The following is a 287778-nucleotide window of genomic DNA, read 5'->3' as shown; positions in this document are numbered from 1 at the left end:
AAACTGGATAAAATTTGGATGTCGGCGTTGCAACGCAAGCGTGACGATCGATTACTTTCAATCGAGAGTGTTGGCATTACCAGAGACAATCTCATAGCCGACGCCATGTGATTGACAGTGGCACCCTCTGTACTGGCTATATAATGAGCACTACCTCGAGTTCTCTTCACAGTTTGCCGCTGGATGTCTCCGAGGATGTCTCCTGCAGTTGGAGACGAAATGTCAGGGGAGAGTTTTATACTTCGACCACGGCCTGTCAGCCCGGAAGTTTTAAGTGAAGATTCTCTGCCAGGGTTTCGACTACCTCTCGTCATGCCCTGAAATGAGAAATCTCCTGTCCACTATCCTCCCCACCCCTTCCACAGTGGTATTCCACCCTCCACTGAACCACAAAATATACTCGTCCTCCTTACACACAACCCCTGCTCCCAATCCTTTAATTCTTGGCTCATACCCCTGTAATAGACGTAGATGCAAGACATGTCTCATACATCCTCACACCACCACCTACCCCAGTCCGGTCACTAACATCACCTATCCCATGAAAGACAGGGATACCTGTGAAACCAGTCATGTGGTCTACAAACTAGGCTGTAACCACTGCGCTGTATTCTATGTAGGCATGACAACCAACAAGCTATCTGTTCACATGAATGGCCACCGACAAACTGTGGCCAAGAAACAAGTCGATCACACTGTTGCTGACCACACTGTCAAACATAATATCCATCATTTCAATGACTGCTTCACAGCCTGTGCCATATGGATTCTTCCCGCCAACACCAGCTTTTCTGAATTGTGTAGGTGGGAACTTTTCCTACAGTACATCCTACGTCCTGTAACCTTGCTGGTCTCAACTTTCGTTAGTCGCTGTCCTCAGCCATCCAGCCCCTTCCCAGTTTCCATTCCAGCACTACACAGCCGTCATTCCAACACCACACCCAGTCTTTTTATTTTTCTCCTTTTTCACTATCTCCCTCCCCTCTCCCCTCCCCACTTCTCCCCTGCCCTCCATCTAACCTGCAGCACTTGCTGTCCACCACTCCCACCATACTATCCCTCCTGCTCCCCACCCAGTTGCCACACCCATCATGCACTGGTGCTGCCGCTAGCAGTGTGATTTCAGTTGCCTGAGACTGCAGTCGTGTGTGTGTGTGTGTGTGTGTGTGTGTGTGTGTGTGTGTGTGTGTGTGTTTTGACAAAGGCCAATGGCCGAAAGCTTTAATTGTGAGAGGCTTTTTGTTGTGTGTATCGTGACTCAGCATCTCCGCTATATGTAAATTAGCCATCAGTATTAAATGGTCCAGTCACATTAACATGATGACTGCCTATGTTCAGTGTCAACATGCAATAAGCACTCACAGATGGCAGGTGGCAGCAGTAGCAGTGGAAGGTATAAAAAGCATGTCGGGGGAGGGGGAATAGCACAGTTGTTGTCATGATGCAGAAATGGAGCAATTCATCTGATGTCCAAAAGGACATGGTCATTGGCTTTCAGGCCAGGGTGGAAGCATTTCCGAAATGTTTGTAATCAGTTCATGTTCCACCATGCTTAAAGTATACTGTGTATAGCAGAGGTTGAAAATACTGCTTCAGTTGTAAGGTTCTTTTCAACCTCTGCTATAATGCTCAGTTGTTGATGTTCCTCTGACAGGATTGTTTGTGTACTGTGCATGGTGGAATGGTGCTATCCAGAATGAGCTTCCAAGGCAACTGCAGTGCACCATGGGCCATAGGTGACAGGGATGAATGATAGCTGTGGAGATTGGGATTGGGGCTTGCAATTGTTCCCCATGAACGAGGATTTCCCAGTAAGCGCGAGTCATAAGCTCGCGTTGATTTTGTCCCTGCCCTTTGTACACACCGCCCGTCACTACTACCGATTGAATGATTTAGTGAGGTGTTCGGACTGGTATGCGGCATCGACTCTGTCATTGCCGATGCTACCGGAAAGGTGACCAAACTTGATCATTTAGAGAAAGTAAAAGTCGTAACAAGGTTTCCATAGGTGAACCTGCGGAAGGATCATTCAAGGCATATAGGCAGTTATTTTTCCCTCGTTCTGTTTGGGAGTGGAACAGGGAGAGAAGATGCTAGTTGTGGTACAAAGTACCCTCCGCCACGCACCATATGGTGGGTTGTGGAGTATGTATGTAGATGTAGATGTAGATCTGTATGGTCAAATAGATATGCAGCTTTTGAGCAGCCAAATTCATAGTTGAACCGAGAGGCTACCAACAGTGTTTCCTCAATGGCCATTCAGCCAGTGCCTGGTTCATGCACTTGTGCTGACTGCTGTTCATTGGCAATGAAGGCTGCAATTTTCACGTCAGTATACAACTGGATGTCCACCGAGTGGTGACAGATGGCCTTTTCTGATGAATCAGGTTTTATGCTCCATTAGGCAGATGGCTGTTGGCGTGTACACCTACATCAATGTCTACGTCCTGTCTGGCGTCGGCAGCCAGAGACAGTGGTCATGTGTGTGTGTGAGTTGCATTTGTGTGTGAGTTGCATTTGTGTGTGAGTTGCATTTGTGTATGTGTGTGTGTGTGTGTGTGTGTGTGTGTGTGTGTGTGTGTGTGTGTGTCTGTGTACACGTTATCTAATTTGGAAGAAGGCCATTTTGGCCAAAAGCTAACTTGTTTGACAGTCTTTTCATTGTGTGCCTATCTTTGTCTCAGTATCTCTGATATATGGTGAGTAGCTATGTATCCTTTTCATAGTACTACCTACATGCAGTTTGTTTTTCTTCCCCACAATGACCTCTACCAGCAGGAAAGTGCAATGCATCACACAGTTCACATTGTTTACGTGGTTCGAAGAGCACCAGGATGAGTTTACTGTGCTCCCTTGACCACCAAACCCCCTGGATCTAAACACAATTGAGAATCTGTGGGATCCCCAACAATAAATGTAGTGCAGCTGCCCATGGCACTGGAGTCGGTATGGCTCCACATCAATGTTGGTACCTTTCAGAACCTCACTGACGCTCTTACTGCATGTCTCACAGTGGTTCATACTGCAGAAGATGGTTATTTGGGCTTTTGACAGATGGTCACATTAATGTAACTGGACAGTATGTAAGTATAGAACACAAACCTGAAGATTTTGCTTGAACATAATTTGTGCTTGTAGCACAAGCATTAAAAGTTTCCACCGGTTGGTTATTGGCTCATACGAACACATGCAGCCAACATGTTAATCTCTCTTTTTGTTTATGACTTTACGGTCACTGGCATTTGTTTGTATGATAGGTGCCTTCAAAAAATTGAAATTAAACAATGGAAAAGTCTAGGATGGAATGTAACAATATTTTGAAAAGTATAGTTGCTACTCACCATACAATGGAAATGCTGAGTCACAGATAGGTACAACAAAAGGACTGTTGGAAAGCAAGTCTTCTGCTTTTTCCACTTTTTGATGTCACCCATTGAATATTTGCATTTTATTACCATTGGATGGGTTCTTTCTATGTGAAGCCTCTTAATTTGCAACTATTGTATTTGCTCTCTGTCAGTAGCTTTTTTTTCTGTGAACAACACGCTCTTTAATCCACTCAGCAATTGACACAAGTGTTTTATTTGCATTCTGAACACCTGAAATTTTTACTCTTTCTTCAATTTTGATGCACGTTCCAGTGTTCAGGTGAATAAACGTCATGTTCATAGAGTGATTTTACAATGTCAGTAAAATTTACATTATTAGGTAGAAATCTACAACCAGTGGTTACAAATTGTTATTCAAAACTCTTTGCTTTTTTGCAAACATAACATCCTACCATAGCAATTATGAAATTCCAATATATTTGCCCCAAAGCTGTAGGAGTATCCACCACACTGTTATTCAGTTTTTCACTACAGTGCTCAGTTACTCAGGAGCCAGTTGGCCTGGTCTCCTTCATGCATTATAAACATTGTAGCCACATGACTCCCTGAGTCATGAATTCAACATTATACTCATGCAATTGCCTGCAGTAATAGGCCAAGTTATTAAAATACCAGGGCAATTTAATGTCTTTTTCCAATCTGAAACTGAAAGGAAGTTTTTACGGAGAAGTTTCATTATTTCTTATTTTTAGGCTTACACAGTTCATTAACTTTTTTCAGTGCTTCCCATTGCTCATTACTTGCAATCTGGCTATCAATTTTATATTTATCATACATTTTGGAGGCGCCTTTTTTGTATATGAAAAGACAGATTAAAATTCCAATAAAACACTGTCTGTAGGCCCATTTCTTAATGGGCTGCAGTTCCCATTCATAGCAAAAACCCTAATTGCAAATTATCTCAATTCCTGTGCTGAAAATACTCTCATATTTCACTACAAATTAATGCTTGAAATATACAAATATCTAATGCACTATTGTGTTTTTGCGTAGTTTTGTCATCTCCAGAAATACCATAAATGTGAAACTCTGAATTTGAGTCTGTCACCCTAAACCACTGATGGACATGTCCCAATATATGGATATACACTGGTGGGGAAAAAAAAATTGCAACACCAAAAAATGATTAATGTAGAATAATGAAATTTCGTGAATATGTTTGTCTAGGTAAAATATTTAAGCGATGAACATTGCAAGAGCACAGGTTAATGTACGTGCAAGATAAGCTGTCACAAATGTGAAGTGCTGGTACATTGATAACTGGTATAACTGCCAGAATGTTGAATGCAAGCATGCAATATGCATGCATGTGTGGTACAGGTACCAGATGTCAGTTTATGGGATGGAGTTCCATGGCTGTTGCACTTAGTTGGTCAATAAAGGGACAGTTAATGCTGATTTTGGGTGACACTGGAGTTGCCATCTGATGATGTCCCATATGTGCTCAATTGATGACAGATCTGGTGATCTAGCAGGCCAAGGCAACATGTCAACACACTGTCCACTATGTTGGGTTATGACAATGGCATGTGGGTGAGCATTATCCAACTGAAAAACAGCCTTTGGAATGCTGTTCATGAATGGCAGCACAACATGTCAAATCACCAGATTGGCATACAAATTTGCAGTCAGGCTGCATGAGATGACCATGACAGTGCTCCTGCTGTCATATGAAATTGCACCCAAGACCATAACTGCAGGTGTATAGTCAGTGTGTCTAGCACACAGACAGATTGGTTGCAGGCTCTCGATTGGCCTGGCACCAAGGCAGAACCAGCTTTCATCAGAAAACACAACAGACTTCCAGCTTGCCCTCTGATGAGGTCTCACTTGACACCACTTGAAGTAGCAAATAGCGGTGGTTTGTCCTTAGTGAGATGCATGCTACAGGGCATCTGGCTCGGAGCTGCCCTTGAAGTAACCAATTTGTTACAGTTTGTTGTGTCATGGTGGAGCCAACTGCTTCTCAGATTGCTGCTACAGGTGCTGCACAATGTGTCAGAGCCATACACCAAAGACAATGATCTTACCTCTTGCTAGCGCCATGTTGCCGTCCAGAACCTAGTCTTCTTGTGACTGTACATTCCCCTAACCACCACTGCCAACAATCATGTACATGGCTGCATTGCTGCCAAGTCTTTCTGCAGTATCACAGAAGGAACATCCAGCTTCTTGCAGCCCTAATACGTGACCTCATTCAAACTCCGTGTTGATGTTGATAATGGCATCTTTGTCACCTTAAAGGCATACTTGACTAACATTAACTCGCCATATCCATTCTCAAAGGTAAGTAATGCTCATGACTTAAAGTTTGTATTTAAAGCAAACCTGATTTGCATCATCTTGGTGGCACTGCTAGTGCCACTCTTATGCCGCTGGTGTGAAATTTGAATAGACATCGCCTCTCAGGTGTATCAACGTGCCTACCAAATTTCGTTTATGTCTCTAGAAGTCTTCATGTTGTTATGGCTTTTTTCCATAAGTGTATTGCTGAACAGAGAGACATCAGTTGTGCAAAGTATACAGATATGTTAACAGATGACAGGGAAATACAGACTCGAGGACCTGGTCTATTTATTCTGACATATTTGTCTCAACTACACTTTCCTGCCTGATGTGTTGGAGCAATTGGTTATAGACTTTTGTGCCAAAATATAAAATTCAATTTGGAACTCTAGATAAGGATATGTAGTCCCAGAGTGTATGCGTATTCCCCCCCCCCCCCCCCCCCCTTGTATTGTAACTGTGAATTGCACTGTTCATCATCAGCTCACTGTTCTTATAAACCACAAATACAATTGAGCTGCTCGGGGGAACAAAATGGTAAGCGCCAAAATCACAGTTTTGAGATACAGCATATCTAAAGTTTCAATTGATCTGCAAATCTGAATAATTTTTTTTGAAGAGTCCTTTTATTCTGTAGTGATTCTAACATCTATCTTCTACTATACAGACATAAATGAAACTCAGAACTGACTAAAACAAATGAAATATACAAAAATTATTACATTACCATACACCATTAACAACACATAGTGATAGAACATTACATATTAAATTTTACAGTAATTCTTCAACACTTTACTGAAACTGCAAAAATCATTCATCCGTCTCATTACTAATGTCTTTTTCATCCAAAACTGTTGGCTTTAGCGAAAGGATAAATCCATGGTTGACAGGAGGTATGTAATTTAGCAGCAACAGGACGTCAGCAACTTTCTTCTTTTCAATAAGCCTTGGCCCATTGTATTTAAGTCGAAGCATAGGAACTGGTCCTTGCCTTCCATGTTTCTTGAAGCTTATTTCATGCCAAATGTCATGACAAAATGTCTCGCTGATGAATAAAGATGATGGATATTCGGAGGTCACCTTCCACCTACACACTTTCCTTAGGTTGACATCTCGACCATCAACTGTCTTCTTGCTGAAGACAAACGCTTCTTTAGAGTATTGTATTTGATAGAAATCCTCTCTCTTCATAACATATACAAGCAATGGGTTCTTCTTAGCCGACTTCTTGATGATCTCGCACCACTGATCTGGACTGTACACACCTTGTACTTGTCGGCGAACGTAATTTTCAATTGTCGCGAAATCTCTATCGGACGGCAACATTGTGTGCCCGCTCACGGGGAAGTGGTGTTCAATCACACGAAATCTACCAGTTGAAATTAGATATTTCCAAAACAGTACCATGTTCCACTTCTTATTTTGGCCACAGCAGCACCTTTTCCGAGACAACCTCTTTGTCTGTTCCTGAATGTTTTCTGCAGGAGCGATACACTGTTCGTTGTTTTGGGAAATATGATCTGATTCGCTATTAACCTGTATAACAACGACACTACTATTACCGTTATCATTACTATTATTACATGTAACAATATAAATGAGAAATGTGCATTCACACACCTCTTAGCCAAAAAAATGTAGTCATTCTAAAATAACCTCAAAATTAACGTACTTCAGGAACATAATGGTATGTACATGCACTTACCATTATGTTCGTGAAACGTACTAAAGACAGTATATTTACAAAATAACATACCTTTGAGTCATCTGAATGTATTCTGGATCCCTCTCGAAGATATTAGTATCATTGGAAGTATATTTCTCGTCTTCTGCAATGTTCACTGTTGCCATAATCTCGGAGATGTTTTTATTTGCCGCCATTCTCTCTGTCACTTACCATTATGTTTCTGCAACAGACGGACAGTGGCGTTTACCATTAAGCTCGGCCCTGACATCTGTTGAGTGAATTTGGAACTACTAGTAAGTTTACTGCATTGTGCATCCCACAGGTGATGTCATTAGCCATCTACCGCAAAATACACGGCGATGGCGCTTATCATTGTGTTCCCCCGAGCAGCTCAATTATTAGACACGAAGTGTCTTGAGAGTGTAAAAATTTCTAGCTCCCTACATAATGTTGTTAGTGCATGCTTCTGTAGAATAAATACCTTTAATAAATAATTTTAAAATACCTTTTTGTCTCTAACCATATTGTCCCAGAAGATTATGCCATTGGACGGTACTGAATGAATGTAAGCAAAGTATAAATATGGTAGAATGTTAATACAGAAGGAGTAAAGGTCACAATTCACTGTAGAGTTCAGGCATTGAGTCATTAATAGGCACAGAAACTATATATATATATATATATATATATATATATATATATATATATATATATATATATATGGATGGATATGTGCGAGTGTATACCTGTCCTTTTTTCCCCCTAAGGTAAGTCTTTCCGCTCCCGGGATTGGAATGACTCCTTACCCTCTCCTTTAAAACCCACTTCCTTTCGTCTTCCCCTCTCCTTCCCTCTTTCCTGATGAGGCAACAATTTGTTGCGAAAGCTTGAATTTTGTGTGTATGTTTGTGTTTGTTTGTGTGTCTATCGACCTGCCAGCGTTTTTGTTCGGTAAGTCACCTCATCTTTGTTTTTATATATATATATATATATATATATATATATATATATATATATATATGTGTGTGTGGATGGATATGTGTGTGTGTACGAGCATATAACCGTCCTTTTTCCCCCTAAGGTAAGTCTTTCCGCTCCCGGGATTGGAATGACTCCTTACCCTCTCCCTTAAAACCCACATTCTTTCGTCTTTCCCTCTCCTTCCCTCTTTCCTGATGAGGCAACAGTTTGTTGCGAAAGCTTGAATTTTGTGTGTATGTTTGTGTGTCTTTCGACCTGCCAGCGCTTTCGTTTGGTAAGTCACATCATCTTTGTTTTTTGATAAATTTTTCCCACGTGGAATGTTTCCCATAGAGGGAAACATTCCACATGGCAAAAATATATCTAAAAACAAAGATGATGTGACTTACCAAACGAAAGCGCTGGCACGTCGATAGACACACAAACAAACACAAACATACACACAAAATTCAAGCTTTCGCAACCAACAGTTGCTTCGTCAGGAAAGAGGGAAGGATAGGGAAAGACGAAAGGATGTGGGTTTTAAAGGAGAGGGTAAGGAGTCGTTCCAATCCCGGGAGCGGAAAGACTTACCTTAGGGGGAAAAAAGGATGGGTATACACTCGCGCGCACACACACACATATCCATCCACACATATACAGACACAAGCAGACATATTAAAAGGCAAAGAGTTAGTGGGCTTGATATGGACAGTAATCAGCTATAATAAGGCACCCAGGATGTTTAGGTTTATGTACTTTGGGGAGCATGTAGAACAGACTGTTTCATCTGTGCCCTGTGATGCGCAGACACCAACAAGTGCGAACAATTTGTCCCTTCTGCAGGTGCAAGCTACCTGCCAAATGGCTCTATTGAACTGTGTTCACACCCAGTTCTGTGACTTGCATGAGCCATTTGCTCGGCCCTGTCTGCACCCACTCAGCTGAGGTATAGGCATAGGCTCCAGTACTGTTTGGACCTCTCAGTCGTTTGCTATGCCTTACTCCCTGCCCAGCTGTGTGTGTGTGTGTGTGTGTGTGAGAGAGAGAGAGAGAGAGAGGCATAGTTGGGGTGAACAATAGATGGATTTGGATTGTGGGGTAGGCTTAAGGATTTGTGTAGGGACTGAAGATTATGCTGGACTGAGGGAAGGGATCATTGTGGCAGAGTTTTTTTTAAGGTGGAAGGCAGTTGGCATAGCTTTCTGTTAGGTAATCACTCCAGTTTGTCGTGACAGTGAAGGTGCCTTTGTCACAAGGAGGTTGCTCTACTCGGGGTCTGCCATGAGGGTGTGAGCGGATGTTCTTTCCTCTGTTGAGAAGTTTGTGCTGCTTGGAAGGACAAGATGGACAAGATCAGGTTGGAAGTGAAGAATAACTGGAAGGTTACTCGGAATTGTGAAATATGCTAGCAATTCTGTATACATGTCAACATCCTCACAAACATTTATGATTTTTGATGCACAACCATACGGCATTTGCTTCGAAGTGCTTTCATATCACAATTATTGTCATGTAGAATTTGGAATTGACATAACACTTTCAAGAATTGGGTTGACAATGAGAAGTAATACCTCACAATGAAAGTACATTTCTTAAACATACAGGAAAGCACAGAAGGAGCTGAACTGTCTGCCTTGGCAGAGATGGCTCCTACTTCAATTTCAGTTTAATTTTTCAGTTTAAATTTATTGCTTGTAACATGTAATTTTACATGCATGTGCATTTTCAACTAAGTATAAAGTTTTCACAATTGCAATTTTTTAAATTTACATTATTTCTTATTACATCATAATTCATGATAAATTCAAGTAATAAGCCACTGCTTGACTCAGTTTTTTTAAAAAAGTATTCCCTGTCAATATCTTAACTTCACTTGGTAACAAATTATTAAAAACAACTCCTTTGACTTGTGGGCTTTTTGCTGTTAAAGTTAATCTTCTGTTAAACATATGAAATTTTTTTCTATGCCTTGTTTCATAGTTGTGAATATCCATATTTATTTTTGTGATCTTAGCATCTTCTTTCACTAGCATTATAGTTTCTAGTATATACATGGCATAAACTGTGAGAATATTGTACCTAATGAATAGGGGTTTGCAAGAAGTTCCTTATTTTACTTTTGCTATGATCCTCAAGTCTCACTTCTGCCATATGAAAACCCTTTTCATAGTAATTTGGCATGTCCCATCCCACAGTACTATTCCATAAGACAAGAAAGGATACACTAATTCATAATATACAGTACTTTGGGTTTCAGAATTGAGATAGGGTGATAATCCTCTTACATATAGACAGGGTGTTACTTTTTTACAGACATAATTAGCTTGCTGCTTCCATAAAAGTCTATCATCTATGCATAAACCGAAGAATTTACAATCTGTACAGGTTTTTGGTAGAATTTCATCAATCACAGTATTTTGTCTGTCTGGACCATTTGATTCAAAATGAATAATATTGGTTTTTCCTATATTTACTTTTAGGTTGTCTCTTTCAAAATGAGCTCTTGCCTTTTCTTATCAACTAGGCTGTATACATCATGATCAATTGCTTATTGTCAAGAGAACTCGAGACATCATTTACAAAGAATATGAATAGGACTGGACCTGAAATGGAGCCCTGAGGAACACCAAAATGTATAATTCTTATACTTTACTTTCTCCTCTCCAGTATTTCTCCATCGGAGTACATAATCTCCATGCACTGTTGTCTAACCCTTCAAATATGTTTCTACAAATTGCATGAGTTTTCCATTGACACCACTCTTTGCCATTTTTGATAAGAGCATGTCATGTACTCTATCAAAAGCCCTTGAGAGGTCCAGGAATATTCCTGCTTCTTGGGATTTTTCATTTATTTTTTCAAGTACTTGGTGGACAAATTGTACTGCTGCTGACATGGTACTTTGACCTCTTCTGGAACCATGCTGGAAATCACTTACTATGTCAGCATTCTGGTAATGTTCCAGGCTTTCTTAAAATATTATTTTCTCTATCAGTTTGCTGAAAGTTGAGATTAGGGCAATGGGTTTGTAGTTTTGTACATGCTTTATTCCCCCATTTTTGTGTGTTGGTTTCACTACGGACAGTTTCAACATGTCAGGGAACACACCGTCTTTGAGACCACAGTTTATTAGATGAAGTAGTGCTTTCATTAGTTCATGTTTGCATTTCTTCAATAGCTATGGAGAAATTTCATCTAATCCTGCTCATTTTTTGTTTCTGAGGTTATCAGTAAGCTGCAGAATGTTATATGTGCTTACTGTGGCTAGTGTACTGCAGTTCTGTTTGTTACTGGACTCAAATGAGTGGTGTATATCCTGTTTCATAGACACATTGTTTCCAACTGTATCTATGAAGTAATTATTAAAAATATTGCTGACTAGAAGAGGATCAGAGATATCTTCATTATTCACAGTTAATTGTACATTATTAATGGTTTGGTTGGCAGGAGAGCCAACACCGTGTTACTAGAGGAAGCCGAAAGGCACGCGTTTTAGCTCACGCAGGCTGGCGTGAGGTCTGGAACAGGACAAGGAAATTAGAATTTAGAAAAAACGGACGTAGCTGGTGGAATACTTAACTTTAATCCATTAACGGTGAACGTCGGCCGGCTGCGGTGGTCTCGCGGTTAAGGCGCTCAGTCTGGAACCGCGCGACTGCTACGGTCGCAGGTTCGAATCCTGCCTCGGGCATGGATGTGTGTGATGTCCTTGGGTTAGTTAGGTTTAAGTAGTTCTAAGTTCTAGGGGACTCATGACCATAGATGTTAAGTCCCATAGTGCTCAGAGCCATTTGAACCAGCCAGCCATTTGGTGAACCTCACTTTTGACTGTACATGATTCACAGTATCAATAGTAACTGGTAATGGCGCCTTGCTAGGTCGCAGCAAATGACGTAGCTGAAGGCTATGCTAACTATCGTCTCGGCAAATGAGAGCGTATTTTGCCAGTGAACCATTGCTAGCAAAGTCGGTTGTACAACTGGGGCGAGTGCTAGGAAGTCTCTCTAGACCTGCCGTGTGGCGGTGCTCGGTCTGCAATCACTGATAGTGGCAACACGCGGGTCCGATGTATACTAACGGACCGCGGCCGATTTAAAGGCTACCACCTAGCAAGTGTGGTGTCTGGCGGTCACACCACATTCCTCCCCCGCAAATCGGCATACGGTTGTGGCATAAGGCTTCCGCCCGCCGTGGGGAGGACCCCATGTTGACGTATGCGACGAGGTGGGGAGCCTAACAACAGGCGAGGCTGTGCCACCCACACCCTGCCATTCGGACCGCGGGGAGCTAGGAAACGCCTGAAAACCTGCTCCAGGGTGCATGCCAACATGCGGTGTATGCACCCGCAGAGAGACAGGAGGGGCCAAAAGTTTGTCCTCCATCGGGTCGGGGCACCCGACGGGCGAAGACGGCATATGGTCCGGAGCGGGCAAGAGTTCCATGTCGGAGGACATCTGGTCACGGGAAGTGATTAGCAGCGGGTGACCCAGGGAGGTGCCCAGCGGTTGCAGCGACGCATCCACTGTGGGCGTCGCCGGCGGGAGAACAGGCGGCGGCAGCGGTGGCGGCGGCACGTCGCCATGGGGCAAAATGGAAGGCAGTGTCGGTAACACCTGGGGCTGAGGCGAGCCAGTAGATGGGTCCCCAGGGTGCTGACCGGACGGCACCGACGCTGAAAGCAGACGGCGAGCGGCAGATCCCGTGTGACAACAGAGGTGCAGCTGGTTGAGATGCCGGCCCTCAAAACCAGATACATAGTGCGGCCGAGGCAGCGAAGAATGCGCCCTTCAAACCAACACCGTGAACCTAGGTAGGGGCGGTAGTAGACAATGTCGCCTGGAACAAAAGCAGGTGTCTGCCGCTGCACAGGAACCTGATGCGGCGGATGTAGCAGGGACATCAAGGTTCGATGAGGGCGACCGTGGAGCAACTCAGCCGGCGAGCGACCATCTTGGGGCTGAGAGCGATACGAGGACAAAAAAAGCAATAACGCATCCTCCCGAGAATGCGACTCTTTTAACTTCAACATCTGTGACTTGAAAGTCCTGACCAATCGTTCAGCAGCACCGTTAGACTGTGGCGAAAATGGTGCGGACGTCAGATGTTGAATACCATTGGCCTTGCAGAATGACTGAAATTCTGCGGACATGAATTGTGGGCCATTGTCGGAAACAATAGTCTGTGGAAGACCTTCAATGCAAAAGATAGCAGATAACGCGTGGATGGTGGCAGATGACGTCGTGGAAGACATCCGGACAACAAAAGGAAAATTACTGAATGAATCTACCACAACCAACCGTCGAGCATTCCAGAATGGACCATCAAAATCGATGTGTAAGCGTTGCCATGGGAAAGTGGCTTTTGGCCACGCAAAGAATTTCTGCGGTGGGGCTGATTGTTGTTCGGCACACACCATGCAAGAAGAGCACATATTCGTAATCGCGGCATCGATTCCGAACCAAGTACAGTGCTGACGAGCAAGTTGTTTCCTTCTCACTATACCCCAATGTCCTTGGTGGAGAAGCTGTAAGACAGAGGACTGTAATGAAAGTGGTACCACGACCCTGGACTGATCATTATCAGAACGCAACAGCAAAACACCACATCGAACAAAAAGTCTCTCCTTGTGAGCAAAAAATCGGCGAACCAACGGATCCCCGATCCGTGACTTTGACAAGGGCCATTGCGTAGCAACAAAACGCAGAATGGTAGCAAGGGCAGGGTCAGCAGCTGTGGCTGTAGCTACACGATGAAAATCAATTGGAAACGATTTGACCACGGCATCGGTTTCCGCATCAATGAACATGCAAGCAGGTTCGGAGGAATCAAATGCCTATCCTCAGCAACAGGCAAACAGGACAACGCATCGGCGTTTCCATGCTTAGCAGTGGACTGATACAAGATATTGTAGTGGCACTGCGAGAGGAAAATAGACCAGCGAATGAATTTCTGCACTGTACATGGAGGTACAGGCTTGTTCGGATGAAAAAGCGATGTCAAAGGTTTGTGGTCTGTGATTATGGTAAAGTGACGACCATACAAGAAATCATGAAACTTTGTAACACCAAATACGAGAGCCAATGCTTCTTTCTCGATCTGTGAATAATTTTTTCACGCAGATGAGAGCAATTTGGATGCAAAGGCAATAAGGCAATCGTGCGATCCATCTTTAAATGCGCGCAAGCATAGCACCGATCCCAAAATCCGATGCATCCACCATCAACAAAAGGGGCTTCTGGGGATCGAATGGTGTAAGGTAGGTATTGTAAAGCAACGCCGATTTCAACTGGCGAAAGGCGCGTTCGCATTCCATTGTCCAGACGAACGGAACACCTTTACGGCGTAAGCGATGAAGCGGAGCTGAAATGGAAGAGGCATGCGGCACATATTTATGATAATACTTGATTATTCCCAGCACACTCTGTAGCTGCTTCAAATTCTGCAGCGAAGGCAAGTCTTGTATGGCACGGAGGTGCTCGGGACTGGGATGGATGCTTTGGGCATTGAGTACATGTCCCAGGTAGGGCAAGTCACGAGCAAAAAACACACATTTGTCCTTCCGCAAGCGAAAACCATTTTGTCGCAAGACCTGAAATAATGTTCTGAGATTGGCTAAATGTTCTTCTTCCGTCTTTCCGGAGATCACAATATCGTCCAGATAGTTTGCTGCAGTAGGGACCGACGCACAAACAGTTTGTAGATATTGCTGAAACAATGCAGGGGCGGATGCACACCCGAATGGCAGTCGTTTGAATCGATACAACCCAAGATGCGTGTTAACCACCAAAACGCACTGGGATTCTTCGTCCACCGGTATTTGCAAGTACGCATCTGCGAGGTCCAACTTCGAAAAATATTCACCCGGGCACAGTTTGTCAAAAAGATCTTCCGGGCGGGGTAAAGGAAAAGTTGCAATCACTAGTTGCGGATTCACTGTTCCCTTGAAGTCCACACAGTCTCAATTTTCCGGAAGGTTTTGGCAAAATTACTAAGGGTGATGCCCAGAGAGAAGCCTCCACACGTTCAATTACACCTTGTGATTCCAAATCGTGTAATGTTTTTGCGACCTCATCACGCAATGCGTGGGGAACATTGCACGCTCTGAAAAATTTCGGTTGCGCATTTACTTTCAGTTCCAAATGTGCTTTACAGTTCGTGGCGCAACCAAGGCCTGGTGCAAAAATATCTGCAAATTCTTCAAATAGACGAGAAACACTGTCTGAAGGCACAGTCTGGTTCACTGATTTACTATAGACAAGTTAAACAACTGAAATAAATCGAAACCTAACAAGTTCACTGCAGAAGAAGAATGAAGGATGTAAAATGACACAAGTTTTGTTTGTCATTTGTATGTTGCACGAAGGCTGCACTGTCCTAACACAGGGATATCTTGACCTGAATAACTAGTTAACTTAACATTTGTGGCACGCAACGGAGGTGTGCCCAGCTGTTTGTACGTGTCTTGATTGATCAGTGAAACTGCAGCTCCAGTATCGAGCTGGAATTGTATCACTTTGCCATTAATGTCCAAGTCTACAAAAAGTTTATTGTTCTGCTGACGACAAGAGCGACTGTCTTGTGCAACGTGAACTGACACTGGCACATAATCACTTGCGACTTGACGGGATTTCTGGCGATGTTGACGCACACTATTTGTGGGACGAACACAGTCACTGTTAGAGAGAGTGGCACTGAGCGGAGTGGAATGAACTACATGAATTTCCATGGGCGAAGTTTCACGAGCCTGAGTATCCTTGGTTCGAATTCGGCGTGAAGCAAAGGTCCTGGAATGGTTGTGAGTGTCCGATCTGAGCTTTTTTGCCAAACACTCTGAACATGTCCTTTTTTATTACAGAAAAAGCAAATAGCCTGGCGTGACGGGCAATTCTCACGCAAATGTCTAGCAGCACACCGCGGGCATGATTTTAGCACTGCATTTGCTTGCCTGCGCGGCACACGTGGCTGAGAGCCTGGCGGCAGTGGCATGGCTAGGCGCGAGGGCTGTTTACTGCTCCGTGCAGCTCGCCTGGCAGGCCGGTTAACCTGACACACGGCTGGTGAAGTTTCAAATGATTCCTGAGCAAAGTCAAGTGTGTCCTGCCAATCCAATATGTCCATCACTTGTTGAAGGGAGGGATTGACTAGTTTCAAAATCTGTTCCCTTATATGAACATCAGAAATGTTCTGTGCAATTGCATCACGTACCATAGTATCTAAATAAGGGAGTCCACATTGACACTCAAAAGCACAATCCCTAGTAAGGCCTTGCAAGGTTGCAACCCACTCCCGATTAGTTTGACCTGCCGTATGTTTTGTACGAAAGAAGGTATACCTTTTCGCAACTACATTGACTGATTCTTTGAAATACGCATCTAATGCAGACAAAATTTCATCATAGGACAGAGTTGCTACGTCGCGTCGGGGAAATAATTTGACTATCACATGGTACGTTTGGACGCCGACCGATGCTAACAAAAAAGGCTGCTGCTCGTTGCCTTGAATTCTGTAGGTGGCGAGATGGAATCCAAATTGGTGTGACCACTCCGTCCAGCTTTCCAGTGCAGCATAAAAAGGTCGAAAAGTTGGTGCCACAGCGTGTTGTGGCTGCGTTAGTGGTGGAGCGGCGGCTGCCGCATCGTTTTGCATTGCACGTTGACCCTGGACGAGCTGTCCAAGGGCATCCAGTAATGCCTGCGTCTGCTGATTCTGTAAGCGATAAAATTTGGACAGTACATCTGGAGATGGTGAAGCCATTACACAAGTAAATCAGGGCAGTATCGATAAGAACACGGATTGGCCTCGTCGCCAATGTTTTGGTTGGCAGGAGAGCCAACACCGTGTTACTAGAGGAAGCCGAAAGGCACGCATTTTAGCTCACGCAGGCTGGTGTGATGTCTGGAACAGGACAAGGAAATTAGAATTTAGAAAAAACGGATGTAGCTGGTGGAATACTTAACTTTAATCCATTCATGGTGAACGTCGCTTTTGACTGTACATGATTCACAGTATCAATAGTAATTGGTAATGGCGCCTTGCTAGGTCGCAGCAAATGACGTAGCTGAAGGCTATGCTAACTATCATCTTGGCAAATGAGAGCGTATTTTGTCAGTGAACCATCGCTAGCAAAGTCGGTTGTACAACTGGGGCGAGTGCTAGGAAGTCTCTCTAGACCTGCCGTGTTGCGGCGCTCGGTCTGCAATCACTGATAGTGGCGACATGCGGGTCCGACGTATACTAATGGACCGCGGCCGATTTAAAGGCTACCACCTAGTAAGTGTGGTGTCTGGCAGTGACACCACAATTAATTTTAGTTTCTGTTGATTTTATTTACAACTGACCAGCATGTCCTTGAAACATTATCTGAACCTTGTATCTTTTGGCTGATTCTTTCTGATTTTCAGAGCATCATTTCTGCGAACATGTTCCAGTTATTGTTCACCCTAATGGTAGTCATAACTGAATCCCATGATTCCTGGCTTAAATTATGTCTTAGTGTGGCAGTGTTGTTTGCAGATAATGTTCACCTATGCTCGTACATTTTTCTTGGTTCGAATTTGGTATTATATTTTAGCACTAGTATTTGGCCTAAATGATCTGAGAGGTGATCATTTATGACATCTGTTGAGATAATGTGGTCATAATTTGTGATAATGTGATCAATTGAACTACTACGTGTGTTAGCTGTTCTGGTGGGTACTAGTCCAAGAAGATCTTTAGCCCCATAAGACAGGATACAATCTGTAAAACGTTTGCTTTCCTGACCATCATGTAAAGTGTTGATGTTCAGATCTTCTAGTATGACAAGATTTACACTTCTACAACCTGGCATTAATGTACTTAAAACTCCATAAAGTGATTTCAGAAAAACATCAATATTTCCACAGGGGGATCTATATACACCTATGCCATAGAAAGGAACAGTGCAAAATGTGATTTTTAAGAATTGAAATTTCGAGATATTTTTTGTCAACACAGAATTTTTGGTTATGAACTTAAATTTTCTTGAGTATATGGCAACTCCACTACCTTTATTGTGTATTCTGCAGTAGAATGTAGCTAGGTTGTAGCCTTCTAATTTACAATATTGAATGTTATCCGCTGTTTTCTGGTGTTCTGTAACTATTACTACATGTGGAGATAGTCCTGTGATAAACAATTCAAAAGCATCTATTTTGTTTCCTAAACCCTCTATATTATAAAGCAATAGTGATAAATTATTCTTGTGTGGACTGACGTGTGGTTGAGACACATATGGAATGCATAGCCTTGCATCTGGTGTTGCACTGGTGGAAGGTTTTACTGTCTTAAAAAACATCACTCTCATCCATCCAATGTATTGTTTTACTGACATGACGTTTTGTGGCTGATTCTCCCAAATATTCGTTATTTTTGTCCTTGAGAGAGATGGCTTCTGTAGCACAACATTGAACATTCAATTTTCTGTTCACTCAACATCTTGGATTGGTTTTATAACAAAGTGCTTCCCTAGTCTGTTGAAATGTAAGCTATGGGATGTGTGGAATCTTCTTCATATGCAGCTTATGTCCACAAATGTAACATTTTTGAATTTTGTGCGTATATGTAGCATCTGTTAATTTGCGCTTTGCACTTCTTTATTTATACACGATGAGAATGGCAAGTCATGTCGATGTGAAACAGAGAAGGCGATCATGTTTGAGCTTCTCAGCTGATGTAGCCTTCTTTTAAGTGTGATCACAAGTTCTTTCATTATAGTTTTTGATACATCATTTGTTCCTGCCAAGAACACAAAAAAGTCATTATTTGTTGTTGCTGTTTTCATGTCATTGTTCGTGGAAGTCTCTGCCTGAAATATTGCGCCTGGTTTCACTATGCTAGTTATTTTGTGACTGCTTCTAGACTGAAATTTGGCTGCTATGTTCCACCCGTGGCTATCTGCAAATAGGTTTATTTTACACGTTCTTGCTGGTTGATGATTACTGTTTTTAGGCCTGCATATACTTGGATGTTGCTTATTGGCACTGTTCGTCTTGTCTTTTTTTGTCCATATTAGTCGATAATCCATCTTGAGGAGCACTTGATTTTGATTCACTGCCACCGACTACACTCGTGGTTGATTTTTTTTTCCTGTGATTGAAAGTGACTCAGTCGTTCTTTGTTTCTGATGTCCTTTTTCTTTCCATGTTGTTCGACACAGCTCATTGAGATATCACAGTCTAAAGTTGAAAACACTTCAAAAGGGTTTTTGTATACAAAGATCATGTCACCGGTACTTTCACCATTTACATGGTTTTTCAGTTCTTGCGTGCTATTTTCGTAAGTGACTTTAGTCCACTTTTTGCTAGCAGGCACGATGCTTTGTGGAACTTGTCTAGTATCCGGCTTACTTTTTCCAAGCTGAAAATTCGAGATATCCACTTTCAGAGCACTGATTATAAATTGTAAGCTGGACGGTTGTTCAACTTCGTGATTTTGTCTTTACTTTGCACATGCCGTCTTTTTAACGGCAAAATTAACCCTTTTACATCGAGAAACATGTTGAACTTTCATGTTGGGCACTGTGTTACCATGTTTAAAAATATATAGAATGTTCTGGCAAGTTACAACAATCTTTTAATACGTAAGTACCAGAAATTTCTAAAAAACACAAAATTTAAGTTCAAAAATGTGTAGGAGGCAGGAATCAAATCAGTGAATTGCAGATCACCAATCGTGACTGTAACTGCTACATCACAGTGAATGATACAAGCAAGCATCATTGCTCCATCTACTTGCAAAACTACTACTACTACTACTACTACTACTACTATCTTGAAGTGGACTTTAGCGTCCTGAATATTTTGTATAGTGGCACTGGTGGAGTCTTGCATTGTAGTTATGTTGTCACATTGTTATGATCCCTGTGACATTCAGATGGAGTTACTTCCATCAAGGAATCACAGTTGTTGGACTGGTCTTCATGTTCCTTGTATTGGAAGCCCTGTCATCAATCTGCTTCTGAAGAGTATGAAAGAGCTTCATTAGGACATGGACAACATATTTACACTTTCATCTCCTTGATGCAGAATCAAGATCCTCAACTTCTTAGGTGATCTCTGAAGAGCGACATAGGAGTTGGTACGATGAAAAGTTGCACCTTAATAATTTTTATAACAACCCCACCTTCTGCGCAGGTGTCAAAATCCATACTGAGCCACATGGGTTGTATCTTGCAAGACATTGACTGATGGTATATCATTTACAATCCTTGTCATGAGTGTCCAAGGTCTGTATGTGTGCCATCCTGGAAATTTCCTAAGCTTCAGCAGTTCGTAAAAAAAGTTAGTGACAGTAGAATGGGTTAGATAGCCAGTGCACTCTGTCCATTTATTTCCATTTTTAAATTTGGGAAACCTCCCCAAGAGGTTAGTTACAATCTGACGAAATGGAACTGCAGAAGGAATGGGTCCAGATGTCTGGAGAATAACTGAGGCACATGATTCTGTCATTAGCATTTGTCATAGTTGCTTACAAAATGTGTGCCACATCAGTAGAGATGTGGATCTGCTTCTGATTCTATCAGGGGTCTTCCCAAATCACAGATGACCTGATGCTTTAGCATCATGAAAACATTTCAATGTGGCTTGCTGTAAGTGAGTTGCAATGACAACCAACCATTACTGTTTGACTGGGTTGTAATTCCAGTTTACAATTTTCCATTTATTAATGTGAATAATTCTTTCACAGCTTCATCCATCTCTAAGGTCCCTCTGGCCTTTAGTAATGCTGGATCTCCCTTTGTGTAGCTGCAATATCTGTTATGACAGTGATAAGTGGGAGAGCGCCAGTGCTGTAATGTTCCTTCTTTGGTTTCTGGGAAAGTGTGTTGGCGTCCTTGTTTATGCATTCATTGTTGTATACAACTGTGACTCATGTTCCTGAAGATCCAATAACTATCTCACCATTTGTCATGATGGATGCTTCAGGCTTAGCAGCATGAAGAGTGAATGGTGATCAGTCACACAAAGTATTGTGTGCCATATAGCCTAAAAGATGGGAGAACTTACTAATTGCAAAACAACTGCGTGCATGCTTTCTCAGATGTAGACTAATTCTTATAAGACTTGGAAAGTACTCTGGAGGTGTAAGCTATCAATATTTCAGGATCTTCCTTGATTTGGGCAGAATAGCACCTGTCCCATAACCACTATCACCTAGTTTAATTAATTCATTCACATGTTGTCTTATTAATCTTTTTTTGTCCTATGGTCCCCTTCATGAAGGAGAACTTTGAGGACTGCAGAATGTGTAATTAACAGGCAGAAGTGACTACCACTGGCCACTCCTCAAAGTGTCTAACAAAGAATTATGGCTACTACTAAATTATTCCCACTGATAATTATGGGAATCATAAATGGGGCTCTGAATCAATGTGAACTCCACTTCTGGTAACTGGGTGCCATAATATTTTTGTTTCTTGAGTGATCTTTCACGAACCTGCAGCAAGACGACTTCAGCAATGTTGTCAAGTGGCTTAGATGCACTTCAAATTATCTTTAAGAAAACAACAGCTAACTGGTAGCTAAGAAACATTGTCCATTTAAGATTTCAAAGTGGCTGGTCCATCATGTGTTTATAGATGGCTGGAGCTTTGCATAGATCACACAGCACAACACTGAACTCATATAGACCATTAGGTGCTAAGAAACCAGCATTTTCCAGTCGGTCTCATCACCCTGTATATGCCAGTAGCCAGTCTGCATATTCATAGTCGAAGGCTTTGCTGCATTCAGAAAGTCTAAAAGTGTAATCAGTTCATGACAGTGAGTATAAATCTATTGTGGTGATTTTGTTCAGCCACCAGTAATCAATGTAAATATTCCATGTGGCATCTTTCTTCTCCATGAGGACCCAGTACGCTCTGATGACTGAATAATGTCATTTCACAGCATCTTCTCTGCTTTCCTCTGAATTATCTGCTATCCAGCTGGAGACAGATCCTACATTTACATCTGTACTCTGCAAACAGCCATGAGATGTATGGCAGAGGGTACGTCCCATTATACCAGTTATTAGGGTTTTCTCCTGTTCCATTCGCACACGGAGCGTGGGAAGGATGATTGTTTAAATGCCCTTGTGCATGCAGTAATGATTCTAATCATTTCCTCTTGATTCCTATGTGAATTAATTTTGGGGGGTTGTAATATATCCGTAGAGTAATCATTTAAAGCCAGTTTTTGAAACTTTGTAAATAGACTTTCTGGGGGTAGTTTACATCTCACTTCAAGAGTCGGCCAGTTCAGTTCCTTCAGTGTCTCTGTGACACTCTCCCACAGATTAAACAAACCTATGACCATTTGTGCTGCCGTTCTCTGTAGAAGATCAATATCCCCTGTTAGTTCTATCTGGTTTGGGCCCACACACCTGAGCAATATTCAAGAACTACCAGCTCAAGTGATTTGCAAGCAATCTCTTTTGCAGACTGATTGCACTTCTCCAGTATTCCACCAATAAACTGAAGTCTACCACCAGCTTTACCCATGACTGAACCTATGTGATCATTCTATTTAATATCCCTACAAATTGATACACCCAGGTATTTGTATGAGTCGGCCGATTCCAACAGTGACTCATTCATATAGTCAAAGGATACTACATTTTTTCGTTTTGTGAAGTGCAAAATTTTACATTTCTGAACATTTAGAGCAAGTTGCCAATCAGTGCACCATAGTGAAATCTTATCAAGGTCTGACTGAATATTTATGCAGGTTCTGTCAGATAGTACTTCATTATAGATAACTGCATCATCTGAAAAAAACTGATTTTACCATTAAAATTGTCTGCAAGGTCATTAATATACAGCATGAACACGGAGGTCCCAACACACTTCCCTTGGGCACACCTGAATTTACTTCTACATCTTACGATGACTCTCCATCCAAGTATGACATTATGGCTGCATTCTGATAAAATGTCAACTTAATAAAAGGGCTTTGTCCTGTCATCAATGTTTGTTCACACCAACCCATTGGATGGACATATTTCCCATTTGCAGATTTCAACACAATGGCATTTGAATCTTGGAACAATTTTTGTAGCTGGAGACAATAAGTATCCGATACCATCGACCTCGGAATCGACTATAGCTTGGAAAGATTGGATATCCATGACAACTTCAATGTGATTTTCCAAAACATTGTTGTGGTGAAGGGAAATGACTGCATTGCACCTGATGGTGACCACATGCAGGGTATGGCTATGCTCTTCAGCGTGGAGATTGGTTGGTGTGCATAGAACTATTCTCTCTCTCTCTCTCTCTCTCTCTCTCTCTCTCTCTCTCTCTCTATATATATATATATATATATATATATATATATATACAAAGATGAGGTGACTTACCGAACAAAAGCGCTGGCAGGTCGATAGACACACAAACATACACACAAAATTCAAGCTTTCGCAACAAACTGTTGCCTCATCAGGAAAGAGGAAAGGAGAGGGGAAGACGAAAGGAAGTGGGTTTTAAGGGAGAGGGTAAGGAGTCATTCCAATCCCGGGAGCGGAAAGACTTACCTTAGGGGGAAAAAAAGGACAGGTATACACTCGCACACACGCACATATCCATCCACACATACTGTATGTCTATCTTAAAACCTACTTCCTTTCGTCTTCCCCTCTCCTTTCCTCTTTCCTGATGAGGCAACAGTTTGTTGCGAAAGCTTGAATTTTGTGTGTATGTTTGTGTTTGTTTGTGTGTCTATCGACCTGCCAGCGCTTTTGTTCGGTAAGTCACCTCATCTTTGTTTTTGTATATAATTTTTCCCACGTGGAATGTTTCCTTCCATTATATATATATATATATATATATATATATATATATATATATATATATATATATATATATAAAAAAAACAAAGATGATGTGACTTACCATACGAAAGCGCTGGCACATCGATAGACACACAAACATACACACAAAATTCAAGCTTTCGCAACGAACTGTTGCCTCATCAGGAAAGAGGGAAGGAGAGGGAAGGACGAAAGGATGTGGGTTTTAAGGGAGAGGGTAAGGAGTCATTCCAGTCCCGGGAGCGGAAAGACTTACCTTAGGGGGAAAAAAGGACGGGTATACACTCGCACACACACACATATCCATCCACACATATACCAGGCCCCCCCAACCGCACGAGTGGTCGACTGTGAAGAGCAGACAAATTGAATATCTGGGCGGAGGCCATTAGAGTGGTAAACTGACGCACGGATTTCGAATGTTTATACGTTGCTTTTGGTTATAAAATGCCTTCCCTTGAGTTAGGTCGCAAACACAATGCCTCATTTAAATACGTTACTACAATATACTTTTTAATTTATGAACAAACAGCAACTAGTCACTGTTTATGAATTTATCTTACGTACTACATGGAATCTGCCGTAGCTAAAAGTTATGTACTGGACCCCTAGCATTTTTCGTAGTTCATTTGCGATAGATGTACGCAAAATGCATCAAAATACTCGAAGATTTGCCCACTATATTAATAGATATTTTCTGACTCTACCTTGCTTTAGATTTTACGACGAGAAGTGCGTTACATATGGCATAGTGCTTTGGCAACTCACGACCAAATTATCAAGTTTCAACCTAACCTAGACCATGAAAACACTACGGATCAGCCAACTTTCTTCAAAATGATCAGAACATATAAAATGGTATTCTGTCGGACAGAAATCTTGCTTCCTGACAGCGTGTAACCATTTTTGTAACAGCTGTGATTTTCAGAAAGGAAACCTGCAAATAGATGCACAGACATTATGCTAATGCAGTGTTACAAAAACATTTATTAAGCAAGTGCGCTGACATACAAAACAATCTAAAATATTCACATACCTGTGAAATGTAATATTCGTTCCTTTCTCGAATTTACAATTTATCGCTGCACAACTCTTCACCATTGTACTTCTTTTGATTGGAATGTACAGACAGTAGAATTACGAGTAACAAATACTGTATGTATGCCCCAACAAATATACAACGTTGAATCAGGGCCTTCATAAACAATAATACTACACAACACATCAGACTACAACCACTATAATGGCGTCCAGCCGAAGGTTCAAATTATCCCGCGACTGCAGCGCCATCAGCGAGTCTAGTTATTTTTTACAAGGTCTTTGACATATACAGACACAAGCAGACATATTTAAAGACAAAGAGTTTGGGCAGAGATGTCAGTCGAGGCGGAAGTGCAGAGGCAAAGATGTTGTTGAATGACAGGTGAGGTATGAGAGGCGGCAACTTGAAATTAGCGGAGATTGAGGCCTGGTGGATAACGAGAAGAGAGGATATATTGAAGAGCAAGTTCCCATCTCCGGAGTTCGGATAGGTTGGTGTTAGCGCGAAGTATCCAGATAACCCGGATGGTGTAACACTGTGCCAGGATGTGCTGGCTGTGCACCAAGGCATATTTACCCACAGGGTGATCCTCATTACCAACAAACACTGTCTGCCTGTGTCCATTCATGTGAATGGACAGTTTGTTGCTGGTCATTCCCACATAGAATGCGTCACAGTGTAGGCTGGTCAGTTGATAAATCACTTGGCGAGGTGGCGTAGTGGTTAGCACACTGGACTCGCCTTCATGAGAATGACGGGTCAATCCCGTCTCCGGCCATCCTGATTTAGGTTTTCCGTGATTTCCCTAAATCGCTTCAGGCAAATGCCGGGATGGTTCCTTTGAAAGGGCACGGCCGATTTCCTTCCCCATCCTTCCCTCACTCGAGCTTGCGCTCCGTCTCTAATGACCTCGTTGTCGACGGGACGTTAAACACTAATATCCTCCTCCTCCTCAGTTGGTAAATCACGTGGGTGCTTTCACACATGGCTCTGCCTTTGATCGTGTACACCTTCCGGGTTACAGGACTGGAGTAGGTGGTGGTGGGAGGGTGCTTCCCACAGGTTTTAACGTCATTATTTCTTCGCCAGACAATTGTTAGCCTCATTTTCATAATCTGCCACCAGAAAACCACTCTTTTTAATACATTTACACGCCGTTTTTTCGAAATGTTCCCGAATCTCTCCATCTTTTAACGTGTTTTGGCGGCAACACAACCACGTAACCTTTGTGCACATCGTTGTCTACCAACCCAAGTTCACCACAGGATCAACATAGCCCAGCTTTATCCAACACTTTTTCGCCTTTTTTCACAACAGATCTCCAGTTACTTTCTCCAGTTATTTTCATTTCAACCTCATGTTACACTTTCCACCTTCTAATACCATGTCACCCTCACAACACCCCCACAACGACCCCATTGAGTTTTATTTACATTTCCTCCGCAAACATGCCTTCACCCTAGCCAGATTACGCTCGCATATTTTATTTTCTCAGGCTTGTCTGACATTTGGCATCACCCCCAAAGGCCTCACACTTAAAGTTCCCATCTCTGGCTGCAACCCTTCTTTCCATCAGTCCCTATACCAGTTCCAAACTGAACAATCCATTGCCCTCACCCACCTAATCCTTCACCTACACATCAACTCAGCCAATGAACACACCCGTCAACTCCTATCCTTAATCAAAGTCCTCAATCTTTCCTCTCCCACATCCACACTGGCTGTTCAGAGCATCCTCCTACAGGCCAACCGCAAATTAGAACAGCATGCCACCCTTCACCTCAAAAAACTATCCAATCTCCTGGTTTCCCACCTCCGGAAAGGCAACTCACTCACCCTTCACAGCGTTTCCAGCAAACCTCAACCTCCTCTCATTGCACACAAACCCAGTCTCTCCCATCTACTCAACCTCCCACTTCCAGCTCCACTCCCTCCAAAACCTCAAAATTCCAATCAACGCAATCCGGAACCACAACACCCTAATTCAGTAGTTAACCTTTCCTCCAAACCTCTCTCACTGTCCTACACTTGTACTCTCTGCTGGAAGTATCACTTTGCCACGAAGAAAAATGATCCTAATCCTACTCCTAATGATCCAACTCCCCAAGACACTATCCAAATTGAACCCTGCCTGGAACAGTTCCGTTCTCCGTCACAACGGGACCCACCTCCTCTTCCTCAAAATCACACTCTCCAAACCTTCCAGGAATTTCTCACTTCCAGCCTTGCCTCTCAATCCTTCTTAAAAAACCTTAATCCTACTCCCAACATCACCACTGCTGAAGCCCAAGCTATCCGTGATCTGAAGGCTGACCGGTCCATCGTCATCCTTCCGGCAGACAAGGGTTCCACGACCGTGGTACTTGATCGTCGGGAGTATGTGGCTGAGGGACTGTGTCAGCTTTCAGACAACACCACATACAAAGTTTGCCAAGGTAATCCCATTCCTGATGTCCAGGCGGAGCCTCAAGGAATGCTCAGAACCTTAGGCCCCCTACAAAACCTTTCACCTGACTCCATCAACCTCCTGACCCCACCGACACCCCGCACCCCTACCTTCTACCTTCTTCCTAAAATTCACAAACCCAATCATCCCGGCCGCCCCATTGTGGCTGGTTACCAAGCCCCCACAGAACGTATCTCTGCCTACATAGATCAACACCTTCAACCCATTACATGCAGTCTCCCGTCCTTCATCAAAGACACCAACCACTTTCTTGAACGTCTGGAATCCTTACCCAATCCGTTACCCCCGGAAACCATCCTTGTAACCATTGATGCCACTTCCTTATACACAAATATCCCGCACATCCAGGGCCTCGCTGCGATGGAGCACTTCCTTTCACGCCGATCACCTGCCACTCTACCTAAAACCTCTTTCCTCATTACCTTAGCCAGCTTCATCCTGACCCACAACTTCTTCACTTTTGAAGGCCAGACATACCAACAATTAAAGGGAACAGCCATGGGTACCAGGATGGCCCCCTCGTATGCTAACCTATTCATGGGTTGCTTAGAGGAAGCCTTCTTGGTTACCCAAGCCTGCCAAAGTTTGGTACAGATTTATTGATGACATCTTCATGATCTGGACTCACAGTGAAGAAGAACTCCAGAATTTCCTCTCCAACCTCAACTCCTTTGGTTCCATCAGATTCACCTGGCCTTACTCCCAATCCCATGCCACTTTCCTTGACGTTGACCTCCATCTGTCCAAAGGCCAGCTTCACACATCTGTCCACATCACACCCACCAACAAGCAACAGTACCTCCATTATGACAGCTGCCACCCATTCCACATGAAACGGTCCCTTCCCTACAGCCTAGGTCTTCGTGGCAAACGAATCTGCTCCAGTCCGGAATCCCTGAACCATTACACCAACAACCTGACAACAGCTTTCGCATCCCGCAACTACCCTCCCGGCCTGGTACAGAAGCAAATAACCAGAGCCACTTCCTCATCCTCTCAAACCCAGAACCTCCCACAGAAGAAACACAAAAGTGCCCCACTTGTGACAGAATACTTTCCGGGACTGGATCAGACTCTGAATGTGGCTCTCCAGCAGGGATATGACTTCCTCAAATCCTGCCCTGAAATGAGATCCATCCTTCATGAAATCCTCCCCACTCCACCAAGAGTGTCTTTCCGGCGCCCACCTAACCTTCGTAACCTCTTAGTTCATCCCTATGAAATCCCCAAACCACCTTCCCTACCCTCTGGCTCCTACCCTTGTAACCGGCCCCGGTGTAAAACCTGTCCCATGCACCCTCCCACCACCACCTACTCCAGTCCTGTAACCCGGGAGGTGTACACGATCAAAGGCAGAGCCACGTGTGAAAGCACCCACGTGATTTACCAACTGACCTGCCTACCCTGTGACGCATTCTATGTGGGAATGACCAGCAACAAACTGTCCATTCGCATGAATGGACACAGGCAAACAGTGTTTGTTGGTAATGAGGATCACCCTGTGGCTAAACATGCCTTGGTGCACAGCCAGCACATCTTGGCACAGTGTTACACCATCCGGGTTATCTGGATACTTCCCACTAACACCAACCTATCTGAACTCCGGAGATGGGAACTTGCTCTTCAATATATCCTCTCTTCCCATTATCCACCAGGCCTCAATCTCCGCTAATTTCAAGTTGCCACCACTCATACATCACCTGTCATTCAACAACATCTTTGCCTCTACACTTCCGCCTCGACTGACATCTCTGCCCAAACTCTTTGTCTTTAAATATGTCTGCTTGTGTCTGTATATGTGTGGATGGATATGTGCGGATGGATGTGTGCGAGTGTATACCCGTTCTTTTTTCCCCCTAAGGTAAGTCTTTCCGCTCCCGGGATTGGAATGACTCCTTACCCTCTCCCTTAAAACCCACATCCTTTTGTCCTTCCCTCTCCTTTCCTCTTTCCTGATGAGGCAACAGTTTGTTGCGAAAGCTTGAATTTTGTGTGTATGTTTGTGTGTTTATCGACGTGCCAGCGCTTTCGTTTGGTAAGTCACATCATCTTTGTTTTTAGATATATTTTTCCCATGTGGAATGTTTCCCTCTATTAATTTATATGTATATATATTGTTGTCCGCTGTTTTCTAATTATCCTTTTTTTCTGTGCAGTGATTGATTTTGTGTGAACATTGAACATTGGTCGTATCCTTGCCATTGAGAACCTTGGAAGCTATATAATGATTTTTGTTCAAGTTTGGGATTTACGACTCCATTCCTCAATGTTTATCTGCCTTGTAGAGGTCAGTGCCAATGTTCAACTAACCTCTTTCAGAATTTGCAAAACTGCCATCTCCTGGCTGCGTTCAATTTTCAGTGCTACTACTTCCAGCTATCTGGATTTGGCATTAGCAGATGTCATACATGATCTTATCCCTTTTCTTATTATTTGTTCTGACAGTGTCACGAGGTCTTGATGATCTTCCATGACTTCCATTGGTATAACATTTGGAAGTCTCTAAGTTGTCTGTTATGGTAACATCTTTTAGCTTACATCTTGTTCTGTGTATGATAGCACCAAAACATTGTGTATAACTGTTCTCTTCCCCTGATGCTGGGCGCTCTTCTGCAGTTGTTCTTTGGCTATGTGAGCTTGCTGCTTATTGTTGCTAAATGTTTTTGTAATATCCATCTGAAGTCTATCTCAGTTTTTCCCATTGTTCTCAAATCATTGCTGGGCTGTACCATCCAAATAAAAGTAGATATTGGCAAGATGCATTATGCCATCCCACCTGTTGTATTTAGTGACTCAGTCAAATCCATTTAACCATTTTAGTGGATCCTGGCCACAGCCTCAGAAAACATTGCTGGGTATCTTATGTGCATCTGACTGATGCTTTTGTATCCACTGGTACTTTGACAATATGGACTATAGGAATAAAGTATTGTTTGTGATCAGGTTTCCACTTATGAAAGCTGTAGGCTTTAGTGTAGCATTATTGATGGCTGCATTCTGAAAAAAATGTCAAACTCAAAGGCCTGTGTCCTGCCATCAATAGTTATTCACACCACAGGTTCCCACTGGATGGACATGTTTCCCAATTTGCAACTTTCATCACAATGGTGTTTGAATCTTGAAATTGTTTTAGCTAGAGACAATATCATGAAACTCAGAATCAACTAGCACTTGGAAATACTGGTTATCCGTTATGACTTCAATGCGATTTACCAAAATGTTGGAAAGTGTTATCCACTGAATATGTTTTCAGCAATGACGTAATCTCAATAGATGGTTGAGTGGCTGGAATGCTTTTGTGGTGAAGGGAAATGTCTGCTTTTCGCAATAGCGACCTGTCCCAGGGTATGGCTGTGTTCTTCAACTTGGAGGTTGGCGGCTGGCGTGCTTAGAACTGTCCTTTTTTTTGAAGTCTTGTATTGAAACAACTTTGATGTTGATACCTGAGATGGTGTCTGCACCAGACCATGTTACATTGAACCTGGTATCAAGTGCCAGTTATGAGAGCAAGGTTGTCAAGAAGTACCAATGCGTCACACTGAAAGCACTTGTATCAAAAACACACAAAAGTAAAGATGGAGCTGAATGACTGGAGTCTGCATCTGTTTACTCATGCATAAAATGTTATAGCAAATAACAATAATCTATAAATAAGTAAGTAACAGAACATTCCATAAAACAAAAATGTTAAGTGATAAATAAATAATACCAGAAGAGGGGAATTTAACCACTGATCTGCACATTGCCAGCTGGTGACTATAGGTACTACACCACAGTGGATGACTTGCAACATACAGCAATATTCACCAGTTTGTGCTTCAAGTGGTTAATTTTTATCTCAAACTAGAGGAAGTGGCTAGGTGGGTGAAAAATCTCTATCAAATGATATATTTTTCAATATGCTTGTTTGTACACATCAATAAATCTTTATTTTGCTGGTAGTATTAAAAAGTTATAGGCTTATTGAACTAAATATCTTTGTTTTCAAGCTGTTTATGTTGAAAAATAAAAATATTATCTGTAAAATCTTGTGTTTTCTTTGTTAGATTCAGCTAGAACTTCTTGAATGTTAGAGATATGGGTTTGCATCATCTGGTCAGTCACTTACCATCTCAGTTTTGGGAACGAGAAAGTTTGTATGCTCAGGATGCAGCATGGCAATTCATCCACCTTTGACTCCTAAGTGCAGAGCAACAACCATTTTCCTGTTATCCCTGGAAGCACAGTGTTATTGTCATGATTTTAGAAGCATTTCTTATGTGAAAACTGCTTAAAAAGTTCATTGCCTATGCCAGTTGCTATACAGGCTGTTCAGAAATTCCTGTTACAAACTTCTAGAACTTGTAAGGTGAGTTAGTACATAATATTTGGAATAGGAACCCATGTCGGGCAATGTACCATTTCTGTTCTCTGATAGTTTCAACTCAGATGTTTAATTCGTCCACTTCCGCTTAAGGAATTGAATTAGACATGACAAATTACGATTATTAGGTAACAATTCAAAAGGAAGCACAAAGAAACAACCCTTTATCACTTAAGCGCATTTGTCTGTATTAACACTTAAACATTATGTGTTTATATTATTCCAAAACAAAAAAGAACCCAGCACACCACGTACAAAAAAGTAACAATGCATTACACCAGTGACTTGATGTGGCAACCACCAACATTGTTACAGACATTGTACCTATGAGGCAAGTTCTGGTACATACTCTCCGTCATTGTGTTTCTTTCATTTCTAGTGCAACAGCCAGAACTTTTGGCAGCAGATCTTCCTCTGCCTGTACAGGAGTCTCATCAATTAGACTTTGTGAGGCATATGTTAACAGGTGACCATCTTACATAGTATATGACACTATGTCTACCATATTGCATGCAAGGAAAAGTAACTCTGAGACTTTTGTCTTTTCCTCAGCAGGCTTGGACATGTTACACACCTGAACTGAAACCATCGTAGAATGGAAAAGGTACGTTTCTGGAAATGGGTTCCTATTCAACATATTATGTCCACTCTATAAGTTCAAGAAGTTTGTAACAGGAATTTCTGAACACCCTGTATAATTAGGATGATGGACACCTTCATTCATTTTACTCTCAAACAATTTTATGATAATTCTGTTGCTAGCAGTGGATGAATGACTGCAAATTTTGAAAACTTAGCTGAGAATGTTGCGATAATGGTTTTGACATAACAGTGGAGTACTGATCTAAGTTTTAAATATTTGAAGCTTGAAAATGGAATGAGATGTTTGCACCATTATGTTAATGATTCATCTTGATGTCACTGGAAGACAGTGTTGGACAACAAACTAAAGTGACTGGCAAGGGGAGTACTGAGAGATCTTGGACTATTGAGAGAGGGAGGCAGAAACAGGTGTATGAGAGTGATTGGAACTGGAACGAAAGGTTTATGGAAAATCAGAATGGAATTTGATGCATCTTTCACAACTTGGTTTGAAGCATAGCTATTTGATTGTTTTTTTTTTTTTTTTTTTGTGAAGGAAATAAATTGGAACTGTAATTAACTTTTGAACCTTAGAGGATGTTAGTATATTTATTGATATAAAATAATGACACCATTATCAAAATAGAATTTTATTGTTGATGACCATCAGGCAGCCTTCACCTATTTTGGAGCTATAACAAAACAAAAAATGCAATTTGCTTTACTTAACAGTAGAAGTGTCTTCTATCAGATTAATTTTTCAAACACTTTTCTTTAAATCATCCTGGAAACTCCTAAATACAGGGTTATTCTAAATGATGGACCCATTTTCAAAAATTTGTATGTATTCAAGTACAAATCCAAAATGAAAAAAGCTTTAGACCTATGAAAAGAGGAAGTTTCAAAGTTTTTGGTGGGCATCAGCAGGCGGGCGGTGATGATTGCTGGTTGAGTTCACACGGCAATAGAGCCGTCATTTCGTTTCATTGTCAGTTATGAGTGAGATGGTGACTTTGGAGAAACAGACTGGGAGTGTGTGCAAAGGAAAATGCACAGGCCGATCACATGTGTCAGAGGATGATGTCCAACAGATTCAAGAAAGTTTTGTGCGCAGTCCAAGTCTGTCTACCAATAGAGCCAGTCGAGATCTTGGAATACCCCAACCAACTGCGTGAAAAGTTCTGAGACGGCGTTTGCAGTAGAAGCCCTACCGATTGCAACTTGTGCAGGCTCTCAACCCCAATGACAAGGAGAAGTGTCTCGCATTTTGTTGTTATGTGCTAGCAAAGATGGAGATTGACAGATTTCTACAACATGTAATTTTTAGCGATGAAGCGACGTTCCACCTTAGTGGAAAAGTAAATGGACACAGTGTTCACATATGGGGTTTGAAAATCCACATTAACCATTGCAGCATGAAAGAGACTCACCGAAGATCAACGTGTTCTGTGTAATAACCCATATAAAGGTTTAGGGACCATTTTTCTTTGCAGAAAGAACTGTAACGGGAATCACGTACCTCTACACGTTACAACAATGGCTGTTCACTGAAGTTATGGAAGATTCCCAAGACTCCATTTTCCAACAGGATGGAACGCCACCCCATTGACACTGTGATGTACGAGGCTTTTTGAATGACTCCCTTCTGCAGCATGGATTGGTTGCGGGGGACTTGAGGTCCTGGCTCTGCACTTCTGGCCACTGACATCTCCTGCAACTATTTCTTATGGGGTTATGTGAAGCAAGCTATTTATATCCTGCCTCTACCAACCACTCTGAATGATCTGTGGAACCAGATCACTGCTGCCGTGCACACCGGAACAGCAGATACGCTTTTGCATGTGTGGGACGAGTTAGGCTACCACGTTGATGTTTGCCATGTAGTCAACAGAAGCCACATTGAACATTTATCATATTTATAGTTGTTAAATAATTAATTACAAATTATTAAATTTATTAAATTGATTTCAAACGTAATTAAAAAGCTTTGAAACTTCCTCTTTTCATTGGTATAATGATTGTTCATTTTGGATCTGTACTTGAATAAATAATCATTTAGAATAACCCTGTATATTGATGAGAAGGAGTCAATGATGATCTGTTTTGAGATGACGTTTGACAGATTATTGTAAATAGTAAATCTAATCAAGAGAAATCTTAATATAAATAAAAACATGTAGGAACTTTGTGGCTTGTGTGCAGTCGGTGATGTACTGTATAACTCTTAATCCAAGATGACAACCCCCATTGTTCAACAAGAGATTACAGAAAAACATGTATGTGCAAACTAGGGTTATTCTGAGAACTTACAAATGGTTATCTTACTACAGACAACTGAAGGAGACAGTGAAAGTACTGGTACACGGAAAATAAAAATCAGATAAAGATCTCCCTTAGTTGCATACAGGTGCCACTTAGCCCTCCTCATTGGAATGGTTCACAGAATCTGCAGTGTTGCTGCCATTGTCACCGTTATCTTACACCTCTTCCAATAGTAGGCCAACTTTATTTCCGTCAAATACATTTGTTACACAGCTCTCCTTAAAGCCATTCACAACTGATATACTGGATATGCATGTCTAAGCAGTCTGGACCAATTCTGCAGTTAGAGATACACAATTAATTCAATCAACTTATCTGTAAGGAGTCAGGGCTTGACCACCTTGAAGTAACCAGTTGCTGCACAGCTGCTTCAGATGGTCTTGTGTGTAACCACAACAAATACTTGTAGTTGGAAAGTCATGTCTCCTGGAATGACCACAAGACCTGTGTTTAATATCAAGATTTCTGCTTCACTGTTGATGTCAGATGCCTCTTGAAAGCGTCAAGGATCAACATCCCTCAGTTTTTCTGAAGAGCAGCTGGCCTCCTGCTCCAGACTCTGCAGAGCCAATTTATAACCAGCTCATTGGTAATCAATCTGTCTCTGTTGCAATGAAATAAGACACTAAGTGGAAGCTTTTCCTTTGGTGCAGTTGTACAATTGAGGGTTGCAGCTTTGTTCGACTGGCAAGCGCACACTTTATCACAGTGATTCACGACTTCTTACTGGCCATAGTGTGAACCAGTACACTTTTGGAACTTTTCTCTTGAACTGCTGTATTGGATGGTATGTTGAAGTACTCGTAAATAGGAGTCTTGTCAGAATTTCCAGTTTTCCCTACAAGGTAAGGTTGGTCCTTTCTCAGTCTTACAAATGTCACTGATACTTGACTACCTACTCCACGTATGACACTGGAAGATGCTGAGCAAGTGATGTTCGACATTGGAGCACAAGTTCATTACGTCACATCATTCTTGTACATCACCCATAGCTCACTTTAAATTGGACACTGTGTTCCCAAGCCAATTCACATGCTTTATTTTGTATGACATCATGGGAATCTTCTATTCCTTCTTTACCTTTCTTGAACAAAAATGCCTCAACTTCCATTTTAATATTTTCAAAATGTCCACTCTGCGGGCCATTAAAAACTTTCCTAGTCGACTTCACATTCTTCAGACGTCCTTTGACCTTTAGCAAATCCTAAATTTTGCTTCTGTGACTCTATACTTCTTTGAAGACATACAATTGTTTGTTTATTCTACACATTGAACAACCATGATTTTTATATTTGCGTCAGAGTATCACCTGCATCCTGTTGAAAAATTTGATGTTCAATCATGTTGTACCACACAACAACCTATTACACACTTTACTGTGTAGTTTTGAAGTGGGATATCCAAAGTCAGAAAATGCCTGATAAAAAAAAAAAGAAATTGCTGACATAAACACTTCCTGCCATTGTACAACAGTGATCAAAGCACATGCATACATTCAATGTTAAAGCAGTAGGTGTTAGAGAGAAGAGCTACAGCTTGATGGAAACTTGAAGTTCTGTTCAGTAAAGAAAAGAAAAACTCCACATCATATGCCATGAATGTAAGATGACTTCCTATTTCTGAGCATGAAAATTTGGGGAAAAAACCTTGTCTTGGATTCAGAGAGATATACGGTATATTGTGTACTGGACATACTCCTTTGTAGTTTAGTGATGAAGCTGAATATTTTTCATTCATTTAGTATAAAGTTTTGGTTACATGAAACATGTTTTTTGCTACACTTGACTATATTTCGTTGTCTGTTTACTTGTTAAATGTATCAATTTTGTTTTTTATATTACTTGCTTATTCACATTGATGGCACCAGTTGTACTGGGTTCCATATTGAGATTTGAAAGGAATATTTTGCCAAAGTGAATTTTCATATGAGAGTGCTTTATTGTATGTTGGATGCAGGGATATTTTCTAAATTTGGAGTGGCAGATGATTTTTGGGATGATGTATCATGTAAGTATATTGAAGCCTGCTGTGGGAACCAACAGATGCAAAGTATTCCATTATAAAATATCAGGGTAGTTAATAGCTTGGATTGCCTTGCCAGTGATATAGAATATGTATGCTATACATTTAAAAAAAAGTAAGTTGTACAATCCCTTATTTTTTATGAACACAAAGTTTGTGATTTAGTAAGACCTCCATTCTGTAGTCTGGCACAAGGAAGCCTGGCAAATGGTTAATGTTTCCAGAAACAATGTCCTGAACATTGTATGGTTATCATTTAGATTGCAAAAATTATAAACTGCTATGATTAATTATCTTGATATGTTTGAGTAGATTCATTGCACTGAATAACAAGTGGGAAAACTGTGCGTATTCCAGTAGTATACCCCATGAACCATGGACCTTGCCGTTGGTGGGGAGGCTTGCGTGCCTCAGCGATACAGATAGCCGTACCGTAGGTGCAACCACAATGGAGGGGTATCTGTTGAGAGGCCAGACAAATGTGTGGTTCCTGAAGAGGGGCAGCAGCCTTTTCAGTAGTTGCAGGGGCAACAGTCTGGATGATTGACTGATCTGGCCTTGTAATGCTAACCAAAACGGCCTTGCTGTGCTGGTACTGCAAACGGTTGAAAGCAAGGGGAAACTACAGCCATAATTTTTCCCGAGGTCATGCAGCTTTACTGTATGGTTAATGATGATGGCGTCCTCTTGGGTAAAATATTCCGGAGGTAAAATACTCCCCCATTCGGATCTCCGGGCGGGGACTACTCAAGAGGACGTCGTTATCAGGAGAAAGAAAACTGCCGTTCTACGGATCGGAGCTTGGAATGTCAGATCCCTTAATCGGGCAGGTAGGTTAGAAAATTTAAAAAGGGAAATGGATAGCTTAAAGTTAGATATAGTGGGAATTAGTGAAGTTCGGTGGCAGGAGGAACAAGACTTCTGGTCAGGCGAATACAGGGTTATAAATACAAAATCAAATAGGGGTAATGCAGGAGTAGGTTTAATAATGAATAAAAAAATAGGAATGCGGGTAAGCTACTACAAACAGCATAGTGAACGCATTATTGTGGCCAAGATAGACACGAAGCCCACGCCTACTACAGTAGTATAAGTTTATATGCTAACTAGCTCTGCAGATGACGAAGAAATTGAAGAAATGTATGATGAAATAAAAGAAATTATTCAGATAGTGAAGGGAGACGAAAATTTAATAGTCATGGGTGACTGGAATTCGGTAGTAGGAAAAGGGAGAGAAGGAAATGTAGTAGGTGAATATGGATTGGGGGTAAGAAATGAAAGAGGAAGCCACCTGGTAGAATTTTGCACAGAGCAGAACTTAATCATAGCTAACACTTGGTTCAAGAATCATAAAAGAAGCTTGTATGCATGGAAGAAGCCTGGAGATACCGACAGGTTTCAGGTAGATTATATAATGGTAAGACAAAGATTTAGGAACCAGGTTTTAAACTGTAAGACATTTCCAGGGGCAGATGTGGACTCTGACCACAATCTCTTGGTTATGAACTGTAGAGTAAAACCGAAGAAACTGCAAAAAGGTGGGAATTTAAGGAGATGGGACCTTGATAAACTGAAAGAACCAGAGGCTGTACAGAGTTTCAGGGAGAGCATAAGGGAACAATTGACAGGAATGGGGGAAAGAAATACAGTAGAAGAACAATGGGTAGCTCTGAGGGATGAAGTAGTGAAGGCAGCAGAGAATCAAGTAGGTAAAAAGACGAGGGCTAGTAGAAATCTTTGGGCAATAGAAGAAATACTGAATTTAATTGATGAAAGGAGAAAATATAAAAATGCAGTAAATGAAGCAGGCAAAAAGGAATACAAACATCTCAAAAAAGAGATTGACAGGAAGTGTAAAATGGCTAAGCAGGCATGGCTAGAGGACAAATGAAAGGATGCAGAGGCTTATCTCACTAGGGGTAAGAAAGATATTGCCTACAGGAAAATTAAAGAGACCTTTGGAGAAAAGAGAAACACTTGCATGAATATCAAGAGCTCAGATTGAAACCCAGTTCTAAGCAAAGAAGGGAAAGCAGAAAGGTGGAAGGAGTATATAGAGGGTATATACAAGGATGATGTACTTGAGGACAATATTATGGAAATGGAAGGGAATGTAGATGAAGATGAAATGGGAGATATGATACTGCATGAAGAGCTTGACAGAGGACTTAAAGACCTGAGTCGAAAAAAGGCCCCGGGAGTAGACAACATTCCATTAGAACTACTGATGGCCTTGGGAGAGCCAGTCCTGGCAAAACTGTACCATCTGGTGAGCAAGATGTATGAGACAGGCGAAATACCCTCAGACTTCAAGAAGAATATAATAATTCCAATCCCAAAGAAAGCAGGTGTTGACAGATGTGAAAATTACCGAACTATCAGTTTAATAAGTTACAGCTACCAAATAGTAACACAAATTCTTTACAGCTGAATGGAAAAACTAGTAGAAGCCGACCTCGGGGAAGATCAATTTGGATTTCGTAGAAATATTGGAACACGTGAGGCAATACCGACCTTACAACTTATCTTAGAAGAAAGATTAAGGAAAGGCAAACCTACATTTCTAGCATTTGTAGACTTAGAGAAAGCTTTTGACATTGTTTACTGGAATACTCTCTTTCAGATTTTGAAGGTGGCAGGGGTAAAATACAGGGAGCGAAAGGCTATTTACAATTTGTACAGAAACCAAATGGCAGTTATAAGAGTTGAGGGGCATGAAAGGGAAGCAGTGGTTGGGAAGGGAGTGAGACAGGGTTGTAGCCTCTCCCCGATGTCATTCAATCTGTATATTGAGCAAGCAGTGAAGGAAACAAGAGAAAAATTCGGAGTAGGTATTAAAATCCATGGAGAAGAAATAAAAACCTTGAGGTTTGCCGATGACATTGTAATTCTGTCAGAGACAGCAAAGGACTTGGAAGAGCAGTTGAACGGAATGGACAGTGTCTTGAAAGGAGGATATAAGATGAACATCAACAAAAGCAAAACGAGGGTAATGGAATGTAGTCGAATTAAGTCGGGTGATGCTGAGGGAATTAGATTAGGAAATGAGACACTTAAAGTAGTAAAGGAGTTTTGCTATTTGGGGAGCAAAATAACTGATGTTGGTCGAAGTGGAGAGGATATAAAGTGTAGACTGGCAATGGCAAGGAAAGCGTTTCTGAAGAGGAGAAATTTGTTAACATTGAGTATAGATTTAAGTGTGAGGAAGTCGTTTCTGAAAGTATTTGTATGGAGTGTATCCATGTATGGAAGTGAAACATGGACAATAAATAGTTTGGACAAGAAGAGAATAGAAGCTTACGAAATGCGGTGGCTACAGAAGAATGCTGAAGATTAGATGGGTAGATCACCTAACTAATGAGGAGGTATTGAATAGAATTGGGGAGAAGAGGAGTTTGTGGCACAGCTTCATTAGAAGAAGGGATCAGTTGGTTGGACATGTTCTGAGGCGTCAAGGGGTCACCAATTTAGCACTGGAGGGCAGCGTGGAGGGTAAAAATCGTAGAGGGAGACCAAGAGATGAATGCACCAAGCAGATTCAGAAGGATGTAGGTTGCAGTAGGTACTGGGAGATGAAGAAGCTTGCACAGGATAGAGTATGATGGAGAGCTGCATCAAAGCAGTCTCAGGACTGAAGACCACAACAACAACAACAACAACAAAGTTCACAAGACAAGTAGGCACAAAGGTATTGCAGACCCTGGCTGTGAGTAGGCATTGATTTAAATCAATGGGGAAGATTGAAAATTCGTGCCAAACTGGGATTTGAAACTGGACCTGCTGCTTACTAGGCAAATGCACTGATCACGGTACCATCCACATACAGTGTTTATTGGAACTGCATGGACTATCTTACCAAGTCTCCTGTCAGACCCAAATTCTCAACCTATCCCCACACTATGACTGTTGTGCCCCTTGCCCATTATCCTCATTACTAATTACATTTCATCAGTTCCTTTAAGAGTTCGAGCCCGGCGGTTCGAGCCAGTGTCTATAATTCCTGTCTTAATTCGTAGTGGCTGCAGGATCAAAATGTTGTCTGTTCTTTCTGACATGTCAGAAAAAACACACACACACACACACACACACACACACACACGCACAAGCACACGCACACATTTTATATATATACAGGGTGTCCCAGCTATCTTGTCCACCCAAAATATCTCTGGAACACTAACAGCTATTGGAAAACGACTTTCACTGGCATCGATGTAGGGCTGGGGCCCATGAATGTACGTATTTGGAAACATTCTAAAACGAAAGCATATGTGTTTTTTAACACAAACTTATGTTTTTTTAAATGGACCTCCTATATTTTTTCTTCAGCAATCCATAGCATGACAAAGCACATACACAATGGCGTTGATTGCATCGCAATATTCCCATTACCTCCCGAGATATTGAGACGTGAAGTTGACACATGAAACACCCGACATGTGCTGCTAGTGCACGTCCTGAGGTTCAGGCGTGAACCCCATGCTGCCCGTAATCACGATGTGATTGACATGTGTAATCACACCTCCATACTTATCAAGAGGTCTGAAACGAATAATACGGTGTGCTGCCATCAACTCTCATAAGCACATAATGGTTTCCCTCTTGCACGTTTTACGTATCTACGTACACAATATGAACCAGTACCGATTGGTGTACACCCATCAGGTTGTCTTATTTATCCTGCACACCCAAAATAAGGTTTATCTAATGCGTTATATGACCCATTGTGCCTGTCGCACAGGGCCTGGCTCTACCTAGCCAAGTGTCCAACGTAGTTCCCACTACTGCCACAGTTACCACTTCGCCTTGTTTATGATTTGCGACCCATGCAAACTCCTGTACTCCACCACCCTCTGAGCATCCCATTTGTTGTTGCTTTGGCGTGCAGTACACCGCTTGCCAGTGTAGTCGTGCATCAGAGTAATCTAGTGATGGCACGGAGGTAGTACACATTGTGAATAAATGTTGTGTTGTGGAACTTATACTGTACAGTATAATGTACACACATGAAGATATGATAGAAATGCTGCTGATCTATGGAGAATGTACGTTGACGTGAAATACGTTATGAGATTGCTTGTTTGTTGATAGTACTGTTAGCGAACATTATGATTATTAAGTTAATATATCTGTTTTCTACCCTACTCTACATACCTGTACTGTACCCTGTTGTAGGTGGACGAAATGCTGTTCAGGCAGAACGACTGTACAGAAGACGATTCCCTGAGAAGCCATCGCCTTTGCGCCGGATGTTTGGTCATCTCACATCTCGTCTACGTGAATCGGGAAGCTTAAATCCAAGACCTCGACATCGTCCTAGAACACGCACAGATGAATGTGCTGAAGTTGCTGTGCTCGCTACCATAGCTGTGAATCCTCAAATCAGCACACGTCAAATTGAACGTGAATTGGTGTGTCGAAATCAAGTGCACAGCGTATTCTTAAACATCATAAATTTCATCCTTACCATGTTCATTTACACCAGAATCTTCATGGAAATGACTTCCGCAATAGGGTAACATTTTGTCGGTAGGCTCAGCAAAAACTTCTGACTAATCCAAACTTTTTTGCAGATGTTCTCTTTACCAACGAGGCATCATTCTCCAACAAAGGAGTTGTCAATATGAGGAATATGCATTATTGGTCTGCCGACAATCCAAAATGGCTCTGTCAGGTAGAGCATCAATGTCCGTGGAAAGTTAATGTTTGGTGTGGGATTATTGGAGATACCATTATCGGACCTTTCTTTATAAATGGCTTCCAAAATGGCAGACAGTACTCCAGATTTATATGACACAATCTTCCTGTTCTCTTGGACACCGTACCTCTGAACTGGAGAATGGTCATGTGGTATCAGCATGATAGATGCCCTCCACATAACGCCTTACGAGCACGACGACTTCTGAACTGTAAGTTCCCTGGTAGGTAGATTGGACGAGGTGGCCCAGTTAGGTGGCCTGCCCGATCTCTGGACCTTACACCGCTGGATTATTTTCTTTGGGGAGCAGTGAAGGATGCTGTTTACCAACATGAACCAACAACACCAGAGGACGTGAAGCAACGCATTATTGATGCTTGTACAGCCATCAAAGAGGAAACAGTAGCACGAAGTAGGGCATCCTTCATCCGCAGAGTGACCCTATGTATGCAAGCCAATGGGCATCACTTTGAGCATGAGATGTGAACGCTATGTTTAGTATGTAGTGCTGGTATCACAGTGGAAGTTTCTACAAAGGGCTATTTTACCCAGTGATGTTAAGAAACATTTGTTTGCAACAATTTGACATTTAATGCATTAGATAAACATAAAATTGATAATTATATGATAATAAAACTAATTGGTTAAACATGTTTACATTCATCTTCTATGTCCTACCTGAACTTCCCAAATCAAAACATTTTTACCTAAACAATGGTAAAACAGAAATGTCTGCTTGTGTGTGTGTGTGTGTGTGTGTGTGTGTGTGTGTGTGTGTGTGTGTGTGCGCGCGCGCGCGAGCGAGCGAGTGTATACCTATCCTTTTTGCCCCCTAAGGTAAGTCTTTCTGCTCCCGGGATTGGAATGACTCTTTACCCTCTCCCTTAAAACCCACATCCTTTCGTCTTTCTCTCTCCTTCCCTCTTTCCTGATGAAGTAACCGTTGGTTGCGAAAGCTTGAATTTTGTGTGTTTGTTTGTGTGTCTATCAACCTGCCAGCACTTTCGTTTGGTAAGTCACATCATCTTTGTTTTTAGATGTATTTTTCCCACGTGGAATATCTCTCTCTCTCTCTCTCTCTCTTTAGTCCAGAGAATGGTTTGATGCAGCTCTGCATACTATGCTTTCGTTTTAGAATGTTTCCAAATATGTACATTCATGGGCCCCAGCCCTACATTGATACCGGTGAAAGTTGTTTTCCAATAGCTGTTATTGTTCCAGAGATATTTTGGGTGGACAAGATAGCTGGGACACACACACACACACACACACACACACATATATATATATATATATATATATATATATATGGGGACTGCCAATGATCTCTTCAGTGCAGATGCCCACCAGGCTCCAACTCTTATAAGAATTGTGAAAATGCCGTCCGATGGGGGATATGCAGTTGTGATGACCATGGTGTCCAGATGGCACAGTGGTCAGCACATCTGCCTAGTAAGCAGAAGACCCTTGCACAAATTTTCAAATGTCCCCATTGATTTAAATCAGTTCCCACTTGCAGCCAGTGTCTGTAATTCTTTTGCGTCTTAATTCACAGTGGCTGCTGGATCAAATGGTGTCTGTTATTTTGGACATGTCTGAAAGAACCGACACCACATATATATATGTATAAGACAAGCAAAGTCTGAGGTTTCATGCCTTCTTTTAAAGCTAAAATAGCAAGAAAATGCAACAAGAATTGTAGAGAATTTCAGAGAGAGAATTGAGTATGCTTACATCACTGGATCAGTCCCTTATACCTCACTAATAAAATATACAATATGTTGGGAAACTATCTCAATTCAATGAAGTACTTCCACACAGATAATGTTAATTGTGTTTCCTGAGCAAATAAAACATAATTTAAAAAATCACATTCTGAAAGTTGCCTTAAATGGCTAACATATTCCATGCAGAACATTGAGTTAGCATACTATAATATCCTGTAAAGAGTAATATCTTCATCATTTCAGAATATCTAAGTACTTTTCTTACTCGGTGCCATAAATGGTGTGTAGGTGGCAGCATGAAGTGTCTTTTGCAGATCAGTCTCGAGTGTATGTTGAATTGTTTCAAAATTACTTTTTGTTGTGGTCTTTAGTCCAGAGAATGGTTTGATGCAGCTCTGCATACTATTCTATCCTGTGCAAGCTTCTTCATATTTGAGTAACTACTGCAACCTACATCCTTCTGAATCTGTTTAGTGTATTCGTCTCTTGGTCTCCCTCTATGCTTTTTACACTCACCGCTGCCCTCTAGTACTAAATTAGTGATCCCTTGATGCCTCAGAATATGTCCTACCAAGCTATCCCTTCTTCTAGTCAAGGTGTGCCTCAAATTTCTCTTCTCCCCAATTCTATTCAGTACCCTTTCATTAGTTACATGATCTACCTGTCTAATCTTCAGCATTCGTCTGTAGCACCACATTTTGAAAGTTTCTATGCTCTTCTTATCTGAACTAGTTATTGCCGATGTTTCACTTTTGTACATGGCTACACTCCATACAAATACTTTCAGAAAAGACTTCCTGACACTAAAATCTATACTCGATGTTAAAAAATTTCTCTCCTTCAGAAATGCTTACTTGCCATAGCCAGTCTACTTTTTATATCATCCCTACTTTGACCATCATCAGTTATTTTGTTTCCCAAATAGCAAAACTCATTTACTACTTTAAGTGTCTCATTTCCTAATCTAATTCCCTCAGCATCACCTGATTTAATGTGACTGCATTCCATTATCCTTGTTTTGCATTTGTTGATGTTCATCTTATATCCTCCTTCCAGACATTGTCCATTCCATTCAGCTGCTCTTCCAGGTCCTTTGCTGTCTCCAACAGAATCACAATGTCTTCGGCAAACGTCAAAGTTTTTATTTCTTCTCCATGGGTTTTAATTCCTACTCCAAATCATTCTTTTGTTTCTTTTACTGCTTGCTCAATATGCAGAATATACAGATTGAATAACATTGGGTATAGGCTACAACCCAGTCTCACTCTTTTCTCAACCACTGCTTCCCTTTCATGCCCCTCCACAGTTATAACTGCAAATCTTGTTTCTCTACAAATTGTAAACAGCCTTTCAGTCCCTGTATTTTATCCCTGCTACCTTCAAAATTTGAAAGAGAGTATTCCAGTCAACATTGTCAATAGCTTTCTCTAAGTCTACAAATGCCAGAAATGTGGGTTTGCCTTTCCTTGACTACCTTATAAGGTTACTTAGATGAACCTAAATTATTTAGGGATAAAGGTAGCAGCTCACTAATAATAAAGGAATTGAGTTGTTTAAAGACACATACATACACAAGACCCAGAGCTTTGCTAGCTTTTGAATGACTCCTTTTTTGAGCTAGAGAGTACCTACAGAAATCCACATGCATCCCCCACCCCCCACTCGCACACACGCACGCACGCACGCGCGCACCCACCCACACACACACGCACACACACATACACACACACACTCGTACACCTGTACGGCTACATTGTGCTAGCTGAATAAAGTGTGTTGGAGCTGCAGTTCTGCAACTGCAGATATGGTGATTATTTGTGTCGGATGGAATGTGCATGGTGAGAAATGAGGCAGGGACGGTTGGGGAAGAGTGTTGATAGCTGGTAGGGAAAGACAACAAGTGCAAGGGATAGGAATGTGACTAGCGCACTGATGCTAGCAAGCCCATGCAGTGCATGATGATGATGATGATGATGATGATGGCAATGATGATGCCGATGACGAAGACATGGAGAAGTAGACTGGGAGTGGGAGACAAAACAGCAGAAGAAGAGACTGTGGGAAACAGTGTTTGGTTGCAGGATGGGTGAAGTTAGGATTCTGGGGCAAGGAGGAGATGGGTGTGAAGCAGGGGACTAGCAGAGACTGATACCAGGAAGATTATGGGAAAGAAGGATGTGCTGCAAGGACAACTCCCATTTGCATAGATCAGAGAAATTGGATTGTTCCCCCAACACAAGCATCTTAGAAATATGTAAATGATAACTGTACCTGCCACACACCCTTCATTCTTGTAATCCTCTGCTATAGTGAAGATGGGATTAGAAGATCCTCGACAGTTCTCAGTGCTGTTGCCAGCTTTCAACTGTGAAGCACAAATGGCTGCAGGAAAAAGCAATAGTCATCTATAGAACTGTGACAACACTGTGATATTGCCATAAAAACATTTACAAAATTGCTTTACGCTATTGGTTGAGGTAGGAGTGTGAAGTTGTTGCACCCAGTTCATTGCCACTGTTAGGTAGCAACTTGTTATGCTGACTTCACTATAGCTTCCTTCCTCACATCCATCTCCACCGTGCCCCAGGACTCTGACTTCACTCTCCCTGCACTCATGCCTACTTTCCTGCAGTCTCCCTTTCCTTTGTTCCAGCACCTGCTACACAATGTAGGATATGCTGAAAATACAGGGATGGAATGAGAAACAAGTATTTTTTTACTGTAACTTGATGAAATCCTGAAAGAAGGACAATTGGGGGGTTAACATTTTGTCCACAGTGAAAAAACAAAGATTAAGAGTCTTTTAACAGTTGAGGAAAACAGTTAACTACAACAGAATTAATTTCTGTATGGAATGGAGTAACAAGCACTAAAAATTCTTTAGTTGAAGCTAAAAAACAAAGGAGGAGGAAAATACTTTTCAACTAATCCTGCAAGATAACAAGATTTTCATATATTTACACAGAATAAAAATAAATTTGTAACAGTTGAGAGATTTTTACCTTAACACTGAATTTGATGAGGGATACTTCATGGAATAAGGTGAGGTGGAAGGAAAGTTAGACTTTAACACTCCATTTATATTGAAGTAATTAGACAGGGAGGAATTATGCTACAAAAGACATCTCTGGAAGGAGAAAATGTTTCTAAATTATTTAGATTGACCAAGGAAGAGGGGAAAAAAAGTCGCAGATACTCACAAAAAGGGGAGGAATCTGAGTTGTCTGAGGTTTGTTATCTATTTATTTGTTATTTCACAGTTGATGGATAATGTTCTGCCTTGTTTGTATTTACAAGCTTTTTTGACAAAATTGTTGAGCATAGTGCATAATTAATACTTCATTGTTTCATTTAGTGTAGTGATATTGGAGGCACAAAAATATGAAAAAACAAATAATTATTTTCTTATGGTTCTGAATTTATTAAAGAAAACATTTAACATGTGAGTTCAGTATTCCATTCACATATTTCAAATAAATTTAAACCATTCAAATCTGTGCATTATCTGATCACAGTGATTGTCAAAATGAAGTTCACATTTTAAAAATGGTTTCACAGAAGTTCATACACAGGCCAAATTGAAAGTTATTAATTTATGCTGTGTTAATAAAGAAATATAATGTTCAATTTCTTGAAAATTTGTAACAAAAAGCAAGAAAATAAAAGATATCTTTCCTGTGTTATAAGCTACTTAACAGAGGTTTGAATGCGGTACCCATAAAAGTATATAAAAAAGCCCATGTAACATGAATTGTTTTCAAATTCACTTTAACATAAACTACTGGAAATTATAATCATAAAATGAATGTACAACTATTCAAGCAAAGCAGTTTTTCCAGCAACCCCTTTTTTAATTTGGCTATCTTTAAATACTGAAAGTACAACACCAACAAGAGTTTTCTGATCGTGCAAAAAGTATACCATTTTAAATATAATGCATCACATTGAAAATATCATTTTTGAAACAAGATAGGAGCACCGACTAAAATGTGGCAAGAACAGAAATGAATGTAAAACATCTTACTAAGAAAATGCGATATTATCAACAAGAAATGTATTCATACACTTTATTTTCTTTTTAGGAATAAATCAGATGAAATTTGGAGCTTTCCAAATGTGTGATAAACACACAATTGTATTGTACTACTTCTTATCAAGTTTTGAGACCTCTTAATCTTACCATCAGACGTGACAGTACTGTATGGGAATTCATTGAGAACTATTTACCTCACCACTAGAAATAGTGTAGTGAATGCAACAGAGTTATGTGAGGAACTTCTAAAGAAGATTCAAATGAAAATAAAAAAAATCTATTTCTGGAAAAATTAAGTTGAATTTGTGAACCAGCCAAAAGGAAGCACTTACCACATTGTCGGATATTGCTCCAGGAAAAGTCTACTATAGTGATATGTCCAATGTATGAAATATACAGTTTATGAAATGCAAAAATTTTAATAGGACAAAAATACAACATCTAAAAAGCTTTCAGTAGAAAAACATCCAAGTCTGACAAACAGTGTAGACCTTCATTTTTTATGAAAGTGTAAACATTCAAAAGAACAAGAGAAAAAGTAACAACATCAAGAAGTAACATAAGATATCAAAATACTTCAGTATTATTGTGCAAAAATAAAAAATAAATTACACATAACAATACAGTATGTAGAGTCTTTGTTTTTCACACATAACATACCCAAACCACACAGCTGCTACTTGTAGCTATTTTGTCTTTTCATTTTGTATTTGCTTCTTATATTGGTAGAGGCAGTGAAAGGTTGATTGCAGGCAAAAAAAGTATTTAATGAGTCACAGTTATTTACAGTGTAAATATAGATGTTGATTTTGCCTGTTTGTGAAATGTTCTACTACTACTACAATAGTTATACTTGTATTATTGATTGAACTTATACCTTGTTCTCACACACAGTTTGATTTGTTGATCTTTGTATATTAAATTTAACCATACATTTTTATATAAATATCCATTCCTTGGAAATAAAATTATAAATATATAAAAATTGTAATTCTAACATTTACAAGATTTTTCTGTAAACAGCACACTCATAGAAGTCTTAGTAATAAAAACATTTTATAATTTGTATTTAATAAACAACCATAGTGAACCTGACAATTAATTTTTAAAAGAAGCTCTGTCTTTGTAACACAGATGCTCTGATGTTTTAAATATATTTTAACAGACAATAGGGACAGTTAAGTACCACATTTATAGTTCTGAATAAATTTCCACATGAAACAGCCATACATTACAAAGACAAATATAATGTATATTGTTTATCAAATATGAACTGAGCCATTTATTAAAGCAACCACATATATTTTAATGAAATAAACATTTATTCATTTAGGTGCTGTTCTGTTCAGGTAATTTGATAAGCGCTCCTCACAGAAACAGCATGTAAGAGTGAAAGTGGTACAGTAGAAATTCAATAACATTTTTGACAGTTACATTCTTTGGCCACATTTATAGATTTATTCAGTGTAAGTGAATAATAACAAACAAATAAATATTTTAATAATATATTGATTATAATCCCTGGTTTAATCCATAGAGTCTCTTTCACAAATGCACAGTAAGAAATTACATAACCCAGCCTCTCAATGATTTTTGTACTTAGAGGATAACAAGAACAATAAGATAGGAGCAGCTACATTCACTTCCCAACCATGTTTAAAATTACTTGTACAGCAAGTCTCCACACCAGTACATCTATTCCAACAGCTTAGAGTAATACTCAGTATTAAACAACTACAGTTTTCTTGTTTGAACACATTATGTGATTGAATCTCTTTGTAGGACAAGCAAGCAAAGTCTAACATTTTCGACACTTCGTGATATGATCGGTTGGTTTACAGTAACTTACCCCAAGAAAGAGCTAGAGCCCACCCTTCCCACCCTATTCCTCAGATTTTATATTTATAAATATTTTATTTTTCAGTAATCATAATTATTATTTTAACATTTCTATTAATAAATATTTACAACTACACAACATCAAATATACAGTATATATATACTTTTCTTTAGAGAGGAATTGATATCTAGCAGATATTAAAATGCACAAAATGCATAGCCCTGCTAATCTTATACAATTATGATATGTTTCCATGCACAACAAACGTGAGCATTGTGTTCTTTATAAACACCTTGAAATAATAAATTAATTTTCAAAGAAAAAATCCAGGTCTGAGGTGTATAGGTATAGGAAATATAGGCCTATAGCTGCACCTAACAATAAAAATAGACTGTGTTGGGAGCATAGCTCTATTGCACCAGCACTAACCATTGAGCAAGAAGAGGAGAGAGAGCACAGTCGTGATAGTCAGCATTCCGTACCAGCAAGTTCATTTCTGGCACACTCACTGTGATCACTTCTAACTTGCTTCCACTTCTCGAAAAAGTTGAAGATAGAGTACAGTAGATGAGTGATAAAAAGATTTCCAAATATTATTAAGAAATTATTTAACAATCTCACTTGTATGAACATGAAAAATGAATTAAAATAAACACACACAATGTGCATGACTTCCAACTGCCCAATCACAGTGAGTATCTATCACAAAAGTGCCTCGAATGGAGGAAGAGGCCAGAAAACCTGGAAAAAAAGGAATAAATTATGAGATAGCGTTTGAAAAAGTAAATGCTTTTGTTATAATTTTAATTCATTACAATATAATATAAAATATGTCTACGATAAGGTAGCACCACATCAATAATAAGCACTTTCATTCATAGGAAAACAATTTTATTTAAATAATTTTGAAAACAACAACAATTAAAACCAAAGCTGCAACAATTAACCATACCACCATATGGATGGAAGATAGGCAGGCAAGAAACAATAAAATCAAAATGTGTCGTTTATGGAGGAGGGTAGATTTTACCTTTGGATGTACTGTACAACATTCTGACATAAACAACCGAGATGAAGTAGTGGTTTTCCACATTTATTACTGTGGATATATAAACCATCTAGTCCACTCTTACATGTAATGAAATGAGGAGATTTTGCCTGATGCTTCTGAAAATATTGGATTAATGCTCACACTTCTTGTCACCAACAAGAATGTCAGTGACTGATATATTGGACAGATCGATTCATTTAAATGCTGAGACAAGACTAATTCTTACAAGGTAACAATTAAAATAGATTATTAAAACAGGAAGGATACAAATCAAAGACCTTGATTATGACAGGAATGAGAAAAAAAAATCATGGTTATAGTGAAAAAAAATTGAAGCAAAATGTTTAACCAATTGTCGTGAAGGGTATGTACTGTTATGGATGACTGTTTCTGTAAAGTTTCTAACCTACATAGAAACCAGTTGCTGTACGTAAAAAACTGAGCAGGACTGAATACCACATCCTGTTGTGTAGTGTTGGTAAATACTAGTGTCCAAATCTTGGATTAAATATTTACTGTCTGCTTTGAAAGTTTCTAAAAGTTTTGGGTCTGCAACTGATTTGACATAACCTCAACAGGTCGTCTGAAGAGCTCTTTAAAAACAAAAAAAAAAAAACAAACCACTGAATATTCGTGTGGTGTCAAACTGAAGCACTTTCACTTGATTGTAAGTTGTACAAGATTGTTTGTGAGATGATGAAGACTTCGTATCATCAATTTTCCTGATAATTATTTATATGTTGAACACTTCAGAATGTGCTTAATATAAAAAAGTAATGTCTATAGTGAAAGAAAGTAAACATTGACACCTCAGATGGAGCAGCAAAGGCCATACTATTCACAGATGACACTAGTGTGATAATGGGTGTACCAAAGCAAATGCTCCAAACTACTGATTAAGTAATAAAGAATATCCATACTTGGCTCATTGCAAACCGGTTGACACTAAATGTAAATGAAACAAATTATATGCACTTTGGGAAAATATGTCAAGATGTAATTCTTGATTTGTTGTTGGGTGACAAGGCCATAGACAGAATGGCATTAACAAAATTGCTGGGGATTCATGTGGATAAAATTTTAATTTTAAGCTGGCTGAAGTGGCCGTGCGGTTCTAGGCGCTGCAGTCTGGAACCGCGAGACCGCTATGGTCACAGGTTCGAATCCTGCCTCGGGCATTGATGTGTGTGATGTCCTTAGGTCAGTTAGGTTTAACTAGTTCTAAGTTCTAGGGGACTAATGACCCCAGAAGTTGAGTCCCATAATGCTCAGAGCCATTTGAACCATTTTTTAATTTTCATGACCATGTAATGTAACTTGTGCAGAAACTTAACTCAGCCTGTTTTACTCTTAGAATTATTGCAAATGTTTGTACTGCAGAGGGTGCCAGGGTGGCATATTTTGATTACTTTCAGTCTCTTGCATCATACAGAATAATATTTTGGGGTTCCACCACTTGCTGTCTAAAACAAATCTTTCTGTTACAGAAGAGAGCTATCCGAATAATAACACACAGTCATCCGCAGACACAATGCAAACTCTTATTCAACAAGCTTAAAGTCCCAAGAATACCTTCCTTATATATCTATACAAATGTGTTTTTTATGTTAGGGCCACCTCGCAGATTTTCAGACAAATGCCGACTTGCATAACTACAATACCCAAAATAGCACAGCACTCCATATTCAGCGAACAAAAAGAACAGACACACAAACGCATGTGAGCCATGTTGGTATAAAACTCTACAACAGACTGCCAGCCAACATCAGAAAGTTAGTAGATGAAAACAAATTTAAAGTAGAATTTAAAGAATTTTTACTTGAACAGTGTTTTTACTCGGTAAATGACTATTTAGGAAAATAAATAATTCTTATAATGTTTATATCAAGGTAAAACTGAAAACACTGTCTTTCATCCCCTAAGGTTTCTGTTAATTTTGTATATCTGATGGATAGCTGTTGAGTGTGGTAAAATCTTTACTGAATTATTGTAGTGAATATAAGGGCTTCCTGTTTAGGAAAGACAGAAGCAAAGCTTTAGAGCAAACAAACTATGCAGTTACAACTCTGTTAGTATACATGTGTAAAAAGTTGTATTACTGTGTCTTGTATGACCAAGTATTATTCATTGTACAGTTTTTTGTACAATTTTGTATGTTTTATTCTTTGTACTACTTAATATAAAATGTTGTATGATCCTTTTCCATAAATTGTTTACCATAAATTGATGTACTTTTGGACAACATCCATACAATATTTATTGTCTATGGATGGATAAATGAATAAATATAAATAAATACTATCTGAGGTCTCGGCCAATATCCGGTCAGCCACACTTTCAAATATGTGCATCGCCAGTTACACCGTTGCATTTCCTAGAGCTGCCAACATGGCACTGCCACAAATGATTACACAGCTGCCAATGACATGCAAGCATCCTTTCTCCAGAACTCCAGTGGCAGGTGTTCTTAAGTTTGAATATTCATGGACTGAGCCCATTTTGTGTGTTTGCCAGTTGAATAACATGTACAGACTTTCATCGTGGCCAGGGCTCAACCTCTTCAGAATAGATACTCTATTGAAGAGTGACAGATTTATAAATCTTTTGTATCTGTGTATATTTATAAATTCAAATCTACTGTTAGCAATTGACACTGCAAATACAGCAACAAAGTTATGTATTATTTGTACTATTTGATATCAGATGTAGAATAAATTAATATCTAAATTCTCTGTTCATGAACATCGCTCCTGTATCCCCTAAAGAACCACGCAGCATGCAAAGGATGTCATAACACTATACTGTTGAAGTGCCAAAGGATCAGGCCTGACTGAGGAACAACATCGGTAAATGTGATCTGCCCTGTGCCATTTTTTGGATGCTTTCAAATCCAGAGAGGAGGGACCAAGTGGTCCCTGATAAAACACCCTGGGGATCATCTATCAATTAACAGTTTCTGTATATGGAATTAGGGAGGAAGTGGAGAGGAAGCTGCAAAATGACATCATTGAACCTTTAGAGAATCCTTGGTTCTCTCATTTTGTCATTGTGAAGAAGGACAGCACACACTGTTTCTGTGTGACTACTGATGACTGGACAGAACCACGAAAAAAGATCTTGACCCATTGTCATGCACTGATCACACCCTAGATTCTTTGGAAGAGGCAAAGTATTTCTCAGTCACTGATATGGAGATGGGCTACACTTATACACCAACACATATACTCCATTATGGTATTTGTGTTTAATAACGAGAGTGAATTTAGGATGAACTCAGCAATTCATGATCACAACACTAGAAGTAGAAATAATTTATGTATAAACCATGCATCCCTCTCCAGGGTTCAGAATGGAGTTTCATTTTATGGTGCAAAAATCTGTAATGGATTACTGCTGGACACCAAATAGGAAACAAAGTCCTCCAAATATTTTTAAATATTTGGGGACTTTCAATTTTCTGTCTGATATCCAGCAGCATCCCAATACAAATAAAGTGAAAGAATATCTCATTATCCATTCCTTCTATAATTTATCAAAATATTTGGAGTCAGGAATGTAAATATCATGCAAGCATAATATCTGTATTACATAGATCCTGATTTGTAACTATATAGACAGCTGATGACAGGTTTGTCTAAAGTTACATAAATGCAGTGTTTAAAGTATCAGTTGAAAACAGCAGCTGGGTAGAGTTGGAGGAGAAGCAGAGACTTTTTTAAAAGTGGCTTTTTCTCTTGTAACATGCATATATAAAGTAGTTTAGAAGTAACTGTCAGTTTGATGAGTAGATCAGTGCTAGTAGTAATTTATTGTTAGTATACTTCACAGAGGTAGCGAGTTATGGTAACTTTTGCCTGTTGATGTAGAATTCAACTTTTTCTACTCCCCTGAAGCCTTTCCATGACTGGATTTATGGCACACAATTTATGAATGAATGAATGGATACATACAGTGTCTCCCTTGTTTCAAGTACCTTGTGTTGTCTTGTTTCATTTATTGCACAATGCTTTTATGACATTAACTGAATTTTCTTTTGGTACTTGACAAAACATGACAACAATATTAAATAGGAAACTCATATTTCAGAACCACAGCAAAGTGTTTCCTAATATTAGAATACTTTTACTTATGTCATATCTTTCTCAGATTTCCATTTCTCCTCATTACCCTGAATGACAGTAGCAATAAAGTGCAAGATGACCTAACATACTTCTTAATATGAGATTGTGTTTCCTGATTTTTCCCTTTATTATTTCTACTTGGGTTTTGTAGATAGTGTTAGGTATTTTCTTATCTCTGTACTTTATCTGCGCTCTTACCAGGTTTTCAAAATACATTTACCACTTTACACTGTTATAAGACCAAAATTGATATGCTGATCTTTGCCCACAAATTCCATGTAGGTACCCTATTTTATTTTCAATTTTTTAAAAATCTATTTCATATGTTCCGAGCACCAAGCCACAATTACCACCTTGGTTCATTTACTTTTTATAAAGCAAGTTTAGAAGTATGAATTGCTAGACTGTTGTCTCTTGTATGTGAACAAATGAATAATACCATCAGTTGTGTATCTGTACTTATCATTCATTTAATTGTGGCCAGTTTTGGTGGTCCATTCCACCATTGTCAGGACCATAGATACAGTAAAAAATGCAGCATCTTAATATCGATATTAATTATTATGGAATGATTTATGTTAATTATGCTGCACCAAATGATATTACCTCTGTTTGTGTTACCAGCAAAACCCTAGATGCGTAATGAAACATGTGTAGTTCACTTAGACTAATTGAATCATATAGCAGAAACATCCAAATAGGACAGAAAAAATATATTAATGCAATGTTGCATCTAACTGTTTATGACATTCTGCACACTTCATCCAGTACTATGTTTTCACTAAGAGCCACCGGCATTGAATTAACATATTTTGCGGTAACCTGTTACTTCTGGAGTCACAGTTTTACATTTCATTGTACAGATAGGACTCCTTACCCAATTCATTTTTTGCCTATTCTGTTCAAAGTGGGAGTAATGTCTCAGTTAGTCACGTGTAACACTGCATTAACATATTGTATCTATCCTATTTGGATGTTTCTACTATATAACTCAAACAATGGAAACTCCAGGTAGGAGCATCAACAATGTAGAAAAGACAGATTGCTACTTACATTAAAGATAACACACTAAGCATCGGACAGGCTCAGTTAAAACCCAGTTACACATAAGCCTTTGGCCTCAGCCTTCATTGGAAAAAGAGAAACATGCACCATTCATTCACACAAGCAAGCACACCTCACACACACATGACTGCCAACTCCAGCAGCTCAGGCCAGAATGTCCAAGCTGCTGGAGTTTGCAGTCATGTGTGCGTGAGGCTTGCCTGCTTGTTTGAATGAATGATGTCTGTTTTTCTTTTTCCAATGAAGGTTTAGGCTGAAAGCTTTATGGTAAATAACAATCTGTAATTTGTCTTGTCATACACTACTATTTAATTCAATTTGTCTAACTGAATTATACATGTTTCATTACGTATATGTACCTTACTCAATATATGAGACAGGCAGCTCCTACCGAGCAGTTCATCTATTGTTTTACCCATTTGGATTTCAACAATAAATATGAATGTTACAGTGGAACAGGATTTGTAATTATGCTCCTTTTAAGGTTTTAGGACTTTGCTGGTAACACTAAAATATGTAATTTTATTTGGATCAGTATAGTATTAGCTAACACAAGTCTGTCCCATAATACACTGTACAAAATAATTAAAGGATCACTTATTCAGAACCCCATAATTGGCCTCCATTGTGGCACAGAAGTTTTAAATTTGTCTCAGAGGTGCCTACAAACTTCCTCTATAATGCTGAAAAATTATGGAGCCCTATGACATTATCCTTGGGTTCAGTGATACTTCAAACAGTAATGTACCAGCACATGTGAAAAAGAGGCCAGAGCTCAGAAGTTCATATGAGGTGTAAGGTGGGTTCATGATGTCATACTGGTACCAAAATTCACCACAATTCTGCCCAGTGTCACTGTGGATGTGTCACAGAATGCGAAGGTCATCACAAATTTCGCCCTGCCTTTTGATGCCTCTGCAATGGAGGTCACCCAGCATTGATATTATGCAGTTGTCTTGAAAGTGGCCAAGGAAAATATTTCAAACACACCACTGCTCAGAATCAACATGAGACCACTTCAGTGTAGCATCTATCATAGTCAGAAAAGGTGTAAATACAACAAAAAAATAAACTCAGCCACAAGGATGCTTAGTTCTGAGGAGCATTCTTGAACAACAACTTAAAGCAACATGTAATACACAGTAATGAAATGACCTTACTATTAACAATGTCTTCAAAATATAATGAAATGTGACTGAGAACAAGTTTGTTTTGGAAGAAGTAGAGAGTAAAATTAAGGAGAAAAGGACAACAACTAAAAATGAAATGTATAAAAAATGTAAATTCAATACAAACCATAAAGTTAGAAAATATATCTGGTGTCAGAAATGTACTGAAAGTAGAAGCAATGAAATCATACCTTCTACTGTAGATCCTCCTCACATTTTGGAATGTCAAATATCTCTGCAAAGAGGGGAGGCAGCCTCAGTTTTGTCCAGTTGAGGCGAAACCATTCGAGGTGTGTTGAATGTTTAACACCAAGATTTCTTAGTTCTGGCAGCTTCACAAGCAGACTTGCAAACAACTGTGGATCACTTGCATGATTTCGCCCAATCTGGAAAAACATAAAAATAATAATCAATAAAAATAGAAATAACCTCATTTTATATGATGTTATTAAAAATATTTTCTCAATCAGTATATCAAATGTTTAAAAGATTTACAGTACTACTTTTCCAAGCCTTTTCCTTCTGCTGCCTTTCTCTGAATATTTAATTTGTCTGCTCCACAAAATTGAGGTTCATAAAAATCACATGTTTAGCAGATGGAGAAAATTGAGCACTGGAGTTGTGTCAATCACAACATAAAACAATTTAAAGGCTACCTGACATTGTCAGCAGGGGAATGATTTCTTACTACGAAAAATATAATCTACTTTTTAGAGAAGTTTTATTTGCCCAGACTGCAGTATTTACATGTATAGACTACTAGTTTTGGCAAACTTTAATTGCCATAGAAGTGTTGCATGGCTGCTTTCACAACTTAGGAGTGCAGAAAAACATTGAAATAAAGTGTGGCCAACATTGGGAACAGCCTTGAGAGTGAAATTGTGAGAAGGATGCCAGTTCCCGAGTCACACACCAGCTCACGCAAGACAGAGAATTTCCACACTGTACTGGAAGGCTCGGTCAGCAATGTCAAGAGGAGAAACATGTTTGAGGAGTCTTTGAGCTGGGATATGGATGAGGAATGAAGGATAAGTTGGTGTGACAGTACAGAAGCAAGAGAACACAGGGCTCTTCCATCCATTACCAACATCTGCCTTCTGACACCGTGAGAATATTGATTTGGCTATGGCAACACACAGTTATCTGTCAATGCAGACATTGCTCTGGACCCTTAATAGCTGCGGATCACCAAGCAGAGTGGCCGACTCACATTGCACAGCTCTGAGGCGACGCATCATCTCCACCCAATGCCTGCCAGTATCACTACCACATAACAAATGTATTTGAAGAATGGTGAGATCATTCATTCCCCTTCCTTCCCCTTACTAACGGATTTGTGTACATGCCATGTCAAACTGGCCCTGAGATTTGCTTTTTTACCTTGTGTGTGTGTAAAAGTTATTGAAATAAATGCAGTCATTTCATGTTTTATTCCTCTAAACAATCTGTTCCATTGCTTATCAATCCCCTAATTTCATAACCTTTTGCATTTGATTTCATTTAGTTATTGATATCACTTAATTATTGGCTCTCAACATGGCACAATCTCTTTAGTCATCTGCATGTCATTTCATGTCAGAGAAAGAGAATAATTCTCAGTTCACTATACTATGTACTGCAGTGTTACCTAATCATTTTGTTGTTTTGTTTTGTTGTAGGGTGCAAAAAGTTACCTAATCATGAATGTATAGGACTCAACTCACTGGAACCAATGCACCAGTTAGCGTGAGTATAGCTGCCATCAGATGTCAATACGCTCAGTATTAGTAACACCTTATGTACCAAGTGTATTTTATCAGTAACTGTTGTGAATGTTTACCACAGTTATGTTTTTATTACTTGATGGGTAATACTACACTGGTGTTGGTTCCAGTGAATTGAGCTCATATGTTCATGACTAGATGACAGTGTTCTATATAGAGCGGCACAATGTTTGATTTATGCAGATGATCTGAAGATATCAATTAAAATTTTCTGAAACTAGTAGTCCACATATGTAAGGAGTGCAGTCTGGGCAAATAAAACTTCTCTAACAAGAAGATTACATTTTTTTAAAACAGGGTAAAACAGCAAATTTTAAACATATAGGTTGCTAATAACCATATAGTGGAAGCGTTGAATTGCACATAGGCACTTTAATCAGGCCACAGTGACCAGAGGTAGTGGCCATGTATGTGTGAATTGTGCTTTAGCGAATGTGAGTGTGCTTTCTATCTCTGAAGTAGGACATTTTTGTCCAAAAGATTAAATGTTCAGCAGTCTTTTCATTGTGCCTGTCTCCTTTATGTGGTGAACAACAATGTATCCTTTTCATAATATGTTGTTATTTCATCATGGACTTATGTATAAAACATTTTTCAAAATTAAAGCTTTCTGTAGAATTACACTACATTAGCAAAAAGAAGAGCAGTGAGAAAAGAATGCTGTGAATCAAAGTGTCATAGTCTTCTCTTATAATTGTTATAAGCAAAATGCAGAAGCTGCTGATCTATTTCTAAGCTTATTTTCTTTGTGAGGTCGGTCTCTCTCTCTCTCTCTGTCTCTCTCTCTCTCTCTCTCTCTCTCTCTCTCTCTCTCTCTTTCTCTCTCTTGGAAAGATTAAAATTTACTCATACCTGGACTTTGAGGGCATCAATAAGCCGGTCTTGGTGGTGCTCAACTGCTTTGATATCAGTTATACCAGTGCGATCAGCAGTTAGGAGCACTACGGCTGAAAACAGCCCAAGCTCTGTATCATTTAGAGCAAGCGCATTGAATGTCGATGCAAAATGAAATACTGAGGTAACGAAGTCAACCTGTAGAAGGGGCACAGTCACATGAGATACATTTACTATGATAAACATTCACTATATTGTAGACAGGGTACAGGACAAAATTGTTCTTTACAGTAAAATCTATATAAACTGAGGATGACATGAAAATTGAAGTGTTCAAATGAATGTGGTACAATATCTTTTTTAAAGAAACAGTAGCAGAAGGCAAAATGAAGAAGGTGGTTAAAAAACAGAGGAGGGGGCCAAAAGAGAAAGATATAGGTTTATGACTCACTCACTATGCATTCTATTGAGCAAAAAATGTGATTTTGAGACTTATGAAATTTTCTGCCCATACATCTGTAATTGGATACAGTGAACATGTATGTATTACTGTCTACATTTGTTAGTACAGTGTTGTGGAATGAACAAGTTAGATGTTGAGAACCTGAATAAGTTCTTCTAACTCAGGATTTTTCCAGCAGTAATCATGTTATATCAGTGTGGAGGTTTCTGAACTAAATACTTGGCTACAAAACTGGAAGTTTTGTTCTCAGTTGTAAATAAATAGTTGCAGAAAATGCTGTACAATATGGCATGTACAACTAGATTTAACAAAAGTGATAAAAATTTCTAGCAAATTATGTAAAACAGAATTTTTCACATTTGTTTGCTTTGGTAACATAATTTACCATAGGAAGAACAAAGAGTTATTATTGATCAAGTAACATACTGAATACAATTTACACATCTTGCAGCTATAATATTATAACACTAATTGGCATAGGTTTCCTTGTGTACAAACATATCACTATTGTCACTTTTTTGAGAAAATACTGAATTAGTAATGCACTTGGTTGATAGTATGTTTTCATGTTTGTGACTGAAATGATAATTGCATTTTCTGCTCAATATTTTGGCAACTAGCCTAATTATTGTAATTATTTGTACTCAGAGAAACTGAAGAAGATGACTAGTTTGTTTATCAAAATACTATAGCCAAAATACAGTCATCAATTCAGAATCCTGAAAGTATACCTCAGGTCAATCATATAAAGAAAACCCCTAAAAATTCATAATGTATTTTATGTTAATTAAGTGAATTTATAGTAGCATTTTAACATTTTATGGTCATTAATATTTCAAATGTCTGCTGCACACAGCTTTAGTAAGTAAACAAAAATTGTAGATAAGACAATATACAATATTGCAAGCTTTGGTGTATCTATAACATATTTTTTGTGCCACTGATGAACATTTATGGATTTAGGCGTACACTGAGTGAGTATTTTATCATGTTTCATAAGTAGGATGAGAGAAAATAGTACGGTTTCACAGAAGTCATATATTTTTGTTGTCTGTATAATAGGATCTTCATTATGCAATCTGTCATGCTGAGTAACTTATGCTATAACACAAAATAAAATATGTAAACTAAAAAAGCTTATTATAAACATTAAATATTGAAAAAATTTAACTTATTTAAACATATGACCCGAACAGGCCATATTTAAAAAAATATTATGTTTGATGATGATGATGATGATCTCGTCAACATCATCAAACATAATATTTTTTTAAATATAGCCTGTTTGGGTCATATGTATATTCTACCCACATTTTCATGGTTCCTTTAATCACAGTTAACAGAACTGTATTCTGCCTGTATTGAATCCCACTAAACAGCTCTGTGGACATTAAGTTAAAATGTAGAAACTGATACTGAGATGTGATTTATTTCATTAAATTTAAATAACGAAATCTGACATTTGTGAACTGAAGGAAAGTGAGGTGTTTTAGCATTGAGTCAAGAAATCAGTATTAGCTCTTTGTGTTATCAGCTATCTCTACAATCATACAGACCTTAATAGTGATTTACTTCTCAACATGATTGCTCAACGTAAATATGTCACCATGATATATACTATAATGGTTTAAAACTATGACGGAAAGGAATGAATGAATGTACAGGTAACTGCAGAGGAAGAGTTGAAAGCCCAGAGGAACATCAAGAGGGAAAAATGAAAAAGAAATGAGAACAGTGAGCTGAATTTTAGTAGCAGATAACAAAGTCAACTGTATTCTTCTTTGTGTCTTGTTACTGACAGATGCATGTAAAAGTTTCCATAACATGGAGATCATTTTACTTACATCATACATCACTTCCATCTGCTGCTTAGTAATGTATGTTCCATCTGAGAAGGTGAGTGAAGAGTCAGATGTTAGCCGAGAAACGTGAGTTAACCATATTTCAAAGAAACCAACTTTGATAAGTATTAGCTGATCATCTTGACTCAGATCACAGAAACCTGCACACACAACAGTATTTTAATTAGTATCAAATATTACATATTTCATTCATAATCCAGTAACCTGTTTTAAATAATAAATAATCATATTTTATCAGAGATTACTGTGAGACAGTAAATTAGCTCAAAATGGGACTAGTGAAGAAAAAAGTGGTGGGAATTAAGTCTGTAAATATCATTTAGTGGTACTGATCAATGTTCATTCCTTACCAACAATATGTATCAACAACAGGCATTGTTATATCAGTTTGTTACTGTCATACATCACAAACACATTCAGCCCCTCTGGTGCATGGCATTCTTCAATGGTCAGAAATTAAGGAAAGTCATGCTGCACTCTTGGTTGCCAACAGTTTGCAAAAAGTCTGAGAGCTGATCAATTCATTGTCATCTATTCCAAGGAGTTCAAGGGTACCTCTCCAATTACTCATTTATAGTTATTGTTGAATCTTGTGAATAAATATACACTTATTGTTATAGATTGTTTCAGCTAATATGGCACAGGATCATAGCAATAATGAAATTGTATGCTATCAAGTGGTAAAAAACTGAGACTGTCAGTGTGAAAAATGCTAACATGCTTATTGAAAAATGTGGGAAAATGGTCACGTTGGAAATATTCCTGCTCCTTGGTACTGCACCATTTCATGACAGTTCAGTGAAATGACTAACAATCCCTGTCTCCTTATTTTAATCATAAGGGTAACTATAATCATAATGGAAGTTTTGACTGTGTCAAGAAGAATACCATTTTGCTTTGTACAAGTGTTATTGTGATGAAGATGCAGGTGTAATGCATGCTGCCAAATAAAGTTATATGCAGTATGAAAATAATACAAACATGAAAATGTGAACACAGTATTCCTCAGAAATTATCTTCAGCAGTAAATGTTATGTTACTGGATGGTCGGTCAGTTACATACACTCAATAGCCTAGTACTATAAACTAGATTTTATCATGCTGTGAACTGCTAGAATAAACATTAGTAGAATTTAACAAGTTGGTTTTGTATATGGGCAAATATATCTAATACTGAATGTGATTACAGCCTCTCATACCAGTGAACAAAAACATAAAATTCAGAGATCAGAAACACTTCAAGAACAAATGAGATACTGGAAATATCTTGCATAATCTCTTTTACTGATACTTCTTTATTCACTGACTATGCCATTTTGTCCTCACCTAAGCTTCAATTAGCTCCTGGTTTTAGTTTTCTTCATTGTAGTAGCTTGCCCCCAATGCCACTCCACATTTCTTCAATGACACTATTTCTTCTTCCTTAAATAATTTTCTTCAGCTTCCTTCCCATATATTTCTTATGTCTGTGCCCCATGCATTAATCTCTTAATATTTACATGTACTTCTGATCTCTGATATGGCAGACAACTTTTCTGCATTTGTATCCGGTTCATTCAGTATATTCTGTATGTTTTTCACCTCAGGATTCTAAATAGGCTTAACAATTTGACATGATTTTTAACTTATGTTGATTTTCTCAGTTCTACAACAGCCTTAAGAAGTCTCAGGAATTTTCAAGCATTTAACAGAGACCTCATGATTAATTTAGTGTATTGCGTTTTCATGAGGGACCTTATCTTACTTGCCTTGAAGTTTCTGGGAAAGAGGCACTATACTTGGTGGGTATAATAACATGCAACCACTTTATGCAATGAAATGTATTTATTATGATATATTGATGCAAGTTTGTAATTTACTAATGATCACAATGGCGAGAGAAAACAGACTGAGTCAAAGATGATATCACTCTGAGCTCTGCGGCAGTTTAGTTCGACTATCAATGTCTCAAGGCCGGAGGCAGTGCGATGTTGCAGATCCTAGAGACCACATAGTGCCACAGGCAGTGAGGACAAAGCAGAGGTTGGCCTGGTTGAGAGAGAGGGATTGTTGGGTCCCACACTGTAGAGGAAGGTTGTGCGATAAGTGGGATGTGATAGAGAGGTGACTGTTGTTGTTGACAGAAACCATTATGTTGTCTTTATCAGCATTGTGTGAAAGGAGGAAAGAAGAGTGATGTGGACAGTTGCTGAATCATTGAGTGTATGTGGAGCAGCAAGGAGAATGAACATGGTGCTGTCTCAGAGTTGAAGAGAGAGACCCTCAAAGCAAAATGCAGATATGTCAGCTGTGAAGATGGAAACACTGGGAGAAGAGTGAGGTGACAACAGTATACAGATTACACAGGAAGAGGGCACATTGTTCAGCAGGGAGTAATCAAATGGAGTACTGGCACCAGTGAATAAACAGGAAAAGGTGAACTTGGAAGACAACTGGTCATAGGCGAAGGCATGTCCATGGATGCCATCTCGGAACCGGATATTGACAGAGGGTCCTTATGAAGGGGTCCAAGCAGAATTTAACTCAGTTAAGTGACATGGTCTGATGTTTCCCATTGAGGCAAATATGTAAAATGTTATTCATGCACTGAAGCAAACTGTGGGGCCAAAGTAAGGAAATTGTAATCCTGCCTGGACCATGTCATCTCAGAATATAATGAACTATCATTGTTCTAGGTCTTGTGCATATGAACACTCACAGTATGGTTTGAGCATACAGAAGTGAAGTGCAGATGTTGGCAGTGTGTGAATGGACAAGCTTGACTAAGGCAGGGAGCTTGGCAAGGAAAAGGAGGTCAGAGTCTTTGACAAACTCGGTAAGGAGTAGCAAAGGCTTAGGTCTCTGGTAACGGCTGCTCATTGGTAAATGCAACATGGTATGATGTCAGATGGATTCCCTTGGTAACACTAGCACAGCACAGTTGTGATTTCTCATGGTTAACCTCCCCATCATGGTCAGCAAGTACTATAAGGACCTGTGTTAAGTGATGAGAATATTGTCAAGATAGATATAGCGAAAAGATAGGGGAAAAAGTATGGAGTCAATAAACTGTTGCCACATATGAGTGGTGTTCTTGAGGGTGTATGGTGTAAAGCAGTATTAAAACAAGCCAAATGGCATAATGATAGCTTTTTTTGGTATGTTGTCTTTGTACATGGGGATTTGAATGCGCTTTGTGACAGTCAGTCACATTAAAAATCTAAGTGCTGTTGAGTTGTTGAGTAAAGAATTGTACGTTGGGAGTAGGTTAGTTGACCACAATGATACAAGTATTGAGCTTGCAATATTCCTTGAACAACTGGCATTTAAGAGTCCATGAATGGCTGCTTTCATATGACGCAGTTTTTTAGCGGTTAGGCATCAAGCCTTGTAACGATCTGGGGGACACTCTGTAGTGGATAACCTATGGCAGGTACCATTTGCGATCACACCAATGAGAGAAGTTTGAGTACATGGGGGGAACACATACATATCAAGATGAGATAGAAGTACCTGAACGATAGTCTGAATGTCCTGAATTAAATTAAGAATGGTTGGAATTGAGGGAGTGAGAGATGCGGATGCAGAACCGGTGGCCATAAAGTGGAGAGGCTGTTGACCATGTGAAGAGCACATGCGAGGTTGGCTGATGCATTGGCGATCAGCTAATGAAGAATATTGTTGTGTCAATCTTGTAGTGCTGAGTCCGATGCTCAGCTAATGAACTGATGAGCTTAGCTGTCAAATGGGAGCACTCAGGGGTAGTGTGAAATAGGGGGTCATACTGAACCATAGGTGGGGGATGGGGAGGGGGGAGGAGGGGCCAAGGAGCCAGGAAGGCATGTGTCAATTGCATGATAGAGTAAGGCATCCAAAAGCAGGTCGGGAGAGAGACCAAAATGCTTAAGGAAATCGATCCTGAGAATCGGGCCATCTAAATCAGCAACATGCAGGCTTCAAGGGAACCGTAACTCTGGCACAAGGAAGAAGGCTTGAAGGAACACAAGGGTGAGGAATTACAATGGCATCCACCTGATGTTGGCTAAAAATGTGAGGTTTCTGGTGTAGTCCAAGACATAGAGTCTGTTGCTGGGAGGAGTGATGTGAGTAACAGTGCCCTGTAGCATCACCATGAGCCATGGCATCTAGATTGGCCCTTATGTTGAGTTTGGGAAGCTGCTGGGGAGTGATGGGTCCTTCCTGCATTGCCAAAGCTCATGTGTTACAATCACAGTGGATATGCAGGATATGGAGTGGGCTGTGATGTAATTGAGCAGTCCCATGAGCTGTGTTGTCCACCAAGGCAAACCATGTTTTTAGGTCTCTCTGTGCAGCCAGGGAAGTTTGGGAAATATGTCTGCAGGAATATACTGCAGAAAAACAGGGTAGGGCATGGGCTGATGAGCTGATGGCAAAGGGGTAGATAGTTGAGGAGGGACACTGTCAGTGGCAGAATTGTGATGCAGAGCAGCAGACAAGGTATGCAGAGGATGCGGTGCGCCACTGAAGGCCTGTGAGGTTGGTGGGCGGGCCCTGTCCACACATCACACATGGCATGGTTGGTGTGGAAGGTAACCCAACCAGTGCAGATGGGTCAACTGTGGTCACCAGAGAGTGGTTCGGGAACTTTGTAGGAAACAGTTTGGATGGGCCAGTAGAACATTGCACCATGTGCAGATAAACAGAATTCACAGGCTGCTGAACCAGTGGAGATGGAGGCAGGTGAGGCAAGCTGATGAGGTGATGTGACTACACGCTTTAAATTATGTGGCACACAGTCTAGATAGGCTAAATGAAGCTGAAAACACATGTGTGGTTTAGAACATACTGGCATGAGTATCTGTGTTTTCACCATGGTGCTGTCCGACAGGTGAGGTTAGGCACTGGAACACCACTATGAAGTGAATGTAATTGGTACATGAATCTGGGAAATGTGATGAAGGCAGAGTTTTGTGCTTTGCAGTCAAAGTGCTGGGAATGTAGAGTTCAAGTCACAATGCGGCAAGTGATCCATTGCTTACAGATCTTAGCATGAAACTGATAATGCATAACATGTCTTTTGTGAACAAAAGAAATATTTTGGGATCAGCAAAGAGTGAACATGGTGAATATAATGACACATGACCACTTTAGGTAATGAAACATATTTATCACAATGCACTAATATAAAGCTGTAACTCACTAACAGTCAGAATGATGAGAGGAAACAGACTGAGTCAAAGATTATGTCACTGACCATTGCAGCAGTTTAGTCAGACTTTCAGTAGTTGATCCACAAATGATAGTCACCACAAACTAATAACAGGTAGAAATATAAATTTCATTTCTTTTTCATGATCAGTGCCATTCTTGTCTATAGTTATTGCATGAATAATCTTGTTATTTGTGAGTTTTCTCCAGCAACTTGTGTCTGTATTGATTGGACTTTATGTATGCCTTTCCCTTTGAACACCTATACATCTCATTCATATTTTCCTATTTCTTGCTTCTCAACTTTTCCTACTGAAGTTATCAATCACTCCTTTATTTTCTATCCATTAACATCCATCATTATCTTTAGGCTTTAAAAATATATAAACTCATAGTTGTGAATCAGTTCTACAATTGATTCATGATTTTTTAAAATTATATCTCATATTGTGAAATTAGACCATCACATCAGGATATTTCAAACAGGCACATTTAAAATATACTCACATGAAGCTTTTGGCCACAGCCTTCAACAGTAAAGAGAGAGACACACAAAATTCACACATCCACAAGCAAGCACACCTCATGCACACATGACTGCCAACTCCAGAATCTCAGGCTGGATGTAACATCACATGGGATGCAAGCAGCAATCTGAAGGGGAAGGGAAGGGAAAAGGGAAGGGACAGTACTGTACAGGTGGAGAGAGAGACAAACACCGTCTAGTGGAGTGTGCAGGACCTAGACCCCGAGAGGTGCAGTGTCAGGAGGTTGTGGGGCAGGCTGGTGGGAAAAAAAAAGGAACACAAAATGAGAGGAGCAGGGAAAGACGGATGGATGCGTTGGCAGAGGGCTGCAGATAAGCAGGATGGGAGGCAAGAATGGGGAGGAGATGATAGGACACAGGGGGTGGAAACTGTTGGATGGAGGGTGTGGGGACAGTATCTTACCCCTTACCCTGAGGTTGGGGTCAGGATAATTATGGGAGTGCAGAATGTGCTGTAAGGATATCTCCCATCTCTGCAGTTCAGAAAAGCTGGTGGTGGAGGGAAGGATCCAGATGGCTCGAGTAGTGAAGCAGCCATTGAAATGAAGTGTGTTTTGTTCAGTTGCATGTTGTGCCACAGGTTGGTGTACTTTGCTCTTGGTCACAGTTTGGCAGTGGCCATTCCTGCTTGTGGACAGCTAGTTGGTTGTCATACCAATACAAAAAACTCTACAATGATTGCAGCAGAGCTGATAAATGCCATGGCTGCTTTAACAGGTGGCCCAGCCCTTGATGGGGTAGGATAACCTGTGACAGGACTGGAATAGGGAGTGCTGGATGGGTGAATTGGTCAGGTTTTGCACCTGGGTCTTCCAGAGAGATATGATCCTTGTGACAAGGAGTTGGGTTGAGAGTGGCATAGGGATGGACTAGGATGTTGTGGAGGTTGGGTGGGTGATGGAACACCACTTTAGGAGGGGTGGGAAGTATTTCAGGTAAGATGTCTCTCATTTCTGGGCACGATGATAGGTAACCAAAGCCATGGTGAAGGATGTGGTTCAGTTTTTCCAGTCCGGGGTGGTACTGGGTAATGAAGGGGGCACCCTATGTAGCTGGTTTTTGGGGTTGGTGGGAGGATTGGGATTGTATGGGAAAATGGCATGGGAGATCTGTTTGTGGACTAGGTCTGGGGGATAGCACCTGTCTGTGAAGGCCTCAGTGAGACTCTCAGCATACTGAGCAAGGGAGTTTTTGTCACTGCAGATATGCCATACATGGGTAGCCAGGCTGTCCCATCAGGGGTTGGGTCACCTGTGAAAGCAGCCATGTCATTTGCAAGCTCTGCTGCAATAATTGTACCGCTTGTTATATTGGTATGACTACCAACTAGTTGTCCACCAGGACAAATGCCCACCGCCAAGCTGTTGTCTAGAGCAAAGTAGACCACCCTGTGGCACAACATGCAGCTTGACATAAAATACTTAATTTCAGTGGTTGCTTCACTACCCAAGCCATGTGGATCCATCCCTCCACCTCCAGCATTTCTGAACTGCACAGAAGGGAGTTATCCTTACAACACATTCTCCACTTCAGTAATCATCCTGGCCTCAACCTATGGTAACATACTGTCACTCCATCCTGCACCCAACAGTTTCTACCCCCTATGTCCTATCATCCCATTTATTTGCAGGCCTCTGCCAATGCATCTACCCATCTTTTCCCACTCCTCTCATTTTTTGTTTCTTTTTCCCCTCCCCCCCCCCCCCATCCCCTTGCCCCACAACCTCCTGACACTGTGCCTGTTGGAGTCTAGTCCCTGCACACTCCAACAGACAGCATTTGTCTCTCTCCCCTCTTGTACACTACTATCCCTTCCCCTTCCCTTTCCCTTCCCCACCCCTCCAGGTCTCACATGATGTTGCATTCTGGCCTGTGGTGCTGTGTGTGTGTGTGTGTGTGTGTGTGTGTGTGTGTGTGTGTGTGTGTGTGTGTGTGTGTGTGTTTTCTCTTTACTGATGAAGACTATGGCTGAAAGCTTCATGTGAGTGCCTTTTAATCGTGCCTGTCTGCAACTTGATGTGTCTTTTTTTACTGTAAGTAGCAATCTATCTTTTCCAAAATCAGGGTGTTCGTATCACTGATGGACATCACTATCTTTTTTGTAGCTATTAACTGAAAATGAGAGCTCATCTATGTAAATCAAGTAAAATCAGTGGTCCAGTCCAGATTTGATTTTTAACAATTCTGAATTTATTTTTATACCTGCTCCTGTTATAACAACTCATTGTCCTGTAATATTTAATAGAGTCTAAGTAAGTCAAGTTTTTATACATTTAGTACAGTCAAAAGTTTTTGCAAAGTGCAGATAATTTCCCCTGGACACATTTTACAACACAGTACCTATACAATTTTATTGATGAAACTGAATACAGTTTTCTCTGAAGAGATCCTTTACAAAACTAAAGTTTGTTGTGTCTCATTGGGTCTTCATCTGAACAAGTGTGACAGTTATATATTGGTTTTTGCAACTGGCTTAAGAACCCACCTGGCACTCTTTTGGCAAATTCAACAACCCTTTGCACACTGGGTGTCACATGCTGAGCAAACTGCTGCCAAAGCCATACACGATGCTGTTCCAAAGACTCAGCAGTTGATGAGGCAACCTCAGATGTTTCCGTACTTGTTCCACCTGCCACAGAAACCTGAAACGTAATAGTCAATGAGTTTTTCAAATGATACTAACCAGAATGCTGAGATAAATCATACAATTGTATAATGTGGTTTGCAATTTATTGCTTCATATTTATTGATGAGTAGATATACTTAGTTTGTTTGTTATAATTGTTCATGAACAGTAAACATCAAGAAACTGATACAGTCTATATAATCACTCTGCTGGTTTCTTTGTCATTAATACAACTGTATGCTTTAAAGTTCTGGCAGATTTAATTCAATTGCTACAGCTTTTTAAACATTGATAGAGGAAGCTGTGCACAATCAGATGATTCATCTTCTACAGAAGAAAAATGATTAATGCTTTAATATTCTCTATACATTTATATACTTCTCAAATCTGGTCATTACTTCTGGTGATTTTTATTCATTGTCGGCTCTCATAGTGATTTCTACAACTGGCTGCCCTCAGTATCACTAGTATTCTCTTATATTGTACTGGAAGTCTGGAAAAGAGGGTCTTGTATACAATTAAATATGTTGTTACAGACATTTGAAGTGAGGGAATATGGTATAGTTGTAGGTAAACAACTAGAATTCTCTCATATACAGATTTATTCACACTTAGCGTCTACACAGATACAAGTCCGGAGGCTAACTGCCGTTAGCATCCAACATGCTCTCCAAAGCCCTCTCCTCAAAGATAGCACACTTACGCACAGAACAAATATCGATTTTTATGGCGCTCTACGCCACATAGCCCCCCCCCCCCACCCCCCGCGCAGTATGGAGTACGGCCCTGTGAATGGGGGGGGGGGGTGAGAAGTTAGGAAGGTAATGCACAGTTCTTCTGCGTCAGGCGGAAGCGGTCGACTGGTAGGAGACCGGGGGGGTTGAAGCCCGGTACGTCGACGGTGAAGTCAGCAAGCGACGCCGGCGGCTGAAGACGATGTCCCGTCCTGGAGTGAAGGTGTAGCACTTCGTCAGCCGGCAGACGGAGAATCACCTTGCCAGAAGGCCTAACAAAGGCACGCAAATTGCCACATGCAGCACTTCTGCTCAATTTAAAGCGGTGCACCACACGAGATTCTGCACTTCCTCCCTCAATATTGTCACATGCGAGTACCACACACACTGTATCGCAATCTACGACAACAAATAATTTATGTATGTCATCAGGGTGTACATGTGTTGTGAATTCTTGGATGGCACCTATACAAGCAATGGTAGGGAGGCAGGGAGGTGTGGGAAAGCCATGGCAGGGGGAAGCATCTGCTAAGAGGGGGGTGGCAGGTGCACTAGACTGTGCAGGAGACAACCTCGGGCGATCAGCTGACAGACGAGGGAGCGTGACCGAAGGCAACGAGGAGCCAGCGTGGGTTGAACGGCGTGACAAAGAGCTGTCACACGAAGATGGTACACAATGGTAGAATCCGAGTGGTTGGCAGTTCGACTGCGAGGGCTGTGAGGAGTGAAGCCCCGAAAAGATTGGCCACTTGAATTAGATGAATGCGGAGAAGGAGCAGTGCTCGGCAGAGAAACACGCTGTGGAAAATCAATACCCAAATGCATGGTGTGGGAAGATGGATGGCCACTCGAAGCAGGAGTGGGAGAAATAGGGGCAGAATCAGGGAGGTTCACCTGAGGCTCAATGAAAGCTGGTTTCACTCAGTTGAGTGAGACCGTGGTTACAGAGTCTTTTATGAGGAGATCCATGTTATTCTCAGAGCGTTTGATGACCTTGTAAGGACCTGTGTAGGGTGACTGAAGTGGGGCTTTGACTGAGTCATCTGTGAGAAACACATACTCACAAGAGTCTAGCGTGCGCGGTACGTACATGCGCGGAGGTGTATGAGCAGCCGGAGGTGGCGGCTGAATTTTGCTGCAGTGCAAGCGCACCTGCTCGAGAAGTGAAGGGAGTTCAGAGGGCTGTGGAAGTGGGATCGGAGTGACTAATTCTCCAGGCAAAACCAGAGGTTGGCCATATACAAACTCGGCTACGGACCCCTTGAAGTCTTCCTTGAAAGTTGCACGAAGGCCAAGAAGCATGAAGGGCAGTGCCTCTGTCCATAGTGAGTCATGGCAACGCAGGGCAGACTTCAGGGTGCGATGCCATCGCTCGACAAGCCCATTGCTTTGGGGGTGGTATGCAGAAGTATGAATTTTGACAATACCACACATTTTACATAAGTCAGAGAAAAATGAAGACTCGAATTGTTGCCCCTGGTCAGTGGTGAGGTAAACAGGTGAGCCAAATCTAGAGATCCACAAATCTAAGAATGCTCGACTTACTGTCTCAGAGGTAATGTTTGGAACAGGCACAGCCTCAGCCTACCGAGTCATCCTGTCAATAGCTGTAAACAAGTAACGGAAACCCTCGGAGGGGGGCAAAGGGCCTACGAGGTCGACATGAACATGGTGAAACCGGTCTGGAGGTTGGGCAAAACAGCCAAGGGGTGGAGAAGTGTGCCTGGAAACTTTGTTCTGTTGACACACCATGCATGCCCTTGCCCAAGACTGACAGTCACCGTGCATGTTTCTCCAGACAAACCGTTCAGCTACCAGACGGGTGGAGGCTTTGACACCGGGGTGTGCTAATGTGTGTTGTTTTTCAAAGACCTGGCGTTGAAGGGGCTTAGGAATGAATGGCCACAATGTACCAGTCAATTCATCACACCACACTAAGTCAGATATGCCAGGGAAAGTAGAGCGTACCGGTTGGAGAGAGGAGCTGTGGTCTGAAATTAACTGCATGGTATCGGGGTCTGCCGATTGCAACCGAGGTAGGTCTGTTAAGTCAATTAAGGTTGTGACAGCACCAACACGTGCGAGAAAATCAGCGACCACATTGTCCGCTCCTCGGATGTAGCGAATGTCATTTGTAAATTGCAAGATGTAATCGATGTGACGAAAGCGTCGTGGGGGCGGATCAGCCACAGGATTTTTTATGGCAGGAACCAACAGCTTGTGATCAGTGAGCACATAGAAATCTCGTCCCTCAACATCAGTTCTGAAGTGTCTTATGGCCTCGTAAACTGCAAGTAGTTCTCTGTCGAATGCTGAGTATTTCTTCTGCGCGTTGTTTAGCTTTTTTGAGAAAAACTGCAGGGGGGTCGTAACATCGTTGTATGTCTGACTCAGTACTGTGCCGATAGCATTGTCACTAGCGTCAGTAGTGATAAACATTGTGGCGTCCGCCCGTGGGTGAGCAATAGTGACAGCGGAGGCCAACAGCTGTTTGAGTTCATTAAATGCCTTGTCCATGTCTGGTGTCCATGGTACCTGGTGGGTGCCAGAAGTTTGTGGGCCAGCGAGAGCATCTGTGAGAGGAGCCTGCACCTCAGAAGCGGCTGGCAAATGTTTCCGGTAATAATTAACTGTTCTGATGAACCTGCATAATTCCCTGTAGGTCTGAGAGCGTAGCATCTCGAGAACAGGCTTGATCTTGTCCTGTGGTGGTGTCAGACCGTCCGATGACACAACATAACTTAGGAATGTGACGGATGACTGGTGCAATTGAGTCTTTTTATTGTTCAGTTCAATACCAGCAGCTGCTAAAATATCTGTCACGACTTGAACACGCTCCTCACTCTGTTCTAAAGTAGAAGCAAAAACCAATATGTCGTCCATATATACGAAACAAAAGTCTAGATGGCATAAAGTTTGATTGATGAAACGCTGCCACGTTTGGGGTGCATTTTTCAACCCAAACAGCATAAATTTGTATTGGAACAGCCTGAAGGGAGTGGTTATGGCAGTCTTTTCAATGTCCTCCTGAGCCATAGGAATCTGATGAAATGCGTGCTTACAGTCCAAAACAGAGAAGTACTTTGCACCTTCGAGCGCATGATTGCGTGTTCAGATCACGTCGGGGTCACCAGTGAGGGAATATGGTATAGTTGTAGGTAAACAACTAGAATTCTCTCATATACAGATTTATTCACACTTAGCGTCTACACAGATACAAGTCCGGAGGCTAACTACCGTTAGCGTCCAACATGCTCTCCAAAGCCCTCTCCTCAAAGATAGCACACTTCCGCACAGAACAAATATCAATTTTTATGGCGCTCTATGCCACAGAAGTATATGAAGTGTTAACCACCAGGCTGGGAGACCTTTAAGGTCTTACAAATAAATCTAAATTTCAAAATAAAGTTTTTTTATGGTGTGACAGTTCACATAAAGGGTGTAATGGGTATAAGTGCAGATACTTTTATGAATGATACCTTAATATGTACACACATCAGTGTGTTGCTTGTTTTTTCTCTGTGTTGAATACTCTTCCCACAAACATGCATCATAATTTACTACCTGATGTTTTCTACATGGTCATAAATGCACCACTAAGTAGACTATGCCCGTCAGTATTGGCTAACTGTTTTGCATCCACGCATTCACACTTCAATACCTGACCTGCTGCCCAGGAGAAAATAAGCATTAATGACTTGCTCTTGCCACATGTAGTTGGAGATACTAACCAATCTAAAAACATACTGTTTCTAACAGCTGTAATTATAAGTCAGCAAATAACATAAATACTGATATAATGTTGTTCAGTAAACCATTCTCAGTCACTAATAAAAATATCTGCACTTATACCTGTTACATCCTGTGCAGTCCATACCTTTTTTAATTGTTCAATACTTGTGTTATTTGTTAGAGAGGAGAGAGAGAGAGAGAGAGAGAGAGAGAGAGAGAGTGTGTGTGTGTGTGTGTGTGTGTGTGTGTGTGTGTGTGTGTGTAACAACTATTTTTTCAGTGGAATAATGTTTGTTAGAGAGAGAGAGAGAGAGAGAGAGAGAGAGAGAGAGAGAGAGAGAGAGAGAGTGTATGTGTTGTGTGTGTGTGTGTGTGTGTGTGTGTTTTAAATGGTAATTGATGTGGATGAAATAGCAATACAGATAATATTCTTGTTAAAGTTTGTAGTAAACATTTCTGAAAAAGGTTGAGACTGCAAGTAAAATACAGTTGCACATCACATAACTGGATAGAAACTTTACAGTATTGCAGTATTGGTCTTCGTATTGCATGTAGGGTTGTCAACAAGAAATAACACATCATACTGAGAACATGTTTATTAAGCAAATATGAAAATACAGATGCATCTGAACTGTGTGTCTAAGTAGAGAATATTCTTACCTATCCACACATAGAATGTTGTAGGAAATTATATTATTCCATAAATAAGGAAGTCCTAAAAATCACAAATTGTAACTGTTGAAAAATTGCATGTGTCAGATACTGAATCATCGACCCACATTCTGCCGGCTTTTTCAAAAATATTTGAAAAGGTTTTGTTCAGACATCTTCTTAAGCATCTGTCTGCAAATAATATATTGTCCAAGTAACAGTTTGGTTTCTTTAAGGGTTCCAACATAGGAAAGGCCATTTAAACAAATAATGGGAAAGTACTTAATTCATTAGATAACAAATTAGAGACTACTGGCATTCTCTGAAACCTCTAAGAAGCCTTTGACTGTGTGAGTTACAGTATTCTCCTAAGTCAATTAGAATATTATGGTGTCACTGGCAGTGCTGCAAAATGGTTCAAGTCTTACCTAACAGGAAACAAAGGGTGTTGTTGGGAATTATGACGATGATGATGATGATGATGATGATGATGATGATGATGTTTGGATTGTGGGGCACTCAACTGCGCAGTTATCAGTGCCTGTACAAATTCCCAATGTTTTCTTAGTCCAATTTTGCCACTTGCATGAATGGTGATGAGATGATGAGGACAACACAAACACCCAGTCATCTTGAGGCAGGTGAAAATCCCTGACCCCGCCGGGAATCGAACCCAGGACCCCAGGCTCAGGAAGCTGTTGGGAATTAATCACATATGCCCTTCCTCAAGGTTCCATCATAGGTCTTCTGCTTTTTCCTGTGTACATTAATGGCCTCTCATCTGTTACGTTGCCAGATGCTAAGTTTGCTTTGTTTGTAAGTTTGTTCTGTTTGAAGATGATACAAACATTGCAATAAATAGCAAATCAAGTAACGATTTAGAAATGGCTACTAATCAAATTTTCACCGACATTAATAAATGGTTTAAACCTAATTCACTGTCATAAAACTTTCAAAAGACCCACTATGTGCATACTTTACTTTCTTTCTGTTATGTTATACTGGATCACATTTTGGGGTAACTTTTCAAACTGAGCAAAATTTTTTAGATGCAAAAGTTTGCAATAAGACTCATCTGTGGTGTAAATTCAAGAACATCATGTAGAAATCTGTCAAGGAACTGAGGTGTTCTAACCATTACTACTCAGTACATTTATTCATTAACAAAATGTGTTGCAAATAATATGTGTCTATTTCCAACCAGTAGCTCAATACTAGGAATAAGAACAATCTACATAAGAACCTAATATCAATATTCAGAAACACACATTTTTAATAATTTGCCAGCAACCATTAAAAGCTTGGTTTCAGTTAAAGAACAGTTTAAACAGTGTTTGAAAGACCTTTCGATAGGCAACTCCTGCTCTGTAGGTGAGTGCTTAATAGGGACTATCAGACCAGCTTTAGTAAAATTGTCTGTTAGATTTCAGTTTTAAAAGCACCTGGTCACAACATTCAAGATTAGGTATTTTGTTTATGATTAATTTATGAAAATTGCATAACTATGTTTCATTCTGACAGTATATTAATTTTGTAAATGCTACCAGTTCCAGGCCACAACAAGAGAAAGCAGATGCTATACTAAATTTTCTGCAGCCTAATCAATTTTTAACATAAGTTTGTTCACATTCATACCTTCCTAACTGCATCATTGAATACATTCTGCATGGTTCACCAAAGCCTAAGGACAAACTCTAGAGGAAAAGTGAGGCTGAGATGGCCTTTACCAAGTTAAGGACTGTCATCACAGAAGCTACATTGTTAGCACACCCAGTTCCACAGGCACCTCTTGCCCTGATGGTAGAGGTGTCTGTGACTGCAACTGATGCTGCACTGCAACAACAAATAGATCAAACACTAGCAGCCCTTAGCCTTTTTTAGTAAAATGTTGTTGCCATATCAACAGAACTGATCCACCTAAGATTACAAACTGAGTGCTGCGTATGCTGCTATTAAGAAATTTTGTCAACTGTTGGAGGGACAGCAGTCCACTCTCATCACAGATCACAAGTCACTAACATATGCTTTCCACCAGTGTCCTGAGAAAGCATCATCACTTTAGCTGCAGCATCTCGACTATATCAGACAGTTTACTACCAATATTATTCATGCAGAAGGAGAACTGAACGTGCTAGCTGATGCTCTCTCTTAGATCAAAGTGATCACTGATGCAGTTGATTTTGAAGCTCTCACTGCACCATGACAATCAGATAGTGAGCTATGAGACTTTTTGGCACAACCATCAGGCCTATAAGTTCACCATATTACACTGCCATTGTCAACTGCACTGCTGTATTGTGACATCACCACTAACAAACCATGACCATTTTTTACCACTGACTTTTGCCAACAGGCAATCACTTCTTTACATAATATGCCACAGCCTGGAGTATGAGCCACTACCAGCATGGTGAAGTGAGCTTTTGTCTGGCCACATGTGGACAAATATTGCAAGCAGTGCGTGACATTGAGTGGCCATCTGTCAACAGAATAAAGTTAGCTGGCAAGTTAGGTCACCTCTTTGCATGTTTCTTCCCCCAGATCTTAGATTTGAACATGCCCATCTAGATCTCGTAGGAACTCTCTCACCACCGGAAGGATACACCTACTGCCTTACAGTCACTGACCATTTTACACACTGTCTGACGTGTTCCCAGTCACTGGCATTATTGCCAAAACCTTCATGACTGTGTTCTGCCAGGGATAGATTGCCCATTTTGGTGTACATCAACAAATTGAAACACACTAGGGAAATCAGTTTAAGTCACATCTGTTCAAAGCACTTGCTGTCCTACTGGGTATGAAGTGAATTAGTACTACAGCTTACTACCTGGCATGTGATACCAACTGAAAGTGTTGCTTCAATGACACAACTCAAAGCAGCAGATGGAGATGTTGCCTATGGTCCTTCTGGGTCTGTGCATCACTGAAAGAAGACCTGAAAGCCATGAATGCTGAACTTGTTTGTGGTCAGTCAATATGTCTAGCTGGTGTGTGCTTTGCCAACATGCCGAACAACTGCTTTGACCCATCAGATTTTGTGCAAAAGCTGAGTACACAAATCTGTTGACTGTGCCCCACTGCTCCAAGGAATCAGTAGATCCTTTTGTTTTTGATGAGCTACATAGGGGCTACTGCGTTTTCATATGGCATGATGCTGTACACTACTGCAGCCACACTACAATGGACCTTACCATGTCATCAATAGCAAGGAAAAGACATTCAAAGTCAATGTGATATGCACACCAATAACCATCACCATTCATAGGTTCAAACCAGGTTTCAATGCATCCTACACTGGTATGGACTCATCTACAGACACAATGGACTTTATCAACGCTCCAGCCACTCCACCACCTGTCACAGATCAGCCCTAAGGAAAAAAATGTTCAAATGTGTGTGAAATCTTATGGGACTTAACTGTTAAGGTCGTCAGTCTCTAAGCTTACACACTACTTAACCTAAATTATCCTAAGGAGAAACACACATGCCCATGCCCGTGGGAGGACTCGAACCTCCACCAAGATCAGCTGCACAGTCCATGACAGCCCTAAGAGATGTTGATGGCTACCACTACTGTACCATCGGCAGCCTGTGCACAACTCTTTGTTATACAGTCTGGACAACATGTCTGATTCAACAGAAAATATCATTGATACTAAGGGGGAGTGGTGAAGCGTAGTGTTATGTTCAGTGTAATGCTATGTGCAGGTGATTACCATTTTTAATGACTATCTTGGGCACAATTGCTGACATGTTTTCTCTTTGTTTCATGTGTGTTTCCTTCTCTTGTTAAAGTGCTATTAAAAGGAGACATATGAGGTATGGTTTGATTTTAATGTTGCAAATAAAATTAATTCACCTAGTCCCACGGCAAACTTTTTCCTGTTTTCATTTGTGCATTCTTTTTTGAATCAAGAGTGAAACAGTTTCCACTTACTTAGGATTTTCTGAATTTTGTTATTAAATCACAGTGTGTCTTTTCCAACATAAATCCACATACTGGCATATGCCTCTCCAGAGTGTGATTTACAATCTGTTAAATGCTGTTTGTTCAAGTGTTGGGTTGTTATTACATCTATATAACAGCAGTCTGATCATATACCTGCCATGCTGTTTTTGTGGACTATGTAATGAATGCTACAATAACTCCTTCAAAATAATAATAATAATAATAATAAACCCCGTGGAGGCCCGGGAAAAGAATCGGCCTCCGGTATGTTCTGCCAGTCGTAAAAGGCGACGAAAAGAACAAACCACTAATAGGGCTAACCCCCCTTTTAGTGTGATTAGTTGGTTCAGGACAGAACTAAAGAAGCCCCGGACAAGCGCCGTCATGGTCGGGGACGACGCTTGAACCCTATGCCCGCCCACAATGGTAACGACACTGCTAGCCAACTGGAAAATGATTTAAATACAAATAGAGGTGTTTTGCAGGATATGCTTCCTGCAACCACCCTAGAAGGAAAACATAGACAGAGGATGAGATGGTCAGATGAAGTTAATCGACACCTCATGTTCTGTTATTACCAAGCAACAAACCTAGGAACCAACACAACTGGATACAGATCACAAGTATATACAACATTTATTACCAGATACCCAGAATTAAAATTTTTAACAGAACAACGACTAGCTGATCAGATCCATGTAATAATCAAAAATAACAGGATACCCCAGTCAGAGTTAGAAAACATCAAACAACAAGTACAACAAATACTGGAACAAAATAATGTGCAATCAGAAGAAGAAGAAGAAAATACAGTAATGGACTCAAACATCCAAGAGCAAACTAACAAAGAACAACACGCATCAATTAAACAATCAGAGGAAAACAAAATCTTAAGACAGCCACCAGAACAAGTACAAATAGAACACGAAGTGACACACATGTTAGATATAGAAGAAAAATTTCAGCTGACATATATAGAATACAAAGACACAAATACAGACATTAGACCATTCTTGCATAGACCGCCAAATAACCCACAAGTCGAAACAACAATAAAAACTATCAACACAATCATACACAACAAAACAAATGAAAACACAACTATGGAAGAGTTACAACTACTGGTTTACATAGGAGCACTCACTACACTAAATATACACACTAGGCAGAGATCAGAACCAACCAACACACAGAAGAAACCCACAAAACCAGCATGGCAACACAGGCCACAGATCAGAATAGAAAAACTGAGAAAAGACATCGGACAGCTAACACAATTTATAAGAAATGAAATGTCAGAAAAAAAACGAAAAAGGTTAGGTAAAATCTCACAACAAGAAGCGATAGAGCAATTAGATGAAAAGAAGCAGAAATTACAAGCATTGGCCAAACGACTTAGAAGATACAAAAAAAGTGAAAATGGAAGGAAACAAAACCAAACATTCAACACAAACCAAAAGAAATTTTACCAGGCAATAGATGACACACACATTAAAATAGACAATCCACCAAACATAACAGACATGGAACACTTCTGGAGCAACATATGGTCAAACCCGGTACAACATAACAGGCAGGCACGGTGGATACAAGCAGAAACAGACACATACAAGATGATACCACAAATGCCTGAAGTGATAATTTTGCAACATGAAGTCACCCAAGCAATTAATTCTACTCACAATTGGAAAGCCCCTGGAAAAGATAAAATAGCAAATTTCTGGCTAAAGAAGTTCACCTCAACACATTCACATCTAACTAAATTATTTAACAGTTACATTGCAGACCCATACACATTCCCTGATACCCTTACACATGGAATAACTTATCTGAAACCTAAAGATCAAGCAGACACAGCAAACCCAGCTAAATATCACCCCATAACATGCCTACCAACAATATACAAAATATTAACTTCAGTAATTACACAGAAATTAATGACACATACAACACAGAACAAAATTATAAATGAAGAACAAAAAGGCTGTTGCAAAGGACCACGAGGATGTAAAGAGCAACTGATAATAGATGCAGAGGTGACATATCAAGCTAAAACTAAACAAAGGTCGCTACACTATGCATACATTGATTACCAAAAAGCTTTTGATAGTGTACCCCACTCATGGTTACTACAAATATTGGAAATATATAAAGTAGATCCTAAATTGATACAGTTCCTAAACATAGTAATGAAAAACTGGAAAACCACACTTGATATCCAAAAAAATTCAAAAAATATCACATCACGGCCAATACAGATTAAGTGTGGAATACCAAGGAGACTCATTAAGTCCTTTCTGGTTCTGCCTTGCTCTGAACCCACTATCCAACATGCTAAATAATACAAATTATGGATACAATATTATTGGAACATATCCACACAAAATCACACATTTGCTATACATGGATGACCTTAAACTACTGGCAGCAACAAATCAACAACTCAACCAATTACTAAAGATAACAGAAGTATTCAGCAATGATATAAATATGGCTTTTGGAACAGACAAATGTAAGAGAAATAGCATAGTCAAGGGAAAACACACTAAACAAGAAGATTACATATTGGATAACCACAGCGACTGCATAGAAGCGATGGAAAAAACAGATGCCTATAAATATCTAGGATACAGACAAAAAATAGGAATAGGTAATACAAATATTAAAGAAGAACTGAAAGAAAAATATAGACAAAGGCTAACAAAAATACTGAAAACAGAATTGACAGCAAGAAACAAGACAAAAGCTATAAATCCTTATGCTATACCAATATTGACCTACTCATTTGGAGTAGTGAAATGGAGTAACACAGACCTAGAAGCACTCAATACACTTACACGATCACAATGCCACAAATATAGAATACATCACATACATTCAGCAACAGAAAGATTCACATTAAGCAGAAAGGAAGGAGGAAGGGGATTTATCGATATAAAAAACCTACATTATGGACAGGTAGACAATGTAAGAAAATTCTTTCTAGAATGAGCAGAAACTAGCAAAATACACAAAGCAATCACTCATATAAATACATCGGCTACACCACTGCAATTTCATAAACACTTCTACAACCCGTTAGATCACATAACATCAACAGATACGAAGAAAGTAAATTGGAAAAAGAAAACACTACATGGCAAGCACCCGTATCATCTAACACAGTCACACATCGATCAAGACGCATCCAACACATGGCTAAGAAAAGGCAATATATACAGTGAGATGGAAGGATTCATGATTGCAATACAGGATCAAACAATAAACACCAGATATTACAGCAAGCATATTATTAAAGATCCCAATACAACAACAGATAAATGCAGACTTTGCAAACAACAAATAGAAACAGTAGATCACATCACAAGCGGATGTACAATACTAGCAAATACAGAATACCCCATAAGACATGACAATGTAGCAAAAATAATACATCAACAGCTTGCCTTACAACATAAACTTATAAAACAACACGTTCCCACATACAAGTATGCACCACAAAATGTACTGGAGAATGATGAATACAAATTATACTGGAACAGAACCATTATAACAGATAAAACAACACCACATAACAAACCTGACGTCGTACTCACCAATAAAAAGAAGAAATTAACACAACTAATTGAAATATCCATACCCAATACAACAAATATACAAAAGAAAACAGGAGAAAAAATTGAAAAATACATCCAACTGGCTGAGGAAGTCAAGGACATGTGGCATCAGGATAAAGTTGACATTATACCAATTATACTATCAACTACAGGAGTCATACCACACAATATCCACCAGTACATCAATGCAATACTGCTACATCCGAACTTATATATACAACTACAGAAATCTGTAATTATTGACACTTGTTCAAATACCCGAAAGTTCCTAAATGCAATGTAACATATACTGTACAGTTAAAAGGAAGTCACGCTTGATCAAGGTCCGCGTCACCTTCCATTTTTAACCAGACATAATGTCTGAGACAAGAAAGAAATAATAATAATAATAATAATAATAATATTCTCATTTACACCATATTTTAGGAATAAACTATCTATGCCATTTGCAATTTAACAAGTAATATATTTCCCTGAGCTTTAGATACACAGATAACTCATACTACAAGTGACATTCATTAAATAATGCAACACATTTTTTTCTGATTGGTTTTATTCACGATTCCAATACATATATCATTCTCCACTGTTTTGGCTACAAAATGCTATTTTTCTATGTAATCTCTGTTCAATGGGAGTGACTTATACCACCTTATCGAAATGGCCTGTATGCCTGCATAGTACCACTTCACTGGTCAACATTGGTACCAACGTCTTGTTGCAGCAATAACCTTCCCATCATCCACATACACACCCCATGGGGTGCATCCTTCATTAGGCCAAACAAATGGAAGTGAAAAGATGCAGTATATAGGCTTTAGATGGATGAGGAACAGTTCACTTAAGTTTTGTGAGTTGCTGTCAGATGCGCGAAGTGGTGCGAGGCCATGAATTTTTTTGGAGAAGGAGAACTTTGTTTGTAATTTTGTGGCAATGAACATGCTGAATTTGTTTCTTCAATTTTCTGAGGGTGTGTGTGTCGGACGGCATGCATGACCTCGTTGTGATGGTGACACATCCCTCGCTCTTCAACTCACCATGCATTTGTTCACTGCCAGGTCTCCATTATTGTGCAAATGCCTGTGAATTTCTACAATGCTCTGGTTTTCCACCAAAAGAAACTCAGTGACAGCTCTCCACTTGGAGTGGACCTTCAATACAGATGCCATTTTGAAGGCTATGTATACTGCCACCACCTAGCAGAACTTCATGAAACTGTAGGGGCTGGAGTATGAATATTCCATGATGTCCCACAACAAATTCTGCATTTTTTCAGCCAAAACTGGTTGAGAAAAAAAGTGTTGAATTACTTATTGAACACCTGCCATAATTGGATATGTTAACACTTCTTCATACAAGATCAATATCGGTTTCAAAAGTTCATCTATCTTCTATTTCAACATGTATCAGTTGTTGATATAACAGTTCTTGGGAAGTCTGTGCATCTTTATGGTGTGATAGTGATCCACCAAATACTTATTGCTGCATGTGAGCAGATATTTCCTGTAGATAAGTCACAGTGACGTTTGGCCCACATTGAAAATTTATATCATCTCTGAACATGGCTCACCATATGCAGAACAAAGGAAACCAACTCGCAATATATGCACATTTATAATACATTTGTTATTTAATGTTATTATTGTCTTACTGTACTATACAGATTACTTGTGTTTTGGTATCATTCATCAATAAGAAGATGTAGAGGTATGACTCACTCCTGTAGAGTGGTGTATATTACTACAGGCTTCACACGTAGGGCACGGACACTGTCTTTGTGATTTTGTATCCTCAAGGTAATGTCTCCATCCTCAACCTCATAGGTGACATCTGGCAAGTTTTGTCCAAATTGGTATGTTACAGATCAATCTTTGGCATTACAACATTCACAGTTCTTACACAGTGTGTCAGAGCCAACCATCTGTCAATTTCTAGATATTCAACAATGGAGACAGTGCAGGTGACAGCGTAATGGTTGAGGTAGTCAGTGCACTCTATTATCCATTTATCTTAATATGATGACTTGGGAAACTTCCCCAAGAGGTCAGTTCTTATCCAGTAAACTGTAGCAACTGCAGAATGAATTGAGCCTAGATACCCATAGGTAACCGAAGCACATGTTCTGTCATTGGAATTCCCTAGGGTGGCTTACAAAATATCTGACACATTGGTAGAGATCTCTCGTATGACACCTAATTCTAAAAATATCAAGAGCTTTTGCAAATCCCAGATCACCTGATCTCAGAGTTTTATGAAGATACTTCAGTGTAGCTAGTCATAACTAAGCTTGAATAAAAAGCAACCATTTCCATCCTATTAGGTTATAATTAATTATATACACTGTTCCATGTCACATTTTCAAGGTGCATAGTTGTATTTGCCTGGTACTTGTAAGATAGAGAATTCATTACGCTTGGCAAATGATAGACATAACTTCATAAGAGTATCTTCATCTCCATCTATAGATGTCAGTTACACTAACTGAAGATTTTTGGGACTGAGTTGAAAGTACAACATGGTCACAAGCAAAATCAGTGGAGATGAAAATGTCTGCACACCAGAAAGAGAAATCTGATTACTTGCACAAAAGGCCAAGACAAGGTCACAGTTTATATAGGAAATTTACACACGCTGACTTCTGTCTCCAAGCCTTGATCATAACCGTACATCACAAAGAAACTCGGAGCTAAAGACTCTGGTCTATAGTGCTTGAACACTTTCGTACAAGGAGAGCGTTGCCAAAGACCTAGAACACTCACAAATAGTGTTGCAAGGAAATGGGTACTGAAATTGTCAGGCTGAATGAACAAAGCAGTCAAAATCAAGAATATCTGAGAAAGAGGTCGAGACTGAACACAAGCCAAAAATCGTTTATCTACCTTATACCAGCCTAATATCCAGAAAGATTGGCAGACTCGTATGGAAACATGGTATCCAGTGTATTTCGCTCACTTGTATCACATTCAATGTGAAAGTTGTGTGTCTCACGTGGGGTGCAGTATCAGAACAGCCAAGGAGAGATGCCAGGAACATCAGCAACACACTTGACTAAAGAACCAAGCAAATCAGTTGTCGCTGAATGCTGACTCAAATACAATCGTGACCAATACTGTAGTGCAAATGGCAAGTTTCTCGGAGAGTGTAATTTAGAAGTTTATCAAAATAAAGATATCAGAAAACCTAATAAATAGGGATGGTGGTTTCAATTTAAACATGCCTGTGGACCGGCACTCAATTTCTTAAGATTTTTGCCAGCCATCAAATCCAAAGAGCAGAAAATGTTGAAACAATTTGCATTCCACAGAATATCAAAAGAGCATCAAAGGGCATTGTGGGTGCCAGTAATTGATCTTAGCTATATACAGTGACACAAGACCAATAGTAGTTGACAGTCTTGTTGAAGTTCAGGTCCAGAAAAACTAGCAGCACCTGAAGAAGATGGTTTCAAAAATTGCACATAAAACAGAAACAACAACTCAGTAGAATTCGCTGAAGCACATCACTGATTGCAAAGAATGGTTGTAAAAACTTGTGTGCAAGTAGTTGTAAAGATTGGGTACAACTGTCGAGCAGCTCCTCGTAAGTCAACTATTTCTGTAGTCAATGTTAAGCGATGCACAAGGTGGTGAAAAGAGCAATCATTGGATAGTGAATGGTTGGAAATAAGTGATTGGGGTAATGAATCACGCTATAACTATGGCAATCTGAAGGAATGATTTGGATTCGGAGAATGCCTGATGCCTCGAGAACGTTATCTGCCATCATGTGCAGTGCCAACAGTCACGTACAGAGGAGGTATTTTTCATAGTTAGGGTGTGGTCTCCTTACTGTGTTTAAGAAAACACTAAATTCAAAAGAATATTAACATATTTTACATCATTGTGTACTGTGTACAGTAGAGGAACAGTCTGGAGAAAATGATTGTTTGCATCAGCATGACAAAGCATCCTGTCATAAGGCAGCAACTGTGAGGCAGTTGTCTGCGGACAATAACTTTCATGAAATGGACTGCTCTGTCTATTCTCCTAACCTGAACCCAATGGAACAACACCCCAGTGTCAAAAATCACAACAAAATTCAGTTTAAAATACGTCCGTCTTTTGTCGACTATGGTGTAACTTATTCTTCTTACTACACTGTATATGCACAGCAGGTAAATTTTCGTGGTTTGCTTTCCTACCCTGTGTATACTGAATTTAATTGATGAAAGGAGAAAATATAAAAAATGTAGCAAATGAAGTAGGCGAAAGGGAACACAAACGTCTAAGAAATTAAGCTGACAGGAAGCACAAAATGGGTAAGTAGGGATGGATAGAGGACAAATGTAAGGATTTAGAAGGATATTTCACAAGGGGAAAAATAGATATCACCAAGAAGAAAATTAAAGAGGCCTTTGGGGAAGAGAGAAGAAGCTGTTTGAATATCAAGTGCTCAGACGGCGAACCAGTAGTAAGCAAAGAAGGGAAAGGTGGAAGGAGTATATACAGCGTCTGTACAAGGGTGATGAACTTGAAGGAACTGTTACGAAAGAAGACTTAGATGAAGCTGAGATGGGAGATACAATACTGCGAGCACAATTTAACAGAGCAATGAAAGACGTAAATCGAAAAAGCCCCCTGGAGCAAATAATATTCCGTCAGAACTTATGATAGCAATGGGAGAGCCAGACACGACGAAACTCTTCCACCTGGTGTGCAAGTTGTATGAGACAGGCGAAATACACTTAGACTTCAAGAAGAATGCAATAATTCCAATTGCAAAGGAAACCGTTGCTAACGGATGTGAAAATTACCAAACTATCAGTGTAATAAGTCATGGTTGCAGAATACTGACACGAATTCTTCACAGAAGAGTGGAATAAGCGAGGCAGTATTAGAAGGTAGGTTAAGGAAAGGCAAACCTACGTTTATGGTAGAATGAGATTTTCACTATGCACCAGAGTGTGCGCTGATATGAAACTTACTGGCAGATTAAAACTGTGTGCCGGACCGAGTTTGGAAAGTAGGAGACGAGTTACTGGCGGAAGTAAAGCTGTGAGGACGGGGCGTGAGTCGTGCTTGGGTAGCTCAGATGGTATAGCACTTGCCCGCGAAAGGCAAAGGTCCCGAATCTCGGTCCAGCACACAGTTTTAATCTGCCAGGAAGTTTCCTACATTTATGGCATTTGTAGACATAGGGAAAGATCTTGAGAATGTTGACTGGAGGTGGCAGGGATAAAATACAGGAAGCAAAAGGCTATATACAACTTGCACAGAAACCAGTCGGCAGTTATAAGAGTCGAGGGGCAAGAAAGGGAAGGAATGGTTGAGAAAGCAGTGAGACTGGATTTCAGCTTATCCCCGATGTTACTCAAACTGTACATTGAGCTAGCATTAAAGGGAATGGAAGAAAAATTTAGAGTAGGAATTAAAGGTCAGGAAGAGGAAATAAAAACTTTGAGGTTTAAAAATGGCTCTGAGCACTATGGGACTCAACTGCTGAGGTCATTAGTGCCCTAGAACTTAGAACTAGTTAAACCTAACTAACCTAAGGACATCACAAACATCCATGCCCGAGGCAGGATTCGAACCTGCGACCGTAGCGGTCTTGCGGTTCCAGACTGCAGCACCTTTAGAGGTTCGCTGATGACATTGTAGTTCTGTCAGAGACAACAAAAGACTTGGAAGAGCAGTTGAACCGAATGGGCAGTGTCTTGAAAGGGGGATATAAGAAGACCATCAACAAAAGGAAGGCAAGGAAAATGGAATGCAGGTGAACTAAATCAGGTGATGCCGAGGGAATTAGATTAGGAAACGAGACAATTAAAGAAGTAGGTAAGTTTTGCTATTTGGGAAGAAAAATAACTGACGATGGCCGATGTAGAGAGGCTATAAAATGAAAACTGGCAGTGGTAAGAAAAGCGTTTCTAACGGAGAGAAATTTGTTGAAATCGAAAAGAGACTTCAGTGTTAGGAAGTCTTTTCTAAAAGTATTGGCCTGAACTGTAGGCATATATGGAAGTTGTAATGGTACTTGAATTAGGTAACCATTACGGCACCTCACCTAAACCTCTCGATACCAGTAATATTTTACTGTGTTTTTGTAGAATAGTTAACATATTTCTGTGACAACATTCAGATTTGATTTCATTAATGTAGAGGTACTCTGATACATCGATTTGTTTATATTGCAATGATATTATTCTTATGCGTATTCTTTCTTTTGTCACTACGATCTTTGTCATACTTGTAACTTTGATTTTTGGGCGCGTAAGTGGTTATTAGAGAGTCAAGTCTTGGTCGTCATGTTGAAAAGACACAAATTGTAGTCAGTTTAAAAAATGTGAACTTTAACAGCGAGGAAGATATTTTCAAGTATGTTTTATATTGTGAAGTGATGTTTTGTGTGTTACGTGATATTGCAACAAAAGTAATAAAAAAGAAGTGTAACTTAAATTCGGAGTGTTGATTACTTTCTCACATCACCATTGTGCTAACTTGCAAAAGTTTAATCTTCAAGAACGGTTTATGAAACACATCTATAAAACTTTTGAATATCGCAGAATAACACCTAGGCCTCTTTGCATCCGAGCTTGGAATCACCACCACCTAGATTTTCGACGATTGAGCCACGAGTTCACAATGAGACCAGCGTGGGAAACACGAAAAGATGAGTGCCTAGTTTATCCATTATTTCATGAAATGACTTTATTAACTGTGCTCTAATGACACCTGCCACTTAATGTAACTTTGTTGTTGCCCGAAAATGCAATATTTAGCAGCGTGAGCAACACTACAATCATAATTAAATTTTACCTTTGTTGTGGTAGGGTTGTTAGAAAGTGAAACATGGACGATAAACAGTTTAGACAGGGAGAGATCAGAAGCTTTTGAAATGTGGTGCTACAGAAGAGTGCTGAAAATTAGATGGGTAGACGTGACTAATGACGAGGTACTGAACAGAATTGGGGAGACAAAAAAATTGTTGCTCAACTTGACTAAAAGAAGAGTTTGATTGATAGGACACATTCTGAGACGTCAAGGGATTATCAATTTACACTAATGGCCATTAAAATTGCCAGATGATAAACGGGTATACATTGGACAAATATATTATACTAGAACTGACATGTGATTACATTTTCACGCAATTTGGGTGCATACATCCTGAGAAGTCAGTACCCGTAACAACCACCTCTGGCCGTAATAGCGGCCTTGATAGGCCTGGGCATTGAGTCAAACAGGGCTTGGATGGCGTGTACAGGTACAGCTGCCCATGCAGCTTCTACACGATACCACAGTTCATCAAGAGTAGTGACTGGCGTATTGTGACGAGCCAGTTGCTCGGCCACCATTGACCAGACGTTTTCAGTTGGTGAGAGATCTGGAGAACGTGCTGGCCAGGGCAGCAATCGAACATTTTCTGTATCCAGAAAGGCCCGTACAGGACCTGCAACATGCGGTCGGGGATTATCCTGCTGAAATGTAGGGTTTCACAGGGATCGAATGAAGGGTGGAGCCACGGGTCGTAACACATCTGAAATGCAACGCCCATTGTTCAAAGTGCCGTCAATGCGAACAAGGGGTGACCGAGACGTGTAACCAATGACACCCCATACCCTCACGCCGGGTGATACGCCAGTATCGCGACGATGAATACATGCTTCCAATGTACGTTCACCGTGATGTCGCCAAACACAGATGCGATCCTCATGATGCTGTAAACAGAACCTGAATTTATCCGAAAAAATTACGTTTTGCCATTCGTGAACCCAGGTTCGTCGTTGAGTACATCATCGCAGGCGTTCCTGTCTGTGATGCAGTGTCAAGGGTAACCGCAGCCATGGTCTCCGAGCTGATAGTCCATGAAGCTGCAAACGTCGCCGAACTGTTCGTGCAGATGGTTGTTGTCTTGCAAACGTCCCCATCTCTTGACTCAGGGATCGAGACGTGGCTGCACGATTCGTTACAGCCATGCTGATAAGATGCCTGTCAATTCGACTGCTAGTGATACGAGGCCGTTGGGATCTAGCACGGAATTCCGTATTACCCTCCTGAACCCACCGATTCCATATTGTGCTAAAAGTCATTGGATCTCGACCAACGCGAGCAGCAGTGTCGCGATACGATAAACCGCAATCACGATAGGCTACAATGCGACCTTTATCAAAGTCGGAAACGTGATGGTACACATTTCTCCTCTTTACACGAGGCATCACAACAACGTTTCACCAGGCAACGCCGGTCAACTGCTGTTTGTGTATGAGAAATCGGTTGGAAACTTTCCTCATGTCAGCACGTTGTAGGTGTCATCCTCGGCGCCAACCTTGTGTGAATGTTCTGAAAAGCTAATCATTTGCATATCACATCTTCTTCCTGTCGGTTAAATTTCGCGTCTGTAGCCTGTCATCTTCGTGGTGTAGCAATTTTAATGGCCAGTAGTGTATTATTGGAGGGTAAAAGTAGGAGGGGGGGGGGAAGTTGTAGAAGGAGACCAAGAGATGAATACAGCAATCAGATTCAGATGGATGTAGGTTGCAGTAGTTATTTGGAGACGAAAAGGCTTGCATAGGATAGAGAAGCATGGAGAGCTGTATGGAAGCAGTTTTTGGACTGAAGACCACAGCAACAACAACCCATTGTTACAGCACTAATGACCAGCAGTGAAAGAAAAGAAGAGATGCCACACACGGGGTGGCGCTTGCCATTGCGCCTTACCTCGGCGGCGGCTGCGAGGTGCGGCTGCGTGGCGAGCGGCTTCCGCACGAGCGCGCGCGTCTGCTCCTCGGTGTAGCCGCAGTTGGCGTGGTAGGCCTGCGACACGGTGAGGATGACGTCGTAGACGGCCAGCTGCCGGCTCTCCGCGTCCGACTGCTCGGCGTCCGACGTGCCGACGCGCGTCGCCGCCGCCTCCTCGCCGCTGCGCTCGCGCGACCTCTTCGGCACGCGCCCATACCGCACCGCTGCACACCACGACAGCCCTTACAGTCACCGCCATCACAGCCAATACAGGTCAGTCACTCTTACATGATTCTCCGCAGTCTGTTATCTAAACCGCTTATTACTAAAACCTCATAGGCAGAGGCGCCAACTTGAAAAAGTTTTTGGAGGGGCAAGAATCATTTTATTAGGTACTACCAGGTGATCAAAAAGTCAGTATAAATTTGAAAAAAAAAAAAAAAAAATGGTTCAAAGGGCTCTGAGCACCATGGGACTCAACTGCTGAGGTCATAAGTCCCCTAGAACTTAGAACTACTTAAACCTAACTAACCTAAGGACAACACACACATCCATGCCAGAGGCAGGATTCGAACCTGCGACCGTAGCGGTCGCGCGGTTCCAGACTGTAGCGCCAGAACCGCTCGGCCACCAGCGGCCGGCAAATTTGAAAACTTAATAAACCACGGAATAAGGTAGATAGAGCGGTAAAAATTGACACACATGCGTGGAATGACATGGGGTTTTATTAGAACCACCCCAGATTGCTAGACGCGTGAAAGATCTCTTGCGCGCGTCGTTTGGTGATGATCGTGCGCTCAGCCGCCACTTTCATCATGCTTGGCCTCCCAGGTCCCCAGACCTCAGTCCGTGCGATTATTGGTTTTGGGGTTACCTGAAGTCGCAAGTGTATCGTGATCGACCGACATCTCTAGGGATGCTGAAAGACAACATCCGACGCCAATGGCTCACCATAACTCCGGACATGCTTTACAGTGCTGTTCACAACATCATTTCTCGGCTACAGCTATTGCTGAGGAATGATGGTGGACATATTGAGCATTTACTGTAAAGAACATCATCTTTGCTTTGTCTTACTTTGTTATGCTAATTATTGCTATTCTGATCAGATGAAGCGCCATCTGTCGGACATTTTTTGAACTTTTGTATTTTTTTGGTTCTACTAAAACCCCATGTCATTCCAAACATGTGTGTCAATTTGTACCTCTCTATCTACATTATTCCGTGATTTATTCAGTTTTCAAATTTATACTGACTTCTTGATCACCCGGTAGATTTGACAGATAACTTTGCGTTTCCATCTACATGCTCGACACTCCAAACCAATCCTATTTGCAACAAAATGTTCAAATGTGTGTGAAATCTTATGGGACTTAACTGCTAAGGTCATCAGTCCCTAAGCTTACACACTACTTAACCTTAATTATCCTAAGGACAAACACACCCACCCAAGCACGAGGGGGGACTCCAACCTCCGCCGGGACCAACCGCAGTCCTATTTGCAGACGACACAGTGTATTGATTGATATAGAAAGGGTCTTAGGCTGTATGCTGAAAAGTCACAAATTAAAAGATTTCAAAGTGGTTTGCGAGGAATAAGCTACTGATTACCCCCCCCCCCCCCCAAAAAAAAATGGCTCTGTGTACTGTGGGACTTAACTTCTGAGGTCATCAGTCCCCTATAACTTAGAACTACTTAAACCTAACTAACCTAAGGACATCACACACATCCATGCCCGAGGCAGGATTCGAACCTGCGGCTGTAGCGGTCGCGCGGTTCTAGACTGTAGCGCCTAGAACCGCTCGGCCACCCCGACCGAAAAAAAAAACGCCACTATACAATTCCACACATAGCAAAATTAAAAATCCATTAAAGCCAAACATCTACATCTACATCCATACTCCGCAAGCCACCTGACGGTGTGTGGCGAAGGGTACCCTGAGTACCTCTATCGGTTCTCCCTTCTATTCCAGTCTCATATTGTTCGTGGAAAGGAGGATTGTCGGTATGCTTCTGTGTGGGCTCTAATCTCTCTGATTTTATCCTCATGTCTCTTCGCGAGATATACGTAGGAGGGAGCAATATACTGCTTGACTCTTCGGTGAAGGTATGTTCTCGAAACTTTAACAAAAGCCCGTACCGAGCCACTGAGCGTCTCTCCTGCAGTCTTCCACTGGAATTCATCTATCATCTCCGTAACGCTTTCGCGATTACTAAATGATCCTGTAACGAAGCGCGCTGCTCTCCGTTGGATCTTCTCTATCTCTTCTATCAACCCTGTCTGGTGCGGATCCCACACTGCTGAGCAGTATTCAAGCAGTGGGCGAACAAGCGTACTGTAACCTACTTCCTTTGTTTCCGGATTGCATTTCCTTAGGATTCTTCCAATGAATCTCAGTCTAGCATCTGCTTTACCGACGATCAACTTTATATGATCATTCCATTTTAAATCACTCCTAATGCGTACTCCCAGATAATTTATGGAATTAACTGCTTTCAGTTGCTAACCTGCTATTTTGTAGCTAAATGATGAGGGATCTATCTTTCTATGTATTCGCAGCACATTACACTTGTCTACATTGAGATTCAATTGCCATTCCCTGCACCATGCGTCAATTCGCTGCAGATCCTCCTGCATTTCAGTACAATTTTCCATTGATCTTCCGATGTCATCCACCAGGTCATTTATGTATATTGTGAATAGCAACGGTCCTATGACACTCCCCTGCGGCACACCTGAAATCATTCTTACTTCGGAAGACTTGTCTCCATTGAGAATGACATGCTGCGTTCTGTTATCTAGGAACTCCTCAATCCAATCACACAATTGGTCTGATAGTCCATATGCTCTTACTTTGTTCATTAAACGACTGTGGGGAACTGTATCGAACGCCTTGTGGAAGTCAAGAAACACGGCATCTACCTGTGAACCCGTGTCAATGGCCCTCTGAGTCTCGTGGACGTATCCCATCAGGTCCAGAGGCCTTTCCTCTTTTGAGCGATTTTAATTGTTTCTCTATCCCTCTGTCGTCTATTTCGATATCTACCATTTTGTCATCTGTGCGACAATCTAGAGAAGGAACTACAGTGCAGTCTTCCTCTGTGAAACAACTTTGGAAAAAGACATTTAGTATTTCGGCCTTTAGTCTATCATCCTCTGTTTCAGTACCATTTTGGTCACAGAGTGTCTGGACATTTTGTTTTGATCCACCTACCGCTTTGACATAAGACCAAAATTTCTTAGGATTTTCTGCCAAGTCAGTACATAGAACTTTACTTTCGAAGTCATTGAACGCCTCTCGCACAGCCCTCCTCACACTACATTTCGCTTCGCGTAATTTTTGTTTGTCTGCAAGGCTTTGGCTATGTTTATGTTTTCTGTGAAGTTCCCTTTGCTTCCGCAGCAGTTTTCTAACTCGGATGTTGTACCACGGTGGCTCTTTTCCATCTCTTACGATCTTGCTTGGCACATACTCATCTAACGCATATTGTACGATGGTTTTGAACTTTGTCCACTGATCCTCAACACTATCTCTACTTGAGACAAAACTTTTGTGTTGAGCCGTCAGGTACTCTGTAATCTGCTTTTTGTCACTTTTGCTAAACAGAAAAATCTTCCTACCTTCTTTAATATTTCTATTTACGGCTGAAATCATCGACGCCGTAACCGCTTTATGATACCTGATTCCCAGTTCTGCGTTAACTGTTTCAAATAGTTCGGGTCTGTTTGTCACCAGAAGGTCTAATATGTTATCGCCACGATTCGGTTTTCTGTTTAACTGCTCAAGGTAGTTTTCAGATAAAGTACTTAAAAAATTTTTCACTGGATTCTTTGTCCCTGCCACCAGATATGAACGTTTGAGCCTCCCAGTCTATATCCGGCAAATTAAAATCTCCACCCAGAACTATAACATGGTGGGGAAATGTACTCGAAATATTTTCCAAATTATCCTTCAGGTGATCAGCCACAACAGCTGCTGAGCCAGGGGGCCTATAGAGACATCCAATTACCATGTCTGAGCCTCCTTTAACCGTGACCTTCACCCAAATCATTTCACATTTCGGATCTCCTTCAATTTCCTTCGATGCTATTGCACTTCTTATCGCTATAAACACGCCTCCCCCTTCACTGTCCAGCCTGTCTCTGCGGTATACATTCCAATCTGAGTTTAGGATTTCATTACTGTTTACATCTGGTTTTATTAATGAGAGCAGTTCTGGGACCTTTCTATAGACGCTCCTGCAGTTTACTATTAGCACATTAATATTGTTATTCCCTGTTAGCTCTGATTGCACCCCGCGAGCGAGGCTTTCCGCTGTCACCAATTCCGCCAACCACCTGTAAGAACTGAGGATGACCTCTGAACCCAGACGGCAGTAGTCATTGGTGCCGACATGAGCAACAATTTGCAGTCGGGTGCACCCAGTGCTCTCTATCGCCGCCGGTAGGGCCTCCTCCACATCTCGGATGAGACCACCCGGCAAGCAGACAGAGTGAACACTAGCCTTCTTCCCCGATCTTTCCGCTATTTCCCTAAGGGACTCCATCACCCGCCTACCGTTGGAGCTCCCAATAACTAATAAGCCCCTCCCCCCGTGTGCCTGCTCGGACCTTGCTGAAGCAGCAGCCACATGTCCACTCACAGGCAGAGCGGGCGATGCCACACGGCCAGCCTCCACATTTACCCTCCGCCTCGTGCGCCGCGAACGCCGCTGTACCCGCCACTCCCCTTGGGGAGAGGGTGGCCCAACCGCGCCCGGTACCCGCGAAGATGTCTCGACAGCAGGGACAGTGGGTGAAGCATGTAACACCTGGGGTGTACCTTGCGACGCACCAGACTCCCCACTGCCGCTACACTCCGAGGCAGCAGCCTGAAACCGGCTGACCGCGGCCATCAACACGTTCAGCTGTTCGCAAACAGTGGCCAGCTCCTCCTGCGTCCGTACACAGCAGTCACACATCCTATCCATCCTAAGGAATCTATTTACTGAAGAGAGTTAATCAACTTTTAACTAGACTGCTAATTCACTAAAGGCGGCTGATTATGACTAAACTGTGATTGCTAGCCACTTCTTGTAGAAAGCAATGAAAATAGCAATACCTGTCTCTGGACTGTATTGAAAACAAACACTAGCACTACTGGCACTGTGGTTGACTAAAGGGACTCTCTCTGACTGTATTAAAACAAACACGAAATCTATGGAACACTATTAATAGCACTCGACAATTAAAGCTTCCTAAAAGCAAGAACACACGGAAGAAGAAGTGACAAGTAAGAAAAATACAGTTAATACTTAAATTAAAGTAGCTCACTACATCGCAGACGTGAAGCAGACGGGGGTTAGGACGACACTGATACTACTGGAATTGAAAATTATCTATGGTACAGAAAAAGTGTGTTCCGATTTACGAAAGAAACGTTTCCTCCAACAAAAATGGCTTAAAATGTATTTCACTGTAAACGTATTACTAACTTGCTGCTTTGATCTTAAAGCCATATTCACAACAAAGAGACGAATGAGTGTGATATGTGAAAATAAGGCGCCATGTATGAAATATATCGTGGGGAAAGTTGACAATGTCGAAAAAGGGGGGGGGGGGGGGGCGGCGCTTGACATGTTCGCGCGGGGCGGCAAAATCCCTGGAGCTGATGTGCTGTGGTGTTGTACCTAGTGATTGTCAATAGAATTTACAAAAATGAGTCTTTAACGTGTTACCTAGTCCTTGTAGCGATCGCCATCAAATTCGGTGTCACTATTGCTCATTAGTTTCTTTTACAATCTGCCAGCAGGTTGCTGTGGGAGGAAGTGGAGCTCGTCCTAGCAGCCGAAGCACTGCGAGCTCATGGTGAGCTTTCGTTCCCCGCATACCTCCGTACAGTAAAAGTGTGCATATAGTACAGATGCAGAGGACAAACCCTGTCACGACAGTTCGTCATATGCAGAGGTTGGAGGAGTAGCAGAAAGGAATACGCAATAGCTCGTAAAATCGGTATTTTTCCCTACATAATCATTACATACTATTACGCAAAAATGTGTGTGCAAGTTTTAACAAATTTCCCAGTAAAGGATGAGGAAGAGGGAGAGAGCGGTGAGAAAAGCATGTTTGAAAAATTGTGGGGGGGGGGGGGGCGGCGAGGCCCCCCTGCTTTTAACTATTGGAAGGGGGGGTACAAAGTACCTTGCCCCCCCCCCCCCCCCCAAGTCGGCGCCACTGCTCATAGGGGATAATCCTCAAAAATGGGAAATGGACATTTTTTTAAATTTCGGTTTCTTGATACATAGATGCTTCTATTGGAATTATGAGTAAAATGAGAGACCGTCATTTCTTGTAGAGAGTAGATTTAAATGTAGCAATGTTTTCTAATAGGGGACCGGAGTCATGCTGAACCACTCGGTGATTTTTGTTGAAGACTTTGATTAACTATTATACTTGTAATATTCAGATGGGCAGGCCAGAGTTTGAAGTTTCAAATAATGATGGAACAAAAACGGGAAAACGAAAGAAAGGCAAGCTTGATTACTTTTTAGTGTGCTATGGATTTCTAATTTTGAGACACCCAACATGAAAACTGATGGAGATATGTTTTGTTGTTGTCATGAGGGCCAAAGGCAAGAAAGGCGCTAATGAAAAGTGCGCCTGAATGCTTTGCCCCCATAGGAGAACTCCACTCGTTCAACAATGCAGCAGAGCCCAAAATAGCAATCATGAGGTTATAACAATGTTATTGTTCTTAAACAGTGTTGCCAAATCAGCTTTAGCTGACTCTGGCGTATTTTTGGACAATGGCCTTGCCGCAGTGGTTACACCGGTTCCCGTGAGATCACCGAAGTTAAGCGCTGTCGGGCGTGGTCGGCACTTGGTTGGGTGACCATCCAGTCCGCCATGCGCTGTTGCCATTTTTCGGGGTGCACTCAGCCTCGTGATGCCAATTGAGGAGCTCCTCGTCCGAATAGTAGCGGCTTCGGTCAAGAATACCATCATAACGACCTGGAGAGCGGTGTGCCGACCCCACGCCCCTCCTATCCGCATCCTCCACCGAGGATGACACGGTGGTCAGATGGTCCCGGTAGGCCACTCGTGGCCTGAAGACGGAGTGCTGGCTTATTTTTAATACCATTTAGCCGGCAAATGTGTGATTTAGCTGGCTTCCGGAAGTATGGCTTTTTTCACAATCATCTGACTTCTTTCCCACACTTTTTTTCGTGACTACCGTGAAGCATTAAAATCTTTGTTGATTAAAGGAAAATTATTTACATTGAGCTAAGACTTCAAACCACGCTTCGAAATTCCATGTACATGTATTAGTAGACTGAATTAAAAAGGTCGACAAACCAAACTGAAGCAGTGTTACTGTTTGTTTCGGGCTCGTCAGCAAACGCATTCACAGTTGAGAGCCTTGCTGGAATCGCTGTCGCAACCTAGCTCACATCAGCATAGTATCTCAACTACACAATAATGAAGGAAGCTGTTCTAAGCAAAGCAGACGTCATGCGCTTCACAGCTATAGTAAACAATGTGCCAGGGACTGAGTCACTTCTCGTCCAACCGTATCCCAGACGTGCTTGATTGGAGGTAAGTCCGGAGATCGTGCTGGCTAGGGAAGTTGTTGCACGTCTTGCAGAATACGTTGAGTTTCATGGGCAGTGTGTGGACGAGCATTACCCTGTTGAAAAAGCACATCATCCTCCTGTTGTGAACGACGAAACAGCGGGTCTAACAACTTTCTGCATGTACCGAGTGCTTGTTAGTGTCCGCTCCAGAAACACCAAAGGTGAACGACAGCTTATCGCATCCCAGCCCATATGGTCTTGGGTGGGGCCAATGTGCCTTGAACTAATGCACTCTGCGAGACAGCGCCCACCAGGTCTACGTGGTACGCGCAAACGATCTTCGCTTCCGTGCAGGCAGAACCTGCTTTTCCATTTTCCAACTGATCCTCTGACGACACCAGTATAGCCGTTCACGTCGATGCTGTGGCGTGAGCGGAAGACAGACTAGAGGGATGCTTGCCCGTAATCCCGCTGCTAATAGCTGGTTCACAACTATTCATGTTGACCCGTCTAGGCTCACAAGCCCTTTTGTCTGTGCTGCTGTAGCTGAACGATCGGCCACTGCTGCTCTTACAATACGACGATCCTGGCGGGTGTCTGTGCTACGTGGACGTCCAGAATCCCGTTTATGGGTGTGAGAATGTTCACGTGACCACTGATATCAGCATCGTTGCACGACAGACGCAGCACGCCCAACTCGGGTGGTAGTTCTCCGAAAGGACCATCCCGCCACTCGGAAGGCCACATTTTGACCCCTTTCAAACTCGCTAAGTTGGCTGTAGGAAGCACGAGTGCATCTCCGTGACTTGGTTGCATGATTGCTTAACGCGTTTGCACCACACTGGGCCTTCTGGCTGTGAGCATTCCCTATTGAAGGGTAGACACAGATGGCGCTCTGACACCTATGCCACTACGCTGTCTGTTGGTTACCTATTCCCCAGGTGGCATATGCCGTCATTGGATCAAAATCGACGTCGTCTTTACGGATGTACTAACGTTTTTCCAGCATTGTAGTATAATATATATGATGAGCGATTTGAGTCACACAGTACATTAATGAGCACCCCAAATTATGTACTGTTGTAAAAGTAATCTCTAATTGCCACTACCTTGAATAATTTTATTTTATTGCATCTGTTTTCTAAACGTTAATAGTATTAACTTTGCTGCTATCATAATACTAGCATCTCAGATTAGAAGTGTCACATTTGAACCATATAATAAAGCCCTAAGCATAATACGTTATTTAAAGTTATGTGCAAATGTGAAAGTTTTTTACGACTACAGAAAACTAATAACCGTATCGTTCATTTACTGTTACGTCATAAACCAAAGCAGAAGATGTCAATGAAGTTCTTGAGAGACGCTCTGAACTAAAGCGGGAAAATAAAATCCTGTGACTAAAGATGGCACTTTGATAACAAAAATGTTCCTAATCCACAGTAAACTACCACTGTGACCAAGGCCGGTTCGAGTAGCTCCGTGAGGCTATTTGCAGATGACACGGTTGTCTACAAGAAAGTAGCAACATCAGAAGACTCGTACGTACTCCAGGAGGACCTGCAGAGGATTAATGCATGGTGCGACAGCTGGCAGCTTTCTCTAAACGTAGATAAATGTAATATAATGCGCATACATAGGGGCAGAAATCCATTCCAGTACGATTATGCCATAGGTGGTAAATCATTGGAAGCGGTAACGACCGTAAAATACTTAGGAGTTACTATCCGGAGCGATCTGAAGTGGAATGATCACATAAAACAAATAGTGGGAAAAGCAGGCGCCAGGTTGAGATTCATAGGAAGAATTCTAAGAAAATGTGACTCATCGACGAAAGAAGTAGCTTACAAAACGCTTGTTCGTCCGATTCTTGAGTCTTGCTCATCAGTATGGGACCCTTACCAGGTTGGATTAATAGAAGAGATAGACATGATCCAGCGAAAAGCAGCGCGATTCGTCATGGGGACATTTAGTCAGCGCGAGAGCGTTACGGAGATGCTGAACAAGCTCCAGTGGCGGACACTTCAAGAAAGGCGTTACGCAATACGGAGAGGTTTATTGTCGAAATTACGAGAGAGCACATTCCGGGAAGAGATGGGCAACATATTACTACCGCCCACATATATCTCGCGTAATGATCACAACGAAAAGATCCGAGAAATTAGAGCAAATACGGAGACTTACAAGCAGTCGTTCTTCCCACGCACAATTCGTGAATGGAACAGGGAAGGGGGGATCAGATAGTGGTACAATAAGTACCCTCCGCCACACACCGTAAGGTGGCTCGCGGAGTATAGATGTAGATGTAGATGTAGAGTATGTGTTTTCACAAAAGCGTCAAATCGTTTGCGCCCCCCCCCCCCCCATCCTCCCCCACCCCTCACGCCGCTCTCCTTCAGACATTAATTGCATGTCTTCGGTCTCTTTATAAGAACATTTTATGATGATGTTTAACATAATTTCATGAAACGTGAAATAATGTACATCGTACAAAAGGAAAACCACACCTTTTCATAATGTAACAGAGTTTTGCACACGTTACTTACGGGGTTCGAGGCCGACGCCCGCTTGCAGTGTATTCGGAGGGGGGCGGGTCTTTTTTTAAGTGTAGCTTTATTGTAACATGATTCCGGCCTTGAAAAATGGATGGAACAAACTACAGAGAAAGCAATTAATGCTACTGTCGTATGAAAAGGTAATTATGTCTACGTAATTAAGGGATGGTTCTCTTTGTAGCATCCACAGTAATTTAATTTAATATGAAATTATTACATATATCATTTTCGATTCATTTTGTCTCTCTTGCCTTTCCCTAGTTTTGAAATACTGACGTTTTACACAATGCGATATTACTTTCTAAGTTTTAGATTGCCCTATTTCTTACACCCACTTCATTATCAGTGTCCTCGCTTTTCACACACAAAAGAATGGGTACCGAGCTGTATACTATGTGAATAACAAGATAGTGGTATACATTGTTATTCAAGAGCAGCTGTTGTGTGAACAACGTCTTCTGCCGGTTGAAAGTTTTCCCCTTTTTTAGTGAAACTTTTCGCCCGGCTCCCCTACGTCGTTCACATTACACAGGGTGTTCCCAAACCATTCGTTGAAATTAATAAAGGACGCAAAGAACATCAAAACAAATATATTTCGATAAGGAATATATGGTCTCTGAAGTCTACTTGTAATGTTGGCGAAGCTGTTATGATGGTCTCGCTGATTGGGAATGTGTACTGACATTTAGTATCCACAGTTTGTATGTTTGGGCATAAGTCTATTCAAGAGGTGATCGACAACGATTCCGTGTTTATGTGTAGGCCGGCATCTCTCTGATAAGTTGATTGGACATCACATTCTTCCATTCCGCCTCAACGAGTGGAGATAACGCATCTTCGTAGAACATTGCCAAATGTTAGAGGATGCACTTCCAGCACGATGGGGTGCCAGCCAGTTTCAGCGTTGCTGTGAGGAATCACCTGAGAGCCACCTTCGGGAATCTATGGATCGGCCGCGGTCACCCTCTGGCCTGGCCGCGCAGGTCACATGAGCTCATGTGTTTAGGTATCTTCCTCTTAGAGCATTAGAAGCAGCTGGTGTATGCAATCGTTGTGGATAAGTAGAAGACCTCGTCACTAGAATTGCCGTCGCTGCTGGCACCATCGCGGGCATGCCAGGAATCTTCGAACGGACATGACAGTCAATGATCCGACGACGAACTGCGTGAATACAGGCCAATGGTCGCAGTTCCTGTCAATGCCACTCCTGTATTAGCAGCTAAACTACCTTCTGTGTAAATCGTCCCTAGCACCAGAAATTGCCATCAAGGCCTATATGTACGACAACTAAATGTGTATGTTTTAATATCACTACGTTTTGTATAAGTGAACGAATGGTATCGGAACACCCTGTAGCGATGGAATTAACGCTTCTCTAGGCGCTACAGTCTGGAGCCACGTGGCCGCTACGGTCGCAGGTTCGAATCCTGCCTCGGGCATGGATGTGTGTGATGTCCTTAGGTTAGTTAGGTTTAAGTTGTTCTAAGTTCTAGGGGACTGAAGACCACAGCAGTTGAGTCCCATAGTGCTCAGAGGCAATTAACGCTTCCTGCTCTTCTGTTATTAATCTGAGCTTCTTAAGCCGAATTTCTAAAGTCAAAAAAACTCAGAGTTCTCAGAATTTTATCGTATGCCGTGTGGTCTTTGTATTATTTACTCTGCAGTTTTTAGTTTGTGCCTCAAAGCTATAATTCATTTTCAGGTTCCTTGATGGGACTTTATAAACCAGTAAACTCCCTCTCCTATCTTCAAGACTCATATCTATATCGTGCGAATGTCTGCGATCAGTCCAGCGTAGTGCTGTAGTTGTGTAGCATTTGTGCACACGTGTTTGTCACAGTAGTGAAATTAGACGTGATAGAGGTGTGTGTAATTTTTCAATTTTTTTCGGCCATTTGCTTCATCTCGACGCATGATACTAGATAATTTTGCTTGTGAAGCTTCAGACGATTTTGATGTACTTTTGATGTATGACACTTATTCACCACGAAAGTGGTCAGATAATGAAACCGGTCGTAATAAGCTGTACAAGTAATCGTGAATTATTCACTACGTTTTTATATTTATGTTGTGCAAATGAAAGGAAAGGAAGCGTGGCTCTCATTGTTGGCAGATAGGTGATGTCAAAGTTATCACTTCATCATTGTCAGATACTTAGGACAACGGTTGACTGACCACCGGCCCTCGCACGAACATATGAATTTCGCTGGTCGTTATAAGTTCACAGGACAAGATACCAGCGATCTCCTTAAACGAGCCCAATGGTCACCTTGGAGTGCTGTAGATGGAGAGAACCTGGTACCAGGCAGTCATGTTGTCCTCCACCGGCGGTTTTGCGAATCAGTGAGATGGATGGAGAAACAACTGAAAGAATTGAAAGTAAATAAATCACTTGCGTACTGGCCGCTAGACGCCGCCGCGAGGCCTAAAAGAATGCACTGCGGTCGCAGGCGCGCGTGTTGCGTACGGGCCGCGAGGTGCCTCCACGAGCGCAACCGTATATAAGGGCCGACGGAGTTCGGCCGGCTCTCATTTGGTTGGCATCTCATTTTTGCCTATTCTCTTATTGGCTTAGTTGCTTAGCTCTTATTCGTTTATGGGTCGTGTTATTGTGCTCTCTTTAAGCCATTCGGATTGTTTTGATTTACTTCCAATTGAGAAGTGCTCATTTTGGCATTTCACTTTTGCATATTTCTCATTTTGCTAATAATATGCTCCTTAGCTTTTTTACAGTTGAATTGATTAACATAGTCTCATGTACTGTTTTTTCATTTCAGCCTGTTCATATTTTGATTTTCTTTAAATACTGTAATAATTATCGGAAGCATTTCTTCCCTTAAACTTGTGTAAAGTATTCTCGATGTAGAATTTGTTCCGTGACACAGGTTTAAGGTTTTGAATATAAATTATATACGAAACTGTGCTTTAAAAGGAATTTATTTTTTCAGTTTGTACTACATCAGACGACAATTTTGTGATATGAGGGAGAAATTTGAGGGGCGAACCCATGGAAATAGCCTTAAGTGATCCCCTTTAAAAATAAAAATTTGTGTGACACAAAGTCGTGACACTGTAGGCACCGAAAACTTATACGTCACAGAGGGTAAATAAACGGGCCCGCGGAATTACAGACCAATATCACTAACTTCTTTTTGCTGCAGAATTCTCAGTTCGAATATAATAAACTTTCTTGAGTCTGTGAATCTTATGTTCACGAATGATCATGGTTCTAGAAAGCATCGCTCGTGCGAACCTCACCTTGTCCTGTCCTCACATTATACGCTGCGAACTGTAGATGAAGGGTAGCAGGCAGAGTCCATATTTCTAAGTTTCCGGAAAGCATTTGACACGGTGCGCTATTGCGAGTTGTTAACGAAGGTACCAGCATATGGAGTAAGTTCGCAGATATGTGAGTGGCTCGACAACTTCTTAAACAACAGAGCCCAGTATCTTGTCCTCGATGGCGACTGTTCATCACAGACAAGGGAATAGTAAGGAGTGCCCCAGGGAAGTGTGATGGGACCGCTGCTGTTCTCTATATACACAAATGATTTGGCGGACAGGGTGGGCAACAATCTGTGTTTGTTTGCTGATGACGCCGTGGTGTACGGTAAGGAGTCGAAGTTGAGTGACTGTAGGAATATACAAGACGACTTAGACAAAATTTCACACCATGATGAATGGCAGCTAGCTATAAATGCGGATGAGTAGGAAGATCACACCTGTAATGCTCGGATACAGTATTACTAGTGTCCTGCTTGACACATTCAAGCCGTTTAAATATTTGGGCGTAACGTTACAAAACGATATTAGGTGGAAGGAGCATGTTAGAACTGTGGGAGGCAAGGCGAATGATCCTATTCGGTTTATTGGGAGAATTTTAGCAAAGAGTGGTTCGCCTGTAAAGGAGTCCGCATACAGGACGCTGGTGCGACCTACTCTTAAGTACTACTCGAGTATCTGGGATCCGTACCGGGTCGGACTGAACAAAGACATCGAAGCAATTCAGAGGTGGGCTGCTAGATTTGTTACCGGTAGGTTCGAACAACGCGTAAATGTTGCGGAGATGCTTCAGGAACTCAAATGGGAATCCCTTGGAGGGAATGGCGGAGGTACTTCAGGAACTCAAATGGGAATCCCTTGGAGGGAAGGCGACGTTCTTTTCGAGAAACACTATTGAGAAACCGGCATTTGAAGCTGACTGCCGAACGATTCTACTGCCGCCAACAGACATTGCGTGTAAGGACCACTAGGATAAGATATGACAAATTAGGGTTCATATGGAGGCATATAGACAGTCGTTTTTCCCTCGCTCTATTTGGGAGAGGAACAGGAAAGGAAATGACTAGTAGTGGTACAGGGTACTCTCCGCCACGCACCGTACGGTGACTTGCGGAGTGTCTGTGTAGATGTAGATGTATTTGGACGTGGCAGAATGTCAGAAAGGAGCTGTCGTTTTTGAAAATTTCCATGACTACACGGTGAATGAAGTTGCTCGATTCGTTGGCGTACAGCACGGATTGTCCAGTGTGCTTATTAGGAATGGTGTGACAAGCGTGAGAACAGTGGTCCCAGAAAGGAACCGGATATGAGTGTCACACCTTATCAATTCGTACCTGACAGGAATTGCAAGTGTCAGTGAATGCAGGTCCATCTCAGTGTGATAACTGCGAAGGGAACTCTATGCAGTGGGCTATAGGAGTCACGTACATTGGTAAAGGCGCGTCAACGCCCTTCTTCATTGAGCAAAACAACGGAAAGCGGACTATCTGAATACAGGCTTGAAGCGTGCTGCGACTAATCGTGATGTTTGCGTCTGTTCAAATGATGAAACACGCAGAGCGCACCGACCGCCCAGTGAGGCGTTTAGCCTGCAGTGTGCGAAGGGTGTAGGTCTGGTCACAGGTGGTTCTGGGGTGCCAGGTGCCGTTTGCCCGTCTCATGATTGGGAATCACTCATTTGGGTTCACGTGAACGTGAAACGGGATGTTTATTTCAACATTCTCGGTGACAAAGCGTTACCCTCTCTTCTATATCTTCAGTCTGCTGAACGTACTCGCGTCTTCCAATGTGACAACAACACTGCAATATAGTTAAGGGGTCACCTTTTTTGAGACATCATAATTTTTTTCCATTACAACGTAGAAGTTTAAAAATTTGTTCATAAGTGTCTACGGCCTTGCTCTGTAATAGTATAAAAGCGTGGGGCCGTGCGGCGACATTTCAGACAGAAAGCTCTCGAAACAAGCGAAAAAGAGGCCAGAGCTTAGAAGTTCGTGTAGCTCTAAGTTGGGCTAATGATCTCACATTGACACCAAATGCCACCATAGTTCTGCCCAAAGTCGCTGTGGACGTGTATTACGATGGGGAAGTCGTCATACCCCCTATTACCAATCACTGCTGACACCCCTCATGATACAACCCTCTTCTAAGGACATCGTGGGACTGCCACTCCACTGAACGTGATCTCACCCCTTTGGAGTGTAGCGTGACAGCAGTTTGTGTTTTGGTATATAAGGTGGAACCACTAGGGGCCGCCAGAACTATTCGACTAAATTTGAACGTTATCCGAAGCAGAAAAGCGTCTTTATGCTTTTTCATCCCTCCTTTTTAGCGCCGTCCTGTGGTGTGTGCATGGCGGGAATGCGACATTAACATGAAAGTGAATGAAACGGCAAAGTGTCCTCAACATTTTTGTTGCGCTCTTTAAAACTGTCTGTGTACAGAGACTACCTTCTCATCCACCGATCCCTATCTGCCAGCGGGCAAGCAACCACCTCCACACTAGTGCCTGCTGGCCGCATGTGAAGCCAGAGGGATGTGTAAAGGCTTGCGCCTCTGGCCGGCGGATAAGGATTGGTTACTGATAGTCTCTGTACAGAGACATTTTTAAAAGCCCAACAACGATGCGCAGGTGTTACCGACCTGGAGGACGGGGCGGGGGGGGGGGGGGGGGGGGGGGGAAGGGGGCGGGCAAGGGGAGTCTCAGAGGACCCCTTTACCATTTTATTCATGAGTGTTTCAGTGTCCTACCCCCTGTGTACACACCATACGAGGGCTTGATAAAGGAGGGGTGAAACGCATGAACACTATTTTCCGCTTCGGATCGTGTTCAAATTCAGACGAATGGTTTTGAGTATTCGCTAGTGGTTCCAGCCCGTGTACCAAAGCTAAACTTGGAGTCACGATGCACTCCAAATGGATAGGATCACATTCAGTAAGGTTGCAGACCTGCGATGCCCTTAGAAAAGGGTTTAATCGTCCGGAGGATGTCAGCAGTGGCAACCCATTTGTCAAGAACGTCGTCCTGTTGCTTTTCCCACAGTGAACAGTTGTTTTCGACAGGGAACTGTGCGGAGATCTACATCTACATCTACATTTATACTCCGCAAGCCACCCAACGGTGTGTGGCGGAGGGCACTTTACGTGCCACTGTCATTACCTCCCTTTCCTGTTCCAGTCGCGTATGGTTCGCGGGAAGAACGACTGCCGGAAAGCCTCCGTGCGAGCCCGAATCTCTCTAATTTTACATTCGTGATCTCCTCGGGAGGTATAAGTAGGGGGAAGCAATATATTCGATACCTCATCCAGAAACGCACCCTCTCGAAACCTGGACAGCAAGCTACACCGCGATGCAGAGCGCCTCCCTTGCAGAGTGTGCCACTTGAGTTTGCTAAACATCTCCGTAACGCTATCACGCGTACCAAATAACCCTGTGACGAAACGCGCCGCTCTTCTTTGGACCTTCTCTATCTCCTCCGTCAACCCGACCTGGTACGGATCCCACTCTGATGAGCAATACTCAAGTATACATCGAACGAGTGTTTTGTAAGCCACCTCCTTTGTTGATGGACTACATTTTCTAAGGACTCTCCCAATGAATCTCAACCCGGCACCCGCCTTACCAACAATTAATTTTATATGATCATTCCACTTCAAATCGTTCCGTACTCATACTCCCAGATATTTTACAGAACTGCTACCAGTGTTTGTTCCGCTGTCATATAATCATACAATAAAGGATCCTTCTTTCTATTATCCGCAATACATTACATTTGTCTACGTAAAGGGTCAGTTGCCACTCCCTGCACCAAGTGCCTATCCGCTGCAGATCTTCCTGCATTTCGCAGCAATTTTCTAATGCTGCAACTTCTTTGTATACTACTGCATCATCCGCGAAAAGCCGCATGGAACTTCCGACACTATCTACTAGGTCATTTATATATATTGCGAAAAGCTGTGTGGCATGTCAGAGGTTACTTTAACGTCTGTAGACGTCTCTCCATTGATAACAACATGCTGTGTTCTGTTTGCTAAAAACTCTTCAATCCAGCCACACAGCTGGTCTGATATTCCGTAGGCTCTTACTTTGTTTATCAGGCGACAGTGCTGAACTGTATCGAACGCCTTCCGGAAGTCAAGGAAAAATGGCATCTACCTGGGAGCCTGTATCTGATATTTTCTGGGTCTTATGAACAAATAAAACGAGTTGGGTCTCACACGATCGCTGTTTCCGGAATCCATGTTGATTCCTACAGAGTAGATTCAGGGTTTCCAGAAATGACATGATACGCGAGCAAAAAACATGTTCTAAAATTCTACAACAGATCGACGTCAGAGATATACGTCTATAGTTTTGCGCATCTGCTCGACGAGCCTTGTTGAAGACTGGGACTACCTGTGCTCTTTTCCAATCACTTGGAACCTTCCGTTCCTCTAGAGACTTGCGGTACACGGCTGTTAGAAGGGGGGCAAGTTCTTTCGCGTACTCTGTGTAGAATCGAATTGGTATCCCATCAGGTCCTGTGGACTTTCCTCTGTTGAGTGATTTCAGTTGCTTTTCTATTCCTTGGACACTTATTTCGATGTCAGCCATTTTTTCGTTCGTGCGAGGACTTAGAGGAGGAACTGCAATGCGGTCTTCCTCTGTGAAACAGCTTTGGAAAAAGGTGTTTAGTATTTCATATTTACGCGTGTCATCCTCTGTTTCAATGCCATCATCATCCCAGAGTGTCTGGATATACTGTTTCGAGCCACTTACTGATTTAACGTAAGACCAGAACTTCCTAGGATTTTCTGTTAAGTCAATACATAGAATTTTCCTTTCGAATTCACTGAACGCTTCACGCATAGCTCTCCTTACGCTAACTTTGACATCGTTTAGCTTCTGTTTGTCTGAGATTTTGGCTGCGTTTAAACTTGCAGTGAAGCTCTCTTTACTTTCGCAGTAGTTTCCTAACTTTGTTGTTGAACCACGGTGGGTTTTTCCCGTCCCTCACAGTTTTACTGGGCACGTACCTGTCTAAAAAGCATTTTACGATTGCCTTGAACTTTTTCCATAAACACTCAACATTGTCAGTGTCGGAACAGAAATTTTCGTTTTGAACGCCCCGAGCAAAGCGGTGGTTTCGTTGATGCCCTTTAATGCTGCTTCCTGGGGCCTCTTTTTGTCGATTCTGACTGGTGGTATGTCTGAAACGTTACCCTTGCCCAACGATCAGAAAACCGCGTGATTTCAACGCTGGGCGTCGCGGCTCTGACTTCCACCACAGAGGCGTGAAACGAAGGGCTGAAATGTGGGTAAGAGATGGCGTGACGGCCGCCCCTTCGTGTAAGACGTCCACAGTTGCGTGGGTACAACTGTGGTGAAATTTGGTGCCGATGAGACTTCAGTGGCATCGTCAACCCAACTTACAGCCCACATGAACTTCTGAGCTTGGCCTTTTTTCGCATGTGTCGACACCTTCCTGTTTGAAGAGTCGCCGAGCCCGAGGGCGACGTAGCAGGGAGCGACGTTGTTGCACCATTACAGTAGAAGGTTGTGGACACTTTTAAGCCAAATTCCATTCTCATGCGTACCAATGGGAGACAATTACGCGGTTCAAAAAGTGACCATTTAACTGTGTTGTGCAGTATATTTTCACAGGGCTGCACACGTACATTGCTGGTGTGATAAACATTCAGATGTATATTTCAGCTGCCCCGCTATATCACCCGACCTTAATCCCATAGAAAATGTATAAGACTATTTGGAACAGCGGGTGTAACGTAGAAATAACATCCCGCAATTTGTAAGCTCTGTGTGATCTAACCATCAACGGTTGCCTTCAACTGGGTCTGGAACAGCTTTAGAAACTTGCGCATCAGATTCCTGGCTGAAGGCCAAAGGCGGATGGCTAATTTTTTGTCTGATGTTCTTTTCTTTTACGTAGTTTACTTCAAACCAGAATGCAGTCATTTACAGTTAGTCCATTTTAGTCGCAGATACAAGACGTACCGAAGGATGTCGGATATTATGTGTAAAGCATCGCATCTGTACCACGATACATTTTATATAGCAATAATCAACTGCCAAAAGTTGCCCCTCAACTTGTGTTGCACACTGAAAGGTAAAAAGCGTGTGAAAAACATATACGGCATATTGTGCGTACTGTTGGATGTCTAAAACTCAATAAGTAACCTTAAATAGCGTAAATTTTTAATATGTCCTCATTTGAGTGCCTTTTTCTAAGAAAAAAATTGTTTTATAATGCGCCACAGGTTTGTGTGTTGCCGCATGATAATTAGCCAGGGAGTGAAATTTGAGCTTAGTGGATTTCACGAGGGCATTTGCAGTTGCTAGTACGATAGTAAATTTGTAAAGGCTCTCCCATGGGAGCCGTAGGCTATGCAGAAGTTATAAAAGACTCTCTGAACAGGAGAAATACATTTGTATCCTTCAGGCTGAAATACATTTTACGAGATGTGGATTAATACGTAGCGTTAAAGAAACAGACTTTTGGAAATGGTGAAAGGTAACAGGTTAAGGTCAGTAAGGGAATATTTGTGTAATAGCATTTGATATTCCATTGGGGAATAAGTTTGACTTGATATGTGAGGTTGGAGAAAGGCAACTAAATGTAGCAGCAAGCTTAGCTAGATAGTAGTCCTCTAAGGGGTGAAAGCCAGATGGTACAGGACAGTCTTTCAGTGTCGAGATTCGAAACAGCTATCTCCATAAGAGAAAAGAAACACAAAGATTACAATAATCCACTGCCGTAAGCGATTTCAGTAAGTTCTGAGTGTACGAAATGTATTTTTGTTGACATATTCATGCAATTGCACGTCGTGGACTTGCAGGTATACTTGAAAATAGCTTGTATGCCCAAATAAGTCGTAGAATAAATCGGACACCAAATCGCTTACAGTTGCGGGCGAAAATGTTGTCACTTCATTTCAGAAATTTTACCGGTTAACGCTCGTCGACAGCTCGAACGACCTCTCATTCATTTTTGTTAGCAACCTCGGGCACGGGCCGATGGAGGTGAGGAGAAAATTATTTATTATATAGCTTCTATCAACTGCCTTGAGATAAACTAATTTCTGCACCTTTTTTCAGAATAAGTGATATACAGGGTTACTCTAAATGATGGACCCATTTTCAAAACTTCGTATATATTCAAGTACAAATCAAAAATGAACAAGCTTTATATCAATGAAAAGAGGAAATTTCAAACTTTTTGGCGGGCGGCGGCCCGCGGGCGGTGATGGTTTCAGAAGTGGCCGGTAGAGTTCGCACGGCAATAGGGTCGTCATTCCGTTTCACTGTCGCTTGTGAGTGAGATGGCAACTGTGGAGCACAAGGTTTTCTGCGTTCTCGAGTTCGCGAAAAGTGAGTCGCAAATTGCAGCAGTGCAGTGTGCATTTCCTACCAAACTCGGTATTGAATCACCAACCCGCAAAAGCATTAGTCGTTGGTTCAAGCAATTTAAACAGAATGGGAGTGTGTGCAAAGGAAAATGCACAGACCGATCGCGTGTTTCAGAGGGTGATGTCCGACGGATTTAAAAAAGTTTTGTGCGCAGTCCCAGTAAGTCTATCAACAGAGCCGGTTGAGAACTTTTAATACCCCAACTAACTGTATGGAAACTTCTAAGACGGCGTTTGCTGTACAAGCCCTACCGATTACAACTTGTGCAGGCTCTCAAACTCAATGACAAAGAGGAGCGTCTAGCATTTTGTGTTTATGTGCTAACAGAGATGGAGGATGATGCATTTCTCCAGAGTGTAATTTTTAACGATGAAGCGACGTTCCACCTTAGCGGAAAAGTCAACAGACACAATGTTAGCATATGGGGTTTGGAAAATCCACATTCACCGTTGCAACATGAAAGAGACTCGCCGAAAATCAACGTCTTCTGAGCAGTATCACATACAAAGGTTCCTGGAACATTTTTCTTTGCGGAAAGAACTAATAGGAATCACCTGGACATGTTCGAACAATGACTGTTCCCTCAAGTTATGGAAGAGTCCCAGGACTTCATTTTCCAATAGGATGGAACTCTGCCCTATTGGCACCGTGATGTACGAGGCTGTTTGAATGACTCCTTTCCTCGACACTGGATCGGTCGCAGAGGACTTGAGGACCTGGCTCTGAAACCAGCCCTGCAACTATTTCTTATGGGGTTATGTTAAGGAAGCTGTTTACGCCCCCAACTACTCTGATCGATCTGCGGAATCGGATCACTGCTGCATTGTACCCAGCATCAGGAGATACGCTTCCACATGCTTGGGACAAGATTGGCTACCGCATCGATGTTTGCCATGCAGCCAACGGTGGCCACATTGAACATATATAACTTATCACATATCTAATTATTAAACAATTATTAAAAACTAACTAATTGCAAATAATAAAATTTATTAAATTGATATCAAACATTACGAAAAAAACTTTGATCTTCCTATTTTCATTGGTATAAAGCTTGTTCATTTTGGATTTGTACTTGAATAAATTTGAAATTTTGAAAATGGGTCCATTATTTAGAATAACTCTTTATATTGATGGGTATAGAAGAAGACATTGTTAATTTATTTTCAGTACAGAAAAAAACATTCCTACTGATGAAGAATGGTGTGCGTACACAATGACTATTGGGCGTGTCTACGATGGAGATCACAACACATCACGTTCAGAGGACGTGCACATACAGATTATCGCAGTCTTTTGGACTGTGAAAAAGGCTGAGTCGCTGGTTTGGAACACATGGGAGGATTATACCAGAAGAACAGAACAGGCAGTTGGTTGTAGTGCAACGTCTAGAACGAACAGTGACAAGGTGGACTCAGGTCGCGTGGTACGAAGAGTAAGTGAGGGTGCTTCCAGAAAGACTGCAATACGAGAAGATCGTAGGAATAGACGGGCGACAACAGCCTGAAATCCTGCCTGAAATCCTGCCTGAAATCCTGGTGGAGGTTACAGATGGCGCGTCACCTTAAACCGTCAGGAAAAGATAACTGGAAGCTGGGTTGAGATCTCAAGTTGGCGTGCGTCTTTTATCACTGCCAGACATCACAGACTTGTAGATCCATGGGCACTGGGACATGGGGTGGCATTCTGTGGTGTCCAACGGTGAATCTGGATTCTGTCTATGGCGATCAAGTCGACAACGAAGTGTGTGTAGAAGACCAGAAGGAATCTCACAGGAAGCAGCACTTTTCGAGACCCATACCTCTCCAGTTGCTAAGATCATAATGTGGGGAACTATTATAAACTCAAAGGAAAAAACAAGAAGCACCACGAAGGAATTATTCGAATGGGATGGAAATCAGCAGATGTGATGTACATGTACAAACCGATGATTACGATTATAAAACAATTATTCGACGTGACATTGATTGATAGGGTTGTTGGGTGTCCCCAGGAGGGATATCGTGCCAAAGTTAGGTCATCAAAATTCAGCTATGGTTGGGGAGGCATGGCTGATAATGCTCCAGACGTTCTCAGTTCGGGAGAGGCTGGATGCGCTTGCTGGCCAAGTTAGGGTTTCGCAAGCACGAAGACAAACAGTAGAAACTCTCGCCGTTTGCTGTCGAGCATTATCTTGTGAAATATAAGCCCAGGACTGATTGCCATGAAGGGCAACAAAATGGTGCGTAGAATACCACCGGCGTACCGCTGTAGTGTAAGGGTGAGGCGGATGAAAAAGAAAGGGGTCCTGCTATGAAATGAAATGTCTCCCCAGACCATCACTCCCGGTTGTCAGGCCAGTAGGTTGGTATCCTAACGTTGTCTACGGTGTCTTCAGACACGTCTTTGCTGCTCATAGGGGCCCAGTTCGAAGCGGGACTCATCACTGAAGACAATTCTACTCCAGTCAATGAGATTCCAGGCCGAAGACGTGTCTGGAGACAGCGGTGGTATACCAACCTTACTGTCGCCCACCATATGTCCTGACAGCCAGGACTGGTGGTCTGTGGTGCCATTTCCTTTCATAGCAGGACCGCCTTTGGTTGTCATCCACGGCGCCCTTACACCACAGCGATACGGCGACGATATTCTGTGCCCCGTTTTGTTGCCCTTCATGACAAGCTGTCCTAGGCTTACATTTCAGCAAGACAGCAAGATAAAGCCCGGCCGCATACGACGAGGGTTTCTACTGCTTGGCCAGCAAGATCGCCAGAGATCTGTCCAACTGTCAAACATCTGGAGCATTATGGGGAGGGCCCTCCAACCAAATCGGGATTTTGACGATCTAACGCAGCAACTGGGCAGATTTTGGCACTATACCCCTCACGAGGGCATCCAACAGCATTGTCAATCAATGCCAAGCCGAATAACTGCTTGCGTAAGGGCCACAGGTAGTCCAATGCATTAAGGTGCTACAGTGCATTATTAACTTACTCAATTTACTTTTGACTAAATCATCCAATTTTACTAAACTGTAATCACTTTTCTATCTGTTCATGTACATCACTTCTACAGGTTTCCGTCCCATTCAGCTAATTCCTTCGCGGTGCGTCGTGTTTTTGTCTTAGAGAGACTGATTTGACAGTTGTTGAAGGGAGTCTGAGTATTCGCTAGCATATGACAAGAAAGGTAAAATCTGTCATTGCCTTCGTGCCCTGAACACCTAATTGCGTATTCGAGCAGGATAAGGGAAGATTTCACATTGCAGTTGAAACCACAACAGCCTTGAGAAACATATGGACCCGTGACTGGCCTCTCTGGTCCCCTGATTTGTCACCCATAGCTTACATTTGGAGGGTGTTTGCTACCCTGTGAGGGTCACATCTAATATTGTTGTCGATGATGGACATCACTTCTGCTTGGAATCATTTAATACCCTTTATATGATGAACATCTCCGCAAAGTTAGATAAATAGCGTACCATTTTCCGCTTCCTTCAGCGTATTTGAATATATGGTGATCATATACATTATCTGATCAAAAGTACCTGGACACTTCTACCTAATACGGAATGGATCACTACTAGATGTCACAAGAGGCGGAGCCATGTTTATAAAAGGAAGCAGGAAGTATTGTGTTTTCTGCAGAGAAGCATTAACAGCAGAAGCTGTCTGTCAGGAGAGTTCAATAATATCGAAGCTGGACTAGTCATTCGATGTCACCTGACCAACAAATCCATCAGCGACATTTCAATTCTTCTAAAGCTCCCCAAGTCGACTTCTGGTGATGTGATTGTAGTGTGGAAACGAGAAGGAATTACCACAGCTAAATCAAGGCCAGGTGGACCTCATGGATTGATGGACAGTGACTGCCAAGCACTGTGAGGGGGTGGTTGTAATAAATCACATGGAATAAACGGAAGGAATCACTCGTAAGTTCCAGCAGTCCAGCTAGTACAGTGACTGTGAATAGGGAGTTAAAAAGAGTGGGGTGCAATGATAGAAAATATCCTCGTTAGTCATATATTTCTAGAGTCAGTGCTAAGTGAAGTTTGAGACAGAGTAAAGAGTGACGCCATTTGACAGTGAATGACTGGAAACGAGTGATTTGGAGTGATGAATCACGCTATACCTTCTGGGAGCCCGATGTTTGGCTCTGGCGAATGCTCGGAGATCACTAAGTGCCATCTGCCATCATAGTGTAGTGTCAGCAGTGAAGTAAGAAGGAGGAGGATGCTTTTCGTGGTTAGAGTATAGTCACCTAACTGCGCTTCAGAAAACACTAAGTGCAGAACGATATGAACACACTTTATAGTACTGTGCACTGCATGCAGTAGAGGAAAGGTTCAGAGGCGACGACTCTGTATCAGCATAATAATGCACCCTGTCATAAAACAACATTGTGAGGTGGTGGTCTGTGGACAATAAGGTTCCTGAAACGAACTGGCCTGTCCAGAGTCCCAACCTGAACCCAATACAATGGAACACTCATACAAAGAGTTAGAACGTGACTTCGCTACCCCCCCCCCCCCCCCCCAACCCACCGGCGTCAATTTACTACCTTCTCTGGTTTCGCCTCTTGAGGAATAGAGAGGAATAAGCTACCATTCCTCCACAGGGGCATTCAGATACCTGATCGAAAGCGTCCCTAACAGGGTTCAAGCCGCCATAAAGGCGAAGGTTGGCCACAGCCTATACTGATGTCAACTAATGTGTGTCCGAATACTCTTGGTCAGACAATATAGACGCTGCACTATACTGCGTGTCTGATATTTTTATAACAGAGAAAATGTGATCCAAAAATAGAGTTATGGCTGGATGGCTGGGCGACTTACAGTCCCGCGACATGCCAACGGCGAGGCATTTCTTGAAGCGGCAGTACTGGCAGCGGTTGCGGTTCAGCCGGATGACCAAGCACTTGCCGTCTCGTAGGCACCGGTACTCGATCTGCTTCTGGATACTTCTCCGGAAAAATCCCTGCGAACAAGCGCAGAGAAATCCGTATAGAGCACAACACTTTTAGAGCTGAATTTCGTACACTGCTACCTGTGTGGCTAAATGGTAACAGCGTATTCGGCATAACCCAGTCTTCATAAGTACAATAATTGCACAGACGGTCTGTAATGCGATACAATACATCTATTAAACATATACAGTAATAAAACACTAAAAAGTATGACATAAATATTTAAAAAGGGTGGCAAACGCTTCACTTAGGGCCTGCAAGCGTCTACACAAATTTATGCAAGAGCTATAAAGATTCTAAACTTGCCTGTTTTTTTTTTTTTGAAAATGATTAGACAAGTTTGAGAATGTGTAGTGCACCCAAACTCGACAGGAACTTACTGTTAGTTAGTTAGTTATTTAGCTACATGCTCCATGGATCATTTTGCACGATAGGACGTAATGATGTGGAACGATCATTTTAAATTCACATCGCAAATTAATTTGTACATACTGTTACATTATGAACATTTCTATAATTTTTTTTTACAAGAAGAAAAAAGATATACAGATGAGAGTTAGTAATTCTTATCCACCACCGTTTACACATTAGAAGGAATTGTTAACGAGAAACTTTCTCAGTTTGTTACCAAATTTTACTTTTCTGTCTGCCAGACATCTCGTATCACTGGGTAAGTGATCAAAAATTTTTGTTGCAGCATTGTGCAGACCTTTTTGTGCTACAGACAACCTTAACGTGGAGTAATGAATGTCATTCTCCCTTCTGGTATTGTAATTATGTACCTAACCGTTCCTTTTGAAGTGCGGTGGATTATTTACAACAAATTTCAGGAGAGAATAAATATTTTGTGAAGTAGTGATCAGAATGTTCAATTTCTTAAACAGATGCCTAAATGATGATCGTTGGTGAGCACCTCATCTTATTCTGACAGCACGTTTTTGCGCATTGAAGACTTTCTTTCTTAAAGATGAGTTATGTCAGAACAGCGTTCCATATGACATTGAACGAAAATATGCAAAATATGTTAACTTACTATTTTGTCCCTCCCCAAGATTTGCAATATCTCTAAGCGCAAATGTGACTGAACTAAGTTGTTTTAGGAGTTCCAAAATATGTTTTTTTCCATTTCAAATTCACATCAATAAGGACCCCCTAAGAATGTTGAAGTTTCCACCATATTTATTATTTCCTCTCCAAATGTTGCACTTATCATTGGTGTAGTATCTCTAGATGTGCAGAACTAAATGTGTTTGTGTCTTTTTAAAACTGAGGATGAGACCAGTCGCAGAAAACCTGTGAATGAAACTTTAAAGAACTTTGTTTACCATTTCTTCTGTTTCTGTACGTATTTCGAACTCTTGTTACATATCCACTTTATGATCTGCTTAGATTCATTCCATTGATAAGAAAATGATAAGCACATTTCATTAATATATACTAGGTGTATATTAATACGAATAAGAATACCACCATTTTGATTCAACGATCTAAAAATATATAATTCTTAATATTAAAGCCATAGTATTCAATTTTTTCATATGCCAATAATGTTAGGTTTCCACAGTAAATTAAAAATCCGAAACAGAAGTGAAATTGGTCAGGTGCGAGTAGCAGTCGCTCAATGAGGGTTCCGTACAAATCTAATTACGTATACAGACAGTTCATCCGTACCGGCAATCGAGAATCGCGACCATTTTTGCCGTTAGCGACACTGATACTGGCAAGGTATCGTTCTCAGGGATTCCGAGACTTTCGAAATGTTTTAATTTCTGTAATATAAATGTGACAAAGTCATGCCGGAGGCAGGCGACCGTTATCATAATAATCAGAAGTTCTCCATTCAGGCTGACTGGGCGTAGGGGTAAAAGTCAAACATCTTGTTGCTCATATGATGCCTTTCGTGATTTATCCATTATCAGACGTCCAGGAGTGATTACTGCACGTTGATACGGTTTTTCAAGTTGGATGTGAAATAAATATTCGCGGACTAGTTGTATGTGCAAGAAATATTTGCAGATTAGTCTGCAAATATTTATTCCACACACAACTTGAAACGCCATATCCAAGTGCAGTAACCGCTCCTAGATAGCTGATTATGGATAAATTTCGAAATGCGTCATATGAGCAATAAATTCGCTAATATCCTCGGCGTCGAGCGCCCCTATGCTCCAGCAATTAAAGTCATTCCTTGCCAGATGTCTGACTTTTGCCGTTGCGACCCATTCAACCTGAGTTGAGAACTACTGATTGGGTGCATATAATGGTCGCCTGCCTCCTGCGTGAGTTTACGCCACATTTATATTATAGAAATTAAAACGTTCTTGAAGTTGTATGTGATACAAATATTTGCGGTCTAGTCTGCAAATGTTTGTTTCACACACAACATGAAACGCCATACCTACGTGCAGTTTTCGCTCCCGGATGTCTGATGATGGATGAATTCTTGAACGCCTCTTAGAGCAGTAAAGTCATTCCTTGCCAATTGTTTGACTCTTATCATTGCGACCCAGTCAGCCTGAATGCAAAACTGATTGTTTTAATTTCAAATTTGATGTCAGATAACAAATGACAAAGGAAGTATTATTTCGGGTGATAAAGTTACAAATTAACAATTTTCGTATCTTTTCCTTTACTTGTATTGGGAAACTTTTCTTTTTACCAAATTTCACGATTTTAGACCAATGTGAAGTACCCTATAGGTTTTGATGAGTGAGTTTGTGGGTATCAAAATATGAGACATAAATGGCCGTATCTTTTGACTGTGTTGATTTAGAAGCTTCAATTTTTTTTTATACCGCCAAGGGATCGTAGGCCCTAGTATGTGAAATTTCAACGTGATACGTCTACCCTTTAGCGAGAGAAAGGACGAACAGTACGAGAGTAAGGTAAGAAATGCCAAAAAAAATTTTTTTGTGACATAGTTACAAATTTACGGTTTTAAGATTTCTGTCGTTAGTTGTACTACGATTCTTCCCTTTTGCCAATTTCATGATTCTAGAATTAATCCATTTTTACGCTTGTCATCAGAATCCCGTTTCAAATAAGATCCAGAGGATTTACATAGTTACACGGTTGACTTGAAACGGACATGAGCAGAATGACTGAGGGAATACTGGTTTCCAGTTTTCTCTGCATTACAGTTCCTTCATCTGCGACCAATTTAGCAAATTATTCAACTTGGTCGTCTCCATCCTGGCTGCATTTATAGCACATCTTTGTTGTTAGGATATTTCTGAAAGTATTTGTTTGGTGTGTAGCTTTAATTGGAGTAAAACTTGAACTGTAAACAGTTCCATATGATTTTACTGTAGAATGCTGAACATTATACGAACGGATCGGGTAATTAATGAAGAGGTACTGAATAGAATCGGGTAGAAAAGAAATACATGGACAACTTGACTGAAATAAGGCATTGGTTGATAGAACATCTCCTGAGGCGCCAAGGAATCTGATAATGGATGCAAGAGTGTATGACGAGGACGGGGAGAGAGGTATAATAATTGTCGAGAGAGAGTCCGCTTGCTTAGCCGGCACAGTAGCTCAAAGTGTTCGGTCAGTGGGTTGGTTACCCTCTGTAAAAAAAAAAAAAAAAAAAAAAAAAAAAAAAAAAAAAAAAAAAAAAAAAAAAAAAAAACCTGAGTGAACGGATCAACGAAGAACCTGAACGGGTGTCATCGGATGTCCACCCCGAACAAATTTAACGAACAGTGTAGAACAAAAAAGTGGTTACGTGCTTGCCCGCAGTGCAGCGGGCCCGGGTTCGATTCCCGGCCGGGTTGGAGATTTTCTTCGCTCGTGGATAATGGGCTGGGTGTTGTGCTGTCCTCCTCCTCATCATCATTTCATCCGACACGCAAGTCGCCCAATGTGGCGTCGATTGAAGTAAGATTTGCACTCGGCGGCCGAACTTCCCCGGATGGGGCCTTCCAGCCAACAATGCCACACGCTCATTTTCATTTTGTGTGCTTGTGTGTGTGTGTGTGTGTGTGTGTGTGTGTGTGTGTGTGTGTGAGAGAGAGAGAGAGAGAGAGAGGAGAGCATGGCTTGACTACAGTAATATTAATGTACGGAAGGTAGTCATAAAGGTTCAAATATCATCTTAAAAAGAGTTACGTAGTTATTTGTTGTTGTTGTTTTGTCGGATGTTGTCACGGTAAACTTTGAAATCTCCACACCACAGTATCGCAGCACGCCACCAATGGCTCGGACATTATACAATCTAGCAAGCCAAAACGCTGCTGTGTTCAAAGACTTTTTTTTTTAAGATGTTATTTTATAGTTCTAGAAGCTTAGTTCGGCTCAGTTGTGATTATCAAGTTATCTGCAAACATATCCTTCTTGTATCATTTACTTCCACAGAGGAAATAGAAATCTAGGTACACACACATAAATATCCAGACAAAATTCTTAACAAATAAACCTGCTTAAAAACATAAAAATTATACTGTCAACTTTATTGAAATTGGCAAATTTCGGGAACTGAGAATTCGCATTTCGGAATCGAGAAGTCTCTTCACTGTCAACGGGTGACTGTAGTGTGCAGTGTCTAGTCACGGCATAATCGGTGCGATATTTCTTGATGAGACGGTGACTACCGAACGGTACGTGAAGGTTTTGGAAGATGACTTCATCCCCGTTATCCAGAGTGACCCTGATTTCCACAAGATGTGGTTTATGAAAGATGGAGCTCGACCCCATCGAAGCAGGGCAGTGTTTTTGTTGTGGATTGGCAGGAGCCAACCCACGGAGTTTGGAGGAAGCCGAAAGGCACGCGTTTAAGCTCACGCAGGCTGGCGTGAGGTCTGGAACAGGACAAGGAATTCAGACTGCAGAAAAAAGGTGCTACTTGGTGGAATACTTAACTTTAATCCATCAATGTTGAACGTAGCTCTGGTCTGTATATTCTTTACAATATCAATAGCAACTGATAATGGCGCCTTGCTAGGTCGTAGCAAATGACGTAGCTGAAGGCTTTGCTAACTATCGTCTCGGCAAATGAGAACGTATTTTGTCAGTGAACCATCGCTAGCAAAGTCGGTTGTGCAACTGGGGCGAGTGCTAGGAAATCTCTGTAGACCTGCCGCGTGGCGGCGCTCGGTCTGCAATCACTGATAGTGGCGACACGCGGGTCCGACGTATACTAACGGACCGCGACCGATTTAAAGGCTACCACCTAGCAAGTGTGGTGTCTGGCGGTGACACCACAGTTTTGATGTCCTGGAGGAGCACTTTGGGGACCGCATTCTGGCTCTGGCGTACCCAGAGGCCACTGGCATGGACCTGCGATTGGCCGCCATATTCTCCGGACCAGAATACATGCGACTCCTTTTTGTGGGGTTATATTAAAGACAAGATGTACAGCAATACCTCCTAAACCATTGCCGAGCTCAAAACAGCCGTTTATGAGGTCATCGACAGCATCGATGTTCCGACATTTCAGCGGGTCATGCAGAATTTCGCTATCCGTCAGCGCCACATTAACGCCAATGATTGGAAGCATATCGAACACGCTATAACCTAAATCCGAGTTTATGAACCTTCAACATCGCAGTTTTTTAATATACTAAATCCGAGTATCTGTAGTGACGTATGCATGTTGAATAAAATGTGTGAACCCCGTAGTTTGTAACTAATTTACGTTTTTTTCTTATAATTCAATAATTGTCACACTGTATATATAAAATTGTTATTAGTTACAAATAGACATAGGTATATGAAATAATAACTCTATATTTTTGCAAATACACTCCTGGAAATTGAAATAAGAACACCGTGAATTCATTGTCCCAGGAAGGGGAAACTTTATTGACACATTCCTGGGGTCAGATACATCACATGATCACACTGACAGAACCACAGGCACATAGACACAGGCAACAGAGCATGCACAATGTCGGCACTAGTACAGTGTATATCCACCTTTCGCAGCAATGCAGGCTGCTATTCTCCCATGGAGACGATCGTAGAGATGCTGGATGTAGTCCTGTGGAACGGCTTGCCATGCCATTTCCACCTGGCGCCTCAGTTGGACCAGCGTTCGTGCTGGACGTGCAGACCGCGTGAGACGACGCTTCATCCAGTCCCAAACATGCTCAATGGGGGACAGATCCGGAGATCTTGCTGGCCAGGGTAGTTGACTTACACCTTCTAGAGCACGTTGGGTGGCACGGGATACATGCGGACGTGCATTGTCCTGTTGGAACAGCAAGTTCCCTTGCCGGTCTAGGAATGGTAGAACGATGGGTTCGATGACGGTTTGGATGTACCGTGCACTATTCAGTGTCCCCTCGACGATCACCAGTGGTGTACGGCCAGTGTAGGAGATCGCTCCCCACACCATGATGCCGGGTGTTGGCCCTGTGTGCCTCGGTCGTATGCAGTCCTGATTGTGGCGCTCACCTGCACGGCGCCAAACACGCATACGACGATCATTGGCACCAAGGCAGAAGCGACTCTCATCGCTGAAGACGACACGTCTCCATTCGTCCCTCCATTCACGCCTGTCGCGACACCACTGGAGGCGGGCTGCACGATGTTGGGGCGTGAGCGGAAGACGGCCTAACGGTGTGCGGGACCGTAGCCCAGCTTCATGGAGACGGTTGCGAATGGTCCTCGCCGATACCCCAGGAGCAACTGTGTCCCTAATTTGCTGGGAAGTGGCGGTGCGGTCCCCTACGGCACTGCGTAGGATCCTACGGTCTTGGCGTGCATCCGTGCGTCGCTGCGGTCCGGTCCCAGGTCGACGGGCACGTTCACCTTCCGCCGACCACTGGCGACAACATCGATGTACTGTGGAGACCTCACGCCCCACGTGTTGAGCAATTCGGCGGTACGTCCACCCGGCCTCCCGCATGCCCACTATACGCCCTCGCTCAAAGTCCGTCAACTGCACATACGGTTCACGTCCACGCTGTCGCGGCATGCTACCAGTGTTAAAGACTGCGATGGAGCTCCGTATGCCACGGCAAACTGGCTGACACTGACGGCGGCGGTGCACAAATGCTGCGCAGCTAGCGCCATTCGACGGCCAACACCGCGGTTCCTGGTGTGTCCGCTGTGCCGTGCGTGTGATCATTGCTTGTACAGCCCTCTCGCAGCGTCCGGAGCAAGTATGGTGGGTCTGACACACCGGTGTCAATGTGTTCTTTTTTCCATTTCCAGGAGTGTAGCTTGATAATAGCCTTGGAGCCGAAGTAGGCTTGAAGCACCAGAAAATAGTATTTTAATAAAAAGTCTTTGAATGTGCACTGAAGAGCCAAAGAAACTGATACATCTACCTAATATGTGTAAGGCCCCGCGAGCACGCAGAAGTGCCGCAACAACGTGTCATGGACTTGACTAATGTCTGAAGTAGCGCTGGAGGGAACTGACAGCATGAATCCTGCAGGCGTTGCAAGGTATCCCAGATATGCTCAATAATGTTCATGTCTGGGGAGTTTGGTAGCCAGCGGTAGTGTTTAAACTCAGAAGAGTGTTCCTGGAGCCACTCTGTAGCGATTCTGGACGTGTAGGGCGTCGCATTGTCCTGCTGGAATTGCTTAAGTCCGTCGGAATGGACAATCGACATGAATGGATGCAGGTGATCAGACAGGATGCTTACGTACGAATCATCTGCCAGAGTCGTATCTAGACGTATCAGGAGTCCCATATCACTCCAACTGCACACGCCCCACACCATTACAGAGCTTCCACCAGATTGAACAGCCCCCTGCTGACATGCAGGATCCATGGATTCACGCGTTTCTCTCCATACCCTTACATGTACATCCGCTCGATACAACTTGAAGAGAGACTCGTCCGACCAGGGAACATGTTTCCAGTCATCAACAGTCGAATGTCAGTGTTGACGGGCCAGGTGAGGCGTGAAGCTTTGTACATGAACGGATCTTCGGCTCTGAAAGCCCATATCGATGATGTTTCGTTGAATGGTTCGCACGTTGACACTAGTTGATGGCCCAGCATTGAAATCTGCAGCAATTTGCGGAAGAGTTGCACTTCTGTCGCACTGAACGGTTTTCTTCAGTCGTCGTTGGCCCTCTTCTTGCAGGATCTTTTTCCGGCCGCAGTAATGTCGGAGACTTGATGTTTTACCAGATTCCTGATATTCACGGTGCACTTGTGAAGTGGTCGTGCGGGGAAGTCCCCACTTCATCGCTACCTCGGAGATGCTGTGTCCCATCGCTAGCGCGGCGGCTATAACACCACATTCAATCACACTTAAGTCCTGATATCCTGCCATTGTAGCAGCAGTAACTGATCTGATTGGGCCAGACACTTGTCTTATACGGGCGTTGCCGACCACAGCGCCGTAATCTGCCTGCTTACATATCTCTGTATTTGGATACGCATGCCTATACCAGTTTCTTTGGCTCTTTAGTGTAGCATCGTTCTGGCTTAGTATCTATAACGCTGCAGACGGAGAAGAATTCAAAATTTTGCTTATTCTCCTCTAGCTGTTTGCTGCGGTACTGTGGCGCGGAGATTTCAATGCTTAGCAGGACAAATAACGAATTTAATTACGTGTCCTGTCCTAAGTTGTAGTAGTTATTCACAAACTTACGAGGTTTGCACAGGACAGACTAGCTTAGGAGGGGGGGGGGGGGGGGGGGAGGGGGCTGTATCAAGCCATTGTTCGGAATGTGTGGATCACCAACATTTCTAAATAATAATTCCGTCTTTTAAAATGCTGTTACGCATTTGTTTGTATCTATCGTAGCTAAATAGCATCAGCTGACTTTCTGCGCACCCATACCAAAGAGGAGATCTAGTATGTGCTCACACTTTTATGCAGTGCCATGCTAAACAAAAAGTTCTCAGTTTTCAAACAGCATCGAATCGAATAAAAGTTTAGCCACCGTTATCAGCAGTAACAGTACTGACGGCCAGGACTGACACAGCGTCCGCCAGTAAGGAGGAAAACAATAAAATATAATGCTGTGCGCCGTACGGGATCTCTACGTTCCCCGCTGTCTGTCTACAGTGGCTGGATCCTTTTGCGCCTCGACTGAACGCCTCTCTCGGTTATCTGAGCAAAAGGATTTCTCAGCATATCGGATATCGCTGCGCAGGCGGCAGCGAAACTCACGGCAGGGCTTTGCAGTGGCTGGGGGATTTGGCCGCCTTCGCGAAACCCGCGCGATAAGCATGCGATTCCGTCCCCACGTCGCACGCCGGACCGCCTTCTGGCAATGGCCACGCCGTCGATCGGGCCGGCTTAGCAGGCTCTTCGCCAGCCGGGCACCTGTGTCAGTAGGGTGTGACCTACTTCCACAAATTTCAAATTTTTTGAGGTGACCGTATCCATACGGAACAGACCGATAAGGTCGAGTAATCCGAAAAGCCGCCTTGTCAGAAGCAGCCCAGAGTACCCAGTCAGAAGGTATCAGTTGCCTGCGTATCACTTAGCAGCATGACGTGAACTATCACTGCTGCACTTATACTGTAGGCGCCAGTGTTAAGTGTGCATCAAAGAGTGTGATGTACCTATATCCAGTGATGAGGATGAGCCAGTACGTTAAGACCGCCTGCTTATTAGCTCGTTGGTCCACCTTTGGCACGCAATACCGCAGCTATTCTGCGTGGCATGGGTTCCACAAGACCTTGGTGGATTTCCAGAGGAATGTGGGATCAGATCACTAGCAGATGGTTTGTGAGCACTCTGCTGGTGTCCGACAGCGCGTATCCCTTCAGGTTCAGATCAGGCTAATTTGATGGCTAAGTAATTTTGGGGTCATCGATCTCATTCCATTAGATTATTGCTGGGTGGGCTGGCTTAAGAGCGAGGTCATCAAGCGCAAAGTGGACACACAGGAGAAACTTCTTCGCTCGTATTTTAGGCTCGTGTGTTCAAGTAAAGGGCTGTGCGAACAAGCTCAGATCAGCAACACAGCAGCTGTTACGAGAGCTGCAAACTGCATTGCAGCTGACACTTAAACTTTTTGAACACCTTTTGTGAGGAAATGTACACAATCAATTAAAAACATTAGATCTCAGTGTTTCATTTACTGTCACCTGCATTTGTCCTGTTCCCCAATGGTTTGATTAGGTTCCTCGGAAACTGTTCAGAACAGGAAATACGTTAATATGACGTATCTTGTTCAGAATCGCCAATACTGTGCATAGTTGAGCCTAAATCGCTCTGTTTTTAAGAGGTTGCTTAAGAATCCACAGCCTCTGTGCTGCGGTAGCAGGGCCAGCCAATGGTGGACGGTGGACACACGTCTATTCATGAGTCGGCAGCTACTACTTTTCTCATTTCAGTCTGTGGCCCGACGGCCTTCCCGTATCCACAGGCGCCAGTTACCGTGAAGACGTAACCCGTGTGAACCATCTGCCTGTAACTCGTGTAAACTTTACTCTGTCTGCATCCGTTTTTCAACATATTGTGTTTCTACAGCAATTATGGATAATCTAATCGACTTTAGCCCACACAAGAATGGAAAAACGCCTAGAAACTGCACTCTGTCTGACAAGCGTAGGAGACAAACGATCGTTATGTGGCACACGGGTATAACATGGGTCCTGGTCACTTCCCAGTCTCGTAGGCTCGTTCGCAGCCCGGACATCTACACGTGTAGATCAACATAGATCAGCCACTCGTGACCCAATAAATTTATCTTATATGCCACTTTGCAGCAAACCATGACTCGAAACTAGCAAAGTTGCCGAAGACAACGGAATGTTTCGGAATCCTTTACTATCCTTTACAGCTTGTTTGAAAACATTGTAAACAGAAAATTACCAGTATATGTATTAGGGGCGTTCAATATGTAATGCATCACAGTTTTTCATTCAGAATTCCAATGTACGATATTATTCCCCATTCTTTGGGCCACGAGAACCTAATGTTTCAACACAATCATTCAATGCGGGAACCGTACGAGCCGGAACTGGGAGGGTCTGGCCCCAATGCCCGCATGGTACTATTCTATTGGTTAACCTTGGAGCCAACTTCTTACTGCATCAATAACCTCCCCATCATCCACATACTACTTCCCCCGATGTGTATCCATCATTGGATTAAAGAGATGGGAGTCGGACAGTGCGAGATGCGGGCTGTATGTTGGATGAGGAAGAACAGTCCAATGAAGTTTCGTGAGCTCCTCTCGGGTGCGCTGACTGTGAGGCCTTGTGTTGTCATGGAGGTGTTTCATTGTGATCCATCGATCACCTCGAATGAGTGTGTCCGCACGTTCCAACACTGCAGCAGTCACAGCTGTGTGCCACCGGCTGGCACGCGAAAGATCGGACAGTTTTGCGTGACCGTGTTGCGACGATGACCCACGCCTCACACAACGACTCACAGTGCTTTTCTTCGCTGCCAGACATCCGTAGACATTCTGCAAGCGCCAATGAATATCTGCGATGCTCTGGATCTATGCTGAAAGAAACTGAATGATAGCTCTCAGCTTGGAACGCGCTACCGTTACGGACGCCATTTTGAAGGCTACGTATAACGCCGCCACCTATAGAAACTTCGTGAGACAATAGGGGCTGAAGTGGGAATATTCCACGAAGTCCCACAATAAGTTCAACATTTTTTCAGCCAAAAATGGCAGAGAAAAATATGTTGTATTATTTATTGAACGCTCCTCGTAAATAACGGTACTGAGCCCAATGGACTTTAATTTCACAATAGGAATTTTACACGGAAAGTACTATAACAACCTAACTTCAATAAAACCCCACGAAGCCGTAAACGATTCTGCCTGCAGTAGGCCCATCATTACGTACTGGACTCCCAAAAATTCGTCTTTCCAGGAAACTAGGGTGGCACAGTTTCTATTTGCTCATTTCCCACTTACCTCATTAACCTCCACAATATGAGTAATTCAAGAAAAGCTGTAAAACATTAATACACTGGGCACGTCCCTAAACGGTTCTCGCTAAGTAAATGAGGCAAACTCTTTGGCGTATAACTGCACTATGTTTTCGCGGTGAATAATCGCAAATACTGCCAGCACCGTACTAAGCAACAAGCACACTCTTTCAGCGCACACTTCTTGGTTCAATTCTTATGTTTTTCAATTCGTTTTACCATTTGGTCCACTCAGACAGTATATTCTCACTAACAGTCGCAATCAATATCAAAGCGACGTCTCAGTAATTAGAATACACAACAACATCAATCTTCTGACGCTAAGAACTAAAAGTGTTGTATGGTACTGTTGGCTGGGATTCCCCACGGGATGCGATAAAACGGCTGTGGAAACGGTGTTCTTCCTCCACGCACAATCGGCGCTTCCTCTGCGGACTCGTAAGATGTGTATTTTTAGAGTGTAGGTGAGAGTAATGGATGCGTGTATAGCGTGACGGTTGTGTTCGATGAAGATGATGAAGTAGACGAAGATGATGAAGTAGATGAAGATGATGAAGTAGATGAAGATGAAAAGAGAGATGCTAAAACCCGATGCCAACATATAGCCTTATTTGTCTCGAATAGCACCAAGCTGGCCGTCGAACTTAATGCCCCCGTACAACAGGCGGATCACCGTCAGCAGTATCACATGCCCTAAGTTCATGAGACACCGCAGAGAGGTCTGGAATATAATTCAGGATACTGATGCAAAGATTGGTGGCCAGGAACTTTACCCCACAACCTCTCCTCCCTTTTCCGGCCAAAAACTGACAGTGGAAAGTTTACCCACTAATAGTAATCGAACATAAAGTTCCGAGTAGCAGCGCACAGGCGTACGTTAGTGACCTCTGCTACGGAGGTGGTACTGCTGTCAGATGTTCACATAGTATTCACTGCTTGTCAGAATATTACACAGCTCCTTAATTTTCGGTGAGTTACTGCCTCTAAAATAATCCGCTATAATACACCGTAAGGTGTTAAGACTACTAAGAAACGCAATTTCGAATTCAGCTAACAATACTCTTAGAAAAACCATCCACATGGGATTTTATTACTCACGCCTGATTTATACTGTGCCCTATCACACTGTTCCTCAATAAAACACACTATTGAACATTTTACAAAAAAAAAAAAAAATGGAGTCACTGAGGGGAGCTATGAAATCACTCGAGTATCGCGATCCTGTGGAGTCCGAAATGGACCTCGTCGCAAGAATCGTCTGCGTGGCTGCTAGAATCAAAGAAACTGCCGGTGTGTTCGAGAGTGTTCGGCAGTCCATGCTTCTCGGTGTGAGGCACGCGTGGCGTCTTATGGCACAAACTTCGAGCTGTATTCATGTCGTAACCACGTGTACTCATTATGTTCAATAAATGTTTCAAGCGATTCCCTCTCTTCATTCCTTTCCGATCTTCGACCTCTGCTACCACTTACCCCTGATGTTTGCGGTCGTGGGTTGCTACGCAGTTCTCAATCCTTATGATGTGTCCTACCTGCTCTAGAGGTCTATCGCAATATTTCTGCGACACCCTACAGACAAAGACTGCAATCTAAAAAGGACATTCACGCCTCTACCGTCGAAGATCTTTAGAAGTGAGCGATAATAGTATTCTACTTAAGTTAAGACTTCTTAACTATTTCTGAGCTTGATCAAGCGTGTTTCTGTGTTCTCGGGCAGCAATGTTGGAACTGCCCTTTACTTTCCACGGCACACTTTGTAGATATCGCATTTATGAAACTCATAGTTCTCGCAATGCAATGGTAAATGACAAGAAAATATTAACATAAAATTTTGATTGTTATTTCATACTTTATGAATTCCTTGAGTATTTCCACCAGTGCATTGCTAACGTGTGACATCACGAGAGGAATCGATGAGAGGCGCACTTAGAAGAGGTCATCAGATTTCTGTAGGGATCACTAGTAACTAAAAACCGAAGGGTGATAACCAATCGGATTGTATTCGCCTGGTATTCAGTGTTTCATATTAGTATTGTTCTTACAAAACGCTTTTGCGATGTATTCCAAATAGTATGTCAGCAGTCTGGAAGAGAGATGAGTTAAAGTTTCTGAACCAGTTTACTTGCTTAGAAAAGAAAGGATCCACAAAGACCATGTTTTTCTTGCTAACTTTTTTCCTTGTAGAACGCAAAAGCACTCACTTCCAGTAGCTCGCTTTCGTGCATTACGTGGCAATGCAGTATTGCGTCCCCTGTGAACACTTCTAGGACGAAAATGTATTGCCGCAAACATGGCCGAATAAGTGGCTAGAAGACTATTGCCAAACGTGTAGCTGCAACTCGTGAGGCCAGCAATGATGGCTGTCATAATGCCTGACTATATCGTCAGCAAGCTGCAGTTTCTGTTGTCGATGCAACCGTGTGCCTCAGCCTCGCGATAGTAGCCATTTTCATCCGCAACACCAGCAGTAAGCCTTCTGACGATGCACTGTCTTCCAACTCTCTGGCGGTCTAGAAAACGTAGCTCCTGTTAAAACCGATTACTTGAACTGCCACTCTTCGCGGATACTTACAGAACCAGCCGTAATTGTTATCTCGACGTACCCTGGCCGCCCGTAAGTGTAGACGAGACGGGGTACTATTCCCTTTGGAATCTGGTGGTATAAACTTCGTTTATTACAAAGTTCCACCAATTTGTAGCAATGAGTATCTGCGAGATGCAGCATTCCCGAGCACGAGATGATTTATTTAAATGTATTTCTGTTTCTGTGTTTTTAGACGTATTTACTTGGCGTTTTTCTAATTATTTTTGTTGCTATCCAACAGGAATTTCTAAGTCGTCACGATTTTTATGGTTCCATGTCTCAGTCGGTAAAAACGGAGCCCTTATAGGATCGCTTTTTTGTCCTTCGGACAGTCTGCCCCTCTCTCCAACGTTTTTTTTCTCAGGAACAGGTACACTTTGCAATTTGAAATTTGTGTCACATACTGAGATCTACCTTCCCTTAGCGAAGTAAAAACTGAAAGCTTCTAAGTCAAGGCAATCGAAAGATACGGTTATTTATTTCACATCAAAATCTAGACTCTCAAGATTTGTTTTTCGTGAATATGTGATACCGAAAGCCTATGAAATTGAAAGGTTCCTACGAGATGAAGTTAAACTTGACTACAACGAAGTTACTGGAATACACCTCTCCATAGTGAGCAGTGTCATCTACGTCAAACTGATTAACGATGCAGTGTGATGGAATCATTCGAGATACTAAACATGAACTCAGATTTCGTCACTCTGATGGGCATGTTGGAGAGAGAACCATTGATCGCGCAGGCTTGGGACTGCGAAGCACAGGTATCTTCGAACTTCCCTTCGAGGTTCCGTGTGACTTGGTGATTGACGCCTTACGCCCATATGGAAGAGTGCTTAGCCACGTGGAGGAAACCTGGTCCAACTTCACGTCCTACACCGTTCTCAATGGGGTGCGACATCTCAGAATAGAACTGACACAACATGTACCCTCATACTTATTCATCGGCGCATGCAGAGCAATAGTCATCTACGATGGCCAACCAAAAACATGCTCTGGATGCGTGAAAGAGGGCCACGCCAGTTCATCATATAAAATATTTACACTTTATACAATATTTGTAGAAGTTGTGGGCAGTATTTGGCTACTCTGATGGCACTGCTTTTAGCCAGTGCCAGGTCAAATCCTGTGCACGAATCAGGATGAAGGCTGCACTTCTTGAGATGACTAGAACTTTGTTCCTCAACACGTTTGGACACTCAGTCTCCATCTTGCTCGAGGCTCCATTTTTTAGAGTCTCCTTGGATACTGCAACGACCGGGCGCACTCTGTTTAGGGACTTCCATGTACACTGTCCCTCTTCATGACCAGGTAGTAATTCTTCTTTAATTTCGATTAGTTCTGGATGATCAAGATATCTCCGTTTCCATAGTTCAACCCTGGCTTTGCTTGGGACTGTTTAAAGTACAACAAAAGACTTTAATAAACTCTTTCTGCAGATCAGACTAACTGATGGTGGCTGACGTTCATGAAGGGGGTGGCCTGAGTGGTTACAAACCTTTTGCCTCTCTATATTAGCAGCCACGTCTCATTTGGTAGAGGGCAGAGCTATGTCTCCAACTGAATTCAGCTTCTGTGTAGGTGCTAGCGCTGTGTAGCTTGCAGGTTTCTATGAGAGCAATATCGACCGTTTTTGCTTGAGAAGATTTGCACAACACAAGGCTAGCACATTCAGAAACAGAGAGCAGTTGTCCTTACTATCTAAGGATGGATACCCTATCCGGATCCCGTTACCTTACGTAGCAGGCAGTTGCGTGCTGATACCTTTGTTTCGACGTTGATACAAGGTGCCTTGAAGGTAAGAGAGAGGTCTAGGGCAGGCCTGGCCAAACGGTGCTCCACGAGCGCGGGGCCTGCCAGTGCAGCGACAAGTGGAGCACAAGGGAAAACGAAGCTTGCAGCCGGACGCCGCTACAACGAGGCAGTTGCCTTCTCAGACTCCAAGCAACTTACTGGAAATACTACATCCGTCAAATTAACTTTACGTTCTGTATTAAGAATACTATGGCGTCTAAGTATTTGTTTAAAAAGGATTAGGTGGAGAAGCCATATCGTTTATTGCGGGACGGGTACAGCTATACTTTTCGTATCGTTTGAAAGCCATCCAAAGTGCTTAATATGCCGTCGCGGTATTGTGAGTTGGAAAAATACTCTCTGAAATGTCGTTACAATACCAACCACAAAGGCGATGTGACACAGTTGTCCCCATGACAAATGGCAGTGAGTGCTGGCTGAAATGAAAGCGAAAAGAGTGGTGACAAAATCTTTTATGGTCGGCATGACCAATTATTTGAATTCGGTGATTGTGTTAATGCATGGGGAGAAACATTTGATGCCAGATATGGCGGACAAGACTGGTGCTCTCAAACAAATATTAACCCTTTAACTTCGTGACAGAACATTTCTCAGAACTCAAGGCAGTAATTTGTGGATGAGAAATGGTTGACTGAACTTCTGTAATTGAAATATTTCATAAGGAGTTCTCCGATTCCAAGACACTGCATAAATGAAGAATGATTTGATTTAGCCGCCAGTGTGGCCGTGCGGTTCTAGGCGCTTCAGTCTGGAACCGCGTGACCGCTACGGTCGCAGGTACGAATCCTGCCTGGGGCATGGATGTGTGTGATGTCCTTATGTGAGTTAGGTTTAAGTAGTCCTAAGTTCTAGGGGACTGATGACCTCAGATGTTAAGTCCCATAGTGCTCAGAGCCGTTTGAACCATTATTTGATATGATTTATTTGTCAGTCCGTTCTAGCTTTTGGATACTCAGGTACGTCATTATTTACAACACGAGCTGATAGATGTACTCAGCTCAACGACCTGTTCGTCAAATCCAGGAATTTACAAAACTTTTTAGAATGTTACCTCAAGAGCAACATATTTGACTGCAAAGATAAGTAGCTAAGTTATTACAAATTTTAGTTTAGCACATGTATGCGAAGGATTTTTACTGTTATCAGTTGACAAAAGCCGGCTGCTGTGGGCGAGCGGTTCTGGGCGCTTCAGTCCGGAACCGCGCTGCTGCTACGGTCGCAGATTCGAATGCTGCCTTGGGCATGGCTGTGCGTGATGTACTTAGGTTAGTTAGATTTAAGTAGTTCTAAGTCTAGGGGACTGATGACCTCAGATGGCAAGTCCCATAGCGCTTAGAGCCATTTGAACTGTCAAAATTTGACAAAGTTCGACGAAATCCTGCCAATGTACAAGTTAACGGATTTTAATCCTCAAAACTCCATGTGTTTGACTGTATCATGGATCGTAGTTCCACACATGTTACATATTCTAACATTGAAATGTCTATAAATGTATAAACACTGCAACTTTATGTTAAATGCCTGTATGTACAGCTTTTTGCACTTCTGTCACAGTGTTGGCAGTATCTACTGTACTGATTCAATTAAGTAGTAAAAGTTTTTGCTTCGGCAGAAAAATAAAAATATGAAAATAAACAGACATGAAAAAATCTTGCTTAGAAAAATACGCAGCAATAATCACCTCTCAGAAGTAGTCGCACTGCGTTACAAACATGTCTTCCTAACTTTCCCGTGTGTGCATCCTTCGGCATATTGGTGTCTCACTCGCACCCCTTCCTGGGGTCCGCCCCCGGTAGCTGCGTGGTCAGCACGACAGAATGTCAATCCTAAGGGCCCGGGTTCGATTCCCGGCGGGATTGGAGATTTTCTCCACTCAGGGACTGGGTGTTGTGTTGTCCTAATCATCATCATTTCATCCCCATCGACGCGCAAGTCGCCGAAGTGGCGTCAAGTCGAAAGACTTGCACCCGGCGCACGGTCTACCCGACGGGAGGCCCTAGTCACACGACATTCATTCACCTTCCTGGCATAGTATAGTGGTGGGGAAAGCCGGAGCGCTGAGCAAAATCTGCTGCGCTCGCGCACGAGCGCGCTCTGGGAGTGCAAATTGTGGCCGGGCTTAGTCTGACGTAACACATAGTTAATCTGCAGAATTACTGTACTCCAACTCTATTCCTTTCCCATTTACACCGAGCTTCTGTGAGGATTCCTTGTTCTTCAAATGAAAGGCGCAGAGGTTGGTTTTCGTTGGATTGGGCTTGAGATGATTTCCCGCGTAACAGTCTGAAAGCATTTTCGCAGCACTAGTGAGCTTTTGTTCCACAGACTCGAAGTGTATACTTTGAGTTGCCAGGGCCAAACCATCTCAATATTGGAAGCTTTTTGTATGAGATAGAAGTGGTTGTCATCCGTATATATGCTAAACAGCTTTGGTACTAGAACACTGCCTTGTCGGAGACCGTTCTTCTGTATTCCCCGTCTACTCTGCTGGCCTTGAAATTCAACAAAAGCAGAAGAATTAGCTGAAAGGGATGTTTTTGGAAGGAAAGTGTTGAACTTAGATGACTGCATGGTGGAAACAGTAAGAGAAATGGCGTTAAGTTCTTTGAAGAAAGGAAGTCAAGAGACACGGTGAAAAGATTGGAGGTAACGAAAAAGAGAAAATGAGAAGCTATTGAAATTGTCACGTGTTTCTTCGTTGGCCAGAAAGGAAGGGGAAACAAGTAAGACAAGTTAACAATTAGATACTGCAACAATGTCAAGAGATCTCTACCGGATGTTTGATGGGAAGAACCGAATGAAACAAGTGGATTCAGTGACTTGTTGGAAAACAACTGACTCATTCGGTTTTACATATCGGTTATTACGGTACTGATAATTCCTTTGATTAAAACCAGTCTATGGGTGCAATTAAATGAAAAGAATCGACTCAGATGTTCGTAGCCTTACGTATCTGTTATACTATTCACTCATTTTTTGAGAGTGAAACCTATCTGTGGGAGCAACCGAATGAAAACAGACGGCGCAATCTGGAGCATTCATATCTGAGCGGAAACGTTCTATCGTTTCAACATTGTTAAATCATTATTGTTGACTGCACTCTGTTGTCGCTTGTCATCACTGTTCTTGTCATTCCGATATTTGCTTTTCATTGAGCGCCAATAAATGGCTTTTAGTTCAGTTTTTCATCCATGTTTAGGAATAGGCGTTTCTTGTTCTTGTTAGAATGCCAAAATGCAATGGTGTGGGAATGGAAGAATTCATATGACTGGATTAAAAATGATCCTCAAGATGAATTCAATGCAATATACAGTATATAGAAGGCTGATTCATATTACGAAACTACTTCTCGCAAAAAAACTAAAAAAAAAGCAAACGAAATGATCGTGTAGCATTGTTGGCCGGGCCTCCCCTTTTGGGGACGTCGGCCGCCAGGTTGTAAGTCTTATTTCAGGTGACGCCACATTGGGCGGCTTGCGCGTCGATGATAATGAGATGATGATGATGTACATCTACATCTACATGGTTACTCAGCAATTCACACTTAAGTGCCTGGCAGAGGGTTCATCGAACCATTATCATACTACTTCTCTACCATTCCACTCTCGAATGGCGCGTGGGAAAAAGGAACACCTGAATCTTTCCGTTCGAGCTCTGATTTCTCTTATTTTATTATGATGATCATTTCTCCCTACGTAGGTGGGTGTCAACAAATGATTGAAATTTCGTAAATAGTTCTCGCCGCAAAGAAGACCGCCCTTGTCTCAGTGACTGCCATTGCGCGATAGCTCGAAACGGGCTGCCTTTCTTTGCACTTTTTCGATGTCCTCCGTCAATCCTACGTGGTAAGGATCCCACACCGCGCAGCATTATTCCAGCAGAGGACGGACAAGTGTAATGTAGGCTCTCTTTAGTGGGTTTGTCGCATCTTCTAAGTATCTGCCAACAAAGTGCAATCTTTGTTTCGGCTTCCCCACAATATTATCTATGAGGTCTTTCCAATTTAAGTTGCTCGTAATTGTAATTCCTAGGTATTTAGTGGAATTGACAGAACTTAGATTTGTGCGATTTATCGTATACCAAAAATTTATCGGATTTCTTATAGTACCCATGTGGATGACATCGCACTTTTCTTTGTTTAGTGCCAATTGCCACTTTCCGCACCATACATAAATTCTCTCTAGATCATTTTATAATTGGACTTGATCGACTGATGATTTTACTAGACGGTAAATTACAGCATCATCTGCAAACAATCTAAGGGGGCTGCTCAGATTATCACCTAGATCGTTTATGTAAATCAGGAACAGATGATGATGATGATGATGACAACACAACACCCAGTCCACAAGCGGAGAAAATCTCCCACCCGGCCAGGCATCAAACCCGGGACAGCTGCATGGTAGGCAAATACGTTACCACAGAGCTAAGCACGCCGACATAATCCCGATAGTGCACGGTATATGCTTAAAAGACAAATGATTAAATCATCAAATAATTTAAAGAATTGTATCTTCAGCATTACCAAAATAAAATTAATTGTCAGTGGTGGATGGAAACCGGCAGGAAGAGAGAGCCAGAGCGTCAATAAATTTAAATAAAAAGTAATCGTTTATTTATTTAAACATAAATTTATAATGTCACTTGTAATTAACCTTTTACAACCAACTAAAAACCCAAATTTAATGCCAGAAGTACGAAAAATTCGTATTTAAGTAAGTAAGTACCTAAATTTTGAAACTACTTGATTTTTAGATATATATAGGGTGTATCAAAAAGACTCATCCGACTTTAAAAAAATCATAACTATTACGTTATCTGGGATATGTGCGTGAACAACACTCGAGTTTTATAATACATGGTTCCCGCAAGGTAGCAGCAGTGTACGCCCTCCTCAGTTCTAGTAAAAAAATGTGTCGGGGCAGGAGAAAGCGTGTTGTGTTGTGCGTTTTGTGTTCTACCTTTTGCGCAGTGCGGGTCAATAATAACCGTCCAGAGCGACTTCCGCACTAGGTACGGTGTGGATCCATCTTCCTACAGCACAGAGCACTAGACGATGGGATGAACAATTCTGAGAAAAAGGTTGTTTGTATAAAGGCAAATCGCCGGTCCGTCCCCGAGTGTCTGACACAGACGTCGAACGCATCCGCCAGAGTTTCACAAGGAGTCCGCAGAAATCCGTTCGCCGTGCAGCTCGACAGCTCAACTTGCCCACGATGTCCGTCTGGCGTGTGTTGCGTCGACGTTTACACATGAAACCGAACAAAATTCAGCTGCTGCAAGCTCTTCGTGAAGGTGACAAACAACAACGTGTGGGGGGAGGGGGGTCTGTAATTTAATTCTTGACAAGATGGATCAAAATGGTTCAAATGGCTCTGAGCACTATGGGACTTAACACCTGTCGTCATCAGTCCCCTAGAACTTAGAACTACTTAAACCTAACTAATCTAAGGACATAACACACATCCATGCCCAAGGCAGGATTCGAACCTGAGACCGTAGCGGTCGCGCGGTTCCAGACTGAAGCGCCTAGAACCGCACGGCCACACCGTCCGGCGACAAGATGGAGGATGACAGTTTTCTTCTGCGCTTAGTGTTCAGAGGCGAGGCAACATTCCCTTAAATGGAAAGACTGTTTATGTACCTCCGTTACGAATAACAATGAATGAACTGAGACATGGCATAACAGCAGCTGTGGAAGCTGTAACTCAACATACGCTCGCTGCAGGGTGGATACAATTTGGATACCGCATTGACATACGCCGTGCATCTCAAATGCATCTATGAAAACGTATGAGAAAAAAACTTTTTGAGTTCCCCATTTATCAAAAAACAAAATTCATTGTACATATTTATTAGTTTCAGAAATATAGACGTGCCAAGTCGGATGATTCTTTTTGATACTCCCTGTCTTTTTATTCACCTCTCTTTGAAATAAAATACATTATTTGTCGTTTAAAGAAGTTCACTTATAACCGAAAAGACTGAAAAAGTATGTAGATGCAAATCCAGAGACTAAGTGAAAACATTCGTTTAATTGCCGTAACTGTCAGAGTCTTGTCTCACGTTAAGTGGAATGACTCAAGCGTGGTGAATGAGTGAAAACAATCATATAGCTGGCATGGCCATAGAGACTAGTTTCATTCGGTTGTTTCATTCTACTGAAAAAACCGCGTGAACGAAGGAACAGTTGGTTTGGCATTCTGTAGTTAAAACCAATCGGATGACACATCACTAACCCTGGATAGCAATGCAGAGTGCTTATTCACCCTCAGTACGGACGGCGTCTCCCGCGTCCAGACGCATTCGTCTGTTCGGGCAAATTTTATGAGAGTTATTGGTGATTAATAGTGCTTAGAAGTTCGTATTAGGGCTGGTAGCTATGGTTATTGATAAACATTAAGACACACGGATCACTCCTTTATGTATTCTGTGAAATAACTAATGAAGCTAATAATAAGACAAGAGTATCCTGTGTTTCTTGTCACCCGTCTAGTAGTTGAACCCACAACCTGTGACAATATAAAACGTCGAACTGCAGCTCTGTGAGCTGTTCACACTTCGATTTTTACCTGGCTACAACACAGCGACTGCAAAGTGTCACCTGAAAGCTCAAGGAAATACTTTCAGCTTCTGTACCGACATGTGCGTACTACATTGGATGTTAGCGAATACTCGAGAAAAGCAAAATGAGCTGTTTAGAAACTAGTCCGATAAATGGTGACAGTTCCGCGCATACCGCTCACGAAACCACTTTAACTGTACCTGTGCAGACGGCGTGGTATAGGAAGGAACAAATGTAATCGTGAGTATTCAACAGTGGGCGGTCAGCGCATGGTATGGGAGGTGACGTTCAACAGCTGAATGTTATTCACAAGCAGAACTTGCAAGCTACAATTAGCGAGTCTGCAAACGATTGTATTGACAGGTTATGCCAGTAAGACCAGTAACTCGACAAGTCAACTGTTCATCATTAAAAACTCAATGAGTAAGAGGATTACAGTGAATTTGCAACAGAAGGAACGATTTATTTTTGTCTGACTTCTAAACTTTATTTTCTCTCTCTTGTTACCATGTCAAAAGTAGTTTCTTTTGTCAAAATACAGCAAGTTTTACACAATGTCATCTCACTAATGTGCCAATGCAGCTACAATTATGACATAATTCTAAAACAGTCTAGTATAAAACAAACAATTGAGGATATGTCAGGTCAATAATCTATGACTAGCCCATGCTTCTTGTATATCACGGAAGATAAGGAAGTTTTATATGTTAACTATGAAGAAATACTCTCCATTTTGCATGCAATTGCACTGGAGGAAAAGAAATAAGGAGTTATGCGACATGAACGAAATTTGGCAGGCATGTCTGTTCAAATTTCGTGCCACTATGATGATGCAAATCAGGTTTATTTTAAACAAACACTGTAACGGTCGCGAGTGTTAGTTACCTTTCAACTGGTCGTGGTGAGTCAATGTTGGTCAAGAATGCCTTTAAGGTGACATATATGCCATTGTCAGTACCTCACTGAGTTTGAACGAGGTCGTGTAATAGACTTCGAGAAGCTGGAAGTTCCTTCTGCGATATTGCTGAACGACTTGGCAGGAATGTAGTAGGACTTGGCAGGAATGCAGTTAGCCCGTGCATGATTGCTGGCAGAGGTGTTCACGGGAATGTACGGTTGCAACAACATAGAATTCCGGACGGCCACGTGGCACTACTGAGAGGGAAGACATCGAGTTCGGAGTATGACCCTGTCGTATCGTACTGCATCTGTAGCAGCAATTTGAGGAGCAGTTGGCACCACACTGACAACGAACTGTTACAAATGGTTACTTCAAGGACAGCTCCCAGCCAGATACCCTGTGCATTCCACTGACCCCAAATCACCGCAATTTGCGACTTTAGCTGTGTCAAGCGAGAGCTTATTGGAGGGCAGAATGAGTCTTTTATGTTTTCTGATGAAAACCGGTTTTGCCTTGGTGCCAGTGATGGCCGTGTGTTTGATGAGAAGGGGTTGGGGGACGGGAACCAACCTGTTTATCAGCTAGACACACTGGGCCTACATCTGGAGTTATGGTCTGGGGTGCGATTTTGTATGACAGCAGGAGCACTGTCCTGGTTAAGTCACCCACAATGACAGCCAAGTTGTACGTTAATCTGGTGATCTGACGTGTTGTGAACAGCATTCCTGGTGGTGTTTTCCAACAGGAAAACGCGTGCCCGCTTACCGCTGTTGTAACACAACATGCTCTACAGACTGTCGACACCTTGCCTTGGCATGCTCAATCACCAGATCTGTCTCCAATCGAGCAGGTACGGGGCGTCATTGGACGACAACTGCCGCTTCATCCAGAATCAGCAGTACCCGTCCTTGTATTGACCGACCCAAGTGCAATAAGCATGGAGCACCAGCCCACATAGTGACATTCGGCACCTGTAAAGCACAATACATGCACGTTTGCATTCACGCATTCAACATTCTGGCGGCTGCACCGGTTATTAATGTACCAGCATTCCACATTTACAATTGTTTTTCTCGCGCTTTCGTTAATCTGTCAACTTGCAACGTTCGTCCACTTAAATATATTGCCTAGACAGATGTATTCCCGAAATTTAGTTTCTCTACGTTATTTATTTCTGTGGTGTTGAGATTTTTTTATCGTTAGTGTATTTGCCAAAAGTCTCATCTTGATATTCAAACTGTTTGTGAGATATGAGGGATGTTAAGAATGTTTCACTTTCACTCTATCGTTTTGTGCATGCGAGTGGAAGTGATTACACTACATACAATCTATCTTCTCGAGAATGGAGATATAGATATCGTCTCAAGTATAAAGAAAAATTCAATGTGTTAGCTACTTTTGAAAGCAGCAACGTGTGACTTACCATGCACCAAACTCTAACTCACAGCGACCACTATTTTTCATTTAAAACAATTCAAATTAAGTGCAGCATGTCCCTTAATATCGGAATATCACAATAACTATAACCATTAACGTAATGATTGGCATTTCTTCTTGAATCAGACGAGTGAGTCCACGAAATGCGAGAGAATGAAAAAAAAATCCCAAATAGTTCCTTCAAAATCGTCTTGAGAAGGATTGCACAGCTGCCTGTGTGCGCATGCTTCGGTTCCCGCAGTGTAGAGAGTGGGCCAACGGCCGCGCCGAACTGGGCAGTGTGTGTTTCGTTCATAATGTACGAAGTGCACGCCTAGGTAGGCGACAGCGGACTGGTGTGGCAGCCCCTTCGGAACAGAGGGGTAGACTCTCCCGGTGCAACACTAAGAATGCGTTTCTGTGCAGCGGCCAAGCTATCTTGTGCGGGATCTACCATTTACTCCTAAAAACACTAGTGTGATCCAGACATTGAGTGGCTGATCAGGAAATTGATTCTGCTTTATCTCTTTGATTTATTCGTTCAGTCTACAGTCGGGCAAAATAATGACACGAGTTGCAGCAGAAATCGATAAGTCAGGTACTATGTTTACCAGATCGTGTGAGTACTTGTAACTTGTAAAATCAAATGTTGTTTTGTGTATCCCGCCTGGAAGGCGGCGCGTGGGTCTGCTCCTGAGATCTGCAAAATAGGCCGAATGAAGGAAGCGAGTAGGAGCAGGTGAGGTAAGCACTTCGGTACTGTAAGTAAAGTTAAAGCACCGTTACTGGTGTATAAACATATACAAACACATTACTTAACTTTTGGTACAGATGAGCACATAGGTGCGAAGCCGTTCATGTATCAAAGCTAACAGTTACTACAAGTTACAAAGACAAAGGCAAAGTCTATAATGGCTAGCCGCCCCCCCTCCCCCTACAAGTAGAAGCTAAGTTGCTAAGTCGTCTGCGCTTGATCAACTGCACAGAAAGCAGAGCGGCGCTCGGTGAGCTCCACAGCGTCGGGTATAGGGCGCTGTGTCGGCGTAGTTCGTCCGCTCTCGTAGTGCCAACCTACGAGCGTGCACCTACGCTGTGCCATCGGAACTATCGATACCATAGTTGTAACGAAAGCAAACACCGCTTGTTGCTTATTCAGACACGTCACAGCAGATGGATACTTATTAATTTCATTCTTACTTTTTATTAAGTGCGCGAGTTGTGTGAGAAAAGTAATGATTCTGTTTTTTGTATACCAAAGTGTTTTTTTTTTTTTTTTTTTTTTTCAAACGGCAATATTGTCTCCTTCAACGTAGTTCTCTTCGACAGTTATACAGCAGTAGCGATGTCGTTGTTCCAAGTCTTGGTAGCAGCGCTGAAAGGCCTCAGCTGGTGGGGCCTTTAACATGTCAGTCACATTTTTTTAATGTTCTCCACAGTCACAAAATGACGTCTTTCTAAGAAACTTTTCAATTTTTGGAAAAGAACGAAGTGCTAAGGACTCAGACCAGGTGAAGAGGGGGGGCTGTTGAACAACAGGAACGCCTTTCGAGGCGAAAAATTCCATAATGGAAGTGACTGTGTGACATGGGGCGTTGTCATGATGCAGCACCCACTTGTCTCCAATATCTGGTCTCACTCGATTCACCTTTTTCCTGAGCCTTTAAAAAACATCTTCGTAAAACACTTGGTTGACAGGGAGGCACTACCGACTTCCTTCCCCGTCCTTCCATAATCCGATGAGACCGTTGACCTCGCTGTCTGGTCTCCTCCCCCAAACAACCCCAACCCAACTTGGTTGACAGTTTGTCCTGGAGGAACAAATACTTTATGCACGATACCCGTGTTGTCGAAAAAGCAAATCATCATTGTTTTGGTCTTTGATTTGTTCATTCGAGCTTTTGCGGTCGAGGAGTGTCCCAGACTGCCACTCCTCACTTTGCCGCATTGTCTAAGGATCGTATTCAAAAATCCAGGATTCATCACATGTGATCACAGACTGAACCATTCGTGATCATTGACAATCCTGTCAAGAACCTCACCACACGCGTTTCTGATTGTCCATCTGCTCAGTTGTGAGGCTCTTCAGCACCATTTGACACAAAATTATCGCGTGTGCAAAACTTCGATCAAAATTTGATGTTATCTGATGTACCGTGAAAGCGTTAAACGTCGGTCTGATCTCACAAGAGCACGCACACATTCGACGTTTTCGTCGGTTTTTGAACTTGAAGGTATCCCTGAGCGAGGTTCATCTTCAACATGTTCCCAGCCTTTAGAAATGATTTGTGCCAGCAAGAAACTTGTGAGCTTGATAAGGAATGTTCACCAAAGACCTGTTTCAATTTTTCAAAGGTAACACTCGCGAATTCCCCAAATTAACACAAAACTTGATGGAATAACGTTGCTCTAAATTCTGCTGCTCCATTTTCGTAGCTTCACTGAAGGTTCTCTCAAAAATCGCATGATAGCCGTACGGAGCTGGAACTTGGTCTGAGGGAAGGGATGGACACACCCGTCTACAAAAGTAGAACAACATAGCGTTGCCAGATCCCTCGCAGTGTTGTCAGTCTCATTACTTTTCTCACACACTTCGTAAACGGATAGTAAAATGTGGACTGGCGTCCACCGCTCAATTAAAACGAAGTATACCATGTTACCGATGGCTGTTCGGAAAGTAAAGTCCGATCGGACGCGAAATTGAAACCACAGAGAAAATCAAAATTTTTTTATTCGCAACAGTTAGTTCGCAACAGTTAGTTCCAGCTACCACTCTAAATAGTTCGCCACTACTACTTAGACATTTGGCGCCTCCAGAGCAGGCGCCAAACTGCAACAACTAGCGCGCACCCACCACTTCGAAACATGGGGTCCAGTCGAGCCTACACATTTTCCAAAAAATGGAGGCAGGCCCGACGTGATAGATATAGCTCTCACTAGGAGGATCGCAGGGTTTGTGACCGCAAGGACAATCAACAGAATGTCCTCCGACCACAATCCAGTGATTCTGGAGGTCGATGTGGGAGAATGGGTAGCACTCCCACGGTACCAGACGTCGTACAAACGTACAGACTGGGAGCGATACCAAGAAACTGTCGCCTCTGATATCGCTCGCGCTTCGCCACCTACTGCCGAAACAGTAGAACAAGCGCTACAAGACCTAACAGGCAGCATCTTGCAGGCAGCGGAAGAAGCCACCCCTCCACAAAGGGATGGCCCACCGCCGCAAATACAGCTCCCGGAACACTTGCTAGCTCAAATTCGACATAAGAACAGAGTAGCAAAAGAGTGGAAGATCACCAGAAATCAGGCCACCAGGAGGCTGCTCAATCGTCTACAGAGAGAACTGAAGGTAGCGCTCAATGAGCACAGAAACCAGCAATGGCAAAACCGCCTCACAGCTCTCAAAGTAGACGATCATACACTATGGCAAGCGACAAAACAGTTTACAAAACGACGCGCTAGGATGCCGCCACTGCATGGCGAGAGGGGACTGGTCTACAGCCATGCTGGAAAGGCCAACGCCCTCGCCGACTCCTTCGAGAAGCAGTTCCAAGCGGCAGAACCCCAAGATGAAGAGCATGAAGAGGTAGTCAGTCGTCAACTGGCCGTCTTCCTCAATGCCGAGGAGGACCCAGAGGACAAGCCCATACTTTTTGCCCCCGAGGACGTGGCAAGAGTAATCAGGTCCCTCCCTACAAAAAAGGCGCCAGGGCACGACAGTGTCACAAACCAGTTAGTCAAAAAACTCCCACCCACAGCGATCACACACCTCGCGAACGTCCTCAACCAGATTACTCGATCCCGTGTTTTCCCGGCTTGCTGGAAACACGCGGAAGTGGTCGCGATACACAAACCAGGGAAAGACCCTCTATTCCCGCAGCACTACAGGCCGATTAGCCTCTTGCCAACTCTCAGCAAGATATATGAGCGCCTCCTGCTAAGACCCATACAAGAACATATTACCAGAGAGCAAATTCTGCCGAATTTCCAATTTGGCTTCCGACAGAACCACTCTGCCCCACAACAGGTCATGAGAATGGTTGAAACAGCCACAGAGGGCTTCAACCACAGAGGCTACTGCGGGATAGTGCTACTAGACGTAGCCAAAGCCTTTGATTCAGTATGGCATAGAGGACTACTCTACAAGCTGTACACACAAGGGTTTACCGGGAGCATAGTTCAGCTGATCAAGAGCTATCTCACGAATAGGACTTTCTCCGTCAAAGTAGAAACTGCCACCTCCACCAGAAGGCGTATTCGTGCTGGGGTGCCACAGGGATCGGTCCTGGGGCCCGTATTGTACAGTTTGTACACTGCGGACACTCCAACGGCCCCCCTGGTGCACACCGCACAGTACGCTCACGATACAGCCTTCTACACGAGAAACGAGAACAAGGACCTGGTCATCCGTAGGCTACAAAAAGTTTTAGATGACACAGAAACTTGGGCCCGTCGCTGGCGCATCACCATCAACTCTGAGAAGACGCAGGCAATGCTGATTACCCGCAGGCTCGGAAGGCGCGATCCTCCTCAACGTCCGCCCCCTCCACCTTCACCTAAACGGAACCCAACTCCCCTGGCGCAGAACCGCCAAGTACCTTGGCGTAACCTTGGACTCTCGTCTTACGTGGAAACCCCACATAGACGAGGTCCACAGGAAGGCCTGCGCCAGAATGTCCATCCTATATCCTATCCTGAACACAACCAGCTCCCGTCCCTGCCCAGTAGCAGTAAATGTGTACCAGGCCCTGATCCGGCCAGTAATGGAGTATGCGTGCCCTGTCTGGGGATACGCGGCAAAGCAGCACCTGGACAAACTCCAGAGGCTGCAGAACCGTGCCCTCAGAAGGGCACTGCACTTACCTCTTGGATTCCCTACAGACGACTTGCACGCCGCAGCCGAAATCCCACTCCTGAGAGAGCGTTTCCAGGATCTGGCAAGGGCCTTCTATGAGGGTTCTTCCAGATCCGGAAACGCACTCATCCACTCCCTAGGTCGGTATGACATGTCCCGCGATAAGCATAAGCGCCCTATGACGATCTTCGACGACTAAGTCGAAGAGAAAATCCCAACACCCAATCCATCATCCTGTTCCTTCCCATATAACACCAAACTTCTCGCCTACCTCAGGCAAGTACCAGACACACTATCACAATCATCACAAATCACAGACACCAAAAACTATAGAAAAATCACACACACACGTTCACAGGGGAGTAAAAGCCGAAAGGCTACAGACTCCCCCTCACACTTCCCCAAAGAGGGGAAAGCAACAGATGAGAGCAGCAGCTGGCGTTGTACAAACTTTCCAGTATCCTCGCCACAGAAAGCAACAGCCTGTGCTTTCCACCAATTCGTTACGCTGGCCTGCCTTCGTTATTTGTGCCAAAATAATGTCTTTGTCGCCAGTGGTTCATGTGAACAGAGATGAACGGAGGGAGCCAATTAAGGGCTGTATTGTGGGTGATCAAACACTTCCCATCGTAAACACTGCAGGAGCGTCTTCATTGCCCCTGCAGAATGCGGCTGAAAATTGTCTTGAAGAAAGAAATGCATGACATTTATGTTATGTGGGCTGCATAGCTTCAGGCGAAATCTCTCAGCAGGCGGGAGCCACTGTTGTTTTAGGCATTTCTACGTGATCACTTTGCGCCATGAACTGAAAGAGCGAGGAGAAGCGATCGACAGGCACACTAAAGGCACTGACCAACACACCCATGCAAAGTTCCATCGGATTTTAACAGTGGTTCCCATTTCGCTACTAATCGGACCTCACTTCCCGAATACACCTCGTACGTACGACATATACAGCATTTGTTTCACTGTTCGACGTCACAGACACACGTATTGCGTACCCGAAACGTGTTTCTCACAACAGGACACTAAATACCGACATTTCACGATTATATTCTCTTTTGGGTACTACATGTGATGTATTTTGACAACAGAGAGACGTGTGCAAGCTGTCAGAGTTTGGATGTCAGAGAATATTGTGTGCAGAGACAATACTGCAAGAGAGTTCCTAAAATTCGTAGAGCCTGTATGAAAGAAGAAATTATTGTAGTTAAGTGGGCGTCTTCTCAGGACGTGTTGCAATATTATGCCAATCTGATAGTTTCCTTCTCCATACAAAGTTGCAGTCAACAGCATAAATTTCATAGTAAGAAGTAAGGAATTAGTCGTCAATCACGTACAGACCGGTAGAAATATTTTGCCTTGCTACAGCATGGCAGATAGAGCAGACGACAGGATTCCAGACATTATGAGATATCAGAGTTCTCAGTGGAGGTAGTACAGAGGTCACTGCGTGCATCGTATAATCATCCATCCGTCCTACGTTTCTTAAAACTACTGCATTCCAGCCCAGCTGTGATGCTACATTTAACTGAAGCTGTAACTCTTCCTAGGAAGTTTACGGGTAGTAGTGAAGTTTCATTATTGTTTAACAGTATTATAAATGGTTGTTTATTGTGGGCCTTACTAGTAACTATCTTTCAGATCAAAGAAATTTACACCATTGCGGCTCTAAAAGAAATACTCCCTCTGTGTTTGCCGCAGTATTTGGTAATTGTATCCTTTGTGCATCATTCAGACCTCGGCGAATTCCAATTGACGCAGCGCTGGACGGTAAAGATCACTCAGCGAAAAGAATTCGATTATACTGATTGGACGCCGCCCGTCAACTGGAAAACAGAATTGGGAACTGTCAATTGCGCCGAAATTAGCTGTGAACAGAATCTGCCAGAGCCGGAAGCGGGCATCCCTCACGCAGAAGGAGAAATTGCGAACTGGGAATATCAAATAGCGCTATTTCCTGCAGTAACACTGCCTCACACTAAAGCCGGAACGCGAGATCAATTCAAACAGTACTTTCATCTAAGCAACTGTCCCGGAGCGCTGAACGCAGAAGCAGTTGCAGGTTGCCTATCCAAAGGCTTCCAGGGGCAAGAAAAAGTTGACTTTCAATATTTCGCAAAACTGTTGACCGAAAATAAAAATTAAAAATGTATTCGTAATCTACTTAGTAAGAGATAGAATCTTGTGTTAAAAGTTTAACACAATACGATAAGCAATACGGTTAGAAACTGTGTGTTTGTCTCGAGGCAGCACAACTGACGACGCACAAATAGCCGAAATTTATTCCTCCAGTATTTGCGAATGATAGATGAGAGCACTTAGCGAATTCCAACAAAGCTTACACATAATTTCAGACCTTTACGAAACTTTTTCTCGCTGACACCCCCCCCCCCCCCCCCCCCACAAAGTCACGAAAGGAAAAAAAGAAAAATCGCTTACTAATTTTCTCTGTTGATGCAAAATGCAAAGCCTTGAACATCAGACATGACGTTTTAATTTATTACTTCTTTACTAGCGACTGTATTTGCAACACATTTTGCAGACATTATTCACATAAACAAGCGAATGCAACTACAAAATTATATCACTGTAACACATGTGGCTCTCGAGATAAGACACCTTAGATATTTAAATGTTTGAAAAACTAGCTTCTGATTAAAATGGTATGTAGTGAAACTTCAACATCAAACAAGAAATTTAATTGAAGAGCTGACAAATAAAAGGGTTTAAGTTCTAGATTGGTCAATATTCCAATTTTGCATTGAAAATGTCGTACGTGCCATTTCCAATGGCCTTGAGAGAGATCTAAGTGAAGAGCAACTGCTTGTAGTTTCCACTGGCGCTGCTAGATGGCATCTGATGTAACTGCACAGTTGTTGGCGTTCTGTTTCAGAAGAAATTTGTAGAGCTAAGATACCAAGGAACATCCCAAAAGTGAAGGAAGTGTATAAACCTCCAGACAAGGTATGTTTCAATATGTTTTTTTTGTTAAATATAACAACATAACCAACTGATTGTTTGCATTAAACGTCTTCATTATTATTATTGCTGACTCCACTTCGTTCATTCTATCCAGGCTTCCCGTAAATGCCGGTATGCATGCCAATCATTGAGGCAGAGTGACATCCGGAAGCTGTATGAGGATTTCTCACATTTATCATATTTAATGAGTCGTATTCCTTTGATGAATATTGCAAGACGACGCCATGGGAGCTGTGAAGACCCAGCAGACAGCAGAAGACAAGTGTCAGCTGTGTACGCTATTCCACCACGTCAAGGTTCTGTACGGGTCTGTAATAATACTTTCCTAGCAATTCATGTCAAAATGACAGTCACAATCGCATTATTTATTTTGCCGCCAACCGGTTTCAACCCGCGATGGGGTCATATTCAGGGCAATTTACACCATTTGGTCGCTCGCTGGAGTCGTCACCCTACCTGTGCACGGTTGGTAACTATAGTTAGTCGTGCAAATAAAATAACTTCTGCAAATATACAGCTGTTTGATTTTCTGTTGGCAACTTTATCAAAATGGTTAACGTGAATATTTTTATTGTGCGATAGAATAGTTTTCAATAATACCATGTTAGACTGGTATAAATCCGGTTTAACTTGATTGGCAGCAAGAAGGACGTTTAAGCACTCTGTACGTCGGAATGTTTGTTGTGAAAAATTAAATTTTCCATTAAAAGATAATGTTCTTCTATAATAATAATTAAAATAATTGGTTAATTACGTATTTACCTCTTTAATCGTTTTTATTTGTACATTATTTTCTTTGGATCAAAGAATTTTAAGTCCAACTCATTTTCCTTAAATTTGAAGACACAATTGTGAATTATTTTCACTTTTTCATATTTCTAGATGTATGCCTCAAACACAAATCGTACAATTTGTGAAAAATTTCCCAAATTAGCAGTAATCAGTTTTTTGCTTGTCCTATATAGTTATATTCCTTGGACCATACGATTTGAAACGACGTTCCTTTTTAGGGCACAAATGTCTTCTGGTAAGACGAGGCAGAGTGCCTTTTGAGACTGCCGTGGTGTGGTGTTCAAACAGATGATACCCGTATGGGGGAAACTGCTGGAATCTCCTGATGAGGTTACGGTAGGCTGTCAAGAAGTGTCGCGGGAAGCTGTCCAGCGGGGTGTTTTTGTACCATGACAGGCAGACCAGACGTCCCGGTTTTGCCGGGACAGTCTCGGTTTCACGTAAACGTCGAGACATATAATTGTCCGGGTTTTTAATCTAGAAACAAAATGCACGCAATAATATTTATCATTTAATTACTTATTTTTGTAAAACTATTTTCTTAGACACAGAACGTTATAGAAATATATATTTTCTCAATATCTGCGATAGGTCTACTGCGTTTGGTTTAACTCGTCTTGTGCCTAAAGAAAGAGTAAGCACTATGCTGAAAAGAAAACAAAGCATTACCTACTCCCACCTCTAACTTGCCGACCTTCCACTTTATGGCGCTCTAAATAAGTAAAATCAAAGCCAAAGGAGGTATAAAGGAGCATCACTTAAAACTTTTCTCTTAACGGGACTGCTGCTATATAGAAGTCAATCTTGTGAATAGTGTGAGCTATGCGGCGCGTATTGGTGGTGCTTATCGAATATTGTTAGGCATAATCATATTGAGGTTTAAGCTCTTTTGTCTGTGTTTGCTTTAACAATACATATGTTTTTGGATGGGGTTCGCCTTTAGCAACCTACTCTCTCTCTCTCTCTCTCTCTCTCTCTCTCTCTCCCCCTCCCCCTCCCCTCCCCTCCTTTTACACACAACCTTCCACATAGAATTAATTAATTTCAGGCATATTCATACAGTTTCCAAATAGTAATTTTTACTTAAAATAATTGGGCTACATTAAGTTGTATATGGGTACAGATGACAAACTGTGAAATAAAACAGGTCCTATAAAAACATAATACGCCAGGAAAACCACACCATGTGGTAAAAAGGTTTGAATAAATAATTTTACGCGTTTTTCAAAAATCTGTAATTACGATTTTAAAAACTAATATTTACATGTATACAAATAGTAAAGAACAATCTTTATGTTTAATAGCCATGAAATAAAAGCCCACTGATGATGCTGCAACTGCAGAGAAACATGTTTGGGATACAAAACAAAAGTGTGTTTTGCTAAAGGCGGACCTCATCCAATAACATATCTATTGTTAGGTACGTATGCACAATTGCCCTAGCATCAGCTGCCAAATGAAATATTAAATTTTAGTATGAAATATTTTTTCTGTATCTGAGTAGTAATATTACGCAGTTCTTAGGATTAACAAATTTTACCAAAGTACCTAGCAAGTGACTAAATATTGCAGAAAATATATCCAGGGTATTACAATAAAAAATTGTTCATCAGTATTTTTAATTCTGAAGAGAAGAATTTTATTTGTATGTATTGTACTTACATATTCCTTTCCAGTTTTCAGAATGAAGATATATTTTTGTTATACAGTTTTAAGCTGCTGCGTTGTCATAAGCCTATTATCGATTTCAAAGAATCACGATAATTGACAAAAAAGGGTAAATTTGCTAATGAAGTTACGTATAAAGTATAAACACAAGTGTCCTGGTTCTTTCTCTTTGAAATCTTGTCAGCCTACTCTACGAGAACACCCCATCTCATTCTGCAAAGGACACAGGCACATGCTGCTTTTCTGGGCTATCAAATTTCGTTTCAGTTACCCTACTTTGCTCACATGGCATTCAGTGAGATCTTCCTCTTTCGAGGAAAGACTTTGGACCAAGACAAGAAAACAAAGTTTAGTAGACATGGGCTCTAAAGTGCATACCTTAAGAGCTACAAGACTTGCTCATCTTCCCTACTGAGAAACGTATCACTTCTACCGAACAAGTGCTTGTAGCTCCTAAGGTTAGGATTTTAGAAGACATGTTTACTGAACGTTTTCTTACTGTTTTCGTTCATATTAACAGCCTCTGCAAGTTCGTCGGTGGGGTTCTGGTACACTCTGTACAACAAATGTGGATCTTCTCTTGTCGATGCAAAAATCGCGTGCTATGCACAAATACGCATGGCACACGATTTTGTATGAAGAGACGAGGACGATGTATCCACCTCTGTTACAGATGCACTTGAAAATAGGCCACGCCAGAAAATAGCACTGCCGAATAAAGCGCGATTTTGAAATAGAGCACTGCGGGATGGTGTCTTTCCTCGAATTTATCGAGTCGTGGTACCCACCCAGAACACTCTGTAGCCAGCTACATGTACTCTTGAATACAGTCTTTGCTCGTTATCTATATGACTTTATTGAATGACTGCCACATCTACATTGTTTTCGAGTAGTGTAAGAGAGAGATGGGATTTAGATTGGTTGAGCCTTCAGCATTGAGCTGTAAAATTTGAATTTTATGGCTCAGGTGTATGGTTGGTTGGTTCTGAGAAGGGCCGTTATGAAGTAGTTTAGCGTTCATGTTTAAGCCAGGAGATCGGTAGTAGATAAGTCTGGCTGCCAGCTCTGATACACGTTTAGCACCATCCAGGGGATACGTGCAGCTTAAGTCCTTAAAAAACGTAGTCCATCAACAAAGGAGGTGGCTTAAAAACACTCGTTCGACCTATACTTGAGTATTGCTCATCAGTGTGGGATCCGTACCGGGTCGGGTTGACAAAGGAGATAGAGAAGATCCAAAGAAGAGTGGCGCGTTTCGTCACAAGGTTATATGGTAAGTGCGATAGCGTTACGGAGATGTTTAGCAAACTCAAACGGCGGACTCTGCAAGAGAGGCGCTCTGCATCGCGGTGTAGCTTGCTGTCCAAGTTTCGAGAGGGTGCGTTTCTGGATGAGGTATCGAATATATTGCTTCCCCCCGCTTATACCTCCCGAGGAGATCACGAATATGAAATTAGAGAGATTCGAGTGCGCACAGAGGCTTTCCGGCAGTCGTTCTTCCTGCGAACCATACGCGACTGGAACAGGAAAGGGAGGTAATGACAGTGGCACGTAAAGTGCCCTCCGCCACACGCCGTTGGGTGGCCGTTGGGTAGATGTAGATATAGAAGAAAAAGGTTTTTATTTTCTTGCGTTTTTGACTTTCCGCTTTTGTTACTTCATTTTGGGCTCTGTGTATGTACAATAAAAATAAAATTTCATTGGTGCAGAATAGGTATGTTACGATATTGCTGTTATAAGTAAGAGTGGAAAAACGAAAACTTCTGATGATTTTTAGTATGAATAGGTGAAGGCTGTTTCGTTGGAAACAAAATAAACATTCAGTTGCAAAAGACGTAATTTTTCCTATATACCTAATATATATAATGGAAACATCTTTTGTGATTTTAGTTGTGTGAGTATTAGATGGTGATCTAAGACACGTTTCCCTAATAAATATAATGGAAACATCTTTTGTGATTTTAGTTGTGTGAGTATTAGATGGTGACCTAAGACACGTTTCCGTACAAACAGCGGGTTGTGAAGCTTACCTTTCTTTTATGTATTTTCTTGTTATAACTAATCGTCATTTAGAGATTGTATTTCCCCCTCATGTTATGTTTCCTGGTTTTATTGTTACACTCTCGGTTACGCCTCGAAAGTGTGTTGCGACACGTAATTGTTTGAAATTCTCTGAATACTTATTAAATATTACAACAAATTTACAGCGGTCCTCGAAAAGTTTGACCTATATAAATGGATGTGAAAACAGAACAATATTCACTGCTAAATTACATTGGTATACACAAGTTTCTATTGTAAAACTCGCGGTACCGCGTTGATAAGAAAAAAAAAATGTGTATGAAATCTTATGGGACTTAACTGCTAAGGTCATCAGTCCCTAAGCTTACACACTACTTAACCTAAATTATCCTAAGGACACACACACACACCCATGCCCGAGGGAGGACTCGAACCTCCGCGGGGACTAGCCGCACAGTCCATGACTGGAGCGCCTTAGACCGCTCGGAGCATTATTCATCATTGTGGCGTTGCTGTCAAGGGTTCCTGCGAGCCATAATCCGTAGATAGCGGTCATCCACTGTAGTAGTAGCCCTTGGGCGGCCTGAGCGAGGCATGTCATCGGCCGTTCCTGTCTCTCTGTATCTCCTCCATGTCCCAACATCATGGCCTTGGTTCACTCCTAGACTCCTCGACACTTCCCTTGTTGAGAGCCCTTTCTGGCACAAAGTAACAATGCGGACGTGATCGAACCGCGTTGATGACCGTCCACGCATGTTTGAACTACAGACAACACGAGCCGTGTAACTCCTTAATGGTGGAATGACTGGAACTGGTCGGCTGTCGGACCCCCTCCATCTAATAGGTGCTGCTCATGCGTAGTTGTTTAAATCTTTGGGCGGATTTAGAGACGTCTCTGAACAGTCAACATTTATCTTCAGGAGTTCTGGGAACCGGGGTGATGCAAAACCTTTTTTTGTTGTTGAGTGTAGATCGAAGTTTTTCGGCGACCCCTGCAAATTTATTGTAATATTTAATGTCCATTCAGAGAATTTCTAACGGTTACTTCGACACAGAGACACTTTCTAGGCGTTGCCGAGTGTGTAACGATAGTACCAGGAAACATGTCGTAAGGGTGAAGTGCAATCTCTAAATGGTGATTAATTATTGTATTACAATAAACAACATAAAAGAATGATAAGCTACACAACTCGCTGCTAGTGCGCAAACATGCCTTTGACCACCATTTAATGCTCATATAACTAAAATCACAAAAGATGTTTCTATTATTTTATCACCTGTATAAAAAATTTTCGTCTTTTGCAATTAAATGTTTATTTTGCTTCCAATGAAACACGTTTCGCCTTTCACACGTTCTCATCGCGCCCCTCTCACATTTAGTGGTAAGATAGCACAGTGGATGCACAGGGATGGCTAAAGGACAAATGTAAGGATGTAGAGGCTTGTCTCACTAGGGGTAAGATAGATACTGCCTACAGGAAAATTAAAGAGACCTTTGGAGAGAAGAGAACCACTTGTATGAATATCAAGAGCTCAGATGGCAACCCAGTTCTAAGCAAAGAAGGGAAGGCAGAAAGGTGGAAGGAGTATATAGAGGGTTTATACAAGGACGATGTACTTGAGGACAATATTATGGAAATGGAAGAGGATGTAGATGAAGACGAAATGGGAGATAAGATACTGCGTGAAGAGTTTGACAGAGCACTGAAAGACCTGAGTCGAAACAAGGCCCCGGGAATAGACAACATTCCATTGGAACTACTGATGGCCTCGGGAGAGCCAGTCATGACAAAACTCTACCATCTGGTGAGCACGATGTATGAGACAGGCGAAATACCCTCAGACTTCAAGAAGAATATAATAATTCCAATCCCAAAGAAAGCAGGTGTTGACAGATGTGAAAATTACCGAACTATCAGTTTAATAAGTCACAGCTGCAAAATACTAACGCGAATTCTTTACAGACGAATGGAAAAACTGGTAGAAGCCGACTTCGGGGAAGATCAGTTTGGGTTCCGTAGAAATGTTGGAACACGTGAGGCAATACTGACCTTACGACTTATCTTAGAAGAAAGATTAAGAAAAGGCAAACCTACGTTTCTAGCATTTGTAGACTTAGAGAAAGCTTTTGACAATGTTAACTGGAATACTCTTTTTCAAATTCTGAAGGTGGCAGGGGTAAAATACAGGGAGTGAAAGGCTATTTACAATTTGTACAGAAACCAGATGGCAGTTATAAGAGTCGAGGGGCATGAAAGGGAAGCAGTGGTTGGGAAAGGAGTGAGACAGGGTTGTAGCCTCTCCCCGATGTTATTCAACCTGTATATTGAGCAAGCAGTAAAGGAAACAAAAGAAAAATTCGGAGTAGGTATTAAAATTCATGGAGAAGAAGTAAAAACTTTGAGGTTTGTCGATGACATTGTAATTCTGTCAGAGACAGCAAAGGACTTGGAAGAGCAGTTGAACGGAATGGACAGTGTCTTGAAAGGAGGATATAAGATGAACATCAACAAAAGCAAAACGAGGATAATGGAATGTAGTCAAATTAAATCGGGTGATGCTGAGGGAATTAGATTAGGAAATGAGACACTTAAAGTAGTAAAGGAGTTTTGCTATTTAGGGAGTAAAATAACTGATGATGGTCGAAGTAGAGAGGATATAAAATGTAGACTGGCAATGGCAAGGAAAGCGTTTCTCAAGAAGAGAAATTTGTTAACATCGAGTATAGATTTAAGTGTCAGGAAGTCGTTTCTGAAAGTATTTGTATGGAGTGTTGCCATGTATGGAAGTGAAACATGGACGATAACTAGTTTGGACAAGAAGAGAATAGAAGCTTTCGAAATGTGGTGCTACAGAAGAATGCTGAAGATAAGGTGGGTAGATCACGTAACTAATGAGGAGGTATTGAATAGGATTGGGGAGAAGAGAAGTTTGTGGCACAACTTGACTAGAAGAAGGGATCGTTTGGTAGGACATGTTTTGAGCCATCAAGGGATCACAAATTTAGCATTGGAGGGCACCGTGGAGGGTAAAAATCGTAGAGGGAGACCAAGAGATGAATACACTAAGCAGATTCAGAAGGATGTAGGTTGCAGTAGGTACTGGGAGATGAAGAAGCTTGCACAGGATAGGGTAGCATGGAGAGCTGCATCAAACCAGTCTCAGGACTGAAGACCACAACAACAACAGCACAGTGGATAGCCCGTCAAAAACTGAACACAGGTCAAGCATGAAAACAGAAAGGAGGTGTATTTAACAATGAGAAATAAAGCAAAATAGGAACAGTGATCGGTCCAAGCTCAACAAGTGCAATATTGAGTAGAGTGTGATGGCAATGGCGTCTTGCTTTAGTGCTCACGGTGTTGCACGATGTAGCAAGCGAGCTGGGTTCTAAACCCACTCGTGCGATTTATTTTTATTTATTTTTTCACAACTTTATGAACTGTCCGTCTGATCAGTGAAATGTTTGTTCTGTTTCTGTTTTCTTGACAGTTGTCATACTGTACATTGGTTACAGCATATGAGTCGTGATAAGAATAGATTACCGCCGCAAGTAAATGTGATGAATAGTGAGAGCAGGCGATATACCACTTAGACGTCTCACAGAAATGAAAACAACAAATAAACGGATGTGAACACTGTTACAAAAAAGGAGTTCAAGAGACAAAACTTCCAAAACGGAACGAAACTTCAAAAACCACATGTTTTGACAGAGCACAGAGAAGCTGTGTGATTGTGAAACTGTTGCATTCATTTGTTGCAGTTTATGCGACGAACTGTTATGTTTCCATCACTTCCTTGGGAGTGATCACGTTCACATTCATACTAACAGCTAAACCGATCAAGGAGGCATATCTCACTCACCCACTCACCAGGCGTACAAATTAGGTCCTATCATATTACACACTTACTGTCACTAGTGCCATGTATGACACATCAGACGTGTTTTCCGGTGGATGATTCGGTTGACTTGTCACCTTCTCATCAAACGTTTGAGGTTCCCTTTCGAAGGCCATTTCCTTTCGGCAGCTAATTAGAGTAGTTCTGCAGGATCAACTTTCGTTATATGTCCCTTCCATAACTCCTCACTGTTGCAAACGGACGTCACACCACGACATACAGAAAAATTTGAATACAGCGATCAGTGAGAAAAACAAGCACAAAAGGGGCTACTTTTTGTATATTTTGCTTTGATTTCTATCGATTTTGGCCCTATAATTGACCAGCTTTTATAAACCGGATAATCATGCCGCTATCACCGGGAATCGCCATATTAACCCTCGACAGAAGAGATACTCTAATCTATGTTCGTCATTTCTCTTGAAAAGTGTTCAGTGATGTACGTTTCTTAAGATATGCAGTGAAATTTTCATAAAAGTGGTCGGGGATTTTCTAAGCACAACGGTCAACGCAGGCATTAAGACGTTACCTATACTCCGAAATGCACCGTTTTTTATTTGTTTGGATTACCTATGACGCCGTCCAGGTGAAAAATAATAATATGCAAGTAGCATCAGCAACAAACAAAACATAAATGGAATTAAAAGACACCCTCCTGGCAAGACAAACAAAATGGTATCCGAATCTCGCCAACTTGTGGGTAGACGCACTCAGAATCCCAAGGCAGCCAGGCATGTTCCGGGCACGTCTCCACAAAGAATATTCCATTTTGCCGGTACATTGGACCGAGTCCTAGTATTACACAATCACATACCCGGGGGCACCCCAGCTGCAAGGGGGATCGAAGAAGGCACTACCCAAAAAGTTGGTGTAGTGTTGACGGTATCGCGGATGGTGCATGAGAAAAGTAAACCAATCTTGCAGGAAAGTTCAAAAATCAACCGAGCGAGCTGGTGCAATGGCGCAGTGGCGCAGTTGTTAGCACACTGGACTCGCATTCGGGAGGACGACTGTTCAATCCCGCGTCCGGCCATCCTGATTTAGGTTTTCCGTGATTTCCTTAAATCGCTTCACGTGACTGCCGGGATGGTTCCTTTGAAAGGACACGGCCGACTTCCTTTCCTGTCCTTCCCTAATCCGATGAAACCGATGACCTCGCTGTTTGGTCTCTTCCCCCAAACAACCCCAACCCACACCAAAAAACAAGAACACTGTTGTCGCCTTCATTGAACAAATAAGAGATCGAGAGATCTTATATCCGGTTCACCACGTTCGTCTTCATACATGGGGAATAAGTCTCACCTGTGAACAGAAGTGTCTTCGGTGTAATGGCATTGGGCGACGTACGTAGAAGAAAGACAAGCATTTTCTGAATCAGCTGCCAGACCTCTGCGCATTGAGGACGGCTCGCCCGCTTTGCATTCCAATATCGTGACCACCTTACCACGACGCCGTCGCTTCTGTTGTTCGCTCAACGTTGTACTTGTTAAGCTTGGGACCGCTCACTGTTTCTGTTTTGCTTTTTTTTCACAGTTGAGTAGATCTTCTTCCTGTTTTCGTGTTTAATTTGTGTTCAGTGTTTGAAGGGCTGTGCACTGGGCTCTCTTACTACCAAATCTGAGGGGGGGGGGGGGGGTGCGATGGGGAGATGGGGAGTTTACCTTGCAAGCATCAACAGTGGCTCTCATTTTTTCTATTCTTTTCACGAATCATTTACTTAACACTAAAACCACGAAAGAAACCAGTATAGGCATGCGTATTCAAATACAGAAATAAGTAAACGGGCAGAAAACGACGCTGCCGTCGGCAACGATTATGTAATGCAACAAGTGTCTGGAGCAGTTGTATCGGTTACTGGTGCTACAATGACAGGTTACCAAGATTTAAGTGGGTTTGAACGTGGTGTTATAATGGGCACACGAGCGTATCCGAGGTAGCGATGAAATTGGGATTTTCCGGTACGGCCATTGCACGAGTATACGGTGAATATCAGGAATACGATAAAACATCAAATCTCCGACATCGCTGCAGTCAGAAAAAGATCCTCCAAGAACGGGACCAGCGACGACTGAAGAGAATCGTTCAACGTGAGAGAAGTGCAACCCTTCCGCAAATGGCTGTAGATTTCAGTGCTGGGCCATTAACAAGTGTCAGCGAACCATTCAACGAAACATCATCGATACGGGCCTTCGGAGCCGAAGGCCCACTCGTTCATCATTGATGACTGCACGACACAAAGCTTTACGCCTCGCCTGGGCCCGAAAACACCGACATTGAACTGTTGACGACTGGAAACATGTTGCCTGGTCGGACGAGTCTCGTTTCAAATTGTATGGAACGGATGAACGTTTACGGGTATGGAGACAACCTCATGAATCCGTGGACCACGCATGTCAGCAGGGGACTGTTTAAGGGGATGGAAGCTCTGTAATGGTTTGGGGCGTGTGCAATTGCAGTGATATTGGACCTCTAATACTTCTAGATACGACTCCGACAGGTGACATGTACGTAACCGTCCTGCATGATCACCTGCATTCATGTCCATTGTTCATTTCGACGGACTTGGGCAATTCCAGGAGGACAATGCGCTACCCCATACGTCCGGAATTGCTACAGAGTGGCTCCAGGAACACTCTTCCGAGTTTAAACACTTCCGCTAGCCACCAATCTCTCGACCCATGAACATTACTGACCATACCTGGGAAGCCTTGCAACGTGCTGCTCAGAAAAGATTTCCACCACCTCGTACTCTTACGGATATATGGACGACCCTGCAGGATTCATGGTGTCAGTTCCCTTCGGCACTACTTCAGACATTAGTCAAGTCCATGTCACGTCGTGTTTCTTCACTTCTGAGTGCAAGCGAGGGCCCTACACGATATTAGACAGGTGTACCAGCTTCTGTGGCTCTTCAGTGTAGAAGATCGGGTTGACAGAGGAGATAGAGAAGATCCAAAGAAGAGCGGTGCGTTTCGTCACAGGGTTATTTGGTAAGCGTAATAGCGTTACGGAGATGTTTAGCAAACTCAAGTGGCACACTCTGCAAGAGAGGCGCTCTGCATTGCGGTGTAGCTTGCTGTCCAGGTTTCGAGAGGGTGCGTTTCTGGATGAGGTATCGAATATATTACTTCCCCCTACTTATACCTCCCGAGGAGATCACGAATGTAAAATTAGAGAGATTCGTGTGCGTACGGAGGCTTTCCGGCAGTCGTTCTTCCCGCGAACCATACGCGACTGGAACCGGAAAGGGAGGTAATGACAATGGCACGTAAAGTGCCCTCCGCCACACACCGTTTCTTCTTCCACCACAGTGTGTTGTTGTGTTGTGGTCTTCAGTCCTGAGACTGGTTTGATGCAGCTCTCCATGCTACTCTATCCTGTGCAAGCTTCTTCATCTCCCAGTACCTACTGCAGCTTACATCCTTCTGAATCTGCTTAGTGTGTTCATCTCTTGGTCTCACTCTGCGATTTTTACCCTCCACGCTGCCCTCCAATACTAAATTGGTGATCCCTTGATGCCTCAGAACATGTCCTACCAACCGATCCCTTCTTCTAGTCAAGTTGTGCCACAAGCTCCTCTTCTCCGCAATTCTATTCAATACCTCCTCATTAGTTATGTGATGTATCCATCTAATCTTTAGCATTCTTCTGTAGCACCACATTTCGAAAGCTTCTTTCTCTTCGTGTGCCGGCCGCGGTGGCCGAGCGGTTCTAGGCGCTTCAGTCCGGAACCGCGCGACTGCTACTGTCGCAGGTTCGAATCCTGCCTCGGGCATGGATGTGTGTGATGTCCTTAGGTTAGTTAGGTTTAAGTAGTTCCAAGTTCTAGGGGACTGATGACCTCAGATGTTAAGTCCCATAGTGCTCAGAGCCATTGAAACCATTTGAACCATCTCTTCTTGTCTAAACTATTTATCGTCCACGTTTCACTTCCATACATGGCTACAGTCCATACAAATACTTTCAGAAACGACTTCCTGACGTTTAAATCTATACTCAATGTTAACAAATTTTTCTTCTTCAGAAACGCTTTCCTTGCCATTGCCAGTCTACATTTTATATCCTCTCTACTTCGACCATCATCAGTTATTTTGCTTCCCAAATAGGAAAACTCCTTTACTACTTTAAGTGTCTCATTTCCTAATCTAATATTCTCAGCATCACCCGATTTATTTCTACTACATTCCAGCCGGCCGTAGTGGCCGTGCGGTTCTAGGCGCTACAGTCTGGAGCCGAGCGACCGCTACGGTCGCAGGTTCGAATCCTGCCTCGGGCATGGATGTGTGTGCTGTCCTTAGGTTAGTTAGGTTTAATTAGTTCTAAGTTCTAGGCGACTGATGACCTCAGAAGTTAAGTCGCATAGTGCTCAGAGCCATTTGAACCATTTTCTACTACATTCCATTATCCTCGTTCTGCTTTTGTTGATGTTCATCTTATACCCTCCTTTCAAGACACTGTCCATTCCGTTCAGCTGCTCTTCCAGGTCCTTTGCTGTCTCTGACAGAATTTCAATGTCGTCGGCGAACCTCAAAGTTTTTATTTCTTCTCCATGGATTTTAATACCTACTCCGAACTTTTATTTTGTTTTGTTTTTCTTTTGTTGTGGCTTGCGGAGTATAAATGCAGATGTAGAGGATCGTTAGTACTATATGCCTGGCCGAATAATTTCCTTCTTCGAACCGCAGTGTGCTGGGCAGAACGGGGAAAGACGTGATTTGCGCGAGGGAGTGACTGAGGTCTGATTAAACCAAAGAGCAGTAATAACAGCTGCGAGTGGCAGTCAGAGGGTCAGCAGGTCAGCCTTCTCTCCGACGCGGGCCCCGCTGTCAGCGCAGTGGGAAGTGTCGGTGGCCGGCCGTGTCGGCTGACGCGCCGTTAAAGATGCAGCGGCGCTGGCGAACGGGCCCGACAGCGGCGGCCGGCTGTCGCGCTGCATATGCGATGCGGTCTCGCCGCGGCTGGCACTATTTCCGGACCGGTCGGGTCGGCGGCCGTCAGCGCGCCCCGGCAGCGGACATGTGGCGCTGCGCCCACCCCGCTCGCTCGCTCGCTCACTCACTCACTCACTCATTCCCGGCCGTCACCGCCGCCTGACCTCTTCGTGACCCTCGTCATTGCTGATGTGTCCCCTAGCGCGGCCCTGCTCATTTGCAGTAATAGCGGCTGTCACCAGCAGTACCGACTTCGCCCCGATCTGCGCCTTCACACTATTCGCAGAATACGAGATTTAAGCCGAGTCCGTCACTGTGAGGTTTTGCGACACACGGCGTGCTGTTGCCTCTAAAAAATTTCGACTTATCCGCGGGTAGAATCATGTGTTCTGACAGCTGCCTAGTGCGAATTTCCACCAAAGGTTAAATGCACTTTATTAAAAAAAATTTTTTTTTACGTAATTGCAGTGACTGTGTTGTTCAGAAACACGATGAAAAGTTCATGGTTCCCGAAAGCATGATTGTACGCCAGCGTGCACTCGAACCAAACCGACAGCCACGGATTCTTCAGGGCTCCAAAAATATGGAAATAGCATGGGCACAGATCGGGTCTGCGTGGAATAAATGTAACCGCTTCCCAGCGAAACTTCTGCAAGTAGAAGAAGCTACGCTACTGGCCATTAAAATTGCTGCTCCACGAACATGACGTGTTACACACGCGAAATTTAACCGACAAAAGGAAGATGCTGTGATATGCAAATGATTAGCTATCAAGGGCATTCACACCAGTTTGGCGCCGGTGGCGACACGTTCAACGTGCTGATACGATGAAAGTTTCCAACCGATTTCTCATACACAAACAGCAGTTGACCGGCGTCGCCTGGTGAAACGTTGTTGTGATGCCTCGTGTAAGGAGGAGAAATGCGTACCATCACGTTTCCGACTTTGATAAAGGTCGGATTGTAGCCTATCGCGATTGCGGTTTATCGTATCGCGACACTGCTGTTCGCGTTGGTCGAGATCCAATGACTGTTAGCAGAATATGGAATCGGTGGGTTCAGGAGGGTAATACGGAACGCCGTGCTGCATCCCAACGGCCTCGTATCACTACCAGTCGAGATGACAGGCATTTTATCCACATGGCTGTAACGGATCGTGCAGCCACGTCTCGATCCCTGAGTCAACAGATGGGGACGTTTGTAAGACAACAACCATCTGCACGAACAGCTCGACGAGGTTTGCAGCAGCATGGACTATCAGCTCGGAGACCATGGCTGCGGTTACGCTGCAACACAGACAGGAGCGCCTGCGATGAAGTTCTCAACGACGAACCTGAGTGCACGAATGGCAAAACGTCATTTTTTCGGATGAATCCATGTTCAGTTTACAGCATCATGGTGGTCGCATCCGTGTTTGGCGACATCGCGGTGAACGCACATTGGAAGCGTGTATTCGTCATAGCCATACTGGCGTATCACCCGACGTGATGGTATGGGGTGCCACTGGTTACACGTTTCGGTCACCTCTTGTTCGCATTGACGGCACTTTGAACTGTGCACGTTACATTTCCGATGTGTTACTACCCGTGGCTGTACCCTTCATTCGATCCCTGCGAAACCCTACATTTCAGCAGGATAATACACTACCGCATGTTGCAGGACCTGTAGGATACAGAAAATGTTCGACTGCTGCTCTGGCCAGCACATTCTCCAGATCTCTTACCAACTGAAATCATCTGGTCAATAGTGGCCGAGCAACTGGCTCGTCGCAATACGCCAGTCACTACTCTTGATGAACTGTGGTATCGTGTTGAAGCTGCATGGGCAGCTGTACCTGTACACGCCATCCAAGCTCTGTTTGACTCAATGCCCAGGCGTATCAAGGCCGTTATTACGGCCAGAGGTGGTTGTTCTGGGTACTGATTTCTCAGGATCTATGCACCCAAATTGCGTGGAAATGAAATCACATGTCAGTTCTAGTATAATATATTTGTCCAATGAATACCCGTTCATCATCTGCATTTCTTCTTGGTGTAGCAATTTTAATGTAATTGCAGGGTAATGCTCGTCCACATGTCGCCAAGGTTGTTTAGACTAAGCTGCATAACTTGCGCTGGGAAGCCTTTACACATACTCGAAGCGGACCCGATCTCTCCCCACGCGACTTCCATATTTTTCGAGCTCTGAGGAAAGACATTGGTGGCTGTCGATTTGCTTCGGACGAAGAGGGGTGCATGCCTGGGTACAACTGTGGTTCCGTCGGTAACTGCAAACATTTTTCCATGAATGCATTGAGAGTCTTGTCTCACAGTGGGATAAACGTATTGACAGTTACGGCTATTACTTTTTAAATAATAAACAGGTTCCTTTCTTTTTTCCATCTGCTTCGGTTTAATTTGATCGTCCCTTACAGAACTAGCTTGAGTTATGCAAGTTTGCAACCACCCTGTATACATTGGTACATTTTCACATGGCTGAGATTTGCATTCTTCTTAATTCTATGTTTGGCTATTTGTTCCGGCATGCAGCGATCTTATGTAAGCATACGCTCATCTGTCGTCCGCTTGAGCGTGTGCCGAGACTCTCACTTGAACAACCGCCCACGCAACTGTTACTGCCCGAAAGACCTTCACCTGAGGTAGCAGCTTTTACTCTACGGACGAGTGGCATCATTCCCATGGCGTCAGTAAAGCCCCGTCAGAACTGTGATACGTCTTAGGACGCAAATTAAGTATCATGTGAATTTTTGTCGATGGCTAATAATGTAGATGCTCTAGTGCATCCAAATAATATTGGGAATCCTCACAAATTGCCAGTTCTAGTCAAATGGAAACTGTGTTTATAACGTTCTAATTGAATCGAGCCGAAAGCGATGGAAAGAACAAAAAGAATACAAACACAAAAATCATTAGAAACGTGGCAAAAATAAATAAATATCTAATAGAATGTTATTATGAAGTACATAAAACGATTCCGTTTGATCAAAGGATTACAAAACTGTAATTTGATTTAATGTAGACAAAGTATCATAAAAGTCGCGGATATGTTTTTATTGATGTTTTAATTAAAAACAGCAATGAAAATAAATCGCCTTTTAAGTGACGCGAGTTGTCAGAAGCGAGGCGTTTTGGTTTTATGCTTCGACTAAAATGTATCAATAGTTTCAAAAGGCTTTTCTAAAAAAGTGTCAAAATTAAGATGAGCAGTGTTCTCATATGAGCAGTATTCTTGTATATCTCTCAGGAGAGCAATTCAAGCCACAAAGTAGGAGATGGTCTACAAGGGTGAAGTACAGCGGCAGAGTACCCCGAAACAGACACGATAGCTGTGAAAGCCCTGTAGGAACTCCGAAAAGTGGTGGTAAACGGGGCTCTGAAGAAGCTGTGATAGGCCTAGCAAGACAACAATGCTTCAACAAGCGAGAGCTAGCTTCGGAAAAGAGTAGATACAGAAGACAACGACTCGTCAAGGCAAACGAACTACGAATTGGAACTTTGAGCATTGGGGCATTGATAGGGAAGGTAGAGGAGATGGCGGATATGATGCAGAGGAGAAAGATGGGTGTGTTAGGTATGGAGAGACAAAATGGAAAGGAGAAGTCAGTAGGGAGCTGAGGAAAGGTTGAAGATTGTGTTGGAGAGGAAATGATGCAAAGAGACATAAACAGATTGCAGCGTATGAAATGAAGTTCCTCAGAAGTAGGATAGGAGTAACAAAGAGAGATAGGATGAGGACTGAAAGAGTAAGGGAAATATTGTAAGAGGAACCCTTGAAGAGCAGGATAGAAACAGCAAGGGTAAGATGATATGGGCATCCCCCCCCCCCCCCCCCCCAAGTATGGATGGAAAACAAGAGAATTCCCAAGGAGATAATGTCTGAGAGAAAGAGCAAGAGATAGATGGCTCAAAGGTATGTGGAGGCGTGTGTTGAAGAAAATAGTTGAGAACTGTACCAGAGTGAACACACAAAGATGGCGAGGAAAGAGGACTAGATGACGAGGCTTATGTTCCGAACAGGTCCAGCGTGGAGTTGGAAACATTTCAAGATGATGATGAGTGTTCAGGCTTTGCACGATTAGTTAATGGAGGCCAACCCCCAGCACCTGTTATGTCAGTACAATTAAGGGGTGGTTCTGACTTCCGATACATGTTAGTAAAGCTAGAGATAATTTCTTAAAGAGAAAGGAAATACGAAAACTTTAGCCACAATAAGAAAGCTAATAAAGGAATTATAAGTAAAAGGAAAGATATGAAAAGGGACGAATCATTTTCAGCAATTTAGTGTAATTTCGGAGTGTCTGTTCTGTTACATCAGAACCAACTTTTATTACGTAACATTTGTGTTATAATGAACAAAGAAATTTTCGTCTGAAGCAACCGATTTGGAATAGATAGATTTCTAAAGCAATCGATTTGGAGCCGGCCGGAGTGGCCGTGCGGTTCTAGGCGCTACAGTCTGGAACCGAGCGACCGCTACGATCGCAGGTTCGAATCCTGCCTCGGGCATGGATGTGTGTGATGTCCTTAGGTTAGTTAGGTTTAATTAGTCCTAAGTTCTAGGCGACTGATGACCTCAGAAGTTAAGTCGCATAGTGCTCAGAGCCAATCGATTTGGAGTAGATCCATTGGTCATAATCGATCTTGGATTTATTAACGGCACTGTGAGTTGAACAGAGTTATATCACTGCCTTTCTATCTAGTGTTTCGAGTTGTTACGTCTTTTTTCTGGCGGCTGGGGCATTGTGTTACTCCGGCAATGCTTGCAGCAGAAACCATGCGATGTCAACAGTCTTTTTAGAGCTAGAATCTGAGATCGGTTGTGTTAACATCTGTGCATAGAGACGGGGAAAATGTACACGTGAAAGTTAATATGGAAGAATTCAAGCAGTTATACCGTGGTTTGAATTATCTGAATAGGAAGTTTAATTGAAGATCTGAACTGGAGCATCTTTCGCGTTGTGCAGAAGTAAATTTACGTGACAGACTTATAGAGTTACGAGAATATTTCTCGTTAGAGGGAACACCTGCGGGCGGAATAATTTATAGTCAACCTTCTTGTTGTGGTGGTGGTCTTCAGTCCAAAGAATGGTCTTATACAGCTCTCCAAGCAACTCTATCCTGTGCAAGCCTCATCTACTGAAACATACATCCTTTTGACACTGTTTGATGTATTCATCTCTTCGTCGCGCTCCAGGGAGTAGTTTACGTTTAACTTCGTTGATTTTGTTAGTACAGAGTTCTTAAACATGTAAATTTACAAAATAAACTACTGCCTGCTTGTGTTCTTGGCTTGTATTATTACGACTGGGTAAAAATACATCTAGATAACTGAGAAAGTTTTAAAACATTTTCAGAGGCCTTCAGGCCCTGTGGTATTTTTTTGAACATAAACTGGACGTTATCATGTACTTCCCCTTATTTCATTTACATTTCATCAAAAGTTTGCACTTTCTGTTTCCTTTACAATTCGAAGGGTGTTTATATCTCATGGCATAACGGCAATATCATCTACATTTGTCTAGAGTCCATCTTTATTGTACCTCTATGTCACACTACGCAGTACTATGTTAAATATAAACGTACAGAGCTGTTTCGCTCCAGCTGTAGAGTTAAAGCTCTTGGTAATGTTGGTATTTAACTTTACTTTTTTGTGTTCTTCATCCTTAACTAATCGCCTTAATTTCTGGCAGACGTCCAGTTCTTTAGTGCCTTATAACAGATGTCTGTTTAAAATCAAGAAAGAGAGATGAAGACCTGTATTACACTCTTAGCTTTTTTACCATTATCTGCTGGTTTGGAAGTGCCTCTACTTGGTTGCAAACTACGTTATTTTTGACTGAGAATGTTATCAGCGCTTCTGCACTGATGTCCAAAATTAAAGCAACAAACCGCTGTTTCCCCGTACTGTGTCTAAATCACGATATAATCATACAAACTGTCAACAGGTGGCCATACGATCGTGTTCTGCACGGAAGATGGCGTTTCGGTCAACGGAAAACCACACCAACAATGATGTCAGGTCACCTATCAAACGGAGTAGTGTTTGCCTGATATCCTACATCCACAATCGCTGTGTGCACAGTCACAGACGGTGCAGTATGGTACAGAGAAGAGACATATCAGACTATCTGCGGTGGAGGGCCATAGGAAGAATGGAAGCAGGACAGTCGCAAACTCACGTAGTCCTATGGCTTAACGTGAATCGTGCTGTTATTTCTCGGATGTGGTGACAGTTTATAGAGACCGAAACTGTATCACGAAGACGAGGGCAGGGCCGACCAAGGATGACTTCAGAAAGAGAGGCCCGTTATTTGACTGTAAGGGCCCGACGGAAATTCCTTAGTACTGCGCAACAACTGGGATTTGTCCTCGCAGCACCCACTGGACGTCTTATATCAAGGAAAACTGTGTAGAGAAGGCTTCGACAGAGTAGGTTGTCAGAGATCTGCTGTATGTGTGCCTCTGAAGCGTCTCTACAGAAGGAAACGTCTTGATTGAAGTCGTCAACATGCTAAATGAACAGTCGAACAGTGGGCCGATGTTCTTTTCACAGATGAGTCCCGATTTGGTCTGGAGAGTGGTTCTTGACGGTTTCCCTTCTGAAGGGAATGTGGAACACGATCTCGAGCCCCGAACATCGTGGAAAGAGACCGATATCGAGGGCGATTGCTAATGGTGTTGGAGGGATTATTTTGAACACTCGAACACCTCATCATGAAACTGTATGGGTGAATCGGAAAGGTTCAACTGGTGACAGGTGTCGTGACGAGTTCTTGGAACCTCATGTACGGTTGTTGCGGGGTGCCGTGCCCCCAGACATCGTACTGATGGGCGATAATGCTCGACCTCGTACACTATGATCGGTTAATGTTTTCTTGGAAACGGAAGATACTGTACGTATGGCGTGACCTGCTCGCTCTCCCTGTTTGAATCCCATAGAGCATGTCTGGGAGACGGGTTGCATCAAGTCAACATCCATCAACCACTCTCCAATACTTTCGAGCAGCTTCGCAGGAATACTGGGCGTTATTGCCTCAACATGCATCCTTTCACTCAGTAGCCCTGTAAATATCTTGTACGTTGAACTTGAAGGGTAATGTCTTTCTACTTCTCACATGATAACAAGGGCAGGTAAGTACGAGCACTATCACACAGTCAGCTTAACAGATCATGAATCCGAGTTAATGGCGTGAATAATAGACAGAAGAACAGAAAGCTGAGCTCCTGTTGGATGACGATCAGTAAAGGCACCGAAGAGGCAGTTATGACGTTGCGCTTGATAATGTAAGGAAGATTTAAGAAAAATCAAGGCAATTTGTTGACCTAGAAAAAGCGTTTAACAACGTAAAATGTTGAAAATCGTTCGAGATTCTTAGGAAAGCAATAGGTAATATACAATATGTATGGGAACCAATAAAGAACAGTGGTAACGGAAGAACAAGAACGCAGCGCTCCGATTAAACAGGCTGTAAGACAGGATGCGGTCTTTTCTATCTACGGCTCAATCTTTACATTGAAGAAGGAATGATGAAAATAAAAGATTAAGGATCTGGACTGAAATTCAGGATGAAACAATATCAATGAAAAGATTAGATGATGACGTTGCCATTCTCAGTGAAATCGAGGAGCAGAACATATTGAATGAAATGAACAGTCTACTGCACACAGAGTAAACCTAAGAATGTCAAATCTAGCGAAAATGTATCCCAGTACAAAATTTAACTACATCAAATTTCCTACAAAAAGTTCCTGTTAATCCTGTTAGACTAATAGTTCGCGCGTAGCGAGCGAGAGAATATTAAAATCCCTTGCGTGGTTTTTGACTGCCGGATAAAGAATCGCGGGTAGCATAAAACGAGATCGGTAGGGGCAGCTGAATCACAGTGTATGTGTGAAACATGTCATGCATAGCGTGGTAAGCTCCGTGAGACTTTTCGCGGATTTGCTGCTGCATACAGGAAAGTCGTCAAAAACTTGTATCGGGATGCACGAGGACGTGCAGAGGATTGACAACTGACGCAGATACCGGCAGTTCACCGTAACACAAAACAAATGAAATGCAATGCACATCGACAGGCGGAAGAGATCAACTATTGTATGATAACACTACTGGCGTTAAGCATTTTGAGGAGAATGCTCTTTTTTCTGGCTTAGTCTGCTTGTTATGTCCTCCTTACTTCGTCTGTCATGCTTGATTTTGATTTCAAGATAGCGGAACTCCTTCACTTCTTCTACGATGTCCCCAGTTTTGATGTTGAGATTATCGAAAAATCTCATGACTGGCAGACACTTCACGACAGACAGAAAGTGTTATGCGAAAGCCTATTTATGAAGTTTCATGAGCCAGTTTTAAATCGTGAATCTGTAAATATTCTACAGCTCCCTACGTATCACCCGCAGAGGGATTGCAGTTATCGACTATTTACACAGGCCTTTAAGCATTTATTCTACTCGCACTCCATATGTAAATGGAAAGGGAAGAAGCCCTAGTAAGTGATACTATGGGACGTTCGCTCTAGCACACACGCAGTGGTTTTTAAAGTCTGGATGTGAATTTTAGAAGTCTCTTATCGCTATCAAGGGCTGTGCGGTATCTCGATAAGGTCCTGCAACCTATTGTCTAGTTATTCAGCAATGATTTCAAGAAAATACTGCAAGGTGGGCCAGAAATCCCGAAGGGGTTTTAACTGTGAATAACTTTTTTATTTATCAGCAGCTGAAAAACCCGTTGTGCCCGACACCTCGTACATGTGGAATTTATATTTTAATATATAAGAAACTATCAGCCTGATTTGCGGTAATGAAACCAACTTTACCTAGGTTTCAGCCCAAATAATTGGAGCCTTCTTCAGAAGATATACCTGAATCTATAATTTGTCTAAGAGGGCATAGTCTGGAAATAAAACTAAAACAGCCTGAATAGGCGTAGTCACATTTTAAAAATGCGGTACATAACTACTAAGTCAACACGAAGACTTAAGCTCTGACTGCGCCTCGTCTCCATGGACGCCGTGTGGTGGGCCTCGGGAGCTCACGTGAAACTATGTCTTGGTGTTGACTTAGTACTATTGTACCGCATTTTTAAAATGTGGCTGCGCCTATTCAGGTTGTTTTAGTTTTATTTCCAGGCCATGCCCTCTTAGATAGATTATAGATTCAAGTATATCTTCTCAAGAAGGCTCAATTATTTGGGCTGAAACCTAAATAAACGTTGGTTTCATTACCGCAATCGAAGCTGATATTATCACGATTGCCGACTGGACTGCAATGTTGAAAGTACTGAAATTTATATTTTACTTGAAAAGCTTATTTGTACACCATGTTTGAAGTAGTGTTATTGGAAGCATGAATGAAGAGCTCCTTTGCTTTACTGACATGAGAGAAAGCCATGTGTAGTTAGCCATTCAAAAAACACCTCACACTAAGATCCATGCCTGCAACACGTGGCTTTGGGTTTTGTTTATTGTCATAACACGACAATGAAGCTAAACCAACAAACTTTCGAACACAGATACACAGGTGGTACAAAACTCTTCTAGAGCAGTGGGTCCTGTCTTCAAGTGCTGTATTGACTAGTTTAAAATGTATGAGAGCTAATTGAAATATTCTTGGCCTGCAACAGATGCGGTACTGATGACATTTTGCGTTTGTTGTGGTGAGATGTGTTTTTAAACAACATAACGAAAATGTCAGATTGAGCTACAGAACAGTTTCGTCCTAGGTGTGTTCTGTTCAGCTGAATAACGTGGAATGCCGTGCCTATGTAAAATATTTTTTCTGACTATTTACCGAAAATTAACAAAAGCTGGAGGTAAAATTTACACTGATGTCAGTTTTACTATTTGTAAGTGCAAGAACAAGGCGCTTTTGAGGGCCAATTTGAGGTTGTTTCCTAGTTTGGTAGACCAGAAATATGTATGTGTGTTTACAGTTATCGTTTTACACCATTTATAGGTAGGTTGCGACGCCAGAAGACTGTAGCAAATGCAGGAAGACATGCAAAGGAGCAACAATTTGTGTAGGGAGTCTGAACGTAAATAAATGTGTAATACGCATAAATGGGCGAAATAATTTGCTACTGTACGATTATATTGCTGGCGACTGATCACTGAAAATAATAACTGCTGTACAATACCGAGGAGGAAATATTCAGAGCACTCAAAGAGTGTAATGACCACATGAACTGTAGGAAAAACAGATGCCAGGCTGAGATTCATTGGTAGAATCTTGAGGAGCTCCAATTCTTTCGCTAAACACGTGGCTTACGAAAGTCTTATAAGATCGGCCCTTACCAGGTTGAATTAATAGAAGACACAGAGAAGATCCAAAGAACAGCGGCGAGTTTCTTCATGGGATCGTTCAGCCGGCGCGAGAGCGATGTGGAGATGCTCCACAAACTCCATTGTTAGCCGCTACAAGATGACTGTCCAGTACCATGAAAAAGTTTTTTGTTGAAAATCTGAGAGCACACTTCTCGGGAGAATTGGGCAACATATTACTTTCTCCCAGAGACATCTCACGCAATGACAATAAACCACAGAAATCAGAGCTCACACGGTGGTATACCGACAACCTTTCCTCCCAAGTGCCTTTCGCGACTGGAGGAGAAAGAGAGGAAAAGCTTCTGGTACTAGAAGTACCCTCCGCCAAACACTGTAAAGTGTCTTGCGAAATATAGGAGTAGATACAGATGTAGATGTAGTGGTCAAGGCTGTAGCCTCGCACTCATGGGAAGGCGGACACCAAAGTTCTCTGTCGTTTCGCTTCAGACGAATGTGACGATAGTTTCTTAAGCAACGACATCATTTCTCATCGGTGTCTGTTTCCCACCTGCTCTGAGAAGGGTAGGGAAATTAGAGTTTCACCTCCCGTCGCCGGCCGGTGTGGCCGTGCGGTTAAAGGCGCTTCAGTCTGGAACCGCGTGACCGCTACGGTCGCAGGTTCGAATCCTGCCTCGGGCATGGATGTGTGTGATGTCCTTAGGTTAGTTAGGTTTAAGTAGTTCTAAGTTCTAGGGGACTGATGACCACAGATGTTAAGTCCCATAGTGCTCAGAGCCATTTGAACCATTTTTTCACCTCCCGTCATCAACAAGCTAGGACAGAAGAAGGATGGGGGAGTAAATCTGACGGGTCCTCTGCGAAGGCACCATGCCGGCGTTCGCCGTAATCGAGTTAGAGAAAACTCGGAAAACGTACATGTGGATGACTCAATTTGAACAACACACCTTCTGAAAAGTCCAGTGTCTTCTCTGTTGCACCACCTCACCTGGAATATGAGTTAGTGTTCAGTCTCTCGTCATCTCTGTGTCGGCGGTGTGTTAAACACGAACTTTTTTCTGTAGCTTATGAGCTATATGTGCTGATAACTGAAAGGATGCATTAAGAAAAATTTAAAAAACCACATAGAAGAAACTTATTTTCGTATGCCTTTCAAGCATCAATATCTGAGAATGAGTTAGTTTTTGTGCATAAGCATGTTGTAACGTGAGTGCATAGAGAAACAGTTCTTTCTCTTACCCTCCTGGCAAAATTTCCTTTCATAGCCTTTAGAGTGTTGCGTCATGCTCCTGGGGAAGAAACGATTTGCCTACTACTGGGTGGTTGCAACAGGATTAGTTTCCTTTAAAATTGAAATATTTCTAAGCTTGTAAATCAAAGGACTCCAAAATTAGAACCCAGCTGCTTGGTCTTTAATTCTGCGGCAACTTATTCAGCACTGATATTACGGCTGTTGCGCCGAAAATGGATCCACTTTTCACGAAGTATTTTAGTTTAAAAGAAATCGGGTGCATTCATAGTGCAGAAGGACGAGACGGCGATGCTATAGCTTTAACGACTGAGCCAGCTTTAATTCCAGTTTTTCGTGCTTCATCTTGAACACTTGACCTGCCTACCGATACTTGTTCATTTCGCTCAGCTCGTTTAGCATCTACGCAAGAAAATTGCCAATTAGGACGCAATGGACAGAAGTTAACAAGTCTACGCTGCCGCTAGGAGAAAGAAAAAGTAAAGCGTTTTCGCGATACAGCCGTCATTACTTCGGCGAATAATAGAGCTGTGAGAGGCGGAATGATCGTGAGCGAGATTCGCGCTTTGAACGGAACAGTACGAACGCGTTTCGCGGTCTCGCCGCTATGAGGCGCTGGCGTCGTAATCAATGGCTGCGCTCGGCTGCGGGCGCCAACAGCAAGAAGCGCATTCAGCCGCGTCGCACGCTCTCGCTCGCCAAACAAAAGCAATCCGATCCCATCTCCGCACCGGAGTAATTTCGCTCGAGCGCCGCGAGCTACATTTATTTCCTCGCTAGTGGCGCCCGGTGTAGTGTCGGAATCCTAACCATTACTTCCACGAGAATGTGACTGCAGTGAAAGGCAACGGAAGAGAAGAAACGTCTTTAGGCATTGTTGCATGGCCTGCTTGACAATACGCTGCCGGTGCTTCTCTCACCTTCGTCTCATATTTCACAGCCTATTGGGGTTAAAAACATGACTTGCCAGAAAATAATTGATGAAGTTAATTGGAAATCCTTACGAGGGGTAATAGTTAAGGTAATTACAAGATTTCGAGAGTAACTTCTCTTCGTTGGTACGATACAGGGAAAATCAGTTCGTAAAAGAGATTGATGAGTGACCCATCCTAGAATATTGCTCGAGTGTATGGGATCCACATGATTGTCGCACGTTTGTTTGACTCACAGGGAAAAGTGCCACAGAAATGCTGGAAAACCTGACCTGGCAGACGCTGAACTACCCAGCGGCAGCCTATTTAAAAGGTATCGAGGACCACTATTAACTGTGGAATCTTGAAACATACCAACAGACCCCTATATATATACCGTCCTTGGAAACTGAGTAGACAAAGACTATAGTGCGACTAAAACTGTACTTGATAGCTAGACGAGCACGTGACTTGAGAGAGTACGGGCCAGTCCCAAGCTGAGATTCAGCACCCCTCACCCTGCACAATTGGCACTACTTACTTGTTAGTGCTCAGTGGGTGCCAACACCTGGCCTTGCGCGCGTCGTGTCTGTTTCTCGTCTGTTTTCATTGAGTGTGTGTGACAGATTACTACAGTGGCTCGTCCGTACAAAACGCCCGAAAATAAACAGGGGGGTCGTTCTGGAATCTACAGTTCGAAATCCTTTTTTACGAAAGTCGGACGAGTAATACCATTGCGAGGACTATCGCATGAATACGTCTGCAACGTAAGACAATATTTTGAGATGGAAAGTGAGAATGGAGGGTCCCGCGTTTCCGTTAATAAGGCAGTCGAGAGAACTGCGGCGGTATTCAAATGGTTCAAATGGCTCTGAGCACTATGGGACTTAACATCTGTGGTCATCAGTCCCCTAGAACTTAGAACTACTTAAACCTAACTAACCTAAGGACATCACACACATCCATGCCCGAGGCAGGATTCGAACCTGCGACCGCAGCAGTCGCGCGGTTCCGGACTGAGCGCCTAGAACCGCTCGGCCACCGTGGCCGGCGCGGTGGTATTAAAAACAGACAAGGCAAAAAATAAAAAATGAAAACTGAATACACATTCCGGAGCATCAAATCTTAATTCAGAACCGCTATGTCTGGGAAGCGGAAACATCCAACGTTGCGAAAACTGCATATAACGCTTAAAGATTCTGGTGGTTTTGTCGGCAGTAAGTCACCTCTTCGGTTGGTATTAATAAACCTGGGATTTACTTACGAAAAAGTATTTGGCAGTAAGGTACCCTTGCAGTGACGAGATATTGCTGAATGGCGATGACGATTTTTGCGGCAGGTCAAGGACATCGATTTCGATGATTTAGTGTGGCTAGATGAAACGTGGCTGAATTCTGGTCGTACGCTAAAGACAGGTTGGTCTGATGGATCTCAAGAAGGAATGGCAGTAGCTGTTGGCAGAGGAAGCAGAATTATTGTTGCTCATGAAGGTACAGCTCTAGGTTTGTTCCTGGGTGTTTACGCGTTTTCAGCTCAAAGAAAACCTTGAATTTTCATGAGAAAATGAACCACACCGCCATTTTACGATGGTTTGAAAAATCGTTGTTACCGTATTTGGAGAAACCGTCGTACGTTATTACTGACAGCGCACTGTACCACCCTGTTGCAAAGGAAAAAATGGTTCAAATGGCTCTGAGCACTATGGGACTTAACATCTGAGGTCATCAGTCCCCTAGAACTTAGAACTACTTAAACCTAACTAACCTAAGGACATCACACACATCCATGCCTGAGGCAGGATTCGAACCTGCGGCCGGAGCGGTCGCGCGGTTCCAGACTGAAGCGCCTTTAACCGCGTGGTGTTGCAAAGGACAAAGACTAAATGCCATCATCTAGAAAAGAAGAAATCACGCAGTGGTTACAACGAAACAATATAAAATTCGATGATAGAATGAAGAGAGTGGAAATATTAGAACTTTTGTTACAACATAAGCCACGACGCGCGACATACGTTGTAAACCAATGGTTCCCAACCTTTCTTAGAACATTACGTCTGAGTGCTGTCAGACATTAGCCACATTATGGACAATTTAAGCAATGATTTAGCCATAAAAAATCCCATCGCACGTTTATGGGACATAATCTAGAGGCTAGTTCGTGCACAAAATCCTGCACCGACAACACTTTCGCAAATATGGACGGGGGCAGAGGCAGCATGGTTCAATATTTCTGCATGGGACTTCCAACGACATGTTGAATCCATGCGACGCCGAGTAAATTGAGGTCCGACACGATAAGGAGACACTCCGTGACTTTTGTTACCTCGTTGTATATGAATATAGATGTATAAGGTCCAAAAAATCTGTATATGTGACTTCCAATTCCATCGTAAACTAAATTTTCTTGTGGCGTGAGCTTAAATGTTGTAGTAATGTATCTAAATGTCTAGTGATAAAGGTCGGCAACCAAAGCACATCAGTCACATATCTGCACCAGTAATTAATTTTGCATCTGAGTGGCCCTTTCTGCATGAAAATTTATTCAAAATTGTCCATGAAGATTTGTTAAGTTTTAGTTTCAAACACTAAATTTAAACTGAAGCTCATGTTATTGGTTTGATATGTGTACTTCCACATAAATATTTTTTCACCTTTTTTTAGAAAATGTAATACGAGACGAAAAAATGTAATGTTTTCCTGTGTAAACACTCCAAGTCATATTTGTATTCTCTATAACAATAATGTGTATGTAAATCACACGTCATGTTTATCTGCGTTCGTGTCGTTCAGTTGTCACCTGAAGATGGCCTAACAAGCCGAAAACCGGTTCGTGACTAAAGGAATATAATTTTGCAGAACGTTAAAAGTCATTTCCTTTTTAATGTTGTCATAACCTTCTGCTAAGCACGACGGAAAATTCAGTTAATGTTGTAAAGAACTTACTCTTATGAGCCAAACGTTGATGGCTACCTGCTGAAGGATACCTACTAGTGCGTGAATAAGCAACAAAAAATAGATTTTTTTAAATTTTTGTCTTTAAACGTTCTCTATAGTTTTCTGATCAAATGATTCAAATGGCTCTGAGCACTATGGGACTTTACTTCTGAGGTCATCTGTTCCCTAGAACTTAGAACTACTTAAACCTAACTAACCTAAGGACATCACACACATCCATGCCCGAGGCAGGATTCGAACCTGCGACCGTAGTGGTCGCGCGGTTCCAGACTGAAGCGCCTAGAACCGCTCGGCCACTCCGACCGGCCAAAAGTTTTCTGAACAAGAAGAACTTTACTTCGATGAAATTGTACTGAAGAAAGTCCCAACATTAGAGGAATTTAAAAGTGTTTGCACGCATGACGACGCACCCATGTCACGCTGGAAGCTTTGTTACAAACAGAATTTTGTATGGCTTATGTTTTTTATGACTTTTTAGTCTCTAATGTCATACAGACACAAGATTTTTAGAGAAATTATTACGTGATAAGACTCAAGACCCAAATGAGGATTTTAACAACTGCATATGGGAACGATAATCTTTATTAAAATTTTTTTACAGCCTAATTTATGAGATCAGCAGCAAAAAGTCTACTTTATACGTAATAGTATAAAGAACTTCCAGAAAAAATCAAGCTCCTACTTTGTTTTTATTTCGATATGTGTATCTACGCTGTACACAAACAAATAACGTGCTTTATTTCATTTACAGCACAAAATACAATTCAGAAAAACCACGGAAATTTTTTGACTCGTGCATAATAGTTGTACACGTCTTTCTATAGCGTGAGATGGAAAAGAGGTAAACTTCGAATCTACCTAAATGCCTCTTTTTTTTCCCCTCGTACCCGCCACTGGTCACCAGTGAACGATAATGTCGCGTTACAACATACGCGTAGAAAACAATGTGCTGCTCGTACACTTCAAGCGCTGGACTGTATTGTTGCGGTAGATTCAGCACTCATTTGGTTTCTGCCAAACAATGTCTGAAAATCGAAAACTGTAAATAATATGCAAACTCGAAGAAGAATACACGGAATTTGGCACTGATTTACAATGTGTGAAACTACGATCTATGATGTTCGCAAAAACAAAGATAAAATAATTCAATATGCTAGCAGTTCTGACTCATCTAATGGAGTGTCAAAGCGGAGGACTATGTCAATAGCTACATGCGCAGAGCTGGATAAAGACATGTTGGAATGGTTTCAGAAGGAAAGAGCACAGGTTACACAAGTATCTGGTCCAATATATGCCAAACAAGCCCAGTTTTTCTTCAAAACCTTGGAGATTGAAGGATATTTTTAATGCAGTTTCCGGATAACAAGATTTACACAGCGTCATGTTATCCGGAAGATTGCTGTCCAAGGAGAAAAGTTACGTGCAGATAATAAGGCTGCTTCTGTATTTTGAAATGATTTCCACGACTTTGTTGCACGACGAAATTTAGAGCGGGAGCAAATATACAACACAGACGAAACCGCGCTGTTTTTGAAATGTCATCCAACAAAGACTTCAGCTCTTGAGACAGAGCGTAGTGCGCTTGTTATGACTCAAGTAAGGAAAGGATAACTATGTTGTGTTGCGCAAATGGCAAGGGGTCACATAAAGATAAGCTTGGTGTAAGAAGTAAAATTAAAAAAAACTGCGCTGCTTCAAAGGAAAAGAGATGCACAATTTACCTGTCCATTATTTTCAACAGTAAGGGGGCTGGATAGACCGCACAATGTTTCAAACATGGTTCCATAATTGCTTTGTGCCACAGGGGCGAGAACATTTAACTCCGAAGGGTCTACCTGCAAGGGTTGTATTATTACTGGACAGTGCACCAGCGCATCTGAATGAACTCGTTCTGAAATCATATGACGGAATGATATTTGTAAAATATTTATCTCCTACTGTTACAGCTTTAATTCATTAATTTTTATCAGGGTGTCACTGCGCCCATAAAGAAAATTTATAGAGGAAATCTCCTACAAAAAGTTATTGATGAGGGCAGTAATCTTCGAACATTTTGGAAATAATTGGGTGTGCTAGACGCAATTTGTGTAAGTGTCGAAGGCATGGCGTAAGGTAAAACAATCAACTATAGACAAGTCATGGAGAAACGTTAATCCTAAAACTGATGAAATCAGTGATTCCAGTGACGAAGAAGACGATGACGAAGCGACGTTAGCTGCTGTTTTGGAAAGTACTCCAGGGTGTGAAACTGTTGGCAAATAAAATATTTCTGAATGGTTTGACGTGGACCTGAGCCAGGTCTTAGGTGTTGAGTGATAGTGTTATTATTCAGCGAGTACAAGAGAAATCCGAGGAAGTGAATGATAGTGACGAATTTGACAACGTTCCTCTAATTCAGAAACAGTAACCAGTCATGCATCGGCACTTCAATGGGTCGATGAGTTACTGGACTACCTGGAACAGCAAGAAGACGCTCGCTCCGTTTTCTGACAAGTTAGTGTTGTGTAAAATTCATATTGCAACATGTAAAAGAGAAGCTACCACATTGCGACGTAAATCAGTTCAAAACTATTTTGTTTTAATGAAAAGTACTGTAACGCGAAATTGGGATGCACCCTATTCTTTGTAAGTACTGTGATTTATATTTATTATAAACATTAGCTATGTGGTTTTAATTATGACATTGTAATTAATTTTTGTGTTTGAACAACTATAATACATTACCTTGTACTGTAATTGTCGATTACCAACGGAATTCAATTACACTCCTGGAAATGGAAGAAAGAACACATTGACACCGGTGTGTCAGACCCACCACACTTGCTCCGGACACTGCGGGAGGGCTGTACAAGCAATGATCACACGCACGGCACAGCGGACACACCAGGAACCGCGGTGTTGGCCGTCGAATGGCGCTAGCTGCGCAGCATTTGTGCACCGCCGCCGTCAGTGTCAGCCAGTTTGCCGTGGCATACGGAGCTCCATCGCAGTCTTTAACACTGGTAGCATGCCGCGACAGCGTGGACGTGAACCGTATGTGCAGTTGACGGACTTTGAGCGAGGGCGTATAGTGGGCATGCGGGAGGCCGGGTGGACGTACCGCCGAATTGCTCAACACGTGGGGCGTGAGGTGTCCACAGTACATCGATGTTGTCGCCAGTGGTCGGCGGAAGGTGCACGTGCCCGTCGACCTGGGACCGGACCGCAGCGACGCACGGATGCACGCCAAGACCGTAGGATCCTACGCAGTGCCGTAGGGGACCGCACCGCCACTTCCCAGCAAATTAGGGACACTGTTGCTCCTGGGGTATCGGCGAGGACCATTCGCAACCGTCTCCATGAAGCTGGGCTACGGTCCCGCACACCGTTAGGCCGTCTTCCGCTTACGCCCCAACATCGTGCAGCCCGCCTCCAGTGGTGTCGCGACAGGCGTGAATGGAGGGACGAATGGAGACGTGTCGTCTTCAGCGATGAGAGTCGCTTCTGCCTTGGTGCCAATGATGGTCGTATGCGTGTTTGGCGCCGTGCAGGTGAGCGCCACAATCAGGACTGCATACGACCGAGGCACACAGGGCCAACACCCGGCATCATGGTGTGGGGAGCGATCTCCTACACTGGCCGTACACCACTGGTGATCGTCGAGGGGACACTGAATAGTGCACGGTACATCCAAACCGTCATCGAACCCATCGTTCTACCATTCCTAGACCGGCAAGGGAACTTGCTGTTCCAACAGGACAATGCACGTCCGCATGTATCCCGTGCCACCCAACGTGCTCTAGAAGGTGTGAGTCAACTACCCTGGCCAGCAAGATCTCCGGATCTGTCCCCCATTGAGCATGTTTGGGACTGGATGAAGCGTCGTCTCACGCGGTCTGCACGTCCAGCACGAACGCTGGTCCAACTGAGGCGCCAGGTGGAAATGGCATGGCAAGCCGTTCCACAGGACTACATCCAGCATCTCTACGATCGTCTCCATGGGAGAATAGCAGCCTGCATTGCTGCGAAAGGTGGATATACACTGTACTAGTGCCGACATTGTGCATGCTCTGTTGCCTGTGTCTATGTGCCTGTGGTTCTGTCAGTGTGATCATGTGATGAATCTGACCCCAGGAATGTGTCAATAAAGTTTCCCCTTCCTGGGACAATGAATTCACGGTGTTCTTATTTCAATTTCCAGGAGTGTATATGCGGTTTTCAAGTCCCCAGTTACCACGGATGATCGACAATACACTGCACCACATTTCAAAATCTTCTGTTCTGTTCTTGAAACTCCCTAGCGGGTTAAAACCGCGTGCTGGACCGAGACTCTAACTCGGGACCTTCGCCTTTCGCAGGCAAGTGCGAGCAAGTGCTAGCAAAAGTCCCGAGTTCGAGTGTCGGTGCGGCACACAGTTTTAATCTGCAAGGAAGTTTCATATCAGCGCACACTCCGATGCAGAGTGAAAATGTCACTCTGGATCTCATTTTGTTCTGTTCTTGTCTGAACTGCTTATCTGTCATGTTTCTCTTCCGTACAATGCTACACTCCAGACCAATACCTGTACAAGAGACTTCCTGACACACATTTTTATGGTCTCCTTGCTATTGCCAGTTTACATTTTGTATCCTCTCTACTTCGTCCATCATCAGTTATTTTGCTGCCCAAATAGCAAAACTCATCTACTGCTTGTAGTTTCTCATTTACTAACCCAATTTCTTCAGCATCGTCTAATTTGAAGTAGTTCTATTACACTCCATTACCTTGTTTTACTTTTATTGATGTTCATCTTATAATCTATTTTCTGGACACAATCCATTCCGTTCAACTATTCATCCAAATCCTTTGCCGTCGCTGACAGTCTCGTCGGTAAACTGAAAGTTATTTCTTGCCCATGGCCTTTAATTCCCTTTCTAAATTTCTCCATCATTTACATTACTGCTAGCTCAGTGTACAGACTGAATAAGATCTTATAACTGCAGTCCGGTTTCTGTTCAAGCTGTAAATAACCTTTCACTCCCAGTATTTTATCCCTGTCACCTCAAAGAGTGGGCGACTCAAGATTTTGTTACGTCGGAAAACACACCTAAATGAATGTATAGTTACCTTATCACTAAGTAAGTAAGGTTTTAATCTTTATTTCGTAAGTCACTATACGGTGTGTGGCGGAAGGTAAGTAGTGCACTAATATCATCTCCCCAAATTCAATTCCCTTCGTGGATGGTACGCCGAAACAAAGACTGTTGGTACCCATTTGTGTGAGCCAGAATTCCTCAGGTTGTAGCGGCATGGTCACTACCCGACATGTATGTTGGAAGAACTGCTGCATCTTCTGACTTACTTTGGAATTTGGGCTCTCAGAATTCTGGGAGCGTGCGTATCTTCGATGGACGATGTCTTTCTTGCAATAGCTCCCACCGTAATTTGTTCACCATTTCTATGTCTAAAAGAATCTTTGATGAATCGCACAGCTCTTCTTACCTTTACTTCATCTTCCTCTCATCTAACTTGGTAAAAGTCACACACTAACAATAGCCTGCTCATGAATTGGTCGACCCCAACACGTACAGAAGGAGCTCATGGCCGGTATTGCCGGAACTATATACTTATATGGATATGGTGACTGTTCTTTCGGACGTGTCCGAAAGAACAGACACCATATCCATATAAGTATATAGTTCTGGCAATACCGTCCACGACCTTCTGCTGTGCGGATGCACACATATTCCCCGAACTCTTACGGGACTTGGTAAGAATGTCTTCCACGAGTAATGAGTGTGTTGGGGTGGGACACTACGAATGTAGTGTGTGGACATACAAGGTGAGAATGTGGGTCTCACGGGAGGCGTGCGCGAGATATTCCCTGCAGTCGCGCTATCCTCTGTGCCTTCGGTGGCTCAGATGGATAGAGCGTCTGCCATGTAAGCAGGAGATCCCGGGTTAGAGTCCCGGTCGGCGCACACATTATCACCTGTCCCCGTTGATATATACCAACGCCCGTCAGCAGCTGAAGGTATTAATATAATTCTAATTACTTCAGACATTAGTCGAGTCCATGCCACGTCGTCTTGCAGCACTTCTGCGTGCTCGCGGGCGCCATACAGATTTTAGGCAAGTGTACCAGTGAAAACATGTTTCTCAGTTTCTCCTCCATTCTCTGTTCCCGTCTCCCTTTCACGTTTGTAGGTGTATTATACATCAAATTTTTTTGAGGTGCGGACCAATCTAGAGCCAACATACGCACAGTCTGCTGTCCACCGCCGGCTGCTCTTAGCGTGTTGCTAACATTATTTTTCGCGTGTGGTGTGGTGGCCGGGGAGGGGACGCTGCTTATTAATTCTGGCGCTGCGCGTTTGAAATGCAAGCTCTGCCCGGCCGCGGCGGGCCACAGCGCTCTCACGGACGCGGGGAGGTAATCTTGTTGAACACCCGCTACGTGCCGAATTTCAACGAGCCGCGCTCTAATCTACAGCGCGAACAGACGCCCCACCCCCCGTATTCACAGGTTCAACTACTGGCATGTGGCAGAGGGAACATCCGCGGTGTCCCGCCTTTGTCACACTCACAAATTATTTTAGTATGGAGCCTATTAATGCTCGAACATCTCCTCTGTTCGCGTCACGCACGATGTACAGCGTGGCAGTGGGGCTGGCACTTCGCGGGGAGTAATGTTCAAAGATTTCTCCCGTCCTCACACGACACATGAAAACGAGAATTGTTTATAGTGTAGTTATAGTCCGTGTTAAATTAGTCGGCGTTCGACAGCTAGCGGGCTGGACTTTACCCGCCACCAATACACCAACGGGTACCTAGTATGGTTGGGAATACCGGACAGCGATAGATCGAAATATCGGAATCGCTTACACGAATCGTTGTAAATTTTGAATGCCGTCAACTGTGTATTTTCGTAACCTCCTCTCACTGGAAAGTAACGCTGGCAGAAATAATGGAAATGAGGAACCTTAAAAAAAAAAAAAAGTTGAAGACGATTTTCTACAATTATCAGTATATTTACCAGTATGAGCCCCTGGACGCTGGACGGTTAGAATATAACTCATTCACAACCTGAAACTTCCTGGCAGATACTAAAACTGTGTGTCGGACCGAGACTCGAACTCGGTACCTTTGCCTTTCGCGGGCAAGTGCTCTACCATCTGAGCTACCCAAGCACGACTCACGCCCCGTCCTCACAGCTTTACTTCTGCCAGTATCTCTTCTCCTACCTTTCAAACTCGACAGAAGCTCTCCTGCGAACCTTGCAGAACTAGTACGCCTGGAAGAAAGGACCCTCATTCACAATCTGTTGGGAAATTACGCAACCCAGTTCATCTGCATATCACAGAGCTAAGCTATCATTTATCTATTGTAGGGAGTTCAATTCCAGCATAACGACTAGTTTCGAAAGCTGATTAACTGTTTTCTGCTCAAAGAAGTAGATTAAGAGCAGAACATGACAACAAATTAATTATTTTAAGTTCTTTGGAAAATAACTTTTGCAACTGATATTGTTTTCATTTATATTATCTGTCTTTTGAGTGATTTTTTTCTGTCTACTTTTTCATGTTCTGTAGTATAACTTCTTAATTTTTTACTACAATTGCTTTATGTATACGTAAAATTATGAACAGTTCAGCTTGGTTTCTTTAAGCTTTTATTAATTCATAAAACTCACTCCTCACAGTTTTAAATACACGTGCAACCATAATTAACCTAAGTTTTAAAACTATTTTTTTTGCTTCGAAATACCGATATTTTTCCATTAGATTATACTTTAATATACATACACAATATGGCGACACCCGATAACATCGAATATAGATATTTATCTTCCGATGTACCATCCCTAATATCTAACACTGCCTGCCCCTATTATATTGCCACTTCCGATGCGCGGATTATTGTGTTCGCCAGTAAACTTTTCTGGACATGAAAACATCGCCTATTTCGAGAAAGCGATATTCCGCCTCTAAGCGAAATAAAGAACAGATTTTTGACGTACTAAGAGACGCTGCAGAGATCTGTACCATAAGTGAATTGCAGACCTTTTACGTGATTTTTGTGGGAAATAGGGACGTTAAAATCTCATACCTATTACCAGTTTTGTATTGACAAAAAAAAAAAAAAAATATATGTGCAGATATCCGTGGCCGGGCAAGATATTTCGGTTTTCGCCACCGAGAGCGAAGACATTATTCATCGCAGCAACGTCGCTACTTTGGACCTTAAACGTCGGGTGGTAGCTAATTTAATTCTGCTCCTTTCCTTAAAAAAGCTATGCCAACATATACTTTTGGGTGATAATGACCCCACTGATATTTAGAGGCATAATACCCATAAATTATTAAATACTACTGTAAATTTACGATTATATTTGCGACATGATTATGTGGTTTCGAAAGTATTTCTACCCACCTTCCCGCCGGAACTATTACAGGGACTAATTTTGCATTTTGCTCGTCGTGCTCTACGGTCAAACTTCTCATCTTTATAGTCCATTAAATTTCGGGTATGCAGCCACTCAAATAAAATTTCCTCCACTGATAGTTCTGTCTCATCTTTATGTTCCTGGATCCCATAGATTCTTTCTTGACTCGCAACCACACGATTTTTACACACCAGCCTTTGATAACAAACAAATATGGGCTTCAAGAGTAATTTGCTTCCTTTCTTCCACAACTCCACCATAAACCATTTGATCCTCCACCACAATACTCTAAATGCTATCGTTCATAGCTGCGTCAAAATAGGATTTTATATCACTTACTCCGGGTATAGCAAATCTTGTTGGGGTAGAGGCCAGTTTTATTAGATTTGCACTGGATGTTCTTCCAGTCTAGGGAAAAGATTCTAAGCTCCACAATATTGTGCTTTGACGGAGCCACTTACCCGCTTGCACTTTGCCTTGTGAGGTACGAGAGTTGGAACTTTAATAGTGGCAACTATTTATTTACAGCTCGTACAAAGTACATGTTTCAAAGTTTTACTGACCTTCAAAGTAGTCACCAGCATTGTGTATAACCCGTTGCCAGCGATGTGGAAGTCGTAGGATACTCTTAGCAGTGCCAGTTGTGTTGACAGTTCGAGCGACTCGGTCTGTTGCCCGACGAATTTGTAGCAGTTCTGAAGCGAATGCCGTGAAGTGTTTCCTTCAGTTTAGAAATCGAGTTGAACTTACGAAGGCTTAAGTCAGGGGAGTGCAGTAGGTGGTATAGCACTTAGCAGCCCCATCAGTCAAACAAATCAGTAACAGCTTGCACTGTACGTGCGTGAGCTGCAAAATGATGGTCAGATCCTGCAGAAAATGTCATCACTTCTGTCTCTATGCTGTTCATTTTTGGAACACAACCTACGACCAGTTTAGAGACAGAAGTGATGACACTTTCTGCAGGACCTGACCATCATTTTGCAGGACACTGCTCAAGCACGTACAGTGTAAGTTGTTACTGATTTGTTTGACTGATGGGGCTGCTAAGTGCTACACCACCTACTGCACTCCCCTGACTTAAGCCCTCGTGAGTTCAACTCGATTTCAAAACTGGACGAAACACTTTAAGGCATGCGCTTCAGAACTGCTACAAATTCGTCGGGCAATAGACCACGACGCTCGAACTGTTAACACAACTGGCACTGCTAAGAGAATCCTACGACTTCCACATCGCTGGCAACGGGTTATACACAATGCTGGTGACTACTTTGAAGGTCAGTAAAACTTTGAAACGTACTTTGTACGAGCTGTAAGTAAATAGTTGCCACTATTAAAGTTCCAACCCTTGTCAATGTCTGAAGTGTCTTCCGATTCAGATGTAGGATGAATTCTGTCTTCAGTGGTGTGATTTTCATCTTCAGAATATTCTCCTCACTGTCAGATGCATTTACTAAGACTTCCAACTGAACGTCAGAAAGAAAACATTCCCTCGTGATAGCAACACAGGTTACTGCGTTAGATACTCGAACTGCGTCCATAGTAAACAGCTGATGAAACATTACTGGTGGTGATAGCGCTTTGATAATTTGAAAGTATTAGCGACCTGCATTTTTGTGTAACTGCACACATTTCAACAATAAGCAAGCAAGGACATGCAATGTTATACAAAAGAAGAAGAATTATGCATTTATCTCAGACACGTAGTAATAGAATTTTAGTACCGATATTTGTACACGTTGTGAATTTTTAAGTAACCGGGTCACATACACCCAAGGGACAAAAGTGTAACAATTAAGCTATAAGATGGGGAATAAAATCTATTTTGTTTTTTCGTTTGAGTCTTATGCTTTGTAGAATATATGGAAAAACAAAGTAATCAATTTCAGAGAACTAGCGCTTAAGTACAGAAACGTTATGGAAGAACAACCTCCTTTTCAGTTTCTATTAACCCGAAGATAACAGCAGAGTTGTCGTCGACAGCTGCAGTTCCAAGTCAGGTTCTTCTCCCGAAAACGAACACGTGTGAAATAGCTGCCAGTACTTTGTCAGCGATTGGCGAAGATGGGCGGAGAAATTCCTAGAGAAAATTGCGGAGGCAACAATCGATTCATAGTCGCTTCCCTTTATGAAAAGAGGGTTTCCACCTAGAGAAGATGCTATTGACATCATATTTGACTTATCAAACAATGTTGCCAACGTCTGTGCAAAGTAATGTCAGAAATCGAAGATAGTTATTAGAATTACGAGTGCAGTACATTGAGTGCGTTAGCAATTACACTCTTAGCGCCCACCATATGTATATTACCAAAGATTGTATTTCTAAATTGTTTGCCTCCATACCTTCCAAGTTCATCTCAAACCCAGTTTTCACTTCTATATTATCGGTGTAGATGCAAACAGCCGTTGAGTACAATTTATGGAGAAATTGGTATTCGCAGCCACATGTTTGGGTTTGCTGCTATGGTAGCGCTTCTAAAGACCAACAGTCAGCCTTACTGGCAGATGGAGAGGGGAGGTTGCATCCCTCAGGGGTCACACAGATCCCGGCTTCAGGGGCGCCGAAGTCTGAGCGCACGGTAATCACTGTTGTTGTTGTTATTATTGTTGTTGTCTTCGGTCCAAAGGCTGGTTTGATGCAGCTCTCCATGCTACTCTATTCCGTGCAAGCCTCTTCATCTCAGAGTAACTTCTGTAACCTATAGCCCTCTGAATGTGCTTACTGTATTCATCTCTTTATCTCCCTCTACGATTTTTACCCCAAACGCTTCCCTCCGGTACTAAATTGGTGATCCGTTGATGCCTCAGAATGTGGCGTACCAACCGATCCCTTCTTTTGGTGACGTTGTACCACAAATTTCTCTTCTCCCCAATTCTATTCCTCACTAGTTACGCAATCTACTCATCTTCTGTAGCACCACACTTCAGAAGCTTCTGTTCTTGTCTAAACTGTTAATTGTCCATGTTTCACTTCTATACATGGCTACACTCCATATAAACACTTTCAGGATGGGCTTCCTGACATTAAATCTATACTCTATGTTAAAAATTTTCTTGAGAAACGCTTTTCTTGCCATTGCCAATCTACATTTTATATCCTCCCTGCTTCGACCGTCATCAGTTATTTTGCTTGCCAGATAACAAAACTCATTTACTACTTTAAGTCTCTCAGTTCGTAATCTAATTCCCTCAGCATCACCCGATTTTATTGAACTACATTCCATTATCATAGTTTTGCTTTTGTTGATGTTTGTCTTATATCCTCCCTTCAAGATACTGTCTATTCCGTTCAACTGCTTTTCCGAGTCCTTTTTTGTCTCCGAAAAATTGTAATGTCACTGGCAAACCTCAAAGTTTTTATTTATTCTCCCTCGGCTTTAATACCTACTCCAAATTTTTCTTTGATTTCCTTCACTGCTTACTCAATACACGGATTGAATAACGTCGGGGATAGGCTACAATCCTGTCTCACTTCCTTCTCAAACACTGCTTCGCTTTTGTGTCCCTCGACTCTTATAACTGCCATCAAACTTTCTCTAAGTCTACAAATGCTACAGACGCAGGTTTGCCTTTCCTTAACCTATCTTCTATGAGAAGCGTGTCGCGTGTTCCTACATTTCTCCGGAATCTAAACTGATCTTCCCCTGGGTTGGCTTCTACGAGTTTTTCCGTTCTTCTGTAAGAGATTCGTGTTAGTATTTTGCAGCCATTGCTTATTAAACTGATACTTCCGTAATTTTCTCACCCGTCAGAACCTAATTTCTTTGGAATTGGGATGGTCAATCACTAAACTGACACTTTGTACGCAAAGCTACCTATAAACGCCCTCCTTTAAGTACTTCTTATTTTGGAAATACTCGTATTCTGAACTGAACATAGCCTCCAGTTTCGTGCGCAGTGGGTAGGAACGTGTTTGAAAGGTGCCAGCCGAAACCGGCAGCAGGCAATATCAAATAAAAGCTACCTGAGGTCGATGATGTCACCAAGAAGATAAACTAGTCTTTGATTAGGATTGAACATGATATCCATATTGAAATTAGTAACATTGTCATGGATTTTTCTTGTGATTATTTCTACTGTTTTTACAATTAAATAACGAATTGTACGGTTTACTGTTATGTACCCCAACAGTCCAAAAAGTTTCGAGACTGGATTAACATAACACAGAGGAAAGTTAAGATGGTGGTCGTAATGCTTCAGGCGTTTTAACCATCAAGTCTCATCAGCCGTAATGATTTGTTCCGGTACGGAACTGTCTGCGTTTTGAACTGCAAGTCCCGGCAAGCACCCTCCCGTCGTTCTTTTTGTTCGGGAGTCAAGGTGTGCGGGACAGACTTTGCACGCATTTTCCTCCTCATCAAAACATTCTGGATGACGTGCTTCAGTTGGTTGCTACATTGTGATTCGTGACGTAGCAACGTTGAAACACTACAGCTGCATGTCCGCTACTTAATTGGTCGAATGTAGATTATTTGTGTTTACGGTTGTTAGTTCAATCTGCCAGCATAATTACTTCGGTGACATCGCTTTTATGCCAGAACTAAAATAAGTTACGTAAGTTTTCGGGCGGACGGCATGTGTATCATAATAAAAATTCTGCAAAATGCGTTTCTTTACACATTCTAAACAAAAATTAATGTCCCAACCAGTATCTCAATATTGTGGCTGGATTAGCTTATCTGCCTAACCTCACATGAGCTGGAGGTGGCAAGGTAAACCTCGCACCCAGGCAAGGGGTAAGCTGGGGCACCAACGTGAAACTTCGCTATGTTTTGTAATAACAAATCATTTTAAAAAGCAATGAATTAGGACAGATCTTTGACGAGCCGGTGTCTTGAATCAACTTCATATGCTTGCACCTTTTCTTACTTCAACTTCGGACAGCTATATTCCAACTTGGTGCCTTCTCGATTCGTCCTATTCGTAGAAAGCTATCTTTCATCACATTGGTTTACCAGTTCCGAAAGGGTTTATTTTGTTGTTTTTCGCGTTCATAAACACACCGCAACTGAAATTTCACTTTGTGACATCACGAATCACGTGCCGGTCCATGTATACATTCGCTTTCACGACGACTTGAGGAAGGTTGGCATCCTCCGTTACAAAGCACAGTCCAATCCGGGTCTGTTTTCTTGGTAGATTTCGACAGCTGTTTCTTCAATTTTTCTGGCGTAAGGTGGAACACTTCCCGACAAGTTCCTTTATTGCTGCTTAGTGGTGAGATTGACATTGATAATGCGAATAATAGACATTGAGTTACTTTTGAAACTCTGTAGTGTCAGCAGATATGAACGACACTTTCCATAAAATGAAGCGCGTCCTGGACACTAATTGTGGTTTCCATTGCGATAGTTGGAAAAATACAATCTTAAGGAGTGATACATTCAAGTAGACGAAATTTCGTTTCAATGCAAAACGCTGTATGCTACATTTAGGAAATAAATTATCTTACCCTTCAGCCTCATCTCGTGTGAGGACCTGAAATTAAACCGCAAATCCAATATCGCCTTGTGACAGATTCCATGATGAGCGTCAACCGGAGATCCAGTAAAGAGAATTGCCAATGAAGTAGGCACGAGCAAGAGACCGGAAAAAAAAGTTCCAGCATAAAAGTAAATACAAATTCAGAAAATATTTTCATTGCGTGTTTCCCATTAATATTGAGAAAACCACGAATTGTTAATAATTCTGACTTACTTAAGAAACAAAGATGTGATTTTCTTTAAAAAGTGTCATTTTGATTCTGTTCACCACTGCGACTGATGGAATAATTATCTATTTCGTTGGTGCGTAAGTTCGTGGCACTTTTCATAAGTTAACAGACACTTTAGTTATCAATAATATGTTCTCCTTCATTATTAATAACAGTCTGCCAACGCTGGGGTAACTTTTAGATTCCGCGTCAGTAGAAATCATATGGTTTTGAGGTGAAGAACTTGTCGAGCCATCTTCGTAGCGCATTTTCGTCCTGAAAGGAAGTTCCTTGAAGGTTGTTCGATACAGAGCGGAAAAGGTGAAAAGCCCAGGGCGCAGTATCAGGTGAAAAAGATGGATACGGAATGACTTCTCAACCCAGTTCCTGTGGTTTTTTTTCTTTTTTTTGAAGAATGGAGACGGGCGTTATCGTGAAGTGACATCACTCCATGCAGTTTTTCTGGTGGTTGTTCTTGGAATGAGTTTGCAATGCATCTCGGTTGTTGGCAAGAAATGTCAGCAGTGATCGTAACAGCTCGGCAAGGCAATTCGTAGTACACCACATCATTACTGTTCCACCAGATGCATAGCATTACCTTTTGTGGATGCGCGCAGATCTTTGCACGGGAAGTTGCTGCTTTCTTTGGGCTCAACCATTCCTTTCGTTTCCCTATGTTAGCATTAAGACACTATTTCTCGTCACCAGTAACGATACAGTATAGGGATGGTCGGTGTTGTTCACGAGTCAATTTATAACAAGCAAGCAGAGATACACATATGGCCTTCCGCTGATTGTTGTGATTTTAGATTAAAGCATACGGTAAACCTACACCCGGTTTTTGAAACTTCCCTATCGCATGCAAAAGTCGCACGATGGTGGAATGATCACAGTTCATGACATTTGCCAGTTCTAACGTGGATCATTGTGGATTAGTGCGTGTTAATGATCTTCATCAAACCCAGAAGTCTTCCTGGACGTGGAGAGTCACTAATGTCAAAACGATCCTCCTTAAAACGAGAAAATCCTTTGCTTACCGTGCTCTGTCCAGCGGTATTAACTACACGACGCGAATGTTTCGTACTGCCTCCGCTGCTGTCATCCCTCTATTGACCTCAAAGAGATCTTGGCACTCCATTTTCTAGCGTCCACAGCCCCACTTACTGTCTCCAAATTACGGCAAGTAAACTCGAACAGCAACAGTGAACTACAAATGAAACATGACAATCGATAAATAAACCCATAACAAACGGAATACCAAAATGTAAAACAGAAATGCTTCAAACTTATCATCCACCAACTTAATACATTCCTCTACACATCTCCAGAGAAATCAGACTAGTTTTATTTTGCAAACATGTTGATATCAGAAATTTTGCTCCCTGCAGGTTTCGTATTTTGTATGTTATAGCCGACCCTAGGGGAGGTAGCTGATCGAATCCTGGCATTGGAATGCATTTTCGTCGCAATATTATAAGAAAAAATAAACGTTTCTTTGTTTTCATACAAGATTAATTTCACGGCGCGGGTCGTCTTGAAAAGTGGTTATAGGATAAACAATAAAACTAAAACAAAAATAGTCTCTTGTAGTCGAATTAAAGAAGGCGAAAGAGAAGGAATTATATTAGTAAATGAGAGGCTGAGCAAAACCCTTATCTCCGAGGACAAATATGCGAAATACAAAGGGAAAAAATATGCAAGTATTGAGCAATACAGTTAAACAAGTACGTTGTGAGGGATGGGAAACACCCTCCCTGGTTCAGCAGCCGCAATAGAAAGTGGTAAAGCAAGCAAAGAGAATTTCATCACAGTTCACTTAAATGGAAAGTAAAATTGTGCCAATCGACCTGATGCGCTATTATAAGAAGTTTTGTTCATATGTAAAGCCAGTGAACAGATAAAATCGTCTATTTTTGTTGCTCAGTGACTATAGTGACGATTAAACGGAAGACGACAGACAGAAGGGCGGAAACATTTAATCTGAATTTCCGAAGTTGTTACGCTGCTGAAGATTGTAATACGGTTCCCCCTATCAATTATCGCAGGGACGCCGATATGGCAGACATTGAGGTAAATGATCGCGGAATAGGAAACCAAGTAAAATCGTTTATCAGACAGGCAGATGGGTTTGATAGGGTACTGTACCTGCACGATTCTGTACATATTATGCGAAATAACTTGCTTCTGTTCTAGCAATAGTTTATCGTAGATTGCAGAAATGATGGACGGTTACAAGTAATTGGAATTTGAATTTCTACAACGGTCGTCTGACAGATGCCTGTAATTATAGACCTATATTACTGATATCAGTTGCAGAACAAGGGAACATATTTTATGCTTACGTGTTACGACCTTTGTGGGAAACGCAGATCTCCTCAATAGGAATCAACACCGATTTTTCAAAGAGAGATCCTATGAAAAATACGGAGATCTGATTGATTCCATGTTTCTTGACTCGCGGGAGGCTTTTGGTACAGACCCACAACATCGTTTAGTGAACAAAAAACGAAATTGCGGCGTTTATACTCTGTTTTTGTGACGGGATTCCGGACTTTCTAATAATTAGTTAGAGAGGGAGAGAGCATGGGCGAAATAAATTCTAGTGTGGCTTAAAATAACTACGAGCTTGTAAGAAAGATCGCGCCACCGTTTAACCGTGTATTTGTATGATCTAATGAAACAATGGAGTCAAACATTCAAGTGATGGAAAATATCACAGAATATCAAAATCTGCGGCCGAATGCCTCGTATCAGTTGACGAACTGAATTAACATTTTGTCACGCCGACATCTGTTGAGCAACACACAAAGAGAGCCACTGACTACCTCAAAGGAACAACTGACGTTATGATAACGTGACTGTATATACCGTCAACCATCAATAGGTCAATCTTGTTAAGCAGCTGCAGGAAACAACAACAATACGGTATGTATGCTTAAATTTATCGTCGGTTCGTTGCAGCTCACAATTATAGACATCTTTAACTACTCTCTTTTTCAGCGTCTTCACGCTAATTTGCAGAGAGAGACTTATCCAACATGAGCTGCCAAAGAATCCTCTGATTACCGACCCATGTGTAGTCTACCAGCTTACGTACGGCTTTAGAGTACACAGTGCACGATAAGTTTACTGACTAAATAACCACAAATGATCTTTTAGACGATTTCCTTTGGCTTTCCACAAATGTCGCAACTCAACGATAGCTGAATTAGAAGTGATAGTTTGAAAATAACTGTAAGTAGACATTAGGCAACCGTTATGTGATTGTCAGATTTCAGTAATAGCGTCGCCGCTATCGAGTCTGTAACTCTAATTGAGAAATTCGCAAGCACAACTTTTCTCTATTTCGCTGACGGTGCATTCTTCAGAGGAAGCTGATCACAGTGGGTGAATTTTATATCACCAGCATCACAAGAGTGATTGAAAAATTCACTGCTTGTCTCGTTTGTGTTAATTACGTTCTCTCGCGCTGCAAGTATCACTTAATAGGCTTATACCCTTAAGTTGTACCTATGGTACCTAACTGCGAAACTAACCTGGTGCTAACGCATTTATCACAGTGGACACAAAATTCAGGTATGAAATGTATCAGAAAAAATAAAATAAAAAGATCGGAGGGTGGTGGTACATGTTTCAAATCCCCGTCCTGTCATCCAGGTTTAGATTCTCTGCAGTTACATCAAATCGAACAAGGCAAATGCTAGGATGGTTCCAATGGAAATGGAAAGCTCACTTTTCTTCGCTGTCATTCGCCTCTGCTCCATCTCTTACGACGTAGTTATCGACGCGGCATTAAACGCTGCCCTTGCTTCTTCATCTACAACAGTGGTTCCCAACCCGAGGGTGATTACCCCCGAAGGGGTAAAATGAAATTTTATGAGGGGCAAAAATTAAACGATTCGATTCTGTTTCAGTCACGAAACTAAATTATTTTGAACATGCCATTACTATTACCACAGTGTTGTAAGGCTCTAATACTGATTATCAATAATCTCTTTGCCTCATTTAGTAGCGTTAATGTGGTTGAGGTTTCAAGTTCCTCACACCGTCCACCCACTACGCACGTATGTCGTGCTTAGTCCCGTACATCGCTACTGATAAAAGTGAGACATATACGTAAAATTGCTGAATATCTCAGGAAAACGTCTTGTCCAAGTTGTAGACAGTACTTGCAGTAAGCCAGAAATTGCTTAATTACTCACTTCGAAACAGAAAACAGATACACGAATTAAATGACAGTACGACACAGCAGTAACTACATAAGGGTTACTGTAGTGCGGCCTGTAAACAGTATTGTTATTGTTATTATTATTATTATTATTATTACTTGCCGTGGTCAGACCCAAAACATTAACAGCCTGAAGTCTTCCAATTTCTGCCAGTTCAGAAGTAAGGAGTGTAGCAATCAATTGCTTTACGGATAATAAGTATAGTGCACACGTTTTAACTGGGTTGATTTTAAATGGGGTTACAGCGTTCAATGGAGAGGAGTATTGCAGGTTAAACATATTTTGTAATTTCCACCCCTGGTAGCTGAGTGGTCAGCGCGACCGAATGTCATGCCTAACGGCCCGGGTTCGATTCTCGGTTGGGTCGGAGATTTTCTCCGCTCAGGGACTGGGTGTTGTGTTGTCCTTATCATCATCATCATCATTTCAACCCCCTCGACAAGTAAGTCGCCGCAGTGGCGTCACCTCGAAAGACTTGCATCAGGGGAACGGTCTACCCGACGGGAGGCCCTAGTCACACGGCATTTCCTTTTATCTTTTGTACCAAGTGTCTACCCTCACTGTCTCACTGTGAATAGTTGTTGTTGCGGTCTTCACTCAGAAGACTGGTTTTATGCAGCTCTCCGAGCTAATCTATGCTGTGAAAGGCTCTTCATCTCCGAGTAATTACTGCAACCTACATAATTCTCAATCTGATTACTGCGTCCATTTCTTGGTTTTCCTCTACGATGTTTACCCCCAACCCTTCCCTCCAGTATTAACTGGTAATTCCTTGATCTTTCAGAATGTGTCCTATTAAACAATCCATTGTTATGGTCAAGTTGTGCAACAAATTCCTTTTCTCCTCAATTGTATTCAGTACCTCCTCATCGGTTCATCGATCTACCCATCTGATTTCAGCATTCTTCTGTGGCAACACATCCCAAAAGCTTCTATTCTCTTCTTGTCTAAACTGTTACCGTCCTTGTTTCACTTCCATACATGGCTACACTCCATACAAATATCTCTGGAAAAAGCTTCCCAACACTTAAATCTACTGTGTATTCGATGTTAAATTTTTCTTCTTCAGAAACGCTTTTTTAAATATTGGCAGTCTACACTTTATATCCTATTTACTTCAGCAATCATAATTTTGCTTCCCAAATAGAAAAACTCATCTACCACTTTAAATGACTCGTTTTCTAATCTATTTCCCTCAACGTCACTTGATTTAATTCGACTTCATCCCGTTATCTTTGTTTTGCTTTCGTTGATGTTCGTCTTATACCCACGTTTCATGACACTGTCCATTTCGCTCAACTGCTCTTCCAAGTCCTTTTTGCTGTCTGACGGAATTACAGTATCATCAAACCCCAAATTTTTTGTTTCGTCTCTCTAAATTTTATTTCCTACTTCAGATTTTTCCTTAGTTTTCTTTACTTCTTGCAGAATGTACAGACTGAATAGTATCGGTGAAAGGCTAAAACCCTGTCTCAATCCCTTCTCAATCAGTGCTTCCCTTTCATGCTTCTCCATACTTATAACTGCCGTCTGGTTTCTGTGCAAGTATTTTGCCCATACTACCTTCAGAATGTCAAAGAGAATTTTCCAATCAACATTGTGAAAAGCTTTCTCTAAGTTTACAACAGCTATAATCGTAGAGTTAATGTTGGCTCGTGTGTTCCTACACTTCTCCGCAATCCAAACTTATCTTTGTCATTCTTTGTCATGGTCGGCTTCTACCAGTCTTCCTATTCTTCCATAAATAACTCGTGTTAGTATTTTGCAACCATGACAGTACACTGAATGTTCGGTAATATTCACACTTGCCAGAACCTGCTTTCTTTGGAACTAGAATTATTGCATTTTATTTCGCCTGTCTCGTTCATCTTGCACACCAAATGGAATAGGCCATGGCCGGCTTTCCTAAGGCCATCAATAGTTCTGATGGAATGTTGTCTAATCCAGGGGCCTTGTTTTGACTTACATCTTTCAGTGTTGTATGAAATTCTTCGTTCAGTATCATGTCTTCCATATCATCTTCAGCTGTGTCCTCATTTCTGTCTACAATATTGCCTCCAAAGTCATCTCCCATCTACAGACCTATTCCAACTTTCCGCTTTCCCTTCTTCCATTATTGTTAATTCTGGTTTTCTGTGTGAACTCTGGAGTGGGTTAAGGAAGACAGTGCAATGGAAATTGGAGAAAAATTGTCTGTACTTTGGAATGCAGAGAAATGCACAATGACGTTCATTAAGGAACTACTAAAAATCGAGGATACTTTTCTCGCCATCAGCAACCACGTAGTGAGCTGCATGTCCACAAATCCACTTCACAGAATTCATGTTGACTTGTAGGAAGTATCCCGCATGCGGAAAGAGGAGCAGTTGAGTAGGGGCTCCCGTTGGATAAACAGCTGCCAGCAGCAAGAAGTATACTCTTAGCTGACTTATTTGTTTACATATTTAAATTCTTAATTTCTTTGCGTGTTTTTCGGTTCTTGCATTGTTTAATTCATAAATTTCGGGCGTATTATAGTATTTGAGAGTTGTAGCATCGCGATTTAGTACCTGAATAGTGTAAAATCGCGTTGTCTCCTTCCGCCGCCGAGCAGTGTGTCAGCAGTGTGCAAGTAGCACCAATACTGCATTTACTAGGATATTTGTGTTTTAATAACCGTTTAAATTTTGTGTCGAATTGTTTGTGTTCTCTGTAGATTAGTTCAGACGTTCTTTGCACAACAGTTTTTAGAATGGATAGGGACTGCAACTGCTGTGTTCGGATGCGGGCTGAGTTGGCATCCCTTCGCTCCCAGCTTCAGGCCGTGTTGGCTTCGGTCATACAGCTTGAGGCTGTTGCCAATGGGCATCACTGTGGGGGTCTGGATGGGGGTTTGTCGGGGACGGCCAGCTCGTCCCACGCATCCCCCAATCGGACTACGGCTGTGGTTGCCCGGGATACTGCCCACATTGAGGCTGACCCCTCACCTGTGGTAGAGTGGGAGGTCGTCTCGAGGTGTGGCAAGAGGCGAAAGACATTCCGGAGGGCTGAACGGAAGGCCTCTCCAGTTTGTCTGACGAATCGGTTTCAGGCTCTGTCTCCGGCTGATACTGATCTTCGGCCGGACATGGCTGCTTGTCCTGTTCCAGAGGTTGCCCCTCAGTCTGCAAGATCCGGGCAGTCGCAGAGTGTGGGCTTACTGGTAGTGGGAGCTCCAACGTCAGGCGCGTAATGGGACCCCTTAGGGATATGGCAGCAAGAGAGGGGAAGAAAACCAATGTGCACTCCGTGTGCATACCGGGGGGAGTCATTCCAGATGTGGAAAGGGTCTTTCTGGATGCCATGAAAGGTACAGGGTGCACCCATCTGCAGGTGGTCGCTCATGTCGGCACCAATGATGTGTGTCGCTATGGATCGGAGGAAATCCTCTCTGGCTTCCGGCGGCTATCTGATTTGGTGAAGACTGCCAGTCTCGCTAGTGGGATGAAAGCAGAGCTCACCATCTGCAGCATGGTCGATAGGACTGACTGCGGACCTTTGGTACAGAGCCGAGTGGAGGATCTGAATCAGAGGCTGAGACGGTTCTGCGACCGTGTGGGCTGCAGATTCCTCGACTTGCGCCATAGGGTGGTGGGGTTTCGGGTTCCCCTGGATAGGTCAGGAGTCCACTACACGCAACAGGCGGCTACATGGGTAGCGGGGGTTGTGTGGCGTGGACTGGGCGGTTTTTTTAGGTTAGATGGCCTCGGGCAAGTACAGAAAGGGCAACAGCCTCAAAGGGTGCGGGGCAAAGTTAGGACATGCGGGGCCCAAGCAGCAATCGGTATTGTAATTGTAGACTGTCGAAGCTGCATTGGTAAAGTACCGGAACTTCAAGCGCTGATAGAAAGCACCGAAGCTGAAATCGTTATAGGCACGGAAAGCTGGCTGAGGCCAGAGATAAATTCTGCCGAAATTTTTACAAAGGTACAGACAGTGTTTAGAAAGGATAGATTGCATGCAACCGGTGGTGGCGTGTTTGTCGCTGTTAGTAGTAGTTTATCCTGTAGTGAAGTAGAAGTGGATAGTTCCTGTGGAGGTTACACTCAACAACCGAGCTAGGTTAATAATTGGCTCCTTTTACCGACCTCCCGACTCAGCAGCATTAGTGGCAGAACAACTGAGAGAAAATATGGAATACATTTCACATAAATTTTCTCGGCATGTTATAGTCTTAGGTGGAGATTTCAATTTACCAGATATAGACTGGGACACTCAGATGTTTAGGACGGGTGGTAGGGACAGAGCATCGAGTGACATTATACTGAGTGCACTATCCGAAAATTACCTCGAGCACTTAAACAGAGAACCGACTCGTGGAGATAACATCTTGGACCTACTGATAACAAACAGACCCGAACTTTTCGACTCTGTAAGCGCAGAACAAGGAATCAGTCATCATAAGGCCATTGAGGCATCCCTGGACATGGAAGTAAATAGGAATATAAAAAAGGGAGGAAGGTTTATCCGTTTAGCAAGAGTAATAGAAGGGAGATTTCAGACTACCTAACAGGTCAAAACGAAAATTTCTGTTCCGACACTGACGATGTTGAGTGTTTATGGAAAAAGTTCAAGGCAATCGTAAAATGCGTTTTAGACAGGTACGTGCCGAGTAAAACTGTGAGGGACGGGAAAAACCCACCGTGGTTCAACAACAAAGTTAGGAAACTACTGCGAAATCAAAGAGAGCTTCAATGCAAGTTTAAACGCAGCCAAAACCTCTCAGACAAACAGAAGCTAAACGATGTCAAAGTTAGCGTAAGGAGGACTATGCGTGAAGCGTTCAGTGAATTCGAAAGTAAAATTCTATGTACCGACTTGACAGAAAATCCTAGGAGGTTCTGGTCTTAAGTTAAATCAGTAAGTGGCTCGAAACAGCATATCCAGACACTCCGGGATGATGATGGCATTGAAACAGAGGATGACACGCGTAAAGCTGAAATACTAAACACTTTTTTCCAAAGCTGTTTCACTGAGGAAGACCGCACTGCAGTTCCTTCTCTAAATCCTCGCACAAACGAAAAAATGGCTGACATCGAAATAAGTGTCCAAGGAATAGAAAAGCAACTGAAATCACTCAACAGAGGAAAGTCCACTGGACCTGACGGGAGACCAATTCGATTCTACACAGAGTACGCGAAAGAACTTGCCCCCCTTCTAACAGTCGTGTACCGCAAGTCTCTGGAGGAACGGAAGGTTCCAAATGATTGGAAAAGAGCACAGGTAGTCCCAGTCTTCAAGAAGTGTCGCCGAGCAGTTGCGCAAAAATATAGACCTATATCTCTGACGTCGATCTGTTGTAGAATTTTAGAACATGTTTTTTGCTCACGTATCATGTCATTTCTGGAAAGCCAGAATCTACTCTGTAGGAATCAACATGGATTCCGGAAACAGTGATCGTGTGAGACCCAACTCGCTTTATTTGTTCACGAGACCCAGAAAATATTAGATACAGGCTCCCAGGTAGATGCTATTTTCCTTGACTTCCGGAAGGCGTTCGATACAGTTACGCATTGTCGCTTGATAAAGTAAGAGCCTACGGAATACATTTCACATAAATGAGTGTCTTGATTGAAGAGTTTTTAACAAACAGAACACAGCATGTTGTTATCAATGGAGAGACGTGTACAGACGTTAAAGTAACCTCTGGCGTGCCACAGGGGAGTGTTATGGGACCATTGCTATTCACAATATATATATAAATGGCCCAGTAGATAGTGTCGGAAGTTCCATGCGGCTTTTCGCGGATGATGTTGTAGTATACAGAGAAGTTGCAGCATTAGAAAATTGCATCGAAATGCAGGAAGATCTGCAGCGGATAGGCACTTGGTGCAGGGAGTGGCAACTGACCCTTATCATAGACAAATGTAACGTATTGCGAATACATAGAAAGAAGGAACCTTTATTGAATGATTATATTGTAGCGGAACAAACACTGGTAGCAGTTACTTCTGTAAAATATCTGGTAGTATGCGTGCGGAACGATTTGAAGTGGAATGATCATATAAAATTAATTGTTGGTAAGGCGGTTACCAGGTTGAGATTCATTGGGAGAGTCCTTAGAAAATGTAGTCCATCAACAAAGAAGGTGGCTTACAAAACACTCGTTCGACCTGTACTTGAGTATTGCTCATGAGTGTGGGATCCGTACCAGGTCGGTTTGACGGAGGAGATGGAGAAGATCCAAAGAAGAGCGGCGCGTTTCGTCACGGGGTTATTTGGTAAGCGTGATAGCGTTACGGAGATGTTTAGCAAACTGAAGTAGCAGGCTCTGCAGGAGAGACGCTCTGCATCGCGGTGTAGCTTGCTGTCCAGGTTTAGAAAGGGTGCGTTTCTGGATGAGGTATCGAATATATTGCTTCCCCCTACTTATACCTCCCGAGGAGATCACGAATGTAAAATCAGAGAGATTCGAGCGCGCACGGAGGCTTTCCGGCAGTCGTTCTTCCCGCGAACCATACGCGACTGGAACCGGAAAGGGAGGTAATGACAGTGGCACGCAAAGTGCCCTCCGCCACACACCGTTGGGTGGCTTGCGGAGTATAAATGTAGATGTAGATGTATCTGATGAGTCGCTCTGGTAATTAGACAATAACTGTTGCACCAATAACCAGACATCTCTTGCCAATCTGGACACCAGGCAATGCTCGTCTGTGTCCATAACATCACAGGTGACGCGTAACGGGGTGTCTGTGAGGTGAGTCCCATGAAGGTGTGAGCGGCATACTTGCTTCCTATTTACAGTAAGGTACCATGTATACTGGACGTCAGTGTCAAGGTAAGTTGCACACACCGATCCCTAAAGAGCATGCCATCCGGCATGGGGTTGCTTCCCCTCAACCACACATTCGGTGACATGTGCTGCTGAAAAAAACCATAGATCGTCATCGTGGATATCAAGTGCGCTGGCACTATCGCACATTATGGACTTAGACCGAGCGAGGTGGCGCAGTGGTTAGCACACTGGACTCGCATTCGGGAGGACGACGGTTCAATCCCGTCTCCGGCCATCCTGATTTAGGTTTTCCGTGATTTCCCTAAATCGCTTCATGCAAATGCCGGGATAGTTCCTTTGAAAGGGCACGGCCGATTTCCTTCCCCATCCTTCCCTTACCCGAGCTTGCGCTCCGTCTCTAATGACCTCGTTGTCGACGGGACGTTAAACACTAATCTCCTCCTCTATTATGGACTTAGATCAGTCGAGGAAAAAGTGTCGGATGTAAAAGGAGGGCGGTCAAAGCGGGATTGGTGTTCAGAGAGAGTGTGGTGCAAGGGTCTCCAGCATTAGGCTGGTACGGCACCACAACGCCATATGAGAGCCAATGGAAAGGGCTATCGCTCTGTCAGGCACGTGATACAGACCTAAACCGTTCCTGCAATGCGGGAGGGTGAGGGTCTCGTACCTTATCTCGGACAGCAAGCCGTGCCAAACAAATGAACTCCTTGCTGGTAGCATGTGGCGGGACATGGATGGCGTTGTAGGAAGTGTTTGTGCCACGTGGGTGATATGTGATGACAAACACGTTTACATATCGTGCCCGTTGCAGAAGATCGAGCGCTCGCAAACGGTGATCTAAGAACCCAGTTCGTAGTTGGGAAAGTAGGAGCCGGAAGTTGAGGGTAATCGTGCGCTGCAGATCACTTGCGAAATCGAGGACTAAGCATCGGATAGTGTCAGTTAAACGCCAAGGAGCAGCGCTGTCTGTAGGAAGCCCCGCTCAATTTACGGACGTCAAGGCAGCTACCAGAAACTTCGCCGTTGATGGTAAGCCATGCCAGTTACTCCCTGACCTCAGCACCGATACGAAGAACGACGAGATCGTCTGCATAAGCAGTGCAGCTAAATACGTGGTCACCGAGAGACATCCCAGAGAGGCATTGACGGAGACCACAAAGCAACAGTTCCATGGTGAATGCATACAACAGGGCAGAGAGTGGGCAGCCTTGATGCACTGATCGAGATGAGACGAGTGAAACGGCCATTGTAGAGTATACTAGACGCAGCTTCTCGCAGGAGGCGCATTACGACGTCGACAGTAGCATCAGGATATCCCCTTCCGAGTAGTCGTGATCGACCCGATCGGATGTATGGCTGAAGTCAAGAGCTTCCAAAATTCCTGGCATGCGACGAGCATGAGCAAGAGCGATAAGGTGCTGACAGCGACAGAGGGCAGTGCGGACGTTATTGGCACCTGTCAAAGAAGTTTGAATGGGGGAAACCACGTACAGAGCCGTCTGTTTAAGTCCGTAGCCAACAGCCGGATCTTTGTGTCGCTGTTGAGTAACGTCAAGGGGCGATAATCGCATATCCGTGAGGTACCCCAAGGCTTGTGGATGGGGATGAGGAAAACATAAAGGAAACCGTCTGGAATCGGCACGAAAGGTGACATAAGGTCCTGACAAATTTCCCTTCACGCTGGCACCAGAAGGGGCGAAATGTCCGATAGCACTCCAGTGGGAGGCAGTCAGATCCAGGCGACCTGTTAGAACCCAACTGGATAGCATCATGGACTTTGTCCTCTGTGATGTTAGCAAGCATCGTCGCATCCACGGGAACAAAGCCAAAGGTGAGTCTGTCAGACCGCCAAAATGTTGGCAGGGTTGTGACGTTGTTCTGAGTACATTATAACATAATGTGCATGGAGGATAGACCCTATATCCCGTTGGGTATCACAATTCCACCCGTCATCGGTCATAAGAACGTTAATCGAAGTCCGCCGACGGTGGCGTCGTTCCGCTATGACACGATACACAGATGGACGCTGCAAGGGGGCGAATAGCTGTTTCTGTGGTCGTGACAGGCAGGAAGAGTTTTCGTACTCACCTTGCATCCCTCGCAGGAGGTGACCCCGTAGTGGTAGCCGGACGCCTTGTCGCCGCACACCTTGCACGGCACGAACGACTTGGCCGGCGTCGAGCTGTTGGAGTCGGCCGCCGCGTACTGCTGCTCTGCGGACAGAGACGGGCACTCAGTCGCCGCGTTCTTTTTTTTTTTTTTTTTTTACTTTATTGTTATTTTAAAACCTGTACAACAGGCAGGCTGTCAGCAGCACACTACGCTGCTCTTCAGCCATAGAAGACACAAGCAGCAAAAACAGTGAGAAGACACATAAGTCACAGAGCGGTGGGCAATAAAACAGGAGACACATAGAGACAATCACGGAGCCGTTCACACTCGTTGATAATCCACACTGCTAGCTGATGAGACGACGCACAACCACTGAAGATGAGGATGGCACTGGTGAACGATGGAGGGGACGGTGAACACTAAACACTAAACACTAAACACACTAAACACTGATGGCGGCGACCTCCGGCGCGCGAATGTCCACGTAACGTGTGCGAGTCCGGGGACCTGCCAAGAGGGGTAGAAGGGGGAGGTGGGGGAGAGGGGAGAAAAAAGGATGCCAATGGCTGAGGAGTCGGGGTCAGGAGGAGAGGAACAGGGGAGGGGAGGCCCGGGGTAGGAGGGGGGGAGAAAAGGTGGAGGGAGGGAAAAGGGAGAGGAGGGAGGGAGGGTGCCCGGAGGAATAAGTACAGGAGGAGGGCGGGAGGATCAAAGTTGGTAGGAGGGGTAGATGGAAGGGAGGAGGGCATCATCAGGGAGGGGGAGCTGGCGGAAGCCACCTTGGGAGAGGGTATCGCCGCGTTCCCGGCACGTCGGAAGGCATGGCAGCACAAAGGAGACATACGTCCGGGCATGTTAGTTGCAAAACATGACACTACACAAGTGGTAAGGGCTACAAAGTCCATCCAGCGCGTGCCTCACTCATACACAGAGAGTCCCAAAAAGAATGACGCGATTTAAACTTGTAATAACATTGAGACAAATGTTACTAGGTAACTGAAACAGCGCTAGGTGTAATCGGCATGGTCTAGAGTTTCAGAAAAAAACCGCTAGATGTCGCTACGAGCGCTGACCTCGAGCGTGCACCCAGTCTCGCGCAGTATGGCGTCCGCGCAACAAAAGGCGTATGGTGTTTTGAATTTTGTCCTACTCAATCGGTGATCGATGTCCAGCGGGCGTTTCATATTCGATTTCGTGCTAAGCGTTCCTCCCTTACCTCGTGACACTGATGAAGTAAAAACCAGAATATCGGTTGCTGTAGCTTCAGTGATAGGAGACACCTTACGATCAGTTTGGGATGAATTCGGCTATCGGCTAGACGTCGTCCGTGCAGCCAGTGGAGGACATACTGAACATTTATGATGGAATTTTATAAACTTCTGTCTTTTCTGAGTTATTTAGCATGTAATTTGTTGATGTTAAGCCCTTCTTCCTAATAAATAATTCTATTTAAAATCCGGGTCATTCTTTTGGGGCACCCTGTACATCTCCATCGCTCTAACACGCAAGCCATCTTACGGTGTGTGGCGGAGGGTACCTCCCCACCTTTTTGTGTTTCAATCGAGAATGGTGCGTGCGAAGAACGACAGTCTCTCCTTATGAGTCTTAATTAGTCGTATAAATAAAAAAGAGAATGTATTTTTTTCTCGGAATTTCAGAAAACATTCTCAGGTTCGTTTGAATAAAGCGAGCTGGAGAATATACATCCCCTGAGAATGTTCTCAGCTTGAGTAAAAGGGTGAGGGAAGTTACTCAACGCGAAGAATATCCTCTGGCTTTCTATGAATAACACTAGAGAAGTTTTTCACAAGCGGAGGGCATTCTCCGCTTTTCGAAATGAGCTCTGTATTATTTGTTGGGTAACGTATTGTTTCAACGTGCTGCTACCATTCTTAAGCGTTCTCATCCAGTAGGTCTAAATATGGGCTACACAATCGGGTCTAAATATGAGATAGCCCATATTCTGACACACTTGAAGCAAAACGGTTAATTTATGGTATCTGTTGGCCAGGAAGCCAAGAAGAACGCCTAAGTTCAAAGGGAGTCTACATTCTGTATCGCAGAAGTACGCGGATCATGCTATATATTAGTCGGAGGCGACTTCAAACTACCTAGTATAGACTGTGATGTCTATGGATTCATTACAGGTGATACAGACAAGCCGTCGTGTGAATTACTTTTGAACACATTATCCGAAAACTGTATTGAGCAGCTAAATCGACAGCTAACGCGTAATGGAAATATTTTAGATCTGGTAGCCACGAACAGACCAGACCTCATCGACGGTGTCAGTGTTGAGACAGGGATTAGTGATCATGATGTTGTCATTACGACTATGGCTACGAAAGTTAAAAAGTCGGTCAAGAAGGCTAGGAGAGTATTCTTACTAGAAAGAGCAGATAAGCAGTTGTTAGCATCCCACTTAGTAAATGAATCGACTTCATTTACTTCCGGTACGATGGACGTGGAAGAATTATGGGCAAATTTTAAACACATTGTAAATCACGCATTGGAGAAGTATGTGCCGAAAAAGTGGGTTACGGACGGAAAAGACCCACCGTGGTTTAAGAGCGCAATTCGGAGAATGCTCAGGAAGCAAAGGCAGTTGCACTCACGGTACAAGAAAGATCGGGAGAATGAGGACAGGCAAAAGTTAGTAGAGATTCGTGCTGCTGTAAAAAGAGCGATGCGCGAAGCATTCAACCACTACCACCGTCATACCTTAGCAAAAGATCTTGCTGCAAACCCAAGGAAATTCTGGTCTTATGTAAAATCAGTAAGCGGGTTGAAGGCTTCCACCCAGTCACTCACTGATCAGTCTGGCCTGGCAACGGAAGACAGCAAAACGAAAGCTGAAATTTTAAATTTAGCTCTGAGCACTATGTGACTTAACATCTTAGGTCATCAGTCCCCTAGAACTTAGAACTATTTAAACCTAACTAACCTAAGGACATCACACACATCCAAGCCCGAAGCAGGATTCGAACCTGCGACCGTAGCAGTCGCGCGGTTCCGGACTGAGCGCTTAGAACCGCGAGACCACCACGGCCGTTTAAATTTAGCATTTGAGAAATCTTTCACGCAGGAGGATCGTACAAACATACCGCCGTTTCAGTCTCGTACAGATTCCCGTATGGAGGACATAGTGATAGACATCCCTGGGGTTGTGAAGCAGATGAATGGGTTGAAAATAAATAAATCGCCAGGTCCTGATGGGATTCCAAGTCGGTTTTACAGAGAGTACTCTACTGCATTGGCTCCTTACTTAGCTTTCATTTATCGCGAATCTCTTGCCCGACGTAAAGTCCCGAGCGAATGGAAAAAAGCGCAGGTGACGCCTGTATATAAGAGGGGTAGAAGGACGGATCCTCAAAATTACAGACCAATATCCTTAACATCGGTTTGTTGCAGGATTCTCGAACATATTCTCAGTTCGAATATAATGAATTTCCTTGAGTCAGAGAAGTTGCTGTCCATGCATCAGCACGGCTTTAGAAACCATCGCTCCTGCGAAACGCAACTCGCCCTTTTTTCGCATGATATCTTGCGAACCATGGATGATGGGTACCAGACGGATGCCATAGTCCTTGACTTCCGGAAAGCGTTTGACTCGGTGCCCCACTGCAGACTCCTAACTAAGGTACGAGCATATGGGATTGGCTCCCAAGTATGTGAGTGGCTCGAAGACTTCTTAAGTAATAGAACCCAGTACGTTGTCCTCGATGGTGAGTGTTCATCGGAGGTGAGGGTATCATCTGGAGTGCCCCAGGGAAGTGTGGTAGGTCCGCCGTTGTTTTCTATCTACATAAATGATCTTTTGGATAGGGTGGATATCAATGTGCGCCTGTTTGCTGATGATGCTGTGGTGTATGGGAACTTTGCGAACCATGGATGATGGGTACCAGACGGATGCCATAGTCCTTGACTTCCGGAAAGCGTTTGACTCGGTGCCCCACTGCAGACTCCTAACTAAGGTACGAGCATATGGGATTGGTTCCCAAGTATGTGAGTGGCTCGAAGACTTCTTAAGTAATAGAACCCAGTACGTTGTCCTCGATGGTGAGTGTTCATCGGAGGTGAGGGTATCATCTGGAGTGCCCCAGGGAAGTGTGGTAGGTCCGCCGTTGTTTTCTATCTACATAAATGATCTTTTGGATAGGGTGGATATCAATGTGCGCCTGTTTGCTGATGATGCTGTGGTGTATGGGAAGGTGTCGTCGTTGAGTGGCTGTAGGAGGATACTAGATGACTTGGACAGGGTTTGTGATTGGTGTAAAGAATGGCAGCTAAATCTAAATATAGATAAATGTAAATTAATGCAGATGAATAGGAAAAAGAATCCTGTAATGTTTGAATACTCCATTGATACAGTCACGTCGATTAAATATTTGGGCGTAACATTGCAGAGCGATATGAAGTGGGACAAGCATGTAATGGCAGTTGTGGGGAAGGCGGATAGTCGTCTTCGGTTCATTGGTAGAATTTTGGGAAGGTGTGGTTCATCTGTAAAGGAGACCGCTTATTAAACATTAATACGACCTATTCTTGAGTACTGCTCGAGCGTTTGGGATCCCTATCAGGTCGGATTGAGGGAGGACATAGCAGCAGTTCAGAGGCGGGCTGCTAGATTTGTTGCTGGTAGGGTTGATCATCACGCGAGTGTTACGGAAATGCTTCAGAAACCTGGGTGGAAGTCTCTAGAGGAAAAGAGGCATTCTTTTCGTGAATCGCTACTGAGGAAATTTAGAGAACTAGCATTTGAGGCTGACTGCAGTACAATTTTACTGCCGCCAATTTACATTTCGCGGAAAGACCAGAAAGATAAGATGAGAGAGATTAGGGCTCGTACAGAGGCATATGGGCAGTCATTTTTCCCTCGTTCTGTTTGGGAGTGGAACAGGGAGAGAAGATGCTAGTTGTGGTACGAGGTACCCTCCGCCACGTACCGTATGGTGGATTGCGGAGTATGTATGTAGATGTAGATGTAGAAGTATATCTGAAAGAATGATAGACAGTGCTGGAATGAAGACGATATGGAGAAAAGTATTGCAGCTGTCAGACAAAAGCGAATGGGGACTCTGAAAGCAGCTACGATGTTTAATTTACTTCGTACCACACTCCAAATGTTAAGTAAAAAGCGTGACGTGACTCCAGCTGTAGCAGATCGTAATTATCTAGATAGAAAACTCTATTTGGGTGCAGAATTAGAGGAACAGCTGGTTGAATACCTACTTATGATGTAACAAAAATTCCACGGATATACTAGAGCAGATTTGAGACGAATAGCATTTCAACTTTCAGTTGTAAATGGTTGTAAGCACCTTTCACGTCAATTGATGCTGGCATTGCCTGGCTAGATCTTTTCCCGAATCCGTACAAAGATTGCTTATCATTTTACAAACCACGTGGAACATCGTTTGAAGGTCACTAGGCTACGAGAAAGAAAATATCCAAGCCTTCTTTAACCTTTTAGAAGAAGCGTACCAAAAGCAGAAATTTACTGCAGAAAGAAAATCAACGTGGATGAAACAGATCGTTCAGTTGTCCAGAGAAAGATCCCATTATGTCCTGGGGAGAAAGGGTAAGAAGCAGGCAGCAGCATTGACTTCTGCGGAGATAGGTTCTACAGTGACAGTTATTGCCTGCTTGAGCGCAGCTGAGCAGTTTCTTCCTCCTTTAGCCATTTTTCTAAGAACGACCATGAACCGCGTTCTAATGAAAAGATCTCCCCCCTGGGTCGATTGGCATCTATCTGGATGGGTGCAAAGTAATCTGTTTACAGAGTAGATTGCTCATTCCACTGCAAAAGCCAGCCGAAATAAGAGTCACCAGTTCTTCTGACTGTAGATGAGCATTATACTCACGTACGGAGCACTAATATCATTAACATGGCGGGAGAAAAACATGTGACTGCCATCCCTCTTCCTCCTCATTCCATCGGTCTCTATGTAAGACATTCATGGGATCACTGAAAGCTTATTAGTGACGAAGTCACACAACTGATTCGATCCTCCCATCGCTGTTTCACACCACATGACATAATGGAGTTGTTTGGAAATGTACATCTCAAAGTCCAGGCTGGGGAAATTGCAGTGAGCGGATTGAAAGGAAGTCGAGTGTTTACCTCGAACAAAGACGTATTTTCTGATTCTGATTTTCTAGGCTGAGAAATTGAAGTAGAGAAGACGTGCAGTTCTAATACATCAAAGTCCCCAGGGATCACTCCTAGCGTTATTGCCTTACCATCATATTCGATATCCGCTACTCCGCAGGTTCTTCCAGGAACATCAACGCAGTTGAGAGCTTTTGAGATTGCCCCAGTTCCTGGCATAAGGATATTAGCAACAAATCGTGGTCGTAAGCCTTTATGTTCGTGTGTCTTTACTGGAACACCGTAGCGTCGCGAACTGTATGTACATTTGGAACAATCTGCTGTCGAGAAGGGTAAGAGGAACTTATTTTCCAGTGACAGTAGGGGCTGTAAAGGGAAAGTCAGTATTCCAATGGCAAAACCGCAGACAAATGAAAGACTTTCGAAAGTGAGACAACAGTCCTCAGATTCGGAGGACGATGACGCAGCTCTGGAACGAGTTGCGCAGGACGACAGTGACCTGTAAATACCTCCAGGAGAATATCCAGGTCATGAGGATAGAAGCTGGAATTTTTGCGAGGATCTCTTCTCTGAGGACTGAATGAGATAACTTTGGGTCATGTGTTTTGAGGGCAATATGTGGGTTTGCAGTGGTTGTGCACGTTCTGAAATAGATATTTACAATTGCGACAGTTGCAAATAGGCAATTTTCTTTCATAAAATATTGTCATGTGTTTTTCTGTATTTTGAACCGTAAATACTTAGTTTGTTCATTTTACGTGTGTATGTTTAGCTTTCCCATTGCTGGTAAGGCTTTCTTAAAAGTAACGTTGATGCCTGACATATTGGTGTTCTTTTTATAGCTGTTTTATACCATTTTAGAAGTTGCTCATGTTTGGACCATACCGAGCAAAACGACCAATTTGCAGTCCTCAAAGATTAAGCTATTTTCTACAGCCTTTACCCCGACTCTATTTTAACCTCATAGTTAGAAAGCCTACATGTTTCAGAATTTCCTTTGATGTTGTGTATTTGAAACGTTCAACAACCTTGGCACAATAAACTTTAATGAGAGTGGTAGCCCGTATTTGGACAATATCCTCTAAAACTATCAGAATTTGTATTGCTCCGAAGGCATAAAGGCTATAAGTCTCGCCCACTGGTGCGCGCAGAGTCCAAGTCCGTAATCAGCGCTTCACGTAACCAAGGTCACGCGTTCCCTATATAAGCGGGCAGTGCACGCCAGCGGAACCATTCCGCTGTGAGCTCTATCTGCAACAGCATTGAAGCACTATGCCTCGTCGACGTGTGTATCGTCATCGCCGCCACCGCATAATAAAACTTTTGCTACTTGGGCCAGTGTAGACAGAGAACTATATATCTATGACATACAGCTTTATAGGAATGATGTTCAGACTGTTCGCTGCAACATTTGCGTTGTTGGTAGTGTTAGTGTTGTGACTGCCGTTAGGCGTCAACAATGGTGCCGCGACTAGGGGCCGAAACACAGGCATCAGTGTGCGTTATAGCTGCAGACGGGCAACACGCGCCTTGTCAAGGTGTACATTGCTTTACTCGTGAAGCTGTTTTGTCGTAACAACAACAGCAGTAGTGCTGATGCTCTTGGCGTGTATCGACGCATTGAAGGAATACGGAGAGGTCCTCTTTCCGCATCGAGGCTGCAGAACACGATTCGGAAGTTCGAATTAACTGGCGATTTGCGAATTGCTCCTGGAAGAGACCGATGACCAATTGCGCCACAAATTGTTGAGAAAAAGTTACTGTTACCATGACTGAGAATGATGGACGCATGAGGTCACTCGATTACTCCTTAACACATTCGAGAAAACCGAATCACTGGCCGATCGTTCCAAACTCCGTGGCTGCCAAGATCACCATATTTCGACCTATGTGATTTCTTTTTAACAATGAAATCCGCCAAACCGCCGTGAAATTGAGAAGCTATTTTATTTTCGCTACCAGTTTAGGCAATTCATTATGCCAACTTCAGGCTCCAAATCCAACTATAAAAAAATAATCGAAATTGGAATACTGGTGCCATATGTTTCTGGATGTCGTGAATTTACAAGTGCTTCCCTCGAAGACTTGAAGAGTTGCAGTCAAGCGATTCCAGGCTGTCGTAGATGCCGATGGTTGTCACATTGAGCAACATCTGTTACCCTCTCACGTGGAAATTAAAATGTCTCTCTTTTAATGGTTTATTCGTTATTTCTCTTCCGCATGACTTTACAGATGTTTACACAAAGTTTCATTGTCCTACAATCACTCGTTTTTCATGGGGACCATCTGAAGTAGCGAAATTTTAATTATAACTACCCTGTATGTAACCAGATGAAAGGCAGTGGTGAGAACCTGTAATTTGTACAGGTTTAACATTAATGAAACATTGTATGGCTGAAGTAGGTGGAAAAGAAAAATTAGTAGCTGGTTTATTACAAACCTAACAATCTGTTTCTCGTAACGAAACCGCACAGGCGCCTGTTTGAGTGAGTTGAATGAAATGTAAGACAACGTGTGTGTTCTCTGCCGGACGCAGCAGACGACATACGCCGAGAACTTTCTCGAGGAGGAGGAAGAGAGAGAGAGAGAAAGAGAGAAAGAGAGAGAGAGAGAGAGAGAGAGAGAGAGAGAAAGAGAGAGAGAGAGAGAATTCCCTCGTCGGGGGATATGCTTCGACTTTTTTATTCATACGAAATTGAGAACTTTCTGAGAGAATATTATTTTGCTCTGAGAATCTTCTCCGAAGGCTTTTCTCTTTTTTATTCATTCGACCCAATGTGTGATTTTGTATTCATGGGTTTTTCGCGATATGTATCACAATATAGTAGTGATGAAGAGTAGGCTGAAGTTCAAGACATTAGTCAGGAAGAATCAATACGCAAAGAAGTGGGATATGGAAGTACTAAGGAATGACGAGATACGTTTGAAGTTCTCTAACGCTATAGATACAGCAATAAGGAATAGCGCAGTAGGCAGTACAGTTGAAGAGGAATGGACATCTCTAAAAAGGGCCATCACAGAAGTTGGGAAGGGAAACATAGGTACAAAGAAGGTAGCTGCGAAGAAACCATGGGTAACAGAAGAAATACTTCAGTTGATTGATGAAAGGAGGAAGTACAAACATGTTCCGGGAAAATCAGGAATACAGAAATACAAGTCGATGAGGAATGAAATAAATAGGAAGTGCAGGGAAGCTAAGACGAAATGGCTGCAGGAAAAAATGAAGACATCGAAAAAGATATGATTGTCGGAAGGACAGACTCAGCATACAGGAAAGTCAAAACAACCTTTGGTGACATTAAAAGCAACGGTGGTAACATTAAGAGTGCAACGGGAACTCCACTGTTAAATGCAGAGGAGAGAGCAGATACGTGGAAAGAATACATTGAAAGCCTCTATGAGGGTGAAGATTTGTCTGATGTGATAGAAGAAGAAACAGGAGTCGACTTAGAAGAGATAGGGGATCCAGTATTAGAATCGGAATTTAAAAGAGCTTTGGAGGACTTACGGTCAAATAAGGCAGAAGGGATAGATAACATTCCATCAGAATTTCTAAAATCATTGGGAGAAGTGACAACAAAACGACTATTCATGTTGGTGTGTAGAATATATGAGTCTGGCGATATACCATCTGACTTTCGGAAAAGCATCATCCACACAATTCCGAAGACGGCAAGAGCTGACAAGTGCGAGAATTATCGCACAATCAGCTTAACAGCTCATGCATCGAAGCTGCTTACAAGAATAATATACAGGAGAATGGAAAAGAAAATTGATAATGCGCTAGGTGACGATCAGTTTGGCTTTACGAAAAGTAAAGGGACGGGAGAGGCAATTCTGACGTTACGGCTAATAATGGGAGCAAGGCTAAAGAAAAATCAAGACACTTTCATAGGATTTGTCGACCTGGAAAAAGTGTTCGACAATATAAAACGGTGCAAGCTGTTCGAGATTCTGAAAAAAGTAGGGGTAAGCTATACGGAGAGACGGGTCATATACAATATGTACAACAACCAAGAGGGAATAATAAGAGTGGACGATCAAGAACGAAGTGTTCGTATTAAGAAGGGTGTAAGACAAGGCTGTAGCCTTTCACCCCTACTCTGTACATCGAGGAAGCAATGATGAAAATAAAAGAAAGGTTCAGGAGTGGAATTAAAATACAAGGTGAAAGGATATCAATGATACGATTCGCTGATGACATTGCTATCCTGAGTGAAAGTGAAGAAGAATTAAATGATCTGCTGAACGGAATGAACAGTCTAATGAGTACACAGTATGGTTTGAGAGTAAATCGTAGAAAGACGAAGGTAATGAGAAATAGCAGAAATGAGGACAGCGAGAAACTTAACATCAGGATTGATGGTCACGAAGTCAATGAAGTTAAGGAATTCTGCTACCTAGGCAGTAAAATAACCAATGACGGACGGAGCAAGGAGGACATCAAAAGCAGACTCGCTATGGCAAAAAAGGCATTTCTGGCCAAGAGAAGTCTACTAATATCAAATACCGGCCTTAACTTGAGGAAGAAATTTCTGAGGATGTACGTTTGGAGTACAGCATTGTATGGTAGTGAAACATGGACTGTGGGAAAACCGGAACAGAAGAGAATCGAAGCATTTGAGATGTGGTCCTATAGACGAATGTTGAAAATTAGGTGGACTAATAAGGTAAGGAATGAGGAGGTTCTACGCAGAATCGGAGAGGAAAGGAATATGTGGAAAACACTGATACGGAGAAGGGACAGGATGATAGGACATCTGCTAAGATGTGAGGGAATGACTTCCATGGTACTAGAGGGAGCTGTAGAGGGCAAAAACTGTAGAGGAAGACAGAGATTGGAATACGTCAAGCAAATAATTGAGGACGTAGGTTGCAAGTGTTACTCTGAGAGGTTAGCACAGGAAAGGAATTTGTGGCGGGCTGCATCAAACCAGTCAGTAGGCTGATGACGAAAAAGAAAATAATAGGAGGATGTAATTACTTGCCCAACTCTTTTTGGGGTGAAAAACGCTCTTCGAATATTATCCATAAATAGTTATGTCCACAACGCTTCTCTTGTATTCCCTGCCACTAATGTTTAAAAGCATCTCCATAACGCTCTCTCCTTTACTAAAGGAGTCCGTGATGAAATGCACCGTTGTTCCTTGGATCATATCGATATCTTCTTTAACCCCAGTGGGTGGGGGTTCCGGTCTGACAAGCAGTGTTTGATGAATCGGTAGTAAGTGTGTTATGTGAGCCAGTAATGCCGTGGATGAGTTACATTTCCTTCGGATTCGTCCAGAGAACCTCAGACGAACATCTGCTTTTCCTATTTCTAGTTTCATCTGATCATTTATTCCACTTCAGCAGCCTAATGAGGTGACTCGTTACAGATGTCGGGAATGTGAAGAACTGAATGTTTGCCATCAGCTGTACAAATCTATTATTCATTTTCTGTTGTTTTCGGTCGTAGCGACTATCATCACAGGAAGAAAGTAAAGTGTACATTATATGGATATGCTATTCAACTTTCGATTGGATAGCTTGAAAACAGTCATAAAATATGAGCAGAACCAGAATTTCGATACTAACTCAAAATTGACTTCACTGTGATTAAACAGTACGATCATTAAGGCGGTAGCTGCCATTTTTTGATAGATAGTGTTAATTACAGTGAGGAGATGTCACCACTGCCGTTGTTTACTTCGTTTACAGCGTTCCCTTCGTTGTAAGGTGTTCGTTAACAGTGATGACATATTATTAAATACGGATTAGAGATTCCCAAATAAAATAAAACTGTGCAGATTACTTCTGACGGACTTGGTATCTGAACTCAAACAGATTTCCTTTCACCGACTGTCGGTTTAACGGATAATCTGCGTATATTAAAATGCTGTGTTGTTTTGCTTTGATTTATATATGCAACTACCAACACTCGGGTCATACGCATTATGGTAGCCGCAAGTGAAATATTGCTTGCCCGCTAGCCCAAAAGCATGTATTGTGGTGCGAGCAGTTACCCCGTACTGCAATACTGCAGCTGATAGAAAGCGCAGCACGCCGCTGGCTTACCTCATGTCACTGCCAAGCCTCTGCGTATTTAGCCTCACTGTTCCATTTTTATGATAAAGTTTTCCTTGACGGTGGGTATTCTGGTCCTTCGTACCATCGAGCCTCGCCGTTCTTGGAAGTCTCCGCGTTTACAGCTTTACCCGCCAGGAAGTTTCATATCAGCGCACACTCCGCTGCAGAGTGAAAATCACATTCTGGAAACATCCCCCAGGCTGTGGCTAAGCCATGTCTCCGCAATATCCTTTCTTTCAGGAGTGCTAGTTCTGCAAGTTTCGCAGGAGAGCTTCTGTAAAGTTTGGAAGGTATGAGACGAGATACTGGCAGAAGTAAAGCTGTGAGTACCGGGCGTGAGTCGTGCTTCGGTAGCTCAGATGGTAGAGCACTTGCCCGCGAAAGGCAAAGGTCCCGAGTTCGAGTCTCGGTCGGGCACACGGTTTTAATCTGCCAGGAAGTTTCGTATCAGCGCACACTCCGCTGCAGAGTGAAAAACTCATTCTGGAAACATCCCCCAGGCTGTGGCTAAGCCATGTCTCCGCAATATCCTTTCTTTCAGGAGTGCTAGTTCTGCAAGTTTCGCAGGAGAGCTTCTGTAAAGTTTGGAAGGTAGGAGACGAGATACTGGCAGAAGTAAAGCTGTGAGTACCGGGCGTGAGTCGTGCTTCGGTAGCTCAGATGGTAGAGCACTTGCCCGCGAAAGCCAAAGGTCCCGAGTTCGATTCTCGGTCGGGCACACAGTTTTAATCTGCCAGGAAGTTTCATATCAGCGCACACTCCGCTGCAGAGTGAAAATCACATTCTGGAAACATCCCCCAGGCTGTGGCTAAGCCATGTCTCCGCAATATCCTTTCTTTCAGGAGTGCTAGTTCTGCAAGTTTCGCAGGAGAGCTTCTGTAAAGTTTGGAAGGTATGAGACGAGATACTGGCAGAAGTAAAGCTGTGAGTACCGGGCGTGAGTCGTGCTTCGGTAGCTCAGATGGTAGAGCACTTGCCCGCGAAAGGCAAAGGTCCCGAGTTCGAGTCTCGGTCGGGCACACGGTTTTAATCTGCCAGGAAGTTTCGTATCAGCGCACACTCCGCTGCAGAGTGAAAATCTCATTCTGGAAACGTTCCCCAGGCTGTGGCTAAGCCATGTCTTCGCAATATCCTTTCTTTCAGGAGTGCTAGTTCTGCAAGTTTCGCAGGAGAACTTCTGTAAAGTTAGGAAGGTATGAGACGAGATACTGGCAGAAGTAAAGCTGTGAGTACCGGCCGTGAGTCGTGCTTCGGTAGCTCAGATGGTAGAGCACTTGCACGCGAAAGGCAAAGGTCCCGAGTTCGAGTCTCGGTCGGGCACACAGTTTTAATCTGCCAGGAAGTTTCATATCAGCGCACACTCCGCTGCAGAGTGAAAATCTCATTCTGCAAACATCCCCCAGGCAGTGGCTAAGCCATGTCTCCGCAATATCCTTTCTTTCAGGAGTGCTAGTTCTGCAAGTTTCGCAGGAGAGCTTCTGTAAAGTTTGGAAGGTAGGAGACGAGATACTGGCAGAAGTAAAGCTGTGAGTATCGGGCGTAAGTCGTGCTTCAGTAGCTCAGATGGTAGAGCACTTGCCCGCGAGAAGCAAAGGTCCCGAGTTCGAGTCTCGGTCGGGCACACAGTTTTAATCTGCCAGGAAGTTTCATATCAGCGCACACTCCTCTGCAGAGTGAAAATCTCATTCTGGAAACATCCCCCAGGCTGTGGCTAAGCCATGTCTCCGCAATATCCTTTCTTTCAGGAGTGCTAGTTCTGCAAGTTTCGCAGGAGAGTTTCTGTAAAGTTTGGAATGTAGGAGACGAGATACTGGCAGAAGTAAAACTCTGAGTGCCGGGCGTGAGTCGTGCTTCGGTAGCTCAGATGGTAGAGCACTTGCCCGCGAGAGGCAAAGGTCCCGAGTTCGAGTCTCGGTCGGGCACACAGTTTTAATCTGCCAGGAAGTTTCATATCAGCGCACACTCCGCTGCAGAGTGAAAATTTTTCGCTGTGGCATCGCTTCCTTCCAGGCCTGCTAATATAAATTTCTTCTCAGTCTTCATTAACTTAAGAGTACAACTGAAAAATGATCTTGTCGGTGGGCAAATAAGGGCGAATATGCTCCCGTTTAAAAGGATCTGACTGAGAAATATGGTACCAGCTGCCGCATTCTACCTTCCTCGGTGCCTTTAAAATTTTCCCGAAAAGTTTGGAAGCGAACATATTCGCGCTCTTTTTAACATGGAGTTCACGCCTACAATCTTCGTCGCTCACGTCCTTTAGTCCATCACTGTAAGTCGCTCGTACTCATCCACTCATACTTTCTTCCATTCTCACTCACTGATTTAACCCAACTCATTGTCATTATCGCTTTGTGTCTCTCTGTCATTGTCTCCTGTCTCAGAGCCTCAATCTCCTTCGTTCTGTCCTACTACTACTGTCTCCTTTCACTGGCACTGTCTGCCTCTTGCTCTGTCTTACTACTACTATCTCATGCAGTACTTGGCACTGCTGCTCTCTATTCTGTCACTATATCCTCTCTTCCTCTTTGTAATTGTTATAGACTGTCTCTCATTATCACTTGCTCTCATTCATTTCCACTTTCACCTCCTCCTTATTCTTCTCCCACTTGCACTGTCTCATTCACTCTTTTTCTGGTTCTGTTAACTATGTTCCACTCCCTCTGTGTCATCTTTCTCTCACACTGCCGTTGTCTCCTTCACTCTTTCTGTACCACAGCTACTGTCTATTATCGTCAAATATTTATAACATTTTTTGTCTCTTTCCCTCCGTCACTGTCTCCTCTCTCAGCATAAAATAGCGCAGATACGTTCTAAAGCCAAAATTTTTGGGGAAATTTTTGGTGGTGAGGATGGTAGAATGAGGCAGCTGGTACAACACTTTTCAGCAGGAGCATATTCGCCTTTTTCTGTGCTCCGATAACAGCATTTTTTCCGCTGGTTTTCTTCTCATCCCAGCTACAGCGTGGCATGTCACTCGTAGGCAAAAAACTTTATGGGCCAGTAAAACTTTGACAGTTTATTTAAGTGAAATTGAAATAACGCAAAACTAATTTACACCTCAGACATGATTTTAAGTGCACAAAAATTTTGCATGTGCCTCAGTACTACAACATGCGGTTCCCAGAACCGTTCTAATGATAACGGAGATGCTTTACAGCATATTTTTCCGTGCTACTTCACGTTATAAATTACGATTTCGCCTCGCACCGGATTTTACGGGTGTTATTTACTTGGGCAAGTAGGGTAACTTTGAGCCTATGTACCTCGGAAATGGATCAAGATACCAAGAAATTTTTTGAAGGTTGTCAGAAATCTGGATCTTACGAATGTATCATTAAAATTACAGCCCTTTACTGTGAATAGTCGTTGTGGAAACCACGACTTTGTTTTGGTACCCAAAAATCATGTTTTAGGGTGTTTCTGGATAATGGATAAAAAATTCAGGAAATGGGAAGATGGCACTTCCAGATGCCTAGAGAATATAAATTGATATTGGAGCAATTTGATGACGTTAGTTATTTAGTTATCCGCTGCTGACAGCGAAAAAATGGTGAAAAACGCTATTTTCGATTTTTCTCAGGAAACACCTGTGAACTAAACGGTGTCTCCGTAAGCTCCTTATGGCACCCCGTAGATCGCCTCCAATGCAAAAAGAACCGTCTGATTTGCTCCATTTGCGTAAGCTGGAGGAAGTGTGTAATATTCAAACTTTGATCCTGTACTGTAGATTCTTTCGTTCGGTATACAAATGGTCCCTAGCCTAAGGGCTATCCTAAACACTTGATCCTATCTTTCTATCGCCAATAAAACAGAAGGTATGAGCCCCGATAAAATTACGTGCTTATGCGCAGCTTTGTGGAACATACTGGTAGCGCATGCAGACATGTACTTACCGATTGTTTACCTTCTACTGTACTGAAAAAAGTTTCACAAATAAGCCTGATATTTAATATTTCAACTACGTCGCACGATATCACGTTGACGTTTGTATCAACTGTGTTAATGTTGTTAGAGATATGGGAAGTTGACTAGCGTCTACTAAGGAGAGTGTAGCAGGATTATCCCAGTTAGCTTCTACTAGAAAATGATGTGTGAGGTCTGTGCCACCCACAAGTTGTACTGTGCCCTTCAAATTCTAGGGCACCATGCACTACTACTCGTTTTCCGTATCCGTTTACCCCGTGTAAACTTCTTTCATATCGTCAAACACATGGGATACCTTCGCCAGTCCTAAGTCTCCTGCAAAATTGGATCCCAACACTTCACTTTATACTGAGCCCCTAAGAACTTTGCCTTTATCACCAAGGCCCACTTTCCTCAGAACTCCAAACACTTCATGTCTGCTAATGAGTTTCTGTATTTAGCGTAGCCGAAGACAGGGAATGGGTAGGGGGGGTGGGGGGGTGGGGTGTGTAACAGATATAACGGAAGAGTAATATTGGGATACTTTTGGCAAACTAAGCAGCCTTTTCCAAACTGAACCTTCGACATGTGTGAGTTGGGTAGTTTCCAGTCACTATGTGTTATCAGTTCTGTCTTACGGCAGTGTGGAAAACCACTTAGAAACAGAGGGCTGTTCGATGAGAAAAGGAGAGATGCTTGATGGTATTTTACTGTCACGGAGAACACACGGGAATCGGATTTTTGTACTTTTTTATATTTATGGTTCGTGAAGTTCAGAACTCAAACATCAGTTTCCCGAAGCAGACAAACTAAAAAATTCTCCAGAGAATCGGCTTTGGAGTTTTTTGGGCGCTTTTAATACCCTAACGTTAGGTCGATTTTTCAACAGACGGTGTGAGTCTTTGGTGGAGCGCTCGCCTGCCATGGAGATGGCCTGGGTTGGATTCGCGGCCCTAGTAAATTTTTAAACAAAGATGTATGTTCTACGATCATTTCCGTGATATATAAAGACGGAAAAAATAATTTTAATTTTTTACCCAAAAGATCTTTACTAACAATATTTTATGAAAGATCTACAACCAAGAAATTATATTAGCAATGAATACTAGAAGTTTGGGTGCGATATAGAAATAGGAGGGCATACATTTTTCATAAAAATTATATTTATTAATTGTACTATATTTGAGGAATTTTATATTTAAATGAGATAATTAATGAACCCAGAACACGAACATAGAACAGCTAAGATCGCTAGTGAAGCATTTATTTCGATGATTCGTTCAGGTAAAGCTAAGTTACTATCTTCGGATCTTATGTTCTACAAATTCACACAATCTCCCCGATCTATGCTATTTATCGTGTCACATCACGAATATGCATGCGAAGATAAAGAAAATCGCTGGACATCGTCATGTCAAATTTAAAATAAACAATATGTACAAGCATAAGGACAGTGCACCGAATAGAAGTGCTCATGCTCACACAACAACTGACTATAAAAAGTAAATAAAATGACATAAGTATTCGAAATGAATCCACAAAAGGTAATGACTGCACCGAGACTGAATGTAGCGATTACCAATCTCGAGCGCTTTCAATCTTTTTTCCTCCTTTATGTATTTTACGCTTAACAACCTTTGCTTAGAAACTTCCATCTGCCGGAAATCGAACCCAGTCCTCCGTCCCCTCGCCCCGACCCCCCTACGTCGGAAGCATCACAGTATCACAATGCCTGTAGAAAAATCGATCTTAACGTTACAGCGTTCGGAAAACTTCAAAGTTAATTTTCTCGAGACCTTTTGAGAGCTGCATCGAACTGCTTCGAGCAAATAAGTATCTCAGTCACGAACTCTACGTACGATAAACATAAAAAATTACAAAAATCCCGATTGCCGCGTGGTCTCCTTGTGAGAGAGAAAGAAAACTGAAATGGAAGACGCAATGAAAATGAAATGGATAGGATCATATCATGTTGCTAGACTTGGGTATAGTAGATGGGGAAAGGAAATACTTTGCTGGATTATAAGAAGTACGAAAAGACTAAGGCTAGGGTCTAATGGAAGCTGCATAGTTGACACTGGAAAACATGCATGTGACGCATAGAAGCGCGAAGCTGAAGACTTTTCGAAACTGTGCGTGTTGCTACAACATTGCAGTACAATAACAGCATAAAAAGTACGTGCACCAACTACTCTCCTGTGGCGATGTGGCGAAGCTGCGGCGCGACAATTTGAGCGTGGCCGCGCCGTGCCGTACCCGGACACAATGGAAGAGCGCTGTCAAGGCTGAGAGCTGCGGCCGCACGCACGCACGCACGCACCCACCCACGCCTCGCCATTGAATTGTAAACCGCGCCGGTGGCGGCCAAGGAACCGCGCTAGGGGCTCCTCGCATTCTCATGCTGTCCCCACCTTGCGTCTGATCTGTTCTGCTCTGAGCCACACTGCCGCACTGGTGCACACGCGTCGAGTAGGTACAGCTTCTCACACTACATTCGGAGATATTTAGCTTGTCGACCCATGTAACAACTGCTCGAAAGTAACGTGCTCCTAAAATAGCGTGAACACCTCAAACTAATTTATGGGAATAACATGATGTCATGGGAGCAACGAAGTATGTGACATAATCTGTTACCAAAAAGTCTTAAATATAACTTAACGCGGCCTCCCGTGTTCTGAAAAGCGCTAGGGAAGGTTTTTTTTTCCCTAAGCGTCACTAGTCGCTAATATGATTGCACCTGACGGCTATTCGCAATATTTCCATGATTCAATTTTGCCCTAGAGTTCACAGGCTTCACTGCGGGACAAACTTTGCGGATGCCGGTTCTATTACAAATTCCGTTATTTCATAACTCAAACATCGATTGCAAGCGAACGAACTATGCCCAGAAAACTTCTTCAGAAGAGAAGACTTTCGTTCATTTATACACTTCTAGCCATTAAAATTGCTACACCATGAAGAAATGTACATGGTAAACGGGTACTCATTGGACAAATATATTATACTACAACTAACATGTGATTGCATTTACACGCAGTTTGGCTGCATAGATCCTGAGAAATCAGTACCCAGAACAACCATCCCTGGCCGTAATACGGCCTTGATACGACTGGGCATTGAGTCAAACAGAGCTTGGATGGCGTGTACAGGTACAGCTACTCATGCAGCTTCAACACGATACCACAGTTCATCAAGAGTACTGACTGGCATATTGTGACGAGCCGGTTGCTCGGCACCATTACCCGACGTTTTCAGTTGGTGAGAGATCTGGAGAATGTGCTGACCAGGGCAGCAGTCGAACATTTTCTGTATCCAGAAAGGCCCGTACAGGACCTGCAACATATGGTCGTGCATTATCCTGCTGTAATGTATTGCTTCGCAGGGATCAAATGAAGGGTAGAGCCACGGGTCGTAACACATCTGAAATGTAACGTCCACTGTTCAAAGTGCCGTCAATGCTAACAAGAGGTGACCGAGACGCGTAACCAATGGCACCCCACACCATCAAGCCGGGTGATACGCCAGTATGGCGATGACGAATACACGCTTCAAATGTGCGTTCACCGCGATGTCGCCAAACACGGATGCGACCATCATGATGCTGTAAACTGAACATGGATTCATCCGAAAAAATGACGTTTTACCTTCGTGCACCCAGGTTCGTAGTTGAGTACACCATCGCAGGCTCTGCTGTCTGTCATGCAGCGTCAAGGGTAACTGCAGCCATGGTCTTCGAGCTGATAGTCCATGCTGCTGCAAACGTCGTCGAACTGTTCGTGCGGATGGTGGTTGTTTGCAAACGTCCCCATCTGTTGGGTTAGGGATCGAGACGTGGCTGCACGATTCGTTCCCGCCATGCGGATGAGATGACTGTCATCTCGACTGCTAGTGATACGAGGCCGTTGGGATCGTTGGGATCCGTATACCCTCCTGAACCCACCGATTCCATATTCTGCTAACAGTCATTGGATCTCGACCAACGCGAGGAGCAATGTCGCGATACGATAAACCGCAATCGCGATTGGCTACAATCCGACCTTTATCAAAGTCGGAAACGTGATGGTACGCATTTCTCCTCCTTACACGAGGCATCACAACAACGTTTCACCAGGCAATCCCGGTCAACTGCTGTTTGTGTATGAGAAATCGGTTGGAAACTTTCCTCATGTCAGCGTTGTAGGTGTCGCCACCGGCGCCAGCCTTGTGTGAATGCTCTGAAAAGCTAATCATTTGCATATCACAGCATCTTCTTCCTGTCGGTTAAATTTCGCGTCTGTAGCACGTCATCTTCGTGGCGTAGCAATTTTCGTGGCCAGTAGTGTATTAAACGGATAACCTGCCTACCTAAAGGCTTCCAGGAGCAAAAATTTGCTTTTGTACTCCGTAAAATTATTGGCCGAATTTAAATATTTTGAAATCCGATCAGAATCTACTAGTTAAAAGGCGTAAGGTTTAACCCTAGCAGTACCAACCCTTTTTGCATAACGCGCATTACCAAAGGGTTGGGGGACGATTACTTTATGTCTACCTTAAGACAATAAAGAAACAAATATTTTTATTGTAGTTGACTTAAATTAACAATTCACTTTTTAAAGAGGTGCTAATAAGTTAGTAGGATCCAGAACCTGAAAATACATTTTAGCACACTCTTAACAATTCAACACACTTTCAGTAACGTGTACTACCAACGGGTCCATTAATTCTTGTTGCCTTTTACTCTCAACAACATTTTAAAGACGTACTGATTTCAAAATAAGGTCCTGAACCTGAAAATATTGATTAAGAGAATCGTAGACGAATCGTCTGCTAAGACTTAAATTGATCGGATAAGTTTAACTGAAAAATGTACACATTTATGGAATCTGGTAGAAGAATTCATCAAAAATAGTACCTTTTTCGAAATTTTAAACATGTAAAATAACCGACTAGATTACAACATTTTTAATAGGTGGGTATGAAGTAACCCCCCTCCCCTCGTTCGTATTGTGAGCGTTAACACAGTAAAACTGTGTGTATGTATTGACGCAGGAGAACTTAACCACACTTCAGTCATTCAGTAGCTGAGAATGACCGTATTTAGTGACTGTAAAAAAACCTTAGACATAATTTCAGACATTCACGAAACTTTTTTGGCTGAGACCCCCCAACAAGTTTATGAAAGGAGAAAAGTTTTTCTCTTGCTGGACTTCCCTTGTTCATGCAGTGCAACTTCAGAACCAGGCAGTACGTTTTCATTTGTTATTTCTTTACTAATCAGTCTATTCATAACTCGTTTTGCAGGCAGTAATTCACATGTATCATTGAACGATCCTGCAAAATTATTCACTGTACGACACATAGTTCAGGAGGTGTGAAGTTATATACATTTAGATGCGTGAAAAACTATCTTTTGCATCAAACAGAGTGCGTATCACCCACACTACACTCACACATTGCTTCATTATGTCAGCACATATCGATTTACAACAAACTTTAAACACAATTTCGAATATTTTCTAAACTTTTTCTCCCTTACCTACTTAATGAGAATGTTTACAATAACTTTTTTGCTGCCAGTCACGATTTCCTTTTATTTACACTTTACTCGATGCATTTCGGAAATGATCCCACTTTCAAGTGAATTTTTCTCCGTCTACTATGCCATTTCTTCGCAATGTTTTTGTTGTTTGAGGTTCTGCTTCGTTCTGTTGACTTGAGTTTTGTTATGATCCAGACTCACGGAAAATTGTGTTTGATGTTTAATATGTATGAGACTCTGCGGAAATGGAGCATAAGAAAACAAAGTCAACAGAACAAAGCAAAACCTTTCGCATCACAAACATTACGAAAAAAAGTAACATAGCACACAGAGAAAAACACACTTGAAAATGAGAATCATTTCCCGAAATGCGTCGTGTCTATCTTGTATAGTTTAGAAGTCAGAGTGGTTGCGGCTACTACAGTTGTGCATTGCACGGGATGAACAACACGTACAACATGTGTTGTAGCAGTCGGTATGAAGGTAATTTCCCAACGTTGAACATTAATAACCTCTAAACTGTACAAGACAGATGAAAACAAATTACACCACTAAATTCCAGAGCTCAAGCGAGTGTTATTTGATGTGTCATACAGCCCCCTTCCCATTTAAAAAAAAAATGACTTGAATCCAAAATGGCGGATTTCAAGTTGGCGGTCATGAATGACATTCACTCCAAAAGTTGCTTCCCCACATCAAACCTATGTTCCCATCATCACATTTCAATTTTCCCTTTAATCTTGCAACTTATGAAGGTGTCCAAGGACTTTTGCCTCGTCCTGTATTTTTACAAGTATGAAAATGTTAAACTTTTTAGGTAACTTATGGAGAATAATGCAACATAAAAATGACAGAGAGCAGTACGTCGATATTCTACGTTCCGTGTTGTTGCCCTTCATGGCGAACCGTTCTAGGATTACATTTTAGCAAGGTGATGCTCGCCCGCGCACGGCCCTAGTTTCTACTGCTTGCCCTCGTGCTTGCCCCGTACCTTGGCCAGCGAGGTCACCGTATCTCCTCCCAACTGAGGAAGTTTAGAGCATTATGGACAATACTCTCCAACCAGCTCTAGATTTTGACGAACCAACGCGCCAATTTGACAGAACCTGGCACAACATCTCTCAGGAAAACACCCAACAATACTATCAATCAATGCCAAGCCGAATAACTGCTTGCATGAGCCAGAGGAGGACGAACGTGTTGCTGTTGTTTGTGAACCCCTTTCTTTTGAATACACTAATGGCCATCAAAATTGCTACACCACGAAGATGACGTGCCACAGACGCGAAATTTCACCGACAGGAAGAAGATGCTGTGATATGCAAATGATTAGCTATCAAGGGCATTCACACCAGGTTGGCGCCGGTGGCGACACGTACAACGTGCTGATACGATGAAAGTTTCCAACCAATTTCTCATACACAAACAGCAGTTGACCGGCGTTGCCTGGTGAAACGTTGTTGTGATGCCTCGTGTAAGGAGGAGAAATGCGTACCATCACGTTTCCGACTTTGATAAAGGTTGAATTGTAGCCTATCGCGATTGCGGTTTATCGTATCGCGACACTGCTGTTCGCGTTGGTCGAGATCCAATGACTGTTAGCAGAATATGGAATCGGTGGGTTCAGGAGGGTAATACGGAACGCCGTGCTGCATCCCAACGGCCTCGTATCACTAGCAGTCGAGATGACAGGCATTTTATCCGCATGGTTGTAATGGATCGTGCAGCCACGTCTCGATCCCTGAGTCAACAGATGGGGACGTTTGCAAGACAACCAACATCTGCACGAACAGTTCGACGACGTTTGCAGCAGCATGGGCTATCAGCTCGGAGACCATGGCTGCGGTTACGCTGCAACACAGACAGGAGCGCCTGCGATGAAGTTCTCAACGACGAACCTGGGTGCACGAATGGCAAAACGTCATTTTTTCGGATGAATCGAGGTTCTGTTTACAGCATCATGATGGTCGCATCCGTGTTTGGCGACATCGCGGTGAACGCACATTCGAAGCGTGTATTCGTCATAGCCATACTGGCGTATCACCCGACGTGATGGTATGGGGTGCCATTGGTTACAAGTCTCGGTCACCTCTTGTTCGAATTGACGGCACTCTGAGCAGTGGACGTTATATTTACGATGTGTTACGACCCGTGGCTCTACCCTTCATTCGATCCCTGCGAAACTCTACATTACAGCAGGATAATGCACTACCACATGTTGCAGGTCCTGTACGGGCCTTTCTGGGTACAGAAAATGTTCGACTGCTGCCCTGGCCAGCACATTCTCCAGATCTCTCACCAACTGAAAACGTCTGGTCAATGGTGGCCGAGCAACTGGCTCGTCGCAACACGCCAGTCACTACTCCTGATGAACTGTGGTATCGTGTTGGAGCTGCACGGGCAGCTGTACCTGTACACGCCATCCAAGCTCTGTTTGACTCAATGCCCTTATTACGGCCAGAGGTGGTTGTTCTGGGTACTGATTTCTCAGGATCTATGCACCCAATTTGCGTGAGAATGTAATCACATGTCAGTTCTAGTATAAAATATTTGTCCGATGAATACCCGTTTATCATGTGCATTTCTTCTTGGTGTAGCAATTTTAATGGCCAGTAGTGTATATTACCCAATTTTTCTGAAATTGTAATCATTTCTTTGCCTTTATATGTACATCACTTTTGTCAATTTGCGTCACATTCGGGTAGTTCCTTCGTGGTTCGTCGTTTTTTTCTCTCTCTCTTAGAGTGTTTATTACCCTAAATAACGAACGAACTGTCTGTTCAAAGAATCGATCCGTGGATCTGTACCTGAGATACGAGTACTGGTAGATGCTGCGTGTAACGGGAGCACCGCAGGCTCCGTTACGCTCCGAGCAGACGCGCTACTCTGTGGGAAAGACGCCGCTCGTACGCGGGAGAATACAAAAAAGTGAGGCGAGCGGACGAGTAGAGCGCCGCGGAGCGAGCCTACGCGGCCTGCGTCGGCGGCGTGGCACCTTGTGCGGAAGCGCGCCGCCTCGCACCTGTGGACACATGCGCGCGCGCAGACAGCCGCTCCGGAAAAGGGAGAAACACAGAGGCCGCGCAAAACAGAGCAACGAAACGGGCCGTAATGCGTCAGCGCGACAGGTTCAACGAACCGGCTGGCAGGAAGGCGATGGCGAAGGGAGGCGGAGCGATCCATTTCTTCGGTTTCCAGCAACTGGCCGGACAGGTATCCGAGCCTAGACGCGGCGCCGGCCAATGAACTTTCGCCGGCGCGATGCGGCCGCAGCCGGCGTAATATTCGCAGCCGCAGCGTAACGGTGCGCGCCATTGGCGGCCGCCCGTATTCTGGCCGCGGGCCGGCTCGTTAGCGCTATCTCGCCGCAGAGCGCCCTCACCGGCGGGACAATGCGCTCGAAATTGATCGGCGAGCCGCGTCCTTTTGTCGACCGCTCCTCCACCTGGAAGAGGCAGATGGCTGCGGGGGGAGCGCCGTAATGAAAGGTTTCGTCTCGCTGCGACTGAACGCACGAAGGTGGACGGCGTGTGATTGAAGACGGAAAAATGACTCTTATATCACAATCTTAGGAAAATTTACTCACTATATAGGGGAGATGTAAAGTCACAGAAGGGCGCAACAAAGAGACTGCTGAACATGTGGAGGTTTCGGCCAAAAGGCCCTCTTCTTAAGCAAAGCCGGTCGCTATAGCCGAGCGGTTCTAGGCGCTTCAGTCCAGATCCACGCTGCTGCTACGGTCGGAGGTTCGAATTCTGACGCAGGCATGGATGTGTGTGATATCCTTAGGTTAGTTAGGTTTAAGTAGTTCTAAGTCTAAGGGACTGATGACCTCAGATGATAAGTTCCATAGTGCTCAGAGCAATTTGAATCAATTTTTCTAGAGCAAACAACACACACACACACACACACACACACACACACACAAATATATATATATATATATATATATATATATATATATATATATATATATATATATATATATATATTCACGCAAGCCCAACACACACACGTGACTACTGTCTCTGGCAACCGATGTCGAATCATCTTGATCGGCTTCCGTCATCGGTGGCAGAGACAGTGGTCTTATGTCTGAGAGTTGTAGTTGCGTGAATGTGTATGTGCGGACTGTTTTAGACGAAGGCTTCTTGGCGGAAAGCTAACGTGTGTAGCAGTCTTTATTGTATGCTTGTCTGCGACTAAACATCTCCTCTGTATGGTTAGTAGTAATCAATGCTCTTCATAATATTGTCATTATTCCACCCTGCATCTTACGTTTTTTGAGTTTCACTCTTATTTCATTCATTTTTACGTAATGTCTAATTGCAACCGAGTAAATGCAACTTTCGTTTTGTCAGACGTGATTCACTTTTTCTTTTTTAGATATTCAGTGCTAATATGTGTTAATGATCTACATGTGTATACTTGCTGTTATGGTGATATTCTTCCACTTACAACGCTAAGAAGTGTTAATTGTTTCAGTAGCACAGGCGCGGTGCAGTGTTCTGTTCCATAGGGTGGGGGTGACTCTTTGTTGCTGTCTCCATCCTTGCCCCCCTGTCCCCCGCCACCATCTACATAACGATCACAGCAACGAATAATGTGTCACAGACGCCTACGATAATAATAGTAAAAACAATAATAGTAATAATAATAATAATAATAATAATAATAATAAAAATCATCTTCTTTTCGAAATTTCGTCCCTTGCCACAGCCGAGATTGTGAAAGTGCATTGCCTGTTCCAGCATCACATTATTTATTTTTGAGGTCTTACAGCCGATTTTCCCTTGAATACCATAACCTTTGTTTTATCAGTGGAGATGTTCAAGTTACATGTAGAAGTTAACAAATTAAGACAATAAACGTCTGTTTGAACATTAACTTAATTTTCTTGAACTGCAAATAATAATGCTAATATCAAGATTTTAACCATGGCTGAAACAGCAACTGTTCAAATTCTTCACGGTAAATGATAACAGCCAAACAGTTGCAGGATAAGGATTTATTAAAATCCTTGACGACGGTTTCGGTATATCTAAATATACCTTCATCAGAAGTAAAATACACCTTTTTTCAGGATTTTAAATGATATGTCCATGTATTTCGAAACAGCCTTGGAAACCTGGGCAGATACCGAAACCGTGCCCAAGGATTTCAATAAATCTTTGTCCTGCAACTCTTTGGGTGTTATCATTTACCGTGAATAATACTAATGCTATTAACAATACTAATTTGTTAGCATGAGTAGGAATTACATAGTTTCAGCGTGATTTTGAAGAAACTGCAATTCAAAGAAATATTAGTCTCTCTCTTTAACACCTCATACATTTCACCAGACATTCTACATACACTGGTGTGCAAAACATAAGGACGAAACTAACTTTCGCACGCTGTGCCAAGCGACATAGCTCGACGAAGATCGGACCATACATAGAAAGAACTACTACCGTACAGTACAGAATATAACTGAAAAAAATACGCAATGAGACAGCCAGAAATGTCACTTTTATTGAAAGACAATAATGACGCTGAAGTCACCGCGATTCAAAATGGTCCCCTTGACATTACAAAAAGCGGGACACTGTTAACAGGGTGTGTGATCACCAACGAAGGCACTGCATACTCTGCACGGTGCTCCCATGCTGACCATAAGGTTGTTAAGGAGTCCTTGTGGTTGGGCGTTCCATTCCTCCACCACCGCAGTTCACAACGACAATGTTCCTGGCCGCATTACGTGTTCCCATCTCTCGCCTTATGAGGGTACGTCCAGCGTTCTCGAACGCGATCGTTTTAATGGTCCGGGTGCTATGGAGTGGGGATGCATAACAATGAATGGACGTGCTAATCTTCAAAGCGTTAAACACGGAACACTCGCTGCTCAGCGTTATTGTGACACTGTACTCATTCCTCATGGGGTCCACGCAGGGTGCCTTCTTCTCTGACTTCAATGTTCTTGATGACAAAGAGCGACCCGCATCGAACAGCGCAGGTGGAGGTGGTTTTAGAGCGAGAGGATATTGAACTAATGGACTGGCCTACCAGCTCCCCCGGCTTAAATACTATCGAGCACGTGTAGGATTCGTTGGAGAGCCATACTGCAGCAGTACATGGAAGAGTCTGTTTTGAAAAAATTTAGTCAGATTAACTTCACCTAACAACCTCTTGTGAAATAAGTAAAATTATTAAATCTTTGAAAAATAAATGCATATCTAATAAGATATTAAAACAATTTGGAGCAATTACAGCTGATGTTCTGAGTCACATATGTAATGCATCACATATTTTCCCAGACATGTTAAAATATGTCATTGTCAGGCCTCTCTACAAAAAGGGGGACACCACAGACGTCAATAATTATCGGCCAGTATCCTTGCTTACAGAATTTTCCAAAAACCTTCGAGAAAGTAATGTACTCAAGAGTGGTTAGCCATCTCAACAGTAATGGGATACTTAGTAAATCACAGTTCGGATTTCAGAAATGCTGTTCCCCTGAGACAGCAATATACAATTTCACTGTCCACATAACAGAGTCTTTAAATAGTAAAATGTCACCAATAGGAATTTTTTGTGACTTGTCCAAAGCATCTGGTTGTGTGAACCATGACATTATGTACAGATTGGTTGGGTTGTGTTTGGGGGAGGAGACCAAACTGCGAGGTCATCGGTCTCATCGGATTGGGGAAGGAAGTCGGCCGTGCCCTTTTCAAAGGAACCATCCCGGCATGTGCCTGAAGAGATTTAGGGAAATCACAGAAAACCTAAATCAGGATGGCCGGACGCCGGATTGAACCGTCGTCCGTCCGAATGCGAGTTATGTACAGAAATTACAAATCTATGGTATCAGTGAAATTGCATATGAGTGGTGTAAGTCATACCTACAGAACAGGAAACAAAAAGTTTACTTATGTCGGTCAAGTAATTTAAATAAATTTGCCACTTCATCTAATTGAAGCGAAATTACATTAGGTGTTCCACAGGGTTCAATCATGGGCCCCCTTCTGTTCTTGATATATGTGAACGATCTCCCTTCCTATCCGGAACAGGAAGCTTAACTGACACAGTTAGCTGATGATACAATCATCATTATTAATCCAGTAAAAGAAACTCCAATTGAAAATGATACAAATAAGGTCTTTGGAAAAGTTATTAATTGGTTTTCTGCAAATGGGCTTGCTCTAAACTTCGAAAAAACACAGTAAATCCAATTGTCTGCTGCAAAAAGTACAGTTCCTTCAATAAATATAATACATCAACTGAAATCAGTAGACAGGGTAGAGCTTACTAAGTTTTTGCGTGTACATACAAATGAGGATCTTAAGTGGAAAATTCACATTTTGGATCTTCTAAAGCGACTAGGTTCAGCAACTTTTGCAATCGGAATAATTGCCAGTGTTGAGGATATAGAAATTAGTAAGCTACCATACTTTGCCTACTTTGCCTCTCTGATGTCATGCAGAATAATATTTTGGGGTAACTCAACATCTAGACAAAAAGTATTCACTGCTCAAAAGAAAGTGGTTAGAATAATGTGTGGGGTCATAGTCGCACTTCTTGTAGGCATCATTTAAAAAGATTGGGAATTCTTACAACAGCCTCACAGTACATTTACTCACTAATGAAATTTGTTTTCAACAACATGGACCAGTTTAAAAACAACAGTGACATTCATAATCAAAATACCAGAAAAAAGAAAGACTTACACTATCCTTTACTCAACCTATCTTTGGCACAGAAAGTGGCAAAATATGCTTCCACAAAAATTTTCGACAAATTGCCAGATGAAATAAAAAGTCTGATAGGCAGCAGTAATAGCATCAAAAATAAATTTAAATCACATCTCCTTGACAACTCCTTCTATACCATAGATGAATTCTTGAAAAGGAACAAGTAAATCTATAAATATAGTATATGCATTTTGTGTCATTTAATGGAATGGGGTAAATAATAGAAATATTAACCTTTAACTCCTGTATTGTAATATATATATATATTAAGAAATCTTGTTTCATATGTGCATTTCTTGTGCACTTTACACGTTCCACATCATAACGGCTACCGTACCGAGCGACTGATCAATGGAACACGCAACCAACCAACCAACCAACCAACTAACTAACTATGTTCACATGCACCAACGACCATCCAGCATCTGTCAAGGAACGGAATATCCTACCACCACAACTCCTTACCAACCTTGTGCCCAGCATGGAAACGTGTTGCAGAGCCATGCATTCCCATCGGCAGCGATCACACACATTATTAAGAACCATGACTTGCCTTTTGTAATGTCGAGGGGACCATCGTAAATCGAGATGTCTTCAGTACAATCAATGTCTTTGAATTGTCAAACACACGCACACAAACACACACGCACACAAACACACACACACACACACACACACACACACACACACACACACACACACACACACACAAATACACACAAATCCTATAACTACAGTTGACTTATTGCCTCTCAGTATGGCTACTCGAAAGAGTTCAAACCACCCAGCTGGTGAATTGTACGGTAGCTGGCGTTGATTTCACGGGCTCAGGAATATCCGGGAACTTATTCACCGCACTGTATACTTCTGTTCCGTAAAAACAGCACTCCGGTTACAAATATCGTTTGAAAAGTATACGCGGCGGTAGCTTGCAGGCCATGTAGCATCGCTATTAGTCTTGCGGTCGCAAGTGCCTTGTCCCGCAGCGTATACGTGTAGAATTTCCACTCCGCTTCTCCTGCGTTTGCGTGTATGTAATGGTCCGCTTAATCTGCCCCATCGCATGTACCGACCATTATCTTCCGTTCTGCACACCCTCAGCCGCTAGCTCCCAGCCCAGACGCTCGCTGTTCTGAGAACCCTGCTACATCGAGCTAACGCTGTATCAGACCCTCACAATCTCTCTCTGGAGCTGAGCCATAAATGTAAATGTTTTGGAAAGTGGCTACAAGAAGGTAATCTTTAGTCCTTTATACACTGACCTATCATTTTCTGAGGCCCGTGAGTGATGAAACGGAACCGGCCATATTGCCTTGCATGGTGAGAGACTCAAAACGGTAGCAGGGTTAAATGAGACGCCAGTATTAACCATATAGCAGTCAGTTACCATTAGAGGCTACCCGTAGAGTTCTCGGGTTAGATCGTAAAGTTTTCCTACTTGGTGTGGTTGGACATCATGGACGAATGCTAGTGTCCAGAAACTAAGCATATCCGGGAGAGAAGAGGCAAATGGAAAAATAAAATGCGAGCAATCATTATAAATAGTAGCCTTGGCATACAGCAGTTACACTATTCGTAAAAGAAATCTGCTTCGCTTTCAGAACTTTTCTAATTACATGTTTTGAACAGTGTTGCATTCCAAACGTCTTGTCGTTAAGCTCTGCCTTGTTCTGCAATATTTCCGGTAACCAAATGTGCTTTCACTTGTTGATTGTTCTGTCTCAAACGCTAATATATCAGAAACAGCATTTTCTTACCACGTGAACTATGAAATTCCGTTGATTCCAAATCTCTTTATGAAAGTGTAAGCCAAAAACGCTTTAGTGAAGCGTATCACCATGGGCACTATTTGATCTTATAACATTAATATATTTTCAGACTCTGTGCCTGTGGTTTGCTCCGTGTTTGATGTTCATCATGTGCTCCACATCTAGTACTGTTTCCCAGTTTTTCATGTCATTCTAAGCCTGGCTGAAATAATGTTTCAATATGTGCTTAATGTTCCCACAAACATCTTCTGCTCTCTGAGCAAACACCTCTATTACTCCACTATTATGCTTGAACTATAAGGCATCACTTTCAGTTCAACGGCAGCTTAAGTAGTTAGTCCGTCGGTAATAGATGACTTATCTCTGATCTCTACCTACACTTACTGTTAAACTACAGATACCTTAGCGCGCCAGCCAGCGAGAACGCTACCGCACGACCGCCCGAGGGAAGACTCGAACCTCCGCCAGGATCAGTCGCACAGTCCATGACTGCAGCGCCTTAGACCGCTCGCCTAATCCCGCGTGGCTTTTGTGGAATAAAAATAAAAGCCTAATGAGTAGAATCTTCGTCTTTTAGTGTGTTACTTGTGGGGGCGGTGGTTCGCGGCTTGACACTTCCAATCTTTTTTCCCTGACTTTCGCGTTTTTATTAGGTTCTGATACTTTCTTATTTGTTTAATATAAGTATATACTATAATATTTGATGTTATGTAAATATAAGTTCTCCTTTTTTTGAGGGGTGACTTTGTTCGATTGGCTTAATCTACTAGACAGCTTGCGCTACTTGTATAAAGATATTTTGCTCCTTTTTCTTTTGCGCTTGGTAATTCACATGTTGGAAAGATTCTGCTACTGGTTAAGAACAGTGATCAAGTAAGACTGACCTTGGGGTTTTACTAAAATGTGGGAATGATGAAATAATAAACATTATTTATTATTCTTTTGCGGAGAAGTATTCCAAATTTGTGCCGCACGGTTTGTAATGGAACTTTTATAAGTCTGTGTCCATATTGATTGGACATGGTACTTTCCTTTTCGTGGACGATGGAGGAATATGCTTTTTAATAGAGCTAACGTGGGAATTTTACGCGGGCCCGTTGAGTAGACAGTGTGATTTACGAATTAGTAACATCCCTCAACTGACCCTGGAGTGCGTTGGATGGCGTATACCACGTTGGGGCCCACGTACCGTATGCACAAGTCGCATCGTTCCTGAGCGTTCAGCAGCACGTTGATCTTGGCACGCTCAACGTTAACGTTCGACAGCACGGTCCGTGTGCCGACGGCTTTAGGGACCACGAGGACAAGATACGCGAAATTACGGTTCATGCGGAGGAATATAGACAGTGGTTTTAACCTCTATCTGCGAGTGGAACAGGAAGGGACACGACTAGTATTTACACAGAGTACTCTCCGCCATGCACCATATGGTCACGTGCCGAGTATGTATGTAGATGTAGAACAGATGTTTGGTTTCGTCTGAATTCGTCGCAGCAGTTACATTAGTGTACTCCATTGACAGTAACGCAGCAATAATGATTCCACGTTAGTCACGTACTTGGGCTTCGCGGAGTACTACTTGTGACATCTCTGGTATGATTGCAGTACTTAATTTCTGTCGTGTATTCCGTACGTTTCCTTCCTGCGACGGCAGTTAATTTGCCCTCCGCGTACGGGCCGGCAGCGCTTGAAACCGAACAAGGAGCTGTCCTGTTTTACTAGCCCCTGCTCGTCCCGCTAGCGGGAGCGCTCGCTCGGCGACGCGCTGTTGTCTGGCTGTGAGAGGCTTCCCAGCCGCGATTTAATCATGTGAGGCGGCCCGCCGCTTTGTCTAGCGGCCAGCGTTTAAATAAGGCAGGTAATTACACGCCGCGGGCCTGCGCCACAATGCCAGCCGGCAGATTTCGCCGCCGGCTCCCCGAGATCAAAGCGGCGCCAATATCTGTGGGACGCCGTCTTTTGCAGTCGACCTGCTGCCGCCTTGACGTCTTTTCATCGTCCACCGGCTGCTGGATCTCGTCTGCCGAGCTGCGACCAGTACAGAGCAGAGGAACTTTAGCCCCATGTCCTTTCCTTCCAACCCACCACACCAATTCTTTTGCCTCGACAATCCTCTCACTCTTGCCGCAGTACATGCTGTGGCGGTTACGAATTGTAACTATGGATTTTGAGGCTGCCACTGAAAGATGTTTTCTTTGAGATAAAGGAAATACCCATAATTTTTAATGGGGTCAAGTCAGTCAAGTATCTGGGTGTGATTATTCGAAATGATCTCAAAGGGAATGATCAGATTACACAAGCAACGGGTAAGGCGAACTCTAGATTGCGGTTTATTGCTAGAATCCTGAAACGATGCAGTCCTTCAAAAAATGGTTCAAATGGCTCTGAGCACTATGGGAGGTCATCAGTCCCCTAGAACTTAGAACTACTTAAACCTAACTAACCTAAGGACATCACACACTTCCATGCCCGAGGCAGGATTCGAACTTGCGACCGTAGCTGTCTCGCGGTTCCAGACTGCAGCGCCTAGAACCGCACGGTCATTCCGGCCGGCGCAGTCCTTCAACAAAGGAAATAGCTTACAATACGTTAGTTGGTCCAGTCTTAGAGTATCGTTCGTTTGTATGGGACCCTTACCAGTTGGGTCTGATTCAAGAGATTGAGAAGGTCCAAAGAAGAGCGGCAAGATTCGTGACTGGTACATTTAGCCAAGGCGAGAGCGTTATAAATCTCAAAGAAAATTTGAAGTGGGACACACTTGCAGATAGACGACGCGCTAAACAGAAGGGGCTGCTCACTAAATTCCGAAATCCAATCTTCACCGAGGATGTAGAGCATATATTATTACCACCAACTTTCAAATCGCGTAATGATCATTCAAAGATAAGGGAAATAAGAGCTCGTACTGAGGTGTTCAGACTCCCTCGCGCGATCCGCGAGTGGAACAGAGGGGGGGGGGGGGGGTGTATATATGTAGATGTAGATGTAGATGTAGTGAGAAGACTCCATTCTTGAAGTGCTATTTGATCAAAAGGACCCGGACATCTGTTTGTAACTCAGATTTGATCACTAGACATCACGAGAGCTGGAACCGCCATTATACGAGGAGTGTTCAGTGTGTAATGCAACACATTTTTTCTCGACCAATTTCGGTTGAAAAAATTAGAAATTTGTTATGGAACATCGTGCATTATTCCCGCTTCAGCCACTGTAGTCTTATGAAGTTCCGATAGTTGGCAGCACAGTACGTAGCCTTCAAAACAGCGTCTGTAACGGAGGTGCGTTCCAGTCAGAGAGTCTGAAACGTCTCTGTGAAGTTGTTTCATAAGACGCTTCTCGAATGCGTACAACTTATTCACTTTACTACCTGCTTTTAGCTCAATTCATGAACTCTTCCAGAAAGAGTGAGCACTCAAATAAGGCCTATTGAATATTAAGTTTCCTTTAATTTACGTCTATGGTCACAATCTTTTCTGTTTAACAGATTACCGGCTTCAGTCTTTAACGACCATAATCAGATCTGTTTCATAAAAAAAACTCCTAATGCACTGCAACCATAGTGGCATCGTCAAATGTACATTAGGACTTTGTTTTTATGAAAAAGATCTGATGATGGTCGTTAATGACCGAAACCGGTAATCTGTTAAACAGAGAAGATTGTGACCATAGACGTAAATTAAAGGATACTTATTACATATACGGGTCACTGTGTTTTTTTCGCGACGATGTCGCAGCTTGTGAAACTATTGCATATTGATATTATATGTGTGTTTCAATATGGGTTTTCGGTTTTGTTTTATGGGAAACGCTGAGTTGGTCATCGTCGTTTGAAGGAGAGCACAGGATGACCAACTTAGGTTTCTAATACCTGAACAGAGAGGTTTACCCATCTTAGTTGAAGGCTGTTTTTGTGTGTGAGGTTGGTGACGGAGGACTACCCCTCTGGTAGCTTCCGCTGCACAGGGAGCTAGGCAATCTCTAAAGAGAAAGGGGCACTCTTCGGTGAACGCTTGGTGAGTACGGATCGTAGCGCTTAAGGGGGGTTTCAGGTGATAGGAATCAGGTTGAGTTAGGACTTCGTTATGTTTAACTGGTGAAATACTTAAGAACTTTGGCTTATCTGAAGCGTGTGAAGCGAGTTATTTTTTAAAATGATTTTTAACCTTATATTTTGTGGAAATTGCTTTTGTCTTCGTGTGTCGATTTTTTGCCACGTGTTTGGTAATCAATGACCCTTCTGGTTCACCACGGCACCGCAATAGGCTTTATTTTAACAGTTTGCTTGTTTAATGAGCTACAATTTCTGCAAGAAGATCTGTTCCTTCGTGGGATTTCTACAAAACAGCACAACAGTTTGAGTCAGAATGCGCCACGTGCTCTAGTTCGGGCGTTTGCAAGCAGCAGACGCAGTTAGTATGTTAAATAATTATCGCACAGCCTTGTGTATTGGTTAAACCTCTGTCCAGAATAGAGCATGTGTAGAATCGTAATGCAAATCTCACTTAGATATTTTTATGGTATTAATGCAAAGGAGATGATAGTATAATTGTCTCCCACCCCCGTCTTCTGTTTTTCTTCTTGCTGTTGTTAAATTGTGCTCTGTTTCATTCTCACGTATTTCTTACTTAAATATTACGGGTCAGGCACCAGTTATGTGTAGTTAGGATGTGCAACCAAATATTATTTACAATAAATAATCTACGTGAAAGATAAATTCTTTGGTGTCGATATTACCCCCTTACTCTGATTTCCATTCCTGAATTAATCAAGCTGCTTCATGCACGACATGGAGTGGTATTTATCTGGCTGCTTAAAGAAATTTGCGTACTTGTAATTAAATTATCAAAGTAATTAAACTAATAATTTTCCATCTCCGTTTTTTATAAATGGTTAGGTAGGGCTTGGGCTGGTGGCGACGCTGAATTTCTGAATTTTTATCATTATTTGTGTGAGAGAAGCAGCTAGAAATGCGAGATAACGTATATGGCTCGACGAGAAACGTCGTAAAGATAGTAATACGTTACAAGCTGTCATTAACTTTCTTTTGTCGGAAAATCATAGCACTGTAGATATTTATAAGCGCTACGGAGACCTGACGGTGAAAAAAAAGCACGTTGCGTCGTTGGGCATGGCGTGTGTCACCATCGCAACAATGTCGCGCAAACCTGTCCGAGCTCCAGCGTGCCGGCTGGCAGCACACGGCTGTGACTCCTGCAGTGTTCAGTGTTGGAACGAGCGAACACTAGTAAGCAGATGTGATTGACGGATCGCAATCAAACGCCTCGCTGCACGACTGGACGTCTCTGCTTGTAGGCCTCACACGAGTCTGGGCAACCTAGAGAAACTCACAAAACTTCAATGAACTGTTCTTTCCCATCCACCCTACAGCCTGGATCTGGCATCTTCCGACTTCCATCGCTTCGGCCCAATGAAGTATACAATACACGGGAAGCAGTACGTGGATGATTGGGAGGTTACTGATGCAGCAAAGCGTTGGCTCCGGGGTCGACCATTATAGTGGTCCCATGCGGGCATACCCTCAATAAGTGGCACAAGGTGCTTCGGACCATTCTCAGACGTTACCCGTATAAGATCCATATCGTAAAGCAGCTTGCACCCTGGACGCACAACGACGTGTTGACCCCACTCTCCACTCTCTCGCAAGGTTTGGAGTTGACGAGGGTTGGCCCTGGACCGTCCTAAGGACAGACGAAACTCATTTTTCTTTGACGAGTAATGTGAACACCTAGAATTGCCGAGTGTGGGGATTTTCACCTCCAGGCACTGTGGATGAAGTTGCTCTGTATGGTGAATGTGTCACTGTATGGTGTGGCTTCACAGCTACTTTCATCATTGACCCATTCTTTTTCGAACAGGTTGGCGCTCAAGGACCAAAGACGCGTAGTGTGAATGACTTGGTTCAAATGGCTCTGAGCACTATGGGACTTAACTTCTAAGGCCATCAGTCCCGTAGGACTTAGAACTACTTAAACCTAACTAACCTAAGGACATCACACACATCCATGCCCGAGGCAGGATTCGAACCTGCGACCGTGGCGATCGCGTGGTTCCAGACTGTAGGGCCTAGAACCGCTCGGCCACACTGGACGGCTGCAGTGCGAATGGTCGGCTTTACTGCGATATGCTCTGCCAGCATGTCATACCCGCCCTACAGGAGAGAGACGCTTTGAACTCATCTGTTTTCATGCAAGATGGGGTACCGCCACATATCGCTCGTGAAGTTGACCTGCTTCTCCGAAACACATTTGGAAACGATCGAATTATCAGCCGATCGTTTCCAAATGCTTGGCCGGCACGATCAGATGATCTCACTCCCTGTGATTTCTGGTTGTGGGGCTACGTGAAGCACAGGATTTACCGGGGGAACATTCACGAATGTGCTGATCTGAAGCGCAGCGCATCAAGAGAGGTAGCCAGCACACCTACGGACATGCTTCGTTCTGCTGTGCAGAATGCAATCCTGCACTTTCAGACTCTTCTGGACACCGATGGGCGCCATGCTGAGCCCATTCTGTAGCAGTAATGGTATCGGTGTGTAATGGTGTGATGTACCTTAGCGGCACATTAAAAGTGTTCCTGTTTTATTTCTCTTCCCCATGTTCTTGACATTAATGCGACCAACTTTTGACCTCGTACAGTAATTAGTTTCCATGTTATAACGTGCTAAATAGGGAAAGTTTAACTATAGTCACCCGGCATTCTTGAATCCAGAGAACCTTTGCCAACCCTCTTTTAATAGCATCAATGACACAGAGCCATCCTAAACGAATGAAAATGCCCAAATTATGTTTGTTCAACTGGCTAAACAAATAAAGTGGAAGAAACTCAAGTCCAAAGGACTTTCCATCTTTCAATGGTATTTGATAATGAAACTGGTAGTCATTAGATAAAATTGTGTTGGTCACTGTTCCAACTGTCAATTTGTTCAGAATATGTATTCTCATGTTACTTAAAGCTTAAAGACTGAAATATACAGTACTGAAGTTCCACAATAATATTTGTTATGTAGTTCATTGTGAACCGGCTTTCGGTTTTCTAGGCCATTATTAAACAATTTAAGGCGAACAGATAGTACGCACAAAATCAGTTACAGCATATAGCTCCACAAAGATTCTTGAAAAGACAAGTGACTATTCCGACTATATGTTTATACAAAAACACAATCATAATTAAATTTACAAAGAAGCAATGAATAAATAAATTTCATATTAGTTTATACTCAAAGGTTAGAAGTATAAGAATGTACAGGCCAAAAACGGTACGCAAGTGAGAACTGGCACAGACTACTGTGTTACATGGACAAAATATGCATCTACATCTGCACGACTAATCTAAAAATCACACTTAAGTACCTGGCAGAGAGTTCTTCGAACCGCCTTCAGACTATTTCTCTACCGTTCCACTCTCTAACAGTGCGTGGGAAAAACGAATACTTAAAACGTTCTATATCAGCGTAGATTTCTCTCTTTTATTAACATGATTATTTCTCCCTATGTAGGCTGGCGATAGTAAAATATTTTCGCATTCAGAGGAAAAAAAGTTGGTGTTGGAAATTTTCTGAAAAGATCTCGCAGCAAGGAAAAGCACCGTTGTTTTAATGACTGCCACTCCAACTTGCTTATCATATCTGTGGCACTCCCTAGAGTATTTCGTGACAATACAAAACGAGCTACCCTTCTTTGGACTTTTTCGATGTCCTCCGTCAATCCTATCCTATAAGGATCCCATACCGCACAGCAATACTCTAGCAGAGGACGGAAAATCTTAGTGTAGGCAGTCTCTTTAGTAGACCTGTTGCGTCTTCCAAGTGTTCTGTCAATAAAACGCATTTTCCCTTCCCCACACTATTTTCTGTGTGTTCGTCTCAAATTAAATTGTTCGTAATTGTAATTCTTTGGTATTTAGTTGAATTGACAGCCTTTAAATATATTATGATTTATCGTGTTCATGTAGATGGTCACACACTTTTCCCTATTCACAGTCAATTGCATTTTTCGCGTAATACAGATATCGTGTGCAACTCAATTTACAATTGATTGTGACCTTTTGAGGACTTTACTAGACCGTGAATGACAGAATCATCTGTAAACAACCTAAAGGGCTGCTCAGATTGTCTCTGAAATAGTTTATATAGGTTAGGAACAGCAGAGGACCTATAATACTTCCTTGGTGAACGCCAGATTAACTTCTCCTTTACTCGATAACTTCCCTTCGACTACTACGTACTGTGACCTTTCTGCCAGGAAATCACGAATACAGTCGCACAACTGAAGCGGTATTCCATAGGCGCGCAATTTCATTATACGTCTCTAGTAGGAACGGTGTCAAAAGCCTTCTGGAAATGTAGAAATATGATATCAATTTGAAGTCTCCTATCGATAGTACTAATTGCTGCGGACGCATAAAAAGGAAGTTAAGTTTCACAAAATCGATATTTTCTGAATGCGTGCAGATTGTGTGCCAATAGACAATTAAGTGGTGAATGCGATGAAACGGCAAAAAAGGATGAGGAGTCAGAGATGAGGAAAGAGTCTGTAATTGTGAATGCGGGTCGTCTGCTGACGTATGCGTGGGCTGTCTGCTGTGGGTTCTCTGAATGTGGAGATGCAGGTTAACCAACCATTGTAAGAAGTAGAATGCGACTGCACTGGATTAGAGAGACATAGACGGATGGATGGAGAGGGTTGTATGGGCGCACGACGGCAAGGTCTTCAGCGCCCGCTCAGTAACAGATTGAGACGGGTGTCAAGAAAAGACTCAGAACAGTAAGATAAAAGAGAACGTAAATCACAGGTAACAAGCTTGGAAAAATATGTGCCTACCCACACCGAAGCGTGGGACGAAGCATGCCGCCAGCAGTAAAACATGGACAACACAGGAAGAAAGTGATAGAGGGAGCTAAAACAATGTAGCAGATGGAAGTCGCTGGCTGACTGCAAGGAAAAAAGGGAGGAGCCAGCCACTTTGCAATACACTAAAACCTTCAGCCTAAAAGTTCAGGCCAGAGTCCAGACACATCACAAAACTTTAAAACCCCAGACACACACGTCTCATCACTAGCTAAAACACAGGGCAGATCCTCATAGTCGCTGTGCAGACACTCTGAGCCCTTCCGGCCACCGTGTGTGGACCCCGGACGAGGGGAGAAATGGTTCAAATGGCTCTGAGCACTATGGGACTTAACTTCTGAGGTCATCAGCCACCTAGAACTTAGAACTACTTAAAACTAACTAACCTAAGGACATCTCACACATCCATCTCCGAGGCAGGATTCGAACCTGCGACGGTAGCGGTCGTGCGGTTCCAAACTGTAGCGCCTAGAACCGCTCGGCCACCCCGGCCAACGACGTGGGGAGACGGTTAGGCATTCCCTGACGCTCTGCGATGGCTCCTATAGTCATCTTAGTTAGGATATATAGTCAGGTTGCATAAAAATGCAATTTTTTTTTGTATCACTGATGACGGGCTGGGATTCCATATAACCGTACCATTAAGTAAAGTGGTGATCAAGGAGTTATTTTCGTGATTTTATTAAATAAGATGTTGTTGTTATATAAAATTCTTTGTCTCACAGCAACGTCTTATTTCCGTTACCATTCCAGTTAAGTTATTCAAACTTTCAACTTAAAGTTAATCAATAATCAGAAATTTTGTAGTGATATTTGCTCAAGCAAACGGGCGTAGGCGTCTTTCACAAAAGATACAGGGTGGCATTTTCAAGCTGAGGATGCCTGCCGAGGCTTTGCGGAAAGCAAGTATCATGCAGGGTGCGTTGGAGAGCGTTTCTGCTGTCGTGTGAAATTACTCCCCATGCCATAACTTCAGGTATAGGTCCATTGTGACTAGCGTTCGGACAGGTTGGTTGCAGACCCTTAGCTGGCCTCCTCCTAACCAACACACGGCCGTCACTGGCACCGAGGCACAGCCATCAGAAAGCAGAAAAAAAAGTTCAAATAAAATCTTATGGGACTTAACTGCTAAGGTCATCAGTCCTTAAGCTTACACACTACATAACCTAAAATATCCTAAGGACAAACACATACACCCACGCCCGAGGGAGGACTCGAACCTTCGCCGGGACCAGCCGCACAGTCCATGACTGCAGCGCCCAAGACCGCTCGCTAATCCCGCGCGGCAGAAAGCAGAACAGACCTCCATCCTGCCTTCCAATGAGCTCTCGGTTGACACCACTGAACTCGCAAACGGCTATGATTTGGTATCACTGTAAGGCGCGCTACAGGGTTTGTGCCTGTGAGCTGTCCTTGAAGTACCCGATTTACAACACTTGGTTGTATAACTGTGGTGCCACTGCTGCTCAAGTTGCTGCTGCAGAAGCAGTGCGATGCGCCAGAGCCACAGCCGAAAGCGATCGTCTCCCCTCTCGGTAGTGCTATGAGGCCGTCCGGAGCCCGGTCTTCTTGCGGTCCTAAGTTCTCGTGACTAACACTGCCAGCAATCACATACATTGGCTACATTCCTGCCGAGTCTCTCTGCAGTATAGCAGAACGAACAACCAGCTTCTCATAGCCCAGTTACACGAACTCATTAAATCTCAGTGAGGTGCTGATGATGGTGTCTTTGTCGCCTTAAGGGCATTCTTGAGTAACACCAACTTATCGCGTCTAGTCTCAAAAGTAACAAACGTTCAAGATGGTTAATACCCGTTAAAGCAAACCTGATACGTTTTCCTATAGTGACGCTGCTAGCACCATTCTTATGCGTCTGGCGCGAAATTTGAACAAACATTATCTTTAGATGTACACTACTGGCCATCAAAATTGCTACTCCACGAAGAAGACGTGCTACAGACACGAAATTTCACCGACAGGACGAAGATGCTGTGATATGCAAATGATTAGCTTTTCAGAGCATTCACACAAGGTTGCCGTCGGTGACGACACCTACAAAGTGCTGACATGAGGAAAGTTTCCAACTGATTTCTCATACACAAACAGCAGTTGACCGGCGTTGCCGGGTGAAACGTTGTTGTGATGCCTCGTGTAAGGAGGAGAAATGCGTACCATCACATTTCCGACTTTGATAAAGGTCGGTTTGTAGCCTATCGCGATTGGGGTTTATCGTATCGCGACACTGCTGTTCCCGTTGGTCGAGATCCAATGACTGTTAGCAGAATATGGAATCGGTGGGTTCAGGAGGGTAATACGGAACGCCGTGCTGGATCGCAACGGCCTCGTATCACTAGAAGTCGAGATGACAGGCTTCGTATCTGCATGGCTGTAACGGATCGTGCAGCCACGTCTCGATCCCTGAGTCAACAGTAGGGGACGTTTGCAAGACAACAACCATCTGCACGAACAGTTTGAGGACGTTTGCAGCTGCATGGACTATCAGCTCGGAGACCATGGCTGCGGTTACCCTTGACGCTGCATCACAGACAGGAGCGCCTGCGGGGTGTACTGAACGACAAACCTGGGTGCACGAATGGCAAAACGTCATTTTTTCAGATGTATCCAGGTTCTGTTTACAGCATCATGATGGTCGCATCCGCGTTTGGCGACATCGCTGTGAACGCACATTGGAAGCGGGTATTCGTCATCGCCATACTGCCACATCACCCGGCGTGATTGTATTGGGTGCCATTGGTTACACGTCTCGGTCACTTCTTGTTCGCATTGACGGCACCTAGAAGGGTGGACGTTACATTTCAGATGTGTTACGACCCGTGGCTCTACCCTTAATTCGATTCCTGCAAAACCCTACATTTCAGCAGGATAATGCACGAGCGCATGTTGCAGGTCCTGTACGGGCCTTTCTGGATACAGAAAATGTTCGATTGCTGCCCTGGCCAGCACATTCTCCAGATATCTCACCAATTGAAAACGTCTGGTCAATGGTGGCCGAGCAACCGGCTCGTCACAATACGCCAGTCACTACTCTTGATGAACTGTGGTATCGTGTTGAAGCTACATGGTCAGCTGTACCTGTACACGCCATCCAAGCTCTGTTTGACTCAATGCCCAGGCGTATCAAGGCCGTTATTACGGCCAGAGGTGGTTGTTCTGGGTACTGGATTTCTCAGGATCTATGCACCCAAATTGCGTAAAATGTAATGACGTGTCAGTTCTAGTACAATGAATACCCGTTTATCATCTGCATTCCTTCGTGGTGTAGCAATTTTAATGGCCAGTTGTGTAGAGACACGTATACCAATTTTCGTTTATGTCGGGGAACTCCTCCCTGATGTTGCGATCTTCCTCGGCGTCAATGTATTTCACAAAGAATCTTTGTTCTGCTGTGAACTCTCGCTGAAGTTGTGCGGCCCATCTTTTTTGTCTTAAATTGCGTAATGGCCTAGAGAACCGAGAGACGGTTCACAAGGAAATATAAAATAAATATGACTGTGAAACATCGGTATTGTGTACCTCCAAGTACCGGCGGAATATTCCATAAATGTTACTTAAATAATTCAGTGTGGCTGAAGTACATAGCCAATCAGGCCGTTAGTCGCCAACGGTAATTAGAATTTGTGGATGACGGCTAGAGCGGGCGGTGAAAGCTGGCGGCAGCGGTGGCAGGGCTAATGCGCCGTGACGGGCGTAATATCGCGCGGACACGCCTCACCCAATTAATTAGAGCGCCTGGCGCGGGTAAGCAGCCGTTATTGGTTCGCCGTCACGTGCGCACCGGCTCTTACACCTGGCCGCCTGGCTGCACGGGAACTCTGTCACCGAGAACACGTCGAGGTCTACACTCCGCAAGGCATCTTATGGTACGTGGCAGGGGGTATTTCCTGTGCCACACTCACATACTGCTCCCCCCCCCCCCCCCCCCCCCTCGTATTCCAGCCGTGAATGGTACACCGGAAGAACCTGCAATATCTGATAGCTTACTCGCTTGCTAGAGAGTCAGTCCCACTGAAGTGGTGGATAGAGTGCCTCCACCTTTTCCTCTGTCCGTGAGAAAATTAATTACACTCTCTGACCAAAAGTTTACGGAGACCGCTGTGTAGTGCAGAACTGACCACTAGATGTCACGGGAGGCGAACCCGCCAGTGTAACAGGAGGCTGGGAGTATTGTGTTACATTACATTACATTTATACTTGCTCCGTAGATAATGAATACGACATTTCGTAATGATGTCGAGCGTGTCACTTTAACGTAAGTTTTCATTAAACAATATAATTTTTTTTTTACAGTTACTACTTCGTATCTAATATTCATGTATTGAGGAGATGGAGTTCTCATTAAGAAATTATTTTAATTTGTTATCAAATGTTGGTTGGCTTTCTGTCGGACTTTTAACGCTATTTGGCAAATGAGATTAGATTAGATTCACTTTCATTCCAATTGATCCATAGTGAGGAGGTCTTCCAGGATGTAGAACATGTCATAAAAACAATAATACATGACAAATATTTACAACTGAAATAAATAAGCTAATAGACTTTCCACAGGTTCCAAGTGGAATGATCGTCATTTTTTTAATGAGCACTATATGAAGGAATCATTTTACAAACACTAATGCACTGAATTTAAAATAAAGTTTTTTATCCGTAAGGTGGTTGTTGTTGTGATCTTCAGTCCTGAGACTGGTTTGATGCAGCTCTCCATGCTACTCTATCCTGTGCAAGCTTCTTACTGCAACCTACATCCTTCTGAATCTGCTTAGTGTATTCATCTCTTGGTCTCCCTCTACGATTTTTACCCTCCACATTGCCCTCCAATACTAAATTGGTGACCCCTTGATGCCTCTGAACATGTCCTACCAACCGATCCCTTCTTCTAGTCAAGTTGTGCCACAAACTTCTCTTCTCCCCAATTCTATTCAATACCTCCTCATTAGTTATGTAATCTACATCTAATCTTCAGCATTCTTCTGTAGCACCACATTTCGAAAGCTTCTATTCTCTTCTTGTCCAAACTATTTATCGTCCATGTTTCACTTCCATACATGGCTACACTCCATACAAATACTTTCAGAAACGACTCCCTGACACTTAAATCTATACTCGATGTTAACAAATTTCTCTTCTTCAGAAACGCTTTCCTTGCCATTGCCAGTCTACATTTTATATCCTATCTACTTCGACCATCATCAGTTATTTTGCTCCCCAAATAGCAAAACTCCTTTACTACTTTAAGTGTCTCATTTCCTAATCTAATTCCCTCAGCATCACCCGACTTAATTCGACTACATTCCATTATCCTCGTTTTGCTTTTGTTGATGTTCATCTTATATCGTCCTTTCAAGACACTGTCCATTCCGTTCAACTGCTCTTCCAAGTCCTTTGCTGTCTCTGACATAATTACAATGTCATCGGCGAACCTCAAAGTTTTTATTTCTTCTCCATGGATTTTAATACCTACTCCGAACTTTTTTTTTATTTCCTTTACTACTTGCTCAATATACAGATTGAATAACATCGGGGAGAGGCTACAACCCTGTCTCACTCCTTTCCCAACCACTGCTTCCCTTTCATGCCCCTCGACTCTTATAACTGCCATCTGGTTTCTGTACAAATTGTAAATAGCCTTTCGCTCCCTGTATTTTACCCCTGCCACCTTTAGAATTTGAGAGAGAGTTTTCCAGTCACCATTGTCGAAAGCTTTCTCTAAGTCTACAAATGCTAGAAACGTAGGCGTGCCTTTCCTTAATCTTTCTTCTAAGATAAGTCGTAAGGTCAGTATTGCCTCACGTGTTCCAACATTTCTACGGAATCCAAACTGATCTTCCCCGAGGTCGGCTTCTACCAGTTTTTCTATTCGTCTGTAAAGAATTCGCGTTAGCATTTTGCAGCTGTGGCTTATTAAACTGATAGTTCGGTAATTTTCACATCTGTCAACACCTGCTTTCTTTGGGATTGGAATTATTATATACTTCTTGAAGTCTGAGGGTATTTCGGCTGTCTCATACATCTTGCTCACCAGTTGGTAGAGTTTTGTCAGGACTGGCTCTCTCAGGGCTGTCAGTAGTTCTAATGGAATGTTGTCTACTCCCGGGGCCTTGTTCCGACTCAGGTCTTTCAGTGCTCTGTCAAACTCCTCACGCAGTATCGTATCTCCCATTTCATCTTCATCTACATCTATAAGGTAATAAACATGTAATAGAACTACTAAAATGCTTGTTTACAATGAACACATTACTGCACTGAAATGCCGCAGAAGTTAGATTGTACTTACACACACACACACACACACACACACACACACACACACACACACACTTATTTACAATGCACACATTACTGCACTGAAATGGTGCAGAAGTATATCAGTTGGTTCAACTGAGAAATTCATCGATGGAGTATGAGTTGGCCACCAACAAATCCTTTAGCCTTTTCTTAAACTGAATTTAATTAGTTGTTAAGCTTTTTATGGCTGCTGGCAAGTTATTGAAAATGTGTGTTCCTGAATAATGCACACCTTTTTGTACAAGAGTAAGTGACTTTAAAACCTTGTGAAGATTATTCTTATTACTAGTACTGATTCCGTGAACTGAGCTGTTGGTTTGAAAAAGTGATATATTTTTTGTGACAAATTTCATTAAGGAATAAATATATTGGGAAGCAGTAGTTAGAATCCCTGGTTCCCTAAAGAGGCTTCTGCAGGATGTTCTTGAGTTCACACCACATATAACTCTTACTGCACGTTTTTGTGCCCGGAAAACTTTAGCTTGGCTTGATGAATTGCCCCAAAAAATAACCCCATAATTTATTATGGAATCAAAATAAGCGTAGTATGTCAGCTTTTTCATTTTTGTATCCCCTATGTCTGACACAATTCGCATTGCAAATAGAGATTTGTTAAGACGCTTCAGCAGTTCTGTGGTGTGCTTCTCCCAGCTGAATTTATTATCAAGCTGTAACCCCAAGAATTTATCACTGTCCACTTATTCTATCTGCTTGTCATCGTGTGTTGGGCATATACTCGTAGGACAACTCTTACAAGTTATGAACTGCATGTAGTGTGTTTTTTCAAAATTTAATGACAAAGAATTGGCTGGGATCCAGTGATTAATGTCCACAAATGTTTTATTAGCCGATCTGTCTAAGACTATACTTGACTTGCAATTTATTTCAGTGTTTGTATCATCGGCAAACAAAACGCAGTTGGCATCTGGTAATGACCAAATATTTTTGTGGCACCATAATTCATTCCTTTCTGTGCCAAAGTCAGACTTAACCAAGAATAGTGAAGATCATTATTTTTTTCTTGTACTGTATCGTTTCTGCAGATCAACGTGTTTCTTTCAGTTCAATTTCTCATCAATGCTTACACACAGAAATTTTGAATATTCTGCCCTAGCAGCGGACTTCTGTTCAAAGCTTATATTTATCAATGCTACAATGCCATTTACTGTGCAGAACTGTATATACTGTGTTTGCTCAAAATTTAGTGAGTGTCCATTTGCGGAGAACCACTTGATAATTTTCTGAAAGACATTGTTGACAATTTCCTCAGCTAATTATTGTTTGCTGGGTGTGATTACCATACTTGTATCATCATAAAAATGTAGAGTGGCAAGTTATTAATATTAATTAAGAAGAATAGGGGACCCAAAGATGAACCCTGTGAGACACCATTCTTGATACATCCTCAGTTAGAGGAATCTGCTGATTTTTGCAGAGTATCTATACTGTTAAGTTCGACATTCTGCATTCTTCCAGTTAAATGTGAATTAAGCCATCTGTGTGCATTCCTACTCATACCACAATACTTAAGTTTATCTAGAAGAATTTCATGATGCACACCGTCAAAAGTCATTGAGAGATAACAAAATATCCCAGTGGGCGATGTTCGGTTACTCACAGAAATTAATATTTGATCGGTGAAAGTAAATATAGCATTTTCTGTTAAAAAGCGTTTCTGAAAATCAAATTGACATATTGTTGGTACTTTATTTTTACAAACGTATGAAGCTACTCCTGAAACATTGAGTGAGATTAGGCGGTCGTTGTTAGCATCAGACCTATCCTCTTTTTTTACGCAATGGTTTAACGATGGCATATTTCAGTCTATCTGGTAAAACGCCATGTTTCAGTGAGCTACTACATATGTGACTAGGAATCCTCATTATCTGTTGGGCACAAGCATTTAGTGCTCTGTTGGAAATGCCATCAGTTCCACGCGAGCTTTTATTTTCCTAGTATCATAGGAGAGTTGGTTGAATTTCAATTTCATCAAATTGCAGGCGCATTTCCTCTTCAATATACAGGCTTGCATTTTCTAACTAACAGCTAGATCCTATTTTCTGTACAAGCTAATTGTCGATTTTTTTACTATTTTCTGTATAAGACGTAAAAAAGGTTATCAAAATGTTTTCTACTCCTGAATTGTGTTACAAACTTTTCTTTGAGTTTAATATAAATACAGTTTTCCTGTGCTCTCGGGTGCCCTGTTTCCCTTTTAACAGTATTCTTAATTCTTCTGGAATTTTTAATAACTTTTCTTCATACGGTGTTGTAGTTCTTATAATGTTTGACTGTTTCTGTAAGATAAATTTCCCTTTTCTGTGTACGAGATATTTTTGCCCGTTTAGTAAGCCATGGCTTTTTAGATGGTTTCTTGCAACTATGTTTCACTGTTTTCTTAGGGAAACAGATTTCAAATAATCATGAAAGCTGTTGTCTGAAGAGTAGCAGTAACAGCGGAGTAGGTTGGACAAGATAGCTCAGTGACTTCAAACCTGGGTTAGTAATTGGATGTCACTTAAGTAACGTATTCATCAGGGACATTTCAATCCTTCTAAATTTGCCCAATTCGACAGCTGGTGATATTACTGTGATGTGCGAACCTGAAAGAACAATCACAACTAAACCATGACGAAGCAGACCTCATGCAGTGACATACAGGGACCGTCGAGCATTACAGAGGGTTAAAAAAAACCCACATGAACTCGCTGCAACAAACCATTCTTGAGTTCCAAGCTGTAACTAACAGTCCAGCTAGCACAATGATTGAGTGTAAGGGGTTCCAAAGATTGAGGTCCAGTTGTCGGCATGCTTCTCCTATGTCCCCTCTTTCTGATATTAATGCTAAGCGACGATTGAGATGATATAAAGATCGATGCCACTGGACAGTGGATAAGTGGAAACGACTGATTTGGAGCGATTAATCGCGAAGTTCCCTGTGGGAATCCGATGAGTGGGTTTGGGTTTGGTGAATGCTTGGAGAACGTTACCTGCCACTGGCGTTACGGTGTAGGTGTAGTTTTTGCTCTTAAGGAAACTCGTAAGTGCGTGAGCATATGAACACATCTGACAGCACTGTGTGCTGCACATACCAGAGAAACACTTCGGAGACGATGATTGTGTCAGCATAGTAGTGCACCCTATCATACAACAGCAGCTGCGAGGCAGAAGTTTATGGCCTATAACATTTCTGAAATGGCGTGCCCTGCCTGGAGTCCCGACCTACATCCAGTGGTGGACACCATTGGGACGAGTTACAATGTCGACTTCAAACCTAAGGCTCTAATATCACTACCTTCCCTGGTTTCGGTTCTTGAGGAGGAACGGACGGCCACTGAGACGCTTCATTGAAAGTGTCCCCAGCAGAGTTCAACCGTCATAAAGGCGAGGAGAGGACACTGCATGTAAAAATGTTCACTAACAGATATCATGATACTTTTGCAGCTCTTAATTTCATTAGCAAATATCTTCATGGTGCACAACGGCTCATTTCGGATTGGATGAGCATTTTCGTAACATGTAAGTCTGCAGGCTTTCGTGGCCGTTGTCATTAAAGTTAAAATTTCTGTGTTGTTAGGCTGCGTCATATTTCCTCTAAAATAATCGACGTTTCGACCCCTCTGCCGGGTTCTTCTTCAGGATGTTTCGATGTTCACTATCGCTCTAGCAATAAGAGACACCGAAACGTCCAATCATAGTGGACACCGAAACATACCGAAGAAGATCCCAGCAAAGGGATCGAAACGTCGATTATTTTAGAGGAAATATGACGCGCCCTAACAACTCGAAAGATTTTAACTTTAATTTTCGTAACACTTTAGAGCTAACTAAATGAGTCCATGACGAAACACGGTGATTTTCTGTGTATCTTCTCTACTTCCTCTATCAATCCTAGCGATACTCAACTACGGGACTAATTAGTGCTTTTAAGCTATTTCTGTTGTGCGTGTGTACTACATTTCTTGAGTATTCTAAGAAATGGCAGTCTGTCATTTTCTTTTTGTACAAAAACATTGTACATCGCCTTTCCACCATAAATGTATCCGGGTGCACAGTCGTAGATATTTTGCAGCTGGACTCTGTTTCCAGTGACGGACCGTCGATGGTGTATTCTAACAGTGGCGCTAATTTACACGTCAAACCGTACATTTGTTTACGCCGAGTAAGTTGCTGTATCTGGTTCAAGCCATGACCCTCTGTAGGTCTCCACCAATTTCAGTGTAATTTTCTGGCCTTGCAGTTTCGCTATAGCAGAGCCCCCCAGAAGGTGATACCGAAATCCACTGACAAAATTTCGGAGCTTGGTACGGCATATTTTTGTTGCAAGGGAATCTCGCTCTCCGGTTGCTCGCTGCAGAGGTAAGTGTATTTCTTTTGACTTCTTATTCCCCTTTATCTTTGTATGCATGTTATACAGAAAATATCTGTACAACAGTGTAAATGTCCATGGTATGCGCTGACTGTTTTGTCTGCAGACTAGCCTGTGCCATTCACTCGCGGTGCTTGCTGTTGACAACAGCCACTTTAGTCTTCGCCTTCAAGCTTGCTTTCAGTATAGCTTGGTTACGTATCGAGTTCGTGTTTAAGCAGTGTTAGTTGTACGTTAACAATTAACAATGGTAGACAACAGTATGCACAGGTTTAGTGATGAAGTGTTTACCGATATACTCCTAGCTTATGGGTTCATTCAATGTGATGGGAAAGCGGTGCTACGAAAGCCTCCTGGCGCTTTTGCCACACCGGTAGCGGACACATCGCACTGCTTTGTACATAAGCGCTCTCTCCGTGTTTTCTATGTACATTTTAGTGGTTACATATTAGACTTTGGGGTAACAAACCAAATGAATCTTAATTACATAATTAATCTGTGATGAAGAATCGGAGCCGACGGGAGCCTTGTAGCAGGAGACTCAGACTATATCCCTGAACTACCTCCGAAATTTAGTTGGTGGAGTTTAGGTTCGCCCAGTACCTTTATTTATGTAAATAATGCGTCTTTCTATATTTACATCTACATCTGCGTGATTGCTCTGCTATTCACAATAAAGTGCCTGGTAGAGGGTTCAATGAACAATCTTCAAGCTGTCCCTCTACCGTTCCACTCTTGAACGGCGCGCGGGAAAAACGAGCACTTAAATTTTACTGTGCGAGCCCAGATTTATTTTATCGTGATGATCATTTCTCCCTATGTAGGTGGCGCCACCAGAATGTTTTCGCAATCGGGGGAGAAAACTGGTGATTGAAATTTCGTGAGAAGACCCCGTTGCAACGAAAAACGCCTCTTTTTTTTTTTTTTTAATGATTGCCACTTCAATTCACGTATCACGTCTGTGGAACTATCTCCCCTATTTCGCGATAATACAAAACGAGCTGACCTTCTTTGTACTTTTCCGATGTCATCCGTCAGTCCCACCTGATGCGGATCCCACACGGCACAGCAATACTACAGAATAGGGCGGACAATTGTAGTGTAAGCAGTCTCTTTAATAGATCTGTTCCTCCTTCTAAGTATTCTGGCCATCAATCGCTGTCTCTGGTTTGCTCTACCCACAACATTATCTATCTGATCGCTCCAATTTAGATTATTTGTAACTGTAATCCGTAAGTATTTAGTTGAATTTATAGCCTTCAGATTTGTGTGACTTATCGCGTAATCGAAATTTAGTGGATTTCTTTTAGTAATGATGTGAATAACTTCACACTTTTCTTTATTTGCGGTCAATTGCCACTTTTCGCACTAAACAGATATCTTATCTAAATCATTTTTCAATTCGTTTTGGTCATCTGATGACTTTTCAAGACGGTAAATGACAGCATCACTGTAAATAATCTAAGACGGCTTCTCAGATTGTCTCCTATGTCGTTAATATAGATCAAGAACAATAGATGGCCTATAACACTTCCTTGGGGAATGCCGGATATTACTTCCGTTTTACTCGATGACTTTCCGTCTGTTACTACGAACTGTGACCTTTCTGAAAGGAAATCACGAATCCACAGTACTGAGGCGATATTCCATAAGCACGCAGTTTGGTTGGAAGACGCTTGTGAGGAACGGTGTCGAAAGCCTTCTGGAAATCTAAAAATATGGAAACAATTTGACATCCCCAGTCGATAGCACTCATTACTTCGTGAGTATAAAGAGCAAGTTGGGTTACGCAATAACGGTATTTTCTGGATCCATGCTGACTGTGTGTCGATAAATCGTTTTCTTCGAGGCATTTCACTTCATGATGTTCGAATACAGTATATCTTCCAAAACCCTACTGCAAATCGACTTTAGTGATATGGGCCTGTAATTCAGCGGATTAGTCCTACTTCCGTGCCGGCGGTGTGGCCGTGCGGTTCTAAGCGCTTCAGTTTGGAACCGCGTGACCGCAACGGTCGCAGGTTCGAATCCTGCCTCGGGCATGGATGTGTGTGATGTCCTTAGGTTAGTTAGGTTTAAGTAGTTCTAAGTTCTAGGGGACTGATGGCCTCAGAAGTTAAGTCCCATAGTGCTCAGAGCCATTTGAGCCATCCTACTTCCGTTTTTGAGTATTGTTGTGACTAGAGCACTTTTCCATTATTTAGGTACGGATCTTTCTGTGAGCGAGCGGTTGTATATAATTGGTAAATATGGAGCCATTGTATCTTTGGTCAATTTCAACAGCTGCTTAATAATTTACTTATTACCTTAGGAATGAACCTGAAAACTGCGACTATGGCTCCCGTCACTTGTAGAATAATTCAGAACAAATGAAAATTTGTGCCGGACCGGGACTCGAACCCTAATTTCCCGCTTGTCGCGAGCGGTCGCCTTAACCACTTTTTTGGTGTGTTTTTCGTTTTATTGGTGATTTTTCGTTGCATTTTGCCTGATCGGACGTCATTTGACACCCGTTGAAGTTCTTCGTTGATTTCTTCACTCAGTTTCTTTTATTACGGAAGCAGCCAGCTCTGTGACCGAACACGCTGAGCTACCGAGCCAGCACCACTCAGGCTATCCGAGCGCTCTTCCAGTAGCGACCCAAATCTCCACTTGTCCTGTAGTCTACTATCCCCTGCGCTCGCACTACATTACATGATTCCCACACAGGGTGTGACAGTGTTTTCACCCGTCGTCGCCTTGCTACAGCATGAAATACTGCAGCGTGTGTCTGGGATAACAGAATCTGGGAGGCTCTGGAGACGCGTTCTGAAATATTCTACAGCTGAAGTGGAACCATAGTCTCTGTTTTTGGGTTCATTCTTAAATGAATGCGGCTGTTGAGCGTCAGTGTAGTGTTTCAGGTCTTGCACTTCAATGCTTATTATATGGTAGCGATATACAGGGTGACACACGGGAGACGGACGGTTTTGAACTGCGTGGTACTGAGGGCGCGGTGGTGGGAGGTGGGCGTGGTGGGGATAGTTCTGATCCTCACAAGACGCCATTTCATTTACTCAGTCACTATGGAGCAGTGGGACTTGCAATGTCGAGTGTTTGTCTATGACAGTTTCGTGAAAAGTGGTGAGTCTATTATTGCTACGCAGCGATTGTTTCGTGCGCGGTTTAATGTCGGTCGACATGGAGCTGTTCCGAGCCGTAAAACAATCCTCAGATGGGTGGAAAACTTGGCTCTGGCTCTGAGCACTATGAGACTTAACATCTACGGTCATCAGTCCCCTAGAACTTAGAACTACTTAAACGTAACTAACCTAAGGACATCCCACAACACCCAGTCATCACGAGGCAGAGAAAATCCCTGACCCCGCCGGGAATCTAACCCGGGAACCCGGGCGTGGGAAGCAAGAACGCTACCGCACGACCACGAGATGCGGACGTGGAAAACTTCAGATCAACTGGAAAAATAAGAAGCATCCTGGCCCGAGACGCAGAGTAACGACACCAGAAAATGTTGAATGGGTAAGGCAAGCGGCAGTCAGAAGCCCAGGACGGTCAAGCTAGACGTCATGCTAGTGAGTTACGAATCAATCGTGAATCGATTAGACGAATTTTGCATAAAGAATTAAAATTCCATCCCTACAAAATGCTAACTGTCCAACAACTGATTTTGCTGTTCGGGAAGACTTCGTGTACAGAAAGCAAGTGATTTTTGGATCGAATGAAAATGAAATTTTATTGATGTGCGATGAAGCTCATTTTCATTTAAACGGGACAGTGAATAAGTAAAACCTACGTTACTGGGCTCCAGAGTATCCACACGTTATCCACCAGCGACCGCTACACTCAGAAAAAGTAACAGTGTGGTGTGCTGTTGGTTCTGTTGGCATTATTGGACCTTATTTTTTTGAAGAGAACGGGGCCACATTTACTGTTAATTCGGTTCGTTACATTCGTATGCTTGAAACATTCTTGAAACCAGAACTAAGAAGACGACGAATCCCTTTAAAACGCGTTTGGTTCCAGCAGGATGGGGCAACATCGCACACCATAAACACTTCAATGACAGTCCTTAGACGCATGTTTCCTGGCCGGATTATCTCACGTTTTAGCAATTTTCCTTGACCTCCCAGGTCTCCCGACTTGTCAGTATGTGACTCTTTTCTGTGGGGATACCTTAAGAACTGTGTCTATAACCACAAACCACAAAATTTGGACGAGTTGAAGAAATTGCTGCCATCCCTGCAGAGATTTTAGTCCGTGTGGGGAGGATTTTGAGAAGAGACTTGAGTCCTGCGTTGGAAATGATGGACATCACTTTGACGACTTACTTTTCACAAATAACTTTGTTAACTAAAATGGCAAATAATGAGCTTTGATTTTGTGTAAATAAACGTGCATTAATTGTAAAGTTGGCTGAGTATTATTTCATTAAAAACCGTCCGTCTCCCGTGTATCACCCTGTATTTAACTTTGAGGTCAAACCTTTATCACTTTTATCTGGATGGGAACCACAGCCTCGATAAATTTGTAGAGAGATTTTGTTCCACTAGGCTGTATTTAAAATTATAGTTCATGGAGCAATACTAATTTCGAGCTTAGCTAATTTTCAAGTGCAACTGTGAACAGATGCGGATGAATCATACTCGTCACTAAAAATTGGGTGCTATGGATGTCCTCATCATCAGAAACCAAGTACTCAAGTACCATTGGCAACTGTTAGGTGTGGTTTGTAGCGATACATCGTGAAAATATGCATTTTCAGGACTGTGTTACGCGTAATCACGCATAGCACGCGGTTTTTAGCTGACGAGGATGGTGAATTCACATGGTGAGCTTGAAAGTTAGCTGAACGCGAAATTCGTGAAGTTCAATAAAGTACAGTTTTAAATACAGCCTTTTGGAACGACTTCTGTCGTCAGACCTTTATTTCTTCCCAAGTATTGTTGGTTATAATAATTTATGCTAAACAATATTATGGTATTAGAGTATTATCCCTATTTCCACGTTCTCATCGAGTTGCTTAGAGCGTCGCTGCGCAGCGTAAGAATTGTAACTCCCCGAATGGTGTGTTTTGGTGCAGCAATCCACTCGCGGGTGGATGTGAGGTCGTAGCTTTATCGTCGCCTCGCTTTCGCTGTTCCTGAGGGGAATCCCCACGCAATCACGCACCTGCCGACCTACCCTCCCCTTGTCCCCCCCCCCCCCCCCCACGACTCCACCGTCGCTCTTCTGTCCCTCCGGCCCACGCACTGCCTCGGGGTCTGGGGCAATCCGAACAAAACGTGCTCGTTCGCAATTTACTCTGGCGGCGGCGGCGACGACTCCCTGCAGCGAAGACAAGTGAGTGGGGGCGGAGAGCGCCGTGGCGCCACCTGCTGTGCGCTTCTCGGGATTACTGCGGCCCGCCGCGGCGGCGACAAATCCTGATATTACGCCGGGGGGCGCGTCCGTTAGCGCGGACACCGTTCCGATATAAGGGCTTTGCTGGGCAAGGCTGGCATAATTAGCACCGACGCGGCACGCTGTAAATACTGGCATACTCTGCTCCTCGTAACGACGGTCTAGCAGGAAGAGGTGTCTGGGAACACCGACCTTAATGGGAAACCTCTCTCTCTGTATCTGTTCTCCTCTCTCCTCCATATCGTGGCTGGGGACGAGGCAGCTCGACGCATACGGGCAAATTACCGAAAAGTAGAGCCCCGGTTTTGTCAAGAAATTTGTGAAATTACGAGCTGTATTCGTAAAGCAGGGTTAGAACATACAAGAAGCTCCAGAATTATCCTCTTTCATGCGGACCCGACACTGCACGGACAACCGAAAAAAACCGCTAATCCAAAATACGAGAGCGTTTTGAAAAGTAATGCTCCCGAATTTTTGTGTGTGACAACTCTTCAAGTTTTTTAAATAAAACAAGCTTTATTAAATCTCTACATCTTCCGCAGGTGGCAGGGGTAAAATACAGGGAGCGAAAGGCTACTTTCAATTTGTGCAGAAACCAAATGGCAGGTATAAGAGTCGAGGGGAATGAAGCAGCGGTTGGGAAGGGAGTGAGACAGGGTTGTAGCCTCTCCCCGAAGTTATTCAATATGTATATTGAGCAAGCAGTAAAGGAAACAAAAGAAAAATTCTGAGTAGGTATTAAAATCCATGGAGAAGAAATAAAAACTTTGAGGTTCGCCGATGACATTGTAATTATGTCAGAGACAGCAAAGGACTTGGAAGAGCAGTTGAACGGAATGGACAGGGTCTTGAAAGGACGATATAAGATGAACATCAACAAAAGCAAAACGAGGATAATGGAATGTAGTCGAATTAAGTCGGGTGATGCTGAGGGAATTAGATTAGGAAATGAGACACTTAAAGTAATAAAGGAGTTTTGCTATTTGGGGAGCAAAATAACTGATGATGGTCGAAGTAGAGAGGATATAAAATGTAGACTGGCAATGGCAAGGAAAGCGTTTCTGAAGAAGAGAAATTTGTTAACATCGAGTATAGATTTAAGTGTCAGGAAGTCGTTTCTGAAAGTATTTGTATGGAGTGTAGCCATGTATGGAAGTGAAACATGGACGATAAATAATTTGGACAAGAAGAGAATATAAGCTTTCGAAATGTGGTGCTACAGAAGAATGCTGAAGATTAGATGGGTAGATCACATAGCTAATGAGGAGGTATTGAATAGAATTGGGGAGGAGTTCGTGGCACAACTTGACTAGAAGAAGGGATCGGTTGGTAGGTCACGTTATAAGGCATCAAGGGATCATCAATTTAGTATTGGAAGGCAGCGTGGAGGGTAAAAATCGTAGAAAGAGACCAAGAGATGAATACACTAAGCAGATTCAGAAGGATGTAGCTTTCATTAGGTACTGGGAGATGAAGCAGCTTGCACAGGATAGAGTAGCATGGAGAGCTGCATCAAACCAGTCTCAGGACGGAAGACCACAACAGCAACATCATCTTCATTCTCCACGTCTACGTATTTATTTCTCAACATAGTCATCCTGGCGGCGAACACGATTCTCCCAACGAGAGGTCAGTTTGTTGATACCGTATTTGTAGAATGTTTGACTACTTGCACCGCTTCATCAATCACTAAGTGAAGTTCTCGAAGGTGTTCTTTAAGTTTTGGAAAAAGACGAAAATCGGGATAATTCGGGACTGTATGGAGGATCATCGGTGACAATGAACCCAAGGCATCGCATTGTTGCACAGGTTGCAGCGCTCGTGTGTGGTATGGCATTGTCATGCTGAAGCAGATAGTGCTTCATGTGTGGTCAATCTCCTCGATTTCTAAACATAATTACACCACACTGTTTCTCACGCAACGACATAGTTACGTTAACGTAGTCTTGTTACACGCTACTGTCGGATACCTCCAGCGACAGAGGTCTGCGAATATGTAGGCATGAAGAATGTACACAACGTCTGTTCTATTTATAAAGCTTTAAGAATTTTCGCATTAACCATTTGGAGGCATTAATTTTCAGCACGTCCTCGTACACATGTTTTGACGGTTCCATCTATTTACTGCGTTTACAAAACACATTACGTATCACCTTTGAAAGCCCATTGTATCATTTATACGTTACTAGCCGAAAACACAACTTGTTTACAAAATTACCGTTGCTTCACACTGTATTTCATATCACTTGCTTTCAGTTCCCTTTTGGAGAGTAGGCGTGCTACTTTTTTCTGTTTCTGTGATTGGTCCACTTTCTTCCTGAAGACGGTCCTCATTTTCCGTAGAGACAGAATAATGGTATATTCAAATGAATTTTGTCTTTTACAGTATAGAGCTTGGGCTACAGGCGAATCAAGGAGACAATTAGGAAGAAGACAAGAATAGATAGATTTTCTTGAGATGAATGACATGAAGTTCAAGACAGTTCACCAGTTCAAATACTTGGCACCTTGGTTTACCAACTAAAATTACATAGAAATGGAGATCAAGGAAAGAATGGCAGTGGGAATGAGAAGCATATGTTCCCTCAGTCAGATACCAAAATCCTTATCAGCGAATACTAAGATGAGAATCTGTAACACAGTAACGTGCCCAGCAGTCATGTACGGCTCAGAAAACTGGTTCGTGATAAAACTAGAAAAGGAAAAACTATTAATATTTGAAAGGGAAGTAATCAGGAAGATTGAGGGTCCAGTCTTAGATAAAGCAGAGTGAAGAAAGAGGAGGACAGAGGAATTCTACCTCTTGATGCAATACTATAGAAGCTGAAGAGCAAAAGAATCTAGTGGGCAGGCCTTGTAACCCGTATGCCAGAAGAAAGACAGACGAAGAAAGCATTCGAGGGGAAACCAAACACCAGACGCCACATAGCACGACCAAGGCAGCGCTGCATGGACTACCTGGTGAAGGACCTGGCAGTTCTGAGACTGAAGACACCTGGAGGAGATGAGCACAAAACGGAAAGGAACGGAGGCAGTTTGTGGAAGCAGCGCATGGTCTGCGGGACCTGTGACCTCTGGATGTGTGTCTATGTATGTGTGTATCTATGTGTACAACAGGTCAACTCAGTTCAGTACCACGGCGTGAGTGCTATGGATCTCCTATCACCCGCATCGACTGCAGGTGACCGAAGTGGCGTCAAATTGAAAGACCGGCACCCGGCGAACGGCCTGCCCGACGGGGGGCCCTAGCCATACGATTAAATAAAACCCCACAAATGTCAATTTGTCTGGTTGTTAAGTTTCGTACCTCTTCATGTGAACACTCCTTATACAATAAAGAGCCAAATAAACTGGTACACCTGTCTAACAACGTGTAGGGCCCACGCGAGCACGCAGAAGTGCCGCAACACGACGTGACATGGACTCGACTAATGTCAGAAGTAGTGCAGGAGGGAAATGATACCATGAATCCTGCAGGGCTGTGCATAAACCCGTTAGAGTACCAGGGGGTGGAGACTCTTCTGAACAGCATGTTCCAAAGCATCCCAGATATGCTCAATAATGTTTATGTTTGGGGAGTCTGGTGGCTAGCGGAAGTGTTTAAACTCAGAAGAGTTTTCCTGGACCCACTCTGTAGCAATTCTGGACGTATGGAGTGTCTCATTGTCCTGCTGGAGTCTCCCGAGTGAATGCTGGTGATCAGACAGAATGCTTAGTACGTGTCAACTGTCAGAGTCGTATCTAGACGTAGCAGGGGTCCCATGCCACTCCAACAGCACACGCCCCACACCATTACAGAGCATCCACCAGCTTGAACAGTCCCCTGCTGACAAGGAGGGTCCATCGATTCGTGAGGTTGTCTTCACGCCCGTACACGTCCATCCGCTCGATACAATTTGGAACGAGACTCGTCCGACCAGGCAACATGTTTCCAATCATCAACCGTCCAACGTCGGTGGTGACGGGCCCAGGCGAGGCGTAAGGCTTTGTGTCGTGCAGTCGTCAAGTGTACACGAATGGGCCTTCGGCTGCGAAAGCCCATCTCGATGATGTTTCGTTGAATGGTTCGCTCGCTGAAACGGCCCAGCATTGAAATCTACAGCAAATTGCGGAAGGGTTGCATTTCTGTCACGTCGAACGATTCTCTGCTGACGTCGTTGGTCCCGTTCTTGTAGGATCTTTTTCCGGCAGCACCGATGTCGGAGAGTTGATGTTTTGCCGGATTTCTGATATTCACGGCACACAAGTGAATGGTCGTACGGAAAAATTCCCATTTCATCGCTACCTCGGAGATGCTGTGTCCAATCGGTCGTGCACCGACTATAACACCAGGTTCAAACTCAATTAAATCTTGATAACCTGCCATTCTATTAGCATTAACCGATCTAACAATTGCGCCAGAAACTTGTCTTATACAGGGTGTTACAAAAAGGTACGGCCAAACTTTCAGGAAACATTCCTCACACACAAAGAAAGAAAATATGTTATGTGGGCATGTGTCCGGAAAATCTTACTTTCCATGTTAGAGCTCATTTTATTACTTCTCTTCAAATCACATTAATCATGGAATGGAAACACACAGCAACAGAACGTACCAGCGTGACTTCAAACACTTTGTTACAGGAAATGTTCAAAATGTCCTCCGTTAGCGAGGATACATGCATCCACCCTCCGTTGCATGGAATTCCTTATGCGCTGATGCAGCCCTGGAGAATGGCGTATTGTATCACAGCCGTCCACAATACGAGCACGAAGAGTCTCTACATTTGGTACCGGGGTTGCGTAGACAAGAGCTTTCAAATGCCCCCATAAATGAAAGTCAAGAGAGGTCAGGAGAGCTTGGAGGCCATGGAATTGGTCCGCCTCTACTAATCCATCGGTCACCGAATCTGTTGTTGAGAAGCGTACGAACACTTCGACTGAAATGTGCAGGAGCTCCATCGTGCATGAACCACAGGTTGTGTCGTACTTGTAAAGGCACATGTTCTAGCAGCACAGGTAGAATATCCCGTATGAAATCATGATAACGTGCTCCATTGAGCGTAGGTGGAAGAACATGGGGCCCAATCAAGACATCACCAACAATGCCTGCCCAAACGTTCACAGAAAATGTGTGTTGATGACGTGACTGCACAATTGCGTGCGGATTCTCGTCAGCCCACACATGTTGATTGTGAAAATTTACAATTTGATCACGTTGGAATGAAGCCTCATCCGTAAAGAGAACATTTGCACTGAAATGAGGATTGACACATTGTTGGATGAACCATCCGCAGAAGTGTACCCGTGGAGGCCAATCAGCTGCTGATAGTGCCTGCACACGCTGTACATGGTACGGAAACAGCTGGTTCTCCCGTAGCACTCTCCATACAGTGACGTGGTCGACGTTACCTTGTACAGCAGCAACTTCTCTGACGCTGACATTAGGGTTATCGTCAACTGCACGAAGAATTGCCTCGTCCATTGCAGGTGTCCTCGTCTTTCTAGGTCTTCCCCAGTCGCGAGTCATAGGCTGGAATGTTCCGTGCTCCCTAAGACGCTGATCAATTGCTTCGAACGTCTTCCTGTCGGGACACCTTCGTTCTGGAAATCTGTCTCGATACAAACGTACCGCGCCACGGCTGTTGCCCCGTGCTAATCCAGACATCAAATGGGCATCTGCCAACTCCGCATTTGTAAACATTGCACTGACTGCAAAACCACGTTCGTGATGAACACTAACCTGTTGATGCTACGTACTGATGTGCTTGATGCTAGTACTGTAGAGCAATGAGTCGCATGTCAACACAAGCACCGAAGTCAACATTACCTTCCTTCAATTGGGCCAACTGGCGGTGAATCGAGGAAGTACAGTACATACTGACGAAACTAAAATGAGCTCTAACATGGAAATTAACCGTTTCTGGACACATGTCCACATAACATCTTTTCTTTATTTGTGTGTGAGGAATGTTTCCTGAAAGTTTGGCCGTACCTTTTTGTAACACCCCGTATAGGGCCGCGCGGGATTAGCCGAGCGGTCTTAGGCGTTGCAGTCATGGACTGTGCGGCTGATCCCGGCGGAGGTTCGAGTCCTCCCTCGGGCATGGGTGTGTGTGTGTTTGTCGTTATAATTTAGGTTAAGTGGTGTGTAAGCTTAGGGACTGATGAGCTCAGCAGTTAAGTCCCGTAAGATTTCACACACATTTGAACATCTTATATAGGTGTTACCGACAACAGCGCCGTATTCTGCCTGTTTACGAATCTCTGTATTTGAACACGGGTGCCCGTAACATTATCTTTGGCACTTCAGTGTAGATAGCAAGTGTAAAATAAAATTTAAATATGAGACAACATTTGGTTGTTCTAGTGGCCTAGTTGTTTCGCCTAACCACCCATACTTGTTTTATACGCGTGTCTTACAAAAAATCACATGAAAATGGCTACGCTTCCAGACCTGCTCACCAACGAAAGCAAAGTAAAACGATAGTTGAATCCAGACAAGCATAGCTAATATAGCAGAATGTTGTGTTTCCAACCACTGCCATCGATTCGATCGGCAGTAGTGTTGGCAGCCACTTCAGCTGTAGCGCCTATCTGTTTACTTCACTATTTGACAGTCATCTAGACGTCTTATAACTGACGACATCACATCGATAAAAAAAGACTTGACGGAAGCTACGTAAGTCAATGGCTGCCAAAAAGGTATTATGACTTACCTGTTGGGAGACGAATCTTAATGTCTATTTGTTTCTTAAAATCATTCGCCTAAGGTTTGTGGTGCATCTGATGAAATAGAAGGGACAGCTGCTCATTATTTCACTACGTACGCATTAGTCGTACCTGCTGCATCTACGACTGACTTCATTCTCGTTGGAGGGAGCACAGAGAACTGCAGTCTGATTGTTTTATGAGGTTAAGAGGACAATGTAGAATGCTCGGACCCTATGCTGAGAGGCCAACAACAGTGCAGGCGTTGAAAATTCGCGATTATACCTATCTTAGCTTTGTGAGGGTACTTGTCGTTAGTCCTTGCTTTCAAGAAACACACTCTACCAATCCCTGTATTACCCCATAAACTCTGCGATGCCTGCTAGCCTACTGATCTGTTAGAGAATGATGCACGCTGCTCGTGCCAAAGAAATGGTCGAGCTGGTGAATTCCGGCTCAGATAATTGACTGGCGGTTTGCGCAGGGCCCACCGCTGCCGGTGGCTGCTGCGAATAACGAGACAGGTTTACGCGCCGCGGCTGGTCAGATGTCACGGCGCGGCTGTTGCAGCCCTCACGACCGGACGCCCACTCGCTGGTTGCATACGTGGGGAATGAGCCACGCGCGAATGCCAGAAACCCGTCCTGCCGCCTGCCAGTCGGCATAACAGGGCGTCGAACTTCCCTCACAATCATATCTCTTGATATTTTTACAAGCAACTCCAGTGCCACCATACGGACACCAACTAAGTGAGAGGGGCTCGTGTTAGGTCAGCGAGCTGCGCCCCGTAGTGTTACCGGTCATTAAACATTTATTTATAAGAAAGAATGCCACGAATGTATTTATTGCAGTCTTCTATTAGTCCAGCTCTTCCTTCTCCCTCTTTCTGTCTCTAGAGTGGTAAGATGGCCAACGTGTCGGTAGGGATTTATGTCCACTCTGTTCGTATGAAGTATTTGCGGTGGAAAACAGAATCCATTAACGTTCGCGTTCGCTTCGCGAGTGCACGTAATGGCATCCATTTCGCTGTGAGTGACTGTAATCCGTGCGGAAGTTACTTCGACAGTAAAAGACGTACGAATACTCTTCTTGTAGTCGTCTACATGTAACAGTCGTTTTCTGCGGCCCACGCCAGGTCGGGTTGCGAAGCGACATCGTTCAGGCCAAGTGGAGCGCAGTGTACGTCATCAGCGATTCCGGCACCATCTGTCACACCGCCAGCCATCGAGGGCGTCGTCTTCGACGGCGGCCACTGCGGAGAAAGATGAAGCGTTAGCAACAAAAGGCTCAAATGGCTCCAAGCACTATGCGACCGTAGCAGCAGCGCGGTTCCGGACTGAAGTGCCTAAAGCCGCTCGGTCACAGCGGCCGGCAACATCAGCAACAGCGGCGTCTGTACGTATACGTACAGGCTTAGTTATCTCATCCATTCATTACGAAACGTGGATGAAGCAAAGCGCGACACAGAGCGCAACAAAGTCCTCCACAAAAACTTCCGAGCACTCAGAAACAAGTAACGTGCAGTCGGATGAACTTGAGGACATTATACAATACACCTATGACGAATTTCGCGTAACCACAAAGGTTACTTCCGCAAAAGTACTACAGCTGAAATACAAACTCGTTCATTGGACAATATCACTCGCAAAACTGACTGGGCATATAGAACAGTTAGAAAAAGAAAATGCCAGGCTTAGGGGAGAAAACAAAAACACAAGACGGTCCGTCCGTTCGTTCACTAGTGTGGCAGTCACTGCTCCTCTCTTTCAGACTGAGACAACACAAGTCAAGCAAGGTAGCACACTGTTCATCAAATCCAAGGGCAAGAAAGACGCAAAGGAAACACAGACACGTCTGACAGAGTTCACTGACCCCATGAAAGAAAATATAAGAAACAAGAAAATCAAGACAGCAAACAACGTTGTCATAATAGAAACAGTAGCTGAAACAAAATTCGGAGCTAAATAAAAAAAAATGACATGGAGTCACTCTCTCACTGTCCAACTCGTTCTCACCCCTCTCCATGTCTATCTCCTCCTCCCCTCCCCCCTCTCTCTGTCCATCTCCTGTCCTGCCGTCTCTTGCAGCTCCTCCTCTTCTGTCTCTCTGCCTATTACTTCTTCTTCTTCTTCTCACTATTAATCTTCGAATTCTCCCACCCTCTGTTCATCTCGTCTTTCCATTGTCTGTTAGGCAATTTTCTCGTCCCCTCTCTCAGTCCATCTCCTTCGCCCAATCTGTGTCCATTTCTTCTTTCCCCCTCTCCATGTGCCCATCTCTTCCGCTATCCTTCTCTCTTCACATTATTAGCACTATCCCAGCAGGAGGCTGATTCTGCTTACTCCCACAATATTTGTTTCCAGTTCGTAACAAGCATGTATACCAAATTTGATTGAAACCGTTCCCGGGATTAGGCTTTACCTGTAGCTTTGCCTGCGTACACACGCGTCAAATATTCTCGTATTACATATGTATTTAATGTATTTCACTCGTATCTGTACACATCATTTTCACACAACCGAACGTTAATGACGTCGTATTTCTTGAACTATGTGTCGTACAGAGATGTAATTTTGCTGGCACACTGATTGGTATATGTGAAACTGTCTGCAAAATTTGTCGTAACCTAAGGACAACACACACATCCATGCCCAAGGCAGGATTCGAACCTGCGACCGTAGCGGTCACGCGGTTCCAGACTGTAGCACCTAGAACCGCACGGCCACACCGGCCGGCAAAGTATATTCCTTTCATCATTTTGTGGGGGTGGTCAGCAAGGAAAAGTTTCGTAGCGGTTTAATATTATGTGTAAAGTTTGTAGTAAGTCACTAAATGCTCTCATTGGCAAATATGTGATGAGTGAAGTATGGGTATTCGCGTGTCATTTTAACCCACATCCAGCCCTTAGATAAAAAAAAAGTTTTTCATCACCTCGGTTCCGAGCGTTCCGGAACCTGTACAGGTCAACATAAACATCATTTCCTCCCTTTTTATAGCGCATGAAAACCACACATTCCATATTGTATCATCATACAGCGAGACCTCTAATACCCAGTAGCACGTCCTCTTGCATTGGTGCATGCCTGTATTAGTCGTGGCATACTATTCATAAGTTAATGAATACACTGTTGGTCCAGATTGTCCCACTCCTCAACGACGATTCGACGACGTAGGTCCCTCAGAGTGGTTGGTGGGTCACGTCGTCCATAAACAGCCCTTTTGAATCTATCCCAGGCATGTTAATAGGGTACATGTCTGAAGAACATGCTGGCCACTCTAGTCGAGCGATGTCGTTATCCTAAAGGAAGCCATCCGCAAGATGTACACGATGGGGGTGCGAATTGTCGTCCATGAAGACGAATGACTCAACAATATGCTGCCGATATGGTTGCACTATCGATCGGAGGATGGCATTCACGTATTGTACAGCCATTGCGACGCCTTCCATTACCACCAGCGCGTACGTCGGCCCCTCATAATGGCAACCCAAAACAGCAGGGAACCTCCACCTTGCTGCACTCGCTGGACAGTTTGTGTAAGGCGTTCAGCCTGACTGGTTTGCCTCCAAACGCGTTTCCGACGATTGTCTATTTGAAGGCATATGCGACAATCATCGGTGAAGAGAACGTGATGCTAAACCTAAGCGGTCCATTCGGCATGTTGTTGGGCCCATCTTTACCGCGCTGCATGGTGTCGTGGTTGCAAAGGTGGACCTCGCCATGGACGTCGGGAGTGAAGTTGCGCATCATGCAGCCTATTGCGCAAAGTTGGAGTCGTAACACGACGTCCTGTGGCTACACGAATAGCATTATTCAACCTGGTGGCGTTGCTGTCATGACTCCTCCCAGCCATACTCCGTAGGTAGCGATCATCCATTGCAGTAACAGCCCTTGGGTGGCCTGAGTGAAGCATGTCATCGACAGTTCCGGTCTCTCTGTATCTCCTCCATGTCCGGACAACATCGCTTTGCTTCACTCTGAGACGCTTGGAAACTTCCCTTGCTGAGAGCCCTTCCTGGAACAAAGTAACAATGCGGACGCGATCGAACCGCTGTTGAACTACAGACTACACGAGCGTGTACCTCTTTTCTGGTGAAATGACTGGAACTGATCGGCTGTCGGACCCCCTCCGTCTAATAGGCGCTGCTCACGCATGGTTGTTTACATCTTTGGGCGGGTTTAGTGACATCTCTGAACAGTCAAAGGGACTGTTTCTGTGATACAGTATCCACAGTCAACGGCTGTCTTCGGGGGTTGTGGGAACTGGGGTGATGCAAAACATGTTTTGATGTGTGTTTTATCGAAGATTGAATGAACCTCGTACCGGAATGATGGAAAGTTCAGAACGTCCCACACTCGCACACTTCCTGAAGGATCAACGAAGGAAGCAGACGTTTGCCTGTAGTCACTGATGCTGCAGTAAACGCGTGGGCAATCGGCGGCCGCATAGGGCCAGATCCGTCTCGTGATTGGTTTCAGTCTGGTCCGCAGAAGAAATTCTCGAAGGTACTCCTAATTGTTCATCGACTGGGACTCCCTGTCCCATAGCTCTGTTTTGTTCTTCTCTTCTTTGTCTTATTAACATTAGTAAATCATTTCGTCCGTTATGGATGAAGTAGGAAAAAAACTGTTGAAATGGAAGGTATTTTATAATGTATTACTCTAGCTGCAACCAATTGATTTTATAGGCTTTTAATTTTCCATGACGACATTTCGAGATGCCTACCAAACTATTTTCATATGTTAACATTTGCGTGTCATGAACATTGTTTCTTTTCTAACGGCGTTGGATAATTTTGCAACGGAACTTTTAAAGACAGCTACTGTAAAAGATCGTAAGTAAAGATACAATATTCGAGACGCGTAAATAAATGCAAACGTTTGAGGATGAGGTGAACATAAAATTAATGTGCTATCAAAAGCGCATGTTTTGAGGCACAATTTGTCGGCGTGGTGTCTCTGTCAATGGGTGCCATTCGTATCGTTCCGTTGCTCCATGAAGATTAAAGTCACGAACACCTTAGTTTTGTCTTCGTGCGCTAGGGGCGCTCCTGTCAGGGTACGTGGCAAGGAAGCCCGCGAGAGTAACCCTTAAATACTAAAGAGGGAGAAAATATTACACTGCTAATAAACCATTGTATATCGATCTACTACACATTTTATTCACAGGAAGTCATAATTTATAAGTTATGCATCCGTTACTTACAATTATTAAATATCCAGTTTCATAAATACCAAATTAAGTATAAAATGTCCTGTTTTATACCATTCCGCTATCGTAAATTTTATGAGGGTTTAATAATCTAGGGTTAAGTAAGCCTGTGCACGAGGCCCCGGGCCATCAACAGTACGTCATGCCTGCTAATGTGGTTGGACTTAGTACGTGCAGCTGTAGTTTGTACAGTGAAAGAAGATCCCTGACAGTTAAAGTGGGCTTGGCGCGGCTGCTTCGCGAGTCTACCGCAACCAGTCACATAACGTGATTTTGTATACGCCTCTATGACAACGGTTAGCCACCGTATCTCAGTGGTCAGAGGGTCTGGCCGCTACGCGGAGCACCCGCCTTCTATTCCTGGTACTGCCAGCGATGTTTTCTCGTGGGAGGACTGGAACAGGGTGCGCTAAGCCTCATGATGCCGAGTAAGGAGCTACATGCATGGGGAGTAGCGGCCTCAAGGTCTAGAAAGCCGACAACGACAACGGCCGGGAGAGCCGTGTGCTGATCCGATGCTCTTCCGTACCCCGTCGGAAAGACGGCATTGGCAGAGGACGGCACTGCTATCGGTCGGCTCCGTTTGGCCCGTCTGGGTCAGAACGAAGATCTTTGCCTTTACTTGCTCTCGACGACGCCCCTGTATCGCCACAGATCTAAGGACTGCTAATTGTTTTCGGAATGTAGCTTGCGTACCGTAAGCAGCATTCAGCGCTTCTAGTTTTGCCCCACGAAGTATAGGGCAGCAATAATGATCTTTTCAGTATAGACATAGGCCGATTGAGCCTGGTTTATAGTAGAGTGTGTTGTATTCTTCGACTGAAGTATGTCAACCATCAGGGCGGCGAATAAACGGACGATCGAACCATGGACTTGCCTTTGCTTCTTTGACGAATCTTATCACTAATTAACTATTACCTGACACACTTCAGAGGAGTGGCGTACTAACACAGTGGGATGGATAGCGCCCTGGCGACAACAATTGTTATAACAAATAACCTATGCATATGTTTTCTTGAAAATTTTCTTATAACTTTTCAAAATAAGAATAAAAATTCAAATACCGGAAAAATCGAAAAACGTTAGTTAAAAAAATATTTCTTTGTGTTTTCGTATAAATGGCTAAAAATTGAAATGGGTTTGCTCAAGTTACAGTATTACGGCTAATTCTCTTACGCTGACAGTGGGCTGCACGAAGAAGTTCCTCTTCACGCTGAGGCGTCCTTGTCTTTCCACATCAGCCCCCATCGCGAGTAGTAGGCTTAAAAATTCCACACTCCCTAAGATGACGATCAATTGCTTCGGAGTCATTCTGTCAGCGGCACTGTTATTCTGGAAATCTCTTCCGATACAAATATACAAACAATGAGCGCCACATTCATAACCATCTGCTAATCCGTACAGCAAAGGAAATAGGCAACTCCGCATCTGAGTACACTTTTATTGAACTGTACGAGAAACCAAGTCCATGGTGAAACCTAAACAGTTGATGATACTGAGTGCTTGATGCTAGCAGAGGAATGAAGTTACTGGGATGTCAACACAAGTGATGATGTGAGTCACATTTAAAAATTACTTTCGTTCAAATGGAATAACAAACACTGGCGGTAAACCTAAGAATTACAACTTACTGTACATTCTAACGAAACGCTACCAAGAGGGTATTTTGAACATTTCATGTAAGAACACGTTTTGTGCAATGCTGGTACGTCTTATTTCTGTGTGTTTTCCATGATTAATATGATTATGAAGAGAAGTAGGACATGAGCCCCTACATGAAACTAAAGCGTTTCCAGACCAATGTAACACATTTTATTCCTGTGTATAGGAGAAATGTTTCCAGAATGTGGGTCACACTGTACCTTTTTGTTACACTCTGTATGAGACAAATGACAAGAAGTTATGTCCGATAAGATGACTTCTACATCAGTTAGAAATGAACTAAGAGCACATTTTATTGCATGAGACAAATTATGGCTGTTTCCCTCTTGTTATGGATTCACAAAGACGAAATTTAACAGACTTTCTCTTAAATCGTTCTCATCCGAAACATGTATGATACTTTTATGCTACTATGGTGCTATATGATCAAACGTTTTATGACCTTGTAAAAAACATGTGCAACAAATCAATGTCTGTGCCATAGGTTAGCACATTTATTCTGCGCAATATTTAAATCTGGAAGTATTTGGACCTTACTGTGACCCATCAGGCCCTTCAAAATGAAATGGTACACATTGTAGCTGTTTTGCTAGACGGGCATGTGTTGGTCTGCAAGTGTGACTCGTGTCCCTGTACGTAGTTTTAGAGTGTTGCCAAATGGCCGTGCGGTTCTAGGCACTTCAGTCCGGAACCGCGTGACTGCTACGGTCGCAGGTTCGAATCCTGCCTCGAGCATGGATGTGTGTGATGTCCTTAGGTTAGTTAGGTTTAAGTAGTTCTAAGTTCTAGGGGACTGACGACCTCAGCTGTTAAGTCCCATAGTGCTCAGAGCCATTTGAACCATTTTGTAGAGTGTTATGCGTTTGTTGGTTCCACTCAGACAAAGTCGACAATCAAGCACGCTCTGTGTGGAGTGCGGTCATGGGTGCACTGCGTTTCGCACCAGTCAGACGGCAGCCTATAGATTACCAACATTCTCCCTATACCGATACGGAGGAAGACTGTTCTTATAAGATGGTACAAGAGAGCCTTTATCTCAGGAAATGGCTAGAATCAAAATACGCAACTTGACATAATACAGAAAAACTGAGTAAGTGTGTCGCGAAGGTTCAAAATGGCTCTGAGCGCTATGGGACTTAACATCTCAGGTCATCAGTCCCCTAGAACTTAGAACTACTTAAACCTAACTAACCTAAGGACACCACACACATCCATGCCGGAGGCAAGATTCGAACCTGCGGGCGTAGCGGTAGCGCGGTTCCAAACTGAAGCGCCTAGAACCGCTCAGCCACATCGGCCGGCGTACCCACTTTCAAATATTTGTCTGAAATATGAGGGGCGATCGAAAGAAAAGGTACTAAACGACACTGTGTGTATAATGGCAGTATTAATTCAAAAGCAGTCACCAGAGTCGTGAGTACAAAGTAAAGTAAAGTTCTGGTAACATATTATGGGACCAAACTGCTTGGTTCTACGGTCCCTAAGCTTAAACACTACTTAATCTAACTAAAGCTAACTTACGCTTCGCGTGACGCGAAGGGAGGGTAAACAAAGGACTAGAGAGGGATTAACACAAGGAAATATGAATCTGTTCACGACGCATCTGTTAAGAGTACCAGGTTTCGTTGTGCCGAGGAATTAGATGTCCCATCGTCAGCGGCTGCTTAACGAGTATGGGCTAGCAAAGGCTATTTTTATGGGGCCTAGGGTTGGGTCAATCGTGTCGCTGCACATCTGAAAAGACTACCACTTGGATGAATAACCAAACGAAAAACGAACTCCTATTACACTCGGAGTGGTACAAACCTGTTCTAAATGATGCTGCACGTCAGATGTCCCACGAGTAACGGTCTTGTGTACATGGCGTTAATCAGTTTATATACAGCGCTGTTTCGGGTTTGTACTGTCGTCGACGAAGATAGGAAGGAGACTGAGAAACCTCATGCCAACACCTACATTACTCCTCCTGGATAGTAGAAGATGGCCGCTGAGGTTAGCGTCCGAATCCGATCGACGATCACGATTAATGGGGTCACATGGCATCACTTCTCCCATCTTGTCGTCCAAATGCCGGCGACGGACATCTCTTCGCCGCCTGGATTCTAATCGGCCGCTTCCGAGTCGAGGGTTAGTCTCCTAGACTAGTGTCACAGTCCTGCCACATAGGATATTGATAATATCAGTAACGCTACTTTAGCGATTCCTCGACGGGCGGCGGTAAATGTGTATCATTTATGCCGGCCATGCCAACAGTCCGCGATGCAAACTGCGGAAGGACAATACAACTGGCTGCAGAACGGATGTAAGACATCGGGCACTCTCCTATGGTGGATCAGCCATCTTGCACCGGAATGCGCAGTCGCAGTCGCGGCCGCACGCCTTTCACTGCCTCCCCGCTCCGCTTCGTCTCCAAAGACCTTGACGCCGCCTGCAGTGCTCGACGTCAGGTCCTTAACTCTGGAACGTTGTCTTGTCTCGTACGAAACAGCCTTGCCTGATGGACTAAATTCTTATCGATACTGCACGCGTTACTAGTGACGGAGAACAGGCATGAGGTATCAGCCAGAATCTCCTAAAACGCATTTGCCAGCCGTATCTACAACTCTTGGATTATTTATCATGTAATGTCGTGTTTTCCCACATAAAAGGGCCATTCTTCTGGATTGCATACATTAGATTTGCTTTTTTCGGTGGGTCACAGCAGTTAAGAAGACCGTCTGCGCGAAGTGTTTTTCTTTCCCTTAGTACCTGATGTATCACGTAAAAGTTATAAATAAGGTGCATGTATTTATTTATAGCTGGTAATCATATAGTTCATCTACCTAGAAAATACAGCAGACTGTAATTTTCTGTTGTTAATGTAGGTCTAAGTAACGTTATACAAGGTGGTCAAATTCCCGTTACAGACTTCTAGGACTTGTAGAGGGGAGTGAGTACATCATATTTTGAATAGGAACCCATGTCCGGAAACGTCATCCAACGAGACTACAGAGCGTCAAAGTTATAGGCGCGGACGTCTGTAAATGTACGTATACACGGGGTCATCCCGTGATTATGTTACAGACTCTATAGGATGATGGAGAACGATAAATGTATTAATTTGAAGTAAGGATCCCTGTACCGGAAACGAATGAGTCTAAAGTTATAAACGAAAACCGTTCTGATACCTCTGACAGTTGAATACATGTACCGGTTCTTGTGTTGCGAAGAGTGTAGGACTGGTAACTTTCAGTGGTGGTAGTGTGGATAAAAACGAGAAAAAATGTCGAATAAACGTGGGCTCTAAATTGCATACCTGAGGAGCTATGACCATTCGGTCATCTTCGCTAATGCGAAACACATCTCCACTATTGAGCCCTTATCATGAAGGGCGTGACAACAGGATATACCATTCCTGCCACATACGTACTGGCGAATTTCAATGACACTGAAAACATTTGCGCGCCTTTCATAGATCTCTGAATGTGTAGAATATTTATTTTCGAACTCAAAGCCCATTAGAAACAAATACTGGCGTGTCAGAATTAAATGCTATCTGAGGTCGTTGATATCAACAGTCAACGGGCGGTTGGATTTTGTCAATCCTTTTGCACTAACCGCAAAGCCAAGCTCCACCTTCTCCCTCAGCGCTTTCTCCAGGAAGGTATGGGAGTCATAATTGGGTGGCCTGAAGCAAACTACCTTTACTGATCGATACAGTACGACAAAACCAGGAGAATCAAATTAATCATGGCCTTGCGGCTTTCGCCTGAAATGAATTAAGATAAATTAGTAAGTGTCCAAGGGCAAGTCCATTTTCTTATCAATCCCGCGTCCGGCAATCCTGATTTAGGTTTTCCGTGATTTCCCTAAATCGCTCCAGGCAAATTCCGAGATGGTTCCTTTCAAAGGGTATGCCCGACTTCCTTCCCCATCCTTACCTAACCCTATGAGACCGATATCCTCGCTGTTTGGTCTCTTCCCCCAAACAACCAACCATTTTCTTATCAAACTACAAATTTTCTCGTTTCAAGTAATGAAATGTCGTCAAATGTAACTTATAAAACCTTTTATTAAAATTAATCAAAATCGTAACGCATTATCACTCATACTCAATCAGTCGGCGCCAAACAACTCTCAAGATGCTCCATTAAGCAGAAACTGGTAAGAAGTAATACAGAGATGCATTTTCGAGTGGGTTTTTATTATATACTTCATTACGAACACTCATTCCGTGTTCCGTCCGACCCCGGTAGCTGAGTGCGCCGGTACGGTAGCTCAGCGTGTTCGGTCAGAGAGCTGCGTGCTCTCTGTAATAAAAAGCTGAGTCAAGGAATAGAGGATCAACGTTAACAGATGTCTTGTGATGTCCGCCCAGACCAAACGCAACGGACTACATCGAAAAAAAAAAAAAACAGTGGTCAGCGCGACAGAATGTCAATCCTAGGGGCCCGGGTTCGATTCCCGGCTGGGTCGGAGATTTTCTCCGCTCAGGGACTGGGTGTTGTTGTCCTAATCATCATCATTTCATCCCCATCGACGCTCAAGTCGCCGAAGTGGCGTCAAGTAGAAAGACTTGCACCCGGCGCACGGTCTACCCGACGGGAGGCCCTAGTCACACAACATTAACATTTCATTCTGTGTTCCAAAACAGGCTTTAAATTGTTACTTATGTGGAAATCCTTTGCCACTATGCAGACACTATCCTATTTCGATGTAAGCAAACATAGGGCTTGTTGTTTACACTATACTTGTGTATAGCATTCCGTTAAGAGTCAAGCAACTATCTTGTTCCATTACCTGCCTATAATATCTTTCTTTGGGAAAGTTCTTATAATCAGTGCGCGTAAGATATGGAACAACATCGCAATTTTCATCCATGCCTCCGCAGTATCATCTTTTCAGATATCATTAAAGCAGGAACTGATTATAACATTAGCTCTTTGAGAAAGGGCGGAACGGAGACTAGTATTTGACGTCACGTTTTTAATGTGGTCATTGTAGAAGGGGCAATGCCATTCCTTGTATACATGATGGCATTGCTCTTATCTACTTTATTTGGTTACTTTGAAATGTTAATCATACGTGTGTCCAAGCATGAAGTACAGTTGATGGCAATCTGACGACTGTTGCATGCAATCTTCGTGGCATTATAATTTTGATGGTCGTCAGAGTAAGTAGACAGCGTAAATGAAAAAAAAGTCACATACAAGTGGTACACAGTGCGAAGAAGTAGTAGGAGGGCTATTCGTTCATCAAGGTCCAATCGGTCGCGAAAGAAAGCCACAGTGACATACAAAAAAAAAATTTTTTTTTAAAGTTAGCTAGATGTTCCAGTTATTCCTGTACATAGTCGCCACTCCAACTTGGTCATTTGTCGTAGTTTGGCACCAACACACCTATACCCTCGTCATAGAGTGTAGCTACCTGTGATTTCCGCCAACACTCTACGCTGCTGTGCAGGTCGATCTCTGTGCCAAAATGATGTCGTCACGGACAGTGTTTCATACGAGCAGAGATGAAACTTGTAGGTAGCCTAGCCCGGGCTGTACGCTGGATGATCAAAAATTTCCCGACGAAAACGCTCCATTGTGCGACCGAGAATTGTCACGAGAAAGGAAATGCATGACAGCTGCGTTATGTGGTCTGCACGAAAATCTATCAGTGAGCACTCATACTTGGCGGGAGACACCGTTTTCCAGGCATCTTTACGTGCTCACTATGCGTTCAAAACTGATAACAGTGACGTTACGCGATAGACTGGTGTACTAGACACACTGCCCAACATATCTGTGAAAGCTTCATCGGATTTTCGATGTGGCTTCCACTTCGTGTTCGATCGGACCTGCTGTTGTCTTCAGTCCTCAGATTGGTTTGATGCAGTTCTCCATGCTACTCTATCCTGTGCGAGCTTCTTCATCTCCCAGTACCTTCTGCAACCTACATCCTTCTGAATCTGCTTAGTGTATTCATCTCTTGGTCTCCCTCTACGATTTTTACCCTCCACCCTGCCCTACAATGCTAAATTTGTGATCCCTTGATGCCTCAGAACATGTCCTACCAACCGATCCCTTCCTCTAGTTTAGTTGTGCCACAAACTCCTCTTCTCCCCAATTCTATTCAATATATCCTCATTAGTTATGTGATCTACCCATCTAATCTTCAGCATTCTTCTGTAGCACCACATTTCGAAAGCTTCTATTCTCTTCTTGTCCAAACTGTTTATCGTCCATGTTTCACTTCCATACATGGCTACACTCCATACAAATACTTTTAGAAACGACTTCCTGACACTTAAATCTATACTCGATGTTAACAAATTTCTCTTCTTCAGAAACGCTTTCCTTGCCATTGCCAGTCTACATTTTATATCCTCTCTACTTCGACCATCATCAGTTATTTTGCTCCCCAAATAGCAAAACTCCTTTACTACTTTAAGTGTCTCATTTCCTAATCTAATTCCCTCAGCATCACCCGAGTTAACTCGACTACATTCCATTATCCTCGTTTTGCTTATGTTGATGTTCATCTTATATCGTCCTTTCAAGACACTGTCCATTCCGTTCAACTGCTCTTCCAAGTCCTTTGCTGTCTCTGACAGAATTACAATATCATCGGCGAACCTCAAAGTTTTTATTTCATCTCCATGGATTTTAATACCTACTCCGAATTTTTCTTTTGTTTCCTTTACTGCTTGCTCAATATACAGATTGAATAACATCGGGGATAGGCTACAACCCTGTCTCACTCCCTTCCCAACCACTGCTTCCCTTTCATACCCTTCGACTCTTATAACTGCCATCTGGTTTCTGTGCAAATTGTAAATAACCTTTCGCTCCCTGTATTTTACCCCTGCCACCTTCAGAATTTGAAAGAGAGTATTCCAATCAACATTGTCAAAAGCTTTCTCTAAGTCTACATATGACAGAAACGTAGATTTGCCTTTCCTTAATCTTTTTTCTAAGATAAGTAGTAGGGTCAGTATTGCCTCACGTGTTCCAACATTTCTACGGAATCCAAACTGGTCTTCCCCGAGGTCGGCTTCTATCAGTTTTTCCATTCGTCTGTAAAGAATTCGCGTTAGTATTTTGCAGCTGTGACTTATTAAACTGATAGTTCGGTAATTTTCACATCTGTCACGCCTGCTTTCTTTGGGTTTTGAATTATTATATTCTTCTTGAAGTCTGAGGGTATTTCGCCTGTCTCATACATCTTGCTCACCAGATGGTAGAGTTTTGTCAGGACTGGCTCTCCCAAGACCGTCAGTAGTTCCAATGGAATGTTGTCTACTCCCGGGGCCTTGTTTCGACTCAGGTCTTTCAGTGCTCTGTCAAACTCTTCACGCAGTATCGTATCTCCCATTTCATCTTCATCTACATCCTCTTCATTTCCATAATATTGTCCTCAAGTACACCGCCCTTGTATTGACACTCTATATACTCCTTCCACCTTTCTGCTTTCCCTTCTTTGCTTAGAACTTGGTTTCCATCTGAAAGTGGCTCTCTTTTCTCGGAAGGTCTCTCTAATTTTCCTGTAGGCAGTATCTATCTTACTCCTAGTGAGATAAGCCTCTACATCCTTACATTTGTCTTCTAGCCATCCCTGCTTAGCCATTTTGCACTTCCTGTCGATCTCATTTTTGAGACGTTTGTATTCCTTTTTGCCTGTTTTACTTACTGCATTTTTATATTTTCTCCTTTCATCAATTAAATTCAATATTTCTTCTGTTACCCAAGGATTTCTACTAACCCTCGTCTTTTTACCTACTTGATCCTCTGCTGCCTTCACTGCTTCATCCCTCAAAGCTACCCATTCTTCTTCTACTGTATTTATTTCCCCCATTCCTGTCAATTGCTCCCTTATGCTCTCCCTGACTCTCTGTACAACCTCTGGTTCTTTTAGTTTATCCAGGTCCCATCTCCTTAACTTCCCACCTTTTTGCAGTTTCTTCAGTTTTAATCTACAGGTCATAACCAATAGATTGTGGTCAGAGTCCACATCTGCCCCTGGAAATGTCTTACAATTTAAAACCTGGTTCCTAAATCTCTGTCTTACCATTATATAATCTATCTGATACCTTCTAGTGTCTCCAGTATTCTTCCATGTATACAACCTTCTTTTATGATTCTTGAACCAATCGGACCCTCGTAAAAAAGAGGTCAGTCAGAGAGAATGAAAAAGATACTGTGTTAAACCCAGAAGGTAACAGAAGGAATGATTGATCCTAATCGTGGTCCACATTTGATTTTATCGAAACTGAGAAGAGGAAATAAAGAGGGCTAAATGAAGAGGACTCTCGATTATGACTGCTTATTAGCGAACCTCTCGGGGTTGGTACGTTCCATTTCGGCATCAGACGTCACTCGCTGGCACACTAGAGTTAAAGTGCTGCGGGACCACAAGGCAAGAGCCGGAGTGTTAATGCATATGTAAATGCGGAGAGTGCGGCCGACACCTCGCGGCGCCGGCGGCGGAGGAGCTGAGCCGGCTGCGGGCTGCCGGCTCCAGGAATAGCCGGCCGTCCGGCGCGGATCGATGCACGCAAGTGCACTCCTGCGGCGGCAGTGGCGGGCCTGCTGCGCTGCTGGCCTAATTCCCAGGGGGCCTCCCCTCCTCGCACTGTTTGTGTGCCACTGGGGGACTGCCGCAGGCGGAGGCCGGAGGCTGTGGGGAAGCGGCGGCTGCGGCGCATGCCCGCCACGTACCATCGCTTTCCCCCAGCCTCTCTTTCCTCACACAGTGCATACGTGCATTCCTGTCGTACTACATCTTGGTACGGTCGTATAATTTTCTGTTCGTACTTCAGAGATGCATACCTGTGGCCGTATCGATTTCTGGCGTCAGCGCACCTTTACGCAAAGAAAAGTTGTTCTTTGATCAGAGATACCAGACGTGGATAGGAGTTTTCAGCGCGCGTTGGGCGAATCTGTGGACTGGTGTACTGGACGACAGTAGTAAGCCGTGCAGCAAGAGACGGGCGCATTTGTGGACTGCAGGCCCGGAGGTTGCTGTTTAGTCGGTGGTTGGCGGGGAGCGCATCACATCGAAATCAGTGTCTGGCACGCCCTAATGATTTGGTGAGAGTCGGCATTCAGTTCGGAATTTGAACTTGTTCATTCGTCTGTGATCGACTCCGGTCGGGTGCAGGCTCATTTTGTAAATTAAACTGTTTTCGGTTAGCAAGTCTCTGGTGCATTTTTGCTATTTCCTCTGGGACACATCACATTGGATGTTGCGCCGAAGAGCGAGTTAGGCATTTCATTGACTGTAGTGTGACAAAATTGTACCCTGGCAGTGTTCTGCAAATTTCCACGTAAATGCGGCTAATCGGATCCCTTTCTACAGTCTGGAACCGCGTGGCCGCTACGGTCGCAGGTTCGAATCCTGCCTCGGGCATGGATGTGTGTGATGTCCTTAGGTTAGTTAGGTTTCAGTAGTTCTAAGTTCTAGGGGACTGATGACCTCAGAAGTTAAGTCCCATAGTGCTCAGAGCCATGTGAACCATTTTTTTTGGATCCCTTTCTGTTGTAGCCTTTCCGGGGTGTGTACATCATGTTGAACTGTGTTCATGACACTCTAGAGGAGTGATGTCAGATTCAGGGCACTTATTGATTGTGGATACAAGTTCTCAGGTTCCACTGGCCGAAATTTGCATGTGAGTGAGTTGATTGGTTTCTGTCATCACAAAGCTGACAATAAATCCCGTCAAAGTTTATCTGTACTGTTCCAGATTGCCTCACGCTCAAGAGGCAGGGTGAACGTAAAGTTGATTAAGTCTGATAGCTATAATTAGTCGTTTATAGAGTTTGTTCTTGGCCTGGGACTGTAGTAATGTGAGCCATATACCTGATATTGATGGAAGGTTGATTTGCGTGCGGCAGCATTAGCTCATGTTATGCTTCAGTGAAACGTAATTAAATTTTGTTACTGGTTCTTCTGTAACGTTGGTTTTCTCACAACCGGATTTATTGAAATGGCGTTAGGTCATTGACATGGCCAGATACGGTGCACTAACTTGAAAAAGTTTCTGGAATTAAGCTTATTTGCTTCAGAAAGAATATTTTAGAACGATTTTAAATTTTTAAAGTTCTTGTTGCTAATGTTTAAGGGAAAAGGAAACCTGGGCAAACTAGAACTTCAGTGAATATTCTAAATACCTTGTATCATTGTAACTTTTAAAGGTTATTGATTCTAATGTTAAAGGGTAAGGATATTTTGGGTAATTTAAAATTCCAGTAATTATCTTTCAATATTTTGAAAGATTTTACATTCTAAAAATTTGTATGGTATTAATATTAATGTATGTTTAAAAATTATTGGTTTTGATGTTTTGAGAAAACGAAGGTATGAATATTCTGTATACTAGTGTGCCTGTGTAAACTAAGTAAACCAATACATGTTCAGCGACTGTGCTCAGCTGCTTACCACACCAGAACCGTTGTGTTCTAGCTTGACCAGCTCCAAATGTTACCTTCCCCTTTCGAATCCTTGAGAGAAGGTTCCAGTGTAGAGGAGCATACAACGATAAGTCATAAAGTTCTAATTACCATCACGAAAGAATCAGACTGTAAACATGAAAACTGGCGACACAGGAAATCCGGGTTCGAGTCCCGGTCAGGCACAAATTTTCATGTGTCGGAAACAGCTGTCGTCAAACCAGATTCGCGAAATGCGAATCCATTTCGTATAAGAACAAGGAGTTGCAGCCGCGTTCTACATCAAATACGGAAAACGAATCACGGCACGATCTTACTCTATTTTTCCAATGGGTCGCGACACATTCTTTTGTCTTCTCTCGCGGCCTGCCGTGATATTGCAGCGCGGGGCTTTCAGTGTGTGCCAGGTTTGCAGACAGGACCTACAAACAAAAAAGTGAATACGATTTTTATTATTTAGAGATAAATGAAATTTCACTACTTCTCTTTGTAAAGGTACATATTGGACTATTACTGCGGTATCCCTTTTCGTAATATGCTCATCAAGCCCAGCAATTATATCTATAACGCACTACGCAGCCCAGATGCAGTAGCGCGGCTCAGGCAGCCGAAATGCTGAGCACCCACTTCAGTCAGCCAATTGATGGTCAGTCGTGGCCGATCAGCAGAGCGAGAAGGACGTGGAATTTTGTAATAATTGTTTGCTTTCTGTCTCATAAAAAGCATACAGCCACTTTATTCAGGCCAACTTTACTATAATTATAAAAATTATTTTTCCAACGTTTTACTTGCTTTATGTCATACGGATTAAAAGTTCACATACATAAAAGTTGGAGAAAACGTGGAATGTAGTGACTCATCTGTTTGTAAACAATC

At 42.8% G+C, this 287778-nt stretch overlaps 1 protein-coding gene across 1 annotated transcript; it reads right to left on the bottom strand.

Moving 5' to 3' along the window:
* Nucleotides 1-50414: 50414 nt before the first annotated feature.
* On the bottom strand, nt 50415-263164 carry LOC124613606 (ecdysone-induced protein 78C). The gene is made up of 9 exons (XM_047142320.1): nt 262826-263164; nt 206855-207013; nt 117918-118059; nt 92284-92528; nt 70761-70917; nt 62542-62699; nt 60253-60432; nt 57829-58023; nt 50415-50972 (listed from the first exon to the last, which is right to left on the bottom strand). Exons 1-8 carry the CDS (start codon nt 263162-263164, stop codon nt 57832-57834), a joined length of 1572 nt encoding a protein of 523 aa, XP_046998276.1. The 3' UTR covers nt 50415-50972; nt 57829-57831.
* Between the last annotated feature and the right edge of the window lie 24614 nt (nt 263165-287778).

Source organism: Schistocerca americana, chromosome 4, assembly GCF_021461395.2.
Source record: "Schistocerca americana isolate TAMUIC-IGC-003095 chromosome 4, iqSchAmer2.1, whole genome shotgun sequence".
Taxonomy (NCBI): Eukaryota; Metazoa; Arthropoda; class Insecta; order Orthoptera; family Acrididae; genus Schistocerca; species Schistocerca americana.
The sequence above is the reverse complement of the archived record's forward strand: the minus strand, read 5'-3'. Positions and strand labels throughout refer to the sequence as shown.

Coding starts and splice junctions, on each gene's coding strand:
- LOC124613606 (XM_047142320.1), bottom strand. CDS start 263,164: ATGGAGGAGAGAGGAGAACAGATACAGAGAGAGAGGTTTCCCATTAAG. Junction 118,060..206,854: donor CCTCCTGCGAGGGATGCAAG/GTGAGTACGAAA, acceptor GCTTGTTCGCAG/GGATTTTTCCGGAGAAGTAT. Junction 60,433..62,541: donor AGATGGAAGTGATGTATGAT/GTAAGTAAAATG, acceptor CCCCTTCTACAG/GTTGACTTCGTTACCTCAGT.